General features: G+C 40.0%; 13 protein-coding genes across 31 annotated transcripts in view; 7 read left to right on the forward strand and 6 right to left on the reverse strand.

Annotated features, from left to right (window-relative positions):
* Window positions 1–51751: 51751 nt before the first annotated feature.
* Window positions 51752–54321, reverse strand: LOC308406607 (uncharacterized protein; the record flags this gene model as incomplete). Its single annotated transcript, XM_080897687.1, has 2 exons — window positions 51752–52744; window positions 53500–54321. The coding sequence occupies 2 exons, from the start codon at window positions 54319–54321 to the stop codon at window positions 52409–52411; spliced, it is 1158 nt and encodes a 385-aa protein (XP_080753813.1). The 3' UTR covers window positions 51752–52408.
* A 15345-nt stretch (window positions 54322–69666) lies between these two features.
* Window positions 69667–74050, reverse strand: LOC308408019 (transmembrane protein 26). Of its 4 annotated transcripts, none has more exons than XM_080900068.1 (4): window positions 73883–74050; window positions 72430–72655; window positions 71368–71512; window positions 69667–70870 (listed from the first exon to the last, which is right to left on the reverse strand). In XM_080900068.1, exons 2-4 carry the CDS (start codon window positions 72621–72623, stop codon window positions 70136–70138), a joined length of 1074 nt encoding a protein of 357 aa, XP_080756194.1. In that variant the 5' UTR covers window positions 72624–72655; window positions 73883–74050; the 3' UTR covers window positions 69667–70135. The 4 variants fall into 4 exon arrangements, with proteins under 4 accessions (XP_080756194.1, XP_080756193.1, XP_080756195.1 ...); XM_080900067.1 differs by having other exon boundaries at window positions 72430–72640; window positions 73879–74050; XM_080900069.1 differs by having other exon boundaries at window positions 73879–74050.
* A 3360-nt stretch (window positions 74051–77410) lies between these two features.
* Window positions 77411–101715, reverse strand: gabrd (gamma-aminobutyric acid type A receptor subunit delta). Of its 3 annotated transcripts, none has more exons than XM_080900045.1 (9): window positions 101301–101715; window positions 87899–87930; window positions 84129–84196; window positions 82661–82881; window positions 82173–82255; window positions 81801–81938; window positions 81230–81385; window positions 79548–79759; window positions 77411–78463 (listed from the first exon to the last, which is right to left on the reverse strand). In XM_080900045.1, the coding sequence occupies exons 1-9, from the start codon at window positions 101366–101368 to the stop codon at window positions 78137–78139; spliced, it is 1305 nt and encodes a 434-aa protein (XP_080756171.1). In that variant the 5' UTR covers window positions 101369–101715; the 3' UTR covers window positions 77411–78136. The 3 variants fall into 3 exon arrangements, with proteins under 3 accessions (XP_080756171.1, XP_080756170.1, XP_080756172.1); XM_080900044.1 differs by having other exon boundaries at window positions 87815–87930; XM_080900046.1 differs by lacking the exon at window positions 87899–87930.
* A 2711-nt stretch (window positions 101716–104426) lies between these two features.
* On the forward strand, window positions 104427–162572 carry cfap74 (cilia and flagella associated protein 74). Of its 6 annotated transcripts, none has more exons than XM_080898557.1 (39): window positions 104427–104508; window positions 104906–105045; window positions 105190–105268; window positions 105554–105712; window positions 106548–106646; window positions 106727–106831; window positions 107816–107989; window positions 108279–108389; window positions 109193–109295; window positions 109703–109860; window positions 110026–110242; window positions 110351–110515; window positions 112506–112664; window positions 112838–112956; window positions 122329–122395; window positions 122960–123049; window positions 123405–123590; window positions 123880–124000; window positions 125382–125485; window positions 126739–126861; window positions 126992–127113; window positions 137525–137653; window positions 145255–145339; window positions 148608–148781; window positions 149282–149415; window positions 149615–149882; window positions 150845–150979; window positions 151178–151311; window positions 153574–153708; window positions 154948–155057; window positions 155160–155215; window positions 157861–157980; window positions 158127–158282; window positions 158870–159008; window positions 159407–159561; window positions 159796–159928; window positions 161532–161668; window positions 161815–161949; window positions 162260–162572. In XM_080898557.1, the coding sequence occupies exons 2-39, from the start codon at window positions 105012–105014 to the stop codon at window positions 162362–162364; spliced, it is 4935 nt and encodes a 1644-aa protein (XP_080754683.1). In that variant the 5' UTR covers window positions 104427–104508; window positions 104906–105011; the 3' UTR covers window positions 162365–162572. The 6 variants fall into 6 exon arrangements, with proteins under 6 accessions (XP_080754683.1, XP_080754679.1, XP_080754682.1 ...); XM_080898553.1 differs by having other exon boundaries at window positions 104906–105029; XM_080898556.1 differs by having other exon boundaries at window positions 104433–104508; window positions 104942–105045.
* A 5792-nt stretch (window positions 162573–168364) lies between these two features.
* gnb1a (guanine nucleotide binding protein (G protein), beta polypeptide 1a) lies at window positions 168365–201155 on the forward strand. Its single transcript, XM_080897917.1, has 11 exons — window positions 168365–168750; window positions 189874–189980; window positions 190602–190640; window positions 190801–190907; window positions 193740–193803; window positions 194526–194688; window positions 195796–195862; window positions 196209–196410; window positions 196858–197074; window positions 198682–198797; window positions 198948–201155. Exons 2-10 carry the CDS (start codon window positions 189924–189926, stop codon window positions 198786–198788), a joined length of 1023 nt encoding a protein of 340 aa, XP_080754043.1. The 5' UTR covers window positions 168365–168750; window positions 189874–189923; the 3' UTR covers window positions 198789–198797; window positions 198948–201155.
* Window positions 201156–204185: 3030 nt separating this feature from the next.
* On the forward strand, window positions 204186–223054 carry nadka (NAD kinase a). 4 transcript variants are annotated; one of them, XM_080899517.1, is made up of 12 exons: window positions 204186–204342; window positions 205645–205821; window positions 208721–208804; window positions 217616–217745; window positions 217863–217971; window positions 218075–218160; window positions 218242–218344; window positions 218489–218631; window positions 219125–219224; window positions 219777–219934; window positions 220122–220204; window positions 220612–223054. In XM_080899517.1, exons 2-12 carry the CDS (start codon window positions 205670–205672, stop codon window positions 220757–220759), a joined length of 1296 nt encoding a protein of 431 aa, XP_080755643.1. In that variant the 5' UTR covers window positions 204186–204342; window positions 205645–205669; the 3' UTR covers window positions 220760–223054. The 4 variants fall into 4 exon arrangements, with proteins under 4 accessions (XP_080755643.1, XP_080755644.1, XP_080755645.1 ...); XM_080899518.1 differs by lacking the exon at window positions 204186–204342 and adding an exon at window positions 204361–204634; XM_080899519.1 differs by lacking the exon at window positions 204186–204342 and adding an exon at window positions 204664–205232.
* A 1781-nt stretch (window positions 223055–224835) lies between these two features.
* Window positions 224836–238963, reverse strand: LOC308407718 (uncharacterized protein). The gene is made up of 9 exons (XM_080899551.1): window positions 238824–238963; window positions 235393–235486; window positions 235080–235254; window positions 234000–234145; window positions 227839–228015; window positions 227514–227630; window positions 227285–227371; window positions 225287–225434; window positions 224836–225069 (listed from the first exon to the last, which is right to left on the reverse strand). Exons 1-9 carry the CDS (start codon window positions 238835–238837, stop codon window positions 225050–225052), a joined length of 978 nt encoding a protein of 325 aa, XP_080755677.1. The 5' UTR covers window positions 238838–238963; the 3' UTR covers window positions 224836–225049.
* Window positions 238964–242231: 3268 nt separating this feature from the next.
* On the forward strand, window positions 242232–249799 carry LOC308407867 (solute carrier family 35 member E2A). 4 transcript variants are annotated; one of them, XM_080899791.1, is made up of 9 exons: window positions 242232–242299; window positions 243118–243593; window positions 245162–245297; window positions 245484–245611; window positions 245794–245914; window positions 245994–246047; window positions 246338–246410; window positions 246512–246657; window positions 247680–249799. In XM_080899791.1, exons 2-9 carry the CDS (start codon window positions 243326–243328, stop codon window positions 247906–247908), a joined length of 1155 nt encoding a protein of 384 aa, XP_080755917.1. In that variant the 5' UTR covers window positions 242232–242299; window positions 243118–243325; the 3' UTR covers window positions 247909–249799. The 4 variants fall into 4 exon arrangements, with proteins under 4 accessions (XP_080755917.1, XP_080755916.1, XP_080755919.1 ...); XM_080899790.1 differs by lacking the exon at window positions 242232–242299 and adding an exon at window positions 242306–242812; XM_080899793.1 differs by lacking the exon at window positions 242232–242299 and adding an exon at window positions 242306–242688.
* A 128-nt stretch (window positions 249800–249927) lies between these two features.
* The window catches only part of slc25a45 (solute carrier family 25 member 45), a 69476-nt gene continuing 31045 nt past the window's right edge, over window positions 249928–288358 (reverse strand). Inside the window, exons 2-8 of one of the 3 annotated variants that reach the window (XM_080899798.1) lie at window positions 286652–286776; window positions 253336–253391; window positions 253193–253236; window positions 253033–253104; window positions 252743–252922; window positions 251785–252019; window positions 249928–251339 (exon numbers count right to left, since the gene is read on the reverse strand). In XM_080899798.1, coding sequence (XP_080755924.1) covers window positions 251044–251339; window positions 251785–252019; window positions 252743–252922; window positions 253033–253104; window positions 253193–253236; window positions 253336–253372 — 864 coding nt within the window. In that variant the 5' untranslated portion in view covers window positions 253373–253391; window positions 286652–286776 and the 3' untranslated portion in view covers window positions 249928–251043. Of the gene's footprint in view, window positions 251340–251784; window positions 252020–252742; window positions 252923–253032; window positions 253105–253192; window positions 253237–253335; window positions 253764–286651; window positions 286777–288358 lie in introns of those variants that run through there. The other 2 variants (XM_080899797.1, XM_080899796.1) reach the window with 2 other exon arrangements.
* mad2l2 (mitotic arrest deficient 2 like 2) lies at window positions 258476–262067 on the forward strand. Its single transcript, XM_080899799.1, has 8 exons — window positions 258476–258937; window positions 259207–259325; window positions 259424–259495; window positions 259590–259690; window positions 259793–259887; window positions 260766–260839; window positions 260923–261015; window positions 261106–262067. The coding sequence occupies exons 1-8, from the start codon at window positions 258898–258900 to the stop codon at window positions 261142–261144; spliced, it is 633 nt and encodes a 210-aa protein (XP_080755925.1). The 5' UTR covers window positions 258476–258897; the 3' UTR covers window positions 261145–262067.
* Window positions 262201–264238, reverse strand: smim1 (small integral membrane protein 1). Its single transcript, XM_080899800.1, has 2 exons — window positions 264136–264238; window positions 262201–263702 (listed from the first exon to the last, which is right to left on the reverse strand). Exons 1-2 carry the CDS (start codon window positions 264228–264230, stop codon window positions 263576–263578), a joined length of 222 nt encoding a protein of 73 aa, XP_080755926.1. The 5' UTR covers window positions 264231–264238; the 3' UTR covers window positions 262201–263575.
* tmem82 (transmembrane protein 82) lies at window positions 269149–273406 on the forward strand (the record flags this gene model as incomplete). Its single annotated transcript, XM_080899795.1, has 6 exons — window positions 269149–269242; window positions 269349–269418; window positions 269584–269782; window positions 269945–270359; window positions 270540–270727; window positions 271218–273406. The coding sequence occupies 6 exons, from the start codon at window positions 269149–269151 to the stop codon at window positions 271296–271298; spliced, it is 1047 nt and encodes a 348-aa protein (XP_080755921.1). The 3' UTR covers window positions 271299–273406.
* Window positions 274699–288358, forward strand: part of spen (spen family transcriptional repressor) — a 28614-nt gene continuing 14954 nt past the window's right edge. Inside the window, exons 1-3 of the mRNA XM_080899789.1 lie at window positions 274699–275267; window positions 278049–278369; window positions 284637–285251. Coding sequence (XP_080755915.1) covers window positions 275185–275267; window positions 278049–278369; window positions 284637–285251 — 1019 coding nt within the window. The 5' untranslated portion in view covers window positions 274699–275184. The remainder of the gene's footprint in view (window positions 275268–278048; window positions 278370–284636; window positions 285252–288358) is intronic.

A 288358-nucleotide genomic window follows, 5' to 3' on the forward strand; every position in this document is an offset into this window, starting at 1 on the left:
TTATTTTTCCAAAATTAAAATTAAAAAATTATCATTTACTTTTATAGTTGTGCAGTGTTTTCCAAATTTGTAGGCCAGGCCTTATCGGTGGGCTGGGATGGTAATGTGCCTCAGTAATTACATTTTAGCATGAAAAAGTACAAGTTGGTTGTTAGTTTATTATATTACTTAATATTGTGTTAAATCACAGTATTAAGTAAACTGTATGTGTCCCAATAGTAGATGGGTCAGTCATTGGCCTTAAGAACTTGCTTTAGCAGTTTAGATGCAGCAGCTTGTGTTTGTAATGTGATGGTTGATTTTTGTTTTTTCTTTAATTATATATGACTTTCCCTTTTTTTTTTTCATTGAATTACAGTTTCTTTTATTCTGTGTGTTTTTTGGTGGTGCAGCCATATTGGCGTTGGGACTGTGTAAATAATATCAATAGTGAATTGTGATTACTGTAGATGATTTAATACAGTACTCAAAGCCAGTGCTATTTTAGTTTTTGTCTAAGTGATATCTCTCGACCGTCTTTGTTTCCCATAAATAAAGAATGTGGCATAAAATTAAGCCACATGTTATTCCAAAATGTTTTATAGTAGAGTTTTTTTCAAACTGTGTGTGCTGACATTGAACATTCAAAATAAGGTAATGACCTGCCTGTCTGGCAGCGTGCCGAGCGGGCAGATTTTGTATTCTAGTTCAGAACATTTTTCTGTTTGCCGTCCAGCATTAAAGCTGTACTTAAGTTCAGAATTTTGTTTCCGTGAGTCTGCATTTTCTTAACTTTTCCTGCCTGGACATGATAGTATAACCCTTTCACAGGGAGTTCTTCAAAATGAGGCGTACTGCGATCAACAAGACTGACTGGGTGGATGTCAAGTTAAAAGGAGGAGTTTTGAAACACCCAGTACAGAAGGACACAAATAGCTGCGGTGTGATTGTCATCTTGGTAAAGTAACGAAGACATGAGTTTCAAATAATTTTTGTGCTGATGGTGCATTATAAAATTGTGTCTGCTATAGAAAAGGAATATGACTAAATAATTTTTTAATATTTTGCTATTTACATAGATGGCAAAGGCGTTCATGGAGTCATTTCCCAACATACCAGAAATGACATTTAAAACAACAATTAAAGCAATGGCACAGCAGCGTGAAGCCATTGCTTTAAATATACTGGGAGCCTCAGGTTTGTGAAGTGTTACAGCACAAAGAAATGACTTGATTTAAATATTCATTGTCAATAACAAATTTTACTATGTTTGTACTAGTGTTCGAGGCAGAAAACAATTGCGCCATGTGCTCAACTCCAAAACCACCTTTTCCAGGGCCTTCAATCACCAAATGGGTAAGACGGATTTGTAATTGGGGATATTATTTAACAAAATCTATTGTGTATAGTTGCTTTTGTTATTTGGTTTTTTTGTTTTGAGGAAGAGGGGAAATATAGCCTTAACTAGCATGTAAATTTTTTTTTGGTTTGTGTGTCAGTTATTTAGAATAGTTGATAATGAAAAAATATGCAATACATACTAATGGCAGATTAATAAAGATATTAATGTTAAATCATGTGATTAAATAATTTTTTGTATTTTTGGTTTGTTGAAAATTCACAGATCCAGTGTGACAGCTGTTCAAGGTGGTTTCACACACAGTGCCTGCAGATGAACACTGAGCTGTTTCAGAAGGCAGAGGCTGCAGAATGGGAGTGCGCTCTCTGTGAAAAATAAATACTTGTATTTATTTTATAAAATGTATATAAGGTTGAATAATGTCATGTAAATTATTATTTGTATTGATAGAAACTAAGGAACAGATGTAAATTGTTTTTATACATTTTGTATGTGTACATATGTAGGTTATGTATTTCCGAAATGTAAATAGAGCTTGTTCGTTTAGATTTTGTATTGCATTCTTTTTCATGTTAATAGCTTTTGTAAAAAATTACACTAAGTTTAGAAAATAATGCGATTCTCGCACTTTGGGTTTGTGACACAACATTTTTTGCATTAGTTTTGGTATTTGTTGATTAAGATTACTATTGATCAATGTATGTAATTCTTGTTTTTGCTTTTATTAGTTAGTATTTTTTATTTGGCGATACTTTGTTATGTTCTTCTAATTCTCCCAGACACCTCATAGTTGCTCATTCTTTACTGCTTTGTTTAAATAGATCGTTTCGTGTCACCTACCATTACAATTCATTCCAATTGCCCTTGTTTGTTAATGTGAGGTATACATTCGTCATGTTTCCTGTTTTAAGAGTCTGTTTTCCTTTCTCATGTTCAAGTCTTGGGTGTACCCCTTCATATTTTATGTCATACTGCTGGTCGCCATCATGTTCAGGTCTGTAGTAGTGTTGACATAGTCACAGTAATATTAATAACAGTCGTATTTTACTCTCGCCCATTTCAGGATTAATTACAGTTATTGTAACAAATTGCTTTTGCCTTGTTGTATGTTCAAGTTTCTTCCATCAGCCACAATAAAGGGCTCTCTTTTAATTCAACACAGTTTTGTTGTCCTCTTATGTCCTGCTTTTTAGTCTGCTTTTAAATTAAATCATCTCACCCGCTGTATAGTAAGTAAAACATATTCCATTATAAACCTTGCGGTAATCTTTAAGAAAATATTTTTTAAAATTGAAAAAAATGGAAATATTGTTTCAGAAGACTATTTGTAGTGGATTCATCTTATCAATGAAGTAGAGTTTGTGAGCAAATATTGATGTCTATGTTGTTGTTGGACATCAACTACTCAGGATGATTTTTCATGAATTTTTGAAAATTGACATAATTCTATTGTATTGGCTGTATTGAATTGAATATAAGTTTCCTTTAATATCTGTCATGGTCCTGGGCCATGTGGGCCCAGTATTCTTAGTTCCTTGTATTTTTGTATTTCGTTCCTTATTTAGGCCATGTTTTCTGAGTTGCCCTGTTGTGTTGTTCCCTAAGTGTTTTCCCTTCATGGCTTTTACCCCCTGTGTGCCCCTCTGTGTATCTGTGAGCCCTCGTCTCTCCTTATGTTTTATTCCATGTTTCCCCTGCCCATTATGTCTAAGTTCTCCCCGTGCTCTCTCTCCCCCCTGTGTGCCCTCTATGTATTTATGAGCCCTCGTCTCCCTTTGTGGTTGTTTCATGTTTCCCCAGCCCGTTATGTCTGTGTTTCCCCGTGCTCTCTCTCCTCCTGTCTGAACCTCTGTGCCTGTACATGTCATGTTCAGTTCACCCCGCCCTGTCTCGTTATGATTATCAGTGTCACCTGTGTTCCCCGTGTGTGCCCACTTTCCTCGTTTACCCTCTGTGTATTTCTGTCTGAGTCTCCCTCTGTTCGGCGTCGCGTTCTCCCTCATGCCGTGTGTGGTTCTCCCCATGTCTTCCGGTATATGTTACTTTAGCTTTTCCCAGTTTAGTGTAGTTTTGCATTGCTTTTGTATCAACGTTATTGTTTATCACCTGTCAGCAATAAAGCTGCATTTTGAGTTTATCCCCCGTGTCTGTGAGTTTGCAATTTGGGTCCTCATCCTGCCTGCCACACGGCCGAAACATGACAATATCTGAGGAATTCTACAGTAAATCTGGCTGAAACTTGGCACACAGGTACAATAGGTGTCCCAGAGGAGGGATGTGTTGAAAGTTGTACATCAACTACTCAGGATGATTTTTAATGAATTTTTGAAAATTGACATAATTGTAGTTTATTGGCCGACTGCATTGGATACAAGTACCCTTTAATTTCTGAGGAATTCTACAGTAAATTTGGATGAAACTTGGCACACAGGTACAGTAGGTGTCCCAGAGGGGGCATGTGTTGAAAGTTGGACATCAACTACTCAGGATGATTTTTAATGAATTTTTGAAAATTGACATAATTGTAGTTTATTGGCCGACTGCATTGAATACAAGTACCCTTTAATTTCTGAGGAATTCTACAGTAAATCTGGCTGAAACCTGGCACACAGGTACAGTAGGTGTCCCAGAGGAGGGATGTGTTGAAAGTTGTACATCAACTACTCAGGATGATTTTTAATGAATTTTTGAAAATTGACATAATTCTACTGTATTGGCCGACTGCATTGGATACAAGTACCCTTTAATTTCTGAGGAATTCTACAGTAAATCTGGCTGAAACCTGGCACACAGGTACAGTAGGTGTCCCAGAGGGGGGATGTGTTGAAAGTTGGACATCAACTACTCAGGATGATTTTTAATGAATTTTTGAAAATTGACATAATTCTACTGTATTGGCCGACTGCATTGGATACAAGTACCCTTTAATTTCTGAGGATTTTTACAGTAAATCTGGCTGAAACTTGGCACAAAGGTACAGGAGGTGTCCCAGAGGAGGGATGTGTTGAAAGTTGTACATCAACTACTCAGGATGATTTTTAATGAATTTTTGAAAATTGACATAATTCTATTGTATTGGCTGTATTGCATTGGATACAAGTACCCTTTAATATCTGAGGAATTCTACAGTAAATCTGGCTGAAACTTGGCACACAGGTACAGTAGGTGTCCCAGAGAAAGAATCTGTTGAAAGTTGTAAATCAACTACTCAGGATGATATTTAATGAATTTTTGAAAATTGACATAATTCTACTGTATTGGCCGACTGCATTGGATACAAGTACCCTTTAATTTCTGAGGAATTCTACAGTAAATCTGGATGAAAATTCGCACACAGGTACAGTAGGTGTCCCAGAGGAGGGATGTGTTGAAAGTTGTACATCAACTACTCAGGATGATTTTTAATGAATTTCTGAAAATTGACATAATTCTACTGTATTGGCCGACTGCATTGGATACAAGTACCCATTAATTTCTGAGGAATTCTACAGTAAATTTGGATGAAACTTGGCACACAGGTACAGTAGGTGTCCCAGAGGGGGGATGTGATGAAAGTTGGACATCAACTACTCAGGATGATTTTTAATGAATTTTTGAAAATTGACATAATTGTAGTTTATTGGCCGACTGCATTGGATACAAGTACCCTTTAATTTCTGAGGAATTCTACAGTAAATCTGGCTGAAACTTGGCACACAGGTACAGGAGGTGTCCCAGAGAAAGAATCTGTTGAAAGTTGTACATCAACTACTCAGGATGATATTTAATGAATTTTTGAAAATTGACACAATTGTAGTGTATTGGCTGTATTAGATTGAATAAATGTTTCCATTAATTTCTGAGGAATTCTACAGTAAATTTGGATGAAACTTGGCACACAGGTACAGTAGGTGTCCCAGAGGGGGGATGTGTTGAAAGTTGGACATCAACTACTCAGGATGATTTTTAATGAATTTTTGAAAATTGACATAATTGTAGTTTATTGGCCGACTGCATTGGATACAAGTACCCTTTAATTTCTGAGGAATTCTACAGTAAATCTGGCTGAAACCTGGCACACAGGTACAGTAGGTGTCCCAGAGGGGGGATGTGTTGAAAGTTGGACATCAACTACTCAGGATGATTTTTCATGAATTTTTGAAAATTGACATAATTGTAGTGTATTGGCCGACTGCATTGAATACAAGTACCCTCTAATTTCTGAGGAATTCTACAGTAAATCTGGATGAAACTTGGCACACAGGTACAGTAGGTGTCCCAGAGGGGGGATGTGTTGAAAGTTGTACATCAACTACTCAGGATGATTTTTCATGAATTTTTGAAAATTGACATAATTGTAGTGTATTGGCCGACTGCATTGAATACAAGTACCCTTTAATTTCTGAGGAATTCTACAGTAAATCTGGATGAAACTTGGCACACAAGTACAGTAGGTGTCCCAGAGGGGGGATGTGTTGAAAGTTGTACATCAACTACTCAGGATGGTTTTTAATGAATTTTTGAAAATTGACATAATTCTACTGTATTGGCCGACTGCATTGGATACAAGTACCCTTTAATTTCTGAGGAATTCTACAGTAAATCGGGCTGAAACCTGGCACACAGGTACAGTAGGTGTCCCAGAGGGGGGATGTGTTGAAAGTTGTACATCAACTACTCAGGATGATTTTTAATGAATTTTTGAAAATTGACATAATTCTATTGTATTGACTGTATTGAATTGAATAAAGTACCCTTTAATTTCTGAGGAATTCTACAGTAAATCTGGATGAAACTTGGCACACAGGTACAGTAGGTGTCCCAGAGGGGGGATGTGTTGAAAGTTGGACATCAACTACCCAGGATGATTTTTAATGAATTTTTGAAAATTGACATAATTCTACTGTATTGGCCGACTGCATTGAATACAAGTACCCTTTAATTTCTGAGGAATTCTACAGTAAATCTGGCTGAAACCTGGCACACAGGTACAGTAGGTGTCCCAGAGGGGGGATGTGTTGAAAGTTGTACATCAACTACTCAGGATGATTTTTAATGAATTTCTGACATTTCCATAATTGTATTGACTGTATCGGGCCGTTACATTGTAATTTGTGCGCGCGCGTGCACGTGTGCGCGGGTATAGGCTTTCAATCGGCACATAAAGCGAAAAGGCGCTACCGTAAAGACTGGTGTAAAAGCGCAAGGAAATTTATGCGGCGGATAGGAGGCGGCTGGCTTGACCGCGGCTCACAAATGACGGCTCACTTTACCGCGGTACTGTGCAGGTGCGTTCAGAAGCCCCCTCCCCCGCCCGACTATTCCTTAATGCCAATGTTGTGGCGGGAGGGACGATTTCTCAATTTAAAACTGCAGGCTGTCTGTACAGTGAACTTTGCAGCTAACTACAACAGAGAAATTGCCTCGTTACATAATTTGTTAGTACAAAATGTGCCACCAGAACTAAGCTAAAAACATGACAATTTAACGTAGCAGTTTTAAATTACTCTTTTAATAGAGCAGTAGCTAATAGAGCACATAGCTAGCTTGAGTCAAATCACGACAAAGTTCAGAGGTGTACAACTACTTAGACTTCTTTCTCCATGTGCACACATCTTAAAGAGTCAACATGCTTTGACTGAGGTAAAAAAAAATAAAACAAAAACGACCGGAAAAGGTTTACTTACCAAAGCTAGTCCACCTTTACACGAAGTTGTGTGATTAACTTGAGCCCGCTTGCAGCACACAAAACGTCCGCTTTCAGTCCGCACGCAAAATGGTGGCCTGTCCTAACGCATGCGCAAAATGGCCCAGGAGGAGGCTATGAAAAACATACTTAAGCATTTTGAGCTACATTTAATTAACTAAAATTAATTGGATTAAAACGCAGGGAACGTATTCTGGAGTTACTCGAATTATATATGTGGACAGGAATTACTCATTTAAATTATAAAGATATACCAAAATAAAATATGCTATATCTAAAAGGAGCCAATATCACTTTTTTCAGTGTAGCATCAATCATATCTTTTGAGTTTTCCCTTCTTCTTGCTGATGATTAAGTAAGCGAAATTAGAGCTTAATGCTCACTAAAAGACTATCGTACCGCTAAGTTCCTTTGCAGTAACAAAACAAAAGCACGCTGAAGTATCGGAGATGCTTCTCTTCTTTATCTCATCCCAGCCTATCCAGCCTCTGACGGAACGGTGAGCTTGCAACGCCAAATGACTAGAGCAGTACTGTACAGCAGATGATTTGAAAATGCACTTTATGTGACACGTACCAGAAGAGAGCGTGAGAGTGCCTGCTTTGAGAAAAGAGTCTGCTGATGTTCTCCTGCATTTTTAATTAATTTCATCCTTAAACTTCACCCCCACTGCATCTCCCACTTGCCAAAGCTCTTTAGCAAGCGAACCACTGGGAGAGATGCTCCACATAGCATGGCTCCTAAAAAAGCTGGAAGATGACACAGCCCCTTTCAACTGGAACCATATATAATCAGAAGTGTGTGTGTGTGTGTGTGTGTGTGTGTGTGTGTGTGTGTGTGTGTGTGTGTGTGAGAGAGACTTGTACTTTTTGACCAGAAAATAACAGGATAATGTTCAGGTCCTACTTTTAATAGAAATCTTTGGACAATCATTGGCTTTTGTATGCTTTAGTTCATTAGCTTAGCTACCAAATCTGAATGCGTTCCATTTTTGCAGACTATTTTTTCAAGCGTCAAGAGGCACATTATTCCCTCAAGAAAAATATGTCTCTTCTGTTTACTAGTTAAGAGATTGAGACATGTTTCAGAGCAGATATTGTGCCTCCTTTTCTCCTCCTTATGGTCCATTTTTGTTGGCAGCATATCTCTGTCTCTTTGAGCACAGACTTTTTGGATAATCTTCCAAAGTGTACTGTAAAGTTTTTCAATTGATTTCCTTCCTTCCAGTTGGCCTCGTTTGAAACTTCAGCAGTGTGTATGTATGTTACTCTGTGATTTAGTCACATAGAATTACCAATGGCAACCTTAAGGGGAGGAATCAAAGGGGTTATTTTTGCTTTTTTAACCAGCAGTGAGGATTTCATCTTCAAAGGTATGTCCTTGCAGTCTAGCTGAAAAAGAAGGTGATGTTTACGGAAACGGATCAAATTTTTAAATTCAGTATTTTCACATTTTGAGCCAAGTTTGCCGCCAGTATATCTAGAAGGTGTTATCATCATACCAATGCGCTGGCTTAGGTTTCAGCTACCTCGAACATTTTATCTCTTTAGGTGGAGACAATGGTGAGAGAAAACTTGGAAGAAAATAGATGAATATTAATTTACGATGTGTGACAAGAGCAACACTATGCAATTTAGTAGCCATATTCCCAGGATCCCACCGACCTCCCAGGTAACAAATGGTTTCCTCTCAATTTAAAACATAGAGTTCTGCGCAAAAGTCTTGAGTCACCACTCATTTCTTTATATTTTCCTTCAAAGGAGACAGAATATTTAAAGTGGTCTTGAACAAAAGTTCTTCAGTCTTTAAAAGGTTTTTGCTCTTTTTTTCACTATTTTTCAGTCATCCTGTGTACGTGACCATTTTCAGAGGAATGTTGCTTTTATTTTTGTTAAACCACTAAATACTGTCCCGTGAATCATTAAAGTATAAAAAAGGCATCAAACTCAATGGAAGAGGCAGTGTTTTATCCACACTTAAAAGACACCTTACCAAAGAATAAAAACCTTTGCAAAAACAAACCATTTGTTCCAATTTCTTCTGTTGAATGAATAAAAAAAATTGTAAGTTAACACAGTGTGACAGGCATAAAAGCATTTTAGCATCAACAAATCAATTCACAAAGACCTATTATCCAAAAGTGTATTTTTAAAATTTTGGAAACTGCTCAAGTGGAGGACAAAATAAGACGTGGCAGTGCTGAAAAACTATCTACAGCACATGAACAGTATATGAAAATCTTGTCCTTAAAGAACAATTAAGGACAAATCCAGCAAAGACCTCATACAGGATCTGTGAGATGCCTGTGGCATCGTAGTTTATCCATCTACTGTTCACTGAAGCCTCATTAACAGAGAAATGGTCTCAGATTAAGGGTGGCTGTCAAGACGTTAGTCATATGTGTGCCAAAATTTATAAGAGCTGGACTGAAAATCAGGGGCAACAGGTTTTGTGGAGTGTTGAATCCAAATTTTAAAGTTTTGGATGAAATCATCATCAGTATGTAGGAAGGACATCAGGAGAGCAGTACAACAGTGTCTGCAGCCTCCTGTAAAACACAGTGGAGGCTCTGTCATGGTCTGGAGCTGCGTTTCAACCACTTGGAGATGTTGTTACCACTGATGGCATTATGAACAAAGAAAAGCACAATCAGATTTTCAACAATTTTTCAACATGACAGTAATCCCAAACACATGTAATAAAAGCATATCTGTATAAAAAAAAACCACACACTGGAACATTATCGGTCATGGATTTGCCACAAATGCTCCATTGAAAATCATTGAAAATACCATTTTTGATCCCACATTTATCTTGACATCAAGTAACGCATGCCTTTATGTTAAGATTTTATTTCAGACTACTCGCCTTCAATTTTTAATTTTTATATTTGCCCACTAGGTGGCACTACTTTTTAACCATTCAAAGCATGCAGTTAAATATCACACTTTTTTTTTGATTTCTCCAAGAATGCTACTGAAAGGATAAGTGTGTGCCACTGTTGAGATTGGTCAATGGTGTGTGAGTGTGTGCACAGGCATCTGAGTGTGTGTGCACGTGTGTGTGTGTGTGTGTGTGTGTGTGTGTGTGTGTGTGTGTGTGTGTGTGTGTGTGTGTGTGTGTGTGTGTGTGTCTCAAGACAAGAGCGCGTCTGGTCTTCACACTGCAGTAGATCCTCAAGTGAAGAAAGAATCTCATTTCCTCGTGGCTGAAAGGCTCGGGATGAACTGATGCTCAGAGTTAGCAGCCCGTGTAAAATTGACCATGAAAGTCGCTCATTTCAGATCAAAGTCAATACAGCCCCTCTTGCCTTGCCTGTTCAATGGCTTCAGTGCATTAGAGGTTGCCAGAAGGCTTAGAAGTGTTCTCTCTCAAAGCCATACCAGTGACCAGTGACAATGAGATAAGGGCTCCTCCTACGTAATGGAGAGGTTGCAGATGGACATATTTTGTACACATCAGCTTCAACCATGTCCCAACGTAGAATGACCGGATGGTTAACTAATGTTAGCCACTACTTAGAGCAAATTAAGCAAGCAGGTAAATGAAGAGTTAATTTTAAATAACAAAACCAAAGATAGACTGTGAGTTCAGGATGTCTCTCTCCAGTGGAATTTTACCTCCGTTTCTCCGTTTTTTTTTTTAAATGAGAGAATAATGAATTATGGTTGAAGTGTGAAAATATTTATGCACAAAATGAGAATAAGATGAAACAAAATCATTCATTTCTGTTGAAGGGAAATGATGCTTGTCCACCAAACTGTTTAGAGCAATATTGTGCTTCCAGAATAGATGCAGACACTGTTGGTGTATTTACTTTGCAGTGTTGTGAGAAATGAACAGAAAAGAACTTTTTTTTAAACCTTCTTTGATGCTTTCAGAGTACCGCACATGGTGGCCACAAATGACAACATCCAGTCCCTGTGGCAAAAGCAAGCCAACGCTGAATGTAAAAAAAAAATCAAAATGAATAATTTGAAAGTGACAAATATTTATCTGCAAATCTACAAAGAAAACGGGCTTATCATTAAAACATAGGATGAGTTCTTTTTAGTCCAGTGGATTAAAAAGAAATTTTCTTTTTTTTCAATTTGGCAACTGACTAAAAGAATCACAAATATCCCGCAGGGTAACAAAATCGTTTTAGAAAATGACATGAGAGCTGTTAAAATGCATGAGGGTCTCAAAAGCTGCACAAAAGGAGTGTCATTTCGAAAACAGAAATGGCATGGGGAAATGAACGCATAGGGCTGTGCAAAATTGAAAGCATACAATGATCTTGACTAAGACTTCTGCTCTCTTTACGGAACTGGAATCTCTCCAGGTTCCCAGCAGCTGGCTGCATTTGCCTTCCCTCCATGTAAGTTGAGGCTTCTCACAGCTCTTCACAAGCCAAGCAATTAAAACATAGATACACTTAAAGTATGTCCCTTTAAATTGCCTGAAACACTTTTTAAGCTAATGTTCTAAATATCAGGAAATATTTAAATATTAACAACCAGCTGGCTAATTAACTTCAATTTAAAAAAAAAACAACTCATTTATACCAACGTTCTTGCAACAAACTACAAAGTACTCCTGACTTCAATGGACCTTGGAGAACCTTTACACCAAAGCATGTCTGTAATACCTCACTGCTTTCTTCTTTTTTTTCTGTTCATCAAACTTCCTTCATTTCTGCATCACTGACTCGATCAGCATTTTGTTTGTTTCCACTGTCCAAAATGTTGAACAGGAAGCTAGATTGATTAATGGCATTTCATTTTTCCCAGCATGCAGTGTGAGAAACCCTAGAGTTTTCTGATATATGTCCTCTAATTAGAGCAAGCCAGCTAATGAGCCTCATTTGGGCTCGGAAAACTAATAAAGGAAATCTAACGCGGAGGTGATGCCCCGTGGCAATTAGATAAGTTACCAGACAAGCAGTATTTTTGTTTTCAAGAGTGCTTCTTGGGGCGCTTCAATGCCAAAAAAAAAAACATTGTTAAGTGTCTTCATTACCTTGAGATGAATTTGTCCGTTATAGGCATCAATTGATCAAGATTGATCGGGCTAAGGAAACTGATGAAACTCCAGTCGGCGTGCCTGGCTGTAAGAACAGCCTTGTTAAAAAGTAAAATGATGACCGTAATAACCTGCTTCACTTACAGGACAGTTAATTTGCTGAATTTACACCAAATTACATGAACAGCTCTTGTCACGTAAACTACATTACACACCAAGAGAAAAATCCATTCTACTTCCTATGACTGATGGGTTAAGAAATCACCTGTATACATTCATATGCCGTAGCCTCCAATAGGTAGGTATATGCATTCACCAGCCACCAGTTAATACAAGTATCTAATCAGCCAATCACATGGCAGCAACTGGGTGCATTTAGGAATGTAGGTCAATGTACGGTAGAAGTTCAAAACGAGCATCAGAATGGAGAAGAAAAATTTAAGTGACTTTGAACGCCACAATGAACGCTCTTTAAATATTTCAGAAACTACTCATCTCCTAGGATTTTCTCTCAAAACCACCTCTTGGGAGAAAATGAGCAGCAGTTCTCCAGGTAAAAAAATGCCTTTTTGATGTCAGAGTCCAGAGGAGAAGGAGCTGACTGCTTCAAGCTCATAGGAAGGCAACAATAACTTAAACATTACAACCAAGGTATGCAGAAGAGTAGTCGTAGTATCAGAAGACCACACTGTGTGCCACTTCTCTAAGCTAAGAACAGGAAACTAAGGCTACAATTTGAACAGGGTCAACAAAACTGCACAAGAAAACATTGGAAATGCATGTCTGGTCTGATGAGTCCCAATTTCTGTGGAAACATTTGGATGGGAGGGTCTGAATTTGGTGGAAACAATTCAGTTGTATTTATATAGCATCAAATCACAACCTCAAACACATCACCTCACAGCAATAACACAAAGGGATGGATCCATGCTGCCTTCTTGGTGCTGGTGGTGTAATGGTGTGGGTGATGTTTTCTTGGCACAATTTGGAACTTACAGTACCAACTGAGCATTATTTAAATACCAAAGCCCACCTGAGTATTGTTGCCGACTGCATCCACTGTATCCCCGTAAGCCCACAATGTTGCTTCTAGCAGAATAATGTGCCAAGTAAAAAAACTCAGATTATCTCAAACTGGTTTCTTAAAAACAACAAGGAGTTCACTATTTTGTCACTGGGTTTCAGTCTAATAGAGCAGGACATTCACATCATGGATGTGAAGCCCACAGATCTGCAGCAGCTGTGTGATGCTGTCTCATCAACATGGACCAGAATTTAGTTCGAATGTTTCCAGCACCTTGCTGAGTCTGTGCCATGAAGAATTAAGGGGGTTCAACCCAATACTAGCAAACTGTAACTAATAAAGTGTTGAATGAGTGTATTTTTAAAAAATGTTATCTTAATGTCTTACATTATGATTGACACCATGTGATTTAAGGCAGGGAAATATACTTTATCGAATTTAAGCCTCATAAGTGATGCACATTGATACACCTGCCCTGTCAAACTGTTCAAGTTGTGGTGTTCTTTGTGAAAGCTTCATAAGTGCTATTTGAGTGCAGTAAAGGGTCAAATCATGTGTAGTTAATATTAAAGTCAAACATAATATTTTTCCTTGATTATTTGGTCACATCCATATTTTAGTCAATGTGTGCCCTAACCAAACAGCAGTGGGAGATTCTATCATTGTTTTTCAGACAACAGAAAGGTAGGTATGTGTGCCTGCTGCATGAACTGGTGAATCTATTGAACAGAATATATGAATATGCAAAATCTGAAGGCAGGGGACTTGTTTTGTTTTTGTACTTGAAGCTTTCTGGTTTAGCTTTGTAGTCCAGGTTTAACAGGCCTATTACATGTGAGCAGGCTATGGCTGCTTGAAAGTAAGATTTCAGGTTAAGAGCAATAGAGGAATGCAGTGGCCTAAATGCGATCTTGAAGGTACCATAGTTTGAATTTGTTGAGCATGGTGTAAGACACTGACTTGTCACTTAAAGAAGATTTAAGTGGGAACACAGTAAAAAAACAAAACAATAATAACCACATTTTTTGAATCACTGTGAAAAGCAGTTTATAGGTTTGGGATCAAATGCTGCTCTGTTACCACACTTCTTCATGAGTTGATCATTGAGAAAGGTTTCTAACTGCTTGTTTCATTCATGCCAATTTCAGTTGTCACTGGGCTTCAATTCAGAATTACAATTTTAAATCTTTCCTTCATGCATTTTAAGGACATGTTTGAATTCACTGAACATATTCTAGTATTATCTTTTTCAAATAAAACAGTTGCTTTATTTTATTAGATTAAAACAAAGCCACCCACGCTGGGCAACCAGGATTTAAAAAGAGAAGAAGAATTAGAAGAAGAAGAAAGTTTCTATGCTTGGTCCTAATTTGCTGCCAAGTACATTTCACACTGGTGGTGTTACAGATAATAGAACATAGATTAGAAAACTGATTAGTCTTCGGTATTTATTGCTGATGAAATTCAATTAAGAAAATTAGTTTCACTTTAATGGTTCACTTCATGTCTCCTTTATCATTGAACAGTCTGACCTAAATGTATCAAATTTCAAGTTTTGGGGCTTTAACTTGCTGCTTTTAAGTGGCAGCGTTTGTCTATTTTCCAAAAAGAAAAACAGATCAAATGAAACATGCCTCCTTGGCGTTTTATGCACCACAGTTGTTATACACGCTGTCACATCAGGTTGTTTTAAGTGTGTTACAAAACGACCAATTCTATCTTCTTCCTGTATAGCAAACGAGTTGTGCCAGTCGCAGACACTGAATAAAGCTGAAGGCCACAGGAAGTCTGTGGCAGGGCTGTTGTGGCTCTCCCACTATAAATCCTTGAAGGATTACCATCACAGTTCAGGCAGGTCTGATGTGTGTACACTGTGTGGCACCAGCAGAAAAAGTCCAGGACATCTTGAGTTTAGAGAAGGCTGATGCTAAAGCTTCCTGAACTGATTGCTGCAGGGCTCACTTTTGCTCAGCACCATGGTGGCGAGGGACAACATAATCCTCTCACTGTTGAATGACTCAGTACGTACTTCTAAATGCGTTTGCGTCATAAAAAATAATAGATCAAATGCACAGTCTTCCGTGGTGTTCGGTTTCTTTCGCTCTAGGGCACTATATGCCGGAGAAATGCTGACTTCTTCCAGCGCAGTTTTTTGTTTTGTTCATCTTCAGAGCAAACACAGCAGTTCCATCATTTTTCCACATCTGTTCCTCGCGTTTCAAAACAATATGAAAGCACAAGGGAGGTTGATCACTGGAGTGTGCCGTTATATTATAACAGATAAAGGATGGGAGAAGTCTTAGAAGCTTTTGCAATACAATGAGATATGACCATGAGAGTGCAGTCAGAGTCACATTAGGATTTAGACTTTGTGTTTGTCCAGAGGAATGAAAAAAAGTTTTTTGGCCCCTTTGGGGGCACATCTTGCCCCAAAGGCATAAGCTTTGTGAGATATGCTGGGACAAAATGATCAAAACCTCCGCAGCTTAAAGGGGAACTCCACAGATTTTACACATCAAAGTTTATTTACAACACACTGCATATATGCATGTTGTAGTATAAAGCCTCATGCGGTTCTAGAGAGAGCTACAGAAAACATGTCAAATCACATCAAGAGGCACTACAATTGCTTGAAGAGGTGTCATGTAAGTGCTAACTTGTAATATTGGGGTGTGGATTTAGAACGAAGCAAGTATGCCCGATGTCTGCTTGGGGCTAGGCTCACGCTACAATAGCCTGCTAGTAGCACAAGATACACAAATCTATACGTGTAAATTAACACAAATTGCTTTATGAATAATGTAAGTGGGGAATTTCTTGTTAGTTTTTTACATTTTACACTTAAGGCATAACTCGAATTGATCTTGAATTTGAAGCTTAAATTCCAAAAGAACCGAGGATACCCAATATCTTGCTTAGGGCTATGCTCAGGCTACATTAGCCTGCTATTAGCATGAGATACTCAAATTGCTTTGTGAATAATCCCTGAGAGGGGGGGCGTCTACATTTTACACTAAAGTCATAACTTGTAATAATCTTGGGGCGTGGCTTCAGTAAAAAGCAAACACACCCAACATCAGGCTGGGGCTAGGCTCAAGCTACAATAGCCTGCTATTAGCATAACACACAAATATATATCTGTAAATTTGGTGAATTAAGACAAAGTGCTTTGTGAATAATGTTGCTTTTTTATTACATTATCATACAGCAGAAATAAATAACACCATCATTCGTTTAATGATAGGTTTCTGTCTAGGTATAAAATTAAACTTTCTATCTGGATCTTTAGCAATGTAAAAGTGTTAAACCCCATGAGCGCATCCTTAAAGCACAGGTCACATGAATTTTCTGCTTCAGCAGTTTACATTTCAAAATCTGGCAACAGCTTTACAGCAAGCCTTTTAACTAACCAGCAGACTCTTGAATATGGCCCTCGTTTCTTGACAGATGTGGGACGATGATTCTTGCTGCCACTACCCGCCCCACTTTCTTCAATGACAGTTTGTTGAGCAGCTTGAACAGAGTCATTACAATAGTCCACAATGAGACAAAGGCGTAAATGACTGATTCACAAACACAATAGACAGTAAAATGGAAATATTACTAAGCTGTCAGTTTTTAAGTCAGTTTTTTGAGATTTTTCTTGTCATAATAATCCCTGCTGTACAATACCTCCTGACACCATGTTTGTTTATTTTAGCTTCATTACAATAAGACTGAATGCACAATACTGTGCAAAAGTATTGAGTCACCTTTTTTGTTCTTCATATACTACTACGAAAATGCAAAATGTGTCTAGTAATTTATTGCAATGTGCAAGCACACATGGAAATACAGAATATCAGGAAAAGACAGAGTTTGTAAAATTCAAACAAGCTTAAAAGTCAATATTTGGCCACCACTTGCACACTTTTGGTATGTTTTGGAAGCGCGATGTAAAAGAAATGCAAGCTTATTTAATTAGATAGAATAGTAAATGTGCCATTTAATTCAGCAAAAACGTGAAAAACATGTATACATTTATGTTAAAATAACAAACATTAAACAATAGTTTCTTTTTAATGTGTTTGTGCATTTATTTACCTTTCTGTGTAATTTTGTATTGGTGTCAGTTCATTCGATATTCTTTGTCTTTCGTGGTTTATTTTGAAAGCAATACTTGTTTGCTGTCATTGTGGATTTAGATTATGTTTTCCCCCTTATAGACTGTGGGCCACACTGGGATCATGTTTCATTTAGAGCATACTGTGCTGATGACAGCATATAAATGTAAATTAATCATTTGCTTTGAATCATAATGTAAATGAGTATAGGACTCTCAAGTCAAAGAGATTTATATTTTCAGTATATTAAAAGCTATTTGCCCTTAAAAATCAGTTAAATCTACATTTTCCAAAAAAATAACGATTATGAAAAAACAGCAACACTGTAACTGACTATCAAGGCCAGTAGGCAAAGCTAACACCACACTCGCAGGGTCTTACTTTTTAGCATGTTGTTGCACCATTACACACAAAGTACACAAACATTATGTCATTATTTACTGGCGAAAATGAGCTTTACAAAATCTGTTGATAACAGCGCCAACAGTTATATTTACAGGCAAAGCAAAGGCATCTAATTATAAACAACCACTTAGTTTATATATAATAGACCAGTGTGCATTTAGACCTGTTGAATGGTAGCAGAGCAATAAAAACTGGGCCCTGCACTATTAATCAATTCTAACGTCGCTTTCCGTTATCTGGATTCTCTTACCCTAATGCTAACAATCAGGATAAGCTGGTTGAAGCTGGTTATCACCTCACTATGTGGTTTCACCATAGTAAAGTACACATACAGTACAGTTAGAAATCAACACAGCTGCTGCAGACAAAATACCGATGTGAGTATAAGTGAGAGTGAGAGGAAAAGTGCTGTGCAGTAGTTTAGTATTAAAAGAACTGCATGAATGTGTGAGCGATTGTTTTGCTGCAAAACTGGAGAAGGCCTGATATATAATAGGCTATTTGAAGGCAGGAGGGGGAAAAAGCCAGCAAAATATTGACTCAGCTGTCCAGGTGGCTTGCCTCACACAGCCTTGCAGATGATGAAGCTGGATGTGGTAAAGTCCCAGGCTGGCATAGTTATATGTGGTATGTGGTCGCGAGGGCAGTTGAAAGTACTGCCAAATACTCAGACAGCGCTGCATAAGGCTGACGATAGGGAAATGAAACATTCAGTTCACAAGCAGCAGATCTGGTGGACAACTGCACACACACCCAAAACTCACAACATTTGTGGCATATGTCTAATAACTGCTTTTCAGAGTGGCCACTTGTGCGACAGTCATGCTGTTTAATCATCTTCCTTAAAAAATACTTTTTGTCCTCAAAATTTGAAAGAAATGGCATATTTCTTTCAAATTTTGTTTCATTGTTTCAATTGTTTCATCTTTTACTTCAACTTGGGAAAAACATGAGTGAAAACAAAAGGACCGTGCTTCTGCATTTCATTTCCATAAACCCAAACACTTGGAGACCTTAGCTTGCATGTCTGGAAGCAAATGGGGGAAAATCTGGAGTGTTGCATGCATGTAACAAGCTGTACAACAAATGTCCCCATTTCAGCTTCAACAAAATAAAAACAAACAACAACAACAACAACAACAAACAAAAGCTCTGCGGAGTAGAGTAAACTCAAGTCATGTCGGGTAATTTGTTTTGCAGGCAATACCCCAGCACAGCATACCCCAAATACACGACAATGCCATTGTAAATCAGAATCGAGCAATCTGAATTGCCCATCCAAATCTATTTGTGATCATTTTAAGGAAAAAGAAACATTTGCTCTGATGAAAGCATGTTGAACAAAAAAGAAATGTCCAAAATGATGATTTGTGTCCCTGAAAAGACCCTCATTTCATACAGATGCAGAAGCTCATATAGGGTGGCATGAGTAATCTGACATCACAGCTTGACAGGTTGGTTCAGTTTGGGGTGTTGCTGTTGTTATTTTTAAAAAAACACACCCAAAAAACAAACTGTTACTTTGTTTAATTAGTCTGTGAAGTAAGTAATTTGCTACACTAATCGTCTCACACACGGATACAAACCGCTGTCCTAAAAGGGACATTCAGGATGTATATGACTTATTTCTGACTCAATAAAAGAAGAGTTAAGACTTTCTTCAGTGTCATGTCTATTTTAAAACTAAAATACAACATGAAGTTAACACAAAGGAGAATCTGATGAATGAATAATTTGTAATTATTCATTCATCATCTTCCAGGAATGGTGATGCTGTTTTCCAGAGAACTGCTTGGTCAGTAGGTGGTGATTTCATAACTGTTGATGTCTGATATAGGACATAACCTTCGGAGCAGGCTAGTTCTGAAGCAATAGCTCCCATGTCAGTATACCTTAGTAAGACATGATTCACCTTCCTAGCACCCAGGGTTGACCCTGAAGTTACCTGGATAAGAAAAAAGATCCTTCTTTGTAGTAAAGGCCTCTGATCATGCACCACACCAACAATAGAAATATGGCAACAGCTCGCCAGAGCAGAGACAAAAGGTTAAAGAAGAACAAGACAGTACAGAAGGCTAAAGGTATGTAAATCAGCTTTAATCTTGCTGTAGCTGTTTTGACCTTGTACATTTGTGTATAAATGCTTGAGAATTCATTTTATGATGAGTCATAAAAAACAAAGAGCACATTCATTATTTCAGTATAACAAATGGGTCAGGGTCAGGTCCCCAGGGCTAAGCATCCAGGATTACCTGGAGAAACAAAGCAGGAGTTCTACAGAATACAGGAAAATTACTATTTTTATTATTGAGTATTACAATACAACAGAGAAAGTAACAAAAACCCATTTGCTCACAACAGACCGATATATTGTCATGGTGTGCTGTGTGGCACTCAAAACAGCAGCTTTAATGCTGGAAAACTTCACATCCAAACACAAAGCAAAGCTGGGGCTAATGTGATATAATGAGACACCGGAAGCAAAACAAGATACACTGGCATAGGGCACGGACTATCAAAGTAAAACAGGAAACACGACACATACGCAAGGACAGACTCAGAGACAAGGGTTTCACACTGAGATATGACTGACTCTGGAACAGAGGGAACACCGAGACAAGGGTGGCCAGACATGAGACGTGGGACCAGGACAGGCACAGAGAAAACTTGGGGACAGAGACTAAACACAGGCTAAGAAAAATATAAAGGAAGGAAGAACTAAGATCACTAAACACAAATGAAAGATAACCAAAGCCAGGAATAACAATCATCAAAGAATATTAAATCAAGATCTGAAACACAAATACTGGGTCGCAGACTCAGTACTGTGACATATATGTAGATAAGTAAAGCTATAACTTTAAAAATGTCAGTTTCCTAATATATATTTTAGTTTATTTTCTAAATATGTGCAAGCAAGGTTTCTCTCAAGAACACTGAACTTTGGAAATGTGAAGCAAAAATTAGATTTGTTTTTAAAATACCAATATTTGATATCTAAGGTAAATCTATGGGTGTACTGTCACAGTTTATGTTTACCAGGACTATGACAAAACTTCCGGTTCATGTGGAATGACAATGCAATTAGTAGCTTGCCAAAAAAAAAAAAAAACTGCCTATATTTACTTCTGGGAAACACTGCCTCTGTAGGACGCTCTTTTATACCCACACATATTACTGACCTGCTGCCAATTAACTTGCTTAGGGACAAAAAGTTCTTTTTAGCAGGCATGTGCAGAGGGGGGGGCTAGAGGGGCTTGAGCACCCGCCCCTTTCCTGATGGGTGCCCAAAGTGCCCTTTTGTAGAGGCAACTTTTTAAAAAAAAAATTATTATTTTTTTTATGTGTGTGTGCGTGCGGAGTCCTGTCTGTGCCCCTCAACAATAATATTTAACTATTAATCACAGTTTTGCTAAATAAAAGGATCTGGCTTGCATCAGTCACATGATCACATTTAACCAATGATCGCCCTTGACGGCAGAACGCGCTGGTTACGAGACGGGAACGAGCTCACAAAGAGCACGCGCATTTTTAGCGGTCCGGAGCTGTAGGAGAAACACAAGTTAACTCAGAGACAGACTGATGCGACAAAACCAGTAAGTACACTGAAAAAAATGTTTTTTTGGCCCTGTAATTATTATTTCAATTAGCTATATAAATTTTACAAAAAATTACAAATTCAGTGCTATTACTTTAAAATAGCAGTTTTTCTTGTAGTGCATTACTTGAGGATTGTTTGTAATTATGTGTCCTCAGTTTTGTATGTAAATTGAATCATTCGATCCAAGTAATATTCACTAAACCAATTCATTGGCTTAATTAGTTGATATTTCCAAGTAAAATGTAATGGAGTGACATCAGTGAATATGGCCACCTTCTCTGCATTCGGAGCATGACGTCAAAGCCCCTCCCCACATTTGAGCGGTCTTTCTTCAGACATACCATGGTCCACATTTCGACGGTTGGCAGACTTGACGGAAACGGGAAGAAGTAGAACCATGAATGTAAGTTTTAAGCGGAACAAACTTTGTACGTTCCTGTTGGCTCACCTACTTAAGTCAGTTTCTCCGCACTGAAAGAAGCTGCGCTAGCAAATAGTGTATTTTCCTGCTAGACTTGCTGACTAACTTTCCTGGCAGGAGGTATGTCCAGAATTTCCCACAGCACTTTACAGCTTAGATGGCCACCTAAACAACACACGCCTGCTGCCTTAACTAACGTCTTTGTGAATAAAACGACCACGGTCCAGTTTAAAATAATTGCTGCACAGCTGCCATGAGGTGTATTTTGAAAAATAACAAAACAAAAAACGATATACGCACTCGATTTCACTCAAGTCTTCATATTGACCTGTTTTAAATTTGCCACCGAACTAACATATGTAAAAAAAATAATAATAATATCAGTGTGCATCCTTGAGTTAGTAGAAATTAGTTGAAAAGCATATAGATAACCTTTTTTCTTTTTTTTTCCTTTTTTCTTTTTTTTTTACAGAACATAGGACCTTCTGACTGCTAATTTGAACTCCACAAGGTAAGATCAAATTAGTAACGATTAGGTTTAACTTGTCACATAATTTGTCTGTTTAAGGTGCCACAACATGAGATGGATGTGTAAGATATGTAGCTTTGAGTCAGAGAAGAGGTTGGGATTGTTAAAACACTACAGACTAAAGCATGGAAATGGTGGTCGCAGCCAGTCAGTCCCTTGTCTTCACACTGATTGCCCTTGCTCGTTTAAAACATTTAATGCCCTTAAGACCCATTTGTCTCGACACCATGTGAAGATGGTCACACAAAGTGGACCTCTTTCATTTACTTGTCTACTTTGCTGCTCTGTTTTTTTTTATTCAGAGAAGCAGTATTTTGAGCATCTTAACAACCACTTAAGGAAGTTTGAAGTAGTTGCATGTGTCTTCAAAGACTGCAACTTCAGTACAAATATTTATTCCACCTTTGCTACACATAGACACAGAAAACACCAGTCACACACCCTTGAGGATTTTAAAACTGAAGTATTAAAAAGCAAACCTAATGAACCCATGTTTGCTCAGGATGAGACCTATGTGGAAGAGAGCTTAGAGCTTTGGGATGGGGAACCACAGGAGTTGTCTCAAGATATAAAAGAGAAATTTGGCCATCTATTTTTAAAGTTAGAAAGCATGTTCAATGTCCCAAACAAATGCATTGATGAAATAGTAGATGAGCTTCCGTTTATATCCACCTCTGCATCTGGTCCACTTTTAAGAGATGTGGTGGTGTCCACCTTGAAAAGCCATAACTGTGATCTGGATCCAGCCATTATCTCAGATTTAGTGAAAAATCTTTGTGAGACACACCCTATAAGTACTGCCTTGGGGACAGGTGGCCCTTTCACAACTTATTACAAGAGAAGAGAATTTATGAAGAAGCATTTTTCAGTTGTTGAACCAGAAGAACACATACTTGATAAAAAAAAGGGCAAAACCTTCCAGTATGTCCCAATATTGCCCTCCTTGGTGCAGGTCCTAAGTAAGTCTTTTCAAGAAAACACATTTGAAGGTGAAAAAAAAACTGAAAATGACTTTAAGTACCAGACATTTCGTGATGGATCTCACTATCAAAACAACAAGTTTTTCTCTGTAGAGGAGAACAGAGTGAGTCTCATCCTGTACATTGATGACTTTGAGGTATGTAATCCTCTTGGGACATCTCGAAAAAAGCACAAAGTCACAGCTGTCTATTGGGTGTTGGGAAACATTCCGGTGCAATTACGTTCCACATTGACATCAATCTACCTTGCAATTCTGTGTAAGGCTGAAGACACCAAGCAGTTTGGATTCCAGCGAGTTTTAGAGCCACTGTTAACAGATATCCAAAGCTTGGAGAAAGATGGTCTTTTTGTTCCAGCGTTAGGGAAAGCCATTAAAGGGACTGTGGTCAGTGTGGTGGCAGATAATTTGGGGGCGCACTCTGTGGCAGGATTTGTCGAAAGCTTTGCAGGGTCATACATCTGCCGGTTTTGTGTTGGGGAGCGATCCAAGTTTCAGTCCAATGAAGTGAGATCTGGGTCTTTTCATCAAAGAACCAAAGATCAACATACACTGCATGTACAGACAGCTGTGTCTAGTCCAGATCACCCTCATTGTTATGGTGTAAAAAAACAGTGTGCATTGTCAGAAAAACTTGAGCATTTTCATGTTACATCTGGTTACCCTCCAGATGTTTTACATGATCTGCTGGAGGGTATTGTTCCAGTGGAACTGGCTTTGGCATTTGATAACTTGATCAAGAAAAAATATTTTTCTCTCATGGAACTGAATGATGCCATTTCCAATTTCCCATACAAGTGGAGTGATAAAACAAATCGCCCTCATCTCATTCCTGCTAACTTTTCGACTCGAAAATCAGTAGGGGGCAACGCACATGAAAATTGGTGCTTATTACGTCTTTTGCCTCTGATTATAGGTTTAAAAGTACCCCAACAAGAGCCTGTATGGCAGATGCTGATGACACTGAAAGACATTGTGGACCTTGTCATGTCTCGAGCCCATACTGAAGAAAGCATTTGCTATCTTGACAGCATCATTTCAGAACACCGAAGCAGATTCCTTGATGTTTTCCCCCAACATAAGCTCATTCCCAAGCACCATTTCCTTGAGCACTATCCTCAGCTCATTCGGGAATTTGGCCCCCTAGCTGCCCTCTGGACAATGAGATTCGAGGCCAAACACAGCTTTTTCAAGAAGGTGGTAAGACACACTGGTTGTTTCAGGAATATTTTGCTGTCTCTTGCAAATAAGCACCAGCTCATGGTTGCATATCATCAATCACATTCTGTCAAACCATCACTTGCGGTCACAAAAACAACAGAGGTCTCTTTAGATGTGCTTAAGGATGATCTAAAAGACCTGGTGAAATGCAGATTCCCTGCTGTTACAGCTGTGCATGTTGCCAATAATGTGTGCAGTTTAGGCACCAACTATGCAGTGGGAATGTTGTTGTGTTGTGGTTCCACTGCAGGACTGCCTGACTTTTCTGAAGTGTTACAGATAATGGTGATTTGTAACAAACTGACTTTTTTCGTGAGACAACAAAATACATGGTACAATGAACACCTGAGGAGTTATGAGCTGGAGAACACAGGGAGTGTGCAGTTACTTGAGCAAAGAGAGCTTAAAGATTTTTATCCTTTGGCTTCATACACCCTTGCAGGAAGACGCCTGACAACTTTAAAGCACCACATTTGCCTATCTTTTTGAAATGTGAGGAGAGAAGCTTGTGAATAAATGTCTGTATTTCTCTTCTGTTGTTGCAGCTTCTTCCTGTTGATATGGCACCCTCAGCGAAACTGCGGATAATTTTTGGGGAGGATGATGTCCACAAACTACTTTTACCTGCAGGCATCCCAAGCACACTTCAGGACCTCAATGATGTTCTTCGAGAGACATTTGATATTACAGGACCATTCACTGTTATGTACCAGGACATGGATTTCGATGGTCAGTTCTTCACTTTGACCTCGATTGAGGAAGTACAAGATAAAGCTAACCTCAAAGTAGTAAAAACTGAACCAGTAATCTTAAGTCTCACTACTGTGGACATGTCAGAAGTCGAATCTCCAGTTCCACTATCTACAGAAGCAAGCTCCTCCTCATCTGTATGCGACACAATCCTGTTGTCCTCCCCAGATGAGAGTGGACCATCCTACAGGTCTAAGCCATGGCCATTTAAGTTTGAAATACCAGACTTCTCTTATGATATAGACCTTGCACTGGAAGCAGGAAAGCAAGCTTATGAAAATGATGGCACACTTTTGAACAACCCAAGCGTAACTAGTAGCATTCTTGAGAAGCTTGCAGAGACTATATTTGGCTTCACAGCATATCCAACTGGTGTCCAGATTTTAGCTGTTGCTGAAGCCTTGGTAGCAAAATACCCATGCCTCAAAGAGCCAGGTTCTTTTAATGGCCTATATGGTTGGCAACAGAGGATAAAGTATAAAATGGGCAACTACAGGGCAAAGTTAAGAGGTCGCCAATTAGCCATTCCAGAGCTCGAGGTGAACACACTGAAGAGACGATGCTCCAGTGAAGAGGGTTCACTTAAAGGCTTTAAAAGGGCCAAAAAAGCTGAAGTCAACTATCTGCCACCACTGCCATTCGGTGAGACTGAGGAAACCTTAGAGATGGATAGACTAGATTTGCTGAAGGAAATGAAGAAGAAGAACAATGAGAGGGCAATTAATGAGAAAATGGAGAAGTCTTTCGCTATGAGAAGAAAAGAGGTTGTCAAGGATTGCCCCGCAATCCAAGACCTCTTAGAGAGGTGGCCTTCTCTGTTCTGTGAAAATCAGGTAAATCCAGTTCTTGTTCATGCAGCAACTAAGTGTATGTGAGATCTCATGAGTCATCTTTGACATGATTTTGTGTTTTATCTCTCATTTCAGATCAAAGAGGGGTTTAAGCGAATAACCACAATTCATCTGGAGCGAACGTTTTTGTCCAGATTGGACAGGTACACCACCAAACTCCTGGAGATATTTCGAAGGAAGGGCGGGACTGCAGGGACCAAAATAAAACCAATGTTGGACTCACTCAATAAGGTAAAATTTTAAATTATTTTAATTACATAATCTAATGGAAAAGATGAGGTCATACACACTGAGAATGTATCACTCTTATTTAAAGGACAAGTTGACAAGTTTGTTATTTTAAACTTAAAGCTTTGTTTTCAGATTGTTTATGATGAAATCGAATGATTTTGATTGAAATTTGGACACATGCTGCTGGCCGGAGCTTTTTTGGTTTCTGTGGTAGCACACCCCCACCTCCACAATGGCTTCATACAAAGACGTGAAACTCACCGAGTGGTCAGGGGTGTTCACTGATATGTTCACACACAAATCGTTGCAAAAATGCTTTCCAACAGGTGTTTTACCATTTGTTGTAAAACTGGACCTATTTTTTCAAACGCCTTACACCTGTACATTCTTCCGCCGAGAGCTTGAATAATAGAATGGAATAGCGGCGGACTAATACCGCACATCACAGCACATCTAATACAAGTCAATGGAGTTGGACAAAAACTACAATAAAAACCAGTTGGAAAGTATCTTTTGCAGCGATTTTTGTGTGAACATATCAGTGAACACTTCTGACCACTCGGTGAGTTTCACGTCTTTGTAAACGACAGTTTTATGCATTTTAGGAAGGATTGTTCCAGTGCACCTATGAAGCCATTGTGGAGGTGGGGATGTGCTACCACAGAAACCAAAAAAGCTCGGGCCAGCAGCATGTGTCCAAATTTCAATCAAAATCGTTCGATTTCATCATAAACTGAAAACAGGGCTTTAAGTGTAAAATACGGAACTTGTCCTTTATTCTGATCAGTGTCTGTGTTGGCTGAAACTGTTCTCCTGATCCTGACACTGTGGCCACAATTAACAATTTATGCACATGATTGTCTCTACAAGTGTATACAAACCTGTCATCTCTCCCTTAATATGCGCTCAAAAGCAGAGAAATTTACAGAATTTTCAAAGTGACCCTCTGAGTGCAGCGAGATCCCTTCCTGCTGCCCATAGACTCCAATACAATTATTTCCCAAAATATTACTCTTGTGTGTGGGAATTCCTGTCCTTGACTGGTTAATATTGTGATAGGAGGTACTGATATGTTGCAAAAAATTCATTTGCATGTCCAGTGATGAGGCAGAAAACTTTCCTCACTGGGCAGAGACAGTTTCTGGACCCACAGATTATGACATGCACTGGACTCTTGTCTTAACACACATCGTTGAGAAATTCATGTTAAGTTGTACACTTCACAACGTTAGAATGTAGCTGCAGGCTTACATTCTCCATGGGTAACTTTCTGTTTACATCTGTATGTGCTGTTATGTATGTATGTTACATATGTTATGTTGTGTATTTTCTGCAATAAATTTTCTTTTTGGGTTTAATAGCATCATGTCGATGGCAGAAGGGACATTATCATTCGTTGCTTAGTTGAGTATCTTGGAGAGAGTGGAGAGGAGCTGATCAAAGACCATCAGGTATCTGATGATCATAATGACTGTATTAAAATTGTCTAACCTTATAATCTGGTCTTCACTTGTGATGATATATTGAAGGTCAAAGATTCTCTACACTCGTGATGTTTTTTAAAAAAGGCTCAAGATTAATATTTTCAATCAGGCTTTTAACTAATTTCTTAAATCTTTATGCTCTTACCCTTTATTTTTTAAATCATATTTAATCTTTATCTTATCTGCCTTAAACTTTAACTTGCCTTTTGTCTGGTTTTTTTCTGACTATTTAACGATCACTTATTAACTTTATTTTATGAGCAAAAGAGTATTTAATTTGATTATACCTTTATAACCTATTTTAATGATTTAATGGTTCTGGTCTACCAACACGCGTGCCGTCCCATGGACAGCTCCAGGCTGGATGGCCCCCAAAAGTGATTTTCTTTGTCTCAGGGTCAGCCTCTGTGAAGCACGTTCTGTAACTTTACGTATGAAAAGTGCCATATGAATATTGTTTGATTTGAGTATACTAAATTGGTTATACCTCTTTTTTATTTTTACATTTTTTTTTCTCTTAACCTTTTCTTTTACTTGGAATCTATTCTAGTTATTTCTAATTGTGGTTTGTTTGTTTTCACAGGAGGACGTCAGCCAAGAAGCATTGAAAGAGGACTGCAGTAATCACATGATGAAGATCATCGTAATCCATCCCAATGTGGCACAGGAAAACCAAGATCCTGTGAACGTGTCGGTCATCATTGAGGGGACAGAAATTCTGGAGGACTGCGGAAGTGTGACAAACGCTTGCCTCCTGCTCATGGGTGTCATCTATGCTGTCAACTTAAGTTACCCACTGAAACTGAAATATACGTTTGAGGTATTTCAGAAGCTGTTTCTTGAGCTTGACATCCTTAAAATGTCACCAAAGGTCCAGTCTCTCCACAAGAAACTTTTAGTGTGAGTGTTCCAGTGTTATTTGTGCTTTTGTCCAGCACAATTAATTTGTTTGCATTTTGTCTGTTTTCTGACAGTAATTTCAAATGTTGCTCAGTTTTATACAAGTTCTTTCTGTCCTGAACGTTCTGAGAATGTCTGCAAAGGTAGTGATTGCAACTGTTAATGGACAGAGTTGATGTATGTGTTCTGAAAGTTGATTAGAAGAAAGGGGACAGTGCACACTGAGTTTTTGAATAGCATGTTGTTGTTTTTTTGTATATGTGTATATGCTCTGTTTTGAAATTTGCGATCAAGAAGTTCTATGGCCATGTTTTTTGTGGTTATAATGTTATGTAGATATTTTAAATATATCTATGCCATTTCAACTGTGAAATAAAAGTGTCTCTTAAGCTGCAAATATTTGTTTTAGAAAATATTGATTTATTATTTAATAGAATAATAAGAATATTTATTCAATTCGATTAATATTAACTAGTACATTCATAATAAATATTACTTAATAATTACATAGAATATAACAAAGAAAAGATGAGTAAGAAACACAAAGAAATATCAGCAATGTTCACTTGGGTTTTGTAATTGGATGCAATGGTATTCTGAGTAAAAGTTACAACCTGTAGATGAGTATTGCCAGTGCAATTTACTTGTGTATTTCACATAAAAAATAGATGGTTCTAGTAAGTAAATATTACTTAGAAATAGCCCGAGTAAAGATTACAAGCACTTTCTGTGTGGAAAAAGTTGCCTAGCTTTTTTTTAAGTAAATGTCACTCCAATTTTTTTTCAGTGTAGGTGTACAGCGTAAACTGTAGTGTATAGCACCCAGGAGTATTGGCTTATTATGTACACGTTGGTAAGCTGTCTTGTGGCAACTGATGAATTGAAACAAACGAGCGTGCTGTGTGTGCAACAGCGCGACAAACATTACCTGTCCTTTTATTAACTGCACAAGTAGTGCTGGTCATAGCTGCTGGCTACCTGTGTATGGCTGTCATGGGTCTGTAGCTCTGTCACCGTTTTAGGGAACATATTTAGTTTTAAAGTAAGTTTCCGGGCTTTTCCTGCCTTTCTGGAGGGATTATTTTTCACTAAAAAACGATCTAATATACATGTCCACATAATAATTATTATAATTATAATATATTAAAAAACACAAGCTGTATTTTAAAGAACATACATTAAGAAGCAGATTATATTAGATTTATATTTTAAATAAGACAAAATTTGGATTTTACAGCAGTAAAATTATTGTATCTCTACAGTTTAAAAATGTAATAAGCTTTGCCCCTGCACAGAGTGGATAGTGAAACAAATGGAATCATCATAAATACATTATTTCATATTTATTACTTCCCCCTCCTCATTGCTTTATTATTGTAGCTCTAGTAATAAATAATAATGTAAGGATTCTGGATCAGCACCATGATGCCCATAGTATATACAGTATTCTGAAGAAGGTCTAAAATGTCACTGTGTGTGCGTGCATGTGTGTGTTTTATTTAGATGGAGTTTTAAAAAAAATATTACTCATGATATAACATTGTCCAGACATGGCTGGTAAGGACATGAGGAGGAAACAGTAGGAGCTGTGTGAGGCTACTAAAGGCAGTGCTATAACATTTTTCTGTCATCATTTTATTATAGATTAAGTGCAAGAGTTGTTAGGTGTGGATAATTAGATTATAGTTTATTGCAATAGCAAGTTGTGCCTTGTTCTCACATAGCAAGTGGAGAGTGATATATGAAATGATGGGATGGAAGGAAGAAGAGAAGCAAAGAGTGATTCACAGGCAGAGCCTAAATTATTTCTCACAGTTTTTTGCTGCCTTATGGTTCCAAGCGCTGTCACCAATCTTTGCATTTTGTTATTATCTCATGACACTTGTTTAATCAGCTACCATCTCTCCTATGGACCTTTTAATGTCTACAGTCTCAGATCAACACAGCCCTGCCCTTCCCATATTAGATTCTTGATGAATGTGTGTTGTTGTTATTCAGCCTGGTTCAATGTGCCCCTTTTTAACTTTGAGCACCCGCCCCTTTAAACCTCTCTGCACGGCCCTGCTTTTTAGTACCACTGACTTTCCAACCTTTTGTTGCTGGAATCAAATGTAAAAACAGCTAATATTTTTCTTACAATTTTACACTTTTGCAGTTTAAACAGTATTTTTGTTTCCAATGTTATATTGTCAGTGTGTTTATCCACTTGCCAAATCATTGCAGACTGTTTTCATTCACATTTTAGAGACCATTCCAATTTTTTGGAATTGGGTTTGCTCAATCTCACTGCCTAGCCAGTCAATTCAAATCCTTACTTGCTTCCTCAGTGTCCAGGAGAAAAGGATTTGTATTGATTGGGTAAGCAGAGGTATCTAGCTGGAAACAATATATATCAGGTCAGGGTAATTGGGGATGGAAATATACTAATGAGTGAAGGGAGAAAGAAGAAAATGAGAGAGAAAGACAGAATTGGGAAATACAGGGGATTAGTAGGAGGGAAGTTAGTGCAGAGGGATGACTGGAAAGTTGGTTGATCCAGATGACATACAAGCAGAGGCGTGGCGATGTCTGGGAGCAGTGGACTTTTTGACCAGACTGTTTATCACAAACTTGGAGGGTGAGGGGAAGAGAAGTGTACTGGTGCTGGTGTTCAAGAACAAGGGTGATGTACAGAGCTGTAGTAACAACAGAGGAATAAAGCTGATGAGCCACACCATGAAACTGTGTTAAAGGGTTGTTGAAGTTACGTTGAGAACAGAGGTGATGATCAGTGAGCATCGGTATGGCAGGGAAAGAAGAGCACTACAGATGCAATGTTGGATTTGAGAGTGCTGATGGAGAAGTGTAGAGAAGGTGAGGAGTTGCACTTTGATGTTAATCTACAGAAAACAAATGAAGAGGGGAAGTGTGGTGCTGCATGAGGAAGTCAGGAGTGCCAGAGAAGTATGTGAGAGTGGTACAAAAATGTATGACAGCAAGAAAGCTGTGGGATGTCCCGTAGGAATGACAGATGTGTTCAAGTGAAGGTGGGATTACATAAGGAACCAGCTCTGAGCTACTTCGTTTTTGCATTGGTAATGGACAGGCTGACAGACGAGGTCAGGCAGGAGTCTCTGTGGGCTGTGCAGACACTTATCTGTAGTAAAAGTAGGGTGCAGGTGGATGAGAGCCAGGAGATGTGGAGGTATGTACTGGAGAGAAGAGGAAAGAAAGTCAGTAGAAGCAAGACAGAATCCATGTGTGTGAATGAGAGGGAGACAGGTGGAAAGGTGAACATGTGAAGATTAAAAATAACGAAGATTGATGAGTTTAAACACCTCGCGTCATTTTTCCAGAGCAAATAAGTGCACAAGAGAGTTGAAGAAGAGAGTGCAGGCAGAGAGGAGTGGGTGTTACAGGTTATTTTTGATGGAAGGATACTAGCTAGGGTGAAAGAGAAGATTCACAACCTGTAGCCAGACCTTTTAGGGTGTATGGTTTGTTGACAGTGGCACTAAAAAAAAAGACATTAGGCCAAGCTGGAGGTGGCAAAGCTGAAAATGTCACTGGGAGTGACCAGAATGGACAGAATTAGACATGAGTGCATCAAAGGGGCAGCTCAGGTTGAGCAATGTGGAGACAAAGTTGGAGAGGCAAGGTTGAGATGGTTTTGACATATACATGGTTGTGAATATGTATTTGGCTCTCACCAGGAAAAGAGGAAGACCACAAAAAGAACTGATGGATGTGGCGAAGGAGGGAATGCAGAGGGTTGGTGTGACAAAGAGGGATGTTAGGGATAGGGTGAGATGGGGCACGCCAGTCTAGCACCTATGAAAGAATAATAACGATTTGATTGACTGCTCAAATGACACAATTAATTCAATCATGAGACATTTATGGCTCTAAGCTGGCTTAAGAACACATTAATGAATTAAACAAATAACAATGGCGTATTGTACAGCAGACAAAATTAATAATCACATGTAATGTATTCATGTATTCCCTAATAGGGCATCTCATCATAATTTAGTTAAGATAGCATTACGGTGATTAAACCTTATTACCATAAAAAGTAATCCCTAAAGGTCTGATGGATTCCTTTGTAATTAATTGTCCGTGATGTAGCCACTACTCGTGGTGACAGTTGCAGTGTAAACAGAGCAGGAGCTCACAGATAAGGTGTTGGAAGACACAAAACACACACGGGACAAACTGAAGGTTGAACACCAGCAGTGAGCTGCACTGACTTTTTGGAAATCCACAGAAATAAAACAGATTACTATTTTAAATCTCGGGAAGCAACCTACACACAGAAAAATCAAGCCTCATAGTGTGTTTTTCTTTCACTGTTGCCAGGCGACCGCAGAATTACTGACGATCTGCTGTCAGTCACATGGCCAGCTGTTATTTATTGTGTTGGGTTGGTGTGATTTGGCTAAGCGAATATTATATAAAACAGGAGAACGGTTACAAAACAGCTCTCTTTTACGTCCAAGCTGCTGTAGATCCCCCTCAAGGCCCGTTTCAGCATTAATACAACTGGTGCACAGAGAAAAGGAATGACAAAACAAAAACAATGAGTTGAATTTGTTTCAACTCAGGGCACTCAAGGCTCTCTTCCAAATAATGCAAGCTGCCTAAAGCAAAGAACGGCAAGATGCAGCACAGCCAAGAGCAAGCATAGTGTTTACAAGGCCCAAGGCCAAAACACGAGCCACTAGGTGAAGTGAACGGCCTCTATCACCACCACTTCCTGCTACTTCACACCTTCTTTGATTGCAGGTTTACACCTGTGAGTTCAACAATATATCACCATCTCTCAGAAAGTGCATATTCTCCACTAAACATACTGCACCCCTGCACTATCACAAACCACAGCATTTACTGACCAATTCCAATAGCAATGGACAGCAAAAATGATAAGGCAAAATCTCATGTGGGGTGTGCCATCTAAGCTTCATCCAAGACAGTTTTGCCATGTCTGCAAACCCTTTTGCAAACCTCAGGTCCTTCCTTTTGAATGTCTTCTTTCAGTGATGCCTGCTTTGTGCTGGGTGCCTTGGTGGTGTCTTTACTCTAAGCCTTCCACTTATATATTTATTAGGGGTGCAACGATACTCGTATCGATATTGAACCGTTCAATACAGTGCTTTCGGTTCGGTACGCATATGTATCGAACAATACAAATTTTTAAATTTATTTTATCAACTTTTCTTCTGACGATGCTGTCTGTGTTGAGCGCTCAGTGGATCTGCATTCGACTACTCCACCTAGGCTGCACTGTCGAGCGCAGCACAAACTAGCAAGACAGAGAAGCTAAGCTCCATTGCAGCATGGCAAATTGAACCTCCCCCACCGTCATTCAGATCTGGCCTTTGGAACTATTTTGGTCTTCCTGTGAAGTATGACCCTGAAGGTAAGCGCGTCATGGACAAAAGTAAAACAGTATGTCGGCAGTGCAGTTAGCTCGTTAAGGTGTTGGCCGTCCAGCCCCACGCACGGGGCGATCCGCAGTAGCTCGTTAACGGAGATTTGCCGTGTTGTGGCGTTAACGTCATTTCAGATTAACGCTGACAGCACTAGTGGGAACACAACGAATATGACTGCACATTTACGCCGACATCCTAGTGCAAAGACAAGTGGAAGCAGACAAAAACAACAAGCATGCATGCTACAAACTTTACCCGAGTCATTTAGACAGCCGTCAGCACATGATTCTCCTTATGGGGACCTGATATGTTTAATATGCTGCTGAGAGTATACCCCAGAAGAAGCATATAGTATAGCTTTTATTTTGGAAAGAGCCATTTCTCTGTAATAAACTCTCTTTTCCAAAGATGAGTGATTTCTCGATCAGATAGATTTTTTTATTTTTTTATTTTGTTGTTTGCCAGCAACATGTGTTGCGTGTGTGTGTGTAGATGGAAGGATGTGGAGTACCAAGAACAGAGCTATGCCTACTATAGCACTGCAGATGGACTCACAAATCTCTTCTGCCTTAAATAATGCTGAGCTAACTGCGATGGGAACATTTTAGCGACAGGTTGGACATATATGCTTCTAATAAGTAGGTGGAGAGGAAGATGAAGCTAAGAGAAGAGTGTATGTAATGTAGTACATCCATCATTTGGCCATGGACAGAACAAACAAATGCAAATGTTTTCTTTCTGCTGTCAGCTCTGTAGTGTAATACTATGTGAGTTTTGCATTTACAGCTTGTTCTACTGCCCCTAACTTGACTCAAATGACAAAGCAGCTTTAAAAACCCATTCTCTTAGAAGCCGTTGTTCTACTCTTTAGAGCTTTTTGTTTTTTCCTGATATAATTCTTTAACATAGTCAACTTGTTGATTACAACCTGGGGGAGCACAAAATTATGTTTTGGGTTTATTCTTTGTTTTTTCTTCCTTCTTTTATGAACACGTATTCCTGTGTTAGCCTCAGGCAGTTGTCCTCAAGTTTGCTTGTGTGTCACTCACATCTCTGTTGCTAAATGCGTTTCTTCGTAATCAGCTAATGCTGAAGAACTGCAGGCAAAACGCGAAGTAAAGTCTGCGAATTAGGGCGCCAGACCATTGACGTCCAAGGAGGCATTGAAATGTTACCCCACAATTGTCTGTATGTGACGCGGTTCAAGGAGATTTTGACCTCCTTTCCACAATTTAGCCAATCTGCAGCACGCTGCTTGTGTTCGCGGTGTCAAAATGCACGAAGAGGTAGCTCGTGATGTTCTGTAAGCCAAAGCGAGCGTTATCTAGGGGGTAAAGTGATTTATTCCATCGTGTCAAAGTGAGCTCAAAATCATGATGAAGACTGAAGAGACAAGGGAGCTGAAATGATATTACTACCCCGTAGGAGCTGTTTGCACACTCAAACTATCCTCCGTTTTACTCTGTTTTAAGCCCAGGTTGTCAGCAGAAAAGTGCTGAAATATATCTGCTTTAAATATTGGTGAATGAATAATTAAAAACCTGAGCTTCACACGTCAAGAGGGGGTGATGTGTACATCGCTTTGAACATGCTGCAAAGAAAATGAATAAATACATAAATTGTGCCTGTGTGTGTGTGTGTGTGTGTGTGTGTGTGTGTGTGTGTGTGTGTGTGTGTGTGTGTGTGTGTGTGTGTGTGTAGCACGCAGGCAAGGAAGCCACAGAATTGGAATTACACAGGGGGATGAAAGCCAGAGGTAATTTTAACATAAAGCATGAACTGTCAGAAAAGCTTTTTAAATCTTCAATAGGACGGCCTGTTTAGGCAGAGCATTTGCAAAAAAGAAAAAAAAAAGATAGATCCAGCCTACCTAACAGAGACAGCAGCACAAACAAAGTCTTCCACTTCGCTGGGTTTCTTTAATGACTTCACAGATTGCTTTAGATAGGGTGCTAAAGGTAGCGCTCATGATGATGCACCGATACAGCGGCGTGAAAGTGTTAGCGGTTCATGGCAATGTGAGCTGTTAAATACAGTTTCATTTTATGGCTTTTAGGGCTTTTCACCATTGAGCTGTAACGGATTGTGTTCAGTGTCAGTAGTGTAAAGGATTTGCACCTCAGACTTTTAATGCAGCCTTATTCAGCAGTGAGTTTGAGCTGAGTTTAATAACACATTTGCTCACACATGCAAACATCGACAAAGATCAAGGTGCGGAGTCGCTCTCGTTCATACTTGCAGCCAAGAAGCTGCCTTTTATGCCGTGTGTGTGTGTGTGTGTGTGTGTGTGTGTGTGTGTGTGTGTGTGTGTGTGTGTGTGTGTGTGTGTGTGTGTGTGTGTGTGTGTGTGTGTGTGTGTGTATAAATGCACAGCGATGTCTGTCTCGCATCACTGCTACTTGTTGTAGTCATTTAGTTCTACAGCCGGTAGCTCCGTGCTTGCTTCTCCGTCATGGCAACTTGCTCTCTCTAATTGGTCAACTTGGTTGTAGGAAGCTGTCTTTTCATCCTGTCTGCAGGTCAGAGTTTCCTATACAATCGCAAACTCAAAGTGAAGCTTTTATTCCACCTTCACAAAGGGAACAAACTGCATCGTGATGATTTCCCTTTTTTAATTTCCGATCGCACGTAAATCAAACGAGATAAAGGAGAAGCATGAGCCACACGTGGAGCTGTGTTATTTAAAGAATCACACCTCAGAAATGTCTTCACTTCCAAAAATTGATTCCAGAATGGGCACTAAACACTTTTTAACACTGTAGCGCACGTATTTAACATCTCCCAGTGGATTTGTTTCATTTAACCTAGTCTTTGACCCACTTTCAAAGAGCTTAGTGCTGACAACAAAAGAAGGGCAACATGACACTTCATATAAAGTTACTCCACCCAACTAAGAAGCCACTACTTCTAATTCTTTTTAATTCCTCCTTGTTTGAGCAGCCGTTTGGTGTGTGTGTGCAACAAAGTCAAGGCCAGGGGACTGTCTTTAACAATGTAACAGGCCTGTCACTCACTCTGTGAACCTGTGTGGTTCCCCTTCACCCAAGGGCCCACCTCCTTCCATTAGGCTGAATAAATGAGGTGCCAATCAGACAGTTCAGGTTTTGACTCCACACAGAGCACAATAAGTGCCTCTGTCTGCCAGCTGGTTATGGTGAAATGTTGTTGGAAGCAGCCAAGGGGATTCACTTCACACTTAATGCATTGTTGAGACAACAAAGAGGCACTCACAGTTGTTGCGATCAGGGAGTTGGGTGTCTCTGGTTATTTTCAGGGTGAAAGGGCCACAAAACTGAGAGAGACACGCAAAAAGTTACGAGGATTGGGAGGAAGAATGTTCGAAAAAGCCTTGCAATAAGCACAGATCCCTCTGGAAGCATGCAATGCCCATAAGTGCACACTTAAAAAAGCTTCAGATTTGTCCCCCTCGAATGGCTTTTCAGAGCAGTCAGAGGTACTGGAAGTAATCAAGCCTGCTATAAAACACACACCAATAACAGCATACTGTTTCATGTCCTTTGATTAGTGGCAGCTGATGATGATCTTAACACAAGCCAGACACCTATGATGAAATGTCCTAGAAAGCGAATGTGATCAAATGGCAGCTTTTTTCCCCCCATGTATCATGTGATCATCATAAACACAAAATCACCAAGATTCACAACAAAGCAAGTTGTTTGTTGCTGCCTTACACTACCATCTACTCTCCGGTACCGTGCAATCTCTGAGAAGGAATTGCTTGATACTCACCTGCCTCCAACTCCAGCTACCTGTGGAATCCTAACATGCCACCTCCCATTTAACTGCTGTGCTTGCTATGACAGAAACAAGACATTTTAGCTTCCTCCCCTCTTCCTTCCGTTTCTTCTGATTGGCTGCCCCTTTCAAACAGAAGATTTGAGAGAAGGTGGGTGGGGCTTCTCCGCTTAAATCACTATTTTAATTATTGCAATCATTGCATTATTGGATGCACGAATTTACCCATGAAACTAACAGGCTTAGAGCATTTCTGTTTTATTCTTTATAGCTAATTTTCTCCTTCATAACAACCGTAAATGCTTGACTTTTTTCACCTGGATTCTGCTCAGGCTTAATTTTAAGGGCGTGGTCATTTCAGTTGACTGGTGTGCCAAAACTAAAACCTCGGCCTAATTCAAGACCCTAAGCTAGACATTTAAGCTGTGGTTTTAAGCTGTTTTAATGAAACTATCTAACAAATAACACAGTTTGCTGTAAGGTCCAGCCAGTCTGAAAATTTAGCATTCCAGTTTTGGTTAAATTGCAGCGTTTTAGTAATGTATCACTCAGCTCCAAGAACAAAGTATCAGAGTATATTGACCAAGAAAGTTAAGATAGATGGATGCAGTCCATTAACTTTTTGGCTTAAATTTACAAGGTTTAAAACCAGTGGTTGATATCATGATGTCAGTCATGACTTAAAGCAGTCTGAAACCTGAGATTTGGTCTCACAGAGATAATTTTGTACATATGCTGGCCATTTAAATATAGCAAGGTTTTGGTGTAAACAAATTTCCGGAAAGAATGTACTATGAAAAGGAAGAAAAATGACTACCAACATTTTTTCATTATTATTTATTCATTCATATTTATTTCAAGGTCTGTGGGTCCATCTGTGGGTGCAGCAGTTGCCCCATTCAGAATAGTTTTCTATGAATTTATTGTCTCCTATGGGAGACAATAAATTCATCTTATCTAATCACATGACACTGTTCCAGATCGGACTCACATCTGTCTGTCACATGGAGACAACAATATCTCACGCAAGCTTCTCTTATCTCTACACTTTCCTCAGGTAATATGAAATATGAAGTCTCTATGCAGAGCAAATAAAAATGTGCTTTTGCATCCATATTATGTCCTTGTTCTGTTATTTGAAAGTAAAGAAGAAGAAAGACACCAAAGATATCAAGTGCGAGCCAAGTAATAAATGAAATAGAAATGACAAGACAACCTCGGCGTGCAACACAGAACTTTACAGCAAGGTGACAGAGAGAAATCATTTGAGGTACAGGGATGTGCCATTGGCTGCCCTCTGGTCTGCTTGAGTCTTAATTCATGAAAAGCCTCACAGAGTTCCTTCCCTTCCACAAGTGGCTGAGGTTGGCCGCAGAGCATGCGGGAGCAGCAGTGATTAATGTGGTTATAAAACCAGTCGGCTGACTTTTAAGTGTTACATTAGATCATCCACTGAGGGAGCTCCACCATGTGCACTGGAGCGACACAAATCTGGGAGCTATGAGAAGTGCATCAAAAACAAGGCTCTTGTCAAACTTTGATGTACCCCCGCTTAGCAAAATGAAGCGCCTCTGTCGTCTGACCCAGCTCCGAAAATCCTTACTGCTTCCAAAGTGTTGTGTTATTGAGATATATTTGCTGTCCGTCATATGCTGAAACTGTACGCCTGCTCATTTTACATCAGAGGTTCAGCTAGTCTTTTCATTTTAAAGAAGCAATAAGTAAGGCTTATATTCCCATGACCCAAAGTGGCAGTGATGTATTTGTGATGACTCAGTCTCATAGCTTGGCAATCACTAGGAAAGAGACATCACTTTAAAACCTACTTCTTGCCAGATAGTAGAGTAAGAATCAATGTAGCAGCAACTTCACAATCTTTAATGCATGGCAGCTAATTAGCAAACAAAACCCCAAACAAAGCAAATTCAGTGGACTGAAATGAAACACTTGACTTCTCTATGCAGGAGTGAAAGTGGTTTCAAGTGATTACATAGGCAACAGTCACATGGGCCTAGAGACTGCACCTGGCAACTACAACCATCTGGCAACCACAAAAACTGTATACTCCCTGATTGGCTGAGAGTGGTTGCTGACAGTCACTGTGAAACCAGTTGCTAAAGCCCCATTCACACAAGCCTACAGACTCAGTCAGTGCCCCCCTGATAATCACCACTCTCCAGGGAAAAGTTTGTTCTGCAACTGGTTGGTGAATGGTTGCTGGAGGCTGCTAGCATGCAACTGGTTGCAAAGAAGTATACAGTGCTGCACTGAAAGCTTCCTTGCTATTGCTTTAGGTGGTTGCCACAGTCACAGGTAGTTTGCATGGAAGATGCTGGCTTGTCAGTAAAGTGAATTAACTACAGCTTGTTTGCAGATGGTGGCACCACCCGTCAGCAGGCATTTTCTGACAACCTAAGCAATCACGGGAGTTTTCTAGTGCCACCTAGTGTCAGTCAGAAAACTCAAGCAACCATTCGCTAATCCATCAGGGAATATGCATTTTTCTCTAGCAACTGGATGTCGCCAGAGGCTTACCAGTCTTAAAGGCTGTGTGACTGAAGCCTTGGTTGAATTCAGCTCATTTGAACTGACTGTCTTTAGGCTTGTGGGGGTGAAGAACAAATGAGGCAGGGAAGTAAATTCAACAGCTGCGATATGATAGAAAGCATTAAAAACCCATAGAGTCTGTCCACTATTCCCAGTACAATAACCCGCAGTAAATTACCTCCTGAAGCCATTTGTGTACATGCACATATTGCTAAAACCAGGCATATTCCATAAGAGCAAAGGTCTAAACTGACATCTAAAAAGTGTAGGCAGTTTCATATTGGGGCCCAACCTGAGGCAAGGTTGCACACATGGGAGCAGAGTGGTGCAATGCTTAGCACTGATGCCTTCCAGCAAGAAGGCTACTGCTTAAGTCCCGCTGGATGGCTGGGGCCTTTCTATGCACCTGTGCAGGTCTTTTCCGTGTACTCTGTCTTCCTCCCACTGTGGTGGAGATTTTAAATTGGTGCAGATATGAGACAAAGTGCAAGGAATTTAAAAAATATTGGGTGGATGTGGTTTGCACTGATAAAACCCTTGAGTGGTCAGTAAGATCTATATGTCTGTCCACTCTATACTTGTGTAAGACTCAGGAGATAGTTATCCGAGGCAGGTTCAGATTGCTTTTACTCTACAAGTCACGAACACATGAAGCCTCTCAAAGGCTGGATTTGTCACACACATGCATATTTAAGTTAAATAAAGGGTATATCCTGTTGATTTAATTGTGGTATAAATTGTTTGTTATTCACACAAATGTTTAAAAAATGATCATTTCTGCTTCGCTGTAACAACAGTTGGCAAACAATGAAGCCGAAACAACAGGGAACTGTTGCATCTGGTCATGCAATTAGGAGCAGGTGCACAGATTCCAATTAGGAGAAATGACACGAGAGTAAGCAAAAAAAAAATCAGACGTGGCAGAAAAATAATTTTCAGGCACTTATTGCACTGGGCTCTACTTAGCACACTGTGCAAAAACGTGCTTTATAAGGCAATCACATTGCACAAGGTTATAGTCAGATCTACTTCAGGGTTCCTATCAGCCTTTGGGTTTTTCTCAGTACCAAAATTCAGGAAGCCTCATGACCACATCAGTTTATAATGACATGTTTGTGCCTTGAGAGAAGTATGGAAACACCATGCAATGACAGACCCAACACACTGTCACAACTATGGGTTTTTATCAGCACTTTCACAGGTAAGGTCTCTGTTCGCAGCCAGTTCCAGCACACACCTCGCGCTCCAGTCTCCAGCTTCACTATAAGGAAAGAGACATCTCATTAACCAGATCGTCACCACCTGTGGCCTCACCTGCCTCCCCCGCATCGCCCTCTTGAGCTCACTGCACCACCCCTCCCCTGCAGCTGAGCCAGGGACCACACCTCCACCACACACCTTAAAGTAAGTCTTGGGCTGCAGAAGAGCTGATGAGGATATCTTTCTTGATGCAGATGGGCACATTAAGAACGCTGGAAACATGATACTACTCCCCTGGGAGCTGGGTTTGAAATGCAGATAAAAATGTCGCACATGTTGTATCTGCAAGTGTAACAGGAACAGTCTTGTATAGTCACTTTGCATATTTGGTTATGTGCAGCCTGGACAAGCATAATTAAATCTGAGACAATTATTACCAGGGCTATCATTAGAATTAGGGATAGTGACCCACGGTACTGGGTCATACTGCACTGTAACAATAATAAAACTCAGCTGCTCTGGAAAAGTATGTTTTAATTCCTTAAAAAAAAACAACTATGAAAATATTTTCAAAGGCCTGGGGGTTGTGTTTTTTCAATGTCTATTTAGCCCTTACACACTGTGACTCTTTTGTCTTGGCTCCATTCTGGTCAAAGAAAACAAGACTATGAGTTTAAAGTTCTAACTTTCAGCTTTGATTTAAGGGTTTTTGCATCCACGTCTAATGAACTGTGTCGAAGCTGCAGACCTTTTCTTCTGTACGAGCCCTAAACCTCTCCCGGATATGAGTTTGCTTAAAGCTGAAGGTCACTACTTTAACCTCATATTCACTGATTCATTTCAAATCCAGTGTGCTTGTGCCAAAACAATGAGAAACACACTGCATCACTGTCCTAAAGTTTTCTGCTTGTGTTGTAGATTTGGAAGTAGTTTGTGAGTTGCGCTTCATGTTACTTTGGGTTCAGTGGGGTTACTGATTAGCCTGAGATTCAATTAATGAAAATGTTCATGCTAATCCCCCCCTCATTGCTTTTGTCTGCCAATTGAGCGTGCTGCTGATTATAAATCTGGCAAAACTATAGCAATGCTGATGATTTTGCTAGCATCAAGTTATAATGACATGGTTCCTAAACTTCACCACCTTCCTTTCTTCCTTCTTGTCCCCGAGGCGTTAAGTATACAAATTCCATTATTTGCTCAAAAACAAAAGATCAGGAAAAATAAATAAATAAAGGAGCAATCTTTTAACTTGCTGTGAGGCATATGTCATGGCATGTCCTGTAAGGAAACGATTCACTTTGAAAATAAAGCTTAGATTTTGGTTTGCTGTCTCTTGTTCGCTCAGGTTGTATATTCTTGTAAATAGATTGTACCGTGCTGGTTTATTCCCTGTGTGGAAGAGCAGTGACTCACTCGTATACCAATGCACTTTAGGTTCTTTGCTTGTTATCCAATACCAAATAATCTCTTTGAACAAAGTCTCTTATTGCTGTACATATTGGATTCAAGTAGGCCAGTATACTGACAGTGACATATGAGGCCTGGTCGCCTTCCCCAACCCTTCCTTTTTATAAGCTAGAGCCGCAGCAGGAGTAGATGCGAGACGAGCCACATTACTGAGTCTATAATGTGGCTTCCATTCCTTTTCCTCTGTGCCTCTGCTCTCCGTTGTTGGCAAGCACACTGGGAATGTTGGAGGATCTGCCTTCAAAGGATTCTGCATAGTGTGTACCTGCATCCCGGTGCATCAAAGTCAGCCCATCAATTATAATTGGAGTAACATATATTAATAAGCATTAACCAGTGCACACTACGGCAACGCCCAGATGATTACCGGTGGATTTTTCTGCAGCAACACGAGATGTCATGTTAAAGAAATCTGCACACAGAACATGAGTCTTGTCAGATTGTTTGAGATAGGCTTTGATTTTGCTTTTATCCTTGTCGGTCGCTTGTTAAGAATGAGGCGAGGCTGTTATCATGCAATGGAAATGGAAATCAGGTCTTATGCCACTCTGCAATTGCATGGGAGGATGTTTGAGTGGGACATAAAAAGAATAGGCCTTATCAATTCACAGTAAGTGGGTTTCAAGGACAAATCCAATAATACTTTGGCGGCATATTAAGAATAGTATGACAGAATTAATGCAGCCAGATTATTTGGGTGTTACATGACAAGGACTTTAATCCCAATCCCAAGTTATTTTTATTTGTTTGGGTTTTTTTTACTTTGACTTATGCAGGATCTATAAAAATAGTTCCACATTTTGTGAAATATGTACCATGTTTGTTTCAGTCTTGAGGTTCAACAGCAATATAGAGAGAAACCTTGAGGGACTAGTCTCGTGTCTTTTTCTACAAGGAGAGCAGCACCCCTGTGCAGCATCTCCAGGCCTCTGCACCTCTTACTGGACTGGCAACAAGGACAGACACAGAACATCGTTCCTACCAAATACCACACTACCTGTATTTGTTTTGTTTAAAGTTGACATCCTTATTGTATTATAATCCACTTTTCACATAACACTCTATAATCATATTTGTTGAGCTCCTTTATTTTCCTTCCAACTGTTTTCTTCCACTTGCACAATTTCTATCTTTCTCGTGCTCTTTTTTTCAGTCTCTTCTTCATTTGTCTGGATGTGTGTTGTGTGCGATGCTGATCTTGCTCAGGTGTGTGCGTGGTTCAGGGAGGACTCATGCAGGTGCACTTACCTGCTTTTCTTCTCGCTCCTCACTAAAATCCCATTGGTGTGCCTGTCTGGAACTTGACTGACCCACTCCCGCTCTGTCCCAGTCAGAGACATATGTGTCCTGGATGCTGTGGGAAACTGGATGCCTGTCCCTACAAGAAAAAATGGAAGTACTTACCTGAACCCTAATTTAAAGAGCACTTCCCTTAGTGAACTCTTGGTCTTTGAACTTTGGCACTACTTATTGTTAAACATTCTTGAAAGGTTCATTAAAACCTTTTTAGCTGTGTCCTGCCATGGAGTCCCTTAGGTCAAACCTTAACATTATTCCATGTTTTTATTGAGTTGGTTTGGTTTAACATTGTAACATCTGACAGCTTTGTTCCGGCTGTGATTAATAATCTTTGTTCTTTATCATCATTGGTTCAATCAAAGAAGCAGGTCAAGAGCCTGTGCTATCCTGCTTTTTTCATCAACAAAATATTGCCCATCTATGTCAAATGGTGTACAACTCAGATTTAGAAACGACATTATTAGCTGTGAGCAATATTAAAACTTTGAAAAAGTAGCTCAAGACTTATTTGCATGTCTTGCTTTCAACTAGTGGATATTATTGTTGTGTAAAAGGAACAGAAATTTCCCAACTTTAGGCACACAAAAAGTATCTTATAGAATAGAATAGAATAGAATAGAATAGAATTCAACTTTATTGTCATTGCACATGTCACAGGTACAAGGCAACGAAATGCAGTTTGCATCCATCCAGAAGTGCTTTAGCCATGATATAGATATATTACAATATATATTAGCAATAATATAGATATGTGAGTATATTACAGAAATGGGTCTATTATGGTATGTTATAATGTACGCGGTATGAAGTATGTTATGAATATCCTATAACTATAAGTATGTACAGGCTGTAGTGAATACAAGCTATGTACCGGCTATGAACAGGATATAAATATGAAAGCTATAAAGAATATGAAATAAAAAAACTATACAGAAACATGAGATATACAGCTATACAGAAATGTGAACTATGCAGGTTATAAACAGTTGTAGAGTTAAAATTATAGTATTGTACAGAATGATTATTTACACAGAATTATACAGTAGTGCAGTTAAGATAAGTGAGATATTTGGATAATTTCTACAGAGGCTATATAAAGTGCTGGTGGTTGTGAGTGGTGGTTCAGTCCATGTTATTATTGTGTGTATGAGGGTACAGTTGTCCATTGTGTGTGTGTGTGTGTGTAGGTGGTTGTATCTCCAGTCCATGTGTCTAATGTGAGTCAGATGTCAGGAAGCAGAGTTCAGGAGTCTGACAGCTGTGGGGAAGAAGCTGTTCCGGTACCTGGTGGTCTTAGTCCGGAGGCTCCTGTAGCGCCACAGGGGCAGGAGGGTGAAGAGTCCATGTGATGGGTGACTGGGGTCTTTGATGATTTTCCCAGCCCTTTTCAGACACCGCTTCCTGTAGATGTCCTTTATGACAGGAGGTGGTGCTCCGGCGATGCGTTGAGCAGTTTTCACAACCCTCTGCAACGCCTTCCGGTCCGAGGCAGAGCAGTTCCCGTACCAGACTGTTATACACTTGGTCAGGATGCTCTCGATGGTGCAGCGATACAAGTTCACCAGGATGTCTGAGGACAGGTGGTTCTTCCTCAGAGTCCTTAAGAAGAAGAGGCGCTGGTACATCTTATCCTGTATAATCACTGATAGCTTTGTTTCCCCAGGTTTTCTGCTCCAGGCTTTACACTCACACATAAAAAGTAGGAGTTTGACACGTCATTTAACTCTTCTTCCGCACAAAATAGACTAATCAAACGCCTCCAACTTCATACAAGAGGAACAGGTCACTGAGAGTTACGAAGGATTTAAAAATATGCAGAAATATGCAAAATGCAGCACGTGCTGCTGACATGAAACAACATAACTGATTTAAGTTCATATGTTTACTTTACTGCTCAGTGCACCACTGAACACTTAAACATTAAACCTGATTTAAACATGAACACAGGAAGTGCACTTAGATCTGACACATTCACACAATGAAGTAAAGCTAGAAAAAAAATTTTGATGTAAAATGTTAATAGTCACTGATAAACACTTTTTTTAAAATTTTGATGAAACTCCAGCAGTATTAAACAGACTTAGCAGCAGTATCTGGACCATGTTTTTGCATGTTCTTCATCACCATGCAAATCCTGCTGTGACGGTGCAACTTGTGCAGTTTGTGATACTATAACTGCACGTTAGCTGTTAGCTATTCCCATACGGCTTAACAGGTTTGCAAATAAAGTGTAATCCCTCAGATGAGAATCTGTGTTGTACACAGAGAGTATCTGTAGGAAAAGAATTAGTGCCAGTGTAAGGCTTTGTGGAGACACTTTTAAACTGAAACTCTTAACATGTGGCGGGCTGTGAGGCAACAATGCTAACCACAGCACCATTGTGTTGCTTTATATTTTCAAATCAGCTCAACTATATATGTATAACTGAATTCGATTTTAAGTAGTAATCACTTGCCTTGGTGCAGTATATTAAGTTCAACTCACTATAATATCGCATCTAACACACCAGTTTAAGTTTACTAGCTTAATCATAGCTTGTTTAAGCTAGTAAAGATTACAAATAAGATTTTATTGTGCTATTTTTTTACCTATTCAAATTTACCTATTCAAATTTATTTCAATGTCTGGCGTTGTAGACTTGCCAACAGGCAAAAGTCTGTTTCTGATTTTCAAGAAGACTTGGCAAATGTTCTTTCAATTCCTTGAGGGTACAATGAAATAAGAGAACATATTCATGTTTATTTGAGAGCAACAGAAGGAAGTTGTGTACTTTTTGTGTGATATAATGCATGATGCAATGTTGTATTTATTCATTGATTGTATTTACAAATGTAAATTTAGTGTCCATTTTCTAATGGTCAAGGGTGACATTAAAAAAAAAGTGTTAGCTGTCAGTCTAAAACGTACGGAGCCCCTCTGATGACATGGTACAAAAAATAAATAAATTGTGGCCACGAAATATCATTTCGAGGCCACGAAATAGGTATAACGTGCCCACGAAATACTTATTTGTGGCCACGAAATAGGTATAACGTGCCCACGAAATACTTATTTGTGGCCACGAAATAGGTATAACGTGCCCACGAAATACTTATTTGTGGCCACGAAATACTATTTCGAGGGCACGAAACAGGTATAACGTGCCCACGAAATACTTATTTGTGGCCACGAAATACTATTTCGAGGGCACGAAACAGGTATAACGTGCCCACGAAATACTTATTTGTGGCCACGAAATACTATTTCGAGGGCACGAAACAGGTATAACGTGCCCACGAAATACTTATTTGTGGCCACGAAACACTTGATGATATATATATATATTATCCCAGGGCACATTCACTAGAACCTGCGTCAGCCATAGTACGGAGTCCTTGCTGTTGGTGATGTCCTTAAGGTGAGTGTATTATATTTTATATTTATTTCATATTGTTATCCCGCAATTCGGCAGTTATTTATTCAGACCTATATTGTTACTATGTTCTAAATGGTATCTGCTGACGTTTCAAATGTTGTATCCTCATGTTGTTAGTACACGTTGTTTTGTTGTGCTAATATGTAGCCGTAAACTCATTTTTAACTGTAGGACGTGCGGCGGCCCCGCAGCACACTTTCAAAGTAGAGCAAGGCTGAAGGCTACTAATAAATGAGGTATGTTCAACATAAAACCTTAGTTCTCTGTGTCACGAAGGTGTCTCTCTTTTACCCTGGCCACATCACCATACTAGCTGGTGCAACTAATCTGGTCTGGACAATAATAACAGTTTTAGATGAAAAGCATCTTAAAATTGCCTTTTTTTTGCTGAACATCTCCTTTGAAAGTAGCATCATGTGAGTCACACTTGTTAAGGTAATACATGCTAAATGAGCCGTAGCTTTCAACGCATTATCGGATGAAGCCTTGCAGTTACAGTAGCTCACTGCGGTTATCACGTTGCCAAGGGAACTAATAAAGCATACAGTGATCGGAATGATTTTGTATTGATGCAGGTTGTCATTGCTCATGCTGAACTACTTAAACTCCAAGTAGACAATCGCTCCATTCCTCATTACCATAGATAATATCTAAGTAATAAAACAATCATTATCAAATTCTGATTTGCCATAGATAAAGTGATTTTATAGGTAGGCTATCATGTAAAAATCTGCTACATAAAATTTATAACTGAGTGTAAAAATACTAATTTTATTTTCATGTGGTTTAGAGGTCAGCTATGGATACTCGGCTGCGAGAATTCTTAACAGAGCGCAAAGTTGAAGAAGATGTGATCAAGAAACTTGAAGATGAGAATGTAAGCCACTGCAGCTTTTGCTGTGTGCGTGCGTGTGTGTCTGTGTGTTTGTTTTTGAACGGAAAGCCGCAATCCACAATTTACTATGCACATTCTAAAAGAATTTATTGAATTTCATATTTGTGTTTAATCAGTGACATTAATTAATGACGTGATATGTTTAAAGAGTAATTTTAAAAGCAATTTTTGTTCATCTTATGTTGGACAAATGTGTACCACATTACCAAAAGTATCTGTTATCAAAAGTAGATAGCAAAAAACAACTCTAAAATATGCAGTTGTATGTATTCATTGTTTTTTTAATATTGACAATTTTATTAATTTGTTATTTATATTTTTCAGATTGATGAAACTGTCATTCCCTTAATGACAGACAGTGACCTGGCAAAGTACATCCCCAAAGTTGGCGATAGAGTCTCCACTGTGGCCTTCTGCAGACAAGCAACACTGTCACGGACGTCACCATCCAGGAAAGAATCTATACTCTCAAGGCTACGACAAAGACTGACAGGAGCTGAGGGAATGCCTCCTAAAAAGAAATTGTCTCAGTGGGCAGAAAATACAAATGCAAAACGAACAGTTAGACGAATTGAGGTTGGCTGGATGGATTTTGATGAGTCGAAGGGTGGGTTCAAACAGGTGAAGTCTGTAAGTGGTGGTGGAACAAGGCATTTATCTGTAGATAAAAATGAAACAGTGTCAAATATCAAACTTATGGCTGAAAATCTGTTTTTCCCCAATGGCACCTCAAAAAAAACAAAAGTCTTTCACACTATTCAACTCATATTGAGAGCTCACAGATGCATGTGGATGCTTCCAGTACAGTTGATGAGTTGTATAAGCAAAGTAAAGTCAAAATTCTGCGACTTTATCTGTGTACCAGAAAGAAAACACAACAGCAGCCCCAAGACGTAGAGGCCAATCATGCAATAACCCAGCCCTCTGTGGTAGATCTCACTGGCAATGAACCTAATCAGGCCGCTGATGATCTGTTGGCGGAAAACATAAATTCAGAACCATCAAACTTTGTAATTAATGATGGAGCTTCCACAAGTGGATATTTTGAACTGAATGACACATTACCATGGGATGGTCTGCCAAATGTAGGTGAAAGTGAAGATTCTGATGCAGTTGTTATTATTAGTGGGGATAACAGGGTGGATATTAGTGTGGTTGAACTAAACCCTGAAACACTGTTTACAGAAAAAGAGTCTGATCCACCTCATCACACATTGTCTCTCTCACCGGGGCTGACAGGAGAGGCCAATATTCCTGACCAAGCACCCCCTGAACCACGATCTTGTCCCGTAATACTAACTGTTAGAAGAGGTCATTGTCTTACTGATTTGATCAGTGCCTTTAAGGACTCAAACATTATTTCATCTGAGGTCAATATCAAAATGTTGTTACCAAATGGAGAGCTTGAACAGGGGGAAGGAAGTGGTGTTTTGCGGGACTGCCTGACAGAATTTTGGATGGATTTCTATGACAGCTGCACATTGGGAGTTGAGGTGAAAGTCCCATTCATTCGGCATGACTTTCAGTGTGAAGAATGGCAGGCTATAGCTAGAGTGTTTGTTGTAGGGTGGAAGCAAGCTGGTTACTTCCCAGTGAAGCTTGCAATACCCTTTCTGGAGGAGATATTGTACGGCTCAACAACCAGTAGTTTAAAAGATTCCTTTCTTTTGTACGTCTCACAAGAAGAGCGATCTGTTCTCCTGAAGGCTTTGGATGACTTCAATTCAGTGGATACAGATGAATTGCTGGAAGTACTTGATGCACATGAGTGCAAGCAGGTTCCTACCAAGGACACACTGCTCCCTGTTTTGGCACAGATAGGACACAAAGTACTTATTCAGGCCCCAATGTTTGTAATCAAGTGCTGGCGTCCCGTTGTGGGTTCTGTAGCTGGTTTACTCCCACCAGAAGGACTGCATCATTTCATAGCAGAAAAAAAACCGACTGTAAAAACAGTGAAGGAGCTTCTAATCTTTCCAGAGGAGATGACAGCTGCCCAGTCAACAGTTTCTCGTTACCTGAAAAGGTACATTGGAGAAATTGATTTCAATTATCTTCAGCTTTTCCTGCGGTTCTGTACAGGATCCAATCTGTTGGATAAAGCCATACTAATTGAGTTCATAGAAACTACAGATTTCCTCCGCAGACCACAATCCCACACATGTGGATGTGTACTAAAGCTGCCCCTTGGTTATCACAGCTATCCAGACTTTCGCAGTGAATTTAACAGCATTCTCGCAAGCTCTATGTGGGTGATGGATGTGGTGTAGGTCAGTGTTACCCAACCTTGGTCCTCAAGGCACTCTGCCCTACACGTTTTAGGTTTTCCACCCTAACAGTTCATAGAAACACGGGTGTAGTTAACAGTAACATGAAGGAATGAATGTGAATGTTCAATAGACTGGGTGGTTAAGTTCTCTTAACAGTGTAGCCTGTTGTGCCTTTTTCATGTGCAGCCTTTTTTTTCATCTGGTCAGTAAGTGCTTTCTTAGTTTCTCCCCCCCAATTAAAATAGTAAGCTAAAGGGAATGTTCAGGTTTTTTAAAGTGGAGTTACCTGTAGTAGACAGCACTTAGCACTCTGATTTTGCAGAAGCAGCAGTGAGTGTTGGGGACAAAATAAGGCAACAAATTGCTTGGGGAATGAGACCACAAAACAACACCAGTTGAAAATACATATACATATTTAAATAACATTTTCAGTGCTTCACCTGGTAGGAATCCGTACACTAAACATAGAAGTGCATCTGTTCCTGCTGCACACATTGTTACTGTGTTTTTGGCTAGTGCCAAAATAAATTACTAATTTTAACATTCTAATACTTTTTTACTACAGGAAGAGTAACAAATATTTCCAATATAGCATACAGTAACAGTTCTACAAACTGGAAGATTGCTGAGTGCTTTCTACTGTATATACATACATAAGTACAACACCATTACAAATACCATATTCCAACTGATTAAGCATGTTCTATATTAAAGTATTTCAGATGTTTGCAGAAATCTTAATAGAAACAAGAATGTGAACCTTTATGTTCCTAATGGGTTTAGAAGAAAAGTTGTCAATTACAGAGATTGGTTACATTGTAAAGAGGTTTGTATAACATTTTAGAAATAACTGTTATTTTATCCTGTTATTATATGCAAAATACAACCTGTTTTTGAGTATGGTGTATTTTGAAAGACACCAGTAAACCATTCTCATTGGTACAAAACTTTGTCCTCTCTGTTACATTCTATACATCTTTAAACATGAACATGTCTAATGACACAGCTGAAAGTTATTTAACTACTCATTCTATAATGTCATACACGTGCTGTGATTTTTAAGAAAAAAAGCCGTTCTTTATCAAACATGGGATTGCTTTAATCTATTCCACAATAACAAAATTATAGGCTCAAGAAACATTTGGAGCATTGGTGACACAACTATGATTCTACACTTTAGCCTACTTGGTCTTCTTGTCTAATTGATCACAACATTAGATATATTGCCAGTCTATGTGGTTGTTATCCAAGGTGCTCTTTTTTTGTTAGAAATTAACACATTTTTGGTACCAAAAACTATTATGAACAACTTTTGATGCTTTAACAGTGTGATAAGTTTAACTCAATCCCAAAAGGATTTTTTTTTTCTAACCTGTATCATATTTTAGTTTAATACTCCACGCTTTGTAGCTACCAAGAGCAAGCAACACTTCATGATGAGTTAATTTACTGACATGGACAAAATGAAAATTATGTTATACAGTCTTTTCTGATAATTTTGATACAAAGACAAGATAACTACACACTGAAGAAAAATAATTACTTAATAATAAGTACATTAAGCTGTAGGAATACGTACTGAAGTACAAAATGTACTACATTTGTATGTTTGTGTCCATTTAAGTAGCCTCAAATAACTGTGAACGAATTGTATCCCTGAGATGAAAATATAAATCAAGGGCCTGGGACATGGTAGATGGGAATTCCAAGCTTGATTCCTCCATTATTATTGTGCACAAATCAAATACTTGCACATCACATGGGACTGAACTAACAAAAGTGCAGCTATTTTTACACAAGGTCAAATCTTCTGTCAGTGGAACGAGACAGTCTTCTGCACCCCAAAGGTGAGGGGCCATGTACATGACATCAGGTATCCCACAGGGCACGTTGTTATTCTTTGAGGGCCTTATACGGTGAGCATTCCAAACACTCCGGATGTCATTCAATACCTCCTGATGAAGAAACAAGAATTAGGTCAGAGCTGTAATACAAGGCATTTTTAAAATGGTCGAAAATAAGTGTGGTGCATCCTTAAATGAATTGAAAAGCAGCAATGTTTGGATGCAGTTTAATGAAAACCAAAGGAAGAGGGAGTGATGGCAAAAAAAAGAAAAGAAAGAACCACACCAGGCAAACCACTGAGTTGTGGGATCTGGGCTTTATACTAATACTAATACTAATCTTGGTGCGGATGCGCAAAGCTTTTCAACTTTATGCGCATAATACAGGTGACAAAATCAATATTTTTCAATCCCATGAGGGGATCCAATATCATCTCAGACCTGAACGTACCAATGATAGAGCGCTGAAGAGTTACTGATGCGTGAAGCCTGACTGCTTTTGACAGACTGGCAGTGACAGATCGTTAGCTGCAGCATAACTGCTGATGCAGAATGAGTGCAGACAAGGATAATGTCCTCCGATCAGAAAAAAACAACATTTAAGTCGTGCTGACTTCTGATCAGTTCAATTGGCAAAGTGTTCCCTGATTTAAAAACTTTGGCTGGGTTGATGCTTCAGCCTCCATTACGCACATACAGAGCGCAGTTGACCTTCAACAACGTTAGGAATACATTGCATTTACCGTACGGTAAAGGTAACGTCGTTTTAACTATGTAAACAATTATTTTGTTACCCTTACTGCTAAAACAGCTTAATTTAATGTAATTAATTACCACCACTGGTTATCATAATATGGGTCATTTACCTGAATGATTGGCATGAAGCAGAACTGTGACAGAGCTTTGTCAATGAAATCCCCAAAGAAGAATCCTTCGTCCTTCAGTTCTCCTAGAAGCTTGATCCATGACTCGACTCCTTCTTTTCTCATCACTCCCCACCAGCTCTCAATTCTCTGGTTTGCGGTACTTGCTCCTGTGACGTAGCTTCTGTCTCCTGCTCTATCATCCCCGTCATTTCTCCGTAAATAACGCTGGAGGTCTCTGACCAACACGTTCTCAGTGCCCATGTCAGTTCGTACGAGCCTGGGGAAACCCCCACGACTCTCCACTGCTTCCACAAAGTAACCTCCGATAACCTTTGGGTCACTGTTAGTGTGTGCGGCCCGCAGCCAAATGATGTTGCGTGAGAAACCGTCGATGCATCCATTAATACATATCCCATATGGCTTTAGTTTGTCATAAGAGTCTATGTGCCACACAAAGTTAGGCCCCTGAGCAAAATATTGCCTCCTTCTGAGACGTCTGGTCTGGCGAACCTGGGAACCTACTGGGTCCAGTAAAGAGATGAGGATCCTGACGTCTTCTTTCCTGATCGCAATGCCGTGTTGTTTGCACTTTGTAAACATCCACCGATAACCGTGATCCTTCCCAGGCCCTTGCAGTTGGTTCACAATAAAATCTATCCCGGCGTCCAGGTCGTACTTACGTCTGTAAAGCGACTTGGCTCTCAATATCCGGTTTAAATGTCTCTCCGTAATGATGGTTCCTTGCATTGCCAGGCTTTTCAAAATGCATTTGTAGCTCATTCCCAGCCTGAAATAAAACTCAATCAGACTGTCTCTGTCCATGGTGTATTTAGCCTACTTTTATGCTTGTGTCTCTACGCAGCTGTCCAGGAATTCTATCAATAAGATGTGCGCACGTTATCTATTTCGTGGCCACAAATGCGTAATTCGTTGCCACGTTATACCCAATTCGTGCCCACAAATTAGCATTTCGTGCGCACGTTATACCTATTTCGTGCCCTCGAAATGATATTTCGTGGCCACAAATAAGTATTTCGTGGGCACGTTATACCTATTTCGTGGCCTCGAAATGATATTTCGTGGCCACAATTTATTTATTTTTTGTACCATGTCATCAGAGGGGCTCCGTAAAAACGTAATTTCCTTGTCTCAGATTTTTTTTGCTCCTTGAGTTTCTGTGGAAGTGAAGTAACTCTGCTGAGAGACTTTTTAATGAGCATGTGCACAATAAGTGTAATTATTAGTTTGTTTCTAATTTGAGGAACTGAGTGTGTTACATATGCCTTCCCAACAAATATAACTGTGAGACGCTATTGCATGAATTAAATATTTCTTTCCATGTATTGTACTTTGAACTTGATCACATTTTTAATTGTTTAATTAAGTTATTTTACTTCATGTTTGATTTTTTTTTTAAACTGTATTTAATTTAAAAAAAATTCATAAATCCAATTTTTCATGGATCATTTCAGACATTTTCCCTCTGATCTTTTCAGATTTATATGACTTGCAACTTCAATCATGAGTAGTTTTGCTTTTAACAATTTTTCGCATTTATTCTGGTAGGATATTAAATGCTTTACGTCTTCGTTTAGAGGTCTTTAAGTATAGTTAAGTAATCGCGTAAAGCCTACAGTGTATCGCATGTAGATTACATCAGTAAACATAGAGTTTAGGCAATGCCAAACTTTTTTTATCCAAGTTGCGATTTGCCTGATACAGTTTATCTCACCATCTACAGTCGCAGGGACACCAGGGGCTGCATGCTACAATAACAAATATCTTAATGAGTAAAATATGTGTTTATTCTCTGAATCAAACCTCTTCCCTTCACCACTAACCCACTTCCTGAAATAGATCGGCTCCATTCACTCTCTGAAGTGTTCCAAAGAGAAAAAGCGCTTCTGGCTGCTCATGTCCTACATAATGTAATTATGTAAACCAAACGAAGAGAAAGAACCCGCACGCCACGCAATCTACCATGCAATCAACGCTACATAATCACTGGGGGGCTATAAATGAATACCACAGTACGCGTCATGCGCCCGTGTGAGTGTGCTCTTAATACCGATCAAAACGATTTCTATATGGATAAAAGTATTCGTTTCACAGACGATTGCCTTCTTCAGACCAAAACAGCAATTTTCTGTCCGTTTAACGAGACTGGTGCTTCACTCTTCGTGAAATGCCCCTTGAAAGCCTTGCTCATCATTCTGTTGTAGGCAGTGGACTGTTGCCATAATATCTCAATCTCACACACACAGACATCCCACTAATGCTCTGTATATTGCAGGCCAGGCACTACAGTTTCTACATGCATGTTTCAGAGTGCGTTACTCATATTAAAATCCAGTTAAGATCTAAATGTGGGCGGAGAATGAAAGGGGCTGAGAGGAGCACAGCTTTCTTAGGGAAAAGAGAAACATAATAGTGGTTTTGGGTGGATGAACAGCTTTGCATGTCTTATCTGTATTCCAGCATGTCTGTAACACAGCTCATTGGCTGAGCCATTAAAAAGAGCAGGCTCCTCTCGCACACAGCTGTGATGCCTCCATTGATTATATTGACTCACTTGGGGACGACACTTGTGCCACTGCAGTGTGGTGGCACAAGTGTAAGTGGGTATAGTACTCGTTTCCCCCTGTTTTCCATTGTTGCATTTTTAAAAGGGTGTTAGATTGGATACACGTGCATACAAAACTCCAGCATCATAACCTATTGGTGCCCTTAAAGCCAGGGGCATTTTTTCCTCAGCTAAGCCTGTCAGGTCGATCAAGGCGCACATGAAGTGAAGTGAAAGCATTTTCTCACTGTTGAGCCCTCTTTTTGACACATTACATGTTCACATAACAGATCGTGCCAGAGCCTCACCTCCTTTACACGCACTCATTTTAGTTTTATTTGTTTCCTTTTTTTAGATGACGTATATGTGAGGAGGGTATCAAATTGATAATTCTGTATTGCATGATGATTCACTGCAGTTTCTCTAATTCCTGCTAATGCTGGAAATATCTAATTTTTGCCTTTTTTCCATAGCTAAATGTCATTTCTTCTGATGTGTTTTGTCAGTTTTATGACTTCAGTTTCATTTATAAGCTATTTAGCTCTGGCTTATTGATGCAGTATGAAAGAATGGGAAAATGGGAAGTGGTATGAATTTAAATAATTTAAAACATACTGGCTGATACAATTTGTTCAAGTCTAATAAGTCCGGCGTGCAGCATTTTGTGGTTGTTTCGCACTCTGGTAATCGGAGGATTTTAGTTGCAACAAAAATTTGAGACATCATCTTCTCACCTTGCAAGATGTCTGGTGGTATTCATGAGAAATGGTGACAGAAAACTGTTGACAGCTGTGGCTGAGTTGAGGAAACTGTGAGAGTGTTGTTAACTGGTTTACAGAAATAAGAACTCAACTACCGCATCATCTGACAATGGCAGGACAGGAACGCACTGCTCATTAGTAATGAAAGCTCCCAAGCAGAAATCAATAAACATGAGCACAAAGGTAGGAAATGAAATGGCATTCTCTCTCTCTCTCACTCACACACACACACACACACACACACACACACACACACACACACATTATTTCAGCACTTTATTCTACAGTGCGTCTGGAAAGTATTCACCACGCTTCACTTGTTCCACCTTTTCTCATGTTTCACCCTTATTCCAAAATGGATTAAATCATTTTTCGCCTCAAACATCTACGCACAATACGCCATAATGACAAAGTGGGAAAATGTATTACAAATGAAGAAAATTAAACTGTAACATGTACGTTGGTATTCACAGCCTTTGCCATGACAATCAAAATTAAGCTCAGGTCCTGTTTCCACTGATCATCTATCAAATGTTTCTACAACTGTAGTGGAGTCCACCTGTGGTAAATTCAGTTAATTGGACATAATTTGGAAAGGCATGCACATGTCTATATGAGGTCCCAGTGCATGTCAGACTACAAACCAAGCCATGAAATCCTCAGAGACTTCAGGAAGGCTAGGTAGAAAAGCATCCATCAAAGCATCCTTCAGAGTGACCATCAGGAAGAACCTGGTGGTCACTGTGAAAGAGCTCCAGCATTCTGGTCTGTAGAGAGGAGAACTTGACAGAAGGGGAGCCATTTCTTCTCACTCCAGCAATCAGATCTGTATCTCAGACTGACCAGACAGAAGCCACTCCTCACTAAAAGGCACATGACATCCCACCTGGAGTTTGCCAAAGGGCACCTCTTTGGCCTGAATGCCAAGAATCAGAAGGAATCAGAAGAAGAATCTGAAGGAAATTAGACAGTCCTCATCACCTGGTTAATATCATGCCTACTTTGAAGCATGGTGGTGGCAGCAGGAAATGGGAAACTAGTAAGAGTGAGGGAAAGATGAATGCAGCAATGTACAGAGACGTCCCCCATGATAATCTGCTCCAGAGCACTCTAGACCTCTGTCTGGGGTGAAATTCCCTAAATAACCAACCCGCCAACTGGTAGGTTCCCCCGCTACCGCCTCAGCCACCCAATCGGTCACAGTTTTCAGTCTCTTACCTCAGTGTGGAAAACCATGCATGTTTTAGCAAACTTAAATAAAATATAAAACACAGCTCACGGCTAAAGGCCTGCTTCTCTCGTGTGATTTCACTTGCAGATTGAACCTGTCACCAGGTCACAAAGCATTTCGCAGGCATTGCCCTGTGTCTGTTGAAACTAATGCTCAGCTGCACCTAATTACTTCAAGAAAGCCAGTGACCTTGTGATGTTCACAGCATTGTCTCACCCAGCTCCAGATAAATTTCTTATCGCACCCAAATAATGCCTGTGGGATTGTATAGCACTTTTATCTACAACAGGAGATTTTCAAACAGGCAGCAGACTGTTATTTTCTTTTCCCAGCACAGTTTGCTTCATGTAAACTAAAAAAAAAAGGAAGAAATCCAAAAACCAAGCCAAATGTTTGCTAGTTGAGGAAGAAAGAGATAACTTTTGACCCACTTAGGGTCTGTCAATTTCATTTTTTTATGTTTTTGTGTGAATCTGCAATGCTCACCCCACATATGAAGAGATTTGCATTGTATTTGTACTTGGTCCAAATGGCAGAATGAGATCTTTCTGTTTAGTATTTGCAGAAATTTCTTTTCAGCCTACAATCACTTCTTTATATTCTGCTCTCTGCAGTCTTTAACCGAGAAGAAGTTGTAGGCTGTGTTGGTAAAATATAGTCCAAATGAGTCAGGAGTAGCTAGTCCCCCTTTCGTGGGGGACAGAATTAGGACATCAGCTTCACACTGTGGAGACAGCACGAGGCATATGGCTCACACAAAACTTGAGCTGAATTCAAAAAATGTGTTTGTTCATCGAGTGCTCTCAACTGTCCTAATTATGTCGTCCAGTCAGACAGTCGACTGTATTTCCTTATTAGAGCTGGTGTCCCGACGAGGCCCTGGCCTCTATGACCAGAGGCCATGTTGTAGATTGGAACTGGGTAAAATGGCAGCTCTCCCAACTCAGAGGAACTGGGGAATGGCAAAGGAGGAAGCCAATTAATATTTCAACAATACACCCTCTGTGGCCGGAGATTGACTGACTAAACTGCTAGCTGTCAGAGCAGTTATCTCCAATACAGCCATGTGGCTTGGAATTCACAATGCCCTGTTTAGAAAGGGATTTCACATCCGTTGCTCATTTTTGCATTCTGTACAAAAATGGGTACAGACACAATTAACACTGGGGATAAAAATGAAATGAATATAAATAAGGCTGAGGGACAACACGTCAAAGTTATCGCACACCTGAGGAGCAAATGCTCTTTTCTAACTTTTATTTGTCTTTGGATCCGAAAGGTGCCGAAGGGAGCAAAGTCATTAGGAACGCAATGCCCTAACTTTCAATTGAAAGTGTTGCTGTAATAACCATTGCCAAAATGTTACTGTCTGAAATGATGCTCAAAACTGAGCATAGGGGGTCACGTGACGTCAATGGCGGAGTAGCTGTGTTTCTCGCCCGCTCCCGCAGCTTGGCATTTGTTTAGGCCTTTATATGTCTTGTTTGGTTAAAGTCTCTGTTTATTTCGACTTTTAAACTTCGTACGATGCCAAGCACCCAGAAGAAGCTCAACCTTGGGTCGAAACCGGGCAAATCCGGAGAAAATCACCCTCCGCTCAGCGATCATGCTGTAGCGGTTATGGCGGAGGCCCAGTCGCCCCCACTTCTCGACCGAATGGACGTCGACAAATTGGTGGAGAGGATATCGGCGGAGGTGCTGAGGGCGGTGGAGGCCTCCTTTGAGAAGAAGATTGATCCAGTTCTGAAAAGACTGGAAACATGCGCAGCTAACATCTCTGCATTGGATGTTAAAATGAAGGAGGCAGAGGCACGTATATCAACGCAGGAAGATGTTACAGCGGGATATGGCGCCAAGATTTCTGAAGTGGAGCTTAGGCTGGAGGCCGCTTTGGATAAGATTGATGACTTGGAGAACAGGAGCCGACGGTGTAACATACGTGTTATTGGGCTACCCGAAGGCAGTGAAGGTACCAACCCTGTGTCTTTTTTCAAAACGTGGTTACCGGAGTTGGTGGCTGTGAGTTTCAAGGGCGGCGCTGTTAAAATCGATCGCTGCCACCGGGTGCTTGCACGCCTCCCTTCCAGTGCCCAGCGGCCCCGCGCGGTCATCATAAAGCTCCACAACTTCCAGGATAAAGCACGGATCATGCAAGCGGCTAGGAGGAAGCAGTCCTTATTTCATAATGGCATTCCTATTATGATATTCGAGGACTTCTCCGCCGCTGTTCTGAAGAAACGCCAGGGATTCTACCACGTCAAACAACGCCTTAGGGAGATGGGTGTCCCCTTCGCTATGATGTACCCGGCTGTCCTTAGGATCAAGATCGATGGCCAGGAGAAATCTTTTAGATCTCCAGAAGCAGTCTCAGCTTACCTGGATAACGTACCTCAAGGGGCGGGGCCGCGCTCATCCTCGGTGGCTCCAGTGGACTGTTGATCTGTGCTCCTGTCCCATACCTGAGGCATTCGCCAATCCCTCGTCTCCTCCTCCTCCTTTTTTTTTTTTTTTTTCTTTTCCTTCCCTGTTTATTATTATTGTTATTTTTTCTGTTTGGTTCCTTTTTTTTCTTTTCGGGTCTGTGCGGAGATAATAACCCCATACACATAGACTATTTTATTTAGCCATTTATAATCCGAATTCTTGTTTTAGCTGCGGGCGGGCAACTGTTTCACGTTACTGATTAAGAAAAGACTCTACTCTGGTCCAGCATCTTTCTATGTCCAAGTTGGAAAGTTTGCTTGCGCCCCCTGCTGGGCGTTGAAGACCTTTGTCTGACCTCCATACTCACTGGTTTCTTGACGGTTCTGTTTCTTATAAATAGTTTTCTGTTAATTGTTAGCAGAGCAGGACGTTTGTTTTTCTATGTGTATTTTACTTGCCACTGGTGTTGTAGAGCAGTGTTTGGGAGCCCTACATATCAGCTATGCTTTGGTCACCTGAGCGTGGTTCCATGCTTATTTAAAATGTTGTATGATAAGTGATAATTCAATGTTGAATGTTTGTTCCTGGAATGTAGGAGGTATACATAACCCTGTTAAACGGAAAAAAATATTGAGCTTTCTTAAGAGGGAGAATGTACATGTTGCCTTGTTGCAAGAAACTCACCTGTCTCCTCAGGAGCATCTAAAACTGAAACGTGATTGGGTCGGTCAAGTTTTTAGTTCCTCCTTTACGAGTAAGAGCCGCGGTGTAGCCGTTTTAATACATAAACACCTACCGCTGACAGTTGACCAAACAATTTGTGATAAGTCTGGTAGATATGTTTCCTTAAAAGGCACCCTAGGTGGTCAGGCGGTGTCATTTCTGAATATTTACTTTCCGCCAGTACAGTCTAACGACTTTATTGCTCATACTTTCTCTTCCTTTTCTGATTGGGTTTGTGATAATTCTGTGATAGCCGGTGATTTTAACTGTTATTTTTCTACAACTAAGGACAGATCCCCTCCTAAACAAATTCAAATGTCTACAAGGGCCAAAGCACTTTTAGATACTTGTAACGAACTTGATCTGGTTGATACCTGGCGGACTCTTCATCCTAACGATAAAGAATTTACTTTTTTTTCCGGTGTTCATAGAACAAGTAGTAGGATCGATCTCGTTTTCACCCCCAAGCGATCACTGGGAAACATTTTGAGATGTACAATAGGTGATATTATTATATCAGATCATGCGCCGGTTTTTGTTCAGCTAAGTGATCTAAATCCTGTCCCTCGGTCTCATACCTGGAGATTTAACAATTTTTTGATTCACGACCCAAAATTCAAAATATTTTTAAATGATCAGCTTGAACATTTTTTAAAGGTCAATGCAACCCCTGAAGTTTCTCCAGGCCTGCTTTGGGACACCCTGAAGGCTTACACCCGTGGACTGATTATATCATATTCAGCAGGCCTGAAGCGGAAAAATCAGATGGAACAACGGAAATTGGAACTGGAATTGCACGAACTGCAAGCTAAACATAATGAATCACCTTCAGAGCAATTAAGGAATGAAATTCAGGTGGTTAAAACAGCTTTGGAGGCACTATTGACAAGAAAGGCTGAGAAATCTCTTTTCTTCATGAGGCAGAGGTTATATGAGTTTGCTAATAAACCTAACCGCTATCTGGCCAATCTTCTTCATAATAAGGGTGCTGGTTGTAATATCCCATGTGTTAGAGACTCATCTGGTTTACCTAAATATGACAATTTAATTATTAATGATACTTTTAAAACTTTTTATAAGCAGTTATATACCTCCCAGTTTAAACCAACATTGGAACAAGGTATGCATCACTTCTTCTTAGGACTAAATTTACCTAAAGTTACTGAAATCCAAAGAGATGATTTATGTAAACCTATAACGCAAAGTGAAATTTTGAAAGTTATTCAGATGCTTCCAAATAACAAAGCCCCGGGTCCAGACGGGTTCACGGGGGAATTCTTTAAGAAATTTAGTAAGATTCTGACTTCCCCACTGTATAAGATGCTTCTGTCCTCTTTTGAGGCAGGCACTCTCCCCCCCTCCTTAATGGAGGCTAATATTTCGCTAATTCTGAAGAAGGGGAAACCTCCAGAAGAATGCGCCTCCTATAGGCCTATATCTGTTTTAAATCTTGATTTGAAGATACTTGCTAAGGTCCTGGCTGTACGTCTTGAGCCAATACTACCTTCGATCGTTGAGAATGATCAAACTGGTTTTATACGAGGGCGGTATTCCACACATAGCGTGAGGCGCCTACTTAACATTATTCAGCACTCATCTTTGTTTAACCCTGAGGCTCTAGTCATCTCACTTGACGCTGAAAAGGCCTTTGACCGTCTGGAATGGCCGTTTCTTCTTTTCACACTTCAAGAATTTGGTTTAGGTGACAACTTCGTTAAATGGATCCAGATCCTTTATACTTCCCCTCTTTCGGCAGTGATTACCAATGGTTATAGGTCAGACAATTTCAGTATTGAACGTGGCAGTCGACAGGGCTGTCCGCTGAGCCCTTTGTTATTCGCCCTGGCTATGGAACCCCTTGCCACAGCCATTAGGAAGGATGCTGCTATTGAAGGACTCTGTTTGAACAATTCTCAACATAAGATTTCACTTTATGCAGATGACGTCTTAATTTTTCTAAATTCTCCTGCTCACTCAATTCCTAGATTAGTTGCGTTAATTTCCCAATACGGCTCCTTCTCAGGCTACAAGATCAATTTTTCTAAAAGTGAGGCTATGCCCCTCTCTGTTCTAAATGAAGTTGATCCAAACATTTCTCAGCCTTTTCGTTGGTCTCCCTCCGGTTTCACTTATTTAGGGGTAAAGATTTCACCGAATCTAAAAGAAATGTATAGTCTGAACTACACCCCTTTAATTCAGACCATCAATCGCGATTTGGGTAGGTGGTGCAGCCTCCCTCTGTCTCTCTTAGGTCGTATTCATCTGGTCAAGATGAATATCCTCCCTCGCCTCTTGTATTTATTCCAGATGTTACCGCTTGCTCTGTCCAAAAAGGTTTTGTCAAAATTAAATGGTTCAATTATTTCTTTTATATGGCGTAAGAAAAGACCTAGGCTGAGATACAGTTTTCTGTGTTTGCCTGTTCAGAAAGGCGGTCTTGCCACTCCCTCCTTCCCACAATACCTCTTGGCTGCACAGTTTAAATTTCTTACAGAATGGTTTATGGACGATCCGGATTCCATTTACCTCAGCGCTGAGTCCGCTTCTTTAAAGGGTATCCGTTGCGGAACCTGCTATATATTTCCTCAGGTAAAGCCACAGTTCTAACACAAGATAATATGGTGCTAAAGAATATGCTCGTTATTTGGCGCAAAGTCAGGCGCCTGGAAGGATATTATAATTGTTTCTCCCTTCTTACTCCTATTCATGAAAACCCTGACTTCTTACCTGGTCTTCAGGCTGGTTTTGCGGACTGGTCTCAAAAAGGGATTAATACAGTGGGTGATCTTGTTCATGAGAACTCTCTTCTTACTTTTAATCAACTGAAAAGCAAGTTTGGTCTGACCAATAAGGATTTTTTGAAGTACTTTCAGGTAAAGCACTATATTACTTCTAAATTGAAGGATTTGAATGGAGGGTTTGGTCTTTCTCCTATAGAATCACTCATGGTAAAAACTACCCAACTAAAATGTATCACTAAAAAGATTTATAACATTCTCTCTGATCTTAGAATGGATAACTCTAACAAAATCAAGGGCCAGTGGGAATCAGACGTAGGCGCTATAGATGCTGAAGCTTGGGATGAGTTGTGTTGTCGTCCTTTTAAAGCCTTGGCATCTAATTCTATTTGGGAAAGGCAGTTTAAACTTATAAATAGGCTTTATATTACACCCGAGAAGAGACACATAATGTATCCAGCTTTGCCTAATCTCTGTAACAAATGTCAGTCTGCTGTTGGTTCCTTTTTTCATTGTCTGTGGAGCTGCCCTGTTATTCTACAGTTTTGGAGATCACTTATAGACAAGCTATGTACTATATTTAATTGCCGACTGCATCTGGGTCCAAGGACTTGCCTGTTAGGACTGAACGATGAGCTACCTGCCGGCTTTCGCAGCAAAGATCTCCTTCACATACTGCTGCACTACGCTCGAAAGTGCATTATGGTACTGTGGATTTCTGATAAGGCCCCATCTGTCAACCAGTGGCTACAGTCTGTGATATGTATCATGCCAATGGAAGCCTTCTCTACAGCACTTAAGGACAAACCTTTCCTTTTCTATCGCATATGGGACCCTTTTTTGGCCCACCTGAACACTCCTTCTGCTCAGAGGTTGAAATCGGGCTTACGGGATTTAGCCTGGCAACAAAGGGACGATTGTTAACCTTTTTCATTGTTTATTAATATTGCTGTTGGCTTTCTCTTTCTGCCTCCCACGTCCTGCTATACATGTAGATGCATCTTTGTCCTGTGTATGTATATGCTGGTGACTGCTGTTTTCCTGCTCTGCAATTAAAAGTTCAAAAAAAGAAAAAAAAAACTGAGCATAAAAGTGTGCTTTACTTGTTTAACAAGGAGTAATGAGTACGTTTCAAAATTGTTTTTGCCAACCTGGCAAGAGTTGATTTCTGTATTTGAAGTTCTCACCTTCAAAGGCGGTTTTTGAGTACATTAAAGTAGATTATAAACCAGTGCGATCTGCAAAGTTAAACCATGGTCATCTCAAGAGGTTTTAGACATGATTGCACAGTGATTATAGAAATCTCAGAGTCCAACTTTTAATAGTTCAGCTGAACCAGATGTTTTCTGTTGTTTATTTTAAACTAGCAATTCAATTTTGCGGAGGACTGGAATGGACTCCAGTTCCCTTGGATAAATGGAAGAGGGTGGATGGATGGATGGATGGATGGATGGATGGATTTTATCGGATTTTACCAGCAATGGTACAAATAAACACTATGAGACGAAAACCAACCTTAGAATAAGGTTAGATTTTATTATACATCTGTCAGCCTTTAGATGAATCATGATAAGAGATCACCAGCCCTGCAGCGAATCCCCAGTTTTCCTTGTAAAATCAGGTGGCTTTTCTACCTATCCAATTTCCGTCAGCCTTTGAAAATAATCAACTTCCTGTAATACAAAATGGACCAATTTAATTCCACATGGGCTTAATCACTACCTGCTTTTATACTGGTTAGAATATTGTAAGGTTAATAATGAATGACTGAGTTGAGTACATATTCAAGCTTTAAGCAAAGAGATGTTAAATTATTGTCACGCCATAGCCTAAAGCCATTTTTGTACATGCACTGCAGCCCAACATTTCTACATGGGTACCACATTACCCTCACATGCAGAGATGCGTGTGAGACCATAAACATCCAGTACAGAGCCTGCCAGCTCACTATTGCCAGTTCTGTGTTATGTCTGATTGTGCCAATCTGCGATGATATGAGAGCCGTCTGATAACAGTCAGATCTGTTCACAGCAACTGAATCCTGCCTCCTGTGCACTGCCTAAACTTAACTAAAAACTACCAAAGTTGCAACATTTGACAATGAAAGCTTTCAAATAATGTCTCGATCTGATTCTCCTGAAATATTGTGAACAAGCTTATATTAGCTGCACACATCCTTACCATCCACAGAGACAAGCTGACTGACCAGTCTGATATCGTGGCATGAAAGGGCAACTTCCGATTGGTTCACATTGATGTGCACTGCAGTAGACTAACAATTAGCTGTTCAAAAGACTTGCAAAGCCGTTTGCAAAGACAGGGGCCTTCCATTACTTACTATCACGTTAGAATTAGATGGAAACCTTGGGCTCTAGTAGGAAATCAGTTGTGTCACAAGGTAGAAAAGGAGTGTGATGCAATGCCATTTCAGTGTGATGTCAGACTAGCTAATCAGTAAACAACACTTATGAAGCTTTAATAGGGTTTTTTGACCTAGCTGTAGTCAGGAGCTGTTATAATGAAGTTATAGTACTGCAAAGCCTCTTAAGAAGGAGATCAGGGATGGTGTGTGATTCAAGAAGTAATTACTGTTTGCATAGTGTTGTTGGTCTCATTCTAATGTTAAAAAAAATAAGGTTAGATATGGAAAAATCACCAGACTTAAACCACTGATGTAGCAAATCACAAAGTTTTCCATTTCTGGCTGTCATTGTTCTTCATCCAGCAGGTGTTAATTGCCGTGTTTAGTGCCTTGTTAGCGTTTTAATTGTTATTTGTGTTTCAGGGTAAATGTAATCTTATTGGTGTCCAGTCAATGTGGGCCCCACAGACTGCTGATCTATGGTGTGCACTCTCCACAGAAAGCCACCGTGCTGTCAATTACGTTGTTTACCACAGCTCGATGACCAATTTCATTGAATCTAGTGTCTGTTTCTTTGCGCTGGAGAAGTTTAATTGCTTTATTATTACTAGACCATCTGTTCTTAATAATTAACAGCATTAATATGTTAATCTCCACTGGATCGGGAAGGGATGATAAGGCAGAAATGGTGAAGTTACCGATTTGTCATAAATTAGACCTGCATGTTACCTCTGTGCCACACTGCTGATTCAATCTTAAAATCCTACACCATGTGGAAACAAGACAAACATCCCCGATCCACAAACAGCAAAGTAAAGCTCATTAGTTTCCATCGGCGGTGGTGCACGAGGCAGTGTCAGCCGACTCCTCAGCCACCTGTCAAAAAGTTGGGGGGAGTTCATTTGAAGTTTGCCTTTTGTTTTCACTCTTCCTTGTCTCGCTGTAACATTTCAGTGGCATTTTGACGGGTTTATCTGTATTGGAGGCTGATGAGGCAAACCTTGGCGTGTTTGGACTTCCTGATTAGTTGACACAAAACAGGGAGATTGTGGCATGTGGTGAGAAAGCTCGGCGCTGTTATGGGAAATGCACCTGTTCAAGTTGAGTGAATTTCTCTCTGGCTTTGCCTCTGCCTCGCTTGTTCCTCGCTCTGTTTCTTTTTGGAGTGGAACTTGTGCAGCCTTCATGTTGTGGTAGACCTATCAATACCATTTTTTAAGGAAAAATAGAGAAATCCTGATAAAATGGGGTAAAAGGTGTAACAACTTACCACATTGTGCGCATTGAACTCTTTGCTCATTTTAACCTTGTCCCTGCCTCTGCAGAATAAATAAGTAAAAGCAGGTAGTTGCATTGATTACATGTAGTGTGACACATGCAGGCGCGTGAGTCTGAGCTTATAAGAGCAACAATGCTTTAGTGCTCGAACGCTGGTTGAGTACCTTCGGTGTGAGTAATACGCCCATCACTCCACCAAATGATATGTTGTCAGCGATCAGTCATTTCGCTTTGTCCTCAGAAATATGATCATATAAGTAAGTTTAAAGGACTTAAAGGGAAAATATAAAGCATGCAAAGACCTGATGAAAGGATGTAATCAAAGAATTCCACGTGCATCACCCATTTTTCCCATGTGAACAGGACACAGTTAAATGCTTGCAAGGGCTGAATTGAAAAAAAAAATACATCCATGTGCAGTGGAGTCGCAGGCTTTGAGTTGCCACGCTCGCTTCCTCGCTCTCTATCTATGTAGGGCAGCCCGTGGATCAGCTGACATCCCCATCCTCCCACACACCCACACAATCTTGTTAAAGCATGCAGTTAATCTGAAGAGGAAAAGGACTCTCATCACAACCAAGCTTTCATCACCCTATTGTATTGCCCACATCAAGCTGTCACAGGAATATCGGATTCTCCCCAAACTCAGGTGCTTAGGACGAGCGGCACCCTCCCATTGGCTCTGTGTGATGTCATTTGCCTGGGAGTGACTTCGTAAACCGGGCATTATCTAGTACTAGAAAGCATAAATGGCAGAATTAACATCCCAGTGGGAACTTTCTATTATTATTTTCTCTTCTTTTCTCTTAAAAGTCGACTCTGCCTTTGATATTTTGAACCGAAGCGCTGCCACAGAGGAAATACGGCAGCGCTCTACAGGAAGTCCTCCAGAGGTGGCCCACAGTCATCGTTTTAGGGAATCTTTCCTCATAATCTATGCATTGGACAACAGAGGGAGGAAAACACTCAAATGCTCTCTTCCACTCTCCTCCAGCACTTCACGGTTCTGTCGCTCTTTCATCGAGAGCTCGTTGAAAACAAAGAGTCCCAACTCGTCCAGAGCCCCAACAGCTCCTATCATCACCTTGGAGGCCAGGTGAAGTGCAGCAATTTGATGAAAAACAGATACGGGGCATGTGCTGGAAAGGCCTCTGATTGAATTGCCACTCTATGCCACAGCCGCTCTTCATTCTCAACCTGCGCAACACAGCGTTGCAGGCGCGGAGTGAGAGGGTCATCACGGACCTCGTTCCACAGGAGAGGCAATGTCTGAATGGGAGGTTTGGGGGGGTGAGGAGGGGAGGGGTGCAGCTGTTTATCCCCCCCTACCACCACCGTCAACCCCCCAGCTTGAAGTGGCTCGAAAACCTTGAGACTCTGGGCTTCAGCTCAAACATTTCATTGTCCTTTTAGGCTCTCAAAGAGCAGTCTCTCTTTTGTGGGCTGTGGAGCAATATCTCAAAAGCACCTTCCATCTCTCTGTATAGAGAGAAGGCGAGAGCAAATCATGTTGAACTCAAACAACTCCCACATAATCACGAGTGTGCTTTTTCAGACATAATAAAAATGCGCCGAGCTCTCAAACAGACTTCCATGGTCTGATTGTGCTCAAGAGGAAAATGAAACCTTGAAAAGTGAAGCAAGCCTCTTCACTCTTTATGAAACGTCTCCACATCGACTGCATTTGACTATTAAGTACAAGCCCGCTGCCCGAAGGTGCCTACATCTTTCTAATTCATTCATCACGTGCAGTCCTGCCACCATCGAGCCCTACAGAGAGACTCAAAGAAGACGATATTATACCAAAACCAGACAAATGCCTCCTGCCGCTGCTGCTGATGCTGCTGTGGTGTTGCTGTCTCACTGTTTTGGTTTTTTTTTCCCTCTGTGTAACTATAGCATGTATGTTACAGTCAAGTAAACAAAGCAGATGCTTGCTGTGCCTTGGTTGACTTGGCAACACTGCCATCTCATGGCGAGCAGAACAAAACAAACAGCACTGTGCTTTCCTCATATATCTTTATTAGAAAATGCTCATCCACCAGCAAGAAAAGACACATCATCAAATTTTTAAAAAAAAAATAGAACATCGAATGCCATGATTACCAACCTTATTTGGTTAAAAACACAAGGACATATCATGATGCAGTCATACTATTCCATATACTAAGTTCTTGTTTATTGAGACCAGTTTGTTGAAGTGTAAAGTTCCCCGATGTATTTATTTTGTTTCAGCTACCTTGTTATTTGCTTCATACTATTAAAGAGATTGACAGTTCTTTGGAACTGATTTTCTCGAGCAGAGAAAGCTCCCGTGATGGAAACACCACTTTTATCAAAGGGAGTTGCATAAATTCATCTCTGATCTTTTCAATGGGGACTTACTCTCTTTTCTTGTGCTCTGTTTCTAGTCGCTGAACCTCCAGAGAGCTGAGACTGTCTCTAAACGAGGCTGAGATGTAAGAGATGGCAGATGGGTTTAGACTTCATTCTTGGTGAAAGCTATTCCCTCCCTCCTGGGGGCCGGAGTCATGCCTCACGGCATTTTGAGCCTTTCTATACCTGGACACCTTTCTGATCTTCCTCCCTCTCGGTCCCCTTCTTCATGTCTATATGACAGCTCTGCTCTTCCCAACATTCGTCTTTACCCACTTCTTCTTCCACCTCCTCCTCCTCCCTGCTGCCCCCATGTGCTTGACACTGGAGCACCAGAGCAGTGCATCTCTCCAGCCCAGATACCTGCTGCTCACACTGCACCACAAATATTCTGTAGAGCTCCAAAAGAACAATGAGGATATTCTTGCAGGTGAAGAAAATCATCAGCTGGTTGAGCACCTGCTCTTGCACCATGAGGTAGAACCGGTAGAGCAGGAACGGGCCATCTTGGAGTCCCACTGTGAGCAGCAAGCTCCAGACTTCGCTGGAGCAGCAGGAGGTGAATGAGGGTGGAGCCCTGGAGCAGCAGAAGGGACCACCCTTGCTGTCTTGAGAAGGCCCCGCCTTTGGGGGTCGTGTCTGAGTGAGAACCAGAGGAAACTGCATGAGCGCCCAAGAGAACAGGGCCAAGCCGATGATGACAACTGCCTGGTTGGTTTTGACTTCGGGCTCCTTGAAGGTGTCGAAGATGTCCAGGATGTCAGCACCCAGTCCCACATTCACCATGAGAAGCTGTGAGAGTTGGTCACGTGACATGTCCCCCTTGGGCATGAGCCAGCGACCCAGAACCAAGACTATCAGCATGGTTTGCTCCAGGCCAGCTACCCAGTTCTCTGGGTCCAGATCCTTAATCCCCTGGATAAATAAAACAGTGGAAGTCTAGTCATGTTGAAAGTGTTTGCAAGGGTTCAGTGTTAATGAATAATCAAATAAACCAGCCATCTCCTCTCTGTTTTTAATATAAGTCGACTGTTTTGTGTCAAGGTTCATTACGTTTATCCTGAAAGCACCCACCCTCCCCCTTGATATTCTACAATATTCCCAAAACGGGAAGATCTTCACGTTTCAAAAGCTGCCACCCAGCCTTGAGTACAGCCATGGGGCAAAAAGCTCCCAAATCCTACGTGAAAGAAATTTCACTAAGACCATCTCACAAGGGAAGAGATCTAAGAATTTTTCAAGCAGGAGCCTATCTGGACTTCATCTCTGTGTGTCTATTACACATTTCCTGCAACTAATAGTTTATCCACCCCCTTGCTAGATTTAAATCTTATCTGATATCAGGTGTTGCTTTAATGTGGCTGCGTGGAGGGTTGAGGCAGGCAGGGCAGTTTTGTTGGTGGGACGCCTACCGCTGAGATCGGGATGTGAGCCAGCAAATGAAGCTCATGGCCCGAGGAATTGTTGAAAGGCAGCTTGGACTGTAGCAGGCTCAGCTCCAGAAACCAAATGGACGGGATGACAGTACTGAGGTACAGGAAAACCATGGGGGAGAACCTAAAAGAGGATCACCAAAGGAGAGGGAAAGAGGGGGTTAGGTTATTTATAGAAATTTGCTTCTTCTTTTTTTGCCACCCACTAAAGAAGAAAGAGTCCCTTTTTCCCCATAGGAAGCATCGAATTTCAGACAGGCAATTATTCTCATCATATATGCAAATCCCACTTGACAGTGCAAAGCCTTCTCCATGAGGACAGAACTTCAAAGTAAGACTCAGTGAGAAAGAGAGAGGCCCGAAGAAAGCTCGCATCTGACGATGTTCAGTTCGTGAGCTTTTGAATAAGACATAGCTTGGTGTTGAATGAGGTGTGACACTAAATGCTCATATCCATTTGAAGTCGGTTGATGTTTTTTTTTTCCTTTCTTTCTTTCTTTCTTTCTTTCTTTAAAAAAAAAAAAAAGCTTGTTGGTCAAAAATGAGTCGAGCCAGAAGGAGACATTTACTCCGTGAGTGGATAGGAGAGGCTGTGACATTGATGTGATGGTAGGCTCATAATACAGTTCAGTGAAAGACAGCAGTAATACAGCAGAGGAATATGTTTGTCTTTGATGGACAGTGAAAGAGAGAAAGAGCTGCGGATGATAAGAGAGAATTTAGTGGCACAGAATATCGCAGGCCTTTACAAAAGCCGCCTCGGGCAGATGGGTTGTAAAGAGTTTGCAGCTACAAGTTTAGGAGTTATTTACTCCCTAACACCAAACAGGTTTATAAAGTCTGCCTGCATCTCACTCCCCATCCTCCCAAATCTGTTCTGTGCTTTGTACAGTGACCTTGGGTTTTAGAAAGGTGCCCACAAATTAAAATGTATTATTATTGTTATTATTTAGGAAGAAGCAGAGGGCTAACATCTGGCTTAAAATTGACTGAGCCTCAGTGTGTTATGCAGAAAGGAAAATCATGTCAAATGTGTTTTACCATTTCCACTCTGCATTACGGGTGCATTTCAGAGTGATGGCCATTTCCACACCCAACAGAGCCACGCCTGTCAGCAGCAGCCAATAGAGCGGCTCCTCTTTAACAGCTACAACTCGCCACACCGTCACCACCCCGTGGACAGCAAATAGGAAGCGGCTCAGCAAGGCCAGCAAGACATTCAGGAGGCGACACATGGTGCACCAGAGAAAACCTGCAGAGAAGATCACTTTAGAAGCACAGAAGTGACTTTATTATCATATGTACATTTGAATATTACTAGACAATGAATATCGTATTTTTTCCGCACTCCCTTCACACGTTGTTATTTATTACATTTATTATACATCATTAGGTTTTCTGAAGATCGCTCTTTGTTATTATGATAATTAAGGGTTTAAATTATTAGCTTAGATTTAGTAACCTGGGGGAAAAAATACTGTAAAAATTATGTTATTAAATTGAGACATAAAATGAAATAAAATAAAATGAATCACAAAATATACAAAACAGCTGCAAGTGAAAAATCAAATCACTTTGACCAAAAGAAAATTTACATTTGTCTATTTACAAAAAACTAAAAGCTTACAAGTTTACAACAGCGAGTCTTTAATGTTGTTTCAAACCTTCTACAGTGTTGTGTTTGCATTATTATTGCATTTTTGAATGCAATCATAGTCCCACATGGTTCCTGCAGAGTAAAGAATGGACTACTTTAAAACAATTTGATTTTTGCAATGAAAAATTTGCGAAATAAAAGCCACTTAACCACACTCATCATTAACCGCTGCTCATCATCACCCAGTCCAGGCTTCATTATCAGTAACTATTGCACGATGTGCGCAAACAGCCCTCGCTGTCAGTTAGTTAGCCAGGAGGATGAAAGCCTCTGAGCTTTGGGGGAAATCAAAGCAAGCAGTGATTAGTAAGGAAGAGTTAGACAAACTGATCTGCAGTCAATATTAAAGCACTCCCAGAGGCTTTGCACAGGCTTGCTGGAATTTGATCCCTGAATCGCCATGGATTATCGTGATGACTTGAAAGTGGTACCAAAATGGGAGCACCCTGGTTTTGTAGTTATAAAGATGCATCATGCCATACCTGCAGGTTTAACTCCGACCCTCTCTCACACCCAGTACCTCCCTTCCACAGGCATATGTATGTGTATATATATATATATATATATATATATATATATATATATACACATATATATATATATATACACACATATACACATATATATATATATATACATATATATACACACATATACACATATATATATATATATATATATATATATATATATATATATATATATATATATATATATATATATATATATATATATATGTATGTGTGTCAAAAACCGAGCCGTGTGTGTTAGTGTTTTAGAGTTTGAAAAAGAATTCATGCACTATGTATTGTGCAGCTGCATGCAGTACAAACCTACAGGATAAGCCGGGAGTCCTTCTTGAGATCAGTCTCTTCAGTGTATTTTCCAAAAGTTTTAGATGCTGTGCAGTGGAAAGTGACAGTAACCCAACAGTCACCCACAGTGACCTGCCCTCTGTGTCTGATTTATGCCTTTTAACTGACAGCCACCTCCTAGACCCTGCGGAAGAGTGAACATGTCAGAGGTGTGTATTCCCGCACGTACATATGTGTGTTCAGTGGGGAGTGACTACTGTTCGAGTTCACTGGAGTATCAGCGAGGAGCAGTGTGATCCACAAGTGTTTATGTGCATGTGTGTGTCTCCATCCTCTCGGTGCCATCATGTGAGATAAAGCTTCCTGCTCCTTGCGCCCACATCTTCATTGCCATCCGTCATGATGTCATCTCCCCTGGCCCAGAACAAAGTTATCTCCTTGGGAGAAGCCAGCCTGTCGCACTCCCTGTTCGGAGTGCACGCAGCCCTGCCCTGCTCCCACCCATGCCTGCTCTGTAACTGCAGCGCTGGTCCTGATAACTGCCCCACTCCGTGGCCTCTGTGCACACAAAAACATGGAGCAACAAGAGGAAAAGGAGATGCTGATGGGCCTCTGAACAAGCAACTGCAGGAGTGTGTGGGTATGTTACTGCGGTTGCATCAGAATGAGGATGCTGCGTGGGTGGAAGCTGTCCAGGAACGTCAATCTACTAAACCAGCGAAGCGAAGACAGATGACTGACAATCATAACAGAGAGGAGATTGCTCTTCCCTGCAAATGAGGCATTTTTAAACCTGCAGCATTTGGTTGGTTTTGTTTGACTATTTGGGGACTGAGAAAGCTATTGTTTTAACATTAGCACCACTTGGAGTTTCATCATCATCATCATTAAATCTCACATTTGTTCTCTGTTCAAGCTCTACCATCTCTATCCAAAATATTTGCCTCTGAAGCTGCTGCCGCTGCATTCAGCAACAGCTCATCAGCTTTATTGGTTGGGTGGTCTGAGTAGGTGCCTTTATATGAGGCTATCACTTTTGACTGAACTTGTTTTCCTGCGGCATCTCGGGTGGAAAAAATGAAAAATGCAAAGTTAGTGACTGTATGACCAAAATAATGAGCTGAAAAGAAAAAAAGACAGATTGATTGAGTCATTGGAGTGAATTTAATCATCTTATTTGATATTTATTAATGTAAAAATACTGACTACTGATGCTACGAGGTGTGTCCCTACTGATTACTACGCACAAAAACACAACTAGACCGCGTGCTCTTGTTCCAAAACTGAGACGAGATGAGTGATATTCACACTTCTCCTGAGGCTTTGCTTATTGCATTGTATGAACATCTATAGTGCTGGTGGTAAGCAGACTGATGGAGTATACATTGGAGGTGGCTGCTCAAATGTTTTATTTTCATTTATTTATTTATTTCAAGCATTTATTTTTATCTTTATTTATTTATTTTTATCAGTTATATCCGAGAGCCTCACCTGAGATCGTCATGGAGAAGAAAGTCAGATGAGCACAATGATGGGCACGACCTAATTCTCTTCCCTAGGCTGGAGCCTATCCTAGCTGCCATAGGGCCACACACCCTGGACAGGTTGCCGGTCTGTTGCAGGGCTAACATTTAACACGTGTCAATCAAAATTTTGCAGAAATATATAAATATAACCCAGAATCACGGCAAAACGTGTAACAGACACGCCGGTCCATCGTGTCAATTTCCCGCTTTGCCTCTCCAAAACGTCAAAGGGACACATGCAGACATTGCATTACCAGCAGGGGGAGATGATAAATGTAAAGGCAAGAAGTCGATAGCAAGCTAAACGCGTGAAGTACGTTCAAAGTCCTTAATCATCAGAAGCGATTAAGCTGGTGGCTTTACGTGTAAATGTGTTAATAATGTCTGTTTAAATGCTTTGCTGTGATTATTTTCATGTTGGCTTGAAATAAAATATTTGTACTGCCACTTACTGCATGTGAGTGTCGTTTTCACACTTTAGAAAGGCAACATGTGAAATGGATATTGTGGACCATCGTGTCTATCACACACTTTGCAGTGATATCGGGTTGGTGTTTACACCACTCTTCGGACTAGGAAGCTACAGTAATGTGTAACAGTGTTGAGCCAACCCTCATTTCCTCTGCAAGGAAAATGGGAAATATGTGCAGTGTTATTGAAACATGTACAAACATACATGGAAATACAGTATATATGGCAAAAATAGAGTTTGTACAATCCTAACGAGCCTTTATTCTCCAACTTAGTCTGAACTCTTGTCATTTCCTAAAGTTTCTTCGGGAATAGTTCTCCAGGCTTCTTGAAGGATATTCAAAGCTCTTCTTTGTATGTTGGCTGCCTTTTGGTCTGTTCTCAGTCAATGCTTCAATAATGTTGATGTCCAGGCTGTGGGGAGGCCGATCCATGACTGGCAGGCAGTGTGTTAGGGATCATTGTCATGCTGAAAAATGAAGTTGTTGTCAATCAGAAGCTTTCTAAATGGCATGGCAGATCACTGACTGTACTTTTCTGTGGTCATATTTCCATCAGTTTTGATTGCCAACACTACCGGCTGAAATACAGCCCCACATGCTGAATTCCTTCTGCCACGATCTCAGCTATTAGCTCTCTGGGAATCGCTTTGTTGGTTTTGTGTCTGTCAAACTGTGTTACTGTTGGTATTTTTTTTTGTTTTTGCCACAGGCTGCTAGTAATAAAGTCCCAAAAGATACAATTTAAAACTGCTATTTTGCTTGGTTGTCTCTTATCTGTATACACAACATTGGTTCATCCCTTGAGTCAGGTGCCATTTTTGTGCTTGAATGATTCCTAGGTTAGTGTTAAGTGGCTTAAGAAATCAAAAAACTTTCCTCTGACATGGTCAGGTACAGGTGCTTGAAAAAGCAGCCAATATCCAAAGAAAAACTTTGAAAGACCTTCAGAAAACTGAAGAACTGTTGCTGTTAATTAAAAAAAATTACTGGAAAGTCTGGCTCCTGGGAAGGAAAATATAAAGAAATGAAGTGTGGCTTGAGACTTTTGTACAGTATTGTAAATCTGTGGACACCACACTTTGTTACAACTGATTACAACATTCAGAGTTACTGGCTGATGTGTCCACCTTGAACCTTTCATCAAAGAAGCAAAGAAAACTGATGACTTAATCAAAGATGCAGTTTCATTCTGATTCAAGAAGCTGAAATGCTCAAACTGGAGGTCACATAATACACTGTATTTAATGTAGTGACTGAATAAGAAAACTAAAGAGCTGTGGTGCCTTCTAATCCACGAGTCTCCTGAAATCAATTTCCCAGTTCAGACAAAGGACGGGCACGAGTAGGAAATTATTAATAGAGCAAAGTATAATTGATAAGTTAATTATTCATAACCCCTTAAAATTTTGCATGTTCGGACCTGCCAGATGGGATTTCAAGCAGCTTCGTCTTCTTTTGAATATACCTAACCAACATGGATTTAGCTTTCAAGAGATCATTTGGCGCTAAGATAGAGAAACACAAACACACGCACACAGGTAGTGGAGGAAGTCCTTTAATGGCAAGGAAACAGGCAGAACTGGCAGAGGGAGATAAGACCCTCCAGTCGGTGTCCTAAACGTGAAAATAAACAGGAAAAAAAAGGGTGGGGGACCAAAGGAGAAGGAGAGAGAGAGGGGATAGCAGTGGCGGGAGGGGAGAGGGGGTAATGAGTTCTCAGCCATGCAGAATAGCAGTACACCTCATCTCGTTATCCTCTTGTCTGGGTGGTGTTTTTGCTTTGTGAGATAACAAGTGGTTCACTGATTGTGGAGTTAGACAGGCTAAGTATGCTTATTTGTATTTGTTTAGAGGAGAGCTTGTGGTCAGTGCGGCTGTTTTGGTGGACGTGAGGTCTGGTGTCTCGTGTTAAGTCGGCTTATATAACAGGTCGATGTGGAAGTGTTTGTTGTTAGTTAAACTGTGTTAAATGTGTGCTGTATGTCTTCCACAGGCAACATAGTCCTTCGCCTTTGCAGGACATTGTTTGTGTTTAAATATATTTTAATCCTCTTAAAACTTCTTAAACTTCTACGTACTTCCAGTAATTACCATATTTCCATATTCACAGGCCATTATACTTTATTTTGTCTTTTGTCTGACGAGTTCTCGCCTTTACTGAAGGCTGCAGTATATTTCTGCTGCACCAGTCTGCCAGCATTAAAGTGGCACAGCTCCAGCAGTTTCTTATATACAGCTCTGGATGGCAGCCAGTCGCTCAGACCCGCTGCCTCCTCTTCACATGGTGTACGCCACCCAGTAGATCACATTCACCACGGCGAAAGTGAAAGGAAACACGGCCCTGGCATAGATGTCGATGGTATCTGCATCAATGGGCTTGCAGACACACTTGGAACAGCACTTCTTCTTCTCTTCCTCGCGCTCCTCCGGTTGCCTGGATCTTCTCCGCCTCGGCTCCGTCTCCTCCGTTCCACCCTCCCCGGGAATTTCGCTGCTGGAACGCTGGGCTCGACCGTGGCGGCTGGAAATGACCACGCCCTGATTCATGCCGGTGACTGACAGGGAAAACAGAACCATTGCCTGTTTGCCGTTCTTTACAATAGACTGTGGAGAGGAGGAGACAGAGAAGCATCTAAGCATTTACCTGACAGAGCTCTATTCTGGCAAATTTGGCAAAAGTGACAATTCAACCCCTTTGCATTCATGAGGTCTACTACTATAACTTATAACTACTTTATAAGCAAAAGCTCTTAAGTATTTGGTCCATCCTGGTACTTTATATTTCATAATGCTTCATTTTTTTTAAATAAACACACGACTAACCCTAACCCTGTCAGTGGTTAAGGTAAGGGTTAATTGTGTGGTATTAATGATTATCATCTCTTTTGGCAGTTTTGATTACACCGTACTCACTAGAGCATAAGCGATCAGACCAATGTTGTCAGCTCATTTGCAAAACTATTGTTTCTGCATTTGTAATAGACAATTAATATAAATGTAAGTAAAGAAGAGGCACTTCAACCATTTTTTGAGTGTTGATGTTGCATAGTTTGTCCACCAGAGGGCGCTGAGCTGAGTTGAGCGGAAGGTAAACAAGTAAATAAATAACTAAATAAAACAAAGGCTTGAGAAATCTGTTTATGTTTCGTATGTTTGAAAGAAAATTACATCGGCCATTTTATTGTAATATTATATTTTAAAATACTTTGATATCTGCATCAGTATCAATGTAAAATACCCTATATCAGTTTGGCTCCTTTTTTTCCACAATCACTCCACTGCAACATTTAATTTTAATCGCTTCACTGCTCTGACAGGTAATCTGGTACGTTTAATATTTCTGAACTCATAGTTTTATAGCAGGTGCGGCCACTGTTATTCTGAAGGTTTACCTCAGTTATGATGGACACCAGCAACTTAAGAAGCTGACAGTATGATGAGAATCACTATTGCTTCCTGTGGGGCGATCATCTATTTTCCCATTATGGTCTATAGAGATTCATGTCCTGCTGAAGGTCAGTGGGATGGATGCTTGTCAGCACCAAGGCCTGATGTCCGGCCTAGGTTTATGTTTAAGAGGTGCGCACAATTTAGTAGCAACACCCCCACCCTACCGCCCCGAAGCTCCAGATTGAAAGGTCTGCTGACAGGTGTACATGACGGAAATGATCGAATGAGTGATCCTCACCTCGGAGCTGAGCTTGCTGGCCTTGACCTTGGCTTTCTCTTTGAGTCGGTAGTCAGCGTTGTAGTGAGCAAAGGCGTACTCGATGAGGGCCGCGAACACAAACACGTAACAGATCCAGAAGTAGACATCTAACGCCTTGATGGCTGACGCTCGGGGCAAGGACGAGCGAGCGCTTACCATCAGCGTGGTCATGGTTAGAACAGTTGTAATCCCTGAAAACAAAGCAAAAATTTGACTTCTGTGGATGTGGGGCTCTTGATTAGTGTTCTCAGACTGTAGGTTGGTTGGTCCCCTACTGTAGTCTAGACAACAGTATAAACTGTCAGTTAGGTGGTTAATCTAAGGTTTCCTAAGGGAACACTATCCCCTTTCTGTTGGTAGCTTTAAACAAAATGAGGAACAGGATTTTCAAAAATATTTGGTGTACATATTCATCTTTCTCTCAGAGTGAATGTTGCTCATGTCCCATCATCTGGTCCAAATCTTCCATTTAAACTTAAAAAGACAGCCTCATCGGGCTGTCTGATGAGGCTGTCTTTTCTTGCTTTAACTAGAATGTTTGCAGCTCATCAGTGATTCTGTTGGCACATTCTGCAGAATTTTAGTCTTGAGAGGACATGAACGTTTGACTTGTCTCATCCTCATGCGTCAAATTCAAGGCCGGAGGGCCCGGTCCCCCAAAATTTTAATTTAGCCTGCATGCAAATTTAGCATTTTGATATATTTTGGCCCACCAAGTTGTCTAGCTGTTGTCTGCATAGCATGTCCCCCAGTGTGTGCAGCCAAACAGAGGGGCACAACTTCATTGCACCTGCAAGTTAATAAGCTGCTTAACACTGACTGAAACAGACAGGACCATCGAGAGAGGTGGGAACTGAGAAGCTCTTTAGCTGTATCCATACTACATCAAGAAATATATATCTTCTTCTTCTTTGAGTAAAATCTCAACATGAGCAAGCAGAGGGGATGGTTGAGGCAGGTGGGCAATTTTCAGACAGGAAACTGCAAAGTTCAATTGCGAAATTAAGGCTTACGTGCGTCTGATTTCATAGCAGAAGGTAAGGCTGCATGGCATATGTAAAATACTTAATCATAAATCCTTTTTAATTAACAAAAAAATAATAATAATAATAAATACATTTTATTTATAAAGCACCTTTCAAGACACCCAAGGACACTGTACAATAGGATAAAATACATAATAGAACAATGACACAATGAAGGACAATAAAACAAAAGCACAAGATAAAATGAACAAACAGTGGGTTCACAGTGAATATGCAGATTTGAACAGATGGTTTTGAGTTGAGATTTAAACTGGGGGAGAGAACCAATGTTTCTTATATCTGGGGGGTAGAGATAACATATTCAGGCCTGTGAGGACATCTGTGTGAGACCTGAAGAAATATGTGCAGGAACTGAATTAAAGATTTATTATTTTTGCTTTAACATCAGCATGTATTGAGCTATGTTGTATCCTGTGATGGTCATCAATAGGCTGCTATGAGTTCCTTGTAACCACAATGCATTAGTTTGAATGTAACCCCACACGCAGTAAGACTCTAAGAAAAGAAAACTGTCATTTATGTGGTTTAACCTTTCAGAGGACGAACGAGCACCAACCTTCACTGAAATAACCCCTTTCGAAATGTTCAAATATACTTCATCCAATTAATACTAACCTAAGGATACACGAGCAGGAACTGCTGATTGGCTGATCCAAAAGGACACCCAGGACATTGCAACCAGTAATATCGAAGGCATGTACGACTGGATGATGTAGACACCTCGATTACGTCTCAGCTGGAAGCGAAGACTGAGCCTCGGAAAGCGCCCCGCTGTGAAGCAGACAACAAGTCACTTTGTTTCAAACCAAACATGCTAATTATTTATCATAAAGAGGCCATTGTTCTTCACAGGCTCTGACGCTAGGCAACATCTTTTGCCTCGCTTTTGCCCCTAGTGGCACAACTTCAAGATTTAACGCATAAAATGGTGTTGCAGCTGCATCTTCCCAGCAGCTACTGCTCTCATCTCCTAAATCTCCTGCCTGGCTCAGCAGCAAGTCTGCCTTGATGCATTTCGTCTACGAATAGAATACAACCACAGAAGTGCCTCTGGTTGAAAAAAAGAAGTCATGCTTCAAGAAGTATGTGTAGAGTTCTCCAATACAAGAGGGACCAAAGTCCAAAACCACCACATACGTGTAAAACATAATACAGGCACAAAACAACACAAAAGAGGGATGCTCACCTGATTTGAAATTCATCATCTCAGTGTCAAAGCGATAGTCTGTGATGGTGAACTGGGAAAGCTCTAATTTGTCCAAACCGTGAATGTGTCTCTGACTCTCCGACCAGTGATACACAATGTCCTCTGAGGAGTAACCATCTAGAAAAACAACAACAACAACAACAAAGACATTTACCCGTCCAGCCGACACAGATGTGCGAGGTTCGCTCAACATTTAGCATTTTCATCCTGTCACAGACACTGTAACCTTTCACAAATGTCACCGTGCTCGCACAATGAAATGTTTCAGCAATAAACTGAAATAACATTTTTAACCCATAAAGATGAATGTAGGAAAGAAGAAATGAACATTTAAGATAAATCCCAACTCACAGCTTTCCAAATCCAGCATGCATTCCTGTTCGTCCATGGGATACTTGGTAAGGTCCATGTCACACGCCACTGTCGAAGTGATTCTAGGAACAAAACGGCTCGCTTAATCAAACCCTGACATAGATGCTATTACAGTTTCTTCAATTTGTCATTTTTCAAATAAAAACTAATTTTCTTTTATCTTCTTTTTGCATGTTCATCAATACATCCTTCATTATTTAACTCCTGGTATAAAAATCTGACTCTTTTACGAAAAGTCCATTTAGTTACTATTCATGCATTCTTATTTTTATTTTTTTGCTCAAAACAGCCTGCATCCAAACACAGCGCTAATGAGAACTGTTATATTTAACCAAAACAGTGCAGTCTGATCAAAACAATGACGAAAGACAGTGAAAATTTCTGGTGTGCTAAGATGAAACTGCAGAATTGTCTTATAATTTTCTGTAGGCAAAAGAAAGAGAAGACAATGATCTGTTTGTTTATACCGGCTACTATATAGAATCACTCCGTTAGGCTGCAGGCGGATCAGCTTGTTCTCTACGGTCACATCGTGAAACCAAGCAGATTTGGCGTTAACGATGAAGGTGTCGGGCAGCCACAGCTTGTCCACAAACCGACTGTCCAGTCCAAGAGTCTTGTTAGTGTGATTGTAGGACAGGCGGTCATCGTGCCAGCTCTGCCGCAGGAACACAGTCATGGTGTATTCCTGTCAGGAACACCACGGAATGTAAAACGGGAGACAGACTGTTAGGAATATTAGGTTCAATTATATTTACTTTGTATTTTTAAAAATATATTTAATTTATTTCATTATTCTGGACGGTTTTGGGAATAACTTATTTATATAGGAAAAATCGTTGGTGAGATTGTGTCAAAATATGAAATTATTTAGAAAAGAAAAGTAATTACTCAATAAGAATTTTTAGTAAGAAGAGATTTTGGCCCTTCAATTAATGATGAATGCAACATTTAATTAAAGGGTCCAAACACATTTCTTTTCAGACATAACCCTAAAACTGATATCACCGTTAAAATGCTGTTAATTATTGTTATAATCGCAAAATTGAAAAAGAATAATAACTCTTTTGTCACTATATTGTAGATTTGAATTAAATATTTTCTTCCTATTGCAAGAGATTTCAGCAAAATGTGACACTGAACTTCCTACCAAACAGAAATATAGAAAGAAAAGAAAACACAAAAAGCCATCTTCAAACGCCTGGTGAGCCACACAAATGCAGATCTGGCTGCAAATGCAGAAAAACACAACCAAAGAGTGAAATACCGCAATTAGCATCAAACAGCATAAACCACCAGAGAGGAGGCTGAAAAAGAAGCAAACAATGCTGGAGCACACATGCCGCACTGGCTGGTGACGTGAGTAACTACTGTGGTGCTTTTTTACTATTCTGCTTGCATAATTCAGATATTACTGCAGCAGTTCAGTGTCCGGTTGTGTTTTATGTGTCCTCACAGCATAAAAGCAATAAAGCACTTGGCTTTATTGTCTTACTTTGCAGCCTTTCCCTGAATACTGTGCACTTTGTGTTTGTGTTTTAGTTTCATTGCTCTTTTGGCTACCACACTTTGGACTTTATTTCAGATGTTAAGCAAAAAAAAAAACATATTGAATTGAAGCGTTTTAAGATTAAACTCCTTCTTTCATGATAGACATGGCGCCGCTCACGATTACAAGGTTACGCAAAATGATATTTGTGCAAAACATGAATTGCCCCATTGGATTTGATATTTCACTTTACAAAATCCATGAAAGTCTGAAATTATCCAACAACTCGCCCGATGTGTCACAAATGTTCACACTGAATGCGTTTAAACCTTCGAGTGGGATATGTCAGGATTATGCAAATAGTAAATCTTTGATCGTTGCGACAGTTGTGAAGTGATGATAGAGAATCTCGGTGCAGAAAGAAGGAGCGAGTGTCTGTTCTTTACCATGTTGGCTTCAGAGATGTGGTCAATGCTGGCTACTTCTATAGCCATGGCCACGTTCACGGGCGGACCTGCAGAGGAAATGGTGAGAAAAAAAAAGGGCAAACCTTTGCCCTCCCCATCTCAAACACCCACCCACGCCACTTCTCTGATTCCCATTCTGGTCCCTCCCATCCTAACTCCATAACCCATCTGTTTTTCTCCCATCCACCTTCCTCCCACGTCCAAACACTCCTACGGTGCATAGAGATTAAGCATTATCCAGTTTAGCCATGCGAAGTGGCACATCACACAATGGGCATTCATAAACAACACTGGGCTTTCATGGACTTGCACAGAGAGAGCTTCTGCCAACATTCACACGCACGCACACATACGCTGTAGCGTTCACTCAACAGTTTGCCATATGATTAGCATGGAGCGTGCAGCAGTCATCGAATGCTAGAGGGCAGAAACTACAGGGGGGGGGGGGCTCAGTGATGCAGAACAGAAAGGCTATTTAAAATATATTAAACATTAAGGAATCATTTCCCATCATTCAACACCTCCCCATGCCATTTTGGGTAATTTATATTTTCAACACCAAATGCAAGTGAATGGGAAAAGGTTTTCAGTTGTATGCTTATTGTATGTTGATGTAAATGGGAGAGTTTAGAGGGCGATGTGATTCTATTCTCCAGCGCAGGTACAAAGATGACTATAACATTTGTTAAACAGCTATTTTACCAACTCTGGTTAGTAAATATAATAGAAAATATTTCGCTGTATATTAGAATGAAGCACAATGTGTAGCATTACCATAGAAACGTGGCATTGATTTTGTTTGCTACCACTCTAATTATGCAAATAGATTAAAATTCCAGAAAAATGTTTTACAGCATTATCAGTTCAGAAACTTTGCATTTGCAAATAGGCTTTGCACTCTGGAAACCTTGGCAGCACATATTGATGTTTACAGTGGGAAAAGTTGTTACTGTATATTAGTTTCTTGCATTATATAAAAAGAGACTCCACTTCCACTGCAGAACTAATCCTCCCTTACTGTTAAAATGATGTGAGATTGGAAACATTCAGACACTTTGGTTCATAATATGGTTTTCAACTTTCAAATCAGGTTTTGTGTAGTTATCAATTCTTCTAATATTCAGTGTTCAAGTGAGGCGATAACAAGATCCATAAATTTTATGTAAAGAAAAAAATACATTGTGCTTTTTTTATGAAACAATCTGTCTGTCACGTCTTTTCTTTACATCTTGTGCATCACTATCCTTACAAATTATATTTATCTTGCAAAAACATTTTTCATAATTATCATATATTTAAGGCCCTGTTATTGCTCCATATTAATAGCATGGGGTGGGATTTGAGTGAAAGAAACTGCCCCGAAATAACAGACATGATTCCCCAGTGGTCACAACAGCCTTCCATTTAGCTTCCTTTTTCAACACATTAAAATGTGACATAAATAGAAATGCAGTGACCACATGATGTTGCATTATGATTCTCTGCATCATGCACAGGGTGGTATGTGTGTGGCGATAGCGGCACTCTTGCCCCACATTTTCACCTTTCCTCAGCTGAGTTAAGCTGTGAGATTGAGAAATCTATTGCTGTGGTCATTGAATGTTTCACATTTGGCAGCCATTCTTAGCAAATTCTCCAGAGCAGCACACAATGTTTGTGCCACCGCTCCACTCCGGCGTGTCCTCCTGCAAAGCCTCTCTTTAATAAATGTTTTTTGTGTGTGTCCTTAACAAACTGTTCACCTGTCAGCATATGTATTTGTTAGGGGTGCAACGATACACAAAATTCACGGTTCGGTTCGGTTCGATACTTTGGTGTCACGGTTCGATATTTTTTCGATACAAAAAAAATGTTCATGCCTTTTTAATTTGTCATTTATTAAAATTATAAATATATATTTTAACTCAAAAGTACAGTTTTTAAATTTAACCCTAACCCTTGTGCGTGTTTTTTATTTTGACAGCGAATGCGCACCTGCGGACCACTTATGTGCAGCCCTGGTTATTTAGCTCATCATATTGCAGCCACAGAAATTCTTTTGTCCATGAAACCATAAAGCTGCACTTTCTTTTTGCCTTATAGTCTGATTTGTCATAACTTCTCCGTTTTGTGGTAAGCTTTTCTTTGGCTGTCACTTCTTCACCCTGACCTGTCTTATTTGGCTCAGCAGAACTAAAATATATATCTGTCTGTGAAGGTTCTCAGTCATCCAGGTCATCGTAGTCAAATATAAATCCTGCTGCTTTTACACACGGACTCACATAAGCTCAGCGATTCTCTGCGCGATCAACCTCTCACATGTTTAAGCTTGCTGCGGGAGATTTCACTTGTCATGTTTGCATAGTAAGCTAACGATTAATAAGACGATGTCAGAGGAATTGGTGCACAAATTATCATCACTCACAGATCAGTGCTGTCGCTCTCTATACACAGTTCGCACGATTGCAAAGTGAAAGCAAAAAAACAAGCGCAAATTCAAACGCAACTTCAATATGTCACATATTGACAGTGGCTCACCGATGCCAATGACATAATTACCCAGCTACATTTCTGAAAGAATGCAAAAGCATTGACATATATTTTTCCTTCTTACAATAGCCCGACGGGCAGGGAAGAGATAGATTTTTGTAGCCCGACTGAAAAAATCGCTAGCCCCAGGACGTCGGGCTAGCGATATTGCAAGCCCTGTATCTGATTGAGGAATCATGCATCTTTGGAAAAGAGAGTTTATTACAGAGAAATGGCTCTTTCCAAAATAAAAGCTATACTATCCGCTTCTTCTGGGTTATATTCTCAGCAGCATAAGGAGAATCATGTGCTAACAGCTGTCTAAATGACTCGGCTAAAGTTAGTAGCATGCTTGTTGTTTTTGTCTTTGCACTAGGATGATGTCGGCGTAAATGTGCAGTCATATTCGTTGTGTTCCCACTAGTGCTTTCAGGTTAATCTCGTTGAAATGACCTTAACACCACAACATGGCAAATCTCCGTTAACGAGCTACCGCCGATCGCCCCGTGCATGGGGCAAGACGGCCAACACGTTAACGAGCTAACTGCGCTAACACACTAGTTCCCACCCATGTAATTGAGCATTGCATGGCACATCCAACATACTGTTTTACTTTAGTCCATGACTTGCTTACCTTCAGGGTCATACGTCACATGAAAACCAAAAATAATTCCAAACGCCAGATCTGAATGAGGGTGGGGGAGGTGCCCTGCGCTCTTCCTTCTGACTATGCTGTCTGTGTGGAGCGTTCAGTGGATCTGCGCTCGACAGTGCAGCCTAGGCGGAGTAGTCGAACGCAGATTCACTGAGCGCTCCACACAGACAGCATCGTCAGAAGGAAAGTTGATAAAATAAATTACAAATGTTGTATTGTTCGATACATACGCGTACCGAACCGAAAGCACTGTATCGAACGGTTCAATATCGATACGATTATCGTTGCACCCCTAGTATTTGTATGAGGTAAACAGAGCCTTGTTTTAATGTCGTACAGGAAAAGCCAAACCAAAGGCGCCTCTCGGGATAATGGAATTGGAAGATGAAGTGCAATCCATGCTCCTGTACTTAGGACTTCGGTTGGGTGATGCTAAGGATGGCTGTAAATGTGAGGCGGTGAAATGTAACCCAACGCCACAAGCAGTAGATCTCATACTCACCTCCTATCCCAGGGCGAAAATTTCTGGCATAGCCCTTCATTAAATCATCCAGATTAGGTAACCAGGATATTTCAATGTCTGTACCTACATAGTCCCCAACGTCACTCAGCATGGCCCTAAAGAAAACAAACACAGCAGCCTTCAGTGGTTGTCCTGTCACACGTCCACAGGAAAAGCCTGGCAGAACTTCAGATAGAGTTAGTAGCATACGTAAAAGTATCTCAAAATTTGACACAATAACCACTTTTTCAAACATAAATAAGATTCATTATTTAAATCGTTAATTTTTCCTATTACGGAGTTCCACAGGATTCTGTGCTAGGACCAAGTCTATTTGGATTACACTTGATTCCCTTAGGCAGTATTATAAGAAGGCATAGTATACATTTTCATTGCTATGCAGATGATACCCAGGTTTGTCGATCCATGAAGCTAGATGGCACACACCAATTAGCTAAGCTTCTCTTCATTGGCTGCCTGTTAAATCCATAATTAAATTTAAAACCCTTCTTCTCACTTACCAGGTCTTAAATAATCAATCTCCATCTTTTCTTAAAGACCTTATGATACCATATCATCCCAAAAGAGCACTTCACTCTCAGACTGCAGACGTACTTGGATATTTCAAAGTAGAATGGGAGGCTTTCAGGCCCCTCTTCTGTAGAGCCAGCTCCCAGGTTGGATTCAGGAGAGACACACCATCTCTACTTTTAAGATTAGGCTTAATACTTTCCATCTTAAAAAAGCATATAGTTAGAGCTGGATCAGAAGACCCTGACCAACCCTTAGTTACGCTGCAATAGGCCTATACTGCTGAGGGTTTCCCACGAGGCACAGAATATTTCTTCCTTACTCACCTTTTTTCTTTCGCTATGTATTTATACACCACCTTGCAAATAATCATTATTTATTATTAATCTCTGACCATCTTCCAAAGCGTGTTGTTTGGTCATGGCAGATCGCTGATCCTCGCTAAGCCTGGTTCTTCCTGTTAAGAGGGAGTTTTTCCTTCCCACTGTCACTAAGGCGTCATCTGATTGTTGGGGTTGGCTCTCTGTTATTTTGGGTATTTACCTTAGAATATCAAACGCCTTGAGGTGACTGTTGTTATAAAATTAATTGAAGTGAATTTCATTTGATTAAAGTAATTTAGACTCAGGTCACACTTATATCAGTGTTGGCAACAGAGAACCTTAGGGATCTTTGTGTCTAGTGAAGTGTACCCACACTTGACTATGCTGTGGAAAAATCTCGAGCAACCTTTCATCTCTTTAAAGTTTGTCAGAAAAACGTAACATAGGTGCACTTAAAATGTACACGGAAATATAGTATATAAGGTAAAAATTGAATGTGTGCGATTCTAATGCTTGAAAATTAATACTTGGTATGACCACTTTTATTCTTCAACACAGGCTTGGACAGGCTTTCTCATAATTTCTTTAGCTAGTATTCAGGAATAGTTCTCCAGGCTTCCTGAAGGGCGTTCTGAGCTCTTCTTTATATGTTGGCTGCCATTATCGTGGAAGTCTTTGTCAATCAGATCCTTCCAGATGGTACTGGTGGTGGATCCCTAACACCACTGGTTGAAATGGAACCTTAGCCCACAATACAGTTTCCACCATGTTAGGTTTTTGCTAGATTTTTTCCTGTTTGAATTTCAGATAGTGGTATTCTACTGTATATAGATTTTAGACGTGCAACTTCTTCTTTTATCCTTCACTTGTCTAGTTGTCTAGTAAATTTTTAACAACACACTGCACTCTATGCTGAAATATGCCAGGTTTTCATGTAATAGCTCTTTGGGAATCAGCTTTTTAGTGCAAAAATGCAACTTCGTGCCTTTTGAACTGTGTTAGTTTATCAAAAAACTGGGAGCAAATTATATATTTTGTATAATCCTGACACGCTACTAGCAAGAAAATTGCCTCTTTGCTAAATTTTATGCTCGAATGATTCATAGGTGAGTTTTAAGTGGCTTAACAAAAAATAAGAAAGTTCCTCTGAAAATGCTCAGGTCAAGAACTGGACTGAAAATGAGTCAGAAAGCAGACAGTGCAAAAGAAAAAAAAAGGATCAGAAGACCTTCAGACTGAAGAAGAAGCCTGAAGAATTGTTGCTCAAGACCAGTTTAAAAATGACTAGAAAGTCTGGCTCTTTGACAGCAAATTATAAAGAAGTGAGGCATGATTCAAGAATTCTGCACAGTATTGTAAATGTCTAATTGTATCTGTGATCTATTGCCACTGTGATCTTTGTGTTTCTTTGTGCAACTCTGTGTGTGCCTGTAATATGTGAGAGACTTTCCCTTGACATTCATACAAAGGCTCCTTGAGGAGGAGCCCTCTCTTCTGAATTGACGACAATATAAAATGATGAAAGCCCCCCTGTTATGGCAAAACATAGATCAAATGTCACTCTCATAAACAATTATGCTGAGCAACTCATACAGAGCACGAGATTTATGTCCAGTCATAATCAGCAGTTCAGTTTTGTGTTTGTAAATGTCACCAGGTCCATCACAGCAGAAGTGACCAGGTCGTGCATCCAGACATGAAGCTGAAATGTTCAGAATCTGTCAGATTAATGGAAGGAATTCATGTTAGCCGTTGACTATCCTGTAATCGAGGCCGGCCAGTATACAATTTGTAGTACCAGTACCTATATGGGGTGATTTATAAGCCAATATTCCAATATATAGCCCAATATTTTTTATTCTTTCAGACACACAAACCACAAATGCTCTTTTTCTGACGTTGTATTTTTTACTCAGTTATTTGTATTTTATAACGAATAAAACGTGTGTGTTTTTTAATATCTTGCTGCATTTTGTATAAGTTGATACTCAAGTTTTAAAAAAACAAGCAAAACTAAAGCTATTCTGTTATACCTGTATGCAAAAAATACACTGCACCCAAAATATTTCATAGATGAGCAATACTGATCAATCTAATAAACTTAAATCCTGAACATCCTCCCTATTCTGGTATTTTAAAGAGTACAACCTAACTAATAGGGTTGCCAACTCCCAGCCAAAACAAAAGGGGAACCACACCCCACCCTCCACCTAATAATGCTTAATTAACGTAATCGACTTTAATTTAATGCACGTGTTAAAAATTTTTTTTAAATGCACAGAAATCAATTATTTTTCTACAATAATTAGATTCAACATCTTTCTTCAACAGAACTGCAGACTGTACAGATGGTATCTTCCCAAAGGAAAAAGTACTATAGCTTACTAGGGTATATATTAGACTTAATAGTTACTATATACAATAACGTATTTCTATACATTTTACATCAGATGAATACTTTGGTTGTAAGATTCAGATAATTATTTATTACAAGCTAGACATGAGAATAAGAAAGAAAAGTATTTCTTTGTGACCCCCTTTCCCTGTTAATGCCCTACCTGCCCCCCTGGCTAAACCTTGCTAGGCCCGCCCCTGCACAGTTACCATTCTAACAACAGCTTATCAAGCTTAAAGGTGCTGCTGTTGTGTATCCACTGGTTTCCTCTTTCTGGTGCAAAGTGGGCCAAAAACAAACAAGAGAGACGGGAGTCACGACAGAAAAGCCGATCAGCTGATCATTGATCAGTTTCATGATTGAAGTAGCAGCAGGAGAGGGAGAGAGAGAGGCAGTCGCTCCATATACAGTATCGGTTGGTAAGCTTAACGTGGGAATGCTTTAGAAACATTCAGAGATTAACTTACAAACTTGCTTTACTTCTCTGGGATAACTTTCTCGGAGATGAAATGCTGGTTTGGTAGCGAGGCTCTAAATGCTCAACCAGACCGCCGACTGGTCTCGCACGTCACATCCGCTCTATCACGTGATGCATACTCCTCCGACGTGCTAAGGTTATGAGCTGAGTTATGCCATGTCGCACGTTTTGTGAGGTGCTTTTGTGATATTTAATGGATATTATTACATTTTTTATTTCTCTCCGATATCTAATCCAGTAATTTAGGTCAGCATCGCACCGATACCGATATGTGATATCGGTGATATCCATCTCTACTTTTCAACTGTATAAAATTGGAGGGAAAATATTTGATGTAACAAAAGGTCCCCAAAAAAAGAGCAACGTGAGCTCAAATTGTTAATCGTTTGCAGATGTTTACACATTTACATGACATAGAGTAACAGGGTAATAGTCAAGCCCCAGCAGCTACCACCAGCTAAAAACAGAAATAGTTCTCTTTTTAGCTGACTAAAGCAAACAATAGGGAAACAAAGAGGAAAAAGAGAGAAGGAAAAGGCTAAGGGAGTTGAAAATGAAGTCATCCATACCGGCTACACCTTCTACTTTTAATTTAGTGCTTTTATAAAAGACTGATGCTGCTTTAAATACAGTGTTTATTTATGAAAATGAAGGAACCTTCACTTTAATTATCATTTTTAGTCCTATAACTTGTCAGCATGTGCTTTTGAAAAAGATGGAGCGCAAAAACACGACTTTTATTAATAACATGTTTTCCAAAACTCTCTTGCATCCTTGAATTATTCATCGCTGATTTAGGAAATCACATTTTCTCAAGATTCAAACATTAAGAAAAAAACGTGTGTGTGCAATTATTTGGTCATTTATTTTCACCCAAAGCAACTCGTCCTTTGTTTGTTTGTTTTGTTTCCTCTTTGCATGAAAATGATTAAATCCTGAATGTCAAAGATGCTGAATGTCAGCGCAAAATTACATCTCTCAGGGGTGTCCTTTCAAAAAGTTTTTTTTTTAAAAAGTCTGTGCTTGTTTCAGCATTCAAAAGCCACGCTGATTAAAGCCTGGCTGACATATTTTTCCTCAGTCGTGTTTCCACAGCGTGCTTTTGTCCACAAGGAGTCTGACAGCAGATCCAAATCTAACAGCGTAGCCTCAGATTCCACACAGCGCATAATAAACAAAATGCTGCGCCTCACTCCACAAACCTCCAAATCGCTGTATTTCACTGAAAATAGGCTCTCATTACACTGTGGACTTTTATTCTGAACAACATACCTTTGTGCATGCATTGTTTTGCATTCAATTCAAACTGCCCCCATGCACTGCCACCTCTGTGTATGTGCCAGGAGCGGAATAACAGCAACATTTAAAGCTATTGTCTGTTTTAAGGATCCGGAAATCACTTAGTGCTGCCTGAGGGCAGAAAGGTAACACTGTGAGCAGCAACAGCAGGAGCCTCTGTGAAGGATTTCACAAACGTAGCACAGCTGAGATACCACCAGGTGGCAGTTTTGTATTCTGAAACACTCATACACAGATCCATACACATAGATTTAGAGGGGAGTTTAAAAATGAGAAGTCCATGTTGAAAAGAGGCATGGCTTGTTAGACATCACCATGAAAAAGACACATGGAGATGAATCAAATGTTAGAAGCAAAGCTATCGTGCAAAATTGAAGGTGCTGACTGTTTTTGCTACAAACAAATACGATTTTTCTGACATCCAAAGGCCGGCGGTGGGGGTATCGACAGGGAAATGGACCGCATGGGGGGTTCGTGGAAGGTGTTCAGATCGTTCGACAATGAAAAGCCGCGAGCTGACCTTTGAAATCGGGCTGACATTTGAAGAAAGTCGACGTGCCCGAGAGCACAGCATTATGCCATACGGAAACTATTCACCAAAATGTAACGGCTGGTTAACTGAATATGAAATAAAATAAATAAACATTTCTGCCATGCCATTAACATTTTCTCGGTGGATCTGTTTTGCAGAGGCAGATGTATTTTTAGTCTGGCAATCACTGTCATGACTAAAAAAATGGGAGCACTGAGTGAATTAATTAATCACTAAGTGACTCCTGGATTTCTGCGCTAATTGGGAGTTTCTAAATCTGGAAATAAAGAGCGTTTCTTTCAAGTCATTTGTTAACACACCAAGGTCAAACAGACCTCTGTCTGGAGAGGAGGAGAAAGCGGGTGGAAATGTATATCACACAAATCCTATAGTAGAACTCTATTTATTGCAATTTAACACTCATTTTACAGTTGTTAACTGTTTTAGGATTTAAAGATTTAAGGCCCTGGTGCCTTTATTCTCTGCAGTTCCCACACAGCTGTGAATATTTAGTGTGAAGGAGTTGTATGTAATAACTAAGACTCTTTTCTGTCATGGTGTGGTTGTTGCACAGCATCTTTTTTTAATTTTTCTCCCTCTTTATATGATGGGGGCTGCTCGTGTGCAGCGCTGCTTCGATTTACTCTAAAACACATGCGAAGAAATGTTAATCCAAGGGTCCAAAATCCCGACTAAAAGCTTTTATCGACTCAATTAATCTGGCTTTACTGACTTTCACATATACATATATAATTTTTCACATTTGCCACAGATTATTGCTTTTATTGCAAGCTGTTCTCTTAACACCAAATGTTCTCCTTCTCTACAAACATATCAGTTTGCTTAAGGAGGAAAAAACAACTTCACTTCTTCTCCAAAGAAAAATCAAATGTATTCTGTTGAAAGACGCACTGGTCTGAACATTTGATTGCTTTCTTGGATTTACGAAACATTTGCGCCTCTTCATTTTCCCACCCCTCCATCCATGACAAGCAGTTGAGAGGGTGTGCATTTGCAGACGCTCCTAATCCTTCTATATTTCGCTTTCACTAAACGTCTCTCTCAGGGCTCGGATCTGCCGTCTGTTTGTGAGCTAACATTAAACAGTTGGGGAGAAAAACAAAGAGAAGCGGCTTCACTCAAATTTATGGTGTCTTTTTGTGTATGCAAAGCACAGCACACACCAACAACCCTAATCAGTATCGTATAATCGCTCAAATCGATACCTGGACTACCTATCAGCGCCCTGATCTAACTGTTTCTATTAGTTCTGTGGTGAAATGAATCAAACTGGGATAAATATTAAATAAAACATGAATAAATAGATAGTTAAATCACTGAACAGCTGCTTCACATTTATAGGTGTGGGTTTCTAACGGTGTTCGCACTGCATTAGCAGTCATAATTAAGGGTCTGTGCTGCGCTGCCATGCGGCAAACAGATGTTTTATTGACCAGATTTGCACTCAAATAATGTTTGTCAGTCTTAATCGCATTCCAGAGTGCTCCATTTCCTTCTGCACATCCATTTTTTTTAATACAAGTATCAATAGATAATGTAGAGTACATTCAAAAGAAAGAGTCCCAAATTTAAAAACAAACTTCTTTTTTTTCTTGTTAAAAGTATTCAAGTTTCTCCCAACATTTGTGTTTTTAAACATTAAAGTTTCTAATGTCTAAGAATATATATTTTTATACTAATAATAATTTGTGTTAGCGAGTGTGGCATTGTTTATTTATTTGCTTATCACTGCGAGCATTTTGAAAGCTTAAAAATTATTCTATCATTAAAACTATTTCTTCATTATGATGGTAAAAAGCAACATTTATCCCCATTAGACAGAGTTGGGCTTGGTGGGGCGGATTGTTGTGATAACTGGGGGTTAAATTAGGGTTTGGCAGGTGGAGGAAACACTGAGATCAGGTGTAGTCATGCATCACGGGGAAAAGAATTAATTATAAGTCACAAAGCCGTCTTTCTGCAAGGCTGTGATTGGCTGACCTGTGCACCAGTGTCACTGCTTTTTGTGGAATTAGCCAACTGAAGCTTACAAGATGTAAACAGTTGTTTCGTGAGCTATATGTGCTAAAGTGCCTGCTATGTTCATGCAACCTTTGAATAAAACAAAATAAAATTAGTATACTTGACAAAAAACATAATTCAGCAACACGTCGTGTATAGATCGTTCCTTTAACCCTCAATGATTAGGTAATGCATGGACAAATTACTGCTTTATCTTTCACTTTATCTCTTTCCTGTATGATGGTCTAGAACTGAAGTTTATCCAAGCTAAAAAAAAAAGCGAAAGGAATAGAAAAAGAAGAAAAAGATCATTTATGGTAGACTAAATTTATGTCTGAAACAAAAAAAAGATAAGTTGCTGTTTCTAAATCTGTGAGCCTTGCACCCTTTCCATTTCTTCTCATTGATACCAAGACATGTGTTGCTCTCCTCCCTCTGCAGGAAGCTCAAAGGTCAGCTGCAAGACAGCTGGGAGGGATTCGATGTCTTGCTCAAGGGCACTTCATATGTATGAATCCTGATACTCTAGTTACATAATGGTGTCTCTAAACACAGGGCTTCAGTCTCTGCCTCTCATAAAAATAAAATAAAAAAACTGTGATGGAGTCTGTGGGATGATCATGCTGTACAGTGCTGCTGTTAGAGAGGTCCTTATCTGAACGGAAAATGCTGCAGGACTCGCGTTCAGGTCAGTGAATATCCTGCGCTATTTTAAAGAGCCCGAAGACCCAGAACATCTCCAAACTCGGATAGTTTGTCACGGACTAGCTTTCGTCACACATCACGTTGCCGACACATCACACCTCCGCTGGATAAAATAAAGCAAATCATTTTGACATTTGCTTTGAATATAATGATCATAGAAGGAACTGCAGGAAATGCACAGGAAATTCTGTTACGCACTGGTTTCCAAAGCACTCACATTACAGTTTGAGTGTAACCAGTGCAAAATACCCAACGCAGAACTGCTGTATCACAGCCTTGTCCATTCTCATGGGGATTAGATACTGCTGGTATTTATCATTAGGTTAATTTCATTGCGTTTAACATACTTATCAAAGTGACATGCAAACTGCTAAATAAATTCATGTATAATTATCTAGAAATTAATGAAATCAGCAAAACTCTCCTAAACTGTTTCCTTTTCCCATTTACGTGTGATATGTCAACATAAATTGAGTAGGCGGCTTCTAGCTGAGGCGCTGAGGTGTGCCTGCATCACCCTGTAGCCAGCTCACAGTCAGGCTTCGGAGCCAGCTCATGCAGCCGGGGGAACATGATCAAAACACAGCGTTACTGGAAAATGTAGTCTCCGGACGGTGGGGGGATTTATCCGCTGAGTCAGTCTCTCATGCGGATTAGTCAGGACAAGGGCTTCACCTGAGTGCAGGTTTAAGGACAAGTGTGACAAGCCAGAAAAGATGATAAAATGTGGAGTTTAAATCCTCCTGCATGAAGCAGGGGCAGCCACCTGCTCCTAAACTACACGTCCGCATGAAAACAAAGGTGGGGAGTGACCTCCTGTGCATGTCCTTCTGAAAAGGTAAATAATGACACTAAAATTCTCTTCCCGGGTGTGCTCTAAGCTAAACTGCTCGACTAGCAGTTAAAATAAAATATGATTAGCTGCATCGTGGGGCCAGGTTGACCTGCAGCAAGGCCCCGAGAATAGGATGGACCCACACTCCTTACAATCTGTGCATTTTAGTCCATAAATGCCACAACTGGGCTCTTAAAGAGTGCTTTAGACTCAGCTTTGCTCTGTCAGTAATCCAACACTTTTCCCCGGGGGGTTAGTCAGCCTGCAGGTGAGTCTCTTGTTCTATTTGTGTTCAGTTTTTAATGCATTTCGTTTACAACAAAGGCCCTATTTAAAGGAGGCCTTATATACTTAATAGACTGGAGCTCAGGAGGTAGAACAGGTCATCTGCTAATCACAAAGTTGTTGGTTTGATCCCTGGCTGCTCCAGTCTGGATGCCAAAGTACCCTCAGGCAAGATACCAAAACCCAAGTTTCTCTCTGATGCGTTCAGAGTGTGAATGTTAGACAGAAAAGCATTCAGATATAGAAAAAAGTGCATGGGTATGAATGAGTGAACAATGTGTGTTGTGTAAATCACTTTAAGTGCTTAAGTATAGTAGAAAAGCACTGCATGAAAACCAATCCATTTACCATTTGCTCATAACTTGGAGTTTACTAAAATGGCTTTGTATTTACAACTCAAACTAATCCTTACATCAGATCCTTATCATCCATTTTAACTCATTTCCCACTCTCTTTAAGCTAACTTTTATACAATTGGCTAGGTTTGAACAGCATGTCAGCGGGTCTTCTGCGCTCACAGCCAGCCACACTGTATTAAGGATATCCCTCTATGAGGACATTAAACTCTGAGAAGTAGAAAATCTGAGAAGTATCAAGCCTAAACTTTGAGTTCACAGGGATTATGTGTGCATTACTTCATTATTTAATATGAGAATCCACCACAATTACCAGTATAAATAAGAGAGGAGAAAATGTAATGCATAATAGGACTGCTTAAATCTCTTTTGGTCCTCATTTCTTTCAAAGATTAGCTTTGCTGGACTTAATCAGTATTTTTTTTCTCCCCCGCACTCTTATTGTCACATTTCTTGGTCTTTGAGATATCGCTGTTGTAGCGCACAATCTGTGAATCTCCTTTCAACCTCCAGTCAGCTGGTGATAACCACACACCGACATGCATGAAAGTATTATGTGTAATCTGGCTGTGCAGCCACCTGTGTCGGTATGTTCAGCTATCTTTAGTAGCACCTGCGTGTCACGGGAGTCGGGTCTGGTTAGAGTTTTGATTTATGTTCCTGTCTTTGTGACCAGATAGCAGCCTCGCTGTTGACTTATCTCCTGCAATCAGAGCTGAATGAAGTCTAATTATAATAACACTGCAGACTCGACACTTTATATAGCTGCTGCGTCACAATAAAGTCTTACAACTGGTAAACCACTGGAAGTCAGGTTAATCATGTATATGGATTTTTTTTTTTGTCAGTGTCAGTTCTGAAATAATGACCTAGCTGACCTTTCAAGGTTTCGTTTCTTTTTAAAAACATGATCTTTGGCCCTTGTGATAGAAATCCACTGTGGACTGTGACAGCAGCAAGAACACGGGTGGAATTAATGACTAGACATACATATAACAGAGCCACCATTATTATATTAGTCATACCTTTGCTGGTACAAAAAAGACTAAAACACATTAATCCTTTTTCATAGTGACAAAAGCTAATGAAAAGGCTTAGCCTGTGTTTGAATCAACTCAACCAGTGTAGTGCAGTAAATTAACTCCCTGCCATCTTGTATGAATGTCAGTTCTGTACAGTTCCCTTAATGTTTCCCACACTGGAAGAAAGCAATGCATCGCCCATTATGACAGGTTCACTGCATTTTGCTAACAAGCCCGATCCAATCAAAAATCAAAAATCTGCAATTTGTAGACATGAAAATTTAAACTGTCATGCAACACTTGCAGAAAATTATACAGTCGATCATTTGCAATATTCGTGCACTGAGGCAGAGGTGAATGAGGTGGGGATTAGCGTTAGTCGCTTTCTTAACTCACTCTGTATTCCAGGTGTCGTGCCAAAAAGTGACTCCTGATGTTTCGGTGTGGTTTTTATGTCTAATATATTTGCTTGTATTGGTACATATCTGTATACAACATGACTGACAAAATGAGTTAAATATAAAATAAAGAAGGAAAGAAAAAAATGAGCTGTTTCGCAGGTATCTTTGTGACTGTGTGTTATTCCAGCGCTTTTTGGTGCCTTAAAGTACGTTTATAGAACTGAAGTGTTGTGTTTCTTCCTATTTCTGCTGCCCTCTTTGTCAAATCTCTCTTGAAAACAACACTTTTAATATCAGTGACACTTTCATCTGCAGAAATAAAAAATGTGTAAAAAAAGACATGTCACTTTAGTAAAGTGCAGCTTCTACATTGTGACAGCAATGTTCTCCCTGGCTTAAAGTGACTTGATATTATTAATGAGAGATATGTGTGAGAGAGTACAGGCCAACAACTTATTTGCAATGGTTTAAATACTACCAGGCACTTTTTGTGAAATACCCGAAGACCTAAATCTTTAAAAACAAGTTGTACATTATAGTTTTACTTTTCTAAAACGACTAAGATCATCCCTGAAAAGATTAAGCATGATAGATTTTTAAAAGCATTTACTGGGCAGTACTTTCAGGGATGGATTAACACATATCTGGCACTCTATTTAACAGTTACCATTTCAAGACAATTTTTATCTCGGGCTACTGATGACCAAAGGATGATGCTTTTCTCTACTACGCAATAGCATGTTTTCTAGCCCACTCCTCTGTTACAGACATTATACAGTCCATTTAGATGCAGATTGTACTCTGTAAAGTGAAGGGTAAGTGACACTTCAGCTGTAAAGAAAAAACTGTGAAATTCATGCAACACCAAAGGTGGTGAGGCGCAACTTAGCTAAGCAACTTTTGTGAAATGGATAAACGAGGAGCTAAAAAAAGAGAATCAGGGTGATTCTGTGCAGAGCAGGAGCGAGGAAAGAAAGCGGCGTGCAGGTTTCCTCTGCAAAGTGTGTGTGTGTGTGTGTGTGTGTGTGTGTGTGTGTGTGTGTGTGTGTGTGTGTGTGTGTGTGTGTGTGTGTGTGTGTGTGTGTGTGTGAGAGAGAGAGAGAAAGAGAGAGAGATGACACATAATGAGGTGCAAGAAAAAGCCTACACTCTGCATTGTACTGAGAACAAAATAATAATAACAGCAGTGACTGGAGGCAGGAAAATCCAATTACAATAGCTATTACTCCCTCTACTGGTGAACAGCCAAGAGGGACAATAGAGGTGATTTTCCCCAATTTTCCTCAGAGTTTCACCCTTTGCCCTTTTCAGTGTGAAAGCAAGTACTGAAACTGAAGCTCTGTAGTAGATGCTGATTATACCGCGAACTGAATGCCGATGAATGCAGGCCTCTGTCAAAAACGAAGCACTGTAAACTAGTTTAGACAGACCTGACCTGCTCCTTGGTGAGAAGGTAATTTATCCTCAGAGTCAGCACAATGGTCCTGATAAATCTTTTCAAATGGCTGAAATCTGAACCGCTGCTGAATAGGACTGGATCACTCTTAAGATTTTTTTTTACCTTATAATACACAACCTGGAATAATCCTACTTCAGAGACGCATTCACGACTGAAGCTCCCAGCAGCACCTACACCTTTTTTTTTTATTTAACCTCCCAAATTGAGCACCTTAGTGATATTCTATTTAAATGTACTGTGTTTACTGCAGTATGAGGCCTGCATCATGGGATCATCTGATGTATTTGATCCCTTACGTGGCAGATAATGTCACCCCCTGGAGGTTCGTGACATTATCTGACACGCGCGCGCGCACGCAAACGCTTCCACTCAGCTGGTATTCATCACCAGGGGAGGGGGGATAGAAAACAATCACCTCTTACTATGCATATGCATTATGCAAATGGTGTCATCAGGTTCATGCAAGCGGGGAAGAAAGCAGACTTCAGATTGTGGGTGTCTATAAGTAGTTTTATGTAAGCCTGTAGAAGTCCGTTTATCCACGAGTGAACGTGAGTTTTGCTAGCACTGAGTCGTGGGAGGCGGTTGCACAACAAGCAGGACTTCAACTGACGCGAGACTTTAAATCAATAAGAAGAGCAGTTTATTGCTCCTAAATAGATGATATCACAGTGCCTTTCCTTGTTTTATCGTTCTAGTTTGTTGCTTTCTTATTATTATTAATACCGTTTATAATTTGACGGCTAACTTCTTCCGGAATATTCATAGCGCTCCGCAGTGGGAAGCACATAAGACACCTGCAAGAAGTTAAAAAAAAACAAACAAAAGCACAGCTGATCTCACCTGGTGAAAATATCTCCTCCGACGAAGAGCAGAGCGAGACTCGAAAACAGGAAAGTTGGGATCTCCATTCCACACGCTGTCAGATTAATATATGCGTAATGCTAAGAGAAAAGTTCCCCCGCAATGTAATTCGACGACAAAGCCCACAAGAGGATTTTTTTGTTAGCTTTTTTTGTTTGTTTTTTAGTTATTATTATTTTAGTGCGCTCTCCTCCAGATCCAGCGCCGCGGAGAACAAAGTAAAGTGTGGTGGTGAAGGTGATGGTGACCCCATGGTCGTGAGCTCCCCGATTCCTCCGCGTCCAGGAGCGCACAAGAGAAGAGCGCGCTTATGAAAAAGATGAAGACAAAACTCCGGGTCCGACCGAAACAAGGAGCCGATCCACCGCCTGACATCCACCAACAGCGCAGAAAGCGAGTGAGAGAGAAAAGGATGGAGAGAGGCAGAGGGAGAGAAAGAGAGGGAGGGTGGGAGAGAGGGAGGGAGACTCGCTAATCTGTCGATCCCTCCGTCGCTTGGCCTCTAAACGTCAGATTGAATCTGGACACAGAAGGCGGGGGTGGGTGGGGGGTGGCAGGAATGGCATCATAAGCAAAGGACTTCAATATATTATGTAATGTTTGACACATTTGACTCATCTCCATTAGGTAATTAGTGGCTCACATAAAGTTGTGATTCTTTCTGTTGGAATAAGATCAAACTGGGAGGGGGGCTGCCCAAAGTGTGCGCAGAGGTCCTTTCTTTGGAGGTGGACAATAGTGTCGCTAGTATTGTTACCGAGTCGATACTAGCGCGATAGGACCGATACTTTGTTTTTGTTTTTTCTTTTCTAAATTCAGCATGAAGCCCACTCAACTGTCTTAAATAAATTATTTATTCTTTTTTAAATGTAATTAATGTTTTTTCTTGGAAATGAACCTCAAACATGCACTATGAAAAATGTCTGAAACTTTTTGTGTTGACTGTCATGTCTATTTTAGCCTGTAGCACATAAGCTGAACTAACATGCTTTAGAGACAGAAACTTTAACATTCCAGGTCTCCAAAAACAAAAACAGTTTTAAAAAATGAGCTCACAAATCATGACCCATGCTCTCCTCTACACAAGCTGCCTTTATAGCTTAAATATATTGGTATATGCAATAGACTCTGTACTTACTTGGTATCGGACCAACACCAAAATTTGGGGCCTTCCATCAATTCGCTCAGCATATTGAATTTATGGTGAGTATTGCCTCTCTAACTGTGAAATTTAAAAATAAAAGACATATTGTATGTATAGGAGTGACAAAAACAAAATGCATGTACTAATGTATAAAAGAACAACTGTTTAGTTTAATCTTGTAATGTCCTCCCTCGCAGTGTAAACGTAATCACAGACTGTGTTTGTTGTGTTGCAAACCCAGCTGTTAAAAGCCTTATAGAGTGGATCTGGAATATGCCCTCCAAAACCTGGTTGCATGTGTTGCTAGGTTTTTGTGAAATAAGCCTACAGTATGTACACTTTTACATCCACGCCTCCACCCCAGACTGTTATATAATTCTTTTCTAAAGCACATGCAGATCAGACTGTTTCTCAGGGATCAAACATTTTCTGGTGTATGAGATCAAAGGCCACAGTTTCACGAGATTTAGCCTCTAAAGGAACTGAATAGAGATTAGATAAGACATCAGTACAGTAAGTTGACAGAAAAGTCATATTAGAGAATACAGGGATGGGAGGGATGAGGATTCCTACACTGGCACTCCTCATGTCTTGCTCCTCCTCTACTTTCCTGTCATACCTACTTTCGAGTAACGCATTTCTAAAAATTCCTGGAAAAACACTCATTATGTCTCATTAAGCAAAGCAGCAACTGTGAATATGGTCAGGCAAAGCAGATTCGAATGTGATGCAGTAATCCTCGCCATGCAGACAAAACAGAAACGATGCTGTTTAAGAGGATAATATATACATCAAATACAAGTTAATGAAGTTGAACTAGTCATTAGTCTCTTTCTGAATCTGGTTGATACATTTTTCCTGAAGTGTGGTTGTTTTTGTTCTGTGAGTCCACTTTTCCAAAGTTTTGTAACTCAATTATTTTTCAAGCTCTCTCCATTAGGTGGGTGCTTATATTTATTGTCAACCGCACCATAAAGGTCAGCATGGCCAGGGGCTGTAGATTCACTCCACCCTCCTGGCCACCCCTTCTCTTGGAGTTGGACTGTAAGGGCTTTTGATGTGGAAAATGTTAGGTTGTCGTACATACTACAGTGCATTTAACAGGACTGCATTTGTTGGATTCCTCATCCACAAACTCCTCCTTTTTCCTGTTAGGCTCCTTTTTTCACCATCATGTATTCTCTCTCTTATCTTTCTGTTTTTCTCCAGCTGATCCCTCCTTAATATCGGCCGAGCTCCTTTTTCTACTCAAGTCACTTTTCTTCCCTTTATCTCAAAAAACAAAACAAAAAAAGTCTCCCTCCCATTCATCACAGTCACGCATCCTCACACTATTTATTTACCAGGCCTCCTATGGTAATACAACTTATTCCTCTAGGCCTGTCACATGACTTCAGTGTGATATACAGTAAGAACACACATTTCTCCTTCCTCTTGTGAATTCCACTTCAAAATTATGATGAGCTCGATGAAACCTTAATAATGGCAAAAAGAAAAAGAAGCCTTGTGATGGTGCAATAACCCACCAATCTACTAGAAAATGCACGCCTGTTTCCCGTGGGGTTGTGCATGCTTGACAAAAGACTTTGCATAACACAGACATATCATTCTCTCTAAATCAGCTGAGATGTTTTGTGCTCTCTGGCTTCTTGACTGTTGTCAGGCCAGAGAAAAAAAGACGGTGAATGGCAATGTGCAATGTTGTAAGAACGAAAGAAAGTCATTTTAGATATTAAAACCTTTACATTTTTATATTTCGTGTTGAATTAAAGTCTTATAATGTCTGTAACAGTCTGCCATGTCATTACCGTACAACGACAGACTTTTCTTTTGGATCATTTCGACAGGTAAATCGATTTTTGATGCTGTCGGTACTATTTTGCCACCAACGGTTAATTTCTGTCGCACCTGCAAGGTTTCAGCGGGCAGTACGACTCCGCCCCTCGCGTCACGTTTCCTTGGAAACACCAGCAAACATGGCTGCTTTGAGAAAAAGTGATGTTGAGAAGCCGTTTTTATAAGAGGAAAGACGAGCTACAAAAGGTAACCGTTTTTTTAATGTTTTGTTTTTATCGTAAGAGTGACACAGAGCAAACACTGTATTATTATTATTATTTGCTTTAGCTGGCCCCACTTTCTTGCTCTTCAAGCTAGCTCAACTCGAATAAAAGACAGATCAGTTTTCTTTTAGGATTATTCTGATTGAATGTTATGGTGGTTGGGACAAATGTCACACTGGCACTACGGAAATATAACCTAACCCTACTAAACCGCCAAAAAGAGCCGCTTAAAACTACATTTAAATTTCAGCAATAGTGGCCAGTTTTTAATATTAATTTATTTTCCTGTTGCGTGAAAGAACTGGCTCTCCGTCATTGAATGACTTCACCTGGATTTAACAGATTTGCTATGTCTATTTCTGTATGCCGTTATCATTAAGGCTTGCTCGGTAATGTAGTCCTGTGCCCTTCATAAGTAAGGTGACATGGAGGTAGAAGACAGGAGAAGCCCCGCAGAGGTGGAGCCTGACAGGTGTGGACAGCTGGATGTCCACCTCAGTCCAGGTGAGGAGAGTAAATGGTAAATACCAGATCCTGCTGCTTCATGTAGCTTTCAGAAAAAAAACCTTTAAGTCTCACACATATACATTACTTTATCCATAACTACACCTATATAAAACAGCCCTTTTTTAGCTTGAGACTGAGATATGCTGATTTATTTCAGATGATCCAAGTGATGAAACCTTTAAAGCCGAAGAGTCAGATGTGCCTGCTGATTTGGACTGGTTAGAAGAATTGTCTGAGTGGGTGTTTGCTATTTTTTTTTTTTTTTTTTTGAGAACTATTGGGCAGTTAAATCCAAATGGCAGTGTGTCTTGTATTCAAAACCACGGTGCTTGTTTCGGTCAGATATTGTTATACAAAGCAATAAAGTTCAATTTCTGTTTTTTATTTCAGCATCTGTTGAAAGTCTGTTACATCATATACTTCCATACATGAAAGACAGTCTGTGAATAATAGTGTGTGTATCTAAGAGTTTGCATCACATAAGGAGCCTTTTCTAAATGTAATTCTGCATCTGCCCCAAGAGAGGATGATGGTGTTGACGATGGTGACCTTGCGGCTATGGCTGACGGTTGTAAGAAGAGGAGTTATGCCGAGACAGCACGGATGTTCAAGCTGAGACGAAACCTCGACCAGCTGGACTGCTTTCACGGACAGAAGGAGCATGACGTGCTGAAAGCCAGGTCTGAACCTGGCACTGACAGACCTCTAGAGCTACAGAAGCTCCTTACCTACATTTTGTGAACCTTTCTAGACTCCACACAAACCAGTACCAGTAGAAAAGCTTTTTTATGAGAATTTTTTTTAAAAATACACAGGCTTTTGCCCAGTCTTTTCAAAAATGTTCCCCTGTTTTATTCCATTTTTTTCTGCTCCTGCCCTTTTCACACAAGGCCAATCATATCTGTTCCAACTGATTCGGCAATTTGTAGAAAATGATTTCAGCCGAGGACAGAACATTTCTTATAATGTCCTTTCTCCCCACTTTCCTTCCGTCTTTTTATTTGTCTGGACCATGAGCCATTGAGCACCTGATGAACTGTGATGCAGTTCCATGGAAAATGTCTGTCATCTTCCTTTAGCACAGAGCATCAGCGGTCAGCGTGGAGTTATACTTCAGCCACAGTAAACGTGTGTTTAATGGGAACCTAAATGCACCTATCTTTCAACCTGTCTGCAGGCCTTGTCATACCACGTGCCACAATTTTCTTTTTATGACGGTCTTTTGCCACAGCCGCAGATTGTTGTGTTGCACACCATTAGACTGCAAAAGGAACATTGGGCAATTCAAAGCTGTTACAGTGTGTGTCCACTCTCAGCTTTCTAATATCTTCATTTGATTACCTTGTTAGGACACAGAATTACCTCCCTGTTGTTGCAGTGGCCTCAAGGAAATCCATTAGCCAGTGCTCTGTACGCATCCTATTTTAAGTGCCTTGAAAATGTTCACGTTTTTGGTGTTTCTCTATGTCAGCACTGCAGCTTGTCTTCTTTATCCTGTGTTTTTTTTTTCTTCAGAGAAAAGCTAAAACTCTGTCAACAGAATATTCAAAGTTTGTTGGAGCAGAGGGATAACTTGGAGAGAGAGATAGAACAACAGAAAGTAACAGACAACAGGTGAGTTTAAAATAAACCAACTGGTCTTTGGTACTTTTATTTTGACTAATTTTTTTTGTCTTTCTGTTTAAAATTGTCAGCGTGGCTTTGTTTCGACTGCGAGCCCAGCATAAGCACCTATGTCAAAAGCTGCAGAGTGAGGAGGAGCTCGAGGGCCACATCAACATTGAGCTGAAGCAACTAGAGTGAGTCCAAGAAGAAAACAGGTCTTGATCTAAGAGGCATTAGTACTGCTAGAAAAGGCCAGCACCCTTATTTGCCGCAATTATACCACTGCTTTGACACTGAGAGCAAACACAGAGGGTGGCAGATAATTTTGTTGCAAGAACAGTGTATTTGTGTTTTGGTTTTTTTGCAGTTGTCAGCATGTAACCAAACGGATTTGCTGTGTTTGGGTGTCTGATAAAGCTTCAAACTCAAAAATGTATTTTTCTAACTGGTCTTCATGGATTGTATTTCAGCACTTCAGTGGTATCCTAGAAAACACACCCACAGCTCTGCAGCCCCTTGTGGGTTTTTTTGTGCACTTTTTAGTCATAAAGCCTGGTTACTCAATACAGTAATAAAGGCTGTAAACAATTTTGCTGTGTAAAAAATCTGTAAGGAATCCTTTCTCATTCTGCTGTTAGGAAGTGTGGGTTTTTCTAGAGGGAAATAAAATACTGTAATGGTTTCAGTGCAGGTTTAGAAGCTTTTTAAACAATCATACAGCCAGGTTTAAGCTGGCCTCTTATTTGAACGAGATTTATAAGATTAAAAAAAATAACAGTTTAGAAATAGGATAGAATAGGAATACTTTGGGTGTTTCACAGTGCAGTGCAAATCTCTGCGTGGTCAAGCTGACTATAAGCTTACAGCTTGTAATGAGAGTATTTCAGTCAGTTAAAAAATGTCAGTATGAAATGTCTCAGAACAGTGTGAAACTGTTAAAGTCAAAACTTTGTATGAAAAGTGTCACCTCTTGGTGAAACTGCCATTGAAAGAAAAGGGCGTGTTTATAGTTTAAAGTAGAGGGATCGGGGATTTTTAATTGCATGTGTTTTCAGGGCTGACAGCTGGCTGATATTGAGGTGGTAATATTCATCGTATTGACTCTACAGATACTTAGTGTTTTTAGAGTTCTCCCATTCATTTTATTCCATCTGCATGCATTTGTCCTTGCTCCTCAGACTGGAGCTGAGTGAGGTGGAAGTTGAGCTTGGCAGATGCTCCTTGCTCCGGCAGGAGGTGCAGGAAGAGGAGCAGCTCTTCCAGGTTCTTAAAGCCCAGAAGGCAGCAACGAGGCTGCAGCAGGAGAGGGAAGCCAGCCAAAACCTGCAACTCAAGATGAAGAATCTGAGGGAGTATGGAAAACAGCCATATTTACCCTCCTAAAAGCTTTGCTTTTTCCCCTGATTTGTTGTCCTTATTATGCATAGACAATTCAAAGCGATTTGTCATTATGTGAATAACTAAGAGTGATGTGTTGCACATAACCTGAGTGAAATGACTCTTGTAGGCACATTTTGTTCCTGTGTATCCATTATATTTAAAGCATGTGATTATTTTCGTGAGAAGCCTCTATCACAAGCCAAAAATAGCCATGTGATGATAACACTCTGTGTGTAAGTGTCTGTGATTCTCTTCTGATAGTAAACAGGCAGCCATGCTAAAGAAAGAGAAGACTGAATGTCAGACGAAAATCGAAGAGGGCCGAGAGAGCCGCAAAATAGCTGCCAAGTACTTGAAACAGACTGTAAAAAGGTAATCAGCTTTCAAACCAATAAACAGTGTCAGAGGGGTAAAACAAAGATGTGAATTATCTCAGAGGACTCATTGGAGAGCTGGCACGTCCTATTGATCATTCGCACATCCTGGCAAATTGCATTACAAGCAGAGTAGACATGACACTTGAAAGAGCTCAGATTTATACATCATTGATCTAGCTGAAAGTGATCTGAGAAGACAAAAAATCTATTCAAATCTTGATTTTTCTAAAAATCACTAATTACTCAAGCCATTAGAGTCTGTTCTGGTGTATAATAATTTTGCATGATATTTCACAAATGTAAATTTTAGCACAATCTACACTTCAATTGAACCCATTGTGGAAATGTAGTGAGACCATCATAGGTCCTATTGTATATATTTTTTTATTTGTTAATGGAAACAAATTCTACACAGAAATAGCTGGTGCCTAGAAAGCCAAAAACTATAAAAACTCCAATAAGCCAATAGTTGACCTTGTGGAAATCCCATTTATACATTATGAACACACAATTTTATTAAAGGTTGTAAAAACTACACATACAATTGTATGTATGCTTACCAAATATGTATTTGTCTGTGGCTGAAGATAATCTGAAAATATTTGCTGTTACTTCCAAGTTTATTCCACCTATAAGTTGACTTGAATTCTGTCCTTTTGTACTACTTACGATGTCACCAGTGTAAATTTGGCTCAACCTTGGGTTTTTAATGCCAGGCAATAATAGCACATTTGCTGTTTTCTCTCTGTGCTGTATTTGACATTTTGCGTGCTTAGTTGGTGTCCCCATTTCATTCAGGATGAATCAGCAGGAGGCTGAGAGGGAGCGGCAGAACCGAGAGTTACTGGAAAAGAGGTTACAGGCTGTAAAGTCATTGAAAACTAACATAGAAGCAACCCAAGTAAGCAAAAGAACAGCATAACATTGTGGTTGTTTCATTAATGATGAGATTTAAAAAAAGCCTATATGTTATTATTTTTTTATATCACTACTGTGCTTTTTGGTTACTATAACATCATTTTAAGTGCCTAAATTAACATTTGCATTATGAATTATTTAGCAATGAAGCTATGAAGTCATAGTGATCCAACTAGGCTCACTTTGAGTTGTGTGTGGATATGTACTGTTGACAATGCTTTGTTTCTGTTTATTGCTGTATTTTCTGATTAAACATATGATTCAAGGCAAATTGTGTGTCTAAAGAGAAAATGTCTCTTTGTCTGATGTCTCTGCCTTCAAACAGTCAGTTCAGTCTTAAAGCTGCATGTGGTCGAGTATAGCTTTATTAATCTGCCGTTGTTTCCTTAGGAGAATTTACAGGTCCAGCAAAGCAGAGCCAGAGCTAATGCCCAGAAGAAGGAGCAGCTACAAAGACAACTGAGAGAATCCCTGCAGGCCCAAGGAATCAACAGTATGAAACATATGTACCAGCAGAAACAACAGCAGGAAACAAAACGTAAAGAAGGGTATGTCCTCTCCTCTACTCTCCTCTCCTATCCTCTCCTCTCCCACACGCATGTCCTCCACTCCCACTCCATGCAGCAACGTGTGGGTGTTTTCTCTCACTGTGTGCTGAGGAATGCATGACCCCATTTCAGGATAATGCAGTGTTGTCGATTTACCCTTCTCAGGGAATTTCAGGAGAGCCAGAAGTCAAAAAGAGTGGAGATTGTTTCAAAAATCCTTCAGGAAGAACAGCTGACGAATAGGAGGCAGAGGAAGCCGGCACTGCTACTGCCCAAACCCTCAGCCACTGAGAAGTTCCTATCTCTGAGGAGGGCAAGTGAGAAGCTCCCGTACTACCTGGATTCTGTTCCCCCATCAGCTGCTGAGGAGAAAGCCACAATCGTGAGGGGGAATCTAAGATCTGAGATGCCTACTATGAAATGATTGCTTGGAGGGCATTTTGAGCAATTTATAATGAATCGTTCGTGTGTGTTTGTATTTGTCCAACAGTTCAGAGATTTCAGTGACACCAGCAGCTCCTCGTCATCGTCAGCTTGCTCTGATGTTGAGGACCTGGAGGGGACTGAGGAAAACGAGGAGAAAGTGAATCACCAGATCCCTACTGACAGCCTGGCTGAGCCTGAATTCTCCGGACTGTGGGACCAACACATCAAGGTTGACTAAAACAACAGCCGACCGAAAGCAAACCTATGCAACCTGCTAAATTTAAATGGCCATAAATCACGTACCATTCAGCAGGCACATTAATATCCTAAAGATTGCACTCGAGACTCCTGCTGGTTGGAGCATATGCATTAGACTGGAATGGGAATAACTCAGCATGGTCACAGTGAAGCTTGTTTCAGGCAGGTGAAAAGAGACGCCATACACATACACATAAACTCTGTACAAAGAGTCAGCAGTCAGGCCTCAGTGCTGAGGGAACAAGGTAGAGCTCTGTTTTTGAAAACTTGTGTTATTTATTTGGCATTAATAATGATTCTGAAAGCATTAATGTGATTAGTCACATTAAAGAGAGCACTGTTTACATTTTAGAAATCGACAGCTAGCCAATTTTTTCCCATTTGTACATAAGCAATTGCAAGACTTTCCATCCATCATACTCTAGACAACAACTACAGCTTAGCTAATATTTTAATATAGAGATCATTTATTTCAATATATATATAAAATAAGTCAAATTGAGTTGTGTTGATCATATCAGCATTGGCCTACAGTGACAATTTTGAGATCGTTCCATGGGAGTTGACGTTAAAGGTGAAAGTTTCTACACTAGCTCACTGACATGAAGATGAGAAGCCTCTGTGTCTAATCTGGAGCCCCAGCGCTCTTGAAATGTGGGGCGACGGACATCACTTCTCATTGTGCCGGTGCCTGTGAGCCCAGAGCGAGCGTAGCGTTGCAGCTCAGAGGTCTGAGCGAGTGACAAGCCAAGTGGAAGTGATCTCTCCTCCTAAAATACAGATCAGACTGACGCCCTCATCAAAGGGTACTTTTCAACACAGCCAGCACAACAGCAGAGCAGAGCGATACAATAAAGCTAATGAGATGATTCATGAGGGGGAGAACAGTGATTAAATGTCAACACGTCACTTTGTAACAAAGTTATAAAAGCGCTCTACAGTGCAAAATAAAGCATGGACGGAATAAAAATACAAAACGCTGAATAAGGCAGCCTTGTAAACCACACCAATACCACTAGTATCAAATCCACTATCTTGATCCATAATGATACAGTATCTATCCGTTTTCTACCAATTATCTAATTCAGTGTCAGGGGGTTGGGGGAGAAGGGTATTATTTATGACATAAAGCTCACACACTATTTTTAGACAACTGTGATAACATGTAGTAAGTATGACTCTTGAAAAACAAGTTTTGGTTAGATATCCTTTATTAATCCTGACAGAGCAACTCATTCCCTCCATTTAATCCATCCTTACTAGGAGCAGTGGGCAGTGCCTCTGCAGCCAGTGCTCCAGCTGTAAGCATATGGTCAAGGGCACAGTGACAGGAGAATTAACTTAGCATGTTTTTGATGGCGAGAGAAACTGGAGCCAGAGTGCTGTGTACATGCCTGTGCCCTAAGGTGAAGGTATTTTAAAATAACCTTGTGCCCAAGTTAATTTCTGACACTAGAAAAACCTGTTCGCTATACAGTATGTTGGATGTGTTAGACCAAGCCTAAAAATGATTTAAACTTCCAACTATTGAATAACAAAAGCACCTTAAGAAAACTTTTTGGATGATGAAGTTACCTGTTGTTTTATCACCATACAAACTCCTACATGTTCTATTCCAGGAATGTCAAACTCATTTTACATATTACAAGTGGACGGGACCATGAAACTCCTCTATCTGTTGGTGTAAATGAGTTTAACTCCACATTTAATCCTTCAGATAATTTAAAATAAGAAAAAGAAGAGCAATTTCAACAGTAGTTTCCCAGTTTTTCTACATGGCAGAGAAATGAAGGACGACTCTGGGTTTAAATTATAAGAAATTATGATCCAGAAAAATGATCTCCCTTTTCTTTTTTTTTTCTTTTTTTTTTGTACTGTGGATCCATTTGGCTGCAATCTTTGAGTATCTTATAGTAGATTATTACTAATTAGCAGTTGTTGCTTTGCTTGTGTGGTTACAGAAAATGCCCAATGAGAATACTACACTGGTGCAAACACAACTGAGGCAAGAAAAACCTCCAATAGCGAGTGGAAAGCTCAATATGACTGCTAAAAGAAATCGTGGAAAAGAGTTAAAAGGGCCTCCATTCATTAGTAAACCAGAGGTCATCCTCTTCAAGGTATGAGGGTTTTTTTCAGTCCCAAAACACAAAAATGTATGTCTTTATTTTATTGTAGAATCTTTACCTTAAAATATAAAGTGCTATAAGGTAACTGCTGTTGTGATTTGGCACTATATAAGTAAAACTGAACTGAACTGAATTATTATATTAAATGTTTTGGTCTATTTTAGGACTTTGATGTGGGAAAAATGTACAAGAAGAAAATTGTCCTGACTAATATCAGCTACGCAGTTATTAACTGCAAGTTTCTCGGGGTCTCCCCTCACTTGAAGAACTTTTTCACCATCAAGTAAGTTTTGTGTTTTATTAATTATAACAGCTATAACAGTAAACAAAGACCTAAAGTATTTGTTTTAGGCAACAATTTTAGGAAAATCTTTCTAAAATTCTCAATAGGCAATATTACCATATTGAAGTTGATTCAGGAAGAGCCAATTACTCCAGTTCTACGAATCATGACAGACAAAGTAAATATCTCTGAAGGGAAAACCAACATAGCATAGCATCACGCAGCCCACTAGAACCCCTACTGAATCCCAGCTGAGGACAAAATAGATATATTTATCTCATAGAGATGAGAGAGACACCGGGGGGGGGGGACTGCATTAACGCAGCGGTGTTGCTTCATGGTTGTGCTCGTTTGCGGGTTAAAGTATTGAAGTGGTCGGGAAATCTGGTTTCAGACATCTGATAGTGTGGCACCAGAAACGGATAAAATTCCAGAAATCAAACATTAAAGGTCTGTTGTGATAAACTCCCATATGTATTAAACCGCTTCAGTTGTCACATTGAAACATCTGGTCGTGCATCACCATTTAGCAACCACTTCTTGTCATTTTTTAAAATATGATGTGGAGTGGTCGTGAAAGAAAAGCCTATCCTCCCACATATGGATGCCAGCTTGGATCACCACGCTCACAGCTCCTCTTACGAGGCTCAGCTACATGAGTCAGTCCATGTCTCTTCTATCTCCTCTCTATCAGCATGCCAGCAGCCCACAGGCCGAGCAGAGATGCATTGTTCTCCAGGTCACTCACTGTGTATCACTTTCCCATCAGCTCTCCCATGGCTTGATGTGGTTTCTTCATCTCTTTTCTTTCTGCCTGACTGAGTTGAAGAATCTCGCAGGCTACAGCAGGGTCAGCTTGAACACTACTGATGCCGTTCTTGAGCTTTAGTGCAGGACCACTTGTCTGAACGTATCACCTTCTACATGCGAGTTCTCAATTGCAAACTCACATGTACAAAATGCACTTAAATACCAAATGGGTAAATGCACGCATACTGTATACAAAGCATAACACTCACTGTTTTTCTAGTATCTTCCTTTTATTTGAGAGAAGTAAAGTTGGTCGTCTCTTTGATTTTATTGATTTTACTTGTAGGTGCACATATTATAGTTTCACATTAGCTTCACATTTGCAGACATCAGATTAGTTCTACAGCACTAAAATAATAAATGCTGCGCCTGCTTTTCGTTCATTTTAATCACAACAAAATAAAAATAAGAATGTGTGAAAATTTTGAATTCATAAATTGTAACACAAAGCTCTAGTCAATTCAGTACATTCAGGCTTTCTGTTAATACAGCCTTACAAGGTCTGATATGCTCTATTACTCATTGTGGCTAACCTCCCATTAACCATCATGATACTACATGTCATGCTGTTGGATGACCATCCCCCAAATCCTGGACATTTTAATCACTTGATGCCTCATTAAATTTGTTACAGGAAGACAGCTGAAAATCTGAAATAACCAGATGGTAGGCAATCCGCATAGCAACCTATTGTATAAAGTGAGGAAAATGTATTCAGGCATATGCAGAGCAATAATAATATGAGCTCTCAAGGTTTAAAAAATAGCAGTTACTTCACAGCTGTTTGGTGTTGTTTTTGTGGTTTTACAAATAGAAGAATGCTATGTGGTTATAAGGTCCAAACCTGTGTTACATACTCGGAAAGCCCTGGATCAGGAGTTGCTGGTTGGTGTTTGCAAAATAATCTTTGAATCTTTGAATTAGAAAAATGTAAATGCTCTTTACAAAACTACACTCAACAAAAATATAAACGCAACACCTTTGTTACTGCTCCCATTCCCCATGGGATGGACGTAGAGACCTAAAATTCATTCCAGATACACAATATAACCATCCCTCCCAAACAGTGGTCACAAATCAGTCCAAATGTGTGGTAGTGGGCACATCTGCTATATTGAGATAATCCATCCCACCTCACAGGTGTGCCACATCAGGATGCTGATCTGACATCATGAGTAGTGCACAGGTGTACCTCAGACTGCCCACAACAAAAGGCCACCCTGGAATGTGCAGTTTTTTGCGCTATTGGGGGTCTGGGGACCCAGAACCGGTCAGTATCTGGTGTGACCACCATTTGCCTCATGCAGTGCAACACATCGTCGCATGGAGTCTATCAGATTGTCAATTGTGGCCTGTGGAATGTTGGTCCACTCCACTTCAATGGCTGTGCGAGGTTGTTGGATATTCGTGGGAACTGGTACACGCTGTCGTATACGCCGGTCAAGCACATCCCGAACATGCTCAATGGGTGACATGTCCGGTGAGTATGCTGGCCATGCAAGAACTGGGACATTCTCAGCTGCCATCTGCCCTGAACAATGTGAACCATGATTCATCTGTGAAGCGCACACCTCTCCAACGTGCCAGACGCCATCGAATGTGAGCATTTGCCCACACAAGTCTGTTACGGCGACGAGCTGGAGTCAGGTCAAGACCCCGATGAGGACGACGGGCATGCAGTTGAGCGTCCCTGAGACGGTTTCTGACAGTTTGTGCAGAAATTGTTTGGTTGTGCAAACCAATTGTTCCAGCAGCTGTCTGGGTGGCTGGTCTCAGACGATCTTGGAGGTGAACCTGCTGGATGTGGAGGTCCTGGGCTGGTGTGGTTACACGAGGTCTGCGGTTGTGAGGCCGGTTGGATGTGCTGCCATATTCTCTGAAACGCCTGTGGAGACGGCTTATGGTTGAGAAATGAACATTCAATGCACGGGCGACAGATCTGGTTGACATTCCTGCTGTCAGCATGCCAATTGCACGCTCCCTCATTGCTTGTGGCATCTGTGGCATTTTCCTGTGAGACAAAACTGCACATTCCAGGGTGGCCTTTTGTTGTGGGCAGTCTGAGGTACACCTGTGCACTACTCATGATGTCAGATCAGCATCCTGATGTGGCACACCTGTGAGGTGGGATGGATTATCTCAATATGGCAGATGTGCCCACTACCACACATTTGGACTGATTTGTGACCACTGTTTGGGAGGGATGGTTATATTGTGTATCTGGAATGAATTTTAGGTCTCTACGTCCATCCCATGGGGAATGGGAGCAGTAACAAAGGTGTTGCGTTTATATTTTTGTTGAGTGTATATTTAAAAAATTCAACTAAATAAAATAAGTTTACATTATATTTGGGATTTGTAGGCAACGGGGTAGAAAGTGAGTAAAAGTATATCATGGCCAGAGTTTCAGCAAAACAATAAAAATACTTGGAGTGAGGCTCTGTACGAATTCATTCATTCAAATGTTAACCCTAAACCTACAATTCAGGAATAAAATGCATTATTATTATTATTAGATTACTTTCTCTCTGGCAATTTAATGATACATGCTCAAAAGGTACCTTACCTGTGAAGACATAAATGTTATCATACACTGATCATCCGTAACATTATCACCACTGACAGGTAACGTAAGTAACACTGATCATCTCTTCATCATGGCACCTATTATTTGGTGAAATATATTTTGTCCAGCAAATGAACACTTTGTCCTCAAAGTTGATGTGTTAGAAGCAGGAATTGTACTGGATAAATGACTGGGTCAGAGCATCTCTAAAACTACTCTTGTGGGGTGTTTCTGCACTGCAGTGCTCAGTATCTAACAAAAGTGGTCCAAGGAAGAAACAGTGGTGAGTCAGTGACAGGGTCATGAGAGGGGAGTGGGCTCGTGTGGTCCGATCTAACAGACAAGCTACTGAAGTTCACGGTGGTTCTGATAGAGAAGTGTCAGAATAGACAGTGCATCACAATTTGTTGTCTATGGGCTGTATAGCTACGGAGCAGTCAAGGTGTCCGTGCTGACCCCCGTCTACTGCTTAAAGCGCCACCAACAAAAAAATGTTCTTGTCTTAGTTTTTATGACATTATAATAAAAATTTTACTACAGCACTGTTGGTTACATCATACTGCAGTCACAGTAGTGATATCAAATGGTTGGAATGATCGTTAAATTTAATATCAAGTTTACATGGTACTACTGTAAATTGTAAGCACCCTGTCACTGTATTTATCAGAATCACAAACTGCACCAGGATCATAAGCAAAACAGCCTAGAAAAAAAATGCTAAGTGGTGTCAGAAATCCTCGGTTTTACAAACTGAGTCACGCTCATACATCCTGACGAATGAATGCACCTGTTATACACCTTCCCTGTATTTTTCAGTGCCTGTTGTGTGTAATTATTCACACATGAAACCACACAGTATTGAGATCAGTCGTGACAACTGAAAAATCATCATGGCTCACCCAGCTAAAAACATTAGCACAGCTAGAGAGAGAACCAGGAACCAGGAACACACTAGACTTTTTCACACCAGCCCATGGTTCCCTGTACGCCCCCTGAATTTCTAAAATTGGCTTCGTTTCCCCCGACACCCCCTGCCCAGCGTAGGTGCATTTGTGCCACAATGGGCTCTGCTGTATCTTTTCACTACTGGTGCAAAAACCACAACAGCCTGGGCTTGCCACATTTGGTGAAAAGCCAGTGCATAGAAGTTGTGTTTTTGCAGTTAGTGCCACATCCTAGCATGTTACTGCAAATGACTGGCTTAGAGGAAGACACCCCTCTGTGGCGTGTATGTTCCTGAGATCAGTTGTGAGAGAAAGCCGTGGACTGTCGTAGAAATGGTGGTACTCGGCAGATACTGAGGGTGTGATCACACGTACGGTTTGTTTCATTTGGTTCAGTCGTTTGGAAGTTTGTTACTGACAAAACTATTCACAGTGGTGACAAAGTAAAAGAGGACCCTTTAAGCCCAACTGCAATTACATTTAATGTCGAGATTTCCTCAATCCTGATAAACCCAATCTGATGAAAACACTGAAAACCATATCAAACCTAAACTGAAATTTGGTCTATTTAAATCAAGAACTGCCATAAATACAGAGACAACATTATCACTTGCACTGCTAATTAATAACCAGATCAAAAAGTACTGCTTTATATGTCATTTGACCTTTTTTTTTTTCCCAATTTAGACTCAAACTGTTTTTAAAAACCTGAAGTCTCATTTACACTGCATTGTAATGGATTTAACTGTACTATTGTTTAACTGTATATTATGCTTTTGTCTTGTTTGCTTGTTGTCTTGTTCTCTCCTTTTTTCTGAAGCAAAGTTTGCTTTCATGCTGTTTAGGAGGCACATGTGCATCTTTGTCTTCTATCTTCTGTGGAAAAACCAAAAAAAAAACCCCAAAATATGAGAAAGTCCAGATGAGCCAAATTGGGCTTTCCCATGCATTGAAACATTAGCCTTAATTTTTCTCTTGTGCCTATTATCATACAGCAGCATACAATCAGAGCTATCATTCAGAGTGAGAGGGAAAGTTATTACACAGGAAAAATAGGATCCTACCGCAGTAAGATCAAATTCAGCGCAGTCCTGGTCCATCCAGGCTTAAATTTTATTCACATTTTCTAAGAAACAAAAAAAAAGATGATCCAAGAAAAAAAAATCCTGGCTGTCTGAGAAAAGACCTTAATAAATGAACTTTACTTAATAGATGTGATATGTTCTCTTTGGTGTATTCAGTGTTATTCTCTTGCATTTTGTTTCTATAAAATATGGTCCTTTGTGGCTTCGGTTTGATTTCATTTGTTTTTTGTTACTATATTTGCATTTAACAGTAGCTCTCAACATAACGCATATGACTGACATTACCCATATGGAAAAGAAACTTATAAAAGACTTGCATAAGATGTGGCCTACTTCATATAGTGAATCATGTAAGGCTTATATGATTTTCTCATGAAAGTGGCCACTTTCTCATTACTTTCATATATTGTTTTAGTAAGTATCCAAAACATAAGAATTTCATTTATATAATTTTTCAAGGGATCTTATATCTGTTTTCACTCTTGTATGCTTTTCATACAAGTTTCACACAAGACAGATGCAAACTTTATAAGATTTATATATATCTTTTCCATATGGGTAACACTCGCTAACAGGCTGCAGCCTGAGACACAACACAGCAAGACTAACATAGAATCCTGTTAACAAGTAATTAATCAGTCCTGCTGTCAACGCAGGCTACCGAAAGCATATTTTTACTTTAGCCTAGTTTTCTGTCTTTTACACACACAGTATATGCATGTATAGGAGCAGCTGCGGTTCTAAGACCTGTGCATAGTCAGCAGTACTTATCTTTGAGCAAATACTAATAAGGTCTAAACTAACCTGCTGATGGTAAGCAAGCAAGTAGTAGAAATGTCTAATTTGCAGAAGTTAAGGGGTTTTTTGGTCATAGTATTTAATTGTGGCCTGGGGATGGCACTGGAAAAGTTACTGAATCGGAGAGCCAACTCATTAGAGACATCCTGCTGTGACAAAAAATGTCTGTGGACTTAATGGAAAATCATCCAATGGTTCTGGGGACAGTTTATCCAGACTCGGAAGCAAAAACTAGTCCTACACCCACTGTCACCCATGAATGCCAAATGTATGGTGACAATGGGTGTGAAAAGTCACAAAAGTCAGTAGGTTTTATCTTCCAAGGACGCTTAAACGTTTGTATGCCAGAACAACGTTTATAGAATGCCGTCAGTGTCAGTCGAACATTAACGTGGAGTCTTTCTTATATTTAAACTCAAACTTCGAGTTTCACCTGCTCTTCTAAAGGGCTCTATCACCCGTTTGATTTCTGTAAAAGATTTTTTCACACTGTATAATTGAAGATCCTTAGACAGCCTTATGTATTATGCTTGTATCCAATTGAAACCATCAAGTTGACAAAGTTAGTTTCGTCTTCTCAACTGCCTGAAAACTGTCAAAGTTCATTTCAGTGACTGACATGAGAAAACCACACTGCACTTAACTGAGTCTGTTGTTTTATTAATCGCCCTCTTGGTAGTCTGTCTGTGTCTGTCCATTTAAAAACATCCAAATATGAGCACCAGTCAGCGCTGCAGTTAGACTTAAGTTCTGTGACAGGCCCATATTTATTTCAGCCATCTGCCTGAGTGTCTTTTCAAGCAGCTTCACTTTGGTTTTTGATAGATTAAAAAAGTATAACCTGCCTCGAATTTCCCAGAGGAACCCACCCGAGGGATTAATAAAGTTCTATCTAATCTAATCTAATCTAATCTAAAGATTTAGTCAGCCTTAAAAAGTTGCAGCTTTTATATGTTGTCTAAAACTGTGAAAAGATTTGTGCATTATTGTACTTTGTAGCCACCTGATATAAAGAGAACCAGATCTCACTTCAGAACAATTAGCACGAGAGAAAGATTATTCAAGTACTATTGACACACATGAGACAGAGTTTTCATGCTTCTCAGTAAATTGCTTTCAGAAGTGGTTGAGTGTGACTATGAGGGTGTTTTAGCTATGCTGAACTGAATTATGGACAGAGACTCCTTATTGATTTACTATAGTAGAAGCCAATGAGGACAAGAATGTATAATTTAACCGAGAGTATAGTCAGTACTACTGTATAACAAAGCTTCACCACCTCAGTCCTCTTCAGTAGATATTAAAGGATAAAAACTGTACAGTATGGCCTCATTTGAAGCGATTTATATAGGGCTGTAGCAGGCTTTTTCAAAGACTGCCTCATTCAGAATTTAATCCCAAGTGAACTGTTCTATTTTCCTTCATATCCCTTCATACCAGCTGTCTTGAAGCTAGGAAGAATAGCACCAATAAAGTAGGAAATCTGACCAGGGAAAAAAAGATGAATGTGCAATGTGACATTTACTACCAGATTTACTCAGGTGGAGTTCTTTCATAGATTTCCAGATCACAGTGGTGAGCTGGATGGCAGCTTCAGCCAGGCTGCTCCAAGTTTTTTACCTGGCAACTGGACCAACAACTTCAAACAACTGCCTTAAGCTAAACTGAATGTCCCTTTGCTCACTGGAGTTGATGATAGTGCACATTATTATACTGTGGTTATAGGTTGTTTGCCGTTTAACTGTGTTTTTTTGTGTGTAGTATTTTTGACGTGTGTGCGTGTGAGACAGTCAATCCTACAAACAAAAACACAGATGTTCTCTTTTTAGTTCATCAAATAGAAGCTGAAGGGCTTGAATGCTTATGTTTCTTATTCACGAAGCAATGCAACAACCAAAACAACATGAACATATTCTACAAAAACAAAACAGTAACGGCACATGAAACTTGCTATAAAAACTAGAAGCTCAACATAAGCTTATTTCCATATTCTTTTCTTATTGTTTTGGGTCTGTATTCCTCGTGTCAACAGAAAGAAAGCTGTAATGTTCATTCTGCTTTTTAACAGAGCTTAAAAAAATGGATGTGAGGCAGAGCGAGAAAAACTTGTATGAATCTCTTCAGAGACTCAGCTCTTCTCTTTTCAGACAAAGACGTTAACTTGGCACCAAGGTGCTCTCATCTACAAACAAAAATCCAGCTACGTCTTTAAATGTAGATTAAAGTTTACTATCACAGCAACAGGATCATAGTATTTTTCAAGCCCAACAACAGTTCGTTTAGGATCTGGTATATATTCTGTAACTGTAGCTGACTCCTAATTATGCTCATAGTTGCGCGGTTCCAACTTCTTGTTTATTTATTGAATTTTGAGAATTCGCCTTGCTTCCCTGGCCGCCTGCCTGCTATATTTATATTGATCGGGCCTCTTCTCGTGTCTCTCAAAGGGCAGCAAGTTATCAAGCTCCTCGGGGCAGCATTAGGGTTTGTGCGAACATGTGCTGTGGGATACACATGTTGGTTTGAAATAGCTCACAGTCCTCATGTTTGTTTTCTTATTTGGAAATAGAATTTTTACTTACTTGTATGATTTCCCCTGCAATATAATAAGGATTAACTGCTATATTTTGTCTAACTATGGATTCCACTTTACATGGCTTTCATATAGAATAGTAGATTTTTGTTTCACTTTGTTTTCTTTGGCTTGTCAAGTGAGCATCAGGTTTACTTTTGACATTAGCTTATTCATTATAGTTTAGTATTTTATTTAGAGCTGCTAATTGTTTGTTGAAAACAGCAAATTTGCTGTACTATATTATTGCTGTCATACTCAGCCAGTCACAACAGATGGCTGCCCCTACCTGAGCCTTGTTCTGCTGGAGGTTTCTTCCTGTTAAAAGGGAGTTTTTCTCTCTCACTGTTGCCAAGTCCTTGCTCAAAGGGAGTCATTTGATTGTTGGGGTATCCTCTGTATCATTGTAGGGTTTTTACCTTCAAGGCAAATGCTGTTATACTTTAAATTTTGTTGCTAATCATACACTTCTTTATACCTCTACCAGAGCTTTGCATTAAACAGTAATATCCAATATCATGTTGTAATGTGACTCACTTTTTAAGCTGTGATCAAGAAATGAAAATAATCTTCAACTTTCTGGCATTTGTGTTTCAGCTTCCAGCCTCCTACTTTGTTATCCACCGGGATGTCATTTGACATGCAGGCTATTTTCCAGCCAATGGTTTGTAGCATCACCACTGCCTATAAACATCTATACTTATTTTTTTCTTTAATCTTTATTTTCATCAAAAACTATTTCAGTGGTTATCACCTGTTGTTTGTTTTTAACTTTTGAAATCATACTTACTGTACAAATACTCAATAATAGGGATGAAATTAAGTATTTCTCTGAAGATTAATTGTGTGGTATCTTCCCTGTTTTATCACATGGAATAACTTAAACACAACATGCTAAATAATGAGTCTTTTACAGCAGGTGGATATTTTTTGCTGGCCAAAGTAGCTTCTTCCCGATTTGCCATACACGTAATGGCGTGAGGTTGTTAATTATCCTATCATCTTTCCTGCAAAAGTGTTCTCTGTAAGTGTCTTTCTTAAAATGTTGTGTTCTTCCTTCAAGATGAGTCATCTTATTTAAGATTTGGTTCCACATCCTTTGCAGCAAACAACTCATACAACTCCTCCACTGCCCCACTCTTTGTTTTAGCATCAAATTTTCTGCCGCTTGATCAAACATGAAGCCTTTGTTTTTGCTTACCACAAAATCATTATCTAATCTCTGCAGATCAACGAGGACTTGGAAGGAGAGCTCCAGTTTGCATCAGCTCTGGGTCCCTTCTTTGTGCCCATCAGATGCACTGTAAAGAAATGTATTGTGAGTAGTGAGCTATAGCCAAAGTTTTTGGTAATTACAGATAACTGCTAATTCTGATTTCATAAGCTTGCGTCTTGTGTGTATTTTGTGATGTGAATTTCTTGTCCAGTCTTGCTGTAGCTTTTTACCCTTATAAATTTAGCTCTAATAATTATTTAGGGAAATGAATTTGTGGCTAAACCAATCACACTGCATGGTCACACCACAGAAAAAAACACTGACTGCCTTTTTATTTTTGCTCACTGTCTTATTTAATCAGCTTTCTGTGAATTAATGTATGTAAAACTATGTACTTTGCCTGGCAGCTGTTCACTGACATTGCTAATTACAGGATGTGACTATACTCTTTCTCTAGCTGAAGGTTGACAGCCAGTTTATTGACTTTGGTTCGCACGTTGTGGGCCAGACTATTTCACGGACCATCACACTGACCAACAAGGGGGCACTGGCCACGCATTTCAGCCTGGACAGCTCCACATGTCTCAGTCCAGAAACGAGCTACGTCCAGATGCCACCACAGGTCTCTACCAACACATATGAGGTCAGCTGTTTATGTGGACTGTAAGAGCTAATGTTTCTTGGATACATTAAAGGAGAAACTCCAATATAGCTAATAAAAAAGTCAATTGTTCCTGCTTTTTTTCCATATACATTATACTGCTATTTTGTCTGTAGATTGAACAAGCAAAAGATTTTGAAACCACTGAAAAAAATTGGCATTCATTATTTTCACATGAGAGAATTCCAAAGCTTCTGTCTCAGGATGCCCATACCAGATATTATGGGTAAAAATAAATGAATATATTTGCCTGTTTGTTTATCTGAATAAGGCATCCAGTCAAAACACAGCAACTAACAACCAGAACAGCCCTGAATCCATTGATGCTGAAGATGTCCAATCAAAGCTACAGAGTCGGGAGCTCTCTGCAGGAGAACAGCAAGAACAATCAGGTAAAATATGGACACACACATGACATGATTATCCATCACAGTTTGTGTCCTGAACTAGAAAAACTGAAATCTAAACTACAATACATAATAGCATGAATTCAAAACTGGGCACTCTGTCTTTCTTTTCCCAAATGATTGTCAGTGTGTTTTACTCATGATAAGCACAGGACATGCTAAAATACCAGAATAGCAGTTTTTGATTCTTTGAGTAAAAAGTGCCCCAATGTTGACTGGAGAGACTGTAATGATTTTAGTTAATTTGGTTAATTTGTGCTCTAGTCCTGCTTTTTGGTGATAAAACTTCCCCTAGTGTTATAATCAGCTCATTTTTTTTGTCTAATGCATTTGTTTATGATCTTATTATTATTATTATGTCCTTACATGCAAAGTATTCTGACTCTGATTATTAGCCACAGAGTTAGGCTAATTTGTATTTAGTACTGTTTTCGCCAGGTATTAGCATGCTAACGCGCTAAACTAAGATGGTGAACAAGGTTAAATCAGTATATTGTATTCTGTCATTAGCATGCTGTGCAAACACAGCACCACCTTGGTGAGTGATTATAATATGTGGGAGACAGAGAGACAGTGTTACCCTGAAACAGTCTCTGGAAGGAAAATGAGGACTGACAACATCTCCTCGTGGTAGATGATTTCTTTTTTCCTCTGTCTCTCTATTCCTGTTAGGACATTGAGTCCTTGTAAGAACGAAAATAAAAGAACACACACACACAAAGCGGAGGGTTCACCTTGCTCTTACAGCTGGTGGCAACAAGGCATCTTCTCTTTCGTGTTCTCGCGGATCTGAAGTCTACATCACTGCACTCAGCACTTCCTGCTGCTGATGCTTTGATAAGCTGCTCAGTCTTTTGCCTCTGCTCTGCTGGCTTTGGAAATTCTGTGTTGAAGTGGCTCCGACTCTGTTTCTTTATTTTATCTCTATTGTCGAGAAAGGCTCTTGGATGTTGGACCAATTTTGAGGCTGTTGATGTTCCTTTCTGAAGCTGACTGTAGTACATTTTGTCCAATATGTTTTCTGTGTCACAGATTAGTAAATAAAGGTCAGATTGCAGATTGGCATAAAAATGTTCCACACGTGTCCAAGAGGAAAAACAGTGTTATTTGTCAGAGGGCCTATTTGTCTGGATTTAAATGATATTTCTAATTTTCCTCCAGCGTACACTAAAAATACTGCTACAATGAGGCCAAGTATTACTTCTTCTTACTTATCACTTATTACTCTGCTCTTCCATCAACCAATTACAGGTTCACCATTATTGTTTTAGTGTTAGTCCGTACAAGGTGCCCACTTAGAGTAACTGCTCAACAATAAAACTTTGAGATGACTTGCATTTGTGACTTTTATCTGTGTGTATGGCAGTGTCAGAGGGTGTGAAAACTGTTCCCGGAGCTTGTCTTTCATCTGATTTGGACACTCAGACAGACCAGACCCCCTCAGACTCCAGTGACATAAAACTAAGAGATGTAAGTTTTCAGTCCTACTTCAAAAAGGACACCGGCCCTCATGGACTGGGATTGGGGACCGCTGTTCTAAAGTATTCTTTTATCTATTAAATATCCAGAAATAGCATAGACTGGAAAATGCATAGACTTCTGTTAAGTAAGGTAACTATACAGAGTTTTGCAAAGTCATACCCCAAAAGCTCATTACGAGGTCGCAAGAAGCCCGGTCTTTTGTGCTGAAACACATTTTGCCTGGGCTAGTTACAGCTATACATTAATATTTATAGTCTGGTATACAATTGTTGCTAGTAGTAGTACTGTTATGTAATCTAGCTTTGGTGTTTCTGTGGTTTCATAGAAAAAACCCTCATGACTATGATATACTGGTAGTTTTTCAATATGTTGTTTTTTGAGATTCAGTAAACAACATATTGTATATTTGACTGCTCTTAGGAAGATAGAACAAGACTTGAGGATAGTCTTGTAGGAAGAAAGTCAGCATGTCTGTTCTAATAGCGACAGGCTGAATTAAATTAAAGTATTGAGTCAAGGGTGAGGGCTGTGAGTCAGTCAAAAATGGTCCATCTTCTTTGGAGCATGAATCTTCTTCTTGTCAAATCATAAAGGGACTGCATTTTTATAGCTGAGGTGCCAGAAATCTGCCCAGATTCTGAAAAATTTTGAGTGGAAAGTCGACATTTTGTCACTATTGTGTGTCGTTGAAAGACTCTGCTTCTCTGTTTTGTTTTTAGCAATGATGCTGTGTGTGCCTTGTGGCCCATGTGAAATTCTAGACTTTTCAGGGTTCATTACGTCTCTCTGGTGGGGGGCTAATGGTGCATCACCTCTCCCTCTGCTATTATTGCGACTGTGTGTGTTGCGTGTGCCTGCATGCCCTCGGCTCGATCGTTGTCATTTTGACTGATATTTCCACATTGTGTGGTTGAAGGCTGGTGTCTTAAATGGCAGATTATCCATCAAACTATCATGATGCCACAGTACTGAGGCACTTGCTGCATCATTGGTTTATTACTCATTTTCGTTTATTACGCTCTCACCACCTTGACAGTTTGCCTTCACTGTATGTACATGAGTGTATGCCTGCATACCTTTTAATGTTACATAACTGCACCACAGCTTTCACTTTCTCCTTCATGTATAGGAATACCTTTGTGTCATCAGGTAAAACTAAACTTTTGTCAGTATAAAGATGTGTAACTACACATTTAATGTAAGAGAAGTGCAGTATCAACAGTATGTCTGTCCATGTTCAGGTACGCGGGGGAGAGATCGGGTCATTTGAAAGTGTCAAACTGGAAATTATTTTCACTCCAACCATTCCAGGAGAGACCAGACTGGACTTCTCCTTTAAATTCTCTGATAAAACCAGCAAACCAGTAAGAAACAGCTTGTTTTTTAGTCTTGTGAATTACTTAGGAAGCAGACACATTTATAGTTTACAAAGCCATAGAGTAAATGAATCAAATGATATGTTTAGTGCATGTGACTGAGGACTCATTCAAACAGATACCCATCCATGTGAGAGGTGTGGCAGTCAGCATGCCTGTATGGGTACTTCAGCCCAACATTGACCTAAAGATCTGCATGTTTGACCGCCTTTATCAAGACACCATCATTGTCCAAAGCAGGTAAGTCCCAGAGCCTGAGATGGTTGTAAACCTTCTCATCTGGTCAAGCTGATGTCCAGCTGTTTCACATTTAGAAGGAGCTCATTACTTTGATTCAGAAGGTCTACACATCAACCTCTTATGCACAAGTGACAGTTTATTACAATTTGTTGAATGCTTACACAATGTAGTGGTCTTTAATGCTAAGTATTGGAACAAAATGTATAAAACCATTCGTTATCACTAGTTTCCAAGGTGATTTGCATCTGAAGTTAAAACAGTGACCAATTCAGAATTCATTAGATTTACATTATATCTTAGTTCTACGTGTATTTAAAAAAAAAGCACAAAAAAAACAACACATTTTTTGTTTTTTGTTTGCAAAAAAAATAACTTAGCTACAACTTTCCCCACTCTCTTTAGAGTTTGTAAGAATTAACAAGGAAATGTTATAGAGTAGTTTCATAACTGAATACATTTTTTTAAAGGATAATAATGTTCAGTTAAGTACAGGACATCTCAAATAGTTTTGTATCTGAGACATTTAATGTTTATAGAAAACTAAAGCACCCTTGTATCTAGAGCTGGGCGATATAAGATTTTTTCATATCACGATATGTTTTTTTCATTTCAGGCGATAACGATATCTATCACGATATAAGCCAAATAACTATATTTGTAAGATTTAAATGTGCCGTTGCTCACAAGTAAAATGTGAAATAATCAGCAGCTTGTTTTTATTTAAATATTTATTTCCCATAATAAGTTCAACAGGGTAGATGTACTTAAGGAACATGAGACTTTTTCAGATAAATAAAGGCAAATATTGCAAACTACACAAAAGGCAGCCGCTAAAGCGTTTAAGTTTCAAAATAGAACAAACGAAACAGACTACTAAATTGTCAATTCCACTTAGAAACAAAATATTAATTCTAAAAATAAATCTTAGTTTGTTTTACAGAAGAACAGACAAAATTGACTAACTTTTGTCAATATCAAATAAACTGAGAACTAAAAGGAAATTCTCAATCTCTCCTTGTTGTATAGCTTAGCTTTTCAAACAGTTTTAACAGTTACTTTAGTCTGACAAAAGCCGAATGACGAATTAGCGCTTCCAGTCAGAGACTGAGGCTACGTCCACACGTACACGGGTATTTTTGAAAACGGAGATTTTCCGTTTTCGTTTTAAAAAATAATCCCGTCCACACATAAAGGCAGAAATGAAGGAAAACGCTGCTATGAACATGCCAAAGCAGCAGGTGGCGCTAGATTCCTAACCGTGCAGAAATGTTGGCCAATCAGAAGTCTAGAAGCCTCGGTGGGAAAAAGTAAACAAAGCTGGGGCATAGAAGCAGAACTGAGTCGTATGTGTGGAGGGACAGTAACTGTGTGTATATGTAAGCATTTAAACACTGCAGAGAGTAGAATTAACAGTAACAGTATTGTAGAAATTCATTTCACCGAAACAATAACGTGGCGCACAGTGTGACGTCAAAAAATGCGCACACCTTTGACGCTGCGTTTTCTCCGTTTTTCTAGTCCACACGTAAATGCAAAAACTGAGTTTTCAAAAATCTTCGTTTTCAGTGACCAAAAACGCCGTTTACGTGTGGACGAAAGGTGCAAACGCATAGAAAAATCTGCGTTTTCAAAAATACCCGGGTACGTGTGGACGTAGCGCATGCACCAGTTTATTGTATTTCCAGACTTGCTTTCGGCACAATTTACAGTGCACGCTACTCTGTTTTTTGTCAGACTTGAAATAGCCGAAATACCTTCACACTACGGAACTTCTATGGCTCTTCCGTTCGACAATCTCTCCGGCATTGGAACCATCATCTGTTTTCTCTTCGGTAACCTTCGGTCACGCTCGGTTGATTTTTCTAGTCGGCACACTCATTTCCTCCATTACCCGGGCGGTATGGTGGCTGGCTGCTTCCCAAACAAATACACATGTGCAGCTTGGCACTTGTGCTGTACGTAACAAGTCACGTGACGTGACGCTGCGGCTGTGATTGGTTCGGCTCTGCGGTACGTAATTTGGATTGGCTGCTCTTTTTTTTTTAAGAGGACAAGAGCGGCGATGTCTATCGCGATAGTTTAATTTTTCTATCGAGAAAAAGTTATATCGCGATACATATCGTTATCGTTCTATCGCCCAGCTCTACTTGTATCCATATCTTTGTAATAATCATCAGCGTTATGTGTTGTATTGCTAACAAGGCATGCTATTCTGCATGACCAATGACAACTAGAGTCTCAAGAAAAGTTAAGTGTAAGAGTTGTGAAGCTGACCTCAGCGTGGGATAAACAATGGCTTTTACCCTTCAGTCATAAAAGGCTGGTGTGTGTGTGTGTGTGTGTGTGTGTGTGTGTGTGTGTGTGTGTGTGTGTGTGTGTAATACTAGTTTAAGTCATTTTAATTACATGAGACTAAAGCCTAAACACTGTGTGAACAGTGTATAACAATAATATGACAGATTTAGACATACAATAGTAATATGACAATATAAGGTACCTGTCTCTGGGTAAAGTGCAATATGAAACAATTTAGTACCATGTTTATATGCATGTCAGTTAAGAGTGTTATTATAATAGCCACTTTTGTAGACATTTAACCAATGCAACATTATGCAACAGGTGGCCTGTTAAAGCGTCTTCATCACAATAAAATGTCTAATTTGGTAGAAAGACTATATAGATAGCCATGACAGCATATGGCAGAGAAACAGATTATGCTCTGTTCCAGTATGTGATGCAAGAATACTGCTTAAGGCTTGTTTAACATTATGGTGGCATTTAATACATAGAGGGAAAGATCTGTGTTTCTTTCTTTAGACGTTTTTCAAATATATGCCCAGACTGATAAAAAAAAAAAGCACGTGGAATTTATCTTTTTGAAAGTCAGTGGATGCACTATATAAGCACATAGCTGTCTTTGTAAGAGCTGTGCAAAGTCAGTGTGATGTGAACCAATGCTTTTCTCTGTACTGCAGCGTATTACTGTGAAAATTGCCTAATGCACAGCCAGTAGACATGTGTTTCTAGGAAACAAGTCATGCAAAAAGAAGTACACTGCCCGGGTTTACAAAAACAACATAACTTCAGTAAATTCATGAACACCAAATCCTAAAAAGTGGTTGTCCCCTCAGTGTTTTACAAAATACATACAAGAGTGAGGCCAGCAGGGTAATGATTTTTACTAAATAGCCCTTTCATCCACCCAGCCCATATAAGTCTCTTAACTGTTGCCTATATTGTTAGAATATTATTTTAACTGAAGGAATGAAATGCATCTTAAAGTTTATATTTTTAACAAGATATACGAAACCCTCAACCTAGAAATGAGTGGTGCATGTCATATTCCCATTTTATTTGTTGCTATGCTCAGAAACATCCTTGAAATAGAGTTTGGAAAGTGGCGTGGACTGCTGATGTAGCATGCTGGCTTATCTGCTGAATGCACTACTAAAACTCCCTCATATACTCAGTCTCTGCCAAAACAGACATTTTCACAGCAAAACGGCTCAAGGAAATCCCTTAAAATTGACAGGGCCCGCTTACTTTTCAGTCCAACATCAAACTCTCCGCCTAACTACGCTTACAGCCAAGTAGCGCTTTGAGACATTTAACAATTCAACGCGTGGATGAAATATAATAGAGATGAATTAACGGATAAATGTTCCTAAACAAAGCATGGCATCGCCACAGTCCTCTTTGACCGATACTGTAGCACAGAACAGAAGTAAATCCTCTTTGATTATGGATGTGATGCATTATGATGAGCACATGAGGTTAGGAATACACCAGGGGCAGTAGCATTTGCAGCAGTGAGGTCCATCACCTAGCCAGTCATTGTGTCACATCATGTGGGGAAGGTAGTGCATGTGTGGGGGTAGGGGATTTGTGACAAATGCCATCTGGTCCGCTGGCACACCAGCACGTGTGACAACATGACGATGACAGTGTCAGTGTGAAGTGCAGCTTTTAAAGTTAAAAAAAAAAATGCTAATGCTTGCACCAGCAAACCGTGCAATATGTCACTCTGCCTCCAAGACAATAATTTGAACACAAAATAGCTTGGCAGGCTTTTGGGGGGAAAACAATAGGAGAGCTGCTGCTTTCATCATGGAATTTGTCACTTTTTTTTTCTTTAAGTAGTTAGTAGATATCCCACAAGTCCTCCCAAGTTTGTGACAGATTTTTTAAGAGAAAAGCACAAAGCATAATTGAATATGTCCATCTTGTCTGTGAGCCAGTGATTGGAATATCACTCCTACTAATTGAAAGTATTTTTTTAGGAAGCTTTAAAATGTGCAGTGTTTGACTTTGGCTTGTGAGCCGGTGATTGGAATACTCTGAACACAGTTGGCAGGGTGTTTTCTTTTTTAATATTTCAAACACTCAGCCCCGACTTTCAAATACTCCTTTGCTGGCACCAGATGGGGAGTTGAGCGCTCCTGCCCAAACCCAGCCACAAAAACACAACCACCCTGCTTCTTTATTTCACAAAGCCTTCTGTCCTTGATTTTTCTCCCTTTTCTATATTTCTAATGCGCCAACTGTACCTTATCTTAGTCTCAGTCTGAGACCTGTTTAGTTTGGCCTGAGGAATGAGATCAAGTTAACCTTTTTTCTTTACTTTTTATGTGAAAATAGCAACATACAGTAAATACTTATAAAGAAAACAGTTCTTCTGTATGGAACGCCAGGACTGCCATAATGAATTAATTAAATACACCATTAAATAATTAATTAAATGTGTCAATAATTAATTAAAATTGGAATTAATTAATTAAATAAATAGTTATGACACATGTAATTAATTAATTATTGACACATTTAATTAATTATTTATGTATTTCACATTTTAATTAATTATTGACACATTTAATTAATTATTGACACATTTAATTAATTATTTAATGATATATTTATTTATTTCATTTTGGCAGTCCTGACGCCTGGCTCTCGTCATGAAATAATTTTATCTGTCAGCCTCACCCATCAAACTCAGGGGGCGGGGTTAACGCTGCCCATGCAGCTTCTCTAACATTTGATTGGTTGCCGTGCAAAGTAAGTCAAAACAGGTCGATCCTAGATAATCGATTGCTTGTGTAGACTTGGGGCAGCCAGTTATCCCAGAATGCAGATCAAATCACAAGCAGCAATGGTGGTGGTGTAGTTTTAAAATACCCCGTTTTTCTGTCACCAGCTACACTTTTAACAGTGTTTTAGCCGCGAATGTCGCGCCGTATGTCTGGTCAGGTTGTCAACATAGAACATGCTTGCAAAAGTGCTCAGATGTTTTCAGAGATTTCACTAGCTCTGCTAACAGTTAGCATGCAGAGCGCACCGAGGGGGTACATTAACCGGTTTGTTTACATATTCCACTCTCCGTGTTCCACATGTTGCATTCGCAGATTCTCATTTTCACCGAACGATCGTCTCTTTCCGCCTGGTCTTGTGTCTCTGTGCTTCTGTAACATAAAGAACGAGCTGACATTTTTCTCACGAAACCAGCGATCAGCTCAGCAGACCCTCAGTTTACCTGCATGCATCCTCCTCCTCATCTGTCAGCTGTTTAACACCTGCTGCTAATTCAAGAAACACGCCTAGTTACCTGGTGATAGTCACAGTTTAACTGGGCAGCCGGTGCTCGATATAACGCAATGTCAGCGCATTTTTCTGCACAAGATAAGTAAATATAGTATTTTCCCCGAGCGCAGAGCTGCTGGAGCTCGTTTCCTTACAGAGCACTTTATAGGCGAACAGCTTTATCAGCGGCTGATGTCCAATCACCGGCACACAGCTTTCAAACCTCAGCTGAGTTTTAGCTCTCAGTGGTTAAACGCTGGACTTCATTCACTCAGGTTCTGTCTGTCGGGTCACGTTTACTTCGCTGTTTTATTTACAACTGAGCAAATCGGTTTGGCTGAGGTTAAAGTTACGTTTCATAACTGCATAGTTTCACAGACGTTTAATGGTTCACTGGCACATGTGTTAGACTGAACTATCATCTAAATATCATCTGTTTTTTAATAGTTATTCAACTGTATTCTAAGCACCAGCTGTCTGTTAGAATGTGATTTTTTTCTCTCTCTGTTGGCAGAGGTATAAAAATGCGCAGGAAAATCTGACGTGCATGGCGAACTTCACCGACGATATTTAGGGAGGAATAAACACACATCAAACATAAATGAACCATTTGTCTGTCTCCATAATTGAGAGCATTTTCTCTTCTTATGTCAACTCTCTCTCTCTCTCTCTCTCTTTTTTTTTTTTTTTTTTTTGCTTTTTCGGTCATGTTATGTTTACCTGTCAAAGGCTTGTTACAAACTATGAAACACATTGTGCAGACTTCTGGATGTTAGAAGAAAACGAATACTGCTCATGAATGAGACTAAAGGCAGGAAGGTGTCCTTTAAAACTAAACATGTTAATAGGACCTCCCTGTTTATATCATAGTTTATGATATAGCACGTGTATTTCAGTAATAGCCTGCTGAGGCCACTATACGTGCTGGCCTCATATCAAATGTGAAGGCAGACTGAGTCTATGTTTGACGTTTGTTTATATCTAATCTTCCTTTTCAAACATTTAAACAGCAGCGAGTCTGCAGCTGAGGGAATACAAACTCAAATTGTCGGAACAGGTTTGCTCGTTTCTTGGATTCATTTGGTGATTTATTAAATGTATAACTGTTATTCTAATCTGCTGCTGAGTCTCTTACACTTTTCTTTATGCTGTATATTTTCACGTCTCTGGAATAGTTGGCAGTTAGATAGTCAGCTGGGAAACTTTGTGTTAACTCATGGAGCTGAGGATATCGTGGATATGCTGACCTCGCTGCGTGGTGTACAGAGCGAGGTCAGCATGATTAATATTCACAATAAAAATATTAGCCGAACATCATGAAGTCTGTATGTGTTTCATAGTGTCGAACAACCTTTGTACAGTTAAAGCCAGCAGTTACTACATGACGGAAACACCAACGTTATCTCTTTTATGTGTTTATACAGGTCACGCTGATTACTGAACAAAAACCCAAAGATCAGATGTTAAACAGATTTATTTGCTCTCTCTCCTCCTTAAACATGTTTTTAATGTTAGTTATAATTCAGAATTGGCGACTGAAACACGTAGGACACATAAGAACATCAGGAAATAAAACACCGATAAATATAACCTCAGTAAAAGAAGTCAGCGGGGGTTACTACAGCTGTGTACCGGGGCCTGCGCTTTGTCGGTGGGATTGCTTGCGAGGCGAGCGGGTCTATCCCACGCTTTGCCGTGAGACTGGGACGACATCTCCGAAATCATCGAAACACTTTTGCAAAGAGGCTGTATCTTGACAAACCGACCAGACACATGAAGATTAAACCACTACATTCTCGGCTAAAAAAATATTAAAACGGTATTTGGTAACACACAAACAGGGTTTTTCAAAGCTCAGTTCAGTTAGCTTCCACATGCCGGTTGTTGTGTGCTAGAAACAATGGCCACCAGGCCAAAGCAATGGTTTTGACTCGATCAGCGTTAACCCCGCCCCCTGAGTTTGATGGGTGAGGCTGACAGATAAAATTATTTCATGATGAGAGCCAGGCGTCAGGACTGCCAAAATGAAATAAATAAATATATCATTAAATAATTAATTAAATGTGTCAATAATTAATTAAATGTGTCAATAATTAATTAAAATGTGAAATACATAAATAATTAATTAAATATGTCAATAATTAATTAATTAAATGTGTCAATAATTAATTAAAACGTGAAATACATAAATAATTAATTAAATGTGTCAATAATTAATTAATTACATGTGTCATAACTATTTATTTAATTAATTAATTCCAATTTTAATTAATTATTGCCACATTTAATTAATTATTTAATGGTGTATTTAATTAATTCATTATGGCAGTCCTGGCGTTCCATACTTCTGGCAGGTTAGTTTTATTTATATATATTATGTGGGATAAAAGGAGACAGTGCTGCATTATGGGGACAGTTGCCTAGAGCGCTTGCCATGAAGGCTTGGTCTCCCATGGGGCTTTGGAGTACATGTGGAGTATGCAAGCACAGCCACCTGTCTCTTTTAAGAAAAGGCAGAGCCACTGCTGCAGCCGTGGGCACTCGGAGTCCAGGCACTTGGTTATTCAGCACTCTATGTAGACTCAGCATGAGTAACCTCTCTGCAACATGACCTGATATCATTCCCACTAAACCTTGATGATTGTAATGAGTAGCATTATTATGTGGCTCTAATAAAAGAAAGTTTAACTTTTTAGGACTATTTTTACGGAGCCCCCAAAGGGTCACAGTGGGAGTTTTTTACAGACGTTTCATAGCCTGCTGGAGCTTCTGTGAATCACTAAGGCAGTAAAAGGTTGTGTTTTTATGTTGCCTCTCTTTGCTGCATTATTCTTGATAAGAGACATGAGCTCTTTTGTCCATTCGCCTAACCTAGCATTTGCTTAAAGTTTTTGGCACTGAAGAGTAGAAACTGATGTTAAATATAGTGAAAGAACGTGAAAAAAGTTACTAGCTAGATTAATTTATATAGTAACTGCCTAAAACTAGCCCAGGCAGGCATCCAACTGCAAGTAGTTCCAGTGATTTTTATTTAACTTGTTATAAAGAATGCATTATTGTTAAACCCACAGCACATGCATGAGACCACCTGCATAAACTAAACCAAACCCAGAGGAAATATCATATCTATAGTCATATATTCAACACTATTTTCACTTTGTCTTCACTCTGGTGATGTTGTTTGATAGTGTGGAGGTTAGGTCTGTGCGTCAAGTTCTTTCACGCAAAATGGGAATGCCGTTTTGTTATGGACCTTCCTTCACTTCTTCAAACTGTTGTACATATTTAAAATTGATCATGTGCATCTTAAAGTTGCTGTTATGCAATAACATGCAAACCTTTACTTCTTTTTTGCCTAAAATATCACTGCATTACACAGTATTAATACTTCTGTGGATTTCCACTAAGCATTGCTTCAAAAATAAACTGGTCACTGCCTGCCAGTAAAATCAAGACAGGTTGAGTTAAATGCCCATGTTAATTAAAATCCCTAATTACCCTAAATTGTTATGTAGCCATGATTATGCCTCTGCCAGCAATTTGAAGGCTGTCATTTAGCTGGCATAAAGATAGCAACTTAATATCCCCCAAGTGTCCCTGTGAGTCCTTGCCTCGGGGAAACAACCATCTGGCTGACCTCCCTGTTCAAAGTGGGCCAGTTCTTTTGAGAGGAGAATCAAATAATGACGGGTCCCTCAGTCTATTTGGCCACAGCTCGCTAAAGGCTCACCTTTGTGTCTTTTGAAGATGAAAGCAAGCACAACAAAATATTATGTATACACGTGTCACCTCCAGCAAACTGTGCTTTCAGCTTGTCTGTACTGTCATTGTTTTTTGAAGGTGTGGGCTGTATTGGATGTGTTGGAGAAATTCCCAAGGTGACGAGCCATTTATATCACAAGCCTCAGCTATAACTGAGGCTTGCAGCCACGGGCACAACCATCTGTTGAAGCTTGTGGAAATTAGGTCACTTAAATTATACTGATTTGGGGTAGATTTCTCCATAAAAGACATTTTCTGTGGGTGTCACTGAGACCAAATTCTTTCAGTACCTGCTGAGTCCTCGAAGGATAGCAGGTTTAAACAGGGTTTCATCATACTTTTGGTTATTACACTTGAAAGAGCAAAAAAAAAGGGACTCATTTGGAGGCATGTTTGTCTGAGGAATCCAAAAACTAGAAGTTATAAAATTACCTGACAAACTTTACATTAACAGACGATACAATACAATCTGGATTCCTTATTATGATCAGCCCAGCCTAGTCTTTAACTTCAGTTTTAATTCATCTGACACCAAATCATACAGGATATCTCAGTGCAATTCACTCCATTTTTTAGAGAGAAACCCAACAAGTCCCCTTTGAGCAACCACTTGGTGACAGTGTGAAAACAAAAAGAATCTAGCTTTTAACTAAAAACTCAATTAACCTCAAACAGAAGAAGTTTTAGGGCGAAATGTAAAATATATGTACATTTCTTTGCCATACAATAAGTAAGCTACCCTTCATTTAACAATTAACTTGAGAAAGTTAATGAGAAACAGGGAGTGTTGGGGAGGACTGAACCAATAAGCTCAACTCACTTTTGCTCATTATTAATTTTACCTCATTATAAGCTTTTTAATGTGGTCCTCCACAACAGCCCCTGCTTCTTATGTGGACGCTCAAACAGTTAATTGTCCATTCTGAGTATTTAACATCTGAGATCCGCTTCAGATAATGTGGAACTGCCATCTTTACCTTTATGTCAGTAAAATAAAGTATTCTTGTATATTGTTGCCTGTGTTTTATATATCATGGATTATGTATTTATATGTATATTTTTTGCATGGCAGAGCCAGCACAGCTTTGAAACTGACCTTTGAGGTATGTAAGGACATGAGGAAGCACATGGAGATCCTACCAAAGACCGGCTTCATCCAGGCTCAATCAAGCTTTAGTGCCCAACTGAAGTTCATCCCGAGGTAAGGAAGGACACACAGAGGATGCAATGATAATGGAACCACTGGAGCAGTGATAATCTTATTTTAGAATAACCTTGTTAAGATTCTCTCAGCCTTCTATGAAAGTGCAAACTGTTTCACCCCAAAGAGAAGTTGTAATATATTTTGATCCTGGCTTACAGTTTTGTGTAATCTGCTTCTTAAAAAGGGTAAACAGTTTTTCTGTGGAAAAGCTGCTGTAGATTATGTACGCTGCACACTTAATGTTTTAAAAAAGCAGGTGATTATAGTAAAGAAGAAATCGATACACTGTTATGACAGGACAGTTCATGTTCATTTTAAAAGCTTCTAAGAACAAAAACTACAACTGTTAACTTAGCTAACTTATCATATTAGCCTACTGTTGGTGTTAGCCATTTTGCACATACGAAAACAGTTCAACAAAAGTCAACATGCATATCAATTTCTGTGAACCAGATAAATCTTATTACTTAATACTGCTTTACCTGTTTAGCTGATATCCTTCCACTTATGCCCACTGACTAGGGATTATAGAAAGCTAGATCACAGGTTGTTGAAGTGAACAATGTTAACAGTGCTCTCTTGCTCTCCAGGCTGCAAAGTGGGAAATAAACTACCGGTTTTCTCTCACTCTGTTTTATCAACTACTATCCATGTACCCTGGGCAACTTAGCTTCCATCTGTGCCTCACAGTCAGTGCTATAGTGGATTAATGTGCACTACAATTATTAAGTATAACACAGCCCACCATCTCAACCCTCATTTGCCAGTTTAAGCCGCCTGGTTTAATAGCTTTTGTGGCGGAAAACAATGAACAAAATAGTTAAAGAAGCTGTGATGAGCACTCACTGCGTCGATTTTACACAACAATTTATGCTAGCTTACTTTTTGTCTATAAATCGTGTTTCCCTGTGTTGTGGCTGGCTACAGAAATCTGTTGTGATATTGTTACTAGTTTACTACAACGCTTTTTTGACACAATTCCCTTTTCCAAAGCAAGTAAACGGAGGAGTCTTACAGAGTTACAAAAGGCAACAATCTGAAGCCTGTCAGCAGCCAGCAGGTATAAAAGAGTTTGTACAACACACCTGCCCTCTAATCGCAGGGGCATGAAGGCTTGTGATAATGGTTTCTAATGACTTTGAAGGATGTGGTAATTCTTTCAAGAACAATACAGGCTCTATATTTAGATGGAGAGCCAGGAGCTGAACTGTGGTTTGAATGCCAGGAGAGCGGACAAGGGGACCCCCAGGGCAAATATGAGAGGCGTGCGGTAAAAACTCTGTGTGGGTGTCAGTATTCTTCTGCCCACACTCCTTTTTTTTCTCGTTTCACAGTTCAACAGCCTTGCGTATTGATAACTGAAAAGACATTTGTGTATGCATAAATAAATAAATAAATAACAGGAGGTCATTTTCGTTGCAAATGACAAAAGTTAAGGGCATGCAGTGGTCATCGTACAGTAGGGTGGCAGTAGAGGAAAGTGGGAAAATGTCAGTAATCTGGCTTAGCGAATCAGCAGAGGTTTTTAATGCGAGGATTAGAGTCCAGCTTTACTTGTGCTGCTGCTGAGATGGTGCATCCTTCATGAGCACTAACACAACTACAGCTTCACCCCCTCCCTACTCGCTCTGTATCACACTTCATCACTCCATCTCTCTCTCTGTCTCTCTCTCCTGCTTCTGTGGCGTCTTCTCCCACTCGCTCACACATACTTCTCTTTTTCCTGGCCTATCACCTCTGTGCTTAATTATACTTCTTTCTCTTTGGGTTTTTCTCTCTCTCTGCAGTCCTCTGTGTTTCTGTGCTCTTTCACTTCTCCAGCTCTAACTCTGCATTTATTCTGCCTCTTTTTGTTAGTATCAAGCTCCTCTCATCCCTCAATGCATTCACGATTCACCACTGCTTATATGATGGTCCTGAATCTGCTTATATAACCTAAGACACCAGACATAGATCCGTGTGCTCTGAGTGGCCCACACTGTTTTCACTGTTCTCATAGTGGTAAATCTTGTTTATTTGTAGATTGTAGATCCATTATTAGAACATTAAGCTCAGCACGGTAAATTCTGAGAACAGAATATCACTAAGTGTAAGTCTGGCATTAAATTGTTTTGCTGTGTTGCTTCATTTTTCAGTCTAACATCCTGTGTTTATTATCCTTATTTTCTCTCAGGTAATTATGTCACAGTCTGATACACAGACTGTATATTAACAAGGTAATATCCTGTTTAGAATCAGTTCTAAATGTGTTTATTTATTATTTTTGTCAAGGAAAAAGGTATATGATCACAGATCAAGACAAAATGAATACACCTTTTACTGAATGTACACTTGTATTATATCATTGATAGGTAGCAGATGGTATGTGCATTTTTTAAGATTTTGCTGCATAGCCAAAACCTGACTGCCAGCTGTATACAAGGCATGTTGTATTGTTTTTTGTAGCAAGAGTGTGGTGCAATTGGAAGCGGCAGTTTCAACCAAGTGGCCTCAATTAGTTGTTTTTTTACAGATCTAACAAGGACATGTTTGGTATAATGTGCAAGTAGATTGCAAGTTGAGTGAAGTACAAAAACAATTTGTGGCTCTAACCCTAAGTGTCACGGTCTGGCTGGCAGACCGTGGGGATATGGGGAAAGAGGACCCAGGCGCAGAGCTCTGTGTGCAAACAGTGCATTTATTTACATTGAGAGCTGTAAACACAATAAATCCCAGTTGCTCCCTTGACTCCCGTCTGTGCTCGTGCTCCCTGCTGTTGTGTTCTCGCACACCCCGTGCGTGCCGCCGTTCTGATCTACTCTTCCACCTGCGGAAAAACCACAGAAACAGCCGTTAATACCAACCCTGGCAGGCATACACGAACTGCACCGTCATACGCTGACACACACACACACACACACACACACACACACACACACACACACACACACACACACACACACACACACACACACACACACACACACACACACACACACACACACACACACACACACACACTAACTTGAGAAGACAACCCCACACCAGTGGGAGCTCCAACACTCTCCTAAGTAGCTCCCCCCTGACGAGCCCTGATCAACAACAGGTGTGTGGCAGGAACTTCAGGTGTGGCCAGTCCTCCTGCAGGGCCACACCCATCAGGCCTGCATGTGGCCACACCCCCAGTAATACATGTACACACCCACACCCTGCCTATACATATAATGAGTGGAACACAGAATAACACAGCATAGTGCAGAAAAACACACATCCCCAAATAATAATAATAATAACAACAAACTGCTCACGGACCCCCGAGTCCTCCAGAGCCGGGTCCGTGACACTAAGTTTCATTCGAAGTGGCAAAAAAAGTGCCTTAAAAAGTCTTAAATCTAATATGTAGGAACCCTACTTATGATCAGATCAATCAAAAAACTTAATGAGGTGTTGTGAGACATATTTGGACACATCTCTTTTTGTAGTGTGAACTGTACTGTGCTATGATGTGTTGCCAACAAGGACATATCAGGAAAATATCTTGTTTTTTTGTTTTGGCATGTGTCACAAAAAGTCCTGACAATCTCAGCAGTTGGAATATATGTCTATTAGTGCTTAGCCCTTACTAAACAAATCTGGAGCTTGACCAGTGACAGATGGACAAAGGGCTGTGCGTGGAGGCCCTTTCACTGGAAGTGACGTAGACAGACTGAACACGAGTAGTCAGTTGGACACCTTGGACACACGTGATAGACACAGGTGGAAACAGAGATATGTCTCACTTCCACTTGTGAGCTAAATGCATGAAATACAATTTTAAACTGAGTGTTTAAGGGTTTTGTATGTATCTTCAAAACACCAGTGAGTTTTATTAAACGATGATCTGGGTTTTTAAAAGATTATCAGGGGTTTATGTCTCTCAAAGACATAAACCCGTTCTGTAGGTAAGTATGGTCTCAAAAGGTGGCTAAAGCTTTACAAAATAAGATTTTAATTCTCCTTTAAGATACCCCAAGGACCCAAACAGTGTCCTTCATCCACAGCAGAAACTCACATGATTCTCACTGGGATTGGAAAACAAGTATGTTTCCAGCATGTCATCAAGCTGTGTCCCTGTATGTGTCATCTCTGTCATGGTTGGATCTCGCCTCCCAATCTGTTGATTTTTGGTAGGTTTGCTTTTGTGTTATGCAGTGGCGGTGTGTCATTTAAGATGGCATTGCCAATTCCTTCAGCCAGGGATTATCATTGGATTTCCAAATCCTCATTAGAAGCACTGCTTTCACTCACTGTCTAATCCGTGCACACACTCTGTCATGGTCCTGGGCCATGTGGGCCCAGTATTCTTAGTTTTCATGTATTTTTGTATTTTGTTCTTTATTTAGGCCATGCTTCCTGGGTTGATCTGTTACGTTGTTCCTTATGTGTTTTCCCTTCGTGACTCTCACCCCCTGTGTGCCCCTCTGTGTATTTATGAGCCCTCGTCTCTCTTTGTGTTTTATTCTATGTTTTCCCCAGCCCGTTATGTCTGCGTTCTCCCCGTGCTCTCTCCCCTCCTGTTTGAACCTCTGTGTACTTCCTGTTTTACTTTGCCCATCTCCCATCAGTGTTACGTTCACTCCTGCCGTGTCTTGTTATGATTATCAGTGTCACCTGTGTTCCCCGTGTGCATCCACTTCCCCTGATCATCCCTCTTGTGTATTTAGTCTCTGTGTTTCATACAGTCTGTGTCGCGTCGTCTGTGTTACCACCTCTGTGTTCCGTATTCCAAGCCATAGCTTTTCCTTAGTTTATTTCCAGTTTAGGTTTTCGTTTGAACGGTTACTCTTATGCTGCCTTCACTCTGTTTTGTTCCTTTTCATCAGCCATAATAAAAGGCTCGCTTTTGTTTAAATCCACTCCTGCATCCTCGCCTGTGTTCGCACCTGGGTCCACCACACACGTTTCCGCACGGTCTGCCTCCGCAGACCCTGACACACTCACACACTGTTAAATCTGGATTCACAAATGACTCATAGCTTTCATTCTTTATACAGGTGTTTCCTTCTTGCCTCCCCTCCTCAGGCTTTTGGGAGAGGGTGAGCACATTCTTGCTTCCTGCTCCGAGGGATTGTGCTTAGCCTGCCCACATCATTCAGCATCTCTTCTTGCTTCAGCCCTCGCTGCCTGTCTTCCTCCACCTTTATTTGTCACATCTAGCCCACTCACTCTTTTGCCTCACATTCTTCCATGTGCAGCATAATCCCCTCTGTACTGTACTAAATCTAATGGTTCACATGTTTGTGATCCCGCTCGATGAAGAGGAATGCTGCTCGTTTGAATTCAGATGGACGCTGACGGAATCAGAGTGATTGCCATTTTGTTTCGTGACATTTGTGCCGCCCGATATTCGGTTCGTGTTAGCTCATTTCTGTTCGGCGGAGGGTTGTTTAGTCTTTTTACTTTGTCATTTACTGCCAGCACAAAAGCTACAATCAAAATTGCTTTGAATTTGAGAGTTTCCCTTTCTTTTACATATTGTACTTTATTGTAACATACTAAATATGTCTTGAAACGTTACACGCCGCACCGTTATAGATGCATTACCATGCCATGTGAGCTGGCTCTTTTGGTCCTAAATTTTGGCTTCTTCTAAAATCTGTCCCACAGAAAAGGAAAGCACATTCTTAGGTTGTGCCTGTGGAGAATTTCAATCTAACTCATGGAAATTTGTTTCCCTGTTGCTGATGACGGGATCATTTGAACAGGACTACTCGAATTAGTGGTTTTAGGTGTAATCTCTGAAGAGCAGGCAATGTCTCCAACCCTGGCAGTTCCAGCTGATAAAAGGGAGATTACAAGGATAGATTACTGCAGATTAGACTGAATGGTTCTGCCAGCACTTTAACTGCTAACGCACGACTCTCATCAGAAACGTTCACACTGCAGTGGGTTTCAAGATAACAAGCAAACATAACTTCCGTAACTTATTTCTTTCCCATCATTATGTTTTTTTACTTAATGGTCATTTACTGTAATTCTCGTCCGCCCGTTTTTGCACAGTGAAAAATCCTTAAGCCTCTTAATCTGTAATCCCTTTCATAATCACTTTTTTTAATGGTGAAGAGAAGTCTAAATACGAGTGCAGACTGAAGAGGAATGTATATATTTTCTATGTGAATACATTATTTTTACTCAAGCGAAAGGAAGCGCTGTGTTGTAAGCTCATAAAGTCCCCTGAAAAACAGGCTTCCTTCTGGTTTTTCCCTCCTCACTGTTATAGATTAAAGCTGGTCATTAGAAAAACCACCTGCTGGATTGAACAGGTTATATCAGTAGTTTCACTTGAAATACTCTGGTTATTTGCATTGCGGCTCGGAAGTTAGAACAACCATTTGAGTTTTACTGCATCTACTAATCTCTGAAGTACCATAAAGGCTATAGAGGAGAATTGCTTTTGGACTGTGGATAATCTGGCTGCAGAGAGGAAGAGCACACAAGCAAATCTGTTTAGGACACTGACAAATCTGAAAGCCTATCCATCGACAAAATTCTCCCGAGCATATGGGCCTGGCGACGCCCCACCAGGCTTTTCCACTCTGCCCTGCCAAGCTAATTCAAGAGTGACTCTCCAGCAGCGATTCTATTAGCAGGCAGAACAAGAGTGCTTCCTTAAATACTCCCTCTGCACTCATTGGTCAACCTATACAGGGGGAAAAAAAGGACTTTGTAATTGCAGAGATTTAATTTTGATGGGTGAGGAGGTGACCTTTGTGGGTTTTGAGTCATAAATGGGGTTGTCGTAGAGCAGTTTCTGGGACGTACGAAATACAAACCTTTCCTCGAACTTGAAGCTGACAGATTTGCTGAAGGCGAGGGTGGTTGTAGCGCTTTGAAAAGGCACACTAGCATCTGGGGAGCCTTAAAACCAATGACATTTACAGCATTAGCTCTCAAGCCTTCAACCGGCATTAAGAGTGTAAAGAGGAAAAGACAGAGGGAGGCAGTTGAAAGGAGAGAAAGGGAGGGAAAGCGAGGAATAGCAGAGAAGAAAATTGAAGGATGTTAGGAGAAGGAGAGAGGAGGTGGTGGGTGGATCTAAGACACAAACAGCATTTGACATTTGACCACTTTTCTTTTTTTTACATGCTAATGAATTCTGCATACGTGCATATATGCAGTTTTTTACTGGTGCTAGCACGAGAGCAGCTCTTGACACTGAGGGATATTGAGGGACTGGAGTTTTACATAAGCCTGTGCATGACTACTGGTCCTCTTTGAATCATACTTACGTCTCCCATCACCATGGCTACAACCTACAGTAGTGTGGAGGCGCGCTCTGCATCTCTCTCCTGCTTTCCCCGGCGTGCCGATCCTACAGTCGTGGGTTAAAGTAAAGTAATGGGTCTTCAGGGTCTGAATCTTTCTCTTTCTTTCTTCACTGGCTTGTGGCTTTTGACAGATGGCATTTTTTGTATTTTAACAAAACAAATAAAAACGCATCAAAATCACTGTTGCGATTACGTGTTTGTTTTCAGCCTCTACTTGATGTCTTTGCTCTTTTCTGCTTGTGAACATGAAGATAAAGCTGTTTTTATGACAAATGGCGACTTCCTCACGCCTTCCTTTTTGCTTTCTCACAGACGCTCCCTGTCCAAAGATGCAAAGTTTTTTGACAGTGACACAGGAGTCCTGGAGGTTCCAATGACAGTGCAAGTAGCAGGCCAGGTTTGTGTCATGTTACGTACTATACACGTATACTGCAGATAAGAGCAATGTGATCCTGAAAGCAGTGGGCTTGAACGTGTAGTGCAGTGCTAGTGTCCTACTTTGTCCTAAACAGAAGCGCAGCTAGCGAAGGTTGTAACCTATTTTGCTTGTAACAAGCTAAAATTATCTCCCACCCCCAAGGCCCAGTTATTCCATGGACACTAATAAGCCAAGCATAAAGGTTATCCCATATAGTTTTGCTGAAACTGTCTGCAGTAGCACAAAAATGGTAAAGTAGGTTTCAGATGTATTTGTTATCCCCTTCTTTTATTATGGAGTACCTGTTGTGCGCAAAATTTGACTACCTTAAAACCTCTTGCCCAGCAGCCAAGGCAGTTGTCATCTTTCTTGATTTCATCACATACATATAGAGCAGTACACATGTTGATGTAGTACTCTGATGCTTTAGGTCAGGGGTGTCAAACATAAGGCCCGGCAGCTAGAACTGGCCCAGCAAAGAATCCAATCCAGCCCATTGCAGTGCTTTGGGAAATGTGAAGGAGGGGAGACCTCCCATATGGTAATTGATACAAAAACATTGTAATTAAGTAAAAGCAAATAAGCAAATGACAGAAAACTTTTTCATTATCTAAAAGAGAAATTTCTGTATATATTTACAGTGATTTCAGAGTAAATTAAAAAGAAAGCTTTTTGTTAATTAACTTAGGCAAAAACATGCCAGTGCTTTTTCTGTCATTTTAAACATTTATTTCTTGCAGTTTAAGTCATGCTGACAGATTTCTTTTACTGACTACATCATCTACAAAAACTAAGACATACCATTGAAATTACACTTCTTTTTCTTATATTAAATATCTTACCGATTAAACACGTAGTTAAACATCTTTCAACTTACAGAAAAAAAGTTGGTCCAACCCACTTAAGACCAAAGCAAGCTGTATGTGGCCCTCAGTGTAAAATGAGTTTAACATTTCTGCTTCAGGTTCTGCTCTGGCAGCGTGTTTGAATAAATGAATGTTGTTTGCTGGGAAATATAGTTGGTTTAGTACATGATTCTACATACTAAGATGGGGATCTCAAACTTAAATGAGCTGTGGGCCACTGCTGGCCCTGTCATCTCACTGAAGGGCCACTTTAGTGTCCAAGTAGTACAAAACAAACAAGAAAATACCCACAAATATTTCCGAACATATAGTGTTTTGTTTGTTTTTTCATTTCAAATATTGTATAATAAGACAAAACTGCAAATGTGAACACATTTTTTTTTCTCACTCTTAATCAACTGAAGCCTTTCATTGAACTACCAAATAAACACATTGGTACTCTCTTTCTGGCCAGACACGTGGCAGCACTTCTGCTATAACTTTGTTCGTATTTAACAAAATAAAAACGCTAACACAGCCAATCCCTCAACATGTTTGTACTCTCTGCTCATATTTCCTTCATGTTAAATAAGTTTTTGCTTTTTAAAGAACTTATTTGTAAGAACTTCAACAACAAACAAATCCACCCTAAAAAAAAAAAGTAACTTCATGGGCCAAATTGAATTCGATTTTTTTACATCAATATATGGGCCGCAAGTAGGGGTGACGTACTAAGATATTCATGAGCCTCAGTGATGCTCGCTACAGACAAGATGCCAGCATCTTATCTATTGCTTGTTTTTTGTAACTTAGTGTGATGCATAAATGAGACTCAGGTGTCTGTGATTTTGATTTTAAAATCACTTATCTGGCAGTATTTGACTGGATCTCTTGGCCTGTTTTGTCACTCTTTTGGGGGATTGTACTAAGACATTAGTTCATAAATGTATCATTATATATTCACATTAATGCAGCTACTGTTTACAAGGATATAAGTGGAAATTCTGGACCATTCCTCTCAAGAGGAAATGAAACTGCAGCTGAATTCCTTCATATCATCAGACAGTGTTTATTAAAAACACAGAGCAGCTGCTTAGACATTCGTGCTGTGCTTTTGCCAGCTTTTTTTCAGTAAATCTAAATCTGGACAGTCTACTTGCCAAATTGTCACCTTCCTCTACCTCCCCAGCCAGCGACTATTCACTGACTTTACTGGGACGTGGAGAGGAGAGGGCTGGGGCATGGAAGGGGTGTAGCTCTGACGAGAAGCCAAAGAGCGGGCCAGGATGTTCCTGTGATGCACCAAAGCTGTTGCCCCCAGCCCCTAGTCATGAGCTCCTGGCATTACACCATGAAAACACACACACATTCATACATACACCAACTGGTCACCAGACATCACAGCAGCCTGGAAATCAATGGTGCAGTAAACAAGCTCATCTGCTTTATACTGCTGGGGGGAAAAATTCACAAAACCTGACAAAATTTAACAAAATTGCCTCTTGTCTAGTACAATTCACATGAATTAAATGCTGTCAGAGAATAAGGCTAACGAGGCTAATGAGCTCCAAAACTTAGTTTTCTGCATCGAGGAGCTCCAAATTCATACACATTGATTTGTTCACAAAAACGTGACACCAAATTTTATTTTGAGTGGATCTCAAACACATCACCCTGCCTCCATGAATACTCATTGGAGCATGAAATGTGTATTAATCCACTGCTTAAAATAGTCTCGAACAAATGTTCTGTTTTACTCCTGCCTGAGAAACATTTCCTGTAAAAGCTAGAGAGCTCAGCTGTTCATGAAAGAGAAATAAAGACATGACCAGACCTCAAAAATTATAGACTAGGACTAACTAATTGTAAAAAATGTACTTAGGTCGGTGCTTTGTAAAGCCGACTCTGAGCCACAGCCCTGTTTTGGCTTGCACACACACACACGCGCGCGCGCACACACAAACATAGACGCATTTCTATCAGTGCAGGGTAATGAAAAATGACAGAATGCACAAAAATTGCTCGATTTTAGCCATGACTGATGTTAAACATCAATTTGATTCTTTCGATAATTCAACTGCATCTGTCTGTTAATTCACAGACTTGAGAAGTCTTTGTAAATTAAAGCAACATCAGTCTGTAATATGCCCATGTTTTTGACTCAGAATATGATAATGTATAATTAAGATTTAAAAAGTGATACCAGAACAGTTTTCAGGACAGCCCGTGGAGTTGTATTATATAAGCCAAACTTTTTCTGGGGCAGGTTAGCAATATTATGATAAAGTGAAATTAAAAGAAATTCCATGTTGTACTTAAAAAAGAAAGACAGATTTACCTTCACTGATATAAAGATGTTTGTCTGGAGAACAAAGATGTAAAGATGCTTCATGTTTGTGCAGGTGCAGCCTGCCCATTTCACCGTCCATGCCATTGTGACCTCCTCAGACCTGCAGTTTGACCACAGCGAGGTGGACTTTGGCTACTGTTCCATTTACCAGTCAGTCAAGAGCAGCATTCGCCTCACCAATCTGTCCCTCCTACCCCAAGACTTTGGCTTCTTGGGTGTGCCTGAGGTACTGCATGAATGATGTGAAAACCTTTTCTTCTATTAAGTGTTAATGTGTTAGTGAGGTAGAGTTGCGTGGATCCAGATACAAGCATTGCTATCTTTGCAGATAATGTTATGTTTATGGAAGAATCATATTTAGTCCACATCCCACTTTCACTGTTTGTTCCATTCCACAGGGTTCCTCCTATTATTAAAATTTGTTAGGTTTGCATAAACAGTAACTTTATATAGCTCTTATAGTGTAAAGAGAGTGAACAGTAAACAGAGAGGCTGTTATCCTACATTGTTTCCTCGTAATCCCCCGTGCTTAAGAAGACAATGTGCATCCTGTGTTTGGATTGGCAGATTCTGCTGCCACCAATAAAAGCAACAACAGACGGAGGGATAATTACTTAATGTAAATGCTTTAAATGGCTACAGCAACCAGCATCAGAGTCTAAGTTAGATTTCATGAAAACATCCTGAGTTATAACTTTAAAGCTTTTGTTTTTTCTCTAAATCAAGTTTATTGAGGTTCAGCCCAATGATGGATTTGGTACTCTGCTCCCACAAGAAACCCTGGAGGTTGATCTGATTTTTAGTGCCCAAACTGCCAAAGAGTACGTCTTTCAGCTCAGCTGCAAGTCTGGAATTAACAGGTTAGTTTTAAATCCTACACTGTGTGTAAATGAAGGACATTTACTCTTTATGGCATCATTGTGTCTGCTTAAACATTCAGTCTTTTGTACTTATCTGTTGATAGGACAATCACTGCCTTTACTGAATGTTGTGATCCCGTTTATTCAATTAAATCCAATACCTACTGATCCATAGCAAAAACATTCATTTTGTCATCAGAGATTTTCTGCTGTCTTGCCGAGCAGTGGGTGTCCACCCACCACTGGAGCTCTCCCATTTTCTGGTTCAGTTTGGAGCCACAGCAGTAGGTGACCAGTCCACTGCCATGCTGTTCCTGAGCAACCGTCAAACGGGCCGTGACCAAAATAGACAACCAGTCTCTCCAGGGGTCAAGGCGCCTGTAATGCCCCGTTTGTTCTCCTTCGCCCTGCCAGAGGACTCAGACATCGACATCAGTCCGTCTGCAGGACGCCTTCTTCCTGGAGAGGTGCGGTATAACACGTCTTATTAAGCTTACACTTATGTTAAAGGAACACACCACCGGTTTTATACATAGAAGGTTGCTAGTGTGAAGAAGACTTCAGATTTATAACAGTTAGACAGTCTATTTAAATCTACTTAGTAGCTTATTCTAGAGTTAGCTGAAAGTAATTATTAACTGAATAATTTCATGTTATAATATCTGTAAAATAATACAATGTGGGCCATCTGTTTTTTTTGTCCTTACCACTTAAGAGTACACATCATCCAGCTCCATCCATCCAAAATCTCACATCAGCCCCAAAAACAGATTAATCTCCTTCTGAATGCATTTATAAACCTGAATGGACAAGATAGTGTGACCTTTTGTTTCTATAAAGAAATTAAACATTAGAGAAAGCGGTTAGTTTTTATTTACTACATCTTGGTTAAAAATGATCTTAATAAGCACAGAGCTAAGGAACCAAACCATCTGTGCTCAGAGGGAATTATAAGTGTAATGATGCTCTCTGCTGGACACCTGATGGAAGTGAACAAGCACTATTTATAGATATAAATGGGGGAAAAAAGCTCAATGAAAATCACTTCTATTGGTTCTGACAGTCTAATTTTAAGTCTTATTTTCCAGATGACCACTTACCTCCAGACTCCAGTATTTTTTTTTATTTAAACTTTATTTTCCAAGCAAGATATTAAGAATAATATATTTACAGTGACAACTTCACAAGTGCTAGAAGGCACAGAGATCCAGGGTAATATATCAGTCCGCTTGAATTGTTACAAACCAGTAACCCCAAAACAGGACACTGCTGAAAGCTAATTTCAACCTTAATATGAAGCAGAGGTTTGAAGTTAAAAAGTGATATGGTGTAGGAACACTGTAGCGTGAAAGAAACACACAGAAATATCCCGTGTTATCCTCTAAATCTGAGCAATTTCAGACATATTACCGTCTCTCCTCTACCCCAGAGATGTCTTGTCCAGGTAACGTTCAAACCCAGACTGTTGGACCAGGAGATCAAAGAAGAGGCGCTCCGTCGTCTTCATCGAGCCAAGTTGCTCTATGAGAGTGAGCTCGAGGGAAACAGACTCGCTGAACAGGAGGTACAGCTTCACACCCACCTTCCCACTCCAGCCACTGTCCGCTTGTGCCAGGGTTTTTAAATGTGAACACATCTTAAGTGACTAAATGGGGTTTTTTTTACTTTCATAATCACACAGAACATTTTTTTTGCAAGATGTAGTCCCTTCAGTCATCTACCTTAGTATGAACCCATCACTCATGTTCATGTGCATTGTAAGGCAAAACTGGAGATCCCACTGGAACCTAGTAAGGGGAAAAAGGCGTCAGTGAATCCAAAAAACAGCAAGGTGTCCAATGAAGCAGAGAAAGGAAAGCAAAGTGAATCACCAGATCCTGGCAACATAGTACCAGGGTAGGTTTCTACAGATTATTTACTCAATCTAATCAAACAGATCCAGTTTGCTGGACTGCAAATAAAAAATGTTTCTCTAATTGCACTTCCTTTCAAAAGGCTAAATCTAATTAATACCTTCTGAGATCCAACAACACTAGAATATCAACTACTAACAAAGCTTTTCTTTTTCTTTTTGTTGTTGTTGGTTTTTTCTTCTTATTCCAGTGACTAATTGATTTCAGCAGCATTCCCATTTCTTTTCATTCACGGTGATCACAAAATATATTCATTTACAAAATTCATGAACCACCCATCATTTCCTTACAAGGAGTCAGAATTTCTTGTAATTTTTTAAAGTGGACTTGAGCAGTAGTTCTCCAGGCTTTATGAAGGTCTTTCAAAGGTTGTCTACAGACTTTGGTTGGTTATTCACTCATTTTCTGTCCAGTCCAAAGGAATGCACTTGTGTTTGTTAAGCCACTTAACACTGACTTATGAATCATTCAAGGATAAAAAAGCCACTGAACCATTGTTGTGTCTACACAAAGGATTAGTTTTAAATTCTATCTTTAGGCACTTTGAGAGATGCATCTGGCCCTTCAGCTGATTCGTCTATTGTTCACCCAAACCTCATCAAAAATGGTCTCAGTGGAAGGTCCGCTGTCAAGATGTCATTCTTAAGGGAGGGAAACAGGGGGAATAGGTTGCACAAGAACTGCACTGAGAATCAGGGGCAACAGATCATATGGAGTGATAAATCCAAATTTTAAATTTTTAGTCCAAATATTCATCAGTATATATGAAGGACAACAGGAGAGCAGTACAACAGTAAGTGTCTACAGCCATCTGTAAAACATGGTGGAGGCTCCGTCATGGTTTGGGGCTGCATTTTAGTCTGTGATGTTTGAGCTCTTGTCAAAAACACGCTGCCAATGGAGTAAAAGGATACACAGATAGAAAAACACACAATATAACATTATCAGTCATGGATTGGTCTCCCCAGAGCCCAGACCTCAAGCAGTGTGAAATGATCTTGACAGAGAACAGAACAAAAAGCAGCCAACATCCAAAGAAGAGCTTTGAATAATAATAATAATAATAATAATAATAATAATAATAATAATAATAATAATAATAATAATAATAATAATGCATTTTATTTGAGGGCACCTTTCAGAGGGGTTGAGGAGCTGTGGATAGATGGAAGGTGGTCATGGACGGCAGATGAAAAAACAGCTGGGTTGATATTACTAATTTTCCTAAAAGTGATATTACGAGAGATACAGGTTTTGGAAGCGGTTATGTTTGCATCAAAAGAAATAAACATATGATCAGACTGGGGAAACAATGTGGCTTTACAATGGGTGGGGGTAATGCCAGAACAACAGACCAAATCCAGGATATGACCTTTAGAATGGGTAGGAAATTCTATGTACTGTAGAAGCCCAAAACTTTCCAGGCAGGAGGTAAAATCTCTGAAAAGAGGGATTTTATCATTGTCCACATGAATATTGAAGTCACCAGCAATGATCAGATTTGGAGAAAGTACAGAGAAATGAGTGAGAAGAGCAGAAAATTCATTTAAAAACTCCTTATTTGGCTTAGGTGGCCGATAAACAGTACATATGATGGTGGGGGTAGATCCAGGGAGCTGTAGTGCAATGTATTCAAATGAATGGGAGGGAGGGGCAGAGACAGGGAGTAATTCCCAGTGCTTCCGGTGAATTATCGCGAGACCTCCGCCCCTCCCCGAGATGCGAGGTTGACAGGTGTAAACAAACTCAGACGGAGTGGAGTCATTGAGAGAAACAAAGTCATTGGGCTGTTGCCATGTTTCAGTCAAGCAAAGAAAGTCCAACTTACGATCACAGAGGAGATCATGGACCAGATGTCCCTTACCAGGGAGAGAGCGGATGTTTAATAGACCAAACTTGATGCTGGAGTTACCATGCCTGACAGTAGGCTTAGTTGATCTAGCCAGGTGGGCCAGCACACTGTGGTCAACAGCCCGGTCAGTCTTGCAGGGAGGACGACGAGTTTTTGACCAGATGGAAAATATTGAGTTAGTGTCACTGATGTTGAATCTCCTTCAAGCCTGGAGAACTATTCCTGAAGATACTTAAATAAACTACAAGGTTTTCTAAGAGAGTTCAGGCTGTGTTCAAGAATAAACGAGGGCATACCAACTATTGACTTTAAGGTTTGTTGGAATTGTACAAAAAAAGTGCTCGCAACAAGGAGTCTTTTTATATGTTTAATTGTTACTCTTTTCCTTTTAAGGTCAAGTTGGTACGAGGAGGCCAAGGCCTCTCTACTATACTCCTTCAGGAAACGTTATAGAGAGTACACCATTCCCTGCTTTGTGTCAGATGGAGACCCTCCAGAGGACGACAAACTAGTCCAGCCAGCATGGAGGTCAATAATCAGCTTCCATATACACGTGTACAGCACACTGTAGGCCCCGTCATGTTAGGTTTTTGTCATGTAGAGGTGGGCAGATCCATCCAAATATAGATATCAGATTAATACTAGTGCAATAGGATCGATTCTTTGTTTTTATCCTGTAAGTTCAGTATGTAGCCCACTGAAATGTCTTATGTGTTGTTTTTTTCTAATTAAATGACATACCACCTCTTCAAAAACCTAGTTTCAAAATGCATGAAAATGTTTAAAGTTGTGTTTATTTGTATTAACCATTTATTGTGGAAAGAAAAAATTATTTAGTGGTCATTAAAAAATTTGCAGATTGATGATGATTGGTCTCATACATCATCACACACTGGTCTCCACTATATAATTTGCCTTTATAGGTTAAAAGTATCAGTATCTGTGTTGGTATCAGCAATCCTGACCCCGGTATTTTACTTGGTATTAGATTCATACCTTATTTTGTATTATCAACAAACCTTCTATATACAACTGGCTATTGCATATAAGGAACACTTTTTAAGCTACCCACAATATTAAACGTCAACACCAGCCCTCGTTTCGTAGTGTCTCTGATTTAATATTTGTCAAGTTTGTTGTCACTTATTTTTTGTGTTGTGAGGGGTTTGATTCTGCTCCCCCCACCTGACTGCTTAAAATGACAACCATAACAACAGTTAGGCTCCCAGTTTACCTCTGTTTCTTCCTATTTCTGTGACGGTGACATTACCTTGAGATAACTGTGTTTCCATGTGGAGTTTTTGATAAGTTGAATAACCAAAATTATTTGACATCTGACTTCAAGCACAAGACCTGACAAAATGTGGTTGTTGACCTGTGGAGCATTTACCACTTTTCTTTTTATACAAATAAGTGTGCGTAACTAAATGCCTCTAGAGTTTTAATAGTCTATTAAGGGAGCATGTATGTCCAAGAAATAGAAGATTTCTTTAGCTGGTATAAATCTCAGAAATAGTTCAAAAAAGGTGCATTTCAAAAAAGTTAATACTCCACTAAAAAAAAGTTTGTTAATGGCCCCATCTCAGTTTTCTAGGTTGGTTTTGTGCTAGAATAATTATATTACAAGAAGGTATTCAGCTTCTATGGTGAAGATCATATTACACTTCTACATCTCTTATGTCATTTAAGCTTCATTTTAATAAAAAAAAAAAAAACAACAACAACATATATGGATCTGCATTCATCAGATGTCCTTTACCTCCTCAGTCCCTTCAATACGCTCTACTTGAAGCTTCAGTGTCCTGCTGTACAACCCCCTCTAGTGGTGATATCCAACAATGGCTGCAATATCATAAACTTCCATCAGGTGACAGTGGGTGAGTCGTTTATAAAAAATGTATAGTTACATTAAAAACGCTTAAATAATGCTGGATTTTTATTCTTATCTACCTTGTTGTATTTGTGTCTTCCATTTGTAGGAGAAAGAGTGATTAAAAGGTTTACAGTTCAGAACATTTCACAGGAATCTTTGGATGTATCCTTTCTTTTTCTTTTTGTTTTTTACAAAACTATTAATTACCTTGCTGACAGCTTTAAACATTTGTGATACTCATGATATTCATAATACATATGTATGTGGTTTTTTTCCCTTTTCTGAATTTATCTGTGTGAAGGATTTTTCAGTAATGTGTATTATGTGCACACTGTGTTGCTTTATACACAACAGAATTCAGATATTTGGTGTTAAAGTTCCATTTTGACTTTCAGAACTAAATAATTGTGCATGAAAGAGTCAGGTCACCCAAATTAGACAAATAAAGCACATTTTCTTTGTTATCTCCAGAAGAATTTATCATCACAGACAGGTGGTGATTTGAGGATATCAAAATCTGGAGAAAGGTGCATTTCATGGCCCATCTCTCAAACTCTCAGACACCATGGTATCGCACTGATTACAAGGTTTATAGACTGTGGTTTGGAGAAAACTATTTATAGTGCGCACTGTGACATTTGCCAGCAGCATCATAAATGAAATTCTGTTCACCATCATTGCATTAGGATGGAAGCAGGCTGTTGGTGTGTCTCTGGGGTTGAAGATGCTAACTATTAATCTCAACATCCACATTTCTAGTCTGACTTTGGGGCTTTTGTTTCACTTCATTTCCTGTCTTAGTTTCACCATAATTTCTGTTTGTCTCTACTTTCTGCCAGAGACAAACAGATCTTATTTAGCTCATGCTAAATAAAAAAGAAATTGCAAAAATCTGGAAAAGTCCTATCAGGGATGACATGTGAACAACAACAAGTTGAAGAAAAAGATGTTATGTGTTCAAATGGATCACCACCGATAGCACAGATTACAGTGGGGCAAAAAAGTATTTAGTCAGCCACCGATTGTGCAAGTTCCCCCACTTAAAATGATGACAGAGGTCAGTAATTTGCACCAGAGGTACACTTCAACTGTGAGAGACAGAATGTGAAAAAAAAATCCATGAATCCACATGGTAGGATTTGTAAAGAATTTATTCGTAAATTAGGGTGGAAAATAAGTATTTGGTCACCTCAAACAAGGAAAATCTCTGGCTCTCACAGACCTGTAACGTCTTCTGTAAGAAGCTTTTCTGTCCCCCACTCGTTACCTGTATGAATGGCACCTGTTTGAACTCATTATCTGTATAAAAGACACCTGTCCACAGCCTCAAACAGTCAGACTCCAAACTCCGCCATGGCCAAGACCAAAGAGCTTTTGAAGGACACCAGGAAAAGTATTGTAGACCTGCACCAGACTGGGAAGAGTGAATCTACAATAGGCAAGCAGCTTGGTGTGAAAAAATCAACTGTGGGAGCAATCATCAGAAAATGGAAGACATACAAGACCACTGATAATCTCCCTCGATCTGGGGCTCCACGCAAGATCTCATCCCGTGGGGTCAAAATGATCATGAGAACGGTGAGCAAAGATCCCAGAACCACACGGGGGGACCTGGTGAATGACCTGCAGAGAGCTGGGACCAAAGTAACAAAGGTCACCATCAGTAACACACTACAACGGCAGGGAATCAAATCCCGCAGTGCCAGACGTGTTCCGCTGCTGAAGCCAGTGCATGTCCAGGCCCGTCTGAAGTTTGCCAGAGAGCACATGGATGATACAGCAGAGGATTGGGAGAATGTCATGTGGTCAGATGAAACCAAAGTAGAACTTTTTGGTATAAACTCAACTCGTCGTGTTTGGAGGAAGAAGAATACTGAGTTGCATCCCAAGAACACCATACCTACTGTGAAGCATGGGGGTGGAAACATCATGCTATGGGGCTGTTTTTCTGCCAAGGGGACAGGACGACTGATCCGTGTTAAGGACAGAATGAATGGGGCCATGTATCGTGAGATTTTGAGCCAAAACCTCCTTCCATCAGTGAGAACTTTGAAGATGAAACGAGGCTGGGTCTTCCAACATGACAATGATCCAAAACACACCGCCCGGGCAACAAAGGAGTGGCTCCGTAAGAAGCATTTGAAAGTCCTGGAGTGGCCTAGCCAGTCTCCAGACCTCAACCCCATAGAAAATCTGTGGCGGGAGTTGAAAGTCCGTGTTGCTCGGCGACAGCCCCAAAACATCACTGCTCTCGAGAAGATCTGCATGGAGGAATGGGCCAAAATACCAGCTACTGTGTGTGCAAACCTGGTAAAGACCTATAGTAAACGTTTGACCTCTGTTATTGCCAACAAAGGTTATGTTACAAAGTATTGAGTTGTATTTTTGTTATTGACCAAATACTTATTTTCCACCCTGATTTACGAATAAATTCTTTACAAATCCTACCATGTGGATTCATGGATTTTTTTTTTCACATTCTGTCTCTCACAGTTGAAGTGTACCTCTGGTGCAAATTACTGACCTCTGTCATCATTTTAGGTGGGGGAACTTGCACAATCGGTGGCTGACTAAATACTTTTTTGCCCCACTGTATGTAAATACTTCACCACCAACACTCTACAGTGAAACCTGAGATTATTCCATCATTTCAGATGTACCTGGACATTTAATCCACTTCACCTTATGAATGGCAGCTCTTTACATGTTTTACTTTCATGTCCACAAATCAAAGATTACAAAAAACAAAATCAATGCACTGCTTCTACTATAATATTCACCGTAGCTTTTCTTTAACCCTTTATAAGCTGAGCTCGTCGGTGTTGGACATGTACAGTCCCTTTTCCCTGCTCAATGCTCTTAGATCCATAAGACCTGGAGAAAAACACACTCTGATTCTCGCCTTCAGTCCAACTTTGGAAAAAAAGGTGGGTTAACTATGTAAATATTATAATTTAGCTTTGAGTGACAAGCCGACCATCTGTGTTAATACACTGAGTCTTCTTTGTACCTGTTTATGTAAAATTAATCAAGTATAATGATGAACACACTCATCTAACCTGTACTGTTCCAGTGCTGTGACATGCTGGAGGTGCGGTGCCAGAAAATTACCCTGGAAATGACTCTTCTCGGGGAGGGAATAGTCCCTGCTGTCACCTCCTCCCACAATGGAGATGTTCTTGACTTTGGCTATGTGCTGGAGAAGGAGACTGCCTCACAAGTCGTGAAGGTGTGTGAAAGTTAATACGAACAAAAAAAAAACAAAAAACTGTCGCTAGTTACTTTTGAATACTAATTTCTTAGTGGACTGAAAAAAACTCACTTGGTTAACTTTGATGTAATTTTATTTAAGTACATTAACTTAAACATATTTTATGATTCATGTAAACACTAAGTGGAACGAGTAAAAATGGTAAAAGGGGCCATTTTCATGTGTTAATCATAGTGAGGAGACTCACAGGTTTTATGGTTATAGTCATGGATGCGTTAGTATAACTCTGAGCCATATGAAAACACTCACAGCTAAAGCTGATGCTAAAAACGTGTTGGGTGTTTTCTATTTCTCTTTCAAATGGGTCGTTCCATATAGATCTCTCCTTAACCCTCCTCTACCTCCTTTTTCTCCTGGTCTCCCATCCCTTCTTTGCACTTCACTTCCTCTCAGATTGTTCCCGTATTTGTTGGACTATTTCATTTTCATCATCACGTCACCATTAAGAAAAACAAAGGCAGCACCATGCAAGATATTTTTAGACTACAGAGTAATGAGGGAAAAACAGCCTCGGTCACTGGCATTAAATCTCGTTCTCCCTGCAGTTGCAGAACAGCTCAGCGGTGGCAGTGAGCTTCAGGGTGATGCTCGCTAGTCTCTCTCCCTTCAGACCTCAGGGTGGAGCTGACCGGGTGGCCTTTCTGCTAGAAGAATATGCAAACTCCCATGTCCACCCTGCTGTGGGTAAGATTTGTTTGGAGCTCCAGAAGGGAAAACAGATTGCAGCTTGTATTTTTAACACTTTGTCCGTATTTCACTGCTCACGTAGACGTTTTTGTAGTATTTGACTACACATACTACTAAACTTGACCTTAACTTGACTTTAATACAGTATTACCTACTAGAAGTATTGTATAAGAGAGCACAAATGTGCACCAAATAGCCCAATAGTTTAAATTTCCACAGTTTCATAAATTAAAACTAGCAGTTTTTGCATAATCCCACTGACAGACAAACACATCTGAAACTGTAATAATGCTGTAAATGTCAGAATATTTGCTTAAAAAAAACAGGAGGGTAATGTGCTCCAACAGTTCAATTCTTTCATACTGACCTAGCAACGTGTTTTCTGGCTTGTGCAGGGACTCAGAACTACAGTGGGTTGAGTGTGTTCAGTGTGGTGCCAGTAGAGGGCAGCATTCCTCCAGGGCAGAGCCAAGAATTCACGGTCACCTTTCAGCCTGACCACCCGTCTGTCAACTACTCTGACAAACTCACCATAGAGCTCATGAATAAGGTCAGAGGGGCACACACGTGTACAGATTTACACGCTCTTTCAGCTGTGAATGCATGCGTGCTCTCACCCTGTCCTTGTCCTCAATCACTGCTTATAAAAACTGATCGCATGGCCAAGGTTAAAACACTGTTCCTAATGCATTCATGTTATTTAGATGTCCTTACTGCAGCCTGGACGTCCTCTCTGGTCTTGATGATATAACAACCTTAACCCTGTGCCATTTCTGTCTCTCAGAGTAAAGTGTGTGTGATGGAGCTGAAGGGTGCAGCCTCTTCACATAGCATGTATCTGTGTGGCGGAGATCCGCTGACAGTGCCTGTTGAATCCCTGCTCCCTCCAGTCATAACCAGTGAACCTCAGCTCACAGGTGGCATGATTCAATTTCACTGTTTTCTCTCCAATATGCTCTTAAATACTGGGAAAATCTTACACTGACACTGTAAAGATGACTAATATCTTGCATACACTTTTTATGATTTACGCGAGCAAGGCCAGCGTATGTGATGAAGTAATTTATGCTAATCATAGCTTGCTGACAGCCCGTGCGCTTGTCACCAGCAGTCAGATCATATTTTACCACCGAATCCACGTGTGAAATAGTTGCACCTCCTCAGTGAGGTAGTAGTAAACTGTACTGAGTCCAAGAGGTGTTGGTGCATTCTGAACGCCTCTCACTGACACTGAGCAAAAATTGACTTGATGAAATGTGCATATTCTAAATGTCTTGAATAAGGAAGTAGCAATTTGCCATGGTGTAATTTATACAGTTTCATCGTTTCCAGCTATGTGTTTAAATAATTTTCACACATATGCTATTTGTTTTCTTTCTTTTTTTTCTTCTTTTCAAGTAAGTAAGGTTTATTTGTTAAGCACTTTTCGTAGACAGGCAGTCACAAAGTGCTGTACACAAAGATTAAAATAAAGAAAACATTAAGTAATAAAATAGACAATATAAACAATGCAAATTCAAAGCAATTCAAAAGTGTTGATTAACAGAAGGCCAGTTTAAACAATAAAGTTTTTAACTGCTTTTTAAAGGATTCCACAGAGTCAACCAAACGTAGTTGTGGAGGTAAACTGTTCCACAGCCGTGGTGCCACAGACTGAAAGGCTCTGTCCCCTCTCGTCTTCAGTCCTGTACGGGGAACAACGAACAAACTCTGAGCCTGTGAGCGAAGACAACGAGCAGCTGTGTATTTTATAAGAAGCTTGGATAAATAATCTGGGGCCTGGCCATTTAGTGCTCTATATGTTGAAACAAGAATTTTAAAGCAAATTCTAAAATCTATTGGGAGCCAATGTAAAGAATATAAAATGGGAATAATGCGAGCACGCTCACACAGCATGTTTTTGCTTTTTAAAGAGTGCAAGAGGTTTTATATTTTACATTTTGTCATCTTTCTGTGCAGCAGAAATACAGTATGTGCCAAAAGTGTGTGAACTTGCAGTGTGGTTTCTTCGCTTTTTGCATATTTGTCACACTTAAATGTCACAGATTGATTTCAGCATCAGTCAAAGATAACCTGAGTAAATACAAAATGCAGTTTTTAAACAATGATTTAGGGAAACATTTTATCCAATCATACCTGGCCTTGTGTAAAAAAAAAAGTAATTGTCCCCTAAACCTTATAATTGGTTGTGCCACCTTTAGCAGCAAGAACTCCAATCAAGTGTTTGTGACAACTGATAGTGTATCTTATACATCGCTGTGGAGGAACTTTTATTGGAGGGTTTTTCAGCATGAGCGGCTTGTTTAAGTTCATACCAAAGGATCTCAACCTCAACCTGATTTAAGTCCAGATATGCAAAACTTTAATTTTGTTTAGTTTTTTTTAACCACACAGAGGTGATTCAAGACAGAAAAGTTTATGAGTTAATTCTCCCTGATGGTTGTATGATCATTAAAGAGATGTAAGAAAATCCATGACTTGTAGTTAAAGAACTAAAGCCTCCAAAATGCCTCTCTTTAGCAGAGTCAGAGGTGACGGAGAGCCCCACCATTCCTGTGTTGGTGACCCTGAAGGCCAGGTGTAGCTCGGGTGCCATCACGCCTGCAGTCAGGGAGCTGCAAGTGGGCTGTATCCGCTCCACACAAACCAGTAAGAAGGTAACGTGCTGATGTTCAAGCATCCTGAAGCTTTCAGAAACAAAACCGACTGCTGCCACAGGTTTCATTGTTTAACACGGGGATTGAATTTACATTAGCACAGCATTCACTATCATGGTTTAAAGAGACATTTCTGTTTTTACCAGGGTGGTGAGTTTTACTGGGATAATGTGGCATCCCTGCAGCAGCAGGGCTTTAATGTGGAGCCGAGCAAAGGCAATGTGGACACAGGCCAGCGACGCGCCATCAGGATCACATGGACACCCCACACTGGATACAATGTAAGGAAGTGCTGATTTTGGTCTTTGGTTGTCTTTGGTGATCTGTGTTGCTGTTGATCACAAAAAAAAGTCATAAAAGTTCACTTCCAAGGAACTCAATATGTAGTTGAATAGTACAGCAAAGTTAAAGCATGGTTGTGAAAAATGGGTTCCAAAATGTGGAGGGAATATTGTTGATTTCAGCACGAGAAAAAAGTGTTATTTAAGACTTTCAGCAGAATTAGGTTTAAAATGTCTTCCTGTGTGAAACACGTGTATATACTTGTATGTATATACTGTCTGACAACATGTTTACGTCTGTGTGTTTCAGCCTTATGAGGTGGTGCAGATGTGCGTGCCTCTCACTTTAAAGGGCGACAGGATGAATGTTTACAGAGTCACCCTGATGGCTTTGGTCTCCACGACCGCCGATTGACCTCTAAAGGACTTGGATGATGGCCAGCAGGAATTCTGCTCACACATACTCTGACTAACCACAAATACACATATTCTGTGTGTGTGCAGAGCCAGCATTAACAAATAATGAGATCATTAAAGGTTTTGTTTGAACATTAACTTGAGCGATTTCATTTTGCGTTGAAATGGATGTAGAGGACTGAACCAGTATTGACTAGATTATTGCAATTTCCACTTTCAAATGTTGTCATATTAGAAAATAAAAACACAGTTCTCAGTTTTTTGTTAAGTTTTTGTGTTAAGAATCTCATATAACTTCCAAAAATAGAACGTCTAATAAAATATAGACATAAAAAAGAAGGTACACCGCCCTCTTCCAAGGTTTTACATATTAGAGCATATTAATAATCATCTGTTTCTTAGTAGGTCTTAAAATGGGGTAAATACAAACAGCAGATGACACATTGTACTTCACACATATTCATTATTTATTAGCACAGCTTAGCTTTGCAAAACTACATCTGAACAACCACAAGACTTGTGACCCTTGGCACCTTTCAGTCGTAAACTCCTGTCTATACAGAAAATTACAGAATATCTAATATAATATTTAAGGTTGTATTTTTTACTCACATTTCATGACTAATTTTGACAGACAAGCTAACAATCAAAAAAGGAACAGGAGTTGTTTTGAAAACTTTAACTTTTTCGTCTGATTATACTACATCAATGTAAATATGGACATTCCAGATGTACAGTATATATTTGAGAGAATAATATCTGTATGAGGGAAAGTTTTTTTGTCCACTTGCTTTTGCTTTTTCTGTTATGTGTATATTTTCCTGTGTAGAGTACCACAGCAACAACATTACAAGTTACAGCCCCGTGTATCTTTGTCCTGGACAGCTACAACTGAAATTCTCCTTAATATAACATGGAAGCAAACCTATCAAAAACAAAGTGCAATAGAGCATAAAATGTTGCAGAGATATACTGTATCTAAACGATTGCTTTACACCTGAGTGTACACCTGTTTTCACCACTAGGGGGTGTATGTAACACGAAGTAAGCAGCTGTGTTAAAACCAACATGGTAAAGGGTGTGTCAGCAGATGTAAGCCAGCAGATGTTCAGTAACACTGCTGGTATTACACCCATGAAGTGAAAGGAGGCCAAGTTCACACCGAGGTCACACAAGGAGCATATTAGGGAAAGTGGATCTAAATGGGCACACATTAATACATATGAATGATAAAATAGGATGAAAATGATACTAAGAACTGGGCATGTGAACAGTACTTGAAGAGTTAACTGATTAACAGTGGTTGTAACAATAAAAGTGAATGTAGCATTGCTATTATTTGCCAAGTGTATATAGAGGCATCAATCCAAAAATACACGACATGATGAAAAGTGTTCTCTCAATCATCCAAATCATTGAGTTCAGGTGCTCTATGGTCACAGGTGTATAAAATCAAGCACCCAGACATGCAGACTGCTTCTACAAACATTGGTGAAAGAATCAGTCACTCTCAGGAGCTCAGTGAACTCCAGCATGATGACACTGATAGGATGCTGCCTGTGCTGCATCCTATCCAGTCATGAAATTTCCTCGATATTAAATATTCCACAATCAACTTTTAGTGGTATCATAACAACGTGGAAGTGATTGAGAACACCATCTCAGCCATGAATTGGTAGTGGGGTCAGTGGATACTGAGGCTCATAGTGTGCAAAGATCGTCAGCTTTCTGCAGTCAGTCAGTACAGACCTCCAAACTTAATGTGGCCTTCAGAGTAGCTCAAAAGCAGTACACACAGAATGTGATTTCATGACTGATCAGCTCCTGCCTTATATCACCACACCAAGACATTTGTTGCTACTGTTACCGCACAACTTTGCGGTAACAGTTTGGGGATGGTCCTTCCTGTTCCAACATGGCTGTGCACCAGTGCACAAAAGCATGGTCCATGAAGACATGGATGAGCGAGTTTGGTGTGGAAGTACTTGACTGGCCTTCACCCAACCCCACAGATCACCTTTAGGATCAATTAAACCTTGTGGAAAGCCTTCCCAAAAAAATTGAAGCTGTAATAGCTGCAAAGGGCGCAGATATTTATATATGCAACAGAATATCAAATATAAATATATTAGATGGTGGGTTTTGTCAATTTTGAGGCACAAAATTAAAACATGTCATGATAAAAAAGAATGTAGACCGAAGAAAACCTGAATCTTCGACCAACTTTAAACTTAATGACAGGCGGTTCTATTTTCTGGAAGAGGAAGAGCAAGTAAACTCATTTTGCATCAGGATGGCTGGTCAGTCAAAGACGATCAGATTACAGGTTTGATTTACTGCAGAGCACCAACTCCCACCAGCTCTTCTAATACAATAACATCTTCATGCAGTTAAATTGTCAATGTTTAAGTCGGCTCTTTGGCAATGTGTTTTAAACATTTATCCACCAACAGTGTATCAAATACTTGTAGCCAGATATTTTAACCGTTCATTCATTATTTTTTGGAAATTGTCCAAGTAATTATCCATCTTAATAGTAATATGTGTCTTTGTGCGGGTGAATGCCGTGCCTGAGCACACAAGTAATAATATCAGTGTTGATATTAGTGCACTAGCTATGATTTGCTCACCGATTCTTTAATTATTAAATGCTGTGTATATTTCAGACCTAATCCATAGCAGGTGCCTGGTTTGTCCTGCGGCTAGGCTAGTAGATCGCACAAACCCTGCAAACATTTTCTCCACTTTAGACTTCACAGACTTCATTTGTGAAATATACACGAACACTTACTGTATGCATCCACGGGATTTCAAAATCAGTGCTAGTTGAGACGCAGGTAAACGGGCTCAGTGCAGTATGAATAATCAACACTCACATCGGTCAGTTGCTCTGTTACAGTCAAGTCAAGCTCTCTCTTGATAAACTACACAGGATGTTGTACAGTGTGAAGTGCAGGCCCTTTGTATGTGAACAGCAGATGTCAGTAATGCCTCACAGTGGACCAATAGGATTTGCCCTCTCTGAGAGATACATGCTGTAAGCATTTATCAGAGATTGTAAGAGATTATGCTAAATCAGATTACCGTACCCCAACCTGCCTATAAAAAGCAAGGTCATTATGAGCTTAGCCTCATGTAATGTCACCCGTTTTATGAAATGCATGAGATCATATTAGGCAATATTTGTGTTGTTATTTTGCCTCTTTTTCTAATCTGATTTCTCCTATGATCTCTTGTTAATACTGTGGGATAGTGCTACTTACAGTCCCTGCTCTGCTAACGGGTGGAGTTCATGTGTCCCTCTTTGTCTGTTAATGAATGTGACTTTTTGTTTTTAATCAAATCAGAAGCAGGACAGATCACTCTGTCCTTAATTACAATTTAGACTACATTAAAACACCACAGAAGTTATTTGTAACCACTTTAACAAGTGTTTCTAATGGGCTTTAAAGGCAAATTCATGCCTTCATAATACACTAAAATGTCTATTATTTGTCAATCCTTGCACTTATCAGCACTGTTTACCATGTCCAATTTATCCCAATTAAATTAGAATTAGTTTTGAAACAGAAAGCACATCCAGCTTTGGACTGTTCGCCTCATCAAAAGGCTGAATGCAGACAATAAGCTTTCTCCCCTGGGTGCTCTGAAGCACTACTAAAGAAGCTTCACAACACATATATGCAGAGACAGGCAGGGGTGTATCCAGGGGCAACTAAATCTCAGCAGCATTAACTTGGGTAGACGAGTCCCAGTGGAATCCCACACCCTGAACACTACCTGACAGACAGTCCTCTTTGCCAATGCGTTTTATTACATAAAAAGAAATCTAAATGAAGATATCAAATCCATAACCTTAAGATAACAATTAATACCAATATCGCCCTTTTGTACACCTATGAACTTGAAGGAAAGCTTTTGGTGGGTTTTAAATCACATCTCTATACAATACTGCATGGTTACTTTGGTGAAATTGTGAAATTAATGTGTGCTCAGAGAGCAGAAAGTGTACACACAGAACAGCAGGCCTGTCCCGCCACCACAGGTTTTAGGGTTTACAAAAGTGAGATGGAATCAAATACACACACTAGTGGAAATTCACATTTTTAAAGAGCATATTTACTGATTTTTTTAATAGACACAACTACTCTTATAACATTTCTAACTCCATCAGCTCATTCATACAAAAGAGTCTGTTTTTATGTAAAAGTATACATCAGTGTTTCAGAATGAATGTGACACATGCACACATTTGTCCAGCTCACATTTTAATTAAACTGAATTTAAACTGAACTTAATGTGCATTTGAAAAGACAGCACTAAACAGATCTGGCACAAACAGAGAGAGTAGCTCTCTCTAGGGAACATTTCTCTTACAAGCCAAGTAACAGTAGCTGTTGTCTTCCCCTGTCGGACCGAGCCCGTGCACACTTTGTTGTCTCAGAGGACGACAAAGTGTTCCACGTCTCCAAGTAACGCCTTAACCCACTGAGCATTAACCCCCTCTTCTGAGCACTCTACCTAGACTACTGGTGATAACGATCAAGTCATCTCTGTGCTGCAGTGATGGCCCACCCATAAGCACTGAGCAGAAAGCAAACCCCCAATGATTTCAGTTTATATAATTGTGGTGAAGTTAATACCCAGAGAATATAATTTGTCAACAAGATTTTTTCCAGGACCAGCTTATACTAACCATAAGACATTACTGATAGATCAGCAGAAGAGAACATATTACTTGATACTTAGTTTTTGTTAAACACACAAAAAAATACAGGGTCAAATGTACATGTTAAACATATATAAACATCAGATGTTGGTGTAGCAAAATCGTGATATGTACTTAGTCACGCACGCTAGCAGGAAAGTAAACATAACATTTGCCTGTTTTGGATTGCAAATGAAAGCGTGTTGTTCATTTGAAACACTAGCTGCTTTACTGGCATGAAGGTCAGATTTCAATGGAATTTGATAACATTTTCATATTGCAAATACATGACACTTTTGGATATGCATCCGGTCTAATAAAATGCCAGGGGCACATTTATTTGAACTTTTTACATTGCTCATTGTGTATAACAACATAGCAGTGAATACAATAGTCACTTATGTTATTGCTAAAATGTATCCATTAATTTGTGGTCAGTTTTCAGTATAAAGCAACTAATAATCTGTACAAGTTTGTATTCCAAAGTGACAGATCCTCTGGTACAAGCATGGCCTGGCGTGTAGTTGGTTGTTCGCCCTGCCAGATAAACACTGCTGTATTGCTGTTAATGCCTAATCGCCTTAAGTTAGCATTTACGTTATTACCAGTAAGACCAGTAAGTATAAATGCAATCCATTATTATTATAAGTGTAACTGGTCTTTTAGCCATTATATATCCATCATGCTATATTTTGTTTTCTACTTCAACAACACATCAGTTATTATGAAAGGTATATGTAATTACATAAATTTTCAATCATCATTTTTTCGCCAATAAATCTAAGATTATTTGTATTGTTTATAGCTTTTAGAAAATAATCCCTTTAGACATCATCTGAAGCCTGGTTAATCTTTCAGTCATTTCTTTTAGTTAACTTTCTCTTTTGCTTCCAACTGTAGTGTTTTAAATTCACTCGAAATGTATGTTGTTGTTGTTTTATGACATTTTCAAATGTTACTTTTTTCCAAAGTACTTTCGTTTCTCTTTATGTACACTCTTTAGTTGCCCCACAACTTTCCATGTACCTTTCAGCAGCTGCATTCTCTTAGGGTGAAAATCACTATTCAGCCTTGCCTTGGTTTCGAAAACTCTCATTCGCTTTTCCAATTTTATCTTAAGTTTTCACATTAATCGAGTTTTAGAATTAAAAGCAGTGTTTTAGCAGGTAAACTTCCCTCTAGGTACGTTGGAGATACCAAAGATGGCAGCATTTCCTGATCTGAAGTGGTCGCCGACCCCTCCGCCGTGCGTTGTGACGCTGCCGTAACGTGGGGTTTCCCAGACCTGAATGCAGGGTTACCGCGCCCATCTCTGCTGTTTGATGGCCGGAGGAAGAAGCGACTGAGATCCTGGCGTGAAGGAAGAAAAAGAGGGACGACGACGGTGGGAAAGACGAGAAGGGATTTTTTTTGCTTTGAGTTGGAATTTGTGTTGAGACGGAGGAACGTTAAACCGGGACTCTGACACGCCTTGTCTGGGTGAACACAGTCTTGTCTCTGCGCCTCTGTGCCGGTGTGTCTCCCCCCTCGGCGGGTCAAAAACTGGGTTCGGGGAGTGCCGCTCCTCGGTGGCTAAACAAGCTAAATCTGAGCGCCTGGGCGGAGAGAGGAGAGGCAAGAGTTTGCTGTTTCCAGTCAATGTGATATAAACAACGGATACCCTTGATTGAAAGCGGGTAAGGAAATGTATTGATATTTGAAAATGCGCTTCAGGAAATACAGTAAGTCTGCAGTTCACTAGCTGCCAAGCAGGGACAGGGAACGAAAAGGGTTAAACTGGGTTGAGTGGCTCCTTCGTTAGAGTTAGCTGCAGCTAGCTAGACGTTTCTGCCAAGACGGTGAGTGGGGGTCACTGGTTAAGTTTCTCAAACAAAGTGTCGTTTAACCAAATAATATATATCTAATGGCTTTGTCCGGCAATGTTGGAGTTAATGGCCAATGCTAACCTTAATTAGCAGGGTGAATTGTGACAGCTCGTTAAGTTAGCCCGCACCCCCTCTCCAACGTCCGGGTATCTTTCGCTCTCGTTGAAGAAATTAGCTACCTGCGTTAACCTGTTTCAGCTTTACTTAAGTAGCAATTTTTCCCTCAGCAATCGGGATGTAAAATTTATCAGTTGTTACCAGCATTTTTAAGCTCTTAAAGGGCCCTTTCCCCCCACCTATTTCCTCTATAGGGTAGCCTGGGATTACCTGATAGGCTAATTGGTGGCACACTTGCTACTATCAGTTTATTGTTGATGAACCCTTGGCCAGCTGTTTAAGAAGAAACACAATGCTACTTCTCAAACTTACACAACTGAAACGGGCGTGAGCAGATTTTGGATTTACCACTACACATACTGCAAATTCGTAGCATCATGAAACTGACAACGAAGGGAGTCTAAAAATGGCTACTTCACCAACAGAATCACTACCACCCCCACTATTCCCTAGCCAGTCCATACAAGTAAGCCAGCAGTGGCAACAGCCTACGTTTGCAGCCTGGTATGGATCATCTGGGTGTGTGAATTACGAATATGGCAGCGACGACAACATGCCTGTATCCATAATGAATTTGAACACTGGTGCTGTTGCTGATTTATGATTTTTAAGCACATTGGTTGTATTTTAGAGGCAACATTTACTGTTATTTACATAATGTAACAAAAATTAAACACAGTTACTTGCAAAGCTATGTTAAAACGGGGTAGTTGAACTAAAAGCATTTATGTGAGTGAATCGAAACTAAACCGCCGGAGATGATGGCAACTGTATGGCACAGATATGTTAACAAATTCCACGTTTAATCAACAGTCAGCCACCCAGTTCTTCAGCTTGGCCTTTCGTTATAATGCTCAGCGCGTTAAAGTAATATGAATTTGCATCGATTACCAAGCCGTAGGGCCGCTGTATGATCGCGAGGAAAAGGGCAGGCACGGCTGTGGATCTGATTGTGGCCATAGCCATTTTAGTTTCATGAGAGTTAACCCAGCGTCAGTTAGGTTGAACACAGTTAGGTTGATTTTAGACTTCTTCTTTTAACGGCGTGGAAACAAGATTGACGAGATCCAATTAGACAATCTGTTTATCTCAATCACGGCTCCGTTGCAGTGCAAGTTGTTAGCAGCTACAGTAACCGTGCCCAGCCGGGCCGCGCCGCTCCATAGTATCTCAAGCTCTAGCCCGGAAAACGGGCATGCTTCCTCAAAGGTGAAGCAGCATATCCCAGTCGGCACACTGTCGTAGAGGGTTAAGATAGAAATGAATTGGAACAGTTGTATTTAGCGGCGGGAAATGTTTCGTAAGTGGGTTCAGCGGCGAGGTTGGACGTGCTGTCGCAGGAAGCTGTGCTGTGCGCCTCCGACAGCACCGAGACGAGCTATATGAAGCCTGGCGCTTATACGGACTTTTGAGGCCAGCAGTATTGAGATACTGCATTAGAAAAATCCGTGACCGCACGTAGACTATTTTCAACCGTTTTAGGAAAATTGGTGGTGTTTCTTAAGAGAGCTAGCCGTTTTTAATGGCTCACAAAGATGAATTCATTTTGCCAGTGTGCCCCCTCCCTCCGCCTCCTCGAATGAATGGGTTCCTGTATTCAGGGCCCAAGCAGCTGCAATGAACAAGATGGCGTTCAAAGCCTTTTTCATCACCGCTTTTTCTCAGACAGAGAGAGGCAGCTGCCGAGCATCGGATGGGTTTAGGCTTGGCAAGCTAGATCTCATTGATTATCCTCATTCTAAAAATGTGCAGAATGTATTTTCATTAAAAACGTTTTCATTCTCATAGCATTCCTGGTCAGATTAATCCAGTATGTGCACCTCACTTACAGGACAACATGGTGGGGAAGGGGTGTTGTACATCTTGACTGTGAACCTGAACATCAGGGGATCTGAAAATTACATTATATCTTTAAATACTGTATATGAAATGTATTTTTATTTAGATTTTAATATTATACTTATTTTCTTTTTTAGAATTTTTTAACCACACCTTAGGGAATGGGATGTTTCTTCTCAATCCTCACAGCTGCTTAGGGATGTGATAGAACAGATTACATAATTTAAAGAGAGAAAGATGTAATGGCTTCTTTAGATTTTTAAGTTATTTCTTTCACATTTTGTTATTGTTGCAGTAACAGGTATTCTGCTTATTTCCAAAACTTATTCTGTTTCTGTGTGCCTGTATATCAGACACATTTTGTCTATTTGTTTTTAATCATGCCTATTCATTTCTTAGTCACAATTAGATTTATTTTAACACTGATCCAAAACTTCCAGTTCTAATCTCTTCATACTAATCACATCATACCTCACAACTGATTTGATGGAAGTTAAGTTTGGGAGAAATCTATGGCATTATTTGTTTTTGTATGAAGTGGTCTGGTTTTCTAGGCTTGTGGCCAGACCTGTAATAAACTACAAATAAAAGAGGAAGTTTATGCAGAACAGTATACTGTGAATAGTTAAGGTTTTATCTGTAGCACTTTTGGGTTAAGCGCAACCTGTATGCACGCCCAAAAGCATCCAGTTATCAAACCAAGCATAAAACATTGTTCTATTTATTGTTAATCAGCTCACATGACCTGGATGTGACCCACTCTATATTGGCACCCTGAATATATCCAACACTGTTTTTCTTTGGCCCTGTTGGAAAGCAATAGAAAAAGCTGCATGAATTTCTCCAGCATTTTATTGATGACTTTGCCTTGAAACAAGTCATATACGACAGGCCTGCCTAAAAGCATTAATTGCAGAATTGTCTGTTTGAGACTGAGTTTGTGCACAGTGTAGCTTGTCAGTAGCTTAGCTGTGAGTGAGTAGCACCACAAGATAATGACCATGTGTTTAAAACCTGAATAATTATCCTGTTGGCCTGGGATTTGGGTGGGTGGGTGGGGGGGGGATTGTCATCCAGTTTATTTTTTCCCTCATTTAATCTGGGAGTACTGTATATGAATGGGATTAAATTCTTAGATATGTGGATTTCAGTCTTTGGGATTATGTGGCTTTGGTTAGTGATAGTGCTTATTTATTTTTATTTTTTTCACATCAGGCATGATCCTGCTTTTCACTGTCCACTGTAAAAAGCAGATGTGCTGAGGGGCCAAATAAATATGGGCGTACATATAAGTACATACAAGTGATTGATACCTTCACAGGATTACCCCTCTACCCTCTCTTTGATAAAATACCTTTTTCATTCAAGTGTTGGATACCTGAACTCGCAAGATGTGTTGTATGTTTGTGACAGCCTTGGCTGTAACGTAACTTCTGACCAGACCAAAATGATGCAAATTTTATATACTTGTGGCTCCAAGAGACCAAAAAGCAAGAGTGGTTGGATCCAACGTGGTGGTGGTTTTGTCTCATTGACCATTATGGTATATTATGATTTCTTAGTTAGTGACAGTCTCCACATCTTTGGTTTGCATCTGGTAGGTTCAGGTTTTGTTTTTGTTTTTTTTGTTGTTGTTAGTTTTTGTTTTCTTTTACTCAATGAAAAGACGCATGCACTCACAGATTAGTATAGCATTAATGGTGCTGGACTGTGGGAAGAACCCAGAGCCCCTGGAGTAAACCCACACAAGACCAGGGAGAACATGCAAACTTAAAACTGCTTCAGACAAGCTGGTTCAATCCAGAATTGTAGCAGTGAGTGTGAACACCATGACAACATAACTTTTCTATTGAGGTTCCTAATAGATCTGTAGTATGAATATATACCAGTCCCAATTCAGTGCCACAGAACATGTTTAATAATGGTTCTTTAATAACATTTATGGTTGGTAATCAATACATTTAGTCAGTAAAGCCCTATCACATCTAGACTGAAATAAAAGGCCTGCATTGAAATGAAATTGCCTTGGTTCAGTAGTTAGAGTTATGCATATCAGCCCCAAGTTTTTTGCATGTTAATAAACAAGATAATTTTATATCCTGTTAATATAGGATATATAATGCTTTTGAGCAATTCCCTGATTGTTGTAGCTGATGGGTAATGGCTGAATGTTCAGGAGTTTTGGTTTTATTGAGTGGGGAACTCTTCCGACTTTGTAATGGCTTTTTCACTGTTTTCCAGTGGACTGGTCCTGTTTAGCATGGCCATTGCAAGTGTTATTCAAGTAGTCACAGTACTGCTGCAAAACTGAAAATTTGTTTCCTAAATTCTGTACAAATTTATGATAGTTTTTTAAAATAAAAAAAGTGAGAAAAACTGCCCCTTTTTTTTTTTTTTTTTATATAGTTATGGAGTTATAAGTATACAACTACTGTAGCCTGATCCAACTTCAGATGTTTTCCAACAGCCACACAAGTATTACTACAAAAAGGCTTAGTTGTGCAAATGCAAATTCAGGTATACTACAATGCTTGATAGAAAGCGTAGGATACATTATGTAAAGTTTGAGTTTCAGATTCAAGATAAGAACGAAATAATGCATTATTTGCACTTAATTGAAGATGCAATTTTTGGGTAAATAATTATTTCCTGTTGCATAACAACCCTACATTTCTATCTACCTATATCTGACTTAAAACTTCACTGTGCCTGTATATTCATCTCAATTTCTTCAAAATAAAAAGGAATCATGACACATTTAACGGGGTCTGTGTAAAATGTTTCCTTTAAGGGAAACTGGTAGCATGCCATTTAACTGTTGGTTACAAGCCACAACAAATCAGTTTTCTGCGAAGCATTTTGGGGTTCTGGTTTCTAACACAGACAGTTTCATGTAAGAGTTGATGGAAAAATACTCAACAGTATGGGCATGGAACTTGAGTTATCCATTGTACTATGCCAAGCTCTTGAATAAGTATTTCTCTTCATCCACAATAGTGACTTTATCAGCGACATTATTTGTGAATATTAATTTTAAAAGACCATTAGTCGCAGCCTCTGCAGTATGCCTTCATTACTATACTCATAAGTCTTGTTGGTTGAGCAATCTAAATCCTTTCTTCTTCTTTGTGTAATACAGCTCCTGAAAGCAGCACAAGCGCAGTTTCATCAGGGTGTGTTGATCATCCATAAGCAAATGTGCAGCTAAAGACTGTGATGGGATCGCTGTGCTAGTACAGCTTTGTTCTAACAATATCTTTCAGAAGATAATAAGTTTCTTAGCATCCACTGGTGCAAGTTATCTAACTATTAATTGCATGCACACCACACATGTGTTTCAGCCATATACATATGAGCACAGATGCAGGCATACATTAACACTAAGTGTTAATAGAAGTCTCAAGGCTACAATGTACAACTTCCAAATTCAAATTTTAGAGCTATTCACAAAGATTATGAAACTTGGCACTGAGTGCAAATGCCAGCACACCCACAACAACAGCAGGGCTTTCCCTCTTTACCACAGCAAGGTTTATAGTGAGGGAGCCCAACAGTAGAATCAAAAACATCTGCATTAAAAGTTCCTCGAATAGTTCAAAGAGGAAAATTTTAGCCTTTTCTAGTTGCAGGAATTTTTCATCAGCCATTAAAGCCTTTTTGAAACTTGGGCCTTTTACCCGCATGTCATCTGGAGGAACCTAGGTTTATATTCAGTTTCTGAGCCAATTTTCCTGTCTAAAAAGTCCCTGCTCAAGTTGTAGTACTTGGTAATGGCCCAGGAAGTAAGTACGGTAGTCGTTGATTGTTTATACACAAAACCCAGATCTGTTCTGTGCTACTCGCCCTGCTAGTACAGCTGCTTGCCAGGTATTTTCAGTGAGCTATGCATCTAAATGTATTGCCATAATTAATGTGACTGATGCATAGCAGAGAAAACTGTCAACATGTAGAAAATGTTTGCGTTAAGAACTGCGATGGCAACATGAAGCAAATTCCATGTCATCCAGAGTCCAGTTTCCTGTTTTATGTACAGAAACAGGTCACAGGTAATCCAGTGCCTTATCTAATGTAGCACTTGTAACTTATATCAAACATCTGTTTTGTTTTTTTGTTTTTTCTTGTTTGGTTTTTTTTGCCCATCATTGGAAACACACTACTGGACACTCAGTTATAATTTAAAAGGCAATTTAAAAAATGAATTTTAAGACTGCAAACTGAACATTTTTGTGTTTGTTTGTGTGTGTGTTCTGCTACCTTTAGTGGCAATGCAGGCCAGCTCTCTCAAAAGTGTCACTACCCTAAAGTGGCAGCTACAGTGGTTTACACCAGGATGTTACATTTCCTGAACACAATCACAACTTAAACGCAAAATGATTTGCTTTTCTTGAGTCATGGTTTAAAAATAAATAAATAAATCAAAGGCATATTGGAGTTGGTTTTAATGCCTTACATTGTTATAGGTTATACAATTTAAAGTATTCTATTCAGTTCAGATCTTCCTCTCAGAAGTCTCATACATTTTTGTTAACAGAATCATTGACATAGGTTGCCATCTGCTAACCTCACTAACAGAACTGTAAAATTTTAAACATAACAAATTTATTATTAAGTTATATTGAACATGATCCGTTATATAACATTCACCAATTGGATAAAAGAACATTTAAAGTTTATTTGGTACTGTAATTGATTTATCAGTAAAGATTGTTTTAAGCAGTGGCAAGAACAGATTACTTATGAAAGGTGTGCAGTAACAAATAAAGATTTTTCTCAATCTGTGTCTTGGCAAACATTCTTAGTCTTTTTTTATAGCTCCAGGCACTCCCAAGTGTCAATATTACAGCGAAAATTCTTCCTAAGCCTTTCCCACTGTTTAGATTTGTGTATAGTTTGACTGTAGGTGCTGTTATGCTTACATAACTTGTCACCGCTGGCCCAAAGGTCTTAGCCACTGTTTTGAATATTCAAAGTAAGTGGCACCAGAGCCGCTTGGTGACCCACACACTGGCCATCACTGTCATCACTTACACCGTAACCCTCCCACAAGCCCATAACAAACTCTGGCCGTCTTTTGCATGTGGATTTCACCGCCTGATCTGGTTTGAATAGAGACCATCTCTGTGTCTATTTACATTCTCGCCCTTATATTTGACTGCAAAGGGAAAATGTGACCAAACCTGAATCCCGAGATGACTGGGAAAGACAGCTACTATTAGTGAGTGTTCTTCCTCTTCAAAGCAAGAAAGGCCACAGTCACTTGAGCAAGAGTGGGGTAGCTGTCATGTGACTCTTCACACACTTGTTCCTCTCTTGGAAGCTTGGGGAGAAAACACAGGGGGAGGGGTGTGATTATTAATGCAATCAAAGGAGTGTATTTTATGCTTTAAATAAAGTCATGCTTTTGGCTTTGGGCTAGCCTGACCTTCCCTCCCTTTCCTTCCCCCCCCCCCCCCCCCCCCCCCCCCCCTTACAGTTTTAATTAACTATTAACTCATTTATATCCAAGTATGAAAAGATGGTTGTGCAGCTTTGTAGCAAGTAAATGTTAAAATGCATGAACTTTCTTGACATATACAATCTTATCTTTTTAACAGGCATATTTTTTTTTCTCTCGATGCTATTGTCAGAAAAAATGCTGAGCATTAGGAATAGCTTTTTTTTTTTTTTTTTTTTTTTTTTAAAGGTTGAGCCTCATGTTAGAATTCTGTTTTCTTGTTAGTAATGATCAGTTATATTGCAGAGCAGCTTATGTGCATTAAGTTTTTGTTTTGTTTTTGGCTAGGTTTGCCTTTTGAGAGCATCTTGTTCTGAAATGTGGTCTGAAAAATGCCTGCTATTTCTACCAACAATGTTTTCTGTCTAGCAAAAGAGCACACAGCATCATGGAATGTTTCACTAATCAATCAATTAAACACTACTGTCAGTCGCATTGATGTTATGTCCCCTATCATCAGACATTACCAGCACAGGCCAACCACATTGACGGTGCATGCATACAAAATCGTGTCCAGTAAAAGGGATGGTTCACACAGCATATATAAAGAACACTCAAATGTAGGGCTGGGTAATTGGTTGAGTTGTATTGTTGTAAATTTTTCATTGTAATGATTGTGCAAATAAGATGAATCATTGTAAAAGGAAATATGTTTTCTTATGCCTTGCGATTTTTCTTTTCTTTTTTTAATTTAGGCTTCCCCTTCCCTTTTCAGCACTGCACCCTAAAACCACAAACCTCCAGTAAACAGTGGATTGTTCACTCAGTAAGGTTAGGGTTACCCCACTGATGTTTTTTCTTTTTTTGCAATAGTAACTTTACCAACAGACATTGGCAGCTAGCCAATTATGCTAAAGTTTTCTCAGCTGATTCAAATTAAAAATAATAATAAAAATAGTTCCTTTACAATTTTTTACAAAGTATTACAGACGTCATAGTTGCTGTTGTTGGTTTTTTTTGGGGGGGGTTTTCAGACTTTTATTTTGTGAAATTTCAATTAGATTTTGTCCAAGATCTAAAAAAAACCAAAGTGTAGGATATTAGACAAACCTTTTTTCTACAAATGAAATAAGGTTAGGCATTTTATTCAACATCACTCTGTAATTACACCTCCACAGCGTTTGTTTGCTGTGGGGTTGTTATGTGGTGATGAGCTTTTTCTTCCAGTTCAGACATTGCTGATCATGCTGGAGTTGGAGCCAATAATCGAACATTAGTCTAAACTATTACAATGCAAAAAGGTGTGTTTATAAAATTTCATTCATATCCAAATTAGCTTAAAAAATCTCCAAGTGCTCTTGAGGATTAACACTTTGACTGCTGCATTCAGGCTGAAAGAAAGCAGTAGATGGGGCTAGTATTTAGTTTCAACTAACTTAACTGTGTTTTGTTGTTGTTGGGGGGGGTTTGCTTTAAAATAACATAGCTTACCTAGTAATTAATTATGTTGTTGGACATAGCATCCTGAGACATGGAGTGCTTATGGATTTCCATCTCATGTCATAGAAATGTATCATAAAGCCATCTGTTTTTGGCAGCTGTGCAGAGTCACACATGTTCATCCCCCTGTGATTGATGGTATTCTTATGTCTACATGCCAGAAATCCAGGAAATAGAAACTTGAGTTCCACCCAAAATGGGTTGGTAGTGCAGTGGTCATTTTTATCTTATAGAGATTAAGCTGGATAGAAAATTTGTCTGTAAGATGTTTGTTCACACTACCAGAGCCTTCACTTCTCCAGATTGGTCACAGTGTAATGCTCATGCAGAACATAAATTCCATAAAGTGTTGGTTTTTTGATTGCATTGATTAGTATACTTTGAGTAACAGAAGCAAGGAAATGGTGCATTGTGCCATTGACAGTATTGGTGGGGGAGGGTTTCTTAAAATAATTGATATCTAAAATTGGCTTTAGTGGACTTGGTACATATTATAATTCTAAAGCATACATAGAGAAATATCTTGTTTGTGGGGATATCAGTCTGTGTACGTCCAGTAGGGCTGCCACAAACGATTATTTTGATAGTCGACTAGTCACCGATTATTTATGCGATTAGTCGACTAATCAGATCATCATCCACTGGACGTAAAACTACAGCTTATTGCACCAGCAGCATCTGCTCTTATATAACTATCATTAGCTTACAGCTTTAAGCTTTTAAGGTGCTAACTAAAAATAAAGACAAGATGATAGTTTATTCAATTTTAATGAAATTTGCAGATTGTTTCGGTGAAGTTTAATAAACTCCTTGCTATCTAAAATATAACAGGACAACGGAGTATATTCTCCAGCATCTCACACTTCTGATAATCAGCTGTCTGCTTGACGTTTATTCAGCTGTGTAAAAACTATAACTTTAATCTCAGACAAACCGATTTACTCAGGAACAAATAAAATACTAAAAAAAAAAAAAAAAGCCAAACAACAACATTTTTAATTTATCTAAGTGACTCATATATATATTTAACCTGAGTAGCGAAAGACGGCGGTGGGTTTGAAAACAATTTGCCGGGAGTCCGGTGTTCTCACCGCGCTAGTGACCTAGCCCCCGGCTAGCTATCGAGCTAGTGGGTAACAGACGTCTCCGAAAACGTCGGCGCGCTTTTGAAAATATGTGGTGTCCTGATAAACTGAGCCGATATTTGAGGTTTACACAGCTACATTCTCGGCTGAAAATATGTTAAACGTTTATTTTGTGACCCAGAAAGAATAATAAGAGTAATATTAAAACTAACTAGCTGCCGCCATTGTTGGAAACTGAGCTGGGCCGCGCTATGAATTCTGGGACACAGCTGCTTCTTCTTCTTCGGGGTTTAACGGCAGCTGGCATCCTTGTACATGCAGTGCTGCCATCTTCTGTTTCAGTCCGTTATTACACTCTTAAATCCTGCTACTTATTCCTGCGTCTTTTGGGATCTTACAGCGTCGACTATTAAATTAATCGTCGACGATTTTGATAGTCGACGTAATCGTGACTAGTCGACAAATCGTGGCAGCCCTAACGTCCAGTATGAGTGTTTCAGAGGCGAAAAAGTATGGATAATAGTGAATAGTTGAATTTGTGGTACATTTCCAAAACTGTTGGGGTAACTGAAGTCTGTGTACTGTACTTCTTTTCTTTTCAATAAATCTTACAGTTGATTTTTGCACCTCCACTTGCTCACTTAATCAGAACTGTGCCATCTTATGCATACTCATTTGTAGCCTCAGGACTTTACTCTACATTCATTGGAGCAAAATGGGTTATGAGGCCCAAGGCTATTCATATTTAGTTCAGCCATTCTTGAGACTCAGAAAGATTTGCAACCCACCTTCTCAAACAGTGATTTAAGTACTAATCCCCATCTTGTCAACCTTTCCCCGTCATCTAATTTATATCATTAGTGGCACAGTATAAAGTGAAAGTGCAGAAATATCCACAGTTAATCTTTCATGTTAATTTTAGTTGCGTAAACATAAAAAGTGGTTATGCTCCCCCTTCTTTTTTCTAGTACCAAGTCCTGTGTTGGTCGTGGGTTTCACTATAACTGCTTAAGCATTTTATTCACTTGACTTTATTTTGGGGTTTTCTCCTCTTTCCCCTAGTGACTCTGCTGATGTTTCAGCGGTTTATGTTTGTATTCAACTTCAAACATGCTACATGACCTTCTGACTTATTTTCTAGTATGTTCAAAAAATGGTAATGGCAAAGAAAACATTAACAACTTAAAAACTAAGGCACTTAAGGTGCTTAACAGTTTGTGTTAACCAAGGAGTGTCCCTTTACTGTTACAAAACAGTGGGCTATATTGGTAAAAGTAAAATGAATGGTCATAAAAATGCAAAAATCTCACTTTAGTTTTTCCCAAGTCAAATTATCAAATGTGATGTCAGTACAGTTATATACATTTTATTAAATCCTTGAAAGTTGAATGTGGCATATAAATTACAACAGTGCAGTAATAACAGAAATGGTCTTAAAAATAATAATATGGTATTGAAACTCTGGTATTTCGTGTCACCGGTGTGAAAACCATTTCATAGTGCATTCATTCATACTGATGCTAGCTAGTCAGGGAAGGGGAAGGAATCACTTCCTGCTCCACAGTGCTGTAGCTGCCTTGTAAACAAGCCGCTCAGAGCTGAATGGTGTGTTGGAAAATGACAAAGTGGATGAGATTGGTGGAGCTTTTAAAAAATGTCCAGGAGCGATTCCCTTATGTCTTGTGTTACTGCATCATCACCCCCTTTGTCCTTTCTTCCTTTGTGACCTGGTTGTGTTTCAGTTACATTTACAATGGATCACTACCTCACAGCACTTAGACCCTCGCCCACCAGTAAGACTTAGAAATCATGCACTTACTGTATCTTTTGCCTGTTTTTATACTCGAACAAATTGAACTATAACATATTTAAATATAGAAAGTTTTACAGTTATATACGTATTTGAATTGGTATTCATAAAGTTTTGTTTTTTGGTTATCCAAATGAAACAAATGTTCTAGAAATAATCAAGATGTACTGTGATGGTAGTCAGTTGCGACAATCCTCAAATATTTTTCAGTAGACATACCAGTCACACAAATGTTTGACTGTTGTGGAACGTTAAAATTCTCAGTTTTGCTTTTACTTTCATTCTGATATGGCCCAAAGCCTTTAACATTAGTCTTGAAGCATGTCTCAATTATTATGCTCATCTCCTACAGTGTAACCAGTTGTCATGGCTTAACTTGATGTCAAACAGCAAAGGTTTAGGATGTTTTAAATGCTGTAAAGTTTAAAGAATAGACAGGAAGAAATAAGGTAGCTCCTCTCCACATAGTTTTCTAAAAGCCGTTGCTGTTCCTAGAAGTGCATTCCCCAGGTTTTAGGGAAACCATCTGCCATTTTCGTTTTCTGACTTGAACCCAGATAAAATACCACATAACCTTTTTTTTCTTTCTTCCAGATATAAATGTCGAAATCAGAGAGGGATCTAATCACATTTTCGGGGGGAGTAGGTTTGGTATGATATGCATATTTAGTGTGTATTTTCAGGGGGAAAAATATTCCTTTTTTTTTTTTTTAACTTTCAGATTTTTAGTTTCACACACTTGTGCAGAAGCAACGGTGACATTCTTTTACACAGCCTGCGTTTTTAAACCAGGTGTGATTTTTAGCAATGTAAAACTATCCGCAAACACAATGATGCAAAGCACATAACTGGAAATGGGTTGTTGGCGTAATGTTGCATGTGTTTTCATGCAAACACTTCAGTCTGTTTGACTGTAGTGTAACATTGTCACCCAGTAAGAATAAAACTGCAGCAAAGAAATGTCTTAATGCTCTCAGCTACACATTCTACTGTGAACACAAATGTTGTAAAATTACAACGTTCATTAGTATTTGTCAAATACCACTTACATATATTGAGTATCGGACTAATTAATCTTTCTGTCCAGTTCACACTAAACATGTTGGATATTGTGCTGAGGACCTGGCGTTGGATTTGGGGCGTTGGATTTGAGGATTTGGGCGTTGTTACTGTGAATTGAAGTTCACTCGGCTTAAATTCTTTGAACAGGTTTGGGAGCCAGTCTTTTAAATGCTTGCTAAAAATATTTCCTTTCCTCATCTGAAGTACTGGATAATATCGTTTGTATATTGCCTTTTTGAATCGGTTGTCATACTTTCATCACCCCACCACCCCCCTCCAAAGCAAAGTCCCTCCATAGACTCTGACTTATCAATGAGTAGAGCTATCTTGGCAGCTGCATTCTTCCATGTATAGTTTTTGCCTGTGTGGTTTCTCCTCCAACAGCTAAGGACAGACTTAGAACACTTGTAGCCAAATGTCTTCAGTTCTGGTAGACTTGTTGCCTATATGCTGCCTACAGTACCAAAGGAAATGAGTACAACACGTTTAGAGAATTTTTGTATTGAATGGTGACCTCCTTATTCACAACTACCATACCTGCATGGGAAGTGTTTGCAAAATGTGTGAATTATAGCTGCAGCATGCACCACCATTACTAAATTCTCTTTTTGTAGGAAACGTACTAAAATTCAGACATAATTATTTAAAAAGGGAAAAATAAATGGACCACACACAATTCAGTCCTTGGTTGGCACATTTCCTTTGCGATTTTAAGCATTAGACTCAGCGGATGCTAAAATAATCTAGCCCAATCTTAGGTCTTTTCTTTCTTTTTTAGAAGTCTTTATAACACATATTAATTTGTATCTGTTTGTTTAGTCCTGCATGTGGGATGTTTAATGGCCATTTGTAAATTATAGTTACAAAAAATATCCAGGTTACACTATTCTAAACTAGTAGGTCTTATAGTGCCAGTTAACATAACATTAAATGTAATGGCTGTTACAATAATAACTCTGTGACATCACATGGAAGGGTCCATGGGCTGCCAAGCTAAGAGTAAATACAGAAACTGACATGATGGTTACAAGTGACCTGTCCCACTGCATCCTCGGTCTTGATTATTTGTTTACGAGCATGGGCCAGGTCTAATCTAAGTCAGACTGACCTAATTCTGTGTGAAGTGCTAGCCTATCCTCTGGTGTTGTAACTCTCAACACACTGCCTCCTGCTGGATCTCCACCCTCCCCTCGGTCTCTTTGATCTGCTTCTTTTTCTTCTTCGATTTTATATTCACCTTTAGCATAATGCTGCCAGTTATTATTTCCAGAGTAACCTGTTTCCATAGCCTGGTTCAAAAACATAAATGGACAATGGCAAACACGATTGTAATAGAAGAAACCACCGAGCAAGTGTATTTGTAAGTGTGTGTGTGTGCTGTCGCCACATCCGCTAAATGTTTTGACAAAGGGAAGAGAGAGACGAGCACAGCTAGGGAAACACCCTTAAAAAGGAAACGCCTGCTTAGAGAATCTATGCATTTGTATCAAGGTGGAGGCTGCATGCTGACACAGATGATCAGTAGCTAAGGCACTGCAACAGCTAGACAGCTACCAACTGGCTTGCGAGCAAGAGCAGCCCCCATCCATACCGTGCTGCAGCTCATACGGTTTGTTTCTACTAGCAGCAAATCTGCCTCAACCTAAGAGGCACATTAAAGGTCAAGAATTTAAAAACAAAAAACCTTGAGACAAGTTGGCAGGAACAATCAGACAAGTGAGATGGGAGCAGCCCCGAAGGAATAAAAGGGTGGGTCAGCTGGTATCGAGGCAGGAGGGTGTAAATTATTTAGCCCACCACCCTGCCTTTGTGCCTAATACATGGCTTTTTGTCTTGGTCTCCGAGCTGGGCAAGAGTTAGAAATGTAAAAAATAAATATATATATATTTTTTTTAATATTTGGAATACCTGTTTATTCATTTTTAAGAAATTAGAAGAGGTATTTTGTTGTTGCACCAGTGTACAGGCTTTCCACTAGGGCTGCTCGATTATGGCAAAAATGATAATCACGATTATTTTCACTGAAATTGAGATCACGATTATTTGACGATATTTATTTAACCCTTTAAGACCTACTATAGAACCAAGTCCACCAGAGCTTATATTATTTTTTTACATGCTGTAGTGCCATTTGTGGGAGCATTTCAAGTTGCTATACATCAATACAACTGTTATAGCCCATATTTTAATAATATGTATGCATTAAGTGCATAGTAATTACATAAATTGCAAAAAAGTGCAATAAACTACAAAAAAAATTGAAAATCGCTTTTGTTTTGTTTACATATATTTCTACTTGGAGAAATTTAAGAGGTTTATCCCTCAAAACTTTAAATACAATAAAGTTGCAAAAAATAGTTTCCCACCACAGGAAATTTATTTTGAGTGTCTTCATAGTTTTATTTTGGAGATACAGCAATTTTTATATACTGCAGGAAAAACAAAAAACAATCCTATGATGCAAATTTGCAAAGAAAACAGCATGTGCATCATTTCACTGTGGGAAGTGTTACGAACAGCTGATAGGAACGGCAAAGCGTGTTTCTGGAATATTATGTTTTTGTTCCTGCAAGCGCTTTTTATGCAATTTTTGCAAAGCTATATGTGGAACGAAACCGTGACCGAGGACAAGCTGATGGCATAAGATGTAAGTACAACTCCTCCGGTTTCATATGCAAAACAAATTATTGCGCTAGCTTACGTGGTTCAGGTTCTACAGGGATTTAAAAATAGTTACGCAAAACGGAGCGTGCTGCTCTGACCGGCTTTAAAGGGTTAACAATGACTTTAAAAAATAATATAAAATAGTGTGCAACACCACTGAAGTTTTTTTTTTTTTTTTTTAAACTCTCTTTTCAACCAACGGCAGTCACTCTCCTCTCCAAATAACTTCTGCTTAGCTTTCCGAGCTTCCCTCGGGTCCTCTTAATCAGCGGTCTCCAACCTTTTTTGCGCCACGGACCGGTTTATGCCCGACAATATTTTCACGGACCGGCCTTTAAGGTGTCGCGGATAAATGAGGGAGGGGCTAATAATCGGCTCAGTCATTTTTAATGATCGTTGAAAGCCCAGATCGTAATCGTGATTAAAATTCGATTAATTGAGCAGCCCTACTTTCCACATTGTTTCTATTTATTTGTTTATATGTGCATTAGTCTTTATTTATAAGATTCACTTGTCTTTTTTGGCATTTTATTTGTGAATGAAAATATGAGGTCTATAGGAATATATCTGGCTTTTGGAAAGATAAAAAAAACAACAACCCAGTGCTGGATAGGGCTGCACGATTTTGCATAAAATGAGAATCACGATTTTTTGGCTTAGAATTGAGATCACGATTCTCTCACGATTTTCTTTTCCAGTATAAATATTTATTGCACTTATTAACTGCACATCAACTTCGTAACAGTTGAGACTGAACATAAAAACAATAAATAAACATAAAAACAACAAATGTCTCACGTTTTGTTGTTGCCGCAAAATGTTGTACTGCTTGAAATTCCGTCTCCACCGTTGCTCGACACTGCGTGCATAGAACAGGTAGTGCAACAATAGAAAAATAGTTGCGGGATGGCACTGTGTAGCGTTTGTCTAGGGTGTTGATCATTTTCCTAAATCCCTCGTTTTGCACAGTGTTGATGGGAGCCATAATCTTTGGTCAGGTGATAAGTGATAGCCTCCGTAATTTCTTTGAGTTCGACGGGTATAGGGAAGCGGTGTATAAGGTTCCCGTTATTGATGTTTGGGTGGTTGACCGGAACGGATTTTCTCCTGTCACTTTCTCGTCATCCCTGACGTGCTCTCCGTTGTTTTTTCCCTGCTAATTTTAGCATCACACGGCACAGCTTCTGTATCACGTGGTATAAGGCTCCGCCCTTGTCATTTGTTGAGCAGGAAGAGTGAGCGCTTGTTTTCATGCAGAGTACGTCCCGGATCAAAATGCGGTACAGTCGTCGTTTTGTTTTTTGTTTTTTTTTGTTGTTGTTGTTGTGTTTTTGTTTTTTTGTTTTTGTTTTTTTAAAATCGTTGTCATTTGGAAATGAGATCGCACATAAGTATGAATCGAGATCGCGATTTTCTAACGATTAATCGTGCAGCCCTAGTGCTGGATAGGTATAATCTTTCTTTGTTAGTCCTGGATGCCATGAAGCATATTGGGCCTTGCTCCCCTTTACCAAGCGGTTAATTAGCAGCTACCCTCCCAATTGTCCTCTGCTTGTTCACTCTCATTAGTTTAATCTGGCTCTGTCCTCCTCTTTGCCTCTCTTGTCTATATCCCCTTGTGCACGAGGACACTGTCATCACACGGAGTTATCTTGTCTACCCCAAAATCTGCTGCCTCACCTCACACTAGACCATTTTGTGCATGTCCCTTCACCTGTGATGCCTTACTTTTTTTTGTTATGTCTTAATTAAGATATACACTTGATAATTTATCAGATGTTTTGATTAGTTTTCTCTGTATTTAGTGTTAAGTGTCATTGGCATAAATTATACTAGCAACTTTTTTTTTATTTTTTTTCCTTAGTATTGCCATAGTCACTTCCAAAAAAATCACAAAGGGAAAAATGTTCAAGAGTAAAAAGATGATGGCCTTTTTAATGAGGTAACTCTTGTATTTAAAATTTAACTCGGACTCAAAATTTGAGCAAACTCAAATTTGCTCTCTGAAATCCACAAATTCGTTCCTTCGCAAGAAATATTTTTGAAATGTTTTGAGATATAGGCTTACCAACTAAAAAAGGGGGGGGGGGGGGGGGAATCGGATATTATACTGTTTAATGAAACGCCAGCAGAGATGACATCTGATAAAGACCTATAAATGTGTATGCTGTGAAAATGGATGCTGTATTTGTGATCATTGTGTATGGGAAGAAGAAATACCAATGAAGTCTCTGTGTATGGAGTCAAATTACACTTCCTCTCTCCTTGTCAATGTGTTGTGCTCGAGATGTCGGAGCTGATAGGAGTGGCTGGAAAATGTGAAGTCTGCTTCTCTCCTCCTCTTTCTACTCCTCCTCCCCCACCACCTCTCTAAAAATAGCTGGCAGAAAGAGAAGGCAGTGAAGTCGAGGCTCTATCTGTTGGGCTGCCAGTGGTTTCAACACTCCCACCACCAGCAAAAGGGAAAAGAGTCCTCTGAATCACACCTTTTTTATGCTAATTCTAATCTCAACTAGTGCTTGATATTACGTTTTTGCCAATAGACTTCTATAAATTTCTACCATTTGAATAAATTTAGCATTTCAGAGGCTGTTATTTTGGAGCTCAGACACCAAAATTTTAATTCATTCATGCACAAAATTTTCAAGGATCAAACCGTGAAATGTTCATGACACGCTACATTGATCCCCTGACCTCTGGCAACTCCACGTGTTTCACTTGCTAAAGACAGAAAGCCCCTAAAAACAAAGAAAGAAATGACAATAGCTGTAGGCCTCACATGAGAGCAACATCAGGACTAAACTCGAGCTTTTGCACATTTGAATGGTTCTAGCATATTTGTACAGCTCTATATTTTACACATACAGGCATATTATTTATGTAATATGTTATCTGTAGTCTAAAACGGTATACTGTGTAGATTACATGGATGTATTTAAATCTGAACCTGTAGGTTCCTTTTTTAGATTGCAGAAATTTAATATCACTGTAATGATTATGAAAAAAGGCTAATATGTTTACATCGTCTGTGTTCCCATCTAAAAATGTGCAGGAACAAAGTTAAGTTAATTCAGAAACTGCTTAAAAATATGTGTTAAAGATTGACAAAGAGCTCCAGAGTTCCCCCCCGGATTGTCCTCTGTCTTACACTCATTTAAAATCTGGACAATTATTGTAGCTAGAATAGATGTTGTGAATGATTTGGAAGCAAGAAGGCTCGTGTGAACAGCCAACAATGTTTCACACAGCAGACTCACCCCAAAAGTTCCTAGGCCATGGGAAAGCAGTGGAGCTAGTATGTTTTTTGGGGTTTTTTTTGGTTTTTTTTGTTTGTTTTTCTTTGGGGGGGGGGGCAGGATCTGTGGCTCATTGTATTGATTTACAACAATGGTGTTTGACTGTTGTAAAGGAACAAAGGAAGAACACTTTTGTACGCACACAAAAAAAAAAAATAGAACATTAAGGGTCAGAAAAGGACGATCCAACAGCAGTGATTGAATCTAAAAACCTTTCTTTTAAACTCAGTGCCCACCATGTTTTACTGCAATAGCTGTTAAAGGGAATTGGATCTTTCATGAGGTTTTATAGAAATGACTAAAATGAGAATAAGTAAATGGAGGGAATTTTTTTTTTTTTTTTTTAAATAATTCATAGGCTTTATAGGAAGGTTAATCGCAGCTGGACTGATTTTTCTTCAGCTGTGTTGCCAGTTGTGCATCCACTAACCATAACCTAGACTTTATCAACCAGTGGGATGCATCCTTTGTCTCCCTCACGCTTTTCAAATGCTTGTCTTACAGTTTAGTTATGCTCAGGTTGCAAAATCTGAACTTGCAATATCTTTGCAAAAAGTCCACTGGTAGTTTTAGTTTCTTTACCTGTGATTACTTAAAGAGTTAGTGCAGAGAAGACAAGAATTAGCCTGTGATATTACCATGAGACCTTTTTATCAAGATTAGGGGGCTAAGAGGACTTGCTTAGATGCAGACCCATTTACAGCACTAGCCAATCAGGTGACAGGTAGCTACTAAGATGTCAGGCGCCTGAAGGGTAAAGTGTTCATTCAGGTCTCGACACTCTTTAGGACAAAGGACCGAAACCCAGATAAACAGGAAGGTAAGATGTGTTTGCAGTGCAGATGGTAGTGTTCGTTAGCTTGTTTGACACACCAGGGAGTAATGATGCTTACGTTGTTGTCTTTAAATATTTAATTTTTATAAAATCTTGAGTTTGTATTTTTGAAGTGAAGATAGGAGAAACCCTAATGAAGACAATCACTTCATATTGAAATATAACACATTTCAATGAAATGGGGTCTTTTTTTTGTTTGTTTTCCTCCCCACTAAGCAGGTGAATTGGTCTGCTGATTTGTGTTGGCACCTAAATTTTTATTGGTGCTGAAAGTAGCAATGATTGTATCACTTCAGTTAATCTTCTGTCAGTGTAGAATTTCTGAGCTAGGGTTCATTGTTGTTATAGTATTTTTCTTTGAAGTCGAATTTGTCATCTTTCTGTGGATAGTGAAAGTGTCTGTGTTAACCAGAGGATTGGGGTCAGCAAGATAGCCACTGCTTTTAGGATCATCAGCAGGTTTTGTCTTAACCGGATTTGGCTGAGGAGCTGAATCAACTGTGTCCCAGGATTACAGGGATGACATTGGAGGAGAGTTTAGAGTCCCGAGGCCAGAACGTTGACAGCTTTGTCAGTCCCAGCCCATCATCTCAGCACCTTGGGGTTTCAGTAGTGCAGTGAAACTGCTGCTTTCTTGGTCTGTCTTGTTCCTTTCTTGATATCTGGACTCTTGATCCTTGCTCCGTTTTGTCAGTCAGTAGGGGGTATGTGTTTGGCCTGCATGGCCTAGTGTTTTTTTTTTTTTTGTTTTGTTTGTTTTAATGTATTTTTGCCTTGATTCTGAAGAAATGGTTATCAGCTGCTCATTGTGGCCAGATGTTTGCCCAAGGGTTTGCTGTCGTTTGGGAGGGGAGAGAGAACAAATTCAGCATCATCCTCAAAATTGTTATCTTAAGCCTAAAGTAGCTGCCTAGTGCTTGTTGCTAGGTAACAGTTTCAAGCTGGCGAGGACAAGTCTTGAGCTGTCTAGAAAGCGATTCCCTGAGACTTTGTCTGGGCCTCACAGATTGGATTTAAAAGATACTGTGTGATCCCCGGCTTTTCTGTAACTAACAAAATGATAACATGTCCATAAATACATTAGAGAAGACAAAACGTAATTCCATTTTGGCCAGAATCACATGTAAATTTTGTGTACTAGCCAAAGTAATTTGTCAGCACCATATGTTTAATTCACATGTACTGTATTACAACTGACTGCGTTAATACGGTTTTTTTTGTTTTTGTTTTTGTTTTTTTTAAAAGCAGCATGCGAAATGTATGTTGAGCATCTCGTTGCTTGTCTCCTTCAGATCAGCAAGAGTCTAGGCGGCGGAGCGAAGCGCACCATTAGCTGAGGAAAATGAGTGAACTGGATCAGTTACGCCAGGAGGCTGAGCAGCTCAAGAACCAGATCAGAGTAAGTCCTTCAGTCCCCGAAGTAACCTGCATTTGTTTTCTTTAAGTAGATTTATAAATCCAAATAACATTTGTCAGTGACCTCCAGGTTTTACACTAGTAGTGATAATAGGGGTTATGTACTTCTTGGTTTGTCCTATTAAAGTGCTTCAATACATTTTTACAGGCTTTATCACCTGTAGCAGTACTGTAATGCATATTGTCACATGATCAAAATCAATGTACCGTAAGCACCACTAACACTAGCAAACAAAAATAGCTGTGGGATGACAGTATTTCTGCATTGAGCCTCTACTACATTTTACATGACTGCTGTGGGCAAGAAGTTAAAGCTGCCTGCCAACGCTTGCTCAGGTTCCTCAGTAGCATCATTGCAGTGGGATGCCACTGAGCAGGAATCCAACTTGATTTACATTAATCTCACTTGTATTGCACCATAGTTTCTTATTATTTACTATTATTAAATGGATGTCGTCATTCCAGTGCATTTAAGATGTCAGACATTTATAGTGTAGTTAATTTTTTTTACAGAATGCTTTAAAAGTAAGGAACCCCCAAACATGAAAGCATGCCATTTGCACATAAAATATGACATTCTAATTTTACTGGCTGCTTTTTTCAGGATGCCAGGAAAGCGTGTGCAGATGCTACCCTGTCTCAGGTAAGCGCTATAGTTGTTATGATGTTGACTTGACATAATTTATTATTTTGAAACTTAAATGAAGACAATCGGCTTGATGTTTGGTTGGAAGGTTTTAATACTTTGACTAATACATGATGGTCTCAAGGTGACTTTCTCTCTCATCTTGATCCTTTTTTAGATCACAGCTAACATTGACCCTGTTGGCCGAATTCAGATGCGCACTAGACGGACACTGAGGGGGCATCTGGCTAAAATCTATGCCATGCACTGGGGCTCTGACTCGAGGTAATCTCATTCAACTCCATTCTGTCCATTAACTAAATATTTTATCCCATCAGCCCCAACCCCCACTGCCTAAATGCAGGAAATGGATATAAAAGCTTGCTTGGCTGTCTTTGTGCTGCTTACTTCCTCCTGAGGGTCCTCTTCAAACCGTGGCATTCCACAGTAACTCACCCCACTCTGAATCCCAAAGCAAGTCTTTTGCAGTCTGTTATATTACCATGTACTCACGGTTGTAAAATTTTAACAGTGGTGTACTGTACTGGTGCACATGCACAATATTAACACACTCATTACCATGAATGGTTATTTCAGGTGCATCACTGTATCTTGGAGTGCTTCTACTGTGCTGTGCCTGTGTTTGTGTGCACTGGGGGTGTGGTATGTGGGTAGGGAAAATACTCAAAATGGAGTCAGTCTTTGTTAAAAACAAGTGTTGAGCCTCATAGCCATGGCAGATGAAGCAATAGTCCTCACTTCAGAAAGTGTATTCCCCAGAGCTGTACACACCTCTCACCTCAGCAATCAACAAGTTAATCACTGTGGCGCTGCCGTGCGTCAGTCCACAGGGAGACCACTGCAAAGTGCTCATTCATCTCATCACCCTGCTGGTCGTCGTATAAGTAAGAAAAAAAAATCTAACACAGTGTTTTCACTGTAAGAGCTTACTATTTGTTGAATCTCAATGTTTTATCCTCAAGAGGTGTTTGTGGGATTTTACCCAATCAAAAAGATGTTTTGAGCTGCAGTCTAGGCTAGAGTTGGTTCTTCACGTGCCAGACTAGGGTGAATTTTCTACACTTTGAGAAAGAAAGCCTTCCCTTACTTTCATTTACCAGCCAATAATGTGTAATTTTTCAGCATGCAGTCCTCAGTATATTATGAATCTGTTATAAAACACCAACAGTCTGTAAGACAAAGTTTAATATAAGGAATATGATGCTAAATCCCAGAAATAGCATGAATATTTTTTTTCAAAAGCCTAAATGCATCTCAAAAATGTAAGTGTTTTTTTTCTTCAAAATATTAAGGCATTAGACGTTCTTAGAATAACACCTCAGTTATTAATTTAGAGCTAATTCATCCCCGTATATTTTCTTTCTTTTTGTCAGTGCATGTGAGAACACAAAGCACTGGTTTCATGTTGAAAATAAAGTAATTTGTTAAACAACTTTAAAGTAGAAGTTTGTACTGACTTCAACAAAGCAATTTGCGTTTTTTTTTTTATGAAATATCCTGAGTACTCAAATGTGACTAACTCGTCCCACAAGACGATCCTCAAACACATTACCTAAACACATGTTGGATCATTTTGTTGTTTTATGTAAAACATCTGTATTACCCATCTATATTAGGCTCTTTCTTATTGCTGCTCATTGCATTTTCAGACCTCCTATTGTATCATATCAGACAACCACAAAAGTGTATCTTATGAGAATGAGGTGTGGGTACATGACTGGGAAGCCATGAAAACGAAGTTGTTCATAAAGAGTACTAAAAAATTGCCAAACACGTGCACTTTGCTGCATGCGCTTGTCTGCCAGTTGACATGTACTCTGACCCGAAGAACTACGAGTTTCACAATTGGTAACTTTTAAATAGTTTCAGTGTTTTCTTTAAAAACCACGTTTTTGCCTTTGAAAATATTGGTGGCTTCTTCTCAACCCTCAGAACTCTGAGCTCCTTTCAAGTTAGGGCAAAGTCTTGTGTTGCAGTCTGCTAACACACTCAGTGTCACAGCCTGATCTGAAGCTAACATTTTTTTCCCAGATCAAATGTGGTCATTTTTAAGACCAAGAAGCTGGTAATTATTTTTTTCCTAGACTAGAATTCCCAGCACAAACCTTTCGGTCCCCGACTTATTATCTGCTGGTGTGCGTATGTGAGCATATTCCTGCCAGCACAGTAGTTAAGATTTCCATATTCCCAGCAGTCATTGGTGTGTTCACTCTTTTTCCTGGTCCTGTGTGCATTGGGACCATCACTGTGGTTACTCCTGTTGGGTTCACCCAGATAGCAGAGCAGTCACAGAGGTACTGAGGAGCTTTCTCTTGAAAGCAAAAACTGGAATATATCTCAGTGGGGTTTTTGTTTGTTTTAAAGATGCTCTTCTAAACATACTTGAAAGTATTGGTGTAATTCAGCTGCTAGATCAGTCCAGTTGGGATTAGCACCATCCATTCTGCATGTAAAATTATGTAAATGTATTTAAGACGGGTATCACAAGCTTTTTCATTTGTTTGGTTGCTTATGGATCTATTTTTATCTGTCTAGAAAATGTCTATTCACTTGCTCAACAGTGCAACACTTAGCTTCCATGATGGTTCTTGAACAAGCCCCCCCGAATCTCACCACCCACATAATTTACACAGTAAATTGAATCATGTGACCTGCATTGGTTCCTATCTTTTGTCCTGTTTGCTCACAGGAAAGTGACAGCACTGGCAACACTACTAAACATGGTTAAGTGATATCTTTCCTATTGTGTTGGCTCTGAAATGATGGCTCATTGTTACCCCTAATTCCTAAAGCGCAACAAAAATATGGATGCAATAAATTGGAAACGCCTTCAAAAAGTAAATCTAAACTGTCTAAATACCATCTGAAATGTTCCGTTCTATCACTTCAAACCCCTTAAAATAGAATAAAAATGTTCAAGTAAGACAAGCCACATCCTCGCGTACTGTGTGTTAAGCAGTGTTTTTGTATTGTGAAGGTCACGGATAAACATTTTCTGGGTAAAACTGTACTATATATACACATATGCATCACACTCTGCTAGTTCAAATTGATGACAGTCTTTCCCTTTATTAATCTCTTCTTTCTTTTCACCAGGCTTTTGGTCAGTGCTTCCCAGGATGGCAAACTCATTATTTGGGACAGCTACACCACAAACAAGGTAACTGAAACAATTTAAATGGTCAGTAATTTGGGGTGCTTTTTTAAGTTCCTGGTGTTTAACCAGTGAAATGTACAAAGAAAGACACACATCCTCTCTTACGTTGGTATGGGAGGTTTTTTTTTTCCTTGTGGTTTGATCAGTGAGCAATACATTCTAATAATATTTTAAAACTGATAACACCAAAACACTGTGAAATGATGACATGATGTCATAAAATGTCACGTAGTTGGTTAGCTTGTTCAAAAACCAGAAAGCTAAAACAAAACTTCTGTTGACCCAGAGCTAACCATCCTTTAATCTTGAGCTGTAAACACAGACGGGCAGAAGATTTTAGATGTCACCAGGACATATAAAACCCAGAAAAACACAATAAAGTGGGGCCAGGAGATCTGATGAGGTCGGGGTAGTCTAAACATAAGATGTGTACAGTCATCCTTCACCAAATTTCCAAATGAACTGTTGTCTTTTCCCTTTCATCCAAGATCAAGTCAGAATAGAAATAATGATAACTCCCAGACTTCCATTTGCAAAAGGTTAAGTTCATTGTAATACAATTCACAAGTGTTTTGTGTCAAGTAAGGCTATTTATAGTGAATACTGTGCCCTTGAAATGTTAAGTTAATACTGCAGACAGACTTTGTCACATGCCTGCCCCTTCTCCCTCTCTTCCATCTGTCACTGCATACTATCTAATATTAAATCTTGCTCCTCTCCTTCAGGTCCATGCCATCCCGTTGCGCTCCTCCTGGGTGATGACGTGCGCCTATGCCCCTTCTGGGAACTATGTTGCCTGTGGTGGCCTGGACAACATCTGCTCAATCTACAACCTGAAGACCCGTGAAGGAAATGTGCGCGTAAGCCGCGAGCTGGCCGGACACACAGGTAGGCAGGATGCTTCCATTAGCTTGTACCCATTTACCCGTCAGTCCCAGGATGTTGGGAAAAGTCTCCCGTTCAGAGACACAAATCCCTCAAGGGTTATGTCAGAAAGGGCATCTGGCGTAAAAATCTGACAAGTGAAACATGTGGCCGTACCTGCTGCAGCAACCCCTTGTGAAAGAGTGCAGCCCAAAGTAGCTTTGATTTGTCAGCGTTCTGCAATCTCTGACAAGGGCAGTATAGGTCATGGCAGGACTCAAGTCACTTGATTTTTAAGACTGCATTCCTCATTTAGGTTTCAATTTGGCCCTCCGTTTGAGTAGATGGAAGTTCATATTTCTCACTTTTTTTTTCTTTTTTTTTTTCTTTTTTTTTACTTTTTGTTGCTTGGGCTTAAATATGGTTGTGAGACTGGTAGTTTCATCTTGTGAGTCTGATTCTGTCGGTGTGTGGTCATGGTAACATGCTTTTGAATATTTGGCAAGTCTTTTGTCAAAGCAAGACTTTGCAGCCATATAGGATGTAGCCATACAAGTGTGTGTATGTATGCATATATTTATACATACATACAAGTCCTTCTATAAACAACCAGTCGGTTATAAGCCATTATGTTGCTACGGTAGCCCTTATATAATTGTGGAAGCCCAGTTATTTTTTTCAGATCCAAAAGATACTAGTCATATTGTGCATCTGTCTTCATTGTGTCATATACCAGCTCAAGCTAATGAAAGTGTTGAGCTCTTGGGCGCGGAGCATTCATCTGATCAGTGTCACATGATGCAGGAAGTGTGTCAGCATTTTAGTTCCAGTTCCTTCGCTATTGGGAGGGGTTTATAAACTCTGCCAACTAGTAAAGGAAGAATTATGGAAGCAAGTCATGAACCAGGAGATGCCCTACAGCTTTTTCTTTTCTTTTTTTATCTGGTTGTGAATTAGTCAATTCATCTCCCCCACATCCAGCTCACATAACATTCTCTGAGGGTGGGATGATGATTTGGGATGAGATTTTTTTCTCTGTGCATAGTATAAGGGGAGGAAACTTGTCTTATAGCTCTGCAAAATAATATATCATATTATAGTTTTTGATTCAGTTTCTTTCACTCCTCTCAGGTTACCTGTCTTGCTGTCGCTTCCTGGATGACAACCAGATTGTCACCAGCTCTGGAGACACCACCTGGTGAGTTGGGATATTGCACCCACTGCAATCAGTTCAATCAAGTACACTTTTTTTTTCTTTTTTCTTTTAAACAGTTGGGTCAGAATTTCAACCTGTCAAGAGCTTCAATATTTTACTGGTTTCAGGGCCATCACATTGGCCTGTAAGTTCTTTAGGTTGTCTACAATATTTATGGAAATACAAGTGTTCCTAATTTCATACACTCGTGTAGTGCTTTCTGCTAGAGAGCTACTGTTTAAATACAAGGTGGCTAATTAATACATCTTTCTGGGCTAGATTCTGCTCATAGGTCAACAGTCACTCTGCAGAGTAAATGACAGTAAATCATCTTTGCGTTTTCTTGCAGTGCTCTGTGGGACATTGAGACTGGCCAGCAGACAACTACTTTTGCTGGTCACACCGGCGATGTCATGAGTCTCTCGCTGGCGCCCGACACCAGGCTGTTTGTGTCTGGAGCCTGTGATGCCTCGGCCAAGCTCTGGGATATCAGAGAAGGAATGTGCCGACAGACCTTCACTGGCCACGAGTCGGACATCAATGCCATCTGCGTAAGGATACAAACAGAAACCTTATATACTAGTCATGTCAGGGTGTCAAGTCTTAAAGCCACTCAGCAGATTACAGTCAGATCTGTCAGCAAGTCTGGGGTTCTTGAGCAAGTCGATTAAAATGACTGGATGACTTGGCTCTGTTTGTGTTGACCTTTTTGCTACGTTTAACTTTAAAGCTCTTTCTAAAAAGGCTGAGACAGAGCAATTTGAAAAAACAATTAACGCTAACTGTTGAGACTTTGTTTTAAATGAACGATCTTGATTTCATAGTACATAGTAGTACTGCAAGTAGTATTCAGTATGCTTTGCTCTAAAAGTGATGACTAGACGGACTAAAAACAGATTTGGTATGTGATATCTGCCCTTAAGTGTAAATAATTAGCTTCACTCTGAAAAATCGCACAAAAGTAAGAATACTTTAGATTCCCCTGCCCTTTGTTACAGTTCTTCCCTAATGGCAACGCATTTGCCACGGGCTCAGATGATGCTACCTGCCGGCTGTTTGACCTGCGTGCTGACCAGGAGCTGATGGTTTACTCACATGATAATATCATCTGCGGCATCACCTCTGTCGCATTCTCTAAGAGTGGCCGCCTACTGCTGGCTGGCTATGACGATTTCAACTGCAACGTCTGGGACACTTTGAAGGCCGACCGTGCAGGTAGGCACCATACGGAGCAAAAGACTGGAGCTGTGTGAATGTGATTATACTTCACTATAATTTGAAATATTCACATTATGAAGCCTTTAAGGAAAAAACAAAACCTAAAATTATTATTGCTGATGATTTGATTCACTGCTGATGCAGAGTTGCCAATATGCCATGAAGTCAATATTTCCACATGTGCTGCATTAGAGTGGCAGCACTTAAAAGGGTAAGGTCAGGACTCCTCATTCACAATATGGAGGTACCTGTTGTGGCATTGCTTCAGTTTCAGAAATATTTGCAATTAAAATTTTCTGATGTCGAGCATTATTCTATGAAAGTAGCCGGCATGCTAACAGCACTTTTGCAACTTTGCTGGTGTGGCCAGTACCTGCACAAACTTGTCAGTTGGTCTTTTACAGTTAGTTCTTGTTGAAGAGTCAGTAATCACCATTGTATTGACATATTCACCGTGTGTAGCAATAAAGTGATTTAAATAGTTTTAAGTTGTTATTATCACTAGATCAGGCTGTGTGGCAAACAGAAGATTTGTCTTGGCGTCATAAATTTTTGTAGTTTGTTGAAGTTACTGCAACTGTTAGTGAAAACACTGATAGGAGTATGTTTGTTCTTTTGTTGTGTTGCATTAAAAGTAGCATTTGTCTTACAGCTTATACAGCTGCATCTATTCTGAGGGTTTTAGTTCTGTCAACATGGCGGTGAAGCGTTCACTGTGTGGTAGTTGTCAGGGAATGATGGAAGCTACCAAATAACCTTATAGCCTGCAGACACTGTTGAGGAGCTGCTATAAAGGGAGACACTATCATAAGGCCGTTCTGGGGAAACTAGGAAGAGAGTGTATTAAAATGCCTATTAGAAATGACTTTGACTATTAAACCTAACACTATTGGTGCAAACCAGCATAAATGCACTACTCCTGCGCAATGCTTTACTTGTGAAGGTAGATGCTAATCTGGTCTAATTGCACTTGCACATTGTCCCTGTGAAACCTGACGAGTTTAAGCAGAGTGGGAATAAATATTTTGTAGCCAAATGTGCAACGTGTAACATGTTTGTTATTAGTGTATCATATGTCTGTATCGATGTGTATCTGCAGTCTTGGTTAAGCATGTTTGGCTTTATGTGAATACTTTGTGGAGTAATATTTCCCCATTAAAGATCTGAAGCCAAACTGTAGCCCAAGGCCAATAGTAAGCAGCTGAGAGAGGAGAATCATCCCCTGTTCGAGTAGTGAAGAGCCCCCATGGAGGCATGAATACTTGATCTATTGACTGCATACTTGATCTATTGACTGCATAGTGGGATCTATTGAGTGAGCCAACATCTTAGCAGACAATTTTTCTTTTTTTAAATATATCGATCCACTGGTGTATGGAGTATTGATTATCAGTATATTGGGTCAGCATCAGCCTTTACTAACTGGTTTATAGCCTACTCTGCACTTTATGGTTTAAAACAAGTTTCATCTTGCCCTCTTTCACCTTTTCATCATGTAATCAGTTTCCAAACCTGCATCTTTATTCTCGAGTCTATGTTAGCCTGCAGTACCCGTCAGACAGAGCAGGTTTGGTGCCTTGTCTCATCCTCTGCTGTCTTGGCAGGTGTCCTGGCCGGTCATGATAACCGGGTGAGCTGCTTGGGTGTGACTGACGATGGCATGGCAGTGGCAACAGGGTCCTGGGACAGCTTCCTCAAGATCTGGAACTAGAGTCTGAAGGTAGGTGTTAGCACCAGCGCCTCAGAGTTCATCTTTACTGCCATCTGGGGGTTTAGATTGAAACTGCAGGCACCGGCTTAAATGATTTTAGTTTTGTGCACAGTCAGTAACTTTGCAGAATAATAACGATAAAATGTTTGTTTTTTCCAGATGGCATCCGGACTCCAAAGTTGAGTGGAAGACCATTCCAACATCACGATGTTCAATTTTATTGCATATCCAATCTTTTCGAAAACACACCATGATACTGACTCCAAACACCCCCTCCAAAAAACTATCAAGGGCAAAAATTCTCTCTCTCTCTCTCTCTGTCTCCTTCTCATTTAAAAGAGCACAATTGTCTGTCACTCATTAAGCTACAAAAAAAGAAAGGAAAAAAAAAAAAAGCTTGGGGAATTTAGTGCTTTCAGAGTGGAACTGAGGGGAAAATTGTGCATTCCTCCTACGACCATGGTCTGGTATTGTTATAACTGAAAATACAAAAACCCTACCACCGCTGCCACCACCACCATCACCAAGCGAAATGTGTCCTGCGTCCTCATTATGCACAGGTCTGAGTGAAGGTTATTACATGGCAGTGATCTAACTTTTGATAGCTTTTTGACCATGTTTATTTTTGTTTCTTTGTTTTGTTTTTCTGTTTAGTTGAAGAGGTAGATCAGTGAACTGTCAGTTAATGTTTAAAATGAGGATCAAAGCTTTTATTTCCTAGTCTTTACACATTTTTAGAGAATGTTTTTAAGTTGGGAAAAATAAAAGAATCTCCAGATCGCGTCATTTTAAATCCAGCTTTATCCCACCGGAGAACAAAGCGAGAGAATTCAGCTTCAACAGGGAGTCCTCAAAGCCACTTCTGGCCCTTCTGTATATTTAGCCCCGTAATACTTTTACTGTCTTTTGTTTGGGTTTTTTTTTTTTTGTTTGTTTGTTTGTTTGTCCCACACCACACCCCAGTGTAGTCCACAAATCTGTTTGCACAAAAATTAAACTTTGCATATATACTGTCTAAAGGAAAAAAAGTTAAATAACCAAGCACATGCTGTTTATGATGACGAATGCTCGTTTTTAAAACGGAAAACAACAACAACAACAAAAAAAGAAACCCAAACATTTTAACCATTCTTACACCTTTTTGTCTGGCAACAATGTAGAATAAAGATTAACCCATCAGATCATAATCCACCCTGCCCCTCGTTTTGTTTTGGTTTGTTTTCTGTTCATGCCCTCCCCTCCTTATCCTTTGTTTTTCCCCTGGTTTCTGTTGCCCGTGGTTGGGACCGGTGATGTGATTTGGTCAGGTAGAGAGTACCTCCACTTTAGCCCGGTTGCAATCCGGACGTTTTCTCTTTTAACAGAGGTGCCCATTCCGTGCTTGGAAATGCAGTTACTACTCTGTGAATGACATGTTGTATAAATCAATGTTTGAAAATAATGATATTGAAACTTTTTAAGTTAAAAACGAAAAAAAAATTTTTTTTGGTTGTCTGCCATGGGTGGGTTATCTCTTAGAATCGCATGCTGTAGAATTGCTTAAAAGGTGCATATGAAATTAAGTCCTTTTGATGTTTTTCTTTGAGAAAATAACCTGTTGAATATATCAATACGATGGTATTTATATTTTTCTTTTTCCTTTTTTCCTTTTTTTTTTTTTCCTCTTTGTTTTTGGCTACTCCGTGCATACACGATTCAACTAAAATGTCAAAGCTATGCACTCGAGAAGCAAACCCTGCGACATTAACGGTTACTTGGTCCATACTTGGGAGGGATTCCACAAAAATTAAAGTAATGTAAGTGTTTAAATTGTACACACATGCATACGTACATTCATTCACGTAAACATACACAATCTCCAATGGAACAAAATAAAATTTTCATTCCTTCTGTAGCAAACGAAATTCCATTTACAAAGGAAAACATTTTATAACAGGTTTTTTCTGTCCTTTAATAAAAAAAAAAACGGGAAAAAAAAATCTTGCAGCATCTGAATGGCAGAAGTTTCTGTTGTTCCCTTCTTGTAAACAAACGCTCTTTCTTTAGCAGTAGTGACATTTTTTCCATTCTGTTTTTTTCTCTGCGACATTCTGTACAAAAAAAATGTGCTGTAATTGTGCGTTAGGCCTGGAGTTGGCAAAAAATAAAACAAAATAAAAAAAATATTACAAATTAATTAAATTCCCTTTCCTTTTTCTCTCTTTCTCTATCAAATAACTGTAGAGCTCTGCACCCCCACTGTTCCCTTTTCACCTTTTGTATTTAATTTTAAAGTCAGTCAGTGTACAACCGAAAGCTGGATGCAAGATAGAAACTATATTAAAATGTACTGTTATTTAAGATGTAATAAAAAGCAGTTTGAGATGACCTACTGTGTTGAGTGTGATTCACTTAGAGCATTTCCCACTGAAGCTAGAATGTTGCAGACTGTTTGGTTTCCTTGTAATTATGTTCAAGTCAATAAACAATTTCTTATCCACTGTTGAATCAGCCTGCCTCTTCTGTACAGTCATTAACGCACTCACTTAACTCTTTTTGTTCATCAGCACTTACAATGAGTGTAAAGGCACCTTCTTGTAGTGCCACTCTGAGTGTGAAGACTAAAAATGAAATTGCAGACTGACTTCCCAGCTTGAGTAACAGCAGCATACGTGTCCACGCTTGCTGAAAACATCAGCGTAATTATACACGCCGATCTTAACTGGCGTGCCTTGCTAAAGAGCATTTCCCTCAGTGTTAGCAGTTTGCATATTGCTTACTCGGTATATTCTCACACTTGCTGATCCCTGCTTCACCGATGGATGATCAGAGTCCTTTCTAATGATGTACATGCTTTGGTAATAATCCTTGATGTTTACTGCCCTCTACTGGGCAGACATCTGAAATACAAATACAGATTATTTTGTGTGGATGTGGCAGAGAATGCATGACCATGAGCAAGTAGCTTTCCTTCTAGATGGTCAGCACATCTGTAACAACTCCAAAGAAATTACCAAGTCTGGTCTTTCTGATGACATGTAGAACTTGATAAACAAGTGGCAAAAATAAAGATAAAAAAACCACTACATCAAAATGTACTGATTCAGCCTCTTGGGTAAAATCACTTTTTTTTAAGAGCTTTGTTTTTTCAAATTCGCTGTATTTCCTGTTACTAGAGTCATGGGAGGAGGGGGGGATCTAAAATTGGAAGTAGTGGCTCAGGGTGGGGGAAAAAAATCACACCCCACAATAATTTCTGTTGTAATCTCCAGCATTTTCTTTGTGTACAGGCTGTGATCAGCTGAAGTGTGTTGCTGCTGAGGTTTACTGCTCTTTGTGGATTTACACAGCTGAATTAAAGCAAATGTTTCACAAGCTGTCTTGGCTGATTTCCATGGTATACTGTTTATACTGTCTTTTTACTACACAGCACACAGTTGGTATAAAGATTCAGTAAATGAATCGAAGCTTAATCGCTTACATCTAAATTCATCTCTGCTACACTTGATGTACCCTTGATGTAATCTCTGACCATGAACACTACAGTCACTGTGGTGTTAAGTCCAAAGCAGTGCTTTACTTTAAATTCACCACAGTACAGCGAGCCAACCTCTTTATATGCACTAAGCTGCTCAGTCTTCGAATAACACACAGTAGGCTATACACCATAACTTACCATCATATACGGACCCAATATGTGATTAAAATGATGATCTTTAAATCTGGTGTCACTGAGCAGTTCTTACCTTTAAATCTAACGTTTCTTCTGCCTCCCATCCTGTCTTTCTTATCTTTCTCCATCTCTGAGGTTTCTTTGCTTCTTTCTTTTCGCTCCCTGGGAAATGCAGCAGCTGAACCTTTAGCTGGCAACACACCGTGAGTCAAACTGCATACAAACGGCTTGTGTGTGTGCTGATATCTGTCCAGCTGTTAGAAATGTTGCATTTGAAATGACCTGCTGCAGCATGTGTCTCTGTAGTGCGAACTAGATCCTGAAGTACAACACAGGCTCCACTTTAGCCACTGGTAAGTATAGTGCTGTGAATGATGCATAAATAATATGTTGTTGTTTTTTGTATTTTATCTCTGCATATGTGATAAGCTCCGGTGATGGCTACACCAACAGCATTGTCTTTTCTGTGTTATTGTTCCCTCCATTTAGGCTCAATGATGTTTGATGGAAATAAAAACTTCCCTCAAACATGTTAAACCTAAGTAACATAAAGTTAGGTAAAGTAATGTGAATTCTAGTATTTGTACTCCGTTATTTCCCACCTCTGTAAAGTTGTACTGATTGACTGAAGCACACTGAAGTGTGTAACAATTGCCACAGTATTCTTTATTTTTTGTTTTTGTGCAAAAGTCTTGAGCCACACCTCATTTCTTCATATTTTTCTAAGAAAATGGGAAATGGGTGCAGCGATTTTTGAAACATGTTTCAAACATACACGGAAATAAGGCAAAACCGGAGTTTGTACAATTCTAATGAGCTTGAAAGTCAATATTATACGTTTTTGTAATTTCTTTAAGTAATCTTCAGGAATAGGCTGAATTCTATGGGATTCTTGACGCACATTCAAAGCTTTGGTTTGGATGTTGGCTGGCTTTTGTTCTGTTCTGTATCAAGTCTTTTCTCCCAGTTTCACTTCCTTAATAATGGATTCTTAACAGCCACCCTTCCACCGAGACCATTTCTCCTTTGCCAGATTGGATTTTTCTATTTGTTAAAGACACAACTTTTAGACACTGTTCATTTGCTGAAGGATTATCATTTCTCTCCCACTTGTCCACTTTCCTATGTTCTTTTAAAGACACCATGCACACCATGCTGCATGTTAACTTTTCATATAATAGCTAATTGAGAATCACCTGGTACATCCCTCAAGTAAGGTAGCTTTTTTTATTGCTGAATGACTATATGAATGTTAAATGGCTAAAAAACAAAACAAAAAATCAGCATCTGTCAAAATGGTGAGGTACTCGGACTGGAAAATGAGTAAAAAAGCAATGCCCAAAGAAAAACCATGAAAGACCAGAACCATTGCTAAAGACCATTTTCAAAAATGACAAGGAGAGTCTAGTCCCTTGTAAGGAAAATATAAAAGAAATGAGGGATGTTTTTTTCCCGCACAGTACTGTTTAATGGAAAGAAACAGAATAAAGCGGAATAAAGGTTATTTTGCGGTTTAATCATTAAGAGGGGTGATAGAAATTTAAACCTGGAGGCTATAGTGGAATCATTAATCCAAAATAATCCCTTAATTCATGCAGCAGCTATAACTTTATGTCTTTGCCGTATAATTTTTTACCTACAATGTAGTTTGGTCCTGTGATATAATCTGAATGCTGTATATATAACCTGTGGTGCTGTAGCCTGGAGTGGTAGTCCAATATGACGTCGGCGCAGAGGGAGCCCGTGATTGGCTGGTCAGTATGAGGAAGTTGCGAGGCGATTGTTGATTCCTGAGTAGTGAGATGGTGTAACTATATTATTATCAAAGCGAATAATAATGGTGAAGTTCTGATCCTGCGGGATTTTGCCGCGCGCCAGATTTGCGTCGTCTCCCGTGACGTTGTGAGTAAATAGGTAGCCGTGCAGCTGGATGATGTGACGCTCTGTGATCAGGACGGCTAACTGCTAGCTTAGCTTGGGAACTAGCTCAGTTGCCTAACCGGTGATATATCTGTGGTCGCCACCATTCATCCGTTTATATAGTCAGGCAAGTCGGTGGAGGTCCTGTTGTAGACCACACGGGACAGTTCGACCATTAGAAAAGTGATAAAATCGCAAAGACGAGGCTGTTAAGCGCAAAATAAACATTAACCTGTGTAAGCTAGGTTGCATCTTTTTCTCTAGCTGGCTGACGGTAAGGAAAAAACTTTAGCCAATATAATTTAGTTGAAGCTTAATTTTGGCTTAACTTGAAGTTTTTACTGTTTGGACAAAAACTTTTATTTCAATTTAATATCGACTTAGAAAAGAGTGCATATTAACCCTTATGTAATTTGGTGAACGCCGGTTACTGGGAGATGTAATCTGTAAGATCGATAGAAGTAAAATAAAATAAAATAAAATGAATAGAAATATTTGAGCGCGTCAGTAGATTTTATGTGACCAGAGCTGTAGACTCGCTCGTGTTTTCTTTATGTATATAATAGTTGGAATGATGTTCTGTAAGTTTTTGCCTCTTTTGGACCATCAGTACAAAAGCTGGTTTTATTACATGAAGTTTGGCGCATGCAGCCAATACACTGAGCCGGGGTTGTTTCTGCCAGCTGAGCTGATTAATGGTTGCTAGGGTGTTAATGAACAGAGTGAGCAGATCAGGACAAACTCATTGCTGTTGATGCACCTCATGGGAGGAGTGTGATTGAGGGGAGAGGGCGCAAATTAAAAAAATTGGCATTTAGCAATTGAAGAACAAATATATTTTATGTGTGCAACTTTGCCAGCTCTTTCACTAGGTAAATATTACTAGCTATAGTCTATTTTTAAGTTCTTATGCTATAGTCCCTGTATCTGTTAAGGCTGCGATTAAATGTTATTTCAGCAGCTCTTTTGTGTGATCATTTTCTTTGGGTGTCAGTGGGGATGAATACATAAATTGGCACATTTCTTTTGATTCTGAGCCGATTGTGAGAAACATACATACTGTTGTATTTTTCCCACATTCAAAATAACTTGAACAAAAGGCTTTGAAAATCATCTTCGACCAGCCTCACACAGTTGTGCGTCATCGCCCAGCATTTATTGTCACTTAGTTTTCATTCCTTTGTCGCAGTTTATATCCTGTATATTATACAGATACAGATCAGGTGTCACACTTTGCGTGACACCTGATCGCTCTACTCACGAAAGATTGCTGTGTCATGTCAGTTTACCTCCAGCCTGGCTGTGTGAGATGGAGGGCGGAAAGGACGTGCGAGTGGAATCTGCCCCATACTCCTGCTCCACCTGTGATGGAGGGGAGGTGCCTGCCCGCAACCTGACTCGAAGAAACAGAAAAGTCCGCAGCTTGAGCACTTCCTCAGCCAGCACCTCCTTTGAATACAGGTAAAGCAGTTGTCCACACATGAAACTTGATTTTATCTTTTTTTTTTAAGGTGGTAATGAGCCATGTTTAAAGTGCAAAGTCAGAAGAACAGTATTACTTATAACTTCAACCCCTCGTTTTTATCTTTCCTTAGGGTTATGGTCGTGTGAGTGTGAGTGAAAAATTGCTGATTCACTGGTCAAAACCTCCTGCTTATCAGAGACGTGACCCTGGTGCAGACTAACCTTTGAGCAAACAAACCAGGGCTTGCTGGATTTACAATATGCTTTAAGTTGTTGTCCAGTTGGTCAGCTCACTTTCATACAGAGCGTTGCTATAAAGGTCAAGATATTAATTCATTACTTCTCACTAAATTTGCAGTAACTCTGTCACACACATACACAGATACAAACAGCCACGAAGAGGCCCGCTACATGTAACGATGCCAAGTGTTCAGCCTGAAACATCCAGATGTTTTTTTCTTTTTTTTTTAAATGGTCCATGTTGCCATGACTATAGTCCAGTAATGCAATCGGTTAACCTGATTGCATTACTGCGCTACCACCTTGTAAGCAGATTGGAAAATGTTGAGACACAATCACAGTTGCAGCAGCTGAGACTTTTGTGAAATGGATTTGTGAGGGTATCTGACTTCACCTCTTTGGTTTGCTAACTGTTCATGTTGCAAGGTTTTTTTTTTTTTTCAGAAGCATTAAGATTTAGGAGGAATTTATCCTAATTGGGAAAGGACCCTTTTCATTGTAGCAAAGCAAAAAGTGAAGTGGACCTCCTTGGCTGAAAAGTAACTAACGTGAGTTTAGTTAAAAGCTTTCAATAAGACCAGAGCTTACGATAAGCGGATCACAGTTTGATATCTGTGTATTATTTTACTAATACAACGCAATACAATATCTTCTGTTGGAGTAGTTTTAAAAAAATGTTGTGACTCCACCTGCACTGTGATCCAGTGCTGGACTGAAATATTGATACATTCTCAGATTGCTTGAGAAGTTACGCAGAAGTAAAGCTTACGTACACAGCTGGTTGCTTGGGGACGTTGTAGGCTCTGGTAACCTAGGTGACCGTCTAATGCAAGGATGTCAAACTCATTTTACATCGTGGGTCAGATACAGCTCATTTAGATCTCAAGTGGGCCGGACCAGTGAAACTGCCCTTTAACTAAACATTTAGTCAGAGGTCAAGTACAGTTTTAGCAGCAAGTCTCGGGTTTGGTTAATTCACAGAATTTTTTTTGGACCCACTATAAAAAAAAAAAAGATTTCTATAATAGAGAACCTTTCTATTATTTAATTGTTTATCTAACACTTAACTAGTTTGGTGTGGTATGAGTGGTCATGTGGAGGTCTTTGTCAGTAGGAAAAGCTGTAAAGCATCTTCCAAAGCCTTCCAGGCCAATTCTGTCCCCCTGGCCTTATGTTTGGTCACATGTCAATCAACGATATACTTAAGTCTCATTGGTAGTCTCGTCAGTCTCTCACCTGAGACTGACCTGAGCAGTCTTTTTGCCCATAGTTGCTTGAAGTCACTAAATGCCATTTACTTTTATGCTCTCTGGTTGCTACCACCACAAATCCAAAGTACACACAGCTTTACTCTGTTTTTGTACTTTAGTGTCAGAGCTTCATCTTTTTATTTCTCTTCTCTTTTTTCCTTTGCCCATTTGGTGAATGTAAAAGTCTTAAAGTTGCATTACTTTTTGTTTTTTCTCCACTGGAGGGGAAAAATGACCCTAAAACAAGCTCACGACTGCTTATCGTTGATCGAACTGCTGTCACTTTAAAACATTTGCCTTTTCTCCACATCATCCCATTGGACTCCAGTTTTTTGGCGTTCTGACAAATACCAAAGCAGTGAGCGAAACAAGAGCAGCAACAGACTCTGTAGAGTTGCAGACTTGGTGATAACTGTCAGTGCTTTTGTCAGTGTGAGCAGCGGCTCTGGCGTTGCGCGTTAGTTTCTTTACATGTTTGTATGAAAATATCGTTCAGTGCAGCTTTAAGAGCGCGTAAACGGCAGATGGTGCATTCGCAGAGTGAGACGGCTAAGAGGATTTGATTGAGTGATTCAGCATGAAGGCTGCGTTTGCGCCGTCAGTGAATGCCATCGCTGACCTTTTGACCCCACACTCCAGTCACAATGCGTTAACAAAGCCTAATACAGACAGGTGCTTAAGATTTTCATTTTTTCCACTGCGCAGAAAGCAGATTTCTGTGAGCTCCAGAGTAAGTAAGTGGATAAGTAAGGCTTATAAAACAGCTTGTCGGGCTTAATTTCACCGATGCACTGTTAACACTGCACCTACGACAAACAGACGCCCCAAAAAAGTCTAAATCTGAACAAAGAACATTTCAAGCACTGGGCTGTAGCGCCACAGTTTACACTTTCACCTATCAAATGAAAGGTTTCCAGATCGACGCAGTGACACAAATAGAGACTCTAGTGGTGTGTCGAAGCTAAGTAGACACAAAATAAGCAAATATCGGCTGATTTGTGAATTCTGTAAATTCTGAACTTCCGCTTCTGTTTTGTAGACGTCTCCAACAGCCTTTGTTTCGCTTCCCCTTTTTTTTTCTTCTTTTTTTGTCTTGAAAACTGAAATTAAAAGTGTAATTTGTTTGGTGAAAACTTTGACAAAAAGAGTTGGTAACTTGGGAATTTCTAGAGACTAGCATCGGCATCAAAGGGTGAGTGACATCGTCTGGTCTTGAGCTCAGCTTCCAGTTTCCTGTAAACGAACAGATGACAGTAGAAGAGGTTGTGGGGTCAACTTATGCGCAGTTCGAGAAAGATGAGATCATTTTAAAATGCCTTGGAGTCTTCATTTGCGTTCTTGCCCAACTACTTGCTGTGTTTACATGTGAATGTTTTTTTTGTTTTTTTTTTTATCCTGTCTTTTAGGAGGACTCAATCACTTCATGGACCGAGCCCTGTGACGACATTCGGCCCCAAGGCATGCATGCTCCAGAACCCACATGCAGTAATGTAAGTCAAACAGGGAGAGTTTTTTTTATTTATTTTTTTTATTGTTGTCCACCTTTGGAAGTCATTCCTAAGCTTTAGTTTCAGTGTGAGTCATTGTACAGTGAACAGTAGTGAGTTTAGTGTGTCTTTGCATCACTAAAACCCACCTGTACAACAAAGCATCGTGTCATTGCTTTGAAATCCGGTTGGGCCTGTAAAGGGTTTTGGAGCAGAGAAAAGAGCAGTGTTGCTAATGTCCTTATTTGCAATAGCCAATAAAGACATGAGTGGTCAACTTTTGGACCAGTTCTTTTACCTTCAGTTATGCAATCCTGTAGTTAACTTTGACGCTAATCTAGCATGTCAGTCTTGTGTAGTTTTCGTAGCACAATGGGTCTAAATGCTGCAGTCAAATTAGCGTTAAAGGCTATAAAGGAGCTTTTTAGCATCACGGTGAGACTTGTGCCATCTGAACTTTTGCAAGTCCTTTCAGATCTGGATGATTTTAAGGCCTAGTTAAAGCTAGCAGCAGAGTCTGTTTTTCTGGCCTTTTTTGGAGAGGCACAAAGAAAAATAATCTGAAATAAGTGATTGTCACTAAGGAAGTGCTGTGGGCTCAGTATTGATAATAAAAGCAACACAATAGTGTCATAAAGTACACATTCATTTCAGTTATTGTTGGATCTCTTTTCTTTTTTTAAATGACCCATATAGATCTACTCTACACTTAAAAAAAGCATTTTTTTTTCTGTTTTTGTTTTTTAAACAAAAAACAGAAATGCATTTCTGTTCAGTTAAAAAAATAAAAAAAATAAAATAAATGAAAGAGTAGAACTGTTTTTAATCCTTTAAGACCGATTTAACACAAGCAAAGCAGGGCTAATACAGCTGACTGCTAATACACAGTCACTTTAGGTTTCCATGTTTCGAGTCAGGTTTTACTTTAAATCTAGAATAAAGCCTGAGCTGAGTTTGATGCTCTGAGGCTGTTTTCATGCTGATCTTCAAAAGCAGGTAAATTCCTCAGAGCTCAGGTCGTTGAACGCGTGCACATGCAGCACATACTCCAACGTGCCGAATATATATATATATATATATATATATATATATATATATATATATATATATATATATATATATATATATATATATATATATATATATATATATATATATATATATATATAGATATATATATATATATATATATATATATAGATATAAATAAATAAAACACCCAGCACGCCCCTGCGGGCGGTTTATCCTTCAAGCTCGGGTCCTCTACCAGAGGCCTGGGAGCTTGAGGGTCCTGCGCAGTATCTTAGCTTTTCCCAGGACTGCGCTCTTCTGGACAGAGATCTCCGATGTTGTTCCCGGGATCTGCTGGAGCCACTCGCCTAGCTTGGGAGTCACCGCACCTAGTGCTCCGATTACCACGGGGACCACCGTTACCTTCACCCTCCACATCCTCTCGAGCTCTTCTCTGAGCCCTTGGTATTTCTCCAGCTTCTCGTGTTCCTTCTTCCTGATATTGCTGTCATTCGGAACCGCTACATCGATCACTACGGCCGTCTTCTTCTGTTTGTCTACCACCACTATGTCCGGTTGGTTAGCCACCACCATTTTGTCCGTCTGTATCTGGAAGTCCCACAGGATCTTAGCTCGGTCATTCTCCACCACCCTTGGGGGCATCTCCCATTTTGACCTCGGGACTTCCAGGTTATACTCGGCACAGATGTTCCTGTACACTATGCCGGCCACTTGGTTATGGCGTTCCATGTATGCCTTGCCTGCTAGCATCTTGCACCCTGCTGTTATGTGCTGGATTGTCTCTGGGGCATCTTTACACATTCTGCACCTGGGGTCTTGCCTGGTGTGATAGACCCCAGCCTCTATGGATCTTGTACTCAGAGCTTGTTCTTGTGCTGCCATGATTAGTGCCTCTGTGCTGTCTTTCAGTCCAGCTTTGTCCAGCCACTGGTAGGATTTCTGGATATCAGCCACCTCCTCTATCTGCCGGTGGTACATACCGTGCAGGGTTTCTGCTGCCTGAGGTATTCACTGAGCACTCGGTCAGTTGGGGCTATATATATATATATATATATATATATATATATATATATATATATATATATATATATATATATATATATATATATATATATATATATATATATATATATATATATATATATATATATATATATATATATATATATATATATATATATATATATATATATATATATATATATATATATATATATATATATATATATATATATATATATATATATATATATATATATATATATATATATATATATATATATATATATATATATATATATATATATATATATATATATATTTTTTTTTTTTAGCCAACGCCTTTAACAATGATTAGCTAAATGTTCTGCACAAGATTGAAGACCATGTGCATACTAACTAATCAGTAACTTGATCAGCCGTCCACATTGTGCAGGACACGCCAGTATGAGGAAACAAGTGTAGAAAAAATACTGTTAAGCATGTGTCGGTGTCATGACTGACATGCTCCATAGTTTCTGAACTCCAGTGCAATTTTGCTGTAAAACTAGTTAACACAGCTTAAAAATCATTATCATTCACTTCTTTAAAATAATCAGTTTATGAGAACAAGTCTTCCATGTAAATGTGCCAATTTCCTCTTTTGTAACTTCCAAGTGTAAACGCAGCATGTTGCACATCGTTTGGTACTTCACGTCTAGTCTTTATCAGCCGGTTTCAGTGCTTAAAGTGGAACCTTGAATCCAAAATGAGCTTTAGCATTACACTAACATCATTCTTCATTGTTGTGTTGGCATTTATTAATTTGTCATCAGTGATTTCATTCTAAACAGAGCTTGGTTATTAGTGTTTATGAGTCTGTTGGGTGCTTCGTGATAATCACACATTGGATCACATCAGCGCATCTGCTTTCCTTTTTTTGAATCTGTCTGACAAATCTGTCAGAGGCACGCTGGGTTTAGTGTGCTGTGAAATGCAAATTTAGAAAAGCAAAAAGTGCAGACTAGCTGCAGGTTTGAGAAATTCTTTTTTTTAAATTATTTTATTTTATTTTAATTTTAACCTCAGATCACTCCATGCTTTATTTGAGGTTTAAGGTCATGTGCCTTGACTACTTAAGAGTGTTTGATTGTTTGGCCTCATAAATTTCTTGGTTGCCGTGTCTGGATGATAAGTGAGTGTCCTGCTGCGCATCTACCTTTAAACATAACGTGTAGCATCGAAGAACGCTGTGTTGCGTTGTCAAATAGAAAGAAGGGAACGTGAAGGTTCGAATAATGACTTTTACAACTGTTTAGATTGAGCATATCAACAACGATTTCTGTTCAGTTCTTCTCGTGTGGCTGAAAACAGCCTCACTGTTCTTTGTGTCCTGTGTGTTGAGCAAAATACCCAGAATAAGAGAAGCGTTATGGGTCCCTTTCACATTGCTGAACTTTATAATTACTTGGCTATGTGACACTTTCACTATGTTTAAGCTGTTACCGTTTGACCGTTGTGTCTTTCTGAGCCTCCATAAACATTAAAAATTATTTTAATTGACTATTTAGTAACACAACTTGCAACAGCATGCTTTTCTTTTTTTTTCTTCTTATGTTCCTGTGGTAATGGCTGGTTTCATGGACACAAGCATAAACCGTAATTAAAAAAAAAAAAAAAAAAAAAAAGCAGCCAGAGTGTAAATGTCTTAAACCTGCATTCTACCTGAAGGTCAAAAAATGGTCATAGCTGTGGCTGCAAAAACCTTTGTGGTCCTATAGACGTCTGTGGGAAAACATAACGCTTTCCTAGCGAGTTTATGGGCTCGGTCACTTTAACGTCCCACTCAATTTACAAAAAAAAAAGAAAAAAAAAAAGAGAGGAAGTCTGTTTGTTGTAAATCCTTGTCATTATGTTTCAAAATAGTGTTATCTACACACTCACTGGCCAAAAGGTGATCACTCACAAACCATTAGCGAATAAGCGTAGGAGCTTTGTGGTCATTCCTGCCCCTTTTTGTCACATCCTGTTGTTTGCAACCAAAGATGAAGGCGGCAGGACCGATCATGTCACGGCTTCAGATTGGGTGATGTCGCCGTGGTTACGTCCATCTTTTCTGCTGTCAGTCTCTTGGTCATTTTTTTTGTTGATACATTTTTTTTAAAAAGCCAAAGTTTCCTCAAATCTTGGATGCTCACCAATTTGCAAAGGAATCACCTTTTCAACTTTCATGTACAGGAATCCAGTAGTTTCTCTGCATAAAAGATTGCATGCAATCCAACATATTTTGATAATGTTGTTCAAGGTGTCAGCACTACTTGTTTCTTACAGTCACTGTGGCATCACTGTCATATACACGAGTCACCTTATTTGATTGTGCCCTAGATCACTCATCGTGCTGCAGTTAGGAAAGTCTTGACATTCAAACTGTTGATCTCTTGACTCGATCAATCACATAAGTGTCTGCGTTTGTTCAGGCAGATTAGCTCCCTTAAAGCTGCTCGACAGGTTAAAAGTAGCAAAACCAGACTATCTTTATTCCAAAGGCTGCACTGTAGTTCTTTTCAGGATAACCTGGTTTCACATATTCAGTGTTTACAAGTGTAATGTTTGCACCTACTGTGGACCCTCAGCTGCTGTGACCAGTAGGTGCTATGCTTTAGGGCAGTAGGAAGAAGGAAATGTGATTAAAGGTAAAGTAGCACCAGTTTAGACCTTCCTAACTGGAAACTCGCCTCTTACATCACACTCTGTGGAAGGGTGTGGCTGTGAGTGCTCAAAGCAGATGGATGCAGCCTTGTTTCACTCATTGTCGGCTTGTTTCGGGGAACTGCAGACACATGTGACAACATTGATACCCGACACCCTAAATACACCCTGAAAACTTCACAGTGCATTGTTCTGAAGACCAGCCATGCTACTCCCTTTGTTCTGTGTTGTGCCTCATTGCTTTGTTGACTTCCACTTGAAAGACGAGAGCTGAGGCAACTGTAGTCAAATCCGAAGTACCGCTGAATGCACACAGAGTGCTTATGTCATGCCTACATGTGCTAAAACATAATCAGAACTTATGTTAATTTTTTCCCACTAAGTAGAGATTTAATTGAACCAAATTAAACCTGGCCTTTTATTAAATCTACAAGTACGTTTAATTCCTTGTGATCAAAACTACTTAATTATCCAGAGTGGCCCAATGGTAGTGACAATATGTTTAATATATTATTTTGAGGTAAAGCCCAATGAGATGCACCAAGCGTGAGCAGTTCACACAAGCAGAGATAAGAAACAGAGTGTGCATTACTAGCATACCAGTGAACAGGTGTAGTGATTTACACATTTGTGATTTTGGGAGGAGACACAAATCCATTTAGGGTTGGCAGGAAGGGCATCTGTTGCAAAAACAGGCTAAATTAAGCGTGCAGAGAATAAGAAGAGTTCAAATTAGTTGGGTTTTTTGTTTGTTTGCTTCATAGAAATTTACTGTAATGTTAGGTTTTAGTGGAAGATTGAGGATGATCACTTTCTAAAGGACTCCCAGAAATGCCCCAAAAATATTTTACAGCAGGTACTATTCATAAACTTTGACTCAGCTCAGTTTTTTCTAATTATATAAATGTACACTGATGTGAAAATGTCAGCGGGGAGACTAAGGACAGCTAATGTCTGAAGGCAACTTCTTATTTGGTTTGTGACTTATTTGTGTTTCCTGTTACAGTCACACTGTAGGTTCCCATTATATCATGTGTGAAATGTGATTTTTATGCTATAATGTTTATCCTCTCAATAAAGTCCATATTGTTTAAGTCTCTCTCTGCTTACCGTAGAGCATGAGGAAGTTCAAATAGATCCTGGTGTAATACCATAACCCAGAATTGCATAATTTCCTAACAAAAGCTCTGTTGATGTGTTTGATTGTTTCCTTTCTTAAGCTGACAGGTCACATTAGTCATCTGTCATGCCCATTGGTCTAAGAGGCCTTTCATTGCATTGTACCAGGTCTATGAGCTCCGAGTTGTACCGGCGTGGTTTCAGTGTTTGAGATAATCACACCTGTCTGACAAGGAAGGTCCTTCCCAGAAATGGGCGGGTTCAGTACAGCAGAGTGGGCGGAGTCTGCGATGAAGTCAACTTTAAGATGAGTGAGAGGTCTGATTCAGCAGCAGAATGCAACAGGAAGGTTTAGTGTTAAGTCCTCGCTGGGCCAAATATAGCCACGGACGATCCATCAGCAGGGGTGGCGTTGCTGCTTGTTGTTGTTAGTTGTTTTCAGCGCATGGAGACACTTCCAGCCTCTCAGACTGCCGGTGGCTGACTCGCGACTGGACTTCAGGAAGCAAACTGATTCAGCTGCTATAATGTGCAGCTTTCAAGGAAGTAGTTAGAAGCGGAATGAACTGTTTTGTCAGAACGGGCCACGACGACAGAGCCCCGTTCTCCAGCTGAGTCATCCTGAAGCAGCATCTCCATTACATGTGTACAGTTATGAAGTTCAACCAGTGTGTACTGCAGGACGCTCCTGCGAGCCACAGCGAGAACAGGGTCTGGAAATGGTGAGAAGGCTTTCTAGCATCTTCTGTCTTTCTCAACAGAGAGAACATGTTCAATGGGTGAAATATTAACTGGCATGCCACCGCTGCCAGACAGATGTTCAGAGAGTTGCACTCCAGTGACCTGCAGTGTAGGTAATATTAAACTGCTTCTTAAGTTTAGACAGAGAATTCCACTTTATTTTTGCGGCTCGGTAACAAAAATAAACATTTAAAAGTTGTTGTTTATGTGTGCCGGGCTTACTGATTGAAAGGGGAAGGTCAGGCTGAGCATGCTTTGAGGTGGTCAGAGGAGAAACTGTCCATGAATGGATCACAGCTTGTCGCTGCTTCAAATGCTAATGAAGTTTTGCTTTTGTCTCATGTGATTGTGTTTGAAAGCAGGCCTGCACTGCTCAGTTTTAGATGTTTGGACACGTGTGTGTGTGTGTGTGTTCAGGTCAGTCAGAGCCAAATCATTCGAAATGTTTTACTACATGTAACTAGTCCTCTTGTTTTAAAGAATGTACCAGCCCTCACAGCCTTTGTAAGTAATCTGTGATTGTTCTAATTTTGAGTTTGGGGGTATTTTGTCTTTACGTCATTTTAGGGTTTTTTTGTTTTTTAAAGAAAGGGGAACTGAATGTGTCATTGCTTTTTCATCTGTTATGGTGGGAGTTTCGTAGGTGTGTTTGCTGTGGGGTTTTTTTTGGGGGGGGGGGTTTTAAACACTGGTCACTGTTTTATCATATGGGGTAAGTCGGAGTGTGTTGCTTTAACAGTGTGGCAGCTGTTTTAGAAGCATGTAATATGTCCTTGGGTGAGGATTAAAGCTTTAAGGATGTTGAGTCAATCTATTGCGTTGATTCCTGTGACATTGATTCAGAAGAAGTGAAAAAGCGGGTCAGTGTGGTTGTTGCTGCAACTTCCAAATTTTTAGCATTAAAAAAAAATAGCAGGTCATGTGCATTTGCTGTTGACAGAAAGCTGTAAACTATATGTAGAGATGTAAGGTCTCAACACACTCACGGAGGGAAGAACCGTTACAGGCTGATGGAACAACTTCAGCACCACAGATATGATTTGGTACTTTGTCTGATTCCTGTGGTCACCCACACATTCAGTGCTGATTTCACAGAAATACTCATGTAGGTTAATGCATTATTTAATAATTATTCATTTTTGTATGTGTTTGCATGTCCAACTGTATCCATGAATGCGCTGAAGTCTTGTCATGAGTAGTTTTGGAAGTTTTTGCACCAGGATAGCCACATGATTTTATTTCATTCCTGAGGTCTATGCTCGTTCTACAGCTGAAATTGAAATGTTGAAGTTTTATTGATAACAGATAAGGGAGAAGTTGTTCTGTGAAAATCTATTCCTCTCGGTAATTTATCCACCTGACTGTAACGAGGCTCAACACCCCACAAAAAGTCATGCTGATGCTAAGCTAATTAATGTTCATTTTGTTTCAAAGCTAATGCTGGGTCGGTGTATAATACTCCTATTGTATCATGCATTTTAAGTGGCTTTAGTGGTTTGATCCAAACGTTTATTAAAGGATTTACTGAAATGTGTAGATGCGGTTTGATTAAAATCAATAAGGAAGGATTTTAAAAAGCTCTTATATGAAAGTGTGTTTTTAAAATAAATAAATAAATAAAAAATAATGAGTATGTTTGACTGTGCAGTTATGCTACTGGTGACGGAGCCTGAATAATTTCTGACTTTTCACTCCTGTAACTTTAATTGCATATATTTCCAGGGCTGTAAAACCAGCTTCTTGCATAGGAACTGCTTGTACAGAAACTAGAATCAGCTGATTCTAGAGTCATTAAGTTCCTAATATGTATGGCAGAGCTGTAACTAACTCAGGTCAGCAGACTTATCTCTTTTTAACCTGTGAGAGTTTCATCCGTCCTGTTAGTTTCTACTTCAACGTTTTAATCAGATGTTTGTTTGTTTTTTCTTGCATATTTTGCAGTTTTGTAAGGATTTTAATAACCGAGATGATCATGGGGTTGAGTCAGAACCCTGCAGACAGATTCACAAGTGTGTGGCAGCAGAGCTAGACAGTAAGCCGACATGTCTAATTGGATAGGTTCTGAGCAGCCTTGGTGGCGATGAACAAGAGGAATTTTCAGTTAGCTGATACAAGATGTGTTGACTAAGATCTCGGTGCTCACGTCCCAGGCCCTTTACGTAAGCCGGTGATGCAGCTCGGTGCCGTTTTGCACCAAGTGACGATGTCTTTGTTCGGACCTGTTTCTTTGTTCAGGCACATTCAGGATCCCGCCAGCCAGAGGCTGACGTGGAACAAACCACCAAAAAGTGTCCTTGTCATCAAGAAGATCCGAGATGCCAGTCTGCTACAGCCTTTCAAAGAGCTCTGCAGGTTCCTCACCGAGGTAACCACAAACCGAAGGGCGGGGGGCAGCGTTTGTTGGTGGGAAGCTGCTGAGTGTTAATGTTATACCGCATGTCCAGTAAAAATAACAGGCTCTCGATTGTCGTGTGTCATTTAGGTGAAAAGCATGATTGTTTACGTGGAAAAGAAAGTCCTGGAGGACCCAGCCATTTCAGGCGATGAAAACTTTGCGGCCGTTACAAAGAAATTCTGCACTTTCAGAGAAGGTAGGGACACCAGTCATCTCTGATCCAGTTACATGAAGTGTTTATAACTTTTCTTTTTTTAAAATAAGAGATTTAAATGAGCTGTTGTCTACATATCTCTTAGATCTCGACGACATCTCCAACCGTGTAGACTTTATAATCTGTCTCGGTGGAGATGGAACTTTGCTGTACGCATCTTCGCTCTTCCAGGTATTCAGCCGGTTGCCCACGCCGCACTCTGTGCGTTTTTGCTTTTGCTGCTGTAAACATAACCGTCTCCTCCCATCGTAGGAGAGCGTTCCACCAGTCATGTCCTTCCACCTGGGTTCCCTGGGCTTTCTGACCCCATTCAAATTTGAAAACTACCAGTCTCAGGTCAACCAAATTATTGAAGGTAATGAATGTTTTCTAACTGGTCTTTCAGCCTCCATGTTTGTATGACCTACTTGTACAAATCTTTCCATTCTTTTTGCGTAGCTGAAAGTTTTTGTGTGTTATTTTCCGTAAAGGAAGCTTAAAGCATTTGTACTGATTGCAGGTAACGCTGCCATTGTCTTAAGAAGTCGCTTGAAAGTGCGGGTGCTCAAAGAGAACTGGGAAAAGAAGTCCAGGGTGGACGAAAAGGGGATCATTTTGACCAACGGGGACATTGAAAGTAGCCGCAAAGCCATGCAGTATCAGGTAATGTGTCCACCTCGCATTGGGACATAGACATTCAAACTGTTCCTGCTGCAGAATGCAGATTCACAGACGATTGTCCCCTGTAGGTTAGAGCTTCTGGTTCTCCGATAAAAGTTTTTGTCACATAACTGCAGGGTCCAGCTCCCCTCGCAGCCTCAGCCCGCGCTAAAAATAGGTCAAAACGGCTCGCTAATGCAGTTTGCTCGTCCTGACTCGGCCGTCTTCAAAGAAGGCGCCTGCAGGCTGCTGTTTAAAGAGCGGCAGGAGCAAACTGAGTCATTAGCGAAATGTAGCTCTGACCGCATGTATGAGGTTAATGGCTTCTGACAAATATTTGTACTGGCACAAATCCAACAGTGTGGTGCGAGTGGGTGACATCATATCAGCAGACATGGGGGTTGTGGCAAATTGAAAATCGTTTGATGTGTGAATTGTGTTTTTTTTTTTTTTTTTTTTTTTTTTTTTTTTTCTCCTCCCTCCCACAAATCTGCAGGTACTGAATGAGGTGGTGGTGGACCGAGGACCCTCCTCCTATCTCTCTAACGTAGACCTGTTCTTGGATGGACACCTCATTACTACGGTGCAGGGAGATGGTGAGTGGCATGAGAGCGCGGAGACTTCGAGGCCGTCCAGAATCAGGGCGTGCTGACAGTGAAATCAGATCAGTGCTGCGTGCTGATAAGGCTAACAACAGTTTTGCTTCACTATGTGCTTATTAGAATGAAAACAACAGAATTTGAGAACAAACAAAGGAATTTGAATGAAAACAACGGAATTTGAATGAAAACAACGGAATTTGAATGAAAACAACGGAATTTGAATGAAAACAATGGAATTTGAATCAAAACAATGGAATTAGAAATGGTGGGTTTTAAAGGTAGAAAAGCCAAATGGCTGCTCTCTGGGACTCTTAAGTGTTCAGGATATCCATGAGTCACTGCAAAGGTTTGGCTTTTTTATTTTAGGAAGAAAAATGTCTAGAAGCTTCTGCACAAAGTTCTTCTTCTGCACAAGAATTACTAAGGGGTGACGGTCAGTCAGAGATGCAGGCTGAACTTTGCCCTTCGTTACACTCTTTTGATGGCTCAGTGCATTAAGTACCTGGGCTTCAGTGAAAATGTGCTTTTGCATCTCTGTCCACTCAGGTGTGATAGTCTCCACACCCACAGGCAGCACAGCGTACGCAGTGGCAGCAGGAGCTTCCATGATCCATCCCAACGTCCCAGCCATCATGATCACCCCCATCTGCCCGCACTCTCTCTCCTTCAGACCAATCGTGGTGCCGGCCGGGGTGGAGCTCAAGGTACTGGCGAACTTGCCAAAAAAGCTCATTCATCACGTGCATTTGCTATTATTTATTTGTTTTAACAAGAAACAGGCAAGTCTTACAAGTAGATCTCGTTTGAATCTGAGCGGTAACGCCACACACACAAAAGATGAAGCATGTTCTTTCTGTGACGTCTGCATTTTTTTTCTGCGTTGCCTCTCAGATAATGCTCTCATGTGACGCCAGAAACACAGCATGGGTGTCGTTTGATGGACGAAAGAGACAAGAGATCTGCCACGGGGACAGGTTAGTCTGGATGCCGAGGCCATGATATAGACATAGACACACACTTGATAAGTTTAACGCCCCTGCAGCTGCCTCAACACTTAAAGGCTTTGTTATGTAACCTTATCAACCTGCCTTAATGGGCTTGAGTCCATGAGTGTCTCCTGAGTCCGATCCAGCTTCTTCCTTTATGTAACTCAGCAAAAACATAATCAGCTTTCTGGTTATTGGAAGAGAGCTGCCAGGATTCCTCAGTAAATGCCTGCTGTTTTCTTCTTCTTTTTTTTTTTTATAAGGAAGTTTGAAGACAACACCTCTTTTGTTGAGACTGCAAACAATGAACATTTTCTTTCCTTGTTCAGTCCTTAAAAAGTACAACTCCTTTCATTTATTTATTTATTTTTTTCCCATTTCAATTCTTGCTCCAGTATTACCATCACCACTTCCTGCTTCCCCGTTCCATCGATCTGCTTCCGGGACCCGGTTAATGACTGGTTCGAGAGCCTGGCCCAGTGCTTACACTGGAACGTGAGGAAGAAGCAGAACTACCTCAGCTCAGAGGATGAGGAATTCTGAGGCCTTCTTCGGGGTCTCCTTAAAGTCTTGGTTTTAGCTTGACCGTTCTCTGTGCCATTTTTTTTTTCTTTTTTTTCCATCTTTTACGGATAGAAGGTCTCACCAAACTCTCTTCAAAAAAATAAAAAAATCTGTTATAATAGTTTTCAGTAAAACGAGGTTGCTACAGCCCCTCATTTCATCCACCTTCATGGCAACAGTTTTAGTTCCCCCACCCCCTCATGAAGACAGCTTTCTTTTGATTGGCTGCGCTTTGTAAACAGAAGGTTAGGGATTGTCTGTTCTCACTGACATCATAAATACCCAAAACTAGAAGGAAAAAAATGACTGAGCAGTTTGAAGCTCTACCAGTGTACCACTGTGCATATATGATAGAAAATAAGGACAAGCATTCAAGGTCCTTTTAATTAAAAAAACAAACAAACAACTAATACTAAGTCCTACTTTCTAAAATACTGTTTCATCATTCTTGTTTTTTGGTAAACATTTCGTTCACGACAGTAAAAAGCTAAGCTCCTGTAACGACTGCAATTGGCTGAAATGTGGACGCTGCGACATGCCCTTAAAATTCAAAATATGACTTTAATAAATAAAAACAAATGAGCATTTTTAAAAGCATTAGTTAAAGAAAATTAAACCAAATAAAAAAAAATTTTCTTTGTGAACTTTGAAGCATTAATACAATTTCCCAAATGTTCCCACTGGACGTTCGGTGTGTAAGACTTTTAAAACAATGGATTTTTGAATGGAGTTTGGTTCCACTATTACTCCAGGATCTGAATGCTGTGAAAACCTCTCCTTTCTTGAAGTTGAAACTTCAGCTTGTTAACAAAGTGTTTTGACTAAAAATGAAAAGGAAATGCAACACTTGAAGTGATCTTGTACTGAAACTTAAAGGTCAGTTGTGGTTATCAGATGGTGGTTATCAGATGTGTCGTAGCACTTTTTAATCAGATGGCAGGGTAAAAACTAGCTCTCTGTGGGGGTGACGGCAGAGTTGCACCTTCCAGGAAAGATCCAACTCTGGTAAAAAAAAAAAATATGGATGTAATGCTATCAATGAAAGGCAAATGTTGTTTTTAGAGTTTTTTTTTAGTTGCGTCTCATGGAGGAGCAGATTTAAAGTACATCTACCTAGCAACACAACATTACAGACTGTGCCTTAAACACTGGTATCATTCATGTAAAGAAGTAATATTTTTCAAGGTTTACACCACACTTTAAAAACAAAAACAAAAATCACAGATTTGTGTTTTTGTGCATTCTCATTGTTACCACATTGTGACTGTTTGTCTGCGCTGTTCACAGCACTTGATTGTCACTCGTTTGTGTCATTTATTACATTGTGTAATATCTCTACTATCAACCACGGGGTGAACACTAGGAGGCGGTATCCATTCCAGGCTAAGAGAACACAGATTGGAAGTCTTCGTATTTCATACTTTGTATTTTTAAAGTCTGCTTTTTAAAATGTGCTTTAAGCCATAGTATATTTTATAGACCAATGTCTGTGGGCTGTGGGTGGTTTAATGGTCTGTGTGTGAGACTTTGGATCTGTTCTTATCAGTTTACCCCTGTGCTGCCTTTCGTGATTACTTTGAGGTGGCCTGCCTTACATGTCTGTTCGGGCTTAGTGCCCGGAAGTTAATATATATGTGTTGTGAATTGGCTCAACAAACTGTGTCAGGGTGAAAAGATGAATAGCTTTCATCTGTAACGCTAAACAAAAACCACCCGAGCACTAACAGCTAATTATTCCTTAAACCTTTGAGTATGTATATAAATGTAATGTTTGAATAAGATGTATTTTGTAAAGTTCATGTGTTTATTAACAGTTTCTAATGTATTACTAATGGATAATAAATCTATTTAGTACTTTTTCTTTTACATTCTTTGGTTGTAAATTCTGTTTCACTGATGAAGACCAATCTGCTTTTAGCAGTTCTGCTCATCCAACTGAATTTCTAGCACGGTGTCATTGGACAGAAGTACAAACTGAGTTAAATATCTCTTGAAATGCATTCCAGGACAAAGTGAAAAATGTCATTTCTGACGTGGACGGTGGCAGAATTATTTCAAATGTTGGTCTGAACTGTTTAATCTCAGTTTAAAAACACACACGCGAAGTTCAGTAAGATAACCAGGCTTTGACGACCCTTCTGTGAAGCATTGTCAACTCTCAAAGTGCTTTTCACTTTTGTAAATGGCAATTTTGTATGAGTACACTTGTTAATGTTTCTAATATGGAGTCTGATATTTTTCCCAAAACATTTAATAAACAGGGTTAACCAACAACTGTCTGATCATGTGCTTCGACAAATGAAACCAGTTATATGATAAAATCACGGGCATTTGCACAGAGTTACTTTAAGTACAGTCCTGAGTCACATGGTACTCGAGATCCCCCAACGCCATGGAGTGAAGTGCAGGCTTCAGTGAGAAGTAGATGGATCAGCTGGTCCCGTGTCAGGTCTTTGCTGACTTTCCCCCCCTCTTTCTTAAGGACGTAACTTTCAGATAATGTTCACCTGCTGTAGATCAGTATTTTATTTTATTTTTAAAGTCCTGCCACTTTTTTGTCCTTCGTCCTGTCCAGTTTCCCCAAAATGTTTAAGTACACACGTACACAAGTACATCACGCCAAGTTATAAGTTTTCACCCGATAGCTCTGTTTTGTGACGTTTCCAGCAACAAGGAGCCTAAAGAAACCGTTTAAAATAGCTACTTTGCCCAGTTGCCTGTTATAGAGACACAACACCGGTTCATCCTTTGATAAGGTGTTTTTTATGCTTGAATGATTCATCATGATTCAGTTTTAAGTGGCTTAACATACACAAAAACATTCCTCTGAAAATCCTCGTGTAAAAGGTGACTGAAAAGACCACTTTAAAAAGTTACGTTGACGTCAGCCTGTTATTGTGACGTCAAATGTTGTTGTACTTCTCTCCATGCCCTTTCATATGATACATGGTTTCTTGGGCAGTGACAATTATGGTCAAGGTCAAATACAAGGCCTGGTATATTGTTGTGAAGTTTGAAAACAATCCACTAAGAATTGTGGGTAATATAAAGTTATTAGTGATTTTCACTTTTGGTCTGACCTTGAACTTGACCCTAAATTAAATCAGCTCGAGCTGTTATTGGTATGTACCATCACACAAAATTTGAAAATGATATATTGAAAACTGGGCGATACACTGCTAACGAACAGACGGACAAACAGAAGGATTACACACTCCCTCCCTTTGGAGAAGTACAACAACGTCTGGCTCACTGAAAGCAAAATATGAGGAGTGGATCGAGACTTGCACAGAGCTGCATGTCCCAAAAAGATCAGTAAATCAAAATGTCAAAGTTTTTGTTAAAATACTTTATTAAGAACTTTGGATGAAAAAAACAGGAGCGCATGAAAGTGCAGCAGACAGTTTAAAAAATATGTCAATAAAAACACGGCTAGTCGTGGTGGTCGACTGCACGAGTTAATTTACACATTTCTAATTTTAAAAAGCAAACTTAAATCAGTCATAACTGTGAATACAATTTACAGGAAGAAATCACATTTTTTAAAAAGTGGAGGATGTTGGCAACGCTACAAAACTCGATTTAGGTGTTAAAATGCATATTGGTGTAAAAACGATTATATGAAGCTGGTTTACAAACGCATGTTGACAGGATACCAGAACAATCTACCTGCGTGGCGACATTCAAAGGAAATATTTTTGTCGTGCCACAGAGAGCGACAGAGCGTACGCTCAGCAGGGGTAAAAACAATGGAGCTCATAGACTCAGTGAGCCATGCTTAGCTAATACACGTAATGCACTAATATAAAAGTGTTGGCACAACCTGGATAGTGAGGACTTAAATACAGAGAGCTGCATCGCACGTCATGATGCATGCACGTATTCAGGTACAGACTGATCATATCAGATGCAAACATCTGATATGATCAGATTCCTTTTTCGGTTACTGTTTGAGTACTTTTATGTAAAATTATAATCTGTTGGTGTTGTTGTTGTTGTTGTTGTTGTTGTTGTTGACTGAAATAAAAAAATAAAAAAAAAACAACCCCAAAAACCCACTGAGAATTCATTTAAATTCTGTAAACAGGGACGCCGCTGAAGCCAGAAACACATTAACATTCTTACAGTATACAGAACATGGAAAAATAAAACAATGCTGAGTGATGATTTTGGCACACTTGATGCTGAATACAAATGTGAGCTTCGCGGTCAGCAGCACGGTGCTTTAAGCCCACAGCGTGCAGCTGTTTCCTTGGTCCTGATGTTTTATCACCTGTTATGTGCAAACACTGTGAAGAGCAATAAAAAACAAGGGTTTCAGTATTCTGATGCTCAAGTTTGGCAGATTCAGGAAAACTCTGGTTTTCTTACAATCAACATCTCGAACAAACAAATTCAGGGTATTTAGGAAGAAACAGAAACTGCTAACTCGGTGTTCTGCAGATGCAGTGTGTGTTTAGTGTTGTGCTCAAAGTAACTCTTAAGGGACTGAAGCAGTAAACTCACTTCTCTCTCTCAGGCCTTGTCCAAAGCTGTGTACCAGTCTGATGAGGCCCCAGAATAAAACCACTTTGATCACCAGTGAAATCAAAGCCCCGGTTATAGCAGCTGCCTCCACTGTGTACGTAGTGTCCTGGAACCATTTCTCTGCCACCTGCGATTAAAGCAAAATCATTGTTTCCCCGCAGGCGCCTGTATCTGAGCGCACGGCTCAGCCAAAGAAGGGAACGACAACATGCGGCGTCATCCTCACATCACAGAGGCGCTGTCCTCTGTGATGTGAGCAGCAATCGTGTCAGAAAGTGCTTTTTGGGGGGTTTACTGGAAATACTGAAAAACACTGGAAAGTAACTATTCAAGTGCTACGCTAACTGCATTTATTACTGCACCTACATCACTCCCTGATGAGCAAATGCCCAACTTCACAGCACAAATAAACGGATTTGAAGTCTTGGAATAAAAAAGGTTTATAGCTGTTTCCACTGTGTTGCTGTGCAGGACTCACTGTGAAAGGAAATCTCTGCTTTGAGTGACTTTCGTAGTGACAGAAAGACTGTATAAGATGTCACCTGTTATGCTAGCCATGTTAGCATCCCATTTAATAATACAGTGCACTCAGCTACCCAAGCTTTACATCTACTATCATCCATTGATTGTCATGTCCAGATTTGAACCTTGAGGCTTCAAAAAGGTAGCCAGCAAACTAACAGGTGACATCAGTGGCTCTGCCATCTGATATATACAGTCTATGAAACTACAAGGACTTTTACAGCCCAGCACCAACAAATTTTGGATAGTGTGTAAAATGTAAATTAAAAAACATCCAGTGATTTGCAAATCTCGTAATCCCATAATAGAAAAATCATATTTGATGTTTGAACTGAGAAAATGAAATCATTTTGAATTTGACAGCAGCGACACGTCTTAAAATCGCTGGGACAGAGCCGTGTTTTACTCTACAGCATCCCCTCTTCTTTTAACAACACCTCCACAGTTGTGGGTCTTTTTAGTTGTATTTTTTTATTTCATCGTGTACCAAACTGGGGAACAACCTGGACTGCAGGAAAGTCACTACCGCACCCAGACTCTTCTACTATGCTGAAATATCCAAGGCCTTCCCTGAAAAATCTCTTGCCTTGATGGGAGCATAAGTCCATTTTAAATGAGCTTTGGCGAGGAGAAGATAGTGGCCCTTCTGGATCAAGTTCACATTTGTGGATGTGTTCACAGTTTTCTGTAATTGCTCCTGAGCCCCTGCAGTGATTTCCATGCTAGCATCGCACCTGTTTCTAATGCAGTGCTGCCTGACGGACGAAGATTTAGTCCTTGTCCCTTGCGCACAGAGATTTCTCCAAATTCTTTGAATATTTTGATGATTTTATGTTCCGTAGATGTGAGATGTTCCAAATCTTTACAATTTTACATAGCAGAAAATTATTCTGAAATTGTTTAATAACTTGTAGATACAATTTCTTTGCACATCTTTACTCCTGAGAAACGCTGCCTCGCTAAGAATATCTTTTTATACCCAATCAAGTTACTGACCTGTTGAAAATTAACCTAATTAGTTTCAAAATGTTCCTCCAGCTGTTTCTTTTTAGTGCCACTTACTTTTACAGACTTTTGCTGTCCAGGTCCAAACTTTCCTGTTTTATTGTAAATAAAGTTCATGAGATTTGCAAGTCATTGGATTTGGTTTTTATTTACATTTTCCACATTGTCCCAAAAAACTCATCACTGAGTCACACTGGCACAATTTTCAAATTATAAATTCTCACAGATATGATAAAATGTGTATTGATCCTCAATAGAAAGATAGCCCCCAACAAAGGCACCGGTCGGTCATATTTGAAGTGCGAGTTGTGTGACGTACTTTGGGACAGTCATTCCTAAGCAGGATTATTATTAGGAAGACTCACTTCATAAAGCACACTCACACAAACGGAACAACAAAATGTGTAGTTAAATAAAATATCTGAATAAATGAGGGAAATCTCAGCCTACCGTGTACATCAGATACACAAAGAATGCCACCTGAGGAACGTTCTGCGCCATAAAGATCCAAACCAAAACTTTCTTTTCCTTTAAAACCTAAAAAACAAAAACAAGTGGTTACAATTGGCTGCTCTTCAGCTTGTGACTGTTTAAAGTGCATCTATGTTTCTTGTCCTTTTTGGTTTATTGTCGCTTGTGACTCTCTGGTGTGACCAGAGGATGTATAAAAAGGTCTCACCGCAACAGCGCCCACAGCTGTAGTCAGGATGGCCCAGAACACTCCGACACCCACGATTATGTTGTTGGCACCAGTCGCCGCCAGGCTCGTTGTTAAGATCAGGGCACACAGGCACAACTGAAAAGGTCACACCAACAGCACAACGTCACGAAGCCGCTCATCAGCTCTGTTAAAAACAAACTCACCTCACTGTTGGACGCTGAACACCAAGGAAAAAAAGCATATGACGAGGAGCACGTGCAGGGCGACGTGCAGGGCGACATGCTGCGTGCGTGAAATGCCAAAAATTTCCACTGTAAAAAACAAAAGGAGAACGTGCGTGTACCTGAGCCTGCAGGTCAAAGGTCACCATGGAGAAACACAGGTTTAGCAGGAAATACTGCTCTTGAAGGCACTCCAAGGCTCCGCCCACACGGAACGCCATCATGTTCGGTCTCCGGATGAGCAGCGTGGTGCAAAAGATGTGCACGACGCCCAGGGTGACGATGCACACGAAACGCACCTGCCACACAAACAGATCGCCGCTGTTCACTCAGTTTGTGCTTCAGGTTTGTGCACGGTGAAAAATTAAAGGCAGTTATTACATCAAATTATTCTCTATCATTCATATCAGTCACCCGCCAGTAAAAAAGATGGTTCAGTTTGCAGAAATGTGGCATTATTCAGTAACTCAACACTCAGCTGCATGTAGACTGTCTGTGATATGAACTGCTCTTCCTGGGGCTTTGCATGCTTTTAAACAGAACACTGGTGGAGCTGTAACAGGTTTACCACCTTAGCTTTTATGTATGTTCAGCAAACACCAACACACAGCAATAACCATCAACATGTAGTCTCAACATTCACTCGTTGGATCACTCATTCACACATACAGTCACAGTGACATCAAGTGGTGGAACTGAGAATCATCTAAACGGGAAGTAATCGTTCACGATGCCTGCTGACACCTGTTTTGTTTATTTTGTTTCCTTTCGTGTCTTAACAGCAGCAGCAGGAAGCAACGATGACACTATTCAGAGCTGACGTATACACAGTCGGGTCCAGAAGGATTTTGGATGACGGCACAAATTTGATTTCCTTTTTCTTTTGTACACCATGGCAGTGGATTTTAAATTGTCCAATCAAGCATGTTTGAAGAGCAGACTTTCAGCTTTAATTGAAGGAGTCAAAACTACCTGGAAAATTAAACTGAGCAGATAAAAGCTCTGGGCCCTGTTTCAGGAAGCCGGTTTAGAAAACTCAGAGTGAAAAACGATACTCAGGGTTGAGTAACCCCGAACTGTCCAACTCGGAATATTCGGTTTCAGAAAGGCTGATAACAATTAGTTCAGTCAACGCGGAGTTGCTTTAACCCCGAGTTAAGGGCGCGCACGAGGATACATAAAGCCCTCATTAGTGGAGCACAGATTAAGCGAGTCACCATGGAGACGGAGGGAAAGAAGGCGCGGTCAATGTATCTTACAGCGCTTGAGGCCGAAATTCTGATGGCAGCATATGCCGATAACATGCAAATTTTGCGGAAAAAAAGTAACACAGCCTCAGCTGCAAAAGAAAGGGAGCATGCATGGCAAAACATAGCCGACAGAGTCAATGCGTGAGTGTTAATTTAAACATTGATCGAGGGATTTCCACCCATTTAACACGTTATTTTATTATATTTTATTTTATTTTTTATTTCATACATTTTATTTCGTGATGTGATGTGAGCGCAGGTGCAACCCAACAGGCCCCAAACGTTCCTGGCAGCAAGTAAAAATGAAATATAAAAATATAGTCCAAACAGGTGAGGTGTAATTGTATTATGAGCCATAGTGCTTGGTCTGTTTGTCCGATGTAAATCAATTGCAGTTAGAGGCTACATTAATTTCCCCTCTGTAAGCACTTATTGAAATTATCTGAGCACATTACAAGTACATATTTGCTTACTCTGTATGCTCATATGCGACCCGTTATAGCCAACAGAAAAAAAGCGGAGGCCCGAAAAACAGGTGGGGGTCCTCCACCACCACCACCACCACTCACAGAGGCTGAGTAGTTGGCTTCCACATTTGTGATAATGTTGGCAGCATCACATATGATCTTCACAGTGCAGAGAACACAAATTAGCATCCATTACTATAATGAAGTAATTTGTTAGTTTGAAATGCTACAGGGAACTATGTACCTGTACATTAATGCTGTGGAAAGACTTCCTGTTCACATAGTCTCCTTCATTTACTGAAGGAGCAATGATTGGAATGTGAGTGCCATCTATACAGCCAATCACGCCTGGGAACCGTGAAAATAAATGTAAAATTTAAGTAGTAGTTCAAGTATCACCACATCATGGATTAAGTTTCGTTCATCCTGCTACCTGCAATTTTGTGGAATCCCTCTTTGATAAATCTTGTGGGTCTATGACCGGGGAACACCACAAACGAGTACAGGAGACGTTTCAGTGCAACTGTAACATTCCTGACTGCCCGACAGACGGTAGCCTTGGAAACGTGCTCAGCGTCACCAATATTATACAGAAAGCTCCCGTTTGCAAAAAACCGAAGTGCAATACAAGTAATATGTACAGAACTGAGAGGATGTCCGCGATGTGTCACATGAGCAATATTAGGCCTGAGGATGTTATTCAAATGAATTAGAGATTGTGCTGAAAAACGGTAACGTTCACACAGGAAATCATCAGGAAATGATAAAATGTCCAAACGCGCTCTAATCACTCTCTCCCGGCGGAGAGCTCTGCGGAGAATTTGGGCTTCACGATCTACTGGCTCTTCAAGGAAGGGGCACGCCATGTCTGACACTTCCTACTGTCAGGTTTCTGACAAAGAGGCGGAGAAAGTCAAGGTTAGTTGTAGTAAACCTGCTAGGGGGCAGGTTAGCTTCACGGAGTGTGTCGTCATAGTAACTCACTCAGAATTAATCTAAACTCGCTTTGTGAAACCGAAAACCCAGAGTTTTCGTTAACTTAGGGTTTACTTACTCAGAGTTTGCACTAAACCGGCTTCCTGAAATAGGGCCCAGGAGTTCATTCCAAGTGTTTAACTTGTGTTTGGTGAATTTCCCTGTGGAAATCTCTCAATATGAGGCCTGAAAGCATGTTGATATGACCAAAATCTCATATCCCGATAAAAGACATTTCTCATCCTTAGAACATATATACATATATATCACAAAATAGGGCTTTTTCTGTATATTCTGTGAATCTCTGGCAACCCCACTTGTGTCAAGTGTTTTCAGCTGGGAGTGGTGTACCTGGAGTCGAGTGTTTTGACCGATGCATGAAACTGCTGCGAGGAAAAGCCTGTTCTAACGTTTGAGTCTAAGGTTTATTTAGAGCAGCTGACGGCTATTTTTTGCTTCTCATCCATAAGCTCTCTTCACACTCTTTCTCGTGATTCTTGCGTAGTAGTCGAGGTTTGTCGTGGTTGAGTCTGTGCTGGGGACTGGTTTGCGGCAGAATTTGCATAGTACAGTTTTCTGGTCCGTGTCATACTTTCATAACCAAACCATGTCCGTGCTACAGGGGTAGCCCCTCATTTAGGAATAAGGTCCTCGATTTGTTTTGAACAGTCCTTCTGTTTGGAGCTAACGTATTCTGCCTCATTTTTACTGGCTATACTAGGGCTGTGCGATATGACCAAAATCTCATATCCCGATATAAGAATTCTATCGTCCCGATAACGATATAAATCACAAAAATGTAACATGTTCTGTAAATTCTGTGAATCTCGGGCAGCTCGTCTTGTGGGCAGTGTTTACAGCTGCGCGTCATGTAGCTGGAGTCTAGTGTTTTAACCGATGCATGAAACTATACATTTTTAGACATGAGTTGTAACGGCCGCTGTTTTCTTTGTGAGTATTTATTACACGGCGTGCTGCGGGGAAAAGCCTGTTCTAACGTTTGAGTCTAAGGTTTATATTTTAGCACCTGGCGGCTCTTTTTTACTTCTCATCCGTAAATAATCTGCTCTTTCACGTGATTCAGTTTATTTTGAAAAGTCTCAACAGGATCTTGAGCTTTATTGTAAAAGGTTTATATGGAACATAAACAAGCGGACACGCGATAGTTTTACGTTGTTGCTAACCACAACGCATAAAAACAGGTGCTTGTCCGTCCATCCTTAGTGTGGTTATATAAAATATAAGAGAAAGAGAGAACTTTAAGAAATGAATATAGCCACTACAGTGACCATCAAAACGATGAAAAAATATTGCTGTAAACAAGACGTTTCTGAGGAGAGTCAGGAGAGTTTTCTCCAAGCACGACATCCCGGTGCATTTCAGACCCAGCAACACGCTCAGGCAAAAACTGGTTCACCCGAAAGACAAAACGCCAAAACACAGACTTAACAATGTGGTGTATGCTGTACAGTGCAGCGAGGAATGCCCAGACCTCTACATTGGAGAGACCAAACAGCCACTTCACAAGCGCATGGCACAACACAGAAGAGCCACCTCCACAGGACAAGACTCAGCAGTCCATCTGCATCTTAAGGATAAAGGACACTCTTTCGAGGATGCCAATGTTCACATTTTGGACAGAGAGATAAGATGGTTTGAAAGAGGAGTGAAAGAAGCCATCTATGTCCACTGTGAGCGACCATCTTTGAACAGAGGCGGGGGTTTACGACACCAACTCTCTGCCATCTATAATCCAGTTTTGAGATCCCTTCCCAGACGCCTTAACGCCCACTCACATCCTGGGCCGTCTGACCTCAGGAATTCGCATGATAAGGTGGGGCCAGGTTTCACAATGAACTCACCCGAAACTCTGGCTGATTGGGACCCACACCCAGTTTCACACCTTGGCTCAGGCGATTAGAGGATCATCAGGGGGTCCTTTTGTCCCTCTGTGGGGGGAAACTCCCACTAGGTTTATATCTGGGACTCTCCACCATTTGACCTTAGAACTGAAGAAGCTTCTCGGATGAGAGGTGAAACGTCTTCAAGTAACTTAAAGAAGTCCAGACGCTTTTCTTTGCAAGCTCCTTTGACTACGATGACCTGGATGACTGAGAACCTTCACAGACACATTGCTGTAAACAGATTATTTTGCGACACCACGAAACAAACGATAGCGTAAAATGAAACGATAGACGTTTTTATATCGTCATCCGATATATATCGTTATATCGAACAGCCCTAGGCTATACTGGTATTCTCTGTGCCCTGATGAAAAATATTGCCGTAAACAGTGTATTTTGCAACACCACAAAACAAACAATAACGTATAATTTGACAGATGTTTTCATATCGTCATCCGATATATCTCATCATATCGCACAGGCCTAGTTGATAGGAGCAGAAGGAGGCCATCTTTAGGCTGAAAAATCAAAGGAAGCTTTCAGAAAAACAGCAAAAACGTTTGGTGTGTCCTAATCAACAATCGGGCTAACTCTGAGCAACCACCGAAGACAACTAGAGTGGATGATCGCAAATTTTTCCTTAGAGTTTAAAAATAACTTCATAACCTCAAAGCAAGCCACACGCTCAAGAAGATATCACTGTGAAAAGTGCAAACCACTGGTTACACTCTAGAATAAGAAAGTGAGATTAGACGTTGCAAGAAAACATCTAAAAGACACTTTGGACAGATGAAAATATGATGGGAAGAGAAAAGTGTGGAGAAGGAGAGAAACCACTTATGATCTGAAGCGTACCAAATTACCTGTCAAACATAGTGTGGGCATGTATTTCTGTTTATTGATGACTACTGACACAAGGAGTACGATTAATGGAAAAGTGTACAGGGCTGTGCTCTCTGCTGAGATTCAACCAAATGCTGCAAAACTGCTAAATCAACCCAAGAGTTTCTCAAGGAAAAGAAACGAGACATTATTGAATGAACAAGTCAGTCACCTGATCTCAACCCAGCGTGCTTGGCTGGAACAGCTCTCTCCGAGCACGTTTTCGGTTACTGAAAACAAAACTGAAGGCAAAGAGACTCACAGCAACTAGCAATGGGAGGGAGCTGCAGTGAAGACTGGGAAGAACATCTGCATTTGGTGATGCTCGTGGGTTCAGACTTCAGGAAGTCAAAAGACATAAAACATATATATCTCAAATTATGTTTGTTTGTCCAATCACTGCTGGGCCTCTTAAAATAGAAAACTGTATAAAACTGGCTGTAATTTCTTACAGTTAATTAAATATTTTGTGAAAAGAAAGCTGAATGAAGTCTGCACTTCAATCACAGGCATGTTAACTGTTTGATTTAAAATCCACTGTGGTGGTGTACAGAGCGAAAACTACAACAACTGTCTCATTTTTGCAGCCATCGGTCAGTCACGCAGGACTTATGGAATATCTTGAAGTTTAATATACTTCTGTCGTGCTAAAGATGTTTTACCGTGTTGTTTTTTTTTACATTTTCTCACATTGCTCATATTAACATTAGTATCTTTTCTGGTTTTGTTCTGCAAATCCAAATCAGTCAAAGTTCTATTTGCTTTTTGCACGAGAAATATTCACGATTCCCTCCAAACTCCTCACCAGCAGCTCCTGTTGGCCTTTCGTACCCAGCACGGAGAAGTTGACCACCGACCGAATCATCACTACCAGCACGCTGAGCACGAACGCCACCAGCTCCTGTCGGTTTTCCTGCAGCACGCCGCGGATGATGTAGTAGATGCAGAACACTGCAGGGGCCAGACAACAGGCAGAGCTCACATGCAGGACAAGCACTTTGAATAAAGATGAAGTATTTGTACTGTGTGTGTGCACACCGTTTCTCAATCATATAGCTTAAGGATATAAGTATACGATACAAAGCTTTTAATGAAGCTCTGTGTAAAAAATGTTAATGATCATGAACAAAATCAGTTACTTTGCTACTCTGTTCATCAAACATCTCCTCAGAGGTAACGTTTATTCTGCACTAAGCTCCACAATTTATTTGCTAATCATTGCATTTTGCTTTTATTTCGGTTTTTCACAGCATCCCAGTGTTTGTTGGAAATGACGCTTCGAAAGCGACTTTAACCTCCTAAGACCCAAACTCTTCCACAGCATGTATTTTTAATTTCTCTTTGATATTTGTGCTGATTCGGACCTGATGAAAGTAAAAACAAAGAATTACCTGATGTTTTTTAACCTGATTTTTGTTTCTAAGAAAAATGAGAGCCACATATGAGGATATTCGTTTAAAATTTTGATAGACCAGTAGCAGTATAATGTCCTTGTAAGTGGATATCAGGCCCTTGTAGAGCAAAATTGAGTATTGTGGTCTAAATAACCCAAAATGTGATGTCCACATATGTGGATGAAAGGTCATAGGAGGTTAAGCAAAAGTCACCATTTCCTCAAATCTCTACAGGGCAGGTAGAGAGTGCAGCTCAAGTCATTTTTATGGGAAATGCTTCAGCGAGCTGTAAACCTGAGCTATGAGGAAATAAAGCTAGCTCAGTTGACATAAATCCTCACTGAACACATAAGCCACTGGAACTGGCTCCTTCCACTGAAGTTTTCATCATATGATTGCAACAGAAGAACTTCTGCTTTTTAAAAGGAGGCGGTGGGGGTGATGATGAATGCTGCAAATGTCTTTTTTTTTCTTGCCCTCAACAAACTCACCTATTCCAACTAGCTGGATCAGCGACACAGTGAAGTTGTCCTCATCGGACACGTCCGTGTCCGTGTGCTGCTTGTAGAGGCTGGACACGGTGAGGCCGAGCAGCGCCAGCAGAGACAGTATGGCGAAGCAGAAATAGACCTGCAGCAGGCGCGGCAGCTCCGACCAGCGCTTTATCTGCAACAGCATGGAAAGGACAAAGAATGTGAGACAACCTGTGATAGCCACAACAACAACAAAAAAAATCACAATCAAAGCACGACAGGAATGAAAACATGTGCTTCGCTTCCCGGCACGGCAGCACCAGTATCTCACCGGGCCACATGGTGTCAGGATCAGTTCCTGGTGTCTCGGCCTCAGGTTCGGAGACGGAAGGTCCGAGCCATGTGGCTGGTTGCCCAACAGAGGACTGAGAAAGTAAACAAATTTTACATAACTGCAGAAGATGATATTCATTCAGGTCACTAAACTTAAAAAAAGCACTGCTCACTGATAAAAAGAGAAACTCTAAATAAGCCGGGATCCTTCTTCCTGTTACATGCTGCACATTCAAATACAGAAAACATCCCACAGAGGAGGACAAACATAACAGATATTTATCACAGCAAACATTTGAATGTGTCACTGGTTTCGATAACAACATTAATGATTGCTCGGTGTCACAGTGAAAGCTGTGTCTACTTGTGCATTTCCTCCTACAAAATATCAAAGGTTTTCTTATCAGAGGACCGGATCATAAAATAAATATGTTTGCAGCACCTTACTTCAGCAAATGCTGAGGTCTATAAAAAGGGACCCCAGGAGACGACAAACACACCCCACGTTACATGCGGTGTCCTCCTAAGGTGTGCTCACTGGTAAATTATGATGTGCAGAGAATCCAAAATATCAGAAAATCAGCTGTTCTTACACTGATACACAAAATTGGCGAACATCGAGTTCTTGACAATTGTAGGCGTTCTGCCTGAAAAACTGGTAGCTGATCAGTTTGTCACTTCTTTAAACAGCACTTCTTCAGCTTTGCACCCAGTGCAGTTTGGGTTTTGAACCAATCACTGCAGTGATACAGCAAATTTGGGCTTTTTTTTTTTACATAGAAAAGTTAAGAGCCTAATTACACAAAGGGAGCTTGTGTTTTCAGTCTTTGCAAAGCATTTGATAGTGTTAATCATTTCTTTTTTTTCCCCCTCTGATGTCCTTTGTTGGATTGAATCATGTCTTCTGAACTGCAGTGACAATTCCATTGACCAATAACTGTCATTATAGTTTTCATCAACAGTCTTTTTATTTTGGAGACGAAAACAAGACGATAACTAAATAGAAACTAATGCACGAGGACAAAAACTATGATGAAATGTATTGACACGTTCATCAATGAATAAAAATGAGATGAAAATATTCTGGAGAGATGAGATCCAGTCAGAACTAATTAAGTTGTTAGAAAAGTGGGATGAGTATGAAAGTTCTCCAATCAGAAGTAATCTCTGTGTGTAATAAGGTCAGACACGCACATTCAATCTGCCTCTGGAAAACAGCACTGTTAGCTCCCATGCTCACTGTTTCACATGAAAACACAACAAAATGTCACTGTTTGCGAGGAATAGGAGAGTAGACATATTGACACATTTAGCATTTGATCTCAAGAAAAAAATGACACATTGTAAACTGTGTGGAGCAACAGTCGCTGGTTAAAAATATGAAAAACTTCTCATATAATCAACAATCAAGCTCTTTGTTTACCTGTGGGTGTTCCTCAAGGCTCATTTCTAGATCCTCTTTTTTTCTTTTTGGTATATTAGTGATTTTCAATCTGCTTGTTGCAAACTAGTAGCACGTGAAAATGCTGGTCTACCATGTCTATTTCAAGCTTTGCCTCTCCAAACGGGAAATGGACACAGATGCAGAAGCTGCAGTAAGTTGCACTGAGTTGCCGTACCAGCACTGGGAGACATTTTATTGCAAGCCAACATGAAAATAATGACGGGAAAGAGCTAAAGCAGACATCACTAACACATTTACATGTACATATTATCTGCCTATCGTAATAGTTATTTAATAGCCTAGCCTAATAGTTTCTGGCAATTAAGGACCCTGTTATGAAGTACACTTACACATACCTTCCTTGCTTAGTAACAATGTCTTGGATTTAAATGTATTATCTCCCACTGCAACTTGTGCATGCATGTGCTTTTCACATTTTGAAGAAGAAAATTTGAAATGGACACAGTGGACCGGCGTGTCTATAACATGCTTTGTCGTGATATTGATTGGCTTGTTCTGGAGCTAATACTCTTTGCTGATGATGTTGTTATATATGCATACAGTAATAATGAAACTGAAATGTTCTACCAAACATCCGTGATTTCTTAATTGATATTAATTATTGTATTACTACACGGTCACAGTCTGGCTTTAATACTTTAAAACTATTACAGTCTTTATATAACAGAAGATTGGAAATATTTAATAGAATAGCATTATTGTTATCACTACTGTTTAATTTTACAGAAGCACAGCTTACGTGGCTTTGAAAATCCAAGTATCCAAATTATGTGAAAATTTATAAATAAGACAAATATTCATGTGTTAAACATGTGTTATAAATTTTCACATAATTTGGATCCTCCACCTTTTAGTCATTACCATACTATTAGGGTAAATAGAAAACCAAACTACACAGAATACATACAATATTTTTAAATATCAGTTAAAAAGATGGCCAATCGATAACCAGAATTGCCAGCACTGAGGTGGTTTTATCTTGTTTCTCTTTAATACATCTGTCTAACTTTTCTCCTTTTACATTTCAGTTTACATTCATGCATCCCCAGCAGGGCCTTGAGGTCATGTCATCAGGGCCAACTGGTTGTGCATCATACCAGGCTGAAAACTATACGAGGCAGAGCTTTTGCAGCAGTGGCCCCCAGACTCTGGAAGTCTCTCCCTCTGAGCTTCAGATCTGTAAACTCAAGGGTCGCTTACAAAATGCAGCGAAAAAATTTTTAGATTTGCATTTGGTTTTATCTTGAAAGGTGCTGAAGAAATATTTTATATTTAAGTACTTACATTGTCCCAATTAAAAATATACAGATAAAAATGCAGAAGTCCTTATTGTTACTGCTTATATAGGTTCTTAAACAGTTAATACAAAGACAGATATTTCCCAGCCAGGTGAAATTACTCCATTGGTTGGGAAACTGTCTAGAAACACCATCTTGTAGACAGTTGATCATAACCACGTGACTTACCAAGAATTTCTACAGTTGAGGATTGCAAAACTAGTAATTTACCTGAACATGAATCGTGCCCCTTAGTTGGGGCAACTAAAAAGACTGAATGCAAAATACGTTTTAAGCATTAATGTGTCTTTCCTGTTTTGTTCCTCTGGTCGTTTGTCTTTGTTTTATTTGGCTTGCATAAATATGACTTTATTCATATTTCTACAGAGGTTACAGTCGTCCGTGCCAGGTTCAGTCCTCCACATACAGAAGACTTGTTGAACCATAAAGCCTCTACATTAGCTCAGACTCCATATAAAGCTTGTCAGATGAAGACTCACAGTTATAAATAACAATAAATAACCCGTTTATTGATGTTAATGGGTGTGTCCGGTTATAACGAGATAATAAGGTGTACATGTACCAGCTGTCTGATTACATTTTATCACGACACAAAAGCTCGGTGACTAACAGAGAGAGAAATAAAAAGTAACTTTTACAGTTAAATGCACGAATTAAGCTGCTCACCTTGTCTCGTCCATTTCCTGGCGGACTACAGCGCAGCAGCTTACATTCCCGAAACCTTTTCAGTTCGTCTCCACCTCCAGCCCACACAACTTCAGTTTCACATTTTGCAATGTAAACAACGGGAACAGTAGCCTGGCTAAATTCTTCTTCTACTGCTTCATTTGTTGCAGCGCGAAAGTGCTGCTGCCCCCTCGTGGACCACAAAGAGGCTTGCACAGATTGATATTCACATTTTCATATTTTATGAATTAAATATATATTTTAATAATTTATATACTCTGCTTGTCAAAAGCTTGGACACATCTTCTCATTAAATGCTTTTTCTTTATTTTTACATTGCAGATTCTTATTGAAGGCATCAAAACTATGAATGAACATATTTAGAATTATGTAGTAAACAAAAAAGTGCAAAATAACTCAAAACATGTTTTATATTTTAGATTCTTCAAAATAGCCACCCTTTGCTTTGATTACTGCTTTGCCATTCTCTCGATGAGCCTCATGAGGTTGTCACCTGAAATGGTTTTCCAACAGTCTTGGAGGAGTTCCCAGAGATGCTGGGCACCTGTTGGCCCTTTTGCCTTCACTCTGCGGTTCTTCTCATCCCAAACCATCTCGACAGGGTTTAGATCAGGTGACTGAGGAGGCCAGGAGATCTGGCACAGCACTCCATCACTCTCATTCTTGGTCAAATAGCCCTTACAGAACCTGGAGGTGTGTTTGGGGTCATTGTCCTGTTGAAAAATAAATGATGGTCCAACTAAACACAAAATGTGATGGGGTGGCATACCGCTGCAGTGTGCCTTCGATTTTGAATAAATCCACAACAGTGCCACCAACAAAGCACCCCCACACCTCCTCCTCCATGCTTCACGGTGGGAACCATGCATGTAGAGACCAACTGTTCACCTTTTTTGACATGGCAGGTGGAACCAGAGATATCAAATTTGGACTCATCAGACCAAAGCACAGATTTCCACTGGTCTAATGTCTATTCCTTGTGTTTTTCAGCCCACACAAATCTATTCTGCTTGTTGCTTTTAATTAGAAGTGGTTTTCTAAGACTTAGTCTAAGTCTTGCCCTGTCAAGATGCCAATGTTCACATTTTGGACAGAGAACACAGGTGTGAATGGCCATTGTGAGCGACCATCTTTGAACAGAGGGGGTGGCTTACGGCACCAACTGTCTGCCATCTATAATCCAGATTTGAGATCCCTCGCCAGACGCTTTAACACCCACTCACATCCTGGGCCATTTGACCTAAGTAAATAATATGATAGGGTGGGGCTAGGTTTCACCCAAAACCTTGGCTGATTGTGACCCACACCCATTTTCACACCTTCGCTCATGTGATTAGGCATAGGATTAATCAGGGGTCCATGACCTTCTTAGGGACACTCCCAATAGGATTTAAAAATCTTGGACTCTCCATCAATTGCTCTTAGAACTGAAGACGTTTCTCGTATGAGAGGTGAAACGTCTTCAAGGAAACTCAAAGAAGTCCAGACACTTTTCTTTCCAAGCTCCTTAGACTACAGTGACCTGAATGACTGAGGACCTTCACAGACATATTGCCTTGCACTTTGTGAGAAACACCCTTCAATTAGTGCAGGAGCATGAAAGGGAATTAGTAGTGGTTTCTTAGCAGCTATTTGACTATAAAGGCCTGATTCGTGCAGTCTCCTCTGAACAGTGGATGTAGAGATGTGTCTCTACTCTGACTATGTGTGGCATTTATCTGGGCTCTAAATCTGAGGTGCTGTTAACATGCGATTTTTCTAAGGCTGGTGACTCAGATGAATTTATCCTCAGCAGCGGAGGTGACTCTTGGTCTTCCTTTCCTGGGGCAGTCCTCATGTGAGCCAGTTTCATTGTAGGGCTTGATGGTTGACTGCACTTGGGGACACATTCAAAGTTTTAGTAATTTTCTGGACTGACTGATCGTCAGTTCTTAAAGTAATGATGAACTGGTAAGCACATCCAGCAAGATACTACGACCTCTAACTCATGATTCACTGGAGTGGCCTAGTGTGTGCAAGAAAAGGTTTCCCTCACTTTTACATCACCAACAACCTGGACTGTTTGAATGAACAAGGTGGGGTTCATGGTTTCATGTTGGTTACCATATCCTGTTTGTCAGCTCCAACCCATCAGCTCATTCAGTTCTAAGCTAAAAACCACCAAAACCACAAAAACTATGAAAGCTACACATGCCACTGGGCTAGAGTACTACTGATCTTACCACAGCCACGTGTGTTAAAATATAAATCTACTTATGTGATATGCTGATATCCAATAATTACGGTAAGTAGTTGAAGTCATCTCCAGGTCTGATATTAAAGCTGTAAACACCATATATAAGAATCCATTCATGACAAAAAGCACTTTGAGAGCACAAACATCCGCTAATGGAGCTCACTCTCTGTGCAGTATTTACTTTACAGTAGCATGACAGATGTTTACTTTGATTACAGACATTATGGAGGAGTAGGTAATGGGCAATAGATATTGATTTGTAAATAAATGGAAATAAATATCTTATTGTGTAATGTTATACTACAGTATATTTTTAACTAACTGGGCAGCTCATTATTTTTCTTGGGAATAATTCCTTCAAAGGTAAAACACATTTTGGTTTGAACTTGAAAGAAAGGCAGATGTGTAATATAAAGGTGAGCGGTCAAATGTAACATGATATTTGGATGTCAAATATAATGTTGTCATTAAAATCAAAGGCAGCAGAATTTCAAGTACAGTTTTAAAGATAAAAGGCATTTTATGAATGTTTGACCTTATTTGAGCTTGAATGAGAGGTCAGGGTCAAATGTGACTCGATATTTTACCTCTTTATATGGAAATTTCTTTATGTTGACACCACACATTTGTTTCCTACACACTGTTTATTTCTAAATATGCCGATTTCTCTGTCTTTATTGTCCATCCCGAGCCATCTTGGTAACAGTGCTAGGCGTTATTTGCTTATTGTTTATTTGGTTATTAATACGTCTGTATTAATAGTCACCAATGAAATTAGATTAAAAAATATGTTGTTCTCAACATTTTACAAACTTCACCACGTGTGCTGTTGCAGAAGTCATTCCTCTTGTGCCGACGGAAAGCTGAGAGAATGTATAATGTTTTGACAAGTGTCAAGTGTGACGTGAGCCCCACCGGAAACACGCTGATGGCAGTATGAAATTAAAAGCACAATTTAATTAATTAATTAATTTTTTCTCCAGAAAAAGCCAGGATTTTTTAAAGACTATAAATAAGTTTGAAAAAGACGTTTAGAGAGATATTTATAATGAGACAAACTTGAACTCCTGACCCTCTGGAAGACCGCTGCATTCGCCGCTGGAGATTTTATTTTGAAACTTCTGATCTGTGGCTCTTTCGATGTTACTTGACGCATGCGCATTGTTAGCAACCATGTTTCGAAGCCAGGTGCACAACTGTATGTAACCTAGAAACAAAGGTAAATTCTCTTTAACAGCGGGAAGGGTGTTGCGATGTGGGTGTTGTCCGGTGTGGATGAGAGCGCAGCGTGCTCTGTGGGTGACGCCCGCCTTGTTATATTCAGTGCAGCAGCAACAACAACCAGCAACGGCTGCTAGCTAACCTAAACTTCCTCCTGTGATAAGTCCGTTGCCTCGCTGAACCACTGTCTTCTCAGTATTTGTCTGTACAAGCCTAGGCAGTCAGGTTACAGAGAGAGGTAAGAGCTGGGTCTTCCTCGTGACGTGATATTTTTGAGTAGTTTTATCTCGTCACTGCGAGTTTCTGCGGGAAGAAGCTAGTAGCCACCCCCAACCTTGTACGTGTCAACCTTGTTTGTGTGTCGTTGGCGGTCCTTGAAGCCTCGCTGTAAGTCAGTGTTATCATGGGTTTAAGTGAACTTTGATCTGGTTTCATTCACCGTCTGTCCTCCGTCCTAGTCCTAGCCACATGTACAGCTGCTCCTTTCACTTGCAGGACTTTAACGCTGAAGGTTAGTCGTGCAAAAATTAATAACATAACAAGCTGATTATATTCATGTTTTCATCAACGGAGGATACAGTAGATACGCGTTATATGCAGTGAATTGCCTTTATATAACATAACACAGCTTACCGTGTTGAACAGTTTATGAAGTAATTTCACTGTGCACTTGTGTTTCTATGTAAACTATTGGAGCAGTGTGGGATAAATGTGCTTTGTTTGGTTTTTAAAGTAGGGCACAGCATTACAGAGCAGGGTGATTTATTTAAAGATTTTTTCCCTTCCCTGTGATCTTTCCTTTTTTCCCCCCCCCAGTATCTGCAGCAGAGGACTAGTAAGGAAACACCAAAACAGGAAGTGATTTCCAATAGTCACAGCAAGACTGAGAGGTAGCTTGCTGGACATTTCAGAGGATGGACTAAGAACCAAAAAACAAACAAGCAAACAAACCCTAAAAAACTGAGCCACATTAAGAGTCCCCCTTTTGGTGGGGCCCGCGGGGGGCCCTCAGGCAGCAGGAATAATGCCGGGCAGCAAGCAGCCACTCTGGTGCCTCTTGTCGCAGTTACGTAGCCGCCAGGAGCGAGTGGTGCTGACCCGCAGTGAGAGCCTCCCGGGGGAGCAGGTGCTGAAGATCACGGTAACGGAGACTACGGTGATCGAGGCAGAGTCCGGGGTGTCCAACTGGCGCTCCATGACCTATCTGGGTCTCTGGTACTTCTTCAGCTTCTGCACCCTGTTTCTGAACAAATATATACTGTCGCTGCTGGAAGGAGAGCCCAGCATGCTCGGTAAGAAGTAGTAAAATCATTCTGCTGCTTCTAACACTGATTAACTGCAATAATCACAAGATAAGAAAAGTGCACCTCAGTCATGAATCTTAAGATTAATGAAAAGCCATTGTGATTCAGATTGATGAAGGGCAACTTTCACATAAAACTCAAGAACGGCTTGCTGAGACAATACTTATTGTTTTAGATTGTAAAACTACCAGTGCAGCTGTGGGTAGGTGGTTTGGTGCATTCAAGGAGATTTTAATTTACCAGTAATGAGGACCTGTGTGCAGTGGCGGTCCTAGCCTGTTTGGCGCCCTGGGCGAGCACTCCCTAATTTTGCGCTCCAGTATGAACACCCATCCCCCAACCCGAGAATCACCACAACATAACCTAATAACCTAACCTACACCTTAGTTCACAGATTCGCTTTGTCTAGGGTTTATTTCTGGCATTTCACACAACCCAGGATTCAAATCATGAATACATGATGGACTTGGATTTACAACGTTATGAATGAAATGTGCTCTATTTGGAAGCAGCCGGGCCCCTCCCCTTTCGAGGGGTTGTGTGTGAGACTTTAAATCATCAAACTCTAAATTCTAAATGTTAAATTGTTATTGATCCCTTTACCCCTGGTCCTAAAGTGTATATTTATTTTTTTACTCTTCTTATATATATATATTGTTTGTTTACTTGCACTGCTGTAACAGGAGCCTCGTCGTATCGTCTCTCTATATACTGGACTGTATGTAGCGGAGATGACAAAGTTTACTTTGACTTCAGCAGCGAGCAGGCGCACCGAGGGCTCTCGCGCTCACTTTTCGCGTATAGAATTTCGAAAAAACATCGGTGCAAATTACAAGTCTGTATCATGATGTCTGGTGTTTTCGTGTTTGTTGGTTTGTTTTTATTTTGTTTTACTTTGCGAGTTGGTTATTAGATGCTGCTCCAGCCAGCCAGAGAATCCCCCGCCGCCCCGCCCTCTCCTCCCTGTGCTGCAAGCAGCAGGCGCACCTCGCAAACGGAGGGCGCCCTTACTCCCAGCAAATGGGCGGTAGAAAACCGATCGGTGCCTATGCCATTCCCACTATGCGCTGGCTGATGTCAATTTTTTTTTTTTTTTTTGCCGATGCCCGTGATGCCACCCCCACCACGATGCCGCCCCGGGCAACCGCCCGTGTCGCCCGTATCAAAAACCGCTACTGCCTGTGTGTGCTAACTGTATGTTCATGTGCATACCATTTTTGTTTGTTCAACTATGAACCGCGCCTGAGCTGTTATACAGGCCGTTACAACATGCCAAAGCAACGTGCAGAACAGCACAGCCAAGTGAAAGGTAGTGTGACAAGATGACAGAAGTGAAATTGCAGTGACACAAATGATCAGGTGATCTGAAGTTCAGTTTAAATAGACAACTGTTTATCCCACATCAGTCTGATGTCAGCATTTTTGGCATGAATGGACCCTCATAGTCAGACAGGAAACATTCATTACAGCAGTATTTTGAAGTGTTTTCTCCCTCATGAAAATTAATGTCTGCCTTTGTATTTTTTTGTGTTTTTTAACTGCCATTTTCTTGCTAGGTGCTGTTCAGATGCTCTCCACCACAGTCATAGGCTGCTTAAAGATGTTTGTTCCCTGCTGTCTGTACCAGCACAAGTCCAGAAACGAGTACCCCTCCAACTTCATCATGATTATGCTGTTTGTTGGACTTATGAGGTGAGATTGTTTGCTATCCTGTAAATATGCAGATTAATAACAGATTGAATGCATGCATTTGAAAGGAAAATAGACCTCATTGAGAATTTTGTGTTTTGTTTTTTTTATAAGTGCAGCTTGATAAGAAATTACTCTTGACTGTTGTTGCAAGTTCAGCACAGACGCCATCATTATCTCCACTTGCAGGTTCACCACAGTGGTTCTGGGCTTGGTGAGCCTGAAGAATGTTGCCGTGTCATTCGCTGAAACAGTGAAGAGCTCGGCGCCCATTTTCACAGTCATCATGTCAAGACTGATCCTCGGGGAGTACACGGGTAAAGTTCACGTTGCTGTGCTGGCTTCAGGGCGTGTCTTTCATATGCGAAGGAACAGTGAACGCCTTATTGGTGTTGGCGTGCCTGGGTGGAGTCAGACCAGTTAGGCAGCCGCAGCTCTGGTTGCTGGTTTAGTTTAGATAAACACGGGGATTCATTTCACCTATCCCTTTTGTGTGCAGGGCTGTGGGTGAATCTGTCCCTGTTCCCAGTCATGGCCGGCCTGGGCCTCTGCACAGCCACCGAGATCAGCTTCAACATGCTCGGCTTCTCCGCTGCTCTCTCCACCAACATCATGGACTGGTACTGGAGCACACAGCACAGCTTTTCCACCAGCGGTGTATTCCCTACTTTGCCCTAACTCTTGTCTCTCTGATCTCAGCTTACAGAATGTATTCTCCAAAAAACTGCTAAGTGGAGACACATACAAATTCAGGTAAAATCATGCTTTAATTTAAACGGGTAGTCTCACTGAGAGCGAGGTCTGCCTTTCAAGAGAGACCTGTGTACAAAAAGCACATACATACAAATAGAGACAAACGGCACATTGTACATGATCATAACTGAAGAAAAACAAGTGCAAAATGGATAATTAAACCCTTTAAAAGACTTCAGTGAAAGCATTTAATGCAGCTTTTTGACTCTAAGCTGTAAAAGGCTGATGGGGTAAACACACAGCTCTTTTTTTTTTTTTTTTTTTTTTTAAACTTGGTTGTGTTATTTCAGCCCTCCCGAGCTGCAGTTCTACACCAGTGCGGCAGCAGTCATCATGCTCATACCTGCCTGGCTGTTCCTTTTGGTGAGGCAAAACAGAAGTTCTTAATTTCCAGACTTGTTAGGCCCTACAATGCTTAAGAAAACAAGCGGGTAACTTTCTTGATGGTTCTGTTTAATTTCCAGGATATCCCCACGGTTGGGAAGAGCGGACAGAGCTTGATCTTTAGTCAGGACATCATCCTGTTGCTGCTTTTCGATGGTTGCCTGTTCCACCTGCAGAGCGTCACTGCCTATGCGCTCATGGGAAGGATTTCTCCTGTTACTTTCAGGTAGGACACAAAGTCAGAAGCACTTTATCCTGCATGCCATGAGTTTCTTGGAGGCCATAGTTCCTGCTACAGTTAATTAATTGATGTATTTGAACCGCCCACGCTTAGCTTAGTAGATAACCACTTGTTGCATTTGCAGATTTTCAATTTACACCAGTATCATCTTATCTTATCATCTCACCGGCACTGACTAAAGTCTGTTCTCTGCTGTACTAGTACAGTACAGCACAGCATCGATTTGCACCTCAGTGCTGTCTATTTACAATAGACAAACCAATCCATTAGTGAGCGTATCTGAATCCACAAAGTCCAGCGTGTTTGGCTCCCTATCCCACCTGACAGATGGGATGTGTGCTGCAGATTCTAAAATAGCTTCAGTGAAACCACAAAATGCTTAAACTTTACCGTGCTCTGCACAAGAACACTAGAGACGGCAGCAGAGATGCTGAGGCGGAGCGTGCCCAGTATGGGAATGCTCTTAATGAGCTCGTGCACATATCACTGTATATTTCCCAATATAGACCTTTTAGATTCTATAGCTGGAAGTTATTAAAGGGGGCCTACTATGCCCATTTCCAGCTCCATATATTTTTCCTTGGGCTTGAGTTGATTATTTTGTATATGCTTCACTGTTTATAGCGGGTCTTTGTGCAGGTATTTTAGTTCCATCTCTCTAAGGCGTCCCCTGATTTAGCCCTTTTCTTTTGATTGGTTGTGCCCCACTAACAGCAGCTTGGTGAGGCTTGGAGAACATGTTAGGGATCGCTCCTTTCTTTGACATCACACAGAGCCGAAAGAAGAAAAAAAAATGAGAGAAGGAGCTTTTAAAGCAGTCTGATATGTCATGAAGATAACTTATATGTACGCTGAAATTAAGATTGGAGACTGTTTAATCTGAGAATTCACCGTTCTAACATTTATATGCAGATCATAAGGATGAACATATAAAAGTCATATTAAGAAGTTTAAACTGGATGAATTTGTTGTTAGCCCCAGTAATAATCATCCTCATTCTTCCTCAGTGTTGCCAGTACTGTTAAGCACGCCCTGTCTGTGTGGCTGAGCATCATTGTGTTCAGCAACCAGGTAACCATCCTCAGCGCCACCGGGACCGTCCTCGTGTTCATCGGGGTCTTCTTGTACAACAAAGCCAGGCAGTTCCAAAGAGCAACCTTACAGGCCATGGCTGCTGAGCAGAACCACAAACCCCTTCTCCACGACCAGGACTTCAAAGCCTCTCAGTCTCACTGAGTAGCCCGCTCTTAAAGCTGTAGTGCTGCCTGAAATGAACTGGAAGCATCAATAGTTCACTCCGGTTCAAGAGCTTCTGTCTTTCAGGGTTCCTTCAGTGTCACTGTTAAAGTAAACCATTTGATGGCTTGATGAGCTGTGGGTGTGTGACCGAGCAGTCAGCCATCAGTCATCCTGTGGAACATTCTCACCAGTATTTCTTTGTACCTGACCGGATTACCACTTTAAGCCTTTTTGATCCTTTCTTTGTCTTTTATTGGTCAGTAAAAGGAAGCTCAGGGTGTTTTTCCTACATTTGCATTCCATTACAGGCTAGTTTATCTCTCATCTGTGGTATAGCAGCTACTAAACGCATGGGAACTGCAAAGCTCGGACACTGTAAGATTAAAAATTTTGTAGTAATGTTAATCTTCATTGTATAATCCAGTGTAAAATGTATCTTAATAGCGTCTGAGTGTAGGGCTCCAGTGCCCGAGGTAGGAGGCCTTTTTTGAGGCTTGTCCAGCCAAAGCTTAAGACTGCTTTACACGTTAGTAATCCATGTGTAAAACACTTGGATGCCACATTATTGCATTCTGAGAATGCTCATCCTCTATAACGTTATAGCTTTTTTCACTTTTTTTGTTTTGTGTACACATAAAGCTGACATGACCACTGATCCACGCTGGGACGGCAGCCCTGTTAATCTAATCAGGAAAAGAGGACTGAAAGAAGGAATAAATGGACAAGCTGCTGTTTTTATACATTTATAACCTTTTTAAAAAACAGTTTATTACAACTTGAGTTTTATTTCTGTAGTTCTTGCCAGTGGCTATCAAGCTTTGTGTCTAGCAGTGCGCCAGCTGTATTTTTATTTAATTTTTTTTTAAATAAACTGTAAAATCCGCACTTGAGGCGTTACTGTGAGTGTAACTATGTTCCTTTGATCACTTGGTTAACAGATGTTTATGCATCTTGTTATTTTTGGTGAGTTGTTAAACAGAAATGAATTTTAAACTGAAATAAATGAAACACTACTTAATAAAAGAACCACAGCTGCGGTAGTTTTCCGGAACCTCTTCGGTGGGCACCATTTTTTGTGTGCCTGCTAATCATCTGCCGTAAACATGGCAAACTTCCTGGTTCGGCTCTGCTTGCTGCAGTTGTAAACACTCGGTTCTCTTATGTGGTGACAGAAACTTGTAAATGCTCACTTTTGATTGTTCCTCAAACTAAAGGAATTATTTACCATATGTGGAAAACAGCTGATGCTTTCCAGGCGTTCTGTTTTTCTTTGTGGATCTTTTCCTGTAGAACTTACTCCACATTTTGCATTTCTAGCATTTAAAAACCCCACAAACAACAAAAATAAAACCCAAGTTGCAGTAAAAACAAAAGTCATCCTGTGCTTGTCACTACAAATTTACACAATCTCAGTTCCTCCTTCTGTCCTCGCTACTTCTAATTTCAGCATCCGACCTGAAAGTGGAAGTTCCTCCACCCGTATGTAGAAAGTCGTTCTGACCGTACCCAGGACATGTCTGTCTTATTCAGTTCCAGTTTGACCGTTCTTGCTGTGCCTCGAGAAGCAGCTTTTCTTCTTCTCTTACATGTTTGTGGCCACAGTTTAACCACAAGAGCTAACTGACTTGAACTTTTTGTCTTTACATTGAAAACATTTTTTTTTTCTCCCGTGTGGGCTCTGATTGAACATTCAGACGTTAAGAATTGATCTTTTTATACTAACCTTCCACTTTGAGTCTTTGAAATGCTGCTTCAGGAGGCAATTTTCAACATGCAGATGCTTTTTTTTCAGGCTGTTGACCAGGTTCAAAGTGTTGAGGTAATGATGAGCTGTGTTTGGAACTGTGCAAATCAAAGGTGTAAAATATTTTGCAGAGGATGTAAAAATGTTTGATGGACACTGTGCAGAAGATTAAAGTATTTTCTTTCACTATGCCGCCTGTTTAATAGTATCATGTGCTGTTAATTTACACACAGTGTACACGTATCCTGATTATGGTAATGCACTCACCAGCCACTTTATTAGGAACGCCCAACTACTTTGAGTGGATAGGCAGGCTGCAGTAACTCTAATAATTTAAAACCAATGTTTGCAGAAGAGCATCTTTGAATGCACAACAGGTCTAACGTTGAAGTAGATGGGCTACAGAAGCAGAAGACCATAGTTGGGGCCACTCCTGGCTACAATTTGCACTTGCTCACCAAATCTGGACGTTAGAAAACTGGAAAAACATTGCTGAGATTACTGCAACATTCGGATGACAGATCCAGAATTAGGCATGAACACAGAAGCTTGAGTATTGCTGACCATGTCCATCCCTTTATGACCACAGCGTACCCTTCTTTTGATGGTTGCTTCCAGCAGGATAAAGCAATATCACAGTCTCAAACTGGTTTCTTAAACACGATGAGTTCACTGCACTTAAATGGTCTCCATAGTTACCAGATCTCAATCCAACAGAGCACCTTTGAGATGTGGGGAAACGGGAGATTGAAATCAGGGATGTGCAGGTGCGTGATGCTATCACATCAATCTGGAACAAAATCCCTTAGAGTTTCCAGGTCGTTGCCCAATCGATATGTTTCCGGTATGTAAAGTGTATCCACTTTTTGCACGTGTGCACAAGATTTCTTCTTGATAGTTATTTTAACACTGAGAAATATGTTGACAGAGCACTAAAGCATCGTCTCCTAAAGTAATAATTAAATCTTTCCTCGCCAATATTTACTTTTCTTGCCATAGCCTTTTCTGCTCTCGGGCCAATCCTTGAAGCACTGTACTTGTGGACTCAACGTTTTATACAACATCTGTCACTCACCCAAAAAACAAACTCAAAAGGTCTTTTTTATGGAGTCATTTCAAGTCATCACTTTTATTGTGATATGCTGTTAATGCAGAAATGTTGCCTGTAGCAGTTTTGATCTAAAGTGTGTATACTCGTGTAGCAGGAGGCTCACTGGCAGCAGCTAATCTTTCCTCACCAGTAGGTTGAATTTAAAGTGTTCCCAGGTTTCTGATGCTTTGACTTATTCTACAGGCAGTTTAAAAACAGCATTTAGTAACTGAGAACACTCTTTATACTGAAATCGTCTCAAAGATATTTTATCCTTGAAGTCAGTGTCTCCATCCCTTTACTGTGAAGAGTGACTGGCTCGTGGTGGATAAAAAATCTTCATCAGGCTCTCGTAGCTGAGGAATGTGACAGCGTTGACCGGAAATGCTCTCAGGCTGTTCAGCAGGAGGCCTTTGAAAAACACCCTCACTCCTTCTTCCCTCACGCTCACTCTCATGCAGTGCAGGACGCCGCCGTACTCCCGCCCGCCGGCCCCCGACATCTGGAGCCGAGCTTTCACGACGTCCATGGGCGTGGCGAAGGACCAGGTCACCACACCTGCGAATCCACCTGCCACCAATATCACAAAGGTGCCTGAGGACAGAGAGGCAGAACTAAGACAATACTGAGGAGTTTTCTAAACGAATAGTTTTCATTAAACTATTTGCCAAAAAATGTGCCAACGGTTTTCAAAGCAGACTCTCTCGTAGAGCCAAATATGAGGTTGATATAGTAAAATATCCATGTGGGTTAATGTGTGCAGGGAAGATTTTAATGAGACCTTAAAATCAGGATCCCTGAACATAAAAGTAACTTAAGAAATAAAGATGAATTTTCATGAGTAACTAGATATTTATATTCAGCTTCATCATGTGTGTTCACCTCATTACTGGATTCATGCGCTACAAACTGAAAGCCTTAAAGATTTAAATGACTAATTCCAGTTGAGCAGCTTTTGTGAGATGAAGTCCTTTTAAAATCTGTCAGAATACAAGAAACTATCCCACTATGATATCCAGTATTATGTTATGATTGTGACCTGGCTCTTTGCCATCTTGAGTGAGAACCTTACGAGTGACCTCGTAAGGTAAGAAGTAGAGCCCATAGCAGGGGACGTCCCTCAGAGTGAGGGCCAGGCCTCCTCTGTACAGACCCCTGAGCCCCTCCTCCCTCACGATGACAGCGACGCAGTGCACGGGTCCGCGATATCGTGTTGACGTCGATTGACCCTGAAGACGCACCTTGACCAGGTCAATGGGTGCAGAAACCGACACCTGAAAACAGATTGCCCCAAAGATTAAAGTAGCGTAAAGCCGAGTCATGATCTGCAGTGTAAATAAATCTCAGTTATGAAACATGAGCTGGTTTTTAATTTCCTTAAATCTCTTATCTGGTTCTGAGCTGCAGTCAGTGAACACTCGGAGGCCCCCTTGTGGTCAGATGTAACATTGCATGAAGAAAACCTGAATTTCTGTGAAAGCAGTGATAATCCTGTTGTTTCAGCATTTACTTTGGCAAGAGCACCAGCTTTAATTGTTTAATACAGTTTTTGTCTATTTGTTTGTTTTTTCTTTTGTTCTCTGTGTAACAGAGTTAGAAAATAGCTTAATGAATTTCCACAAAATTGATGTGCTTTGTGAATAGTTGGAGCCACCTGGTGGACAAATACCGCAACTGCAACTGTTTCAAATTGCTGCACAGCGCATGCCTCAGCAAAGGAAAATACTCCCAAGCTGGTGGTAGGTGCTTGTGAGCGCCAAAGTCTGTCCTAATGCAGTCACACTGATGCAGTAATGGCTGATAAAGTACTTCAAACGGACTTGGTTGAGATTCTTCTGTAGGTATGTTTGTATCTCGTGGCTTGCAGCTAGAATGTTGGTGTGAGCAGTGATTTTTGCAACGTGTGTGGTCTCCTGCAGCTCTAACAGATGAAGCTTTGTGCATACACAGTTGCATGGCAGTGACATGTGCAACCACAGAACATCAGGTGATCTTACCTGCACCAGGCCTGAGAAGCAGCCAGCAGTGAAGACCTGTGCAGCAGAGGCCGGTTTGCCTCGACTGCGCTGAGACTTAGTGAGGTAACCTAAAGCATTACTGTAACAGCCAAAGACAACGGAGTTGGTGATGCCAGTGGTCAGCACAGGAAATGCCATGCCCTTAAAGAATCCATGGAGCTGATGTGATTAAAGCATAAAGGATCAGTGCTGTCTTATCCCAGTGGAGCATTACACTACTTCACGTCAGTATTTCTTGCAAAACAATGTAGGAAAAATGTGGTACCCACCCCTTCATGAGAGTATGTTTTAATCACACAGTGAAATATCCCTTTATACACAGACTGGGCTTGGAGACGTACCTACAAATGTAAGAAGAGATGTAAAATAAAAAATAAGAAACAATTTGTGCATTAAGTCATATTTATTGGTTTCAAAGTGTCATGCAACCTTCACAGTGTCTAACGGATGTCCTACTGCAATTCCCAGTGCACCTACAACAACCAACAACAACATTTTATTTCTCCACAATCAGACAATTACTGCTCTGTGTTACATTTTCTGTTGTTCTCTTAAAAACAGGATTTTCCTACCTGAAATGCTCCCAGCTAAAAATTCCAAGAGAGGCATGACTTTTACAGTTTCAAATCTGCAAGAAAACCACAGTGTTTCAAAACTCATAAAGATAAAACCTAAAGATGCAGCTTTACAGCTGTCATAACTGAAGCTGATTGGTCTGGCAGTCAAGGAGGTTAATGTGTGACTTATTTTAGAAATGGTACTCTATGGGGGTTGCATCAAAATCAAAGTCCAAGGTGAAAATCCCACAACAATTTTTTTTCATGGCTCAGAAAATGGAATTTTCAGGAGTGATTGAGAACACAAACATATGGATTCTGGCCTGAGTTAAGGCAGTATGGCATTTCACACACATTCCTCACAATCTATTATTATTTACGATCATCTGACAAACAAAAACATTTATTATGCTTCAGTAAATGAACATAAAAGATGGTTTTTAGGGTTGCCAAAACAGTAAATGGCAGAGGTGTGGACTCGAGTCACATGACTTGGACTCGAGTCAGACTCGAGTCATTAATTTTATGACTTTAGACTTGACTTGAAAAAATGTTCTAAGACTTGTGACTTGACTTGGACTTTTACACCAATGACTTGGGACTTGAATTGGACTTGAACCGGTTTACTTGAAAAGACTTGATATTTTACCCCAAATATAAAATTTAACATGCAATGTGACGTCATTCACGGGTAGAACCGCAAAGGATTCTGGGAACTCGTGGCAAGCGGTACTAGCGCACGCAGGCTTTCAATTAAAATCAGTCACACAGCGATAAAAAGAAACACAAAAATGTCAAGAAGCTGTTGTATTATTAACTGCAATAGCCGGTCGCATGACAGCCACGGGAAGCCGACGGGTAAAGAGATCGGTTGTTATCGGATTACGTCGTTGAAGAGAAATTGTTCCAGCCATGTTTCCGAAGTAACAAAGACGCGACGGATGGTCTGGATTGCAGCCATTCAAAGATCAAATATAACGTCCTAGAACACTCCAGCTCACAGGTTAGTCTGCTCCAAGCATTTACACAAAGGTCAGTCTGCTGTTGTAGTTAATGCGTCATTTTTCTTAACATAATTGGTGATATAGGTTACAAGCAAGTCTGGCGCTGAACAGAAATTGTCGCGCTATGCTCCTTTATTTATTGTGCATAAATAGTAAATTATCCTGACACAATATTGCGTTTCGCTTCTGTTATTATGGTACATTGACAAAAACATATACTTTTATTCACAGGATAAAACAGGTTTTTTGTATCACTAATTGCCCAGTACGATTACAGCATACAGTATTATTGTCACTGCTACATTTCTGTGATGCTACCAGAAATTATTTCCACTACTAATACTATTTAGTTTTAAAGTAAGTTTCCGGGCTTTTCCTGCCTTTCTGGAGGGATTATTTTTCACTAAAAACGATCTAATATGCATGTCCACATAATTATGCATTATTATAATTATAATATATTAAAAAACACACGCTGTATTTTAAAGAACATACATTAAGAAGCAGATTATATTAGATTTATATTTTAAATAAGATAAGATAAGAGAACTTTATTAATCCCTCGGGTGGGTTCCTCTGGGAAATTCGATTTCCAAAAAGCACAGCACCGACAGAAGTAAGACATAAGACAAAATTTGGATTTTTACAGCAGTAAAATTATTGTATCTCTACAGTTTAAAAATGTAATAAGCTTTGCCCTGCACAGAGTGGATATTGAAACAAATGGAATCATCATAAATACACTTTAGAGTCAGACCTGTTACAGATCGTCAACTTTTCTTTATTATCAGGTGTGTTTCCAGAATCACTAAAAACTGCTGTAATCAAACCTATACTGAAAAAGGACAATCTTGACAAGACACAAATGAACAACTACAGGCCGATCTCAAATCTCCCGTTTTTAAGTAAGATCATTGAAAAAGCAGTTTCTCAACAGCTCAGTTACTTCTTAAAACAGAATAATTGCTACGATGCCTTCCAGTCAGGTTTTAGACAGAACCACAGCACTGAAACCGCTCTGACCAAAGTGTTTAATGACATATGTCTGAATACAGACAGTGGAAAAATGTCAGTCCTAGTTTTACTGGATCTCAGTGCAGCATTTGATACAGTTGACCACAACATATTACTCAAACGACTGGAGAACTGGACAGGTCTTTCAGGAACTGTACTAAACTGGTTCAAAACATACGTAGAAAACAGGAAATACTTTGTATCAATAGGTAACTTCACATCTGAGCAGACAAGTATCACATGTGGAGTTCCCCAAGGTTCCATCTTGGGACCCCTTCTGTTTAACATCTACATGCTCCCACTGGCACAGATTATAAACAACAACAAAATAAACTATCACAGCTATGCAGATGACACACAAATATATATCACAATGTCACCAGGAGACCGAGGCCCTGTACAGGCTCTTGGTAAATGCATTGAGGAAATCAATGACTGGTTGTGCCACAATTTTCTCCAGCTAAACAAAAACAAAACTGAGGTAATAGTCTTTGGCGCCAAAGAAAAACGATTACAGGTCACCAGAGAACTTCAATCTATACATCTAAAAACCACAAACCAGGCGAGAAATTTGGGTGTAGTGATGGATGCAGACCTAAACTTAGAAAAACACATTAAGACAATAACAAAATCAGCTTACTATCACCTCAAGAATATATCAAGGATAAAAGATCTGATGTCTCAACAGGACCTGGAAAAACTAGTCCATGCATTCATCTTTAGTAGGCTTGATTACTGTAACAGCATCTTTACAGGTCTACCTAAAAAATCAGTCAGACAACTACAGCTCATTCAGAACTCTGCTGCTCGAGTCCTCACTAAGACCAAAAAAGTGGACCACATCAGTCCAGCTCTGAGGTCCTTACACTGGCTGCCTGTCCGTCAGAGGATAGACTTTAAAGTTCTGATGCTGGCCTATAAAGCTCTGAATGGTTTAGGACCAAAATACATCAGTGACCTCCTGACCCAGTATGAACCATCCAGATCCCTCAGGTCATCTGGATCCGGTCTTTTATCAGTTCCCAGAGTCAGAACCAGACACGGAGAAGCTGCATTCAGCTTTTATGCTCCTTATATCTGGAACAAACTCCCAGAAAGCCTCAGATCAGCTGAAACACTCAGTTTATTTAAATCCAGGTTGAAGACTCACCTGTTCTCAGCTGCATTTGAATAAAGCACCAAATCCACACTTTAAGCTTAAATTTCAAAACTTACATTTAACTACTGATTTTATCTACTGTTCTGATTTTATCTGTTTTGATTTTATATACTGTTGTTTGTTTGTTTGTTTGTTTGTTTGTTTGTTTGTTAATTAGTTAGTTAGTTTATTTGCTTGTTTTATTCAATTTTAAATCATGCTTTTTATTTGTTCTTGTTTCTAATGTCTCTGTAAAGCACTTTGAATCACCTTGTTGTTGAATTGTGCTATACAAATAAACTTGCCTTGCCTTGCCTTGCCATTATTTCATATTTATTACTTCCCCCTCCTCATTGCTTTATTATTGTAGCTCATAGTATATACAGTATTCTGAAGAAGGTCTAAAATGTCACTGTGTGTGTGTGCATGTGTGTGTTTTATGTATATGGATTTTTTTAAATTATTACTCATGATATAACATTGTCCAGACATGGCTGGTAAGGACATGAGGAGGAAACAGTAGGAGCTGTGTGAGGCTGCTAAAGGCAGTGCTATAACATTTTTCTGTCATCATTTTATTATAGATTAAGTGCAGGAGTTGTTAGGTGTGGATAATTAGATTATAGTTTATTGCAATAACAAGTTGTGCCTTGTTCTCAGATAGACAGCAAGTGGAGAGTGATATATGAAATGATGGGATGGAAGGAAGAAGAGAAGCAAAGAGTGATTCACAGGCAGAGCCTAAATTATTTCTCACAGTTTTTTGTTGCCTTATGGTTCCAAGCGCTGTCACCAATCTTTGTATTTTGTTATTATCTCATGACACTTGTTTAATCAGCTACCATCTCTCCTATGGACTTTTTAATGTCTACAGTCTCAGATCAACACAGCCCTGCCCTTCCCATATTAGATTCTTGATGAATGTGTGTTGTTGTTATTCAACCTGGTTCAATGTGCCCCTTTTTAACTTTGAGCACCCGCCCCTTTAAACCTCTCTGCACGGCCCTGCCTCAAAGCAAACTGCACTGTCCATCTTACGTGTTGCGCAATAATGTTTAACACTTAGTATTTACTGTTATGTTCCCATAGATCATCATGATGTTGTTTATCCCTTGTTAAATGCTTGTTTTCTTTTTTCTTTCTCAACAGGTGATCCAGGTGATTGATATATGTATTTTTGTCTGCTTATTTTGTTGGTTTTTGTTTTTTGCCCTTTATCCCCGTCCCTCTTCTCCGCTGTTTTTTCCTCTTTCTTTCTCCCTTTTCTTTTCCTCATTCAAGTCTGTCCCGTATCTAGCAAGTGAAAATAAAAAATAAAATAAACAATAAAAGGTGAATCAAATAGACCATTACGGCAAGGCTGGGATCGTCCATTTGGTAAAGTAAATCCGTTGGGCATCTTTCTTCGCCTTTAGACAATAATTCTGATAGCAAAAGAGCCAAACGGGACAGGCAAAAAAAAAAAAGAGAGAGTGAAGAGGACTTTTGATGTAAGTTAGCATTTGAATTCAAACAACCAAAAAATGTAAAAAGAATAAGCGTAATAAACAGATTGTTGTGATTGTCTAAATAACCAGGTATAACATTAGTCACCCTTAGTTAGGCTGCATATGATTTACTGTTTTAATTCAATATGTTTCATGCGTAATTGGTATGTTTTCATATTTATGAGCAATGGGACACCTCGGGATGGCATAACCTTGCCGAGGAGACAGAATACCTGCATTCGGCAAGACTGATAATTAAGGATATTTTCATTCATGAAGCTGTCATAGCAAGTATAAAACCATAACTAAAAAATTAAAACCAACTTTTAAAAAATCTGATAATTATCTAATAATTGGTAATTATCAAAACAAAATTGTGAACTCAATTAATTAGTGAAATAAAGCCTATTATCAATTATAATATAATAAAATATAATATAATATAAGACAAAAATAAATGTTTCAGTGCTTTTTGCCAATCACCTCGCGGTGGTATTATTATTATTATTATTTTGTAATAACTGTTGCGGAAAAAAAAGGTGGAAACTAAAAATAAAACCAACGGTCCATATCACGTCATCACAAGTGGACGGCAGAGTACGCAATTGTAAACAACGAGTGACGTCACCTCGGCGGGCGACGAAGCTTCGCGTACAAAAAAAAAAGAAATGCCGCGGTTCGGGTCGGCAGGTTGCTAATGTCTCCGGGTGTCTTCATGTGGACCGTTGCGGGTTTTTTTTAAACACGTGTAAAATTCTGTAAAAACTGAACTTCTTATCTCTTCGGTTGTCAGGTACAGCAGCAACAAAAAACGAGATATTGAACCATTAAAATCAATACGAGGACCGGTAAGACTGCTGCTTTACACAAGTTAGCAAGTCGTACAGAAAATTAAGCATTTAAATTTAATTTTGCTGAACCAGGGGAGTAAAACATGACAACTCTAACGAGGCAAGATCTCAATTTTGGGCAAGGTAAGGCCATTAAAGGAATATATATATACCAGGTCTGGTCAGCTCGGCGAGACTACTGTTAATTTTCCAATAGGTAGTTGTCCCCCTTGCAAAGTCATGGGCATATGGAACCTACATAAACCATGCTGTCACTGTCTGCCTGGGTTTTACTATGAATTAAAGTGAGCTAAGTAGGCGACGCTATATTGCTGAATGTTTGCATTGGGTTTGGCGGGACTTTGTCACATTAGCAAGAACACGAGAGGTTTTATTGTTCGCATGTTTTCCAGTGGTTGCTGACATTCTGTGTGAATTCCTGGAGGTCGCTATTCATCTCATCCTGTATGTCCGTGAGGTTTATCCCTCTGGGATATTTCAGAAGCGAAAGAAGTACAACGTACCTGTGCAGGTACTGTTTTATGTGTTATTACTATTTGTTTGCAGCTGTTAGGTGTGTGCATATTAGCTTCTCTAATACAGGACTTCTGTTGGTGTGTTTTATTCCAGATGTCATGTCACCCAGAGCTGAATCAGTATATCCAAGATACACTACACTGTATAAAGCCACTCATTGAAAAGGTAAGCTATGTCCTGAAAGTGACGGGTCAATGTCACACAAAGTGTACTCTCATTTCTCCTCTTACTGCTCTGATACCCTCCATTCGCCTCTTAGAACGATGCAGAGAAGGTGGTTGTGGTCATCATGGACAAAGAGCATCATCCAGTAGAGAGATTTGTTTTCGAGATTTCCCAGCCACCACTGCTCTCCATCAGGTTGCCCTCCACATTTTAATGTTTACTAAAAAGAAGCATCTTTCCGTTGAAATACATTTTTACTGTGACACTGGTCACTGACTGCTATTTGTGTTTTCACAGCTCAGACACGTTGCTGTCACACGTGGAGCAGCTGCTGAGGGCGTTCATCCTGAAGATCAGCGTGTGTGATGCTGTTTTAAATAGTAATCCACCAGGTAATGTCATCGTGGCTCACCGGAAGAGAAGACAATTACATACATGCTTATATACTCATATACTCTGCAAAGGTTTTGGAAAGATTTTTAAATGATATCCTTTAAGTCACATGATTCAGCACAAAGTCTTGCCTAAGCAGCTTAAGAGGATTCTCTTCATTACTGGGGTAAATATTTGTGTTCACCTTTGGAAGATAGGAGGTGCATAAATTGATTTACCCATTAGCAAATGATTTACATTCATTTAAGTCTGTGCTCACTTTTCTTCATTGCAAACACCACATACTCCTTTAAAGGCTTACAGACACAAACTAACTCATTCACTTGGCACACATAAACATGAGAACACACCAAATCTACCTCAGAAAACTGTCAGAACTCTTAATGTCAGAAAGCCTTCCAAGAAGACAGAGTAAAGGTCAATTTTGATTGTGTATATATATACCTTATTTTATTTGACTTTGCCCTTTGACTGTACTTGAGATTATTTATATATTTTTGGATTTTAGATAACATTTTCTTTAAAAAAAATTCCATTAAAACGTGACACGGAAATACAGTCAAAGGTTTAGTTTTTTTGTTTGTTTTTTGACAGGTGTTGTATGCAGTTAAAATTTAAAACATTACAATTTCTAAAATGGAAACCAATTGGGGTTTCATTTTGAAATACCTGTAGAGTTTTCTATATTTATTATTGCTAATTAATAAGACAAAAGTATTTCTTATCAGATTAATTGATGGAATAATCAAGCCTTTGTCAGAAATCTATGCCAATTAAACTGAAGTCCAGAGAAAGGTGACATTATAGTGCACATAAGGTGGTATGGGCTCATAGATTTGACTGATTGAACTGTTTTACTTTTCTTTTTTTGTCACAGGGTGTTCGTTTACAGTACTAGTACATACCAGAGATGCTGCTACTCGCAATATGGAGAAGGTTCAAGTAATTAAGGTGAGGTGTTTAAATGCACTTACTCAGAAACACAGAATTGTTATTTACATGTGTTGGTCACATTAATGTGTTTGCCTCTGCAGGATTTTCCATGGATAGTCGCTGATGAGCAAGAAGTCCACATGCAGGAGCCTAGACTCATTCCACTAAAGACTATGACTTCTGATATAGTAAAGGTAAGCAGAAGCATCCCATTCACTGATTCATTTAATGGTGAATTATTGTCATCTGCATGTCCACATTGTTTGGTTGTTTGCCTTTAACAGATGCAGCTGTATGTGGAAGAGAGAGCCCAGAAAACATAGATGCTTTCTTAGCAGAAACCATGCTGCAGGAGATAATCTGTGACACCAGGGAATCCCAGGCAGAATCTTCAACACAGCCTCTCAGTGCTGAATTGATGAGTTGTTGAGGAACACATGGGGAGAGAGTGATGTTCCCTGTGAAATGTATTTTTATGAGGTCCATTAACTTTGCTTCTGGCGGCGTTAAAGGTTGGACTCGCACACTGGGTTGATAGAAGTCCTTTATCATCAGCGTGGGCCATTTTCTCATTCCACATAAATGCGTGATTATGGTTCTGTTTGTGAAATTCTGGGCCGTTGGTTAAAATGTATATATTTTTAATTTATTTCCCGTTATGTGCCAGGAAAGTCTTTCAGCTCTTCATCACACTCCACTGCTAAATATCATCCTTTTTGCTGATAGCAGTCAAGTCTGATATTGTCATGAATGTGGTCAGTGTAGCTGTGCATCCGTGCTGATACGTAATGTATTTTGTTGTTTTTTGAATGGAGATTTTTAGGGTAACCGGATGGAAATGTCCTTGTAACTCTATGAAATTCAAAGCATATGGAAATCAGGAAAACAGTGTAGTATGTACCATTAACACCAGTCTGTAAACTGAGATGACAGTTGTATTGTTAGTGCAATAATATTACTCTGTTTCTTTGTAGGCAGATTTATTTGCTGAAACTCCCACAGACAGCCTGTCCTTATAACTCCACATGGAGGTCGTCTGTCAGTCTGTCTCACTCTGTTTATTGTACGGTGTCTTAACTCTCTGTAATGTCCTGCCGAGCAGTTTCTTGCATGGTGTCCACAGCAGCATCTATCAGGAAAGCCTTCCTGGAGTTTCTGTGAAGTTAAAGGATTTCGTTGTGTGCATTTGCAACCAGGGGTAGCATTCTCTTCTATTGTTGGATGGCAAATAGAAAGTTCTAATGGAGCATTTGATTTTTTTTTCCGTTCACAGAAGTTTGTTTTAATATGTGAAAGTTTATTAAACTCTAAAAAAAACAAACAAACCAAAAAACGAACTGTAATGTAAATAAAGGTCTTGGTATAAGAATTCAAGGACCCAAACACATGACAGGAGGAAGAGTAACATCTGAAATCTGAATCTTTTAACAAGTTGAAGTCATACAAACAAGTGGTTAATTCCACCAAGGGGCAAAAAACAAACCAAGTGCTACAGGAGGAAATCTAACAAAAACCAATAATGTGCGAGAAATAAACTAACACAGGGAAAATGGGGAAAACAGTTTGTCTTTGTACAACCGAGCTGTCGGCTTTCAATCTGCCGTTTGGGAAATGATGCACAGGAGGTCTAAATACCACGGAGACTGATTAGCTACATGAAGTGTCTCACAAAGTAGTTCTGGCACAAGAATATGAGTTTTCCTGTCTGACAGCAGATCATTTATGGTCTGCATAACAATAGCTAGAATACCACATTAACACAAGATCTTCAGCCTTGCATGCAACTGAACTGTTTACAGTGCTTTTAAATGTAAATGGTTGGTATTGTTTGCACAATGATTCATAGGCATTAACTTTCACGTCAGTTTAGCCCTTAATAAACTTAAAGCTTAAATTTAATTTGTATTGTTTGCAGGATTGTGTCATATGAAACCAAAAGACACTTCATAGATTTAAAATATTAAAATGATCTGATACCACACGAACACGACAGGCTCTCTAAAGTTCAGTTCATTATTAAGAAAACACAGAGGTTGTGTTCTTTTATGAAAAACAGAGATAACTTAGATTGAGTTGAGGTTTAAAAATAGATCACTTTTTAGCATAAAAGTAAAAAAGTAGGTTTTTAAACATCCATTTTGTCTTTACTGCGTAGTGATGTACTGGAGTATGTGTGTGGAGTAGATGTGTTAAATACAAATGTATTAAAGGAAGCTGAGATCCAAAACTGTTGAAGCTGCAGTTGTTCAGAACAATTGGGAAGAAATCGAACAAAAGCAGAAGGTCTGGATGAGTTTGAGTGTCACTAAAAGACCAGCAGTAGCAAACATTAAACTTACTCAGTCAACTTCCACAGTGGCTGATCTTCAAATGACTCACAAATGTTTGTCTAAACTATTGCTCACCCTCAGTCTAAACCAAGGTGATCTAAGACTCCTGCAGTCCACAGAAATACCACAGTCAGTAGATCCAAAGGTATCTCCTGCCCAAAGGAGTTTATCTCTAGTTATCAGTTTGGACAAAAAAACAGCCTGATATTTTTGGAGAAGGATATGAATTAATATTTTACACTTCATAGAACATCATATAATGATATAACTCCATTTTCATGTGCCGTAGTATCAGTATGAACCATGAATTTGTATATTTTCTGATCACAATAAATCCGATTCAGTCACAGCTCATTCTGCATATGAAGCTTATGCTTTTTTGGTGTGTTTTAAATCTCTTTTCTCTCCTGACCTCCTGGTTCCCCTACGGGCATCGATGGATGTAGTACCCCATCACATATCCTATGATGTAAACTGCCACCAGTGCAGCTACGGCTCCTGCTGCTTTTACTACTATTCCAGTGCTGCCGACACACATGCTGTTGCAGATCCTGTGAATGGGAAAGAAAGGGGGCGGGTTTATTTGGTACCTGTGGTTTGGTACCTATGGTGGATGTAAGCTTAATTTTAATGGATTAATAACATGACCCCACTCTACACCTTTAAAACAAAGTTATACCACAGTTCATTCAGAACTTGGAGCGATCCCATTCACAGACACACAAACACTGTCAAAAACACAAGTTCCCTGGAGGAAGTAACTACATATCATTTAAACTATAAAAAATAGGTTGCAGGAAGTTTAAGTGAGATGGATACATGGATAAAACCTATTACAACCTTTCTCCTACACTTGATTTAAACTGTATGGTCAATGTCAAACTCATAAAACCTGGATTCTTTTTATTAAACACATTTAACCTTTGTCAGTTTAACTTAGTCCTCATGTGGTGTCAAGCCCAGCTGCTATCCTCTAAGTCTCACCTCCTCAGTGAGGACTGTGAAGCCTCTACATTCATGTTGATGTTGTCCTCATTCCAGCGGTCGTACTGCACGCTGCCGGAACCGTTGGAGTCCATGAGGACAGTTTTCCTTCGTCTCAGGGGCTGATCTGCTGGAATCACCGCTCACTCACTGCTTCAGTGTTGAGCTTCACTGCGCTCTGAAACAGCGAGTTTGGACAGTTGTGTCTTCGTAACAAAATACTAACACTTTTAGGGTATCTTAAAGTCAATCAAATATCTTGGGGCTAAACCATAGCTCATGACTGAAATAAACCAGTTCAAAAAGCAGTGACTGAAGGATTACAAATTCCCTTTATATCCTCACAGTCTTACAAAAGTCTTGCTCACCTGTAGGAGTCACAAACACTCACCAGCCTGCTTAGGAATCTCTGCTCTCCGGCACTTGTAAATCAGCGACTGAGACGAAGGGCTGTGCCTCAGCCTGTCATAAGTCCTTTGCTCCTAATCCATCTGTTGTTTTTGACCCTGTTAAATGACTCTTTCTCAGTGATAAAGGCCAGCTCGATGTGGTTTGTTAGTCTCCTGTTTCAGCAGAGCCTGTGCAGATAGTGCACTGCTTAGCAAAGATAGTTGATTTTGTAGAGTTTAATGGTTTGGGCTAAACACAACAGCATGCAGGTTTACTCCTCGGCTTCACTGAAAAGGCAAAATGCAGTACTGTAGTACAGTCCGTGTACTGTTTCAGACACATAATTCAATGATCCCTGCGACTTACTTTAATTACAGTGCATACAAGGTAATACCTCAAAAGAAGCAAAGGGATTTTGTTTTTACTTACCTTGAAGTGTCATATTTTAAGCTGAGAAGTTGAGCATGCATCAAGACCAGTGTTGGGTAAGTTACTTTAAATTAGTAACTTAGTTACATTACTAGTTACTTCTATTAAAAGTAACTCAGTTACTTCAAGTTACTCGTTACTTTCAGAGTAACTAGTTACTAGGGAAAGTAACTTTGGTTTAACTCAGAATTCTCTTGTTAATGTGTTGCCTCAGTAACTGGATACCCAGCAAGATTGACAGTCTTCTAGCTTGCTTACTTGCCACAAGTGCACTGTGCCACCTACCAATAGAAAGGAAAAAATAATGTGCACATTTCCACGAGAGAAATCCCACGCCTGATTCTATCCTAGCCATTCTATCCTCGCTTTTTACATCCAACACAAAAACTGCAGTCGTGGTGCTTTTGATTGTACTCAGAACTCGGAAATTCTGCCTTCTGAATAGGAAGATGTAGATAACACCAGACTGCAGATGAGCTGCATACAGAGCTGGACTGGGACAAAAAAATCGTCCTGGGCATTTTGACTAGAGACCGGCCCACCATTATAGGAAAAATCATAAAGCCTTTGAATGAAAATAAGCACTGTTGTGACAGTGATGTTCACTGTTTTGATGGTATATATGTATCAATCTATCAATTGTTTGTTGTAAGACTCAGATAATTATTTTTTTTAAAAGTGAGACATTTTAAATGAGAATAAGAAAGTATTTCCTTGTGCCCCCCTTTCCCTTTTAATTCCCTACATGGACCTCTGGCAACACTTTGCTAGACCCGCCCCTGCACAGTTACCAGCTGTCAGCTACTTAGAAAAGGATCCTGGTGTTATTTGTCTCTCAGAAACAGTTCATAACTTCTCTTCAACTCATTCATGTCACCTAAAAGGTAAACCTGTTTCTCCATCACAGCTCTGATGATCCAGTAAGGACATCTCCTGGTTTCATCTTCATGTTTCCCTCTCACCACATATCCAAACCGATATCATGACCAGCAGCTTTACAGCTGTGGCTCCAGCCAACATCAGCTGATACTAGAAATTAATATTAAATAAATTCTAACAACAGCTGATCAAGCTTAAAGGTGCTGCTGTTGTTTACCGCGACATCCGCTGGTTTCCTCTTTCTGGCGCAAAGTGGGCGATAAACAAACAAGAGAGAAAAGCCGATCAGCTGATCATTGATCAGTTTCATGATTGAAGTAGAAACAGGAGAGAGATGGTGAGAGGATGAGAGAAGAAGAGGCAACTGTGCAGCAAAGACACAGAGTAACTCCAGCTTTGTGTCTTTTTCATTGTAGCTGAAACATAAACTGTGTTCCTTTTCACCTCAATACGAAACGCGTAATAATTTCTCTGAATACGAGACGATTCCGTTTTTTACTAGACGGTTGGCAACGCTAATAATTAACCTTATGAACAAAATAAAGTTCAACATCAGTAACATAGCACCACCCAGCTGTATAGAAACTCCGTCATGCTAGCTAGCACGCAGTACGAAAAAGTCAGCACAACAAAAATAAACTTGGTTCATATCTGACCCAGATGGACTGCAGGTTATAACTTCTTACCTGAAGTTCAGTTCACCTGACACTCTCGGACCGGCGGCCGCTTCGGGTCTCTCCTCTTGCCTCCCTTTTCCTTCATCCACCTGCTGGCTTCCACCACTTGCTAATGTTATTGAATCTGTGAGAGCTAGCTCTGCGATAGCCACCACACGAAGTAACGAATAACGAGCCTATCTAAATCCCAGTAACGAGTAACGCGTTCCCGGTTTTGGCATAATAACTAGTTACCGTGCTCGTTACCACAATAATAACGTAGTTACTGTAACGCGTTACTTAATAACGAGTTAGTCCCAACACTGGTCAAGACATTGTATCTTATGGCACTTGGTTACTACAAGAATGTGACGAAAACACGCAATTTGTTCCAGTTTCTTTCACTGAGTCTAAATATCAAAGATGACACAGTTTAGCAGGGATACAATAGTAATTTTTGCAACGACAAGGTGATTCATGGTTAGTAGTGTGTCCTTAAAAAAGACCTGACATAAGACCTGAGGGACGGATCTGGTCCTTCAGCTGATCTATCCACTGTTCACTGAAGCTTCAAAGGAAATGGTGTCAGTGGAAGGGTGGCTGTCAGGAAGCCATTCTTAAGGAATCACTCTCATTATAGAAGGAGGAGGTCAGAAAAGAGGTACAACAATGTCAACAGCCATATGTATAACACTGTGGAGGCTGGTTTAGGGACACCTTTTAGCCAGTCTTGTCAAAACTGATGAAATTATGAACACAGAAACACAGATTTTGATTTTGAGCCACCATACACGACCATTTGGAAAGAGTGTGATTTGGATCATTGCCATAAAGTCATTGCCAAACACACTGCCAATGCAGTAAAAGCATAACTGAATAAACACACTGAATAACACACAAACAGTGGAACACTGACAGTCATGGGTTGGCCCCCAGCATTAATCGAGCAGAGTGGGATCATGTTGACAGAGAACAGAACAAAAGCCAGCCAACATCCAAAGAAGAGCTGGATGTCCTTAAAGAAGCCTGGAAAACTATTCCTGAAAACTACTTAAAGACATGACAAGAAAGCTGCCGAAGAGAGATCAGAGTGTGTTCAAAAATAACGGTGTTCATACCAAACACTGGCTGTCAAGTCTGTACTGTACAAACTGTTATACTGTATTTCTGTTAGGGTCCTGGGTTTTTGACTGAGTGTTTTGAGTTTCCTGTGTTTTTTGTCACTTTGTATTCTCATTGTTGGTCTTTAGTTACTCCCTTGAGTGTAGTTTCTTGTGTTCCGTGCTTTGTGTTTCCCTCCGTGTATTATTTTTCATCTCTAGCCTTTTGGTTCTTAGAGTTCTCTGCCTTATGGTTTATGTCTCTGTGTTTCGGGGTTGCTCTGTCTCCACTGTGTCTCAGTGTTATACTTCCTGTTTTACTTTGAAGGTCTGCGTCTCATGTGAGTGTATCCTGCTTTGCTTCCTTGTCTCGTCAGTTCTGATTTCTCCCAGCTGTGCTCTCCTTCTGTGTCTCATTCAGCCTTGTGTTTCTCTGTGTCGGTGTCCCGTCGTCCCTCATGGCTGTGTTTCTCTGTGTGGTTTCCCCGTGAGTTTACCTTATTCTTTCCCAGTTTAGTTTTTGTGTTGCATGCATTTTCCTTTCCAGCCAATAAAGCTGTGATTTTGTTCATCCCTCGTGTCTGAGAGCCTGCATTTTGGGTCCAACTCCTGCCTGCACACAGCTGACACCTGACGATTTCTTTGTACCTTTGCATTTTTCCAATAACACATGAGGTGACTTTTGCACACTGCTGTATATTTTGCTTCAAACAACTGTTTCTTGATGAGATAATAAAATATTTGTAGAAACATGACACTTGAACTTGTGCTTGCAGCTATATTTGAGCTCCATCTTCTCCCAACTTTAAATCTACCATTACACACCTCATCCCACACACTTGGTATAACTCAGGGGTAGGCAACTCCAGGCCTCGAGTGCTGGTATCCTGCAGGTTTTAGATCGCACCCTGGGTTAACACACCTGAATCAAATGATTAGTTCATTACCAGGCCTCTGGAGAACTTCAAGAAATGCTGAGGAGTCATTTAGCCCTTTAAATCAGCTGTGATGGATCATGGACACATCTAAAACCTCCAGGATACCGGCACTCGAGGCCTGGAGTTGCCTACCCATAACTCTTTAGGTAATTACTGTGCACACTCTAATTTCTTTTCACGTATTATTATTACAATATTGCTGTTTAATAATATTGCAAGTCTACAACTGTTTCTTGTGTTTAATGCCATCAGAATAATCCCACGCTGTTACGTGCAGATCACCACAGAACTCAGCGAATGCTTGCGACTATATTTCAGCGAGAGTGTAAAGTCTTTCCCATGGTGCAATAACCTCCACTATCTTGCCATGACTCAGGCCTGAGGGTGCCTCTGCTCCACTGACACTCAGTTGAACTTTGGTACAGGACACAGAACAGGCTTCTGGGTGAGCAAAGCACAACGCTGGGGCAACAGAAAGAAAACGGAAGCGCTGAGCTGATACTTCACAACACTGTAACGCGATCTATGAACCATAAAAGATGAATCTTGAGAGTGCAGATGCTTAAAGTAGCTTACTTTTATAGACATTCAAGGTGATTTTTCCTCCCTTGAGGTAGTACTATGTTCTCTTTCATCACATGGCTTCTTCCAACTTCCTACTTCTTACCAGGGTGGCTGACTCTAGATATAAATCCACTGGAAAGTTTACTCCAAGGTGAGTTCCTCATCCTTCAGCACGGCTGCGGGCCATTTATTAAAAGAGTAAATGTCTGAGGTTTGTTATTACTTGTGCTCGAAATTCACGGCTATCTGACCTGCAGGGCTGGTAGCTGCATGTGGGATCTCTGTGCTGTGCTCCCTGTTGAGAGTGCATTTATTCTTGGAGGAGAGGTGAGAGAGGTCGCCTCTTGTGTACAGACTTATGTGGTGTTTTGCTGAAGAATTTCCCATTTTCACTTTTAAAAATAATTGATTTTAGAGGGATTTCATCATCCACACAGTTTATTTTTATGTCTTTGATGTGACTTTTTTTTCCCTCCTCCCTACAACTTGGAGCTGGAGTAAAAAAAATGGTGAAGACACATCAACTCGGAAGACATCCGGTCATCCGATAAGGACAAAACCTGGACTTACTGGGCTGCTTCAGTTTCTCTTTGTAACTGGGATACTGTGTGTAGTGGGCTCCCGTGTGGCCTCACTGGTGGTACTAGAATTCTGTCTTCGAGCTGTCTCTGGATTGGTTACAGCTGGACCAGTAAGAAACCAATTATGTGATAAAAATATATATGAATATGCCTCAGCTGTATAAGGTGATTTTTCTGTGGCTTACTCTGCTGAGTTGGTGTCAGGATGAGTCGCGACAGCCATCGTCGTCTGCTTTGATTCATTCATCACTCGTGCTCCTCTTTTTTCCCAGGAGTCGGGGAAATTTCTGCAGCAGCTGTTAGTTCAAAGCCAGTTCTCTCTGGGTTGCGCCCTAACCTGCAGTTTGCACTTTCTACACGAGGGGGCGGCGCAGCGCTGGCTATGCTTACTCCTGGCAGCAGCACTCAGCTGGTTTCTGGCTAGGCAGGCCACAAACCTGCTGCACCATGTCATAGCTCTGTATAAACTCCACAGCTCACAGGGCTACTGCGGCATTTGCATCAGCCTCCTCACATCGGGCAGCTCCCTGCTGCCCATGCTGTGCAGGACCATCATCATTACCTTCTCTGTGGCTGTGCTGGCTGCTGTTTCAACCATCAACCAACATTTCCTCTCTGCAACAGAAGCCCTTAGGTTTTGGACACCACTTACTATCTGCTATACGCTGTTGGTGGTGTACATGCAGGGTGAGAAACATTTAAAGACATAAGCCCTTACAAAGCGATATGCCAGTAGCATCACTTGCTTCTCAATTCACCTGACTAATCACTACAGCATCTGTGGCTGATCTAAGACATTTGTTTAGTTTGTTTAAATGCAAATGAAATACTTCTCCCTAATAGTCCTCTAATGTCATGGTTCTGTAGAAGAGCAACACCGTCTGCCTAGCAGCCAGGCCGTCCTCAATGCAGTGGTGGTGCGTCTCGGGGGTTTGATGGTCCTGATGCTGACTGTTGGACGCTGGGCAGACGTGTTCCACATCCTAATATGTTTCCTCGGAGAGGCTAGCTGTCTACTCCCCACCAAGGATCTGCTGGATGCAGCATCCTCACAGGTCAGTGAGTCTCCCTGGGAGCGGCACACAGGGCCAAAAGCACTTCGTTCCCACCGAGGCCTCCCAAAACTGGAGTAGAATATCAATATGTTCATTAGATGAGTCTCAAGATGACACTCGATTTTTCCAACTTGTATCCCGGGTGGAGAAGGTTTAAGACCCCCAAGACAGATTCAGGTCAACGTGATCTCTGACTCAGAATACTGAGTCTACTTTTCCTTTCACTGAGCTGACCTATTTAAAGTTGCGGGGTTTAAACAAAGTATAATGCAAAATAAAACAAATATAAAAAACCTTGCATTTGAATAGACTTTTAAGGTGAGTCGGGTCTGTTTTGCTATTAAAATGTAGCTCATGTGGTGATTGAGAATCATGCATATCAAGAAATCATGGCTACATTCACTAAGCTATATGTCTGGCTGTAGCTTAACAGCAGGCATGTCTTCAGTCACCCATGTTTCTAGCATCATATTTTGCTGTGTTCACACAGGATGAAGAGGATTATACAGAGTACAGAAGGAGGGAGCGTCAGCAAACACCACGAGCCTTCAAGAAGGAGCATCAGAGATAGGCACTCTGGGATTTTAAAGCCTGCACGTCTCTTTAATGGCACTATTTAGTGGAAATCATATCAAGGCAACGTTGCTTTCTACCTACAATGTAGTATACATTTTGTATTAAATATTTGACACAACTCATCATGTAAGGAATGTTTACAGTCTTTTCACATTTTCTAAAAGAACAATTTCATGGTTATCAACAACTATTCAATAGGCAGCCTTTCAACAAGTCCTGGAGTTCATTTTACTTCTTAGGATGCTAAGGATGTGTTTTTAAGCTTGTTTTCTTCCTGCTGGTTAGTCATACTGTTTCAACAATAATGGTTATCTGGGTCTGTGTGACCTCTTGGGAAGATTTACCGTTTGAGATCATTTCCAGTAGAGCAGATTAAGGTCAAAGTATTATTTTTTTTTTATTCAGTAGATTTCGCATTTCCCAGCATTTTCAGTTGAGAAGCAATACAAAACCCATTTTTTATATTTCACCAACGCTGAACCCCTTTCTTTTATTCTTGCAGTATAAGGTAGGCATTCAACAGAAACAGAATAATAAAGCTGCACAAAATAGGAAATTATTCCATTTATTGGAAAAAAAAAACCCGACAGAAAATGTAAATTTAGACTCCCATATCACGTCGTCGTTTTTAACCATTAAAGCAGTCGCTGTTACAGCAGGTAAATGCACTCTACAGAGGAGCTAACATTACTAAGTGTAGTACTGACATGACTGCAAACATCCAATAACTGCATACCACACAGCCTGGGCAGTGGGTAAGCTTATTCGTTTATTGTTTTGTTGTTTGTTCACTTATTTCCCCGCGACAGGCCCGCAAACACCATTGTGCTCTGCTAGTGTTCAAAGGCTGTGTGCTTGAAAAGAAAAGGCAAAATGGCTGACGACAACGTTAGTGCTCCAAAGACACACAAAATGGCGTTAGACAAAGAAAAGGCTAGTTTACTTGATTATGCGTCGACCTTAGCTCCATTTTGTTGGACAAACACGCTGTTAAACAGCTAGCAAGCCGTATTAATTCACACTGTTGTTGTAATGGCAGCAAATTCGCTTTATTAGGCTACACTCAAAGGGGCTTTTTATGAGGAAGTTTGAGATACCGCCCTTCCAGCCTGTGCTACATTGTCTCAATAACAGTAGCCAAGGTTAAAGCCTGACTTCGTGTGACAATTTAACACCCATATCGAATTAAATCCACAATGTGTCGCCGGTGTTATGCCCATTAGATCTGTCTTTATTGAGAGCTGTGGACAGACAGAAACATATTCCATGAGAGGGTTTTTGTTATGTCAGTCCCGTCATCCCGTGTCAAAAAAAATTACAGGGGGAAACATTAGCCTGACGGTCCAGTTTCCACGATAATCCACGTCTGAAAATCACTGAAGATGAAATTTAGTTTTTGGTGTCTAGTCGATCCACCAAAATGAGAAATTGTACTCCCAGAGGTTTATTAGACTTTTAATGGAGTAAAGTTCCACATCAGGACGCTTTCAGTAGACATAGGGAGGACGCTCTGAGCACCCGAGTACGGTGAAAATGCCCATAGAACTGACTGAGCGCCGTTGTAACCTCCTCTGGAGATTTCCAGATTGTTCTGTCTTCATCTGATAGGCACAGTGGACGCATGCGCAAAGCAGTTTCGCGTGTCCCCTGTTACTGCATTTTAACGCAGGCGCACTTCTCCCTTTAAGTATTCTTAATATAGTAACAAAAGCAGAATAATGCCCCGCTGTAGTTGCAGCTTTATTTTCAAACCAAACAAGCCAGTGATCATTTTCCACAGGCAAAAAAAATTACAAATAAAAATAAATAAATAAAACAATTCAGCTCCAAGGAGGATTTGGGCACAACACAATGTGGAGAAAATAGTTGTTCATCTACCATTTTACTTAAATGTTGACGCCCCTCTTGATTATGTGGACATCATTATTTGGTTCGTTATTTATCAGTCATGGTGGTCATTCAGAGAAAGTGTGCATGTTTTATAATGGGGATAGTCGGTCAAAGAAAAATACACACACACATACAGTTTGTATTTTCCCTTACAAGAGGGCTTATCGCCACTGTACTCTTGGACTTTTGGACAGGGGCCTGATTGTTTTGTGTTACTTATTAGCTTAAAGTAGAGCTCAGACCAGGTCAAAGTACTTGACTTAACAGCTCCCGGTGCCTTTTGTAACCCAGTAGTAGAAGCTGTTAAATATGTCAAAGCATCTTTTTTTTTTGTTGCTCTGACAGACTGCAGGTGCAACATGCAGAAGGCATATGTATCAATTCAAAGTTTAAAGGTTTCAAACACATTCAAACTACCTCAGTGTGGTAAAGTTTCTTACTGTAAACTTAGCCGTGTTGTCTCGAGTTTGCTGGATTGCTTTTCTGGACGATCCGGCTTGGGGATTCTGAATTTTGGGGATTTTATTTATTGTGTCACTGCCTCAGCTTTTCTTTCTTTTTTTTTTTTAACTGATCTAGCAGTACGTTGATCTTTTCCATACAAAAGAACAGTTTCCCACATAAGTTTCATATCTGTCAAAATATGAAACTCATGAAAATCCACCTAAACTTCCTGTAATTTCACTTGACACACTGACAAGCAAACTATTTTCTGTCATACATAAGTTATGAATTATGTGGTTTCCCCTATTTCCTTGCAACAGTGCCTTATATCAGCTTATGTGGAAACATTTTTGTTTCAGTTTTCACACACTTAAGTGCAAAACTAAAGGGATAAACAGAAAGTGTATTGAACCCAACTGAACGAGACAAAAAGGCCCTCCTGTGGTGTTTTGTTCTGTTCCAGATAGCAGTCTACTCTAAAACATCCCACCAGTGTTGGGAAGACATAGCATATTATTCACACTAATTCAAGTTAAGGAGAAAAAAAAATCTCTTAAACTTATTATAACTTATTATAATAAGTTGGTCACAGATTAACTTGCAGCACATTCATGTTAGATTATTAGCATGCAGAGTAGCCCACAGCTGTCCTTCAGTTTCCTGTTTCCTGTGTGCAAGTTTCCGCTTCAAGTGTCAAAAACTTCAACACAACCTGTGATTAGAATGAGAGTGCATCTAGTCTCCTGATTCTTATGAATGACTGGACTGCAGCTACTGCTGTTTCTGCTGATTTGTTGTGCAGACAAACAGAGCAGTGATCTGAAGTCCCAGCAGTTGGATATGGTAAATGAGTGCCAACCAGCTAAGTGACAGGGAACAACACTGAAGGCTTTTGTAACTTTTTAACATGTGAGCTGATGGCTCACTTTACAATTATGGGGTGACATTTTTTTGCCTGTGCTTTGATAACAACTGAACTATTACAACGTTGAAACATAAAAATACCAAACTTGGGCTCACTGTGTGCTGTGCGCAGGATGATTCACCTTGCCACACTTAACTGCCACTGATGGGATCATCTTGTGAAGCTGCAGATGTCAAAGCACCACCATTCAACCAGGGGTTTTCTCACGCATGCGCAGGGGTGAAAGACCGTCTCATCGGGGGGGGAAAAAGAAGTTCACACACAAAGCCACGCCTGCGCGGTGTGCCTCTCATTACAAGCGAAGTTGCTGCATCTTTTTAGGAAGCTACATGCTTTCTTTCGACACCCAAAGGTCGCATGGTGTCAGGGACGCGCCTAGTCACGGGAACAGACCGGAGCGCGTTCATGAGGTGCAAGATCGCGCTTTAACACTGAAGAGTATCAAACAGCGTGCGGGGATACAGCCTAATGGTTTACATTGGGCCACAACGAGCAGTCAATGATTTGCGCCAAGCATCTTTTTTCTTGTCCGCCGTTTATTTTGCAGAGCTTTTGTATTTTGCACGGGGAGAAACGGACATAGCAAACTCATCTGTATGATCGGGGAGCAGGAGCACACAGTATGGTCCGGGAAACCAGACATTTATGGGTGGGAAATTTACCCGAAAATGTACGAGAGGAGAAAATTATTGAGCACTTCAAGCGGTGAGTAGAAACACAAATGAGCGGCGTGTGTGTATGTGTGTGTGTGTTTGTGCGCGTTTTGTAATGTTAAGAGCGGTGCACGTCCAGCATCTCTCTCTCTCTGTTGTGTCACATTTTAGAGAAGTCGGGATGAAGCAGGAGGTTTCCCTGTAGCAAAGTCCCATTTGGCAACTGTGCTGTCAGTCCCCCCTCTCTCTCTCCATACACACAATCCGAGCAGCAACAACAACACACGGTGCTCCTGCGTTTGAGCTGAGACGAAAAAGCAAAATCTGCTAGCACGCCTCAGCCAGCCCAAGCCAAGCAGCCAGCGGACATATGGTTTTGCCATTTTGACACGCTTATTAACTTGTCGAGCTAGGTGATAACTTTACTCACCCCTCTTACGTCTTCCTGGTGCGCATTGCCAGCAGGCTGATTTTTAAGCAGGCTGACTTTTAAGCAGCGTACCTTTCCACCGGGTGACCGTAAAGAAGGGGCTTTTTCTTGTTTATTGTTTATTGTTTTTGTGGTGCACAGTCAGTGTAAACAAAGTTCAGTCTACCCGGAGAGCCCCGTGCTTTTATACGTGCCCGCATCTCCGGCAGACACCATAAAGTCTCTGTGTTTGCTTCTGCTGTCTGACTCGACTCTGTGAGTTTGTCAGGTCACTGCTTCCAGTCAGACCTGCACACACAGACACACACACACCGCGGTGTATTAGCACGCTGTGCACCCATCTATGAGAGCGTGCCGTTTGCTCCGTTCCTACATCTTAACACAAGTCTGTAGAAGCCGAAAGGTGACACCGTCACGCCGCCGTCCACGCTGCAACATCGCCGCGGCAAACTGGCTGTGATTGACCGGGCTCGGCTGTGCCGCGGAGCAGATGTGCAGTGCTGTAACGCTGTAGTGTTTACAGAAAATGGTTGTTAAAACGGCGCTGACTCGCACAGCCCACAGCGTGATCTGATTTCAGGGAAGATCAGACAGCATATCCATGTATACACACGCACACACATGTATATTTGTAATGCAGCCTGCCATAATCGCACTGAGCTCCATTGCTACTTTTGGTTAAGAGCGAGCCGCTGGAGACTGTGTGCCTTTAGCTCTTTGTTATCTTCCTCGGGCTGAACAATGATTTAAATACGTTTTCTTTCTATTTTTTTTCCCTGCGTGTGGCTTTCACGGTTGTCTGCGCGCTCTCGCCTCTCTCCTCTCTCGGCTGTCAAGGAAATAGCAGCCCGCGTCTCCGTTCATATGCTGGAAACCAGACAGCCCCAAAAACACCAGTTTGCCCATATGAGACCTTTTTTTTTATTGTTGTTGTTTTGGATTTTTAATTATTATCACTGTGTGGGCGTCGCCATATCGGATGAAAGCTGCTAAATGGCAACATTAATCCATAATAACCACAGTGTAACCGAAAGCCATACTCGTCCCACAGCACCCCCCACCTCCCCCACCCTCATCCAAACCTACAGCTGGATGAAATATAAAAACAGATGATATGCATTTGGTGCTTTGCCCTCTCGCGGTCTTATTATTTGCAGTGGGTTGATGCAGAGACTCAGCTACAAATATGGCTCGTATCTAATACGTGCAGCCTCCGAGAGCAGCAGTAAAAATGAGCTACCTATATACACCGTTTTATTTACATAACCCCCTGTTTGAAGTACAACGTAACGTTATGTTTGGGGGGGATGGCGACTGGCAGCATCTCTTTCTTTTTTGTGCAGTAGGGGGAACGGTGCTGGCGAGCCCTTTCCCCCCTTTTTTTCAGCTCGCTACATCAGCTCCAGCGTTAACCCAGAGGTAGCGAGGGTATGCAGGTGCATGACAGCCCAATGTGTGATAGAAGTCATTGAAGATGGGGGACGACAGAATGAGTAAGCAGTGTGAACAGCTTTTCTAAAATGGCGTCGGGGGCTGTTCGGTGTTGGGAACTGGCATGCCAATAAATTTTGTGATCACCCTACTGTCTGTCTTGGACAGCAAAAAAAATCACACTGCTAAAAGACCCATTTTTTTGGTGGTGGTGCGGGGGGGCTATAGAAGATGATAACAGCTTATTAACTCTCAAGTGGGAGAAATTTTCTGTAACAGCCTCCTCATCCCAAAATTGAATCCTCAGTTCATCAGGTGTTTTGTCATTTTCAAGACTGAAAAGGGTGTATTCAGCAATTATAACTCCCTTTACACCTTAAAAATAAATATAGGCTATAATATATAATATAAATATACTCTGCATGTGTGTCTTGTATACACACACACACACACACACACACACACACACACACACACACACACACACACACATATATATATATATATATATATATATATATATATATATATATATATATATATATGTGTGTGTAAATAAATAAATCAGTAAATTAATGAGGAATTTCTTAAAGAAACCCCATCGCTGTATAAACTGCTCAAACCTCATCTGTGTGTTTTTCAGTAGCTGTGTCTTCGTGGCAGCACCTTTTGCTCGGAAAACATGCTAATTTTAGAAAATCTATGCATTTATTAACACGCAATGTGGCAGGGTTTCAAGTCCAGTTGCTGGGTTACTGTTGCCGTGTTAGAAAGTATCACAGTAGGGAAAGTAAGAGTAGCAAAATTGCCTCATCTCCCTCGTTGCCACAGACATTTGTGCACATGTACGCACAGTCAATTTCAGGACTGTGCAGAACCCTGTGTGTTTTTCAACATTCCTAAAAAGTTATGCAACACATTTGCAGCTGCAAACCTGGTGGTAACCATGCTTTTAATCTATTCTGACTTTAGATATGGACGAGTGGAGAGTGTCAAGGTCCTGCCCAAGCGGGGATCAGAAGGTGGAGTCGCGGCCTTTGTGGATTTTGTGGACATTAAAAGTGCTCAGAAGGCTCACAATGCTGTCAACAAGATGGGGGACAGAGACCTGCGCACTGATTACAATGAACCAGGAACAATTCCTAGTGCGGCGAGGGGGCTGGACGATAGTCTGTCCTTAAGCTCTCGCGGCCGGGATGTATCAGGATTCACAAGGGCGGCAGGGGGGGCCGTGTATGGGCCCCCCACGTCGCTTCACAGCAGAGATGGACGCTATGAACGCAGACTAGACGGGTAAGTGGACAAAGTTTCTCTGAAGGCAGGGGGAACCGTAGTTTCTGGTAAACACCTTACCTCCAACCATCTTTCACCATCTGTTCATTTACCTGTTTGGGGGTTAAAGAGGAGAAAATGAGCTTGTGTTCGACAATGAAATCTAATAGGAATCCCTTCTAAGTTCCTCAGAGCGCAGCCAGCGCTCCTGGATTCCTACTTACAGGTAGACACTTAAGATATTTTTGTTAAAACGAGGGCACGTTTGCAAGTGTATCTGATAGTTGAATGATAGTCAGTAGTTTAAATGGCTGTTGGGGATTATCTTTGTGACCTTTAAGCATCTCTGTGAGGTGGAAATATCATTTGAGGAAAATACGGGGCAAAGATTGGATATCGTAAAATTTCCCAGGATTATTGGCGATTTCTGGAAAGAGAGAGAGAGAGAGAGAGAGAGAAAGATAGAGAATACAGAGTGGGGGAAAGAGAGAAAAAGAGAGAGTGGTCCAGCAGCCATCCCCGGGATTCCCCTAATCTGGAGTTACGTGCCCTTGTCGGAGGATTAATATCACCCCTTTTTCATCATGTAACCAAACAACCAAGAGCACACATTACATGTATAGAACACCATTGTTTGGATTAGTCTAATTTGGCTTTAAGTTATAATGCCCACCTCACTGAGGTGTGCACTTCTGTCGCGGGCTGGAGTCATGTGGAGGATCTACAGAGGATATTTATTCCCCACTGTTGGATTAACTCTGGCCCAGTACTTAAAGGATATGCGGTCATTCTAAAGGTATGGGTTGCTTTCTTGGTTCTTTTTTTTCATTTTGTTTGGGATTATGTCTAAAATCAGGGCATTACAAATTGAGTGCTGGGAGACCTCTACTGGTGATCCGACTCAGTAGAATCAACAGAAACAAGTGAGCAAAAGACTTTTATTCCCGCCTTATTTTTGTGGAGATGATTTTTTTTTCTTTTTAAACTTTCCAACAACTGAGACTTGCAGACTCGATGAGCAAAGCGAACATTTGGATCATACAATGCAAAGAGGACTGCTGGAAATTGTGACTGGAAAATTGCTACCATCCATGCTATTGGAGATAACCTACGTCAAATTTCTGGATTACCTCCTTCTTTCCTAAATGTGGAACTATAATTAAACTTTGGATACAATTACACCGTGTCAGCAGCGCGTTGCACCTATGAACAGTGTTTGATATTGACTCTGTCCAGGCTGGGACAGCATGCACTCTCTTCTGCTTGAAAGCGAAAAGGCAGACATAAACATCCAACAGTGTTTTGAACTGTTATGCATGTTGTTCACCGTTGGGATGAGTATGGTGCTACTATGAACAAGAACTTGGATTACTCATGTGACATCTTCCTCATTCCTAACTTTTTTGTGGCCATATTTCCTTCCCTCTACAAAAGGAATTTGACTACTTTGTTGCTGTGAACGGTGTTGGCCAAAGTGGAATGTGCAGGACTTAATGCAAAAGACGCAAGACTTAATTTTTCACATCAACCATTGCTGTTGGGGAATCACTGGTCAACTAAAGGTGGATTCCTGGATATCATGTATTTATTGCATCGGACTGAAATACAACACAGGTTTTGTTTTTTTCACTCCTGTTTGGATGGATATTTAGACTCGGACATTTTCCAGCACACAAAGCATCCTAACATGGATCTCTACAAGGCCAAAGTTGTCCTCATTGTTTTAACTAAACAGACACTACCACTCATTTGTGCTCATGAGGTCCCGTGTGCTGAAGACGAGGATTACGTATTCTGTTGTGAACTAGTTTTCTTCATTTTTTTCCCTTCTCCACTCAACATTTTTGCCCAGTTTTTGCTCACAAAGTTCTATCTCCCAAAATTGTATTTGGAATAATAGGTCAAGTTACCACTCTCTCAAAAGGTTGGTATGTCCTGCCCTGTGCATTTTAGCTGTCCTCTCTAACCCCCTAGTTTGAACCCCTGTCTCTCTCCATTTTCCACACTAACCAAAATAGCTGGTGCATTATTACTGCCTGTGAGTTTGAACCTTACCTGTATTGCTTTCTTTGCTCTGCCTCTCACCTGATCTGACCCCACCTTCAACTCCTTCCCCCAGCCCTCTCTCCTCTTTAGAATTCACAACGCAGCTGATATTTATAACGAATGATCATTGTAAAGATGTTTTTTAATATAAACTATTAATATTTTAACATAAGAAAAACTACAGAATCTTTTAAAATGCTCAAAATTCAAGTATTTGTCACATACCTATGATTAAAGAAATATGCAGTGAAGTGTGGGGGTGGGATTCTCCTAATGGCTAAATGCAGTAAAATAGAAGGAAAAGAAATAAAAAGTGATGTAGATCAAATAAATTTTTTGTGTTTTTCACTAATTCAAGTTTTGTTACAGTCACACTTTAAGATTTTAGTTTGTTTATATATTTATTGCTTAATTAATTTTGCTTTGATTAATTTGATTTAATTATTTGCCTGGGCCCTGAATGTGCACGTAAGCATGTTCGGTCCATGAACCATGATGCTTATATTACCTTGTTTGTCAGAAATCTTTTTAGTTTTCATTTCTGACCAGTTGCTAGTAAATATTAGTTAATATAAAATCAATTTTACTTAAAAAAAACCCAAAACAACATATTTACATATTACAATTCTGCTGATTTAATTTTGGTTCTTATTGAAATGTTGGTAGAGTGACAAGCGAAAGAAAATTGTAGTCATTTGTCAGCTCTGGATCATTTTAAATGAATATCTGAATTTTTGTCAGCTTTAAAACAAGAATCGAAATCCTAAATATCATTTTAAACTCTAGAAACAGTACAGTGGCAACAATATTTTAAGTAACTGTTTTACAAAAATGACCTACAATCCTTCCTGAAACACACGCTGCACATTGAATATTATTTTTATGTAGGATATTCCTTTTGTAATGTTTGTTAGATTTTCTGGCTTTTCTCTGCCACTTATACTATAGAAGCTTTACAATTTAACAAAAGAGATGTATGTAATGTTTCTATGTAATCGTGCAACTCACTGAGTGGTGAAGTGACCTCCAGTTATTAGATTAACAGAAGAAATATTCCTATTTTGTTGTTTTCAAAATTTTCTTTTTAATTAAATTAAACATTTAGATATCGCTAAACCCTAGCTCTGTAGTTTGTGTTCTAGCTTGCAAGACAAAGAGATTCTCAACAATTAGATTCAATTTGTTGTTTGTACTGCAAAGTGGATATTTAACAATTAACCTCTTATACTGATTTTAAATGGATGTGCATGCGTTGCTCCCATATGACGGAGCCTCCATACAAGGCAGCGTTTTGTCATGCTGCTGGCATGTCTCCTCATAATTATGCTATTCACGTGTCCCAAAACAGGTGCTTAGCATGCTCCGCAGTAGATAATAATCAAACACTGATGGAAATTCTGTCAAGAAAGTCTAACAGAATTATTTTTAAGCTCGATGAATAATGTAAAAGCCGATTTGTGTAGAGTGAAATTGAAGAGAAATTGAAAGGTATCTGTTGAGCAGTGAGCCTTGCGCCAGCAAATTAGCATTTTCGAGAGCACCTAGGGGTCAAGGTAATCCGTCATTTTCACAGCCGACATCGTTATAGCATAGATGTTATTCATGAATCCAGCACACAGATGATTAAATCAAATAAGCTGAAAGAGTATTTTCTCCTAACCTGCTCTACTCTTATGTATATGCAACAAAATACAGACATGGTGTCAGTCTCCTAAACTTAAATTACCCTCAAGAATTTTCAGCAGTGTGAACGCTGCATACAGTCTTTTCTTGAGTCTTACGACCCTTAGCAAAAAGACTTCATGGATGACTTCCTGGTTACTACCTGGTTATGTCAAAGGTTTAACACTGATGAATATTTCCAGGTTTGCCACTTTATGGTGCACAGAAGATGTTAAAATGGGTTATGAATTTAATACAAAGGGTTAGGTTTAAGTGGATGTTTGGGGGTCACCTTAAATATAGCAATAAAGTATGAGCATAAATATTTTGAACACAGGTGTAATGGCCAGATTTGGGAACAAAGCCAAAAAAGAAAAACCTAATCTAATCTTCAGCATCATTTACCAAATGACAGTGAGGAGGAAAGATGCTTGTGTCATATGTTTTAAGAGGAATTGCAGACGCCTTCTGTAACGCCAGGTCTAATCCATTTGCCGTCTCAGTGAGATGCAGGCAGCATCTGATTGAGATGCAGGCAGCCGATTTCACTACAGTTGTGGATAAAGAAATCCAGATCGTTAGGTCAGCTGTTTGGTTTGAATCACCAGATTTCATTAAACTGACATTTTTTATTTGTGCAAGAATTTCCACTAATTAAATGATCCAAATCAAGTGATAGAAGACTTGCAGTGGAATCCCCACTTTAAAGCTCTAGAGCACGAACACTGAAAAACTGTAAATGTAAAACCATTAAACGTGTGATGACACATAAGGAACCAGTTGCGAAGCAAAACTCATTCATGACCGTTTCATAACCCTGACACTGCTTAATTACCTTTAATATGAAGCTTTTTTTTTTTTTGACCATGCAGTTCAACTACGGGCAAATAAAAAAGCAAGGAAATGTTTACATAAACACATTTTTAGACAAATAGATAAAAGCATAAAAAAATTCTGCTGGGCCAAACCTTTCAAAAGATTTGCATTTAGGAAATTTAAAAAGTCAGTCTGTGGAATAAAATGAGATAATGTTGTTTTTTTTTCAAGTCTTGTTAACATTTGTATAGTTTGCACATGAGGCTTTCTTTCTTTCAGACAGTGAGTTGTGCAGTGTGGAGATTGGCAGGAAATGTTAGGGGAGGAGAGAAGAAGGTAGTGCAGGTTCTGGAAAGCACCAGAACTATGGGACCTTTGTCAATGCACAAAATCAACCTCAAGATGTTTCAGTTTTATGATATGGATGTTTGTTGTTTTTTTCTCCTCTCTCTTTTTTTCAGCCTTATGAACAGACTGTGCACACATACAGCAAATACAGTTACTAGTATTATTTAGTTACTAGTACACTAGCTTTATGAAGCTTTGACTAGACATATATTTGATTAGTTATTTGATTAGTTATACCTTTGTTACACAGATATGAATATAATGTTTTTGCAGTAAATTAAATAAGACTTCGCAGTTTTTTCCTTTCTAAAGTCTGACTCTATAATCTAACTATTTTTCCATCCTCTGATTTTAACTTGCTAGAAGAATAAACGCCGTGTTTTTTTTTTATCTACAGAAGCACTATAATGAAGTTTTGTAACTGTTGTCATATTAAACCATATTCTGCCCTGTGTCGGAACATCATGGCTAATTTGCTGATTATAATTTGATCTGAATTCAAACGGTGGTAATTGCCGCCCTGTCCCGCTCATTATGGCGAGTTTGGTAATACGACTGCTGTAATGACACAGCGGTCGTATTACCAAATTAATTTCTGATTGCTTTATTCAGAAAGCGAGTGTTCGGGTCTGAACAGAATGTCCTTTCAGGGCCGTTTCTGATGTACGTCTTCACAAAAGATGCTACTGAGGAGATTCAGTTTTCAGAGGAACAAGTAGTGTCAAATTGTGTAACGATATAAACAAAAGGCTCTTCGAAAGTTACCTCGAAAACCTTTATCCAGGCTTGACTAATAAAACGCCTTTAGAAGTGGCTTCTGTTATAGTGTGCAGACCAGTAGGACTTTACAGCCTATAATGACATAATCTGCCATTCCTGTTATTAAGGTAGCTCTGATATATAATATAGATTTCTGTTCTGTTATAAATCAGATGCATGCCTTTTGCTGAAAATGTTAGTGTGCTATGTTGATTTACTGATATATCTAAAAAAGAATGAACATAAAGCTTATATTAACACCTTGGAGTTGACAGAAATGCACGAAAAACAGTCCGATAGCAGCATTCTTGTTCTAGAAAGAGGATTTCTAGTGTAGCTTTGGTCGCAGAAGAATCTGATACAGTCCATCTGAAAGCCATAAATGGTTTGGCCATGAAAACATGTCAGACTTGATGCTCAGTTTCCTCAAGCTGTTACTTTAATCCCCTTGGTATAGTGCTTTCTTTAAGATGGGGGGAAAAACTAGCTTGGCCCTTCTCAAAACACTTTGCCCAATCTTTCCATGTGTCCAATTATTGACAAACGCACCAGACACACCTGTTAATTTTTGTTTGTCCACTGTCTGATGCTAGCAGCTATCTTTTTATGCCCAAAGTGTAACTGTAATATAACTTGTTGTTTCTTCATGTTTGTTAGGACCGCTGAAAGTCGGGATCGGGGGTACGATCACAGTGCCTATGGACTTCACGAGCGTACTGGTAGCAGTTTTGACCGTCAGCGGCATTATGAAACAGACTATTACCGTGACGCGAGGGAGAGAACTCTAAGCACAGCTGGGAGCGGGTCTGGTACCTCCAGCGGAAGTGGTACAACTGTGCCGTCAGGAGTCGGTGGAACTATAGTTAGTGCCGTTTCTGGGAACACCGGAACAAGTGGATCTTCAGGGGCCACAACGGGAGGAAGCGGAGGGTCTACTTCCAGCGGGGTTGGCTTCTACCGCTCCCACAGCAGGAGCCCTTGTCGATTTGAGACACCCGAGCCTCGCTACGAGTCTCGAGCCCGGGAACCCTTTACTTTGGCCAGTGTGGTTCACAGGGACCTGTATCGGGAGGACAGGGGTCGGCGTGGGGAACGTTCCTACCGCCACAGTCGTAGCCGGTCTCCACATTCGACTCATTCACGAAATCCCTCTCCTCAGAGACTGGCGAGTCAGGCCACTCGTCCTCCACGCTCCCACAGTGGGTCAGGCTCTCACAGCCGTTCCTCCAGTTCAGACTCAGTCAGCAGTACCAGCAGCAGTACGAGTGGCAGGTGAGTGAAGCTTAATCTTTCTGTCAATATTTCTACTTATGTGCTGTTGTTTACCTTTGTGCATCCCAGTCTGTGGCCTTCTGGATCCAAACTGGCCTCTGCACTTGGAAATGAACTCATATTTCCGTCATTATCTGTGTTCAATAAAAAAGCGGTTTCTTCAGCTTATGTTTTTATCATCTGTAACTATGGATTGCGCAATATTTTTCACACCCACACCAAACAAATTCGGACTTGTGCAAGATGTGTGCATTTAACTTCTGTCATTCGTTAGCATAGGCTCTTTATAGAACAGGTGGCACCTATTTATGTGGAAGCTGTGTTTACTTTGCCTTTATGTCGCTTTCTTCACTAGCATGTGTATGTGTGGACAGACAGACACAGTGTTGTGGCCAAACCTGTAAAGTTAGGCTCGTTGTTTCTGTTTTAGAGACTGTGTCATATCTAGAGGCTCCGCCCAGCAGGAGATACAATGGGTGGAAGGTGACAATTGCAGAGAAGTGTCTGCACGATAGAAAAAAAATACATTTCACAAACACGGCATGACGGGGAATATTACTCCACACTTGATTGTCCCCCTCCCTCATTGGTTTTTAAAACTTTGCCCGTGTTTTATTTGCTGATAGGAGCCAAAGAAACTTGGAGAATGACCTTTGATACCTTTAGTGACACAATTGTTACGTAGTTAAGATTTGACCTGAACTGCTTTACATAAACTGGATTAAGTTGAGACGCATTTTATTTCTGCTAGGAAGGCTTTACGTTTACAGCTAGCTTGCCTTCGATAGAGTCTGGTTTCAGTATGGATCCATGTGTTATTCAGGTCCTTTATACTTTACATGCTAAACTTATCCTAAGTCTTTTTTTAAAGATACATTTGGTAAAATATAGTACTCATTTTGTCCAAAATAAAACCAAAACACAAGTTTAAAAATAAAGTAAGGTTTAGGTAGTTTGATCTCACACACCCTCTCACACAACCTAACCACAGGTCGAATTATTTGCATACAAAAGCTTAGACTCATACCATAATGGCACAGGATATGTGGACTTTCGATGTTTCATGGTATGCTGTGTGTGCATTTTTGTGATTGTGATGTCAGTTTCATTTTTGTGCATTGCCGTATGTGGCTTTATTTGTGGTAACTGTATTTTCATCCAAGTTTCTATAAATTTACAAGTAAATCAAATGGAGAAGAATCCTGCCGTTTTAAGCATGTCTGCCCAAGAGGATTTACTCCACCGCATAAATAAACATACTGGAGAGGGGTTAACGGCATCACCTTTGGACACAGCAGAGTCCACAGCTTTTAACGACATGTAGCGACACATGTGGTTTGATGAGGAAGTGCTATGGGGAAATTTCAGGAGACGGCTGCTATATTTTTCTCACTGCCTACCTCTGTGTATGGGTAATGGCTCCCCCCCTCCGTGAGATCCAGTTGGAACTGGAAATTTCTGGCCAATGCTGGCTGCCTGCCCACTCCCACAGGCCAGGCTCCGTCAGCAGCTCTTCCGGGAGTGTCTGAGCACAGGAGGAGAAAGTGAGAAGGAAACAAACAGCAGAGGGCCTAGAAAGCTGAGACAGACATGGGAATCATTTGAAATAAAAGGTGGATGAGGCAGCCATGAATTTTGCGACTCATGTACAAATGTTTTTGTACTCATAACTCGATGCAGCATCTAAATGTGAAACTGGGAGGAGAGGGGCGTGTTTTTTCTCATCATTTGGGAGCCATTGCATTTTTTTAAACAGTGGAAGGACACGTTCACAATGCATCATATGCTCTTTTTTCCAGAATGAAAATCTGTATATACAATATTTAATCTGAAATGTGGAGATAAATTATGCATAGTTTTGAAAAGGCAATGTTTAACCTTGGTAATTTTGCAGTTCCCTTCAGTTTAGACAGAACCATGTCTTTGGATATTAGGTCTTTTATTTAAAGCAGTGTTAAAAAAAGTCATATATTAACTGTTGTTGTTGTTTGTGCACTAGTAGTAATTTCTGGCATTTTCTGGCACACACACACACACACACACACACACACACACACACACACACACACACACACATATATATATATATATATATATATATATATATATATATATATATATATATATATATATATATATATATATATATATATATATATATATATATATTAGGGGTGCAACGATAATCGTATCGATATTGAACCGTCCGATACAGTGCTTTCGGTTCGGTACGCATATGTATCGAACAATACAACATTTGTAATTTATTTTATCAATTTTCCTTCTGACGATGCTGTCTGTGTTGAGCGCTCAGTGAATCTGTGTTCGACTACTCCGCCTAGGCTGCACTGTCCAGCGCAGATCCACTGAGCGCTCAACACAGACAGCATAGTCAGAAGGAAGAGCGCAGGGCAAGCTAGCGAGACAGAAGTTAAGCTCTCCTTTTAACATGGACCTCCCCCACTCTCATTCAGATCTGGCGTTTGGAATTATTTTGGTTTTCATGTGACGTATGACCCTGAAGGTAAGCGAGTCATGGACTAAAGTAAAACAGTATGTTGGATGTGCCATGCAATGCTCAATTACATTGGTGTGAACTAGTGTGTTAGCGCAGTTAGCTCGTTAACGTGTTGGCCGTCTAGCCCCATGCACGGAGCGATCGGCGGTAGCTCGTTAACGGAGATTTGCCGTGTTGTGGCGCTAAGGTCATTTCAACGAGATTAACCTGAAAGCACTAGTGGGAACACAACGAATATGACTGCACATTTACGCCAACATCATCCTAGTGCAAAGACAAAAACAACAAGCATGCTACTAACTTTAGCCGAGTCATTTAGACAGCTGTTAGCACATGATTCTCCTTATGCTGCTGAGAATATAGCCCAGAAGAAGCGGATAGTATAGCTTTTATTTTGGAAAGAGCCATTTCTCTGTAATAAACTCTCTTTTCCAAAGATGAGTGATTCCTCAATCAGATACAGGGCTTGCAATATCGCTAGCCCGACGTCCTGGAGCTAGCGATTTTTTTCAGTCGGGCTACCAAAATTCTATCTCTTCCCTGCCCGTCGGGCTATTGTAGGAAAAATATATGTCAATGCTTTTGCATT

This window comes from Rhamphochromis sp. 'chilingali' (assembly GCF_963969265.1).
Source record: "Rhamphochromis sp. 'chilingali' genome assembly, chromosome: 12".
Lineage (NCBI taxonomy): Eukaryota > Metazoa > Chordata > Actinopteri > Cichliformes > Cichlidae > Rhamphochromis > Rhamphochromis sp. 'chilingali'.

Coding starts and splice junctions, on each gene's coding strand:
- LOC308408019 (XM_080900068.1), bottom strand. CDS start 72,623: ATGTGTCGCCTCCTGAATGTCTTGCTGGCCTTGCTGAGCCGCTTCCTA. Junction 71,513..72,429: donor CGTAATGCAGAGTGGAAATG/GTAAAACACATT, acceptor ATCCTCTTTTAG/GTTCTCCCCCATGGTTTTCC. Junction 70,871..71,367: donor CTCACATCCCGATCTCAGCG/GTAGGCGTCCCA, acceptor TTATTTATCCAG/GGGATTAAGGATCTGGACCC.
- gabrd (XM_080900044.1), bottom strand. CDS start 101,368: ATGGAGATCCCAACTTTCCTGTTTTCGAGTCTCGCTCTGCTCTTCGTC. Junction 82,882..84,128: donor ACATCTCTGAAGCCAACATG/GTAAAGAACAGA, acceptor TGTTCCTGACAG/GAATACACCATGACTGTGTT. Junction 81,939..82,172: donor CATGCTGGATTTGGAAAGCT/GTGAGTTGGGAT, acceptor TTGTTTTTCTAG/ATGGTTACTCCTCAGAGGAC.
- cfap74 (XM_080898553.1), top strand. CDS start 104,951: ATGGAGGTAGAAGACAGGAGAAGCCCCGCAGAGGTGGAGCCTGACAGG. Junction 137,654..145,254: donor CAACTGAAGTTCATCCCGAG/GTAAGGAAGGAC, acceptor GCTTTCTCACAG/ACGCTCCCTGTCCAAAGATG. Junction 151,312..153,573: donor CCTGGCAACATAGTACCAGG/GTAGGTTTCTAC, acceptor TTTCCTTTTAAG/GTCAAGTTGGTACGAGGAGG.
- gnb1a (XM_080897917.1), top strand. CDS start 189,924: ATGAGTGAACTGGATCAGTTACGCCAGGAGGCTGAGCAGCTCAAGAAC. Junction 193,804..194,525: donor ACAGCTACACCACAAACAAG/GTAACTGAAACA, acceptor CCTCTCCTTCAG/GTCCATGCCATCCCGTTGCG. Junction 196,411..196,857: donor CGGACATCAATGCCATCTGC/GTAAGGATACAA, acceptor CCTTTGTTACAG/TTCTTCCCTAATGGCAACGC.
- nadka (XM_080899517.1), top strand. CDS start 205,670: ATGGAGGGCGGAAAGGACGTGCGAGTGGAATCTGCCCCATACTCCTGC. Junction 208,805..217,615: donor CAGAACCCACATGCAGTAAT/GTAAGTCAAACA, acceptor TTCTTTGTTCAG/GCACATTCAGGATCCCGCCA. Junction 217,972..218,074: donor ATTCTGCACTTTCAGAGAAG/GTAGGGACACCA, acceptor CATATCTCTTAG/ATCTCGACGACATCTCCAAC.
- LOC308407718 (XM_080899551.1), bottom strand. Junction 234,146..235,079: donor GATCCAGCTAGTTGGAATAG/GTGAGTTTGTTG, acceptor TGGCCCCTGCAG/TGTTCTGCATCTACTACATC. Junction 225,070..225,286: donor ACAAGGCCTGAGAGAGAGAA/GTGAGTTTACTG, acceptor TGCTCTTCACAG/TGTTTGCACATAACAGGTGA.
- LOC308407867 (XM_080899791.1), top strand. CDS start 243,326: ATGCCGGGCAGCAAGCAGCCACTCTGGTGCCTCTTGTCGCAGTTACGT. Junction 246,048..246,337: donor GGAGACACATACAAATTCAG/GTAAAATCATGC, acceptor GTGTTATTTCAG/CCCTCCCGAGCTGCAGTTCT. Junction 246,658..247,679: donor ATTTCTCCTGTTACTTTCAG/GTAGGACACAAA, acceptor ATTCTTCCTCAG/TGTTGCCAGTACTGTTAAGC.
- mad2l2 (XM_080899799.1), top strand. CDS start 258,898: ATGACAACTCTAACGAGGCAAGATCTCAATTTTGGGCAAG. Junction 259,691..259,792: donor CCACCACTGCTCTCCATCAG/GTTGCCCTCCAC, acceptor GTGTTTTCACAG/CTCAGACACGTTGCTGTCAC. Junction 259,888..260,765: donor TTTAAATAGTAATCCACCAG/GTAATGTCATCG, acceptor TTTTTGTCACAG/GGTGTTCGTTTACAGTACTA.
- smim1 (XM_080899800.1), bottom strand. CDS start 264,230: ATGGACTCCAACGGTTCCGGCAGCGTGCAGTACGACCGCTGGAATGAG. Junction 263,703..264,135: donor TCACAGTCCTCACTGAGGAG/GTGAGACTTAGA, acceptor TCCCATTCACAG/GATCTGCAACAGCATGTGTG.